General features: G+C 45.8%; 1 protein-coding gene and 1 pseudogene across 4 annotated transcripts; both read right to left on the reverse strand.

The window, feature by feature from the left end:
• Nucleotides 1–13,446: 13,446 nt before the first annotated feature.
• MED27 (mediator complex subunit 27) lies at nucleotides 13,447–217,844 on the reverse strand. 3 transcript variants are annotated; one of them, XM_082400827.1, is made up of 8 exons: nucleotides 217,599–217,844; nucleotides 215,403–215,547; nucleotides 152,774–152,904; nucleotides 83,874–83,967; nucleotides 46,293–46,400; nucleotides 36,953–36,994; nucleotides 16,084–16,161; nucleotides 13,447–14,007 (listed from the first exon to the last, which is right to left on the reverse strand). In XM_082400827.1, the coding sequence occupies exons 1-8, from the start codon at nucleotides 217,799–217,801 to the stop codon at nucleotides 13,873–13,875; spliced, it is 936 nt and encodes a 311-aa protein (XP_082256953.1). In that variant the 5' UTR covers nucleotides 217,802–217,844; the 3' UTR covers nucleotides 13,447–13,872. The 3 variants fall into 3 exon arrangements, with proteins under 3 accessions (XP_082256953.1, XP_082256954.1, XP_082256955.1); XM_082400828.1 differs by lacking the exons at nucleotides 13,447–14,007; nucleotides 16,084–16,161 and adding an exon at nucleotides 22,090–22,272; XM_082400829.1 differs by lacking the exons at nucleotides 13,447–14,007; nucleotides 16,084–16,161; nucleotides 36,953–36,994 and adding an exon at nucleotides 37,011–41,186.
• LOC309632864 (TP53-regulated inhibitor of apoptosis 1 pseudogene) lies at nucleotides 22,281–26,153 on the reverse strand (annotated as a pseudogene). Its single transcript has one exon. The product of its transcript is annotated as a TP53-regulated inhibitor of apoptosis 1 pseudogene (transcript).
• Nucleotides 217,845–285,697: the final 67,853 nt, after the last annotated feature.

The raw sequence follows: 285,697 nt of genomic DNA on the forward strand, positions 1-285,697 counted from the left end.
TCACTGTCTAGGGAGCGAAGGCACCCCTGGTGCCCAGCGCTGCCCCAGGAGCTAGGGACGAGGGAGGTGTCTTCTCCCATGCCTGACCCAGGTGTGTGAGGGCAGATCACTTGGCTCTTAACTCGCAGGTCTCCAGGTGGAAAGGAAGTGAACTCCAGGAGCTGCACTTAAGGAACTGTCTATCGTGAGGAGCTCCCTCCTTCCTGGATGACGAGACCAGGACTTGGAGCCAATGCGGTGACAGGCTGAGACTTTTTTGCAGGGGGGATTATGTTTGCATGTCCACTTGTGTCCAGAGGGCACAGTGTGATAATCTGAATATGTCCACTAAGTGTGTGGCATGTCTTCCGATGGTGGAGCTTAATTCCGCTTCCCCTGACTTAGTGACTCACTTCTAACAAAGAGAAAACAAGCAGAAGAGATGGCACGGGAGGCGAGGTCATGAGAGGCACTGCGGGTTACTGCTTGCTCTCTCTCTCGGTCCCTTGCTCTGAGGTGGTTCGCTACCATGCAGGCAGCACCCTTAAGAAGCCCTGGGGAGGTGCCCATCTGGCAAGGAACTGGGGCCCGAGTGGCATCTAAATCGAGGACGTGGTTTCTTTTAAGTTCATCTTCTTGATTATCCAAAACACCCACAAAACAAGGGCAGGGCCAGGTAGAGGCTAGCGGTGGGCAGGATGTGGAAAAATCCTCTGCTGGTGGCGAAACGTAAGCGAGGAACATGGTACAAGGTGAGGAAGAGAAGTGAGGACCCGGAGTTAGAAAATTAAAGTTGTTTGCTGTTACTTGAAGGCTTAATCAGCTGATCGATACTGTTCACAGGGCAGAGGGAGTTGCAGGAGTAGCGAGTCAACATGAAAAATGCATGAGGGGCCGGGGGCCTGGGAGGAGAGAATGAAAGAGCCAGCCTGTTCTGTTTGTCCAACACTGGCCAAGAAATTAAATCGGAGAGGAGGAGACGGGGCGCCACGCGGCTGCTGCAACTCAGAACACACGTGTGCAGCCATTTGTTCTTCACGAGGCCGAAACATGCTAATTAAATGGCTTTTCTTGACTGAAGATGGATTCAATAACCTTTAGCAGTGTTAAACACCAGCCGAAACCGAAATCGTGTGGGTCTCCAAAGAGGCAATAGGGGTGTTAACGATCTTGAGAAAGGCAGCCAACAGGCCACAGGAGAAGGCGAGCTCTCAGCACTGGCGGGGCCTTGGGTGTAGCTGTGACGAACACCACATTCAGGAACAAAACACGGCAATTAACTGGAACTCTCAATTAGCTCCCCCACAAGGTGAGAGAGAAAGAGGAAAACAGGCTCCTACTGAGGATTGTTTTAAAAACCCAACTTCACCAGTTGTCCTTGTGCCCATTAGGATCAAACTCAGCCGTAAGTGAAAGGACATCCAGAACAATGGTGCCTTAAACAAGACATTCCAGTCTTCTCCTACATAAAAGAAGAGCAGGGATGGATGTCAGAGTTACCAGAGAGCCAGGCTCCTTCTATCCTGCTGCTGTGGCATCCTCAGCACTTGGCTTCTACCTCATGGTCCAGCTTGGCTGCCTGAGGCCAGCCATCATGTCCACACTTCCACCATTAGGAAGGAAGAAGGGGCAGAAAAGGCCTCCCTCCTCTCACCCCCTACTTAAGAACCCCCTCCAGCAGTTGGACATCATCTGACTCACATCTCAATGGCCATTTAACTGTAAAGGAGCTGGGATATGAAGTCTTTATCCCAGGCTCAAATTGGGAGCCTTATTAGGAAGGGAAGAACGGAAGTGTGGCTACTGGGGAAGGCAAATAGCAGACTCTGGCCATGTCCTGAAGTCAGAATACATTCAGCCCGAATCAAAACGATGTCTCGCGTCAAAACAAGACATTGACCTTGAGTGCAATGCAAGAGAAGGGGAGATCGACAAAGGCGGAGCATAAGCCCCCCCGGAAGGGGGAAAATGTAATGTGACAGAATGTTAAAGGGACACAGAATTAGTCATGTAAACTCTGACATTTAAGTCATGATGCTATTCATGCTGTATAGTACAGAAAAGGTAAACTTTATCCAGACAGAAAACAAAACCTACCTGACCATATCCAGGTATTCAGCTCTCCAGCTGGCCCTCAGCACCCTGGTATTTTAGTCCCACTTAAGGCACGGCAAGGTCCCCAGTCTGGACCCTGGGCTCCATGGCATGAGAAAGATCTGCAGAGTTAAGCTTCTTGATCCTCACAGTTAACCAAGAAACAAGCCATGAAAAAAGAAAATCCTAGGTTCCTAATATATACCTACTAATGTGCTTACAATCTATCAGGCTAACAGTCAGACACTGATCAAATATATCCATGAACAAACAGACCGTTTCCCACGCAGTCAGGGCCAAGAAAGCCAGTAAGAGGGGGTGTGTTAGGACCGGATTAGGCTGTGAGGGATGGAAGACACGTGTAACTGCGGCTGAAACAGATGTTTACTTCTCTCTCGACCTCTAGGGCTGGGGGTGGCAGAGGGCTGGCACGGAGCCCTGCGGTGCATCTGTTCTAACTTGCTCTGCACGAGCAGCCTCCTTGGTCCCAGAGGGCGGCTCCTCGTCCCACAGCATGAACGGGAGACAGAAGGGCGGCCCCCATTCTGGTTTTTAAACAAGTTCACACACTCTTGACACACCTCTTATCTAGAGGTGGGGATTAAGGAGGCCACTGGTGAGGGCTGAAAGGGGAGTGAGGAGAGAAGGGGACCCTTGTCAGGCAGTGGTGGGGAGTTTGGCAACGCTGTCTCTGGGATCAAGTGCGAGCCAGGAAACCTGCCCAATGGACTCAACCATCCTCTTAAGGACACTTCCAGGCTCCCTGTTAAAGAAGCTGCCTTGCTTCTTATGGGCTAAAAGGAAACTTCTCAGTTTCTAAATTTAAAGGAAATATAAAGGAGCCATAACTTGCTGGGTTTGAAAATAAGACTGTTTCTCATTCCTAGCCTCTCCAGATGCTGGCGGGGCGGGAGGGGGTGCAGGGGTGGGGTGGGGGGAATCTCAAATTAAAAAATGGCCTCTGGGCAAAGATCAAACCAGGAAAGGCTTGTGCGATACCTCAGAGACGCCCAGAGCAGGGCCTCACGGTGCCAGTCACCAATTTACTGCCTTTCAGCTGCAAATTCACCCTTCATTGCCTGATGTATGCAATGGATCTGGGCCCTTTGAATACTTCTTCTTTGCCTGCTGGCACCATGTTAAGCACTGACCGCACACATTGCAGGAAAAGGGATCTTCCCCTTCTCCACCCTGGCCCAAGCTGTACAGGAGTGAGCTAGGTTCCTGCAGGGGGCCCTCCAGCTCCTGGTTCCAGCAGCTTCTCAACCCTCTCTGTTCAAGTTCCATGGAAACCAGTGGTACTTTTCTCTTAGCACCCCAGCAAGACATAATTGTGTGTCTTTGGCCGGGTTAGATCACGTGCCCACCCCTGAACCAATCACAGTACGGCTGTGTGTGTTGGGTGAATCTGATACTAAGATTGGCCAGGACTTCCTTCCCCTGGAGTGGGGGTGGGGAGGGGCAGACTGATGAGAGACAATCTAATTGAAGCACGTGGATTGATGGGAGGCGTCAGGGGTTGGTTCCCCAGAGGCAAGGCGAGCTCCTGTTTTATCCCAAGAAGGGTGACACCACCATGGTGTCTGGACTCTTGTGGTCACGTGCTCCCCATGCACAAATGCGGCTCGTGGTAGGACAGCATCCCTGACGTGCACTTGGCTGCCTGGGGTACTCAGTCATCAGGCTGTGGCTCCGAGAACCCACAGCCTCTACGCAGTGAGGTGCTGAACTTGGAAATGCTCAGGCCCAGGTACAAGATTCAGCAATGAAACACCTTCACTGTGGGCAACTGAACTAGACTCATCTTACCCCACTCGCCTCACATCATGGGTATTTATATTCTGAGAAAGGAGGCAGCTGTAGGGCCGCCCTTGTCCCTTGTCACCTTCAGCCCTTCCCCTGCAGTTCAGGTACGGCACTCCCTGCCCTGAGCAGATGGTCTGGCCTGGGGTCCCTCACCGAGGCTGAAGGCAGGCTAAACAGTGTCACAATTCACCCATTTACAGGTTGTCCAGGCCCCTGTGTGTCAGGGCCACGGCTAGGACTGGCTCACACAGTACTCAGTGTCTCTTGCTGGTATGATCTCATAACCATCCTTCGGCTATGGCCCCTAAGTTCTAAAAAGTTTTAGAACTACCTGCCTGCTTCCTAATTAGATCCCTACTCTTTCACGCTCAGAAGTTTTCTTGAACTTTGCTGGTTTGCAAACTAATGGAAAGAAACAGGTAGGAGAGCAAATTAACTATGGCCTTTTGGCGATCATTAATATGACCAACTACCCTTTGTGAATGAAAGGCCAGTATGTATTAGCTTTAGGGGCATCGAGTGCAAAGTCAAATATCAAAAGGCCACGGCAAGAAAGGGACTCGATTCTAATCAAGGCACGGAGATGCGGCACGTTTCACAGAAATGCAGATAGGATCGGGGAAACGGGGCGGTGTCCCGAGACCCTGACATTCTCTTCTGAGTACTTCCGCTTTCCAAATGGCATTTTAAATCTCTTGTGCTTAAAAGATGATCTTGATGCACAGCTGAGGCTGCTTCACAGAGGCGAAGCCCTCCCTTGGGGTTGCCGCCTACCCTCTCTGATTCCTTGCTCTGAATATTTTCTTCAGAGCGAGCAAAGAGAGACGAGTGGGTGTCACCAAGGCCATGGCAGAAGATGGAACAGGCCCACCTGGGTGACCACTGCCCCAGAACAAACTCACTGTGCCTGCAATGGATGTCACTGACAAAGCTGTCTTCACTGTCGGGCCCTTTCTCGTTTGCCATGTGAACTGCATCCCTGGCACCTAGCACCTGCACACAGTAGGTGCACAATAAATATTTGGTGTGATCACTCACAGGACTTCCGCACTGGATGGCCAGAGTCACTGGCCCAATTCACAGATGAAGTACCCACACTCAGAGGGATCAAGTGACGGCCCGCGGTCACCTACTTAGGAGCAGAGCAGACACCTGAGCCTGGCTTTCTTATTCCTTTCCACTTTTGGCAAATATTATTAAGCACTTACTGTGTGCAAGGGGACAGGGCAGTGCCCTAGACAGACACGGTTCTTTCTTCATGGAGCAGACCCTCTTGTAGAGGGTGTGGACAAGATAAACAAACAACTAATGTCCAGTGCAGTGGGCGCTCTGAAGAACAGCAGAGGAAAGGGGCAGGAAGGCACGGAATGCCCACGCTTTTAGCGAACGGCCAGGAAGGCCTGTCTGATAAGGTTGCTCCTCCTGGGAGAACAAGAGAACAGCCTGAGCCGGCACTCTGTGTGCCCTCTTCTAATTGAAGTGAAAGATGACTCGGACTCAAGCTAAGGTAGGAACAGGAGAAACGGTAACCTCTACCGTCTAACAAGAACTTACTGTCCGTGGCATTGTTTCCACTGTATCTGTATGATGTTTGGGGTAAATGACGCTAGCAGCTATTATAAAAAAAACACCCCAAATCTCAGTGATGTAACGCAATAAAAGCTTTAAAAGTTTACTTCTCTCACACAAAATCCACCGCAGACGCTCCTGGCTGGGTGGCTCACTGGGGCAGCTCGCCTCCAGGCAGTGACTCAGGGATCCAGAATCCTCCCGTCATCTAACCCTACTACTGTCGTGTGTCGCTGCTGACGGTGCCCCAGGAAAGGAAGAGAGAGCACGGGAAATGCGCGTCTTCTTTTAGCTGCCTCTTCTCCTCACGTCCACGGCCCCACTTAGATGCAAGGGGCCCAGGAAATTGTTTGGCTGGGTGTTTAAGAAGAGGAAATAGGTTGGGTGAGCATATGATTAACAACAATTAAAAAAAGAAAAAAAAGAGCAAACCATGGGGCTTTCTGGAGGCAGGATGTCTGGGCAGACAACAACCCCGAGAGCAGGAGGTGGGAACATTTGGCGCTTCCTGAAAAGGATTCCACGTTGGAGGCTCTTTCCACGCCCCAGCCCGGTGCCCCTCCCCGTGCCATGTTTGAGGATGGTGTCCTCCCAGAGGAAGGTGACAGCAAGCATGAGGCTGGGGTGATGACAGCCCCTGTCCTGAGTGTGGGCTCCCAGGAGCCTGTGGGGGAGGGACCCTCACCATAACCCTAACTCTGGGCGTCCTTGGGCTTGTGCGGTCCTGCGTGGGAGGGATGGGTGCTGAGTGCATCGCGAGAAAGGGGTGGGCGATCTGCTGAGGCAGACAGCTCCTGCACCCAGCACATCTCTGTGCCCCCTCCGTCCCCTTCCCACGACAGAGCCATCAGTGCGCGGTTTGGGTGGCTCGGCAGTCTGGAGGGTGGGAGCTGTGATGGGGGTGGGCGTCACCCCCAGGAAGCTCTCCCATATTCACCTAGCAACCTCACACAGGCCTGGTTAAGTGCTAGGGACTCGGCCCCCAGCTGCCCATCCGACCGCAGGATGCTGCCCGACTGCCATCCCATGACAGGGAGGGCGAGGACCCCTGATATTAGATCACTCCTGGCAGAGGGGCTGTATCAGAGCCCTGCTCTCCGGGGCCCAGGCCGAGCGGTAGAAACAAGTCTGTCACTGCCAACGCTTTCTTTTAATACGCTGTGCTGTAGCGGGATCTATTTCATTTTGACACTGCAGTTCAAGTGTTTTCCCGAGAAGAGTTTTGGGGATGTGGAAATCACGTTGACCGAGGGAGTTTCGTTCTGGTCCTCACGCTGTCACTGACCTGCTGGGTGAGTGAGGAACAGGGCTGAAGGCCTTGGACGCCCTGAGTGACTGTCTAATAGACGGGCTGAACGAGAAGGCAGCTAAGGTCCCTGCTGGGAGAGGGGGACAGACAGAGACAGAGGCAGAGACAGAGAGAGATGGAAGGGTGGGGGGGACCTCCAGAGAGAGAGACAGAGAGGGAGAGAGAAGGGTGGGGGAGGGAAGGGCGAGCAACAATGTTCATTACAGCAAAACAACAATCTGAAACCCAGCAGGTTAGACTCAACACCAAAAGCACAACCCATGATCAAAAAATCTGATAAATTGGACCTCATCAAAACTGAATATATCTGCTTTGCAAAAGACCCCATTAAGAGGATGAAAAGACAAGTGACAGTTGGGAGAAAATATGGGCAAATCACATGCCTGCCAAGGATTCATATGTAGAATATATAAAGAACTCTCAAAACTCAGCATTTAAAAACAATCTAATTGGAAAGTGGGCAAAAGACATGCACAGACATTTCACCTAAGACAATATCCAGATGGTAAAGAAGCACATGAAAAGTTGCTCAACATCATTAGCCACTGGAGGAATGCAAATAAAAAACACAATGAGGTATCACTCCACACCTATCAGAATGGTCAAAATAAGAAATAGTGACACTACCAAATGCTGGTAAAGATGGGGAGAAACCGGATTACTCATACACTGCTGGTGTGAATGTAATATGATATAGTTCGGTATTTCCTTTTAAAACTAAAAATGGACTTAATATATGACCCAGCAATTGTACTCATGGGCATATATATTCCACAGAAATGAAAACTTATTTTCATGCAGAAATTTGTACACCAGTGTCCATAGCGGCTTTATTGATAATGGCCACAAACTGGAAACAACCAAACGTCCTCCAGTGGATAAGTGGTTAAACAAGGTGTGGAAACCACTGGAATATTACTCAGCAACTAAAGGGAATGGATTACTGATACACACAGCAACTTGGATGAGCCTCAAGGAAATTATGCTGAGTGAAAAAAGCCAACCTCAAAAGGATACATACGGCAGGATTCCATGTATATAACATTCATGAAATAAAATCATTCTGGAGACGGAGAACAGCTTACAGGGTGGCCAGGGGTTAGGGATGGGGAAGGAGGTGTGTGTCGTTTGAAAACGGTAGCATGAGGGAGTCTTGAAGGGAGGGTACGGTTAGATATCTTGATGGTGGTGGTGGTTCCATGAAGCTACACACATGATAAAACTGCATGGAGCTACACGCAGACACACAATCACACAGACACATAAATGAGTGCATGTGTAGCTGGCGAAATCCAAGCAAGCTCTATGCATCGTACCAATGTCAACTTCGTGGTTTGAACATTGTATTGATACTATAGTCGTGCAAGACATTGACATTGGGGGAGGCCAGTGAAGGGTACACAGGACCTCCCTATACATGCCTTGGTAACTTCTTGTGAATCCATAATTATTTCAAAATAAAAACCTAAACATCCAGGAGAGATTCATTGCCTAAATTACGGTCATCAAAGCGTGGAAGGCCACTGTCACACAAAACCCAAGGACGGATGAAACAAGAACACAAAACCCTCAGGGCAGCGTCACTGCTCACGCTCCTGACACAGGAGGACACGCTGTTCGGCGGAGGCTGCTCCCTTCTCTTCCAGAACAAGGGTTTCCGCCGGACCCACAGGTGCCCAGCTAGAGACTGCACCCTCCCAGCAGCCCTTGCAGCCAGGTCTGCCATGTGACTAAGTTCTTGTTAATGAAGGTCAAGTGGAACTGATCTATGCCAGTGCTGGGTCTGGTCTTGCAACACCTGTGCGTTTTTGCCTTTTTGTAAACTCGGAAGGTGCCTGTGACTCAGCTTCCACCATGCAGACCATGTCCTAGGTCCCGTGGGTGAGAGGATGGAGGAACAGGATCCCTGAGTGACCACGTGGAGGAGAGCAGCCCTGGGATCTGAAGCACTCCCTTCCTCTGGGGCGCTGAAGTGGAAGAGAAGTAAGTGTCTATATTCTTTAAGTCACTGTTTTGGGGCCTCTGTGTTGGAGTAACTTAGCCTTTGCTAAATGGAAAAAGGCAGGTTTCAAAAGAGTACACGGTATGATCTGCTTTTTTACAAAAAATGTGCACGCACCAACACATCCATAGGAAGGTCTGGAAAGGTATACACCAAAGTGCTCTGGTCATTGTCTCTTGCTAGTGGGAATGATGGGTATTATTTTCTTTGCTTGTCCACATTACCTAATTTTCTATAAAAGGAACACATGTATTCCTTCTGGAATTAAGAAAGCGAGCCTATGATCGAGATGACGGCCAAGAATTAGACAAGGGTGAGTAACGCGTTAAGTAACGATCCACCCCACAGAGTGGGGGGCTGGTGGAGCTTGCTGGCGGCCCAGGCTGGCTCTCAAGCTCATGGCCTCTTACTGTCCTCCACCCTCCCCTCATCGCCCCCCTCGTCCCCTACCTTCCCTGTATCTTCTTGGCCAGAGGGACACTTCACTCTTTTGTCTCCATCAAGCTGGGGGACCCATGATGCAGACGAAGCCCACTGGTGGCGGACCCACCTGTTCAGGTAGCACCCAGCCACTGCTCCCACTGTCCCCGAGGACAGCCAACGTGCAGCTGAAACTTCAAACTCAATTAGCACAGAGACAGGCTGAAGCTGTTCTTGAGTAACTAATCATCTAAAAGCTGCCAAGACGATGCCCTACCTGGGACGTGCCTGTGAACTTGAAGGTTTACCTCTTCGAGTACTAATAATAGGGAGCGGCCAACCAGCAGTTTAAAATGCAACTTGGGAGTGATGTTTTGAGGTTCCTTCCATGAATTCAAGGAGCCGGGGTGGGGATGAGAATGGGGGAAGGATGGCAGAGATGGGGAGAAAAACCTGCCTGTCCTAGAAAGTGGAGCCTAATTATTCCCCGAGCAGACCAGCTGGAGGACAGGCTTGTCCACGAACGCCCTGCACAGGCTCACCTCTGATGCACATATGGCGTGGCCTTGAATGAGCTCTGTCTGCGGTGGACCAGCCCTGCCGGCTGCACCCCAAGAAGCAGCTGGAGTGGAACTGGCCCACCCTTCCCTGTCGAAGGCAGGACAGTGGAAGCCCCCCCGCTCAACTTCGGCACGCCAGTGGGGATGCGGACGCTGCGAGGCACCGACGAGCAAGGTGGGTCGTCAGATTTTGTCCTCTATCTACAGACCCGACGGCCCCAAGACGCCTCCCGTCGAGTCGGCGGGGGTTCGGGATCTTGTGAGAATCCTGGCGGCTGAAGTCGCCATCCCTTCTCCTCCTCCCAGCTCGGGTGACCTTAAAAGGCTCTCGATTTAGCATCAGGCCCACAACTCTGACACTCTAAATGCGATGGAGAGTTTGCACATTAACACTGAAAGATCATCATTTTGTGCCTGCAGCTTTCCGTCAGGAGTGTGAAGTGTAAAAACATCACTCGATACCAAAAGGCCAATTCCCAATTTAGTGCAGGAAAAAAAAATCTGGACAACCTTTTACGGCCCTCCTCATCCCATTCTGTCAGGTCCTAATGGGCGCCCTGCTGATTAACAGTAGCCTGGCCGGCAGAAAGTACGGGGTAAATGCATTGCTGCTTATCCTGGCAGAGAAGCATCTGTAAGACAGAGGTTTCCAAGTTCGGGCCGAGCGCTCCTTGGGCAATTCTTGACACAACACACCCGGCAGAGCAGGGACTGGTCAGTCCCTTTGCTTCTGGGCAGGAAGCTTTGCTGTTGAGTAGCCATGGAGCTCGAGGACGCGGGCAGCGGGGTACCCAGGCCTGCAGGCCTCGAGCACACAGCAGGGAGAACAGCACAAACCCACCTGGGAGTAAAGCAGACAACATACGGAAAGCGCGGGGCACAGAGGAGATGCTGAACTGTCCGGGTGGTAATTAAGTCACCTAAAATATCTCGTCATTCTGGCCTGGAGCTCACCCGTGCACAGTCTCAGGAATGCGGGGCTGGCACACCCATTGATGGCCATGCTCCTTTCTGTAAGGGGTACCACAGGATGGTTCCAGACCCAGTGGCTATGCCCACAGCAGCATTAGGTCCCAGCTTCCTCCCAATCCACATCGTGGAACGGATCCCAACCCACCTCCAGCCTCTACTTTTGCCCACTTCAGGTCAACGTGTTCTCTAGATTTGAACGGTTGACACACAAAGCCAGGCTCTCTCATGGGTCTCTGTTAGGCACCAAGTGTTCGGGGACCTGGTGAACAAGCCCCTCACCCTCCGGCCCCTCTCACCTTTCCAGAGCCCAGCCCCCTCCTTTTCAGCTTCCCCCACTCGGCACTGAAGAAGGAGAAGGTCAAAGGGGGGAACGCCCTAAAGGTTGACTAGCCCGACCCTTATATTTTTGCCCCTTTTAATGAGGGAAAGTTTAAAAAAAAATAGAAGAGTAGCACGCATCACCCACCTATCCAATGTCCAGCCTCAGTAATTATCTGCTCATGGCCAATCATGTTTCGTCTACGAGCCCACCCCCGCCCCCTCCAACTCTCCTGCCTCGCCATCACTGGGCCATCAGCCGGGCATCTTGCGGGAGAGGGGGCGGGGTCACATAGAGGACGAGCGACTTGTCTGAGTACTACAGCTGAGGGCAGGAGGCCGGAGTTGAGGCCCTGGCCCAGGCACGCCCTTCGCACTTTTTGCTGTTGCTACACTCTACCTGTGCTATCATTTATTTGTTTATTTTTATTTTTTATTGAAGTATAGTTGATTTACAATGCTGTGTTAGTTTCTGGTGTGTGCTATTATTTGGTATTTTTCTTTAATGGTCTCACTTTTTCGCCTAAGTGCCTTAGTTTAACATGGAAGCTTCTTATCATGCCTGTCAATGGGGAACAGGCATCAGTGGCCACAGAGAGTAGGTATCACTGAAAATGATGCAGAGAGGATAGGAATGATGTCACTCAGTCTAAGTAGAAACCACTGCCCGCCCACGGCTCTGAACCCAAGGTCTGCTCTCTCTCCATTGGAAACAGAGCTCGGCGGGAGGTGGAGGGATCTTTGGGACCAACGAGGACGCTCTCAGATTTGCTGCAAACACTTAAAATCCAAATAGCTCTCATACAATGTGGTGTACTGTTACCACAATCCCATCAAGCATCAGAGGGCTGGTTTCCTCATACGTGGACCTCCTTGATTTGCACTGTCAGCCGGCTGGCAGTCGGGATGTACCCGTCATCAGCACATGCGCCAACTCACCTTGTCGTCACTTCACACGAGCTCTGAGTACCCATATGTCTTGCATGGGGTCAGTCTACTTGCCATTGAAATGCCTTCCAAAAGATGTACAGTCATGCGACAAAATGTTATCATACACCCAATGTCCTCAATTCGGGATTTGCTTGCAACAAACAAGTGTCTTACAAGACCAAAGAAAGGAAGATACCCGCAAGTGCAGCTGTGTTATGCTCTGTTACCGGGAGCCCTGGGAAGGGATCGCCTGTCACATGGTAAGACAGTAAGACTTGAGGCAGGAGAGACCGCAAACCCCCTTGGAAGACATGAAAGGAATTTCAGGGCAATGAAAGGCTGGTGTGACTGATTCATGTGTCACACAGGATTATCATTAAAGCCTGTGCCATCGTTTAATTGGCAGCATGCTTTTCTTAGGGGATCATGAAATAATGGTGCATCTTACAAGTGATGGCATCTTAAATGTGATAAACCCTGGTATTTAACCTAAAATCACCCGCTGTGTGGAAGCGTTCCCGCGCTACACCATGCTGCCGCTCACACTACTGCCCCAAACTGGCCCCTGAAAGCACCGCCATCTCCTAGAGAGGCCAATGGTTCTCAGACTCGGGCCTGTATCAGCCACCTGCGGGGCTTGTTAACAACGAGGTTGCCAGACCCACCCCCCAGAGTCACTGATTCAGCCGTCCCGGGGTGGGGCCCAAGGACTTGTGTTCCTAATAAGCTCCCATGATGCCACAGCTACTGGACCATACTTGGAGTGGCACTGTTCTATCGCTTCCCCCATCACTAAACCCCCTTTATCCTCTGGCTCTTTTTAGCCTGGCAGGGGTAGGTGTGGAGGGCCTGGGTGGTACCAGAACCCAGATGGGAGTCACCCATTCTTTTGGACATCTTGGAAGGCAGCATCTCTCCGGCACTGTTCACCGCAAAGAGGACATTACTTGTCACCTAGGCTGGGCCTGCGGAAAGCTCTGGGGACTCCCCTGTCCTTCTCAAGACCTTCAGCAGGGCAACACTTCTTCATATAAACAGGTTATGGCTTTAAATGTTAGGGGCGAGGCCCTGAATAAACTCAGCAGACTGGGCTGGAATCTGTTCGCGGTAACATTTAGGACAAAACGAGACAAACAAGCCAGGCACGCCTGTCCCGCCCGCTCACACGTGTTCTGGCTGGTAACACAGGCAGAATCCCTTCCCTTTGGTATATGTGTGTGTGAATGGTTTAGTAAAATGAAACATCTGTGCACTTTTTCCCTCAAAAAGAACAATCCATTTTTCAAGCCGCTGAAACGTCTTTGAAATGGAATATGTGCCAACACTTCCCTCTCTCCCGAAAGCAAGAAACAGGGAAATGTGTCCTCAAAAAGAATTATTTCAAACGCAGACATTACTAAGTTATTTTTCCTTCAAAAGGCCCAGATCTGCTCACATGTGCACGGAACCGAACGTAAAAGGTACTTTAAGAAACCGGAGACAAAGTCTTGTCCTGGGTACAAAAGGTTTATTCCTTATAAAAATAAGTTATGGAACAAACCAAAAAACTCAGCACGACACAAAGGCTCATTCCAACTATAAAATGACTTAGAACATGGATCCAGGCGGGTCAATGGACTGGTATTGTGAACATTCACGGGAGAACATGCGGCCTAACTTCCGTATAGTGAGTCCTAAGACGGTCCCCTTGCCTTCCACGCGCCAGCTCAGGTGTACAACAGTCCCATTAACGGAGACTGAGTCTGCTCTTCAAGTTCGGCCTTAGCGCACGACGTGCTGTTTTGCGGAAGCGAGCGGGTGGCGCTACTGCTATCCGGGCCGCGAAGACACGTCTGAGCCATCACTATGACTGAGGGCTTGTCTGGGAAGGTGCTGGATGGGGGTCTGCGGGCTGGCCCGGGGCTGGGGCAGGGTCACTGCCGGCAGGTGTCGTGGAAGGCTTCGAGGGTTCGGAAATCCCTCCACGTCGGGGGAAGGCCATCTTGCAGAAACTTCCCGCAGCGCTGGCACGGGGCCTGGAACAGCTTTATGTAACTTCTTAACCAGGTCTAAAAAGAGAAGTGAGGAGAGAAATGACAGAAATGGGATCCGGGTGCTTCCGATGTCATCCTTCCTGTCAAGCCTAATGATCACCAGGATAGAGAGCTTGAGTTGCCTGTGACCCCAAGAGGTGCCCTGTGATTTTACAGAAAGCTCTGTGCCGAATCCACAAGGTCACAGCACTGCTGATTCTCAGTTCTGGTGCCCTGGGCCCCTCCCAACTAAGGGAGTTTTAAAATAGAAATTCCTACTCTCAGGCAGGCAGCGCTCCCGGAGGCGCAGCCGTGAACTACGGCGCAGCCTCGCGGCCCGGCGGGGGCAGAACCACGTTTCACCTGAGTCCCGAACATCAGCATCGATCCTGTCCTTGTTCACCACCCAGAGGTGGCCCCAGACACGTGCGGAGAGAGGGTGAGCGGAGAATTCCCCACTAAGGTCGACGTGCCTTCTTTCTAATCTGATTTCAGAGGGCACCACTCACTGTCACAGCGTGGCCCGACACACCTGGGGGGAGGGCAGGGACAACTTGGTGCCACCAAATAACATAATAAACGGCAAGTACGCACCGGAGGGGTTCAGAGTGCAGAGGTCCTTCGGGCATCATACATAAGGATGAGACTCTCATAACTCAATTCTCAAACTCAAGGAGACTCACAACCGTACCAACCCAAGCCCACGGCAACAGGCCAGCGAGTGAGGCGAGCTCCCACTGCGACGGGGGTGTGTGAATCTCGTCATTTAACATCCTCCTGAATCAGGCAAGAGGAAACTGCTCTTTGGAGAGGTCGGCCGAGGGGACGGATACAAACCCTTCTGCTTCGGCACAGCTGCCTTCCTGGTGGCAGACCGTGGCTCACCCACGCTGTCCCCCTTCCAAAGGCTAGGGTTCGAAGTTTTGGCAATAAACGTGAGGATGTCAGTGGATCATTCAGTCAAACTAGTTATTCTTCCCAAACCCCAAAGTCAGTTACCAAAGGGGAACTGGGCATTACGACATGTTAGGTGAAAGAGCGAGTCTTTCTATCCATCCAAAAAGGAAGCGCTCGCTAGAGACTGCCAACTGAAGTCGTTCTCTCTACACGAGAGAACCTCTGTGCGGCGGCTCCGCTGAGCCTGCTTCTTCAGCCTCCCCAGCGTGTGAGCCGATCAGTGAGTCGGGCTGTATTTTCTGAGCAAGGAACTACAGGCTCCTGGAAGCCTAACTGTGGCAGCAAACGTGGCGAGGTGGATCGGACGAGCAGAACTCCGCCTGGCTGTTGGCACGGAGCAGGACTGGCTAATGGGCCCATTTTCTGAGCATGTCCTCTAACGGGCAGCCTTACTGGCCGGAGTTAAGATGGGAGCGTCAGCGGCAGTGAGAGGTGGAGCCTAGCGACGCGAGAGCACGAAGCCCTGTGAGCGTGGCGCTGAAACAGCTGGCCACGTCTGCCAGGATACGGTGGGGCCAGTTGTTGGCCCTGCTGAGACCAACTGGCGGGCATGCGATCAATCAATGAATTGGCTCCAGGGCTGGGAGCGGGGGGCAGAGGGGAGTCCTGACGTGCAGGACCGATCTCCAGCACGTGAATATTCTGGTTCAAGGTCAAGTCACCGATGGCCGAACAACTAGCTCGAGGAATTCTGAACGTTAAACGGGAGCTGGCGGGAGCCGACCCCAGCACACCAGGGGATGGCTGTTTCTGGGTCCCTCCCCATCCTGAGCTCTGACCTGGGAATCTAAGGAGTAGGGGTCTTGGAAGAACGGTGTCACTGTACCTGCTCAGCGCCAAGCACAGGGCCCGGCACAGATCAGGAGCTTGATAAATACCTACTGACTAAATCAACATTGGAAACTGCGCTGGAAGGTCACTTCTGAAACCACCATGTGTTCGGCAATGATAGGAAAGAAACACCAGCTAATTAAGCAGGACATGGTTTCTCCCAGATCTCTTCCCAGTTGAAAGGAAGTATCATTTCCAAACTGCACCGTCTCCCCGCTGCGAGGCCCTTGCGAGCTAAAGACGGTCCAGCTACCTTCCGAGCTGCCTGTTCTCACTTGAGGAGCCCAGGCTCAAGGGGGAGACTTGACTCCTTAAGCCACTTACCATGAAGGATCGGACCACGACGTCAGGCATCTGGGGCAGCTGGTAGTGGAGCAGGGCGGTGGTGGCATGGTCCGTCACCTGGGAACCAAGGACAATGCCTGGGTTAGAGCTACTCGGAACCAGCACAGAGAAAACAAGATGAAGGCGCTCTTTTTATACAACGTCTCGTGGAGGAAAAGACATCTAATAAAATCTGAAGTTTGAAAATTAGTTAGCAAAGTTGGGGGCAGGGGAGGGGAGGGGAGGTGCGTTGTAAGCAGACGGGACACAGGTATTCAGGCCCGGAAGCAAGCGAAGTGTGGAACCTTCCAGCAACTCCAGACAGGCTGCAGCACCTGAGAGAGGCGTGGCCAGAGGTCAGTGGAGGGGTAAAGAGATGGCAGATCACAGCGGGCTTTATAAGCCCCGCCACTGCGTGAAACACTGCCTGGACGCAGAGGCTCGTTTCCAACTGTCCACAATCGACTTCATCTTTACCCGGGAACAGTTTTCCTGCCAGCGTAACTGGGCTTTCTACTTCCTTTAATTCCCATTCTGGCTCATAATTTGTAGCCATACATATTCTGTGATTGTGACCCTGATCATTTTCTGATGATCTTTCCCTGAGGCCTCACAGATCCTACTGTTACCTTTCTGAAAAGCCGTGCCACTCCCAGTGTGGTCCCCTGTCTGACCAGCTCCCTGAAAGCTGTGGTCTAGTGGGCCATACCGACTGACCCATAACTCCCCCAGCAGGGCCAAGGGCATGACTGCTTTAAGTTCACTAGAGGCATCTGGGGACCAGATACAACATGCACTAGGTTTAAGTCCCAGCTCTGTCTGCTGACCTGATCCAACTACTCAATCCCTCTGGGTCTCAGTGTCCCTCCTGAAAAGCAAAGGGTTTGTCTAAGATCCCCTGTAGTTCTGATATTTGATGACACCGTGGATTGCTAATGCCTGCCATCTATCAGCAAATTAATAGATTATTCCTAATTTGATAGTTGTGTTCAAACTCATGGTTTATTTGATTGTCTTCATTAGGGGGTCTTGCCATTACAAATGTTGTGGCCAAAAAGCAAAATGAAACAAAAAAATCCCCGATAAAATGATTAACTTTGAGAAACAAGAGTGAACACGGTGTGCTGACGGACCTCGGCAGCAGTTAAGCAAACTGACCAGGTGGAAACCAGCAGGGCTGGTCCAGGTCCCGCACGGGGAGTCGCAAATGATCCAGAAATTAGTCCAGCTGTGTGTCCACACCCAAGGCCAGAGAGGCTACACCCTGAAGAGTGAGGATGCAGGTTCCCCAGTTCACCGAACCTCTACGATGCGATCTCCCCTGGGATAAAATGGTCACGCATGTGAAGTGCTTACCCTCCAGCCGTGCCTCAGGCCCGCCTGCCCCCTCTCTTCTGCTCTCCCCGGCCCCTGGACTGGCCCTCTTTCCTTCTGGACTTCCGTGGCCTGCCTGGCGGCTGGTGAACCCCGCTAGACGAGCAGCTCTGTGCAGGCAGGGATCACACTCATCCAGTTCGTGCTGTGTCCCCAAGGCCTAGAATATCACCTGACATCTAGCAGGTGCTCAATACATATTTGTTGAATAAAGAAATAAACTTTAAAATGGCCACTCATCAAAGGCCACATACCGGAAACACCTGTACTGGCTTCATTGCAAATACAGCAATGGTTCACATATCCAACATTGCTGAGAAATTCTTACCCAAATGACTTTCAAGATAAATGGCACTTATTCCTTCAAGTGCAAAGACTGTTTTTATTTTAAGCGTTTTTGACAGACAGCTTTCTAAAATGAGCAATGCTTTAAAAAAAAAAAAAAACAGTAGAATGATAACTTGGCAAAATGGCGGGTAGTGATTGGCAGGGTGAAATGAACGGCTACAAAATGCAGCAAAGCAAACTGGGCCCCGATGACACCTGCTTAAAGTTTGGTTCTTACCCATCAAGATGCCTTGCTAAAAAAAAAAAAAAAAAAAAAAAAAAACCCATACAAGTGCCATTTATAGGCTGATTAAGACATTCCTTACAATCACATTTGCCATTACAAAAGAAGCAAAGTTTCCGGAGAATTCCTTCTCCTGCCCCTACTGTTTATTTTACAAGCCTCTTAGAAGCCGCACCCGGCATACAAGCACACAGAGCAGGTGTGTCGTGTGTCCGATGTCCCCCAGCTCCGGGTGTGCTCCTTTCCCAAGATGCAGAGGATCCGTCTCCAGTCCCTGGATGAGTCTAGATCCGTCCATTTTGGCACCTCGGGCACCTGGCCTGGGGCCCGATTTCCCAAACAGATGGATCACCCAGAGGCCACGTCCGAGGCTGGGAGGCTTTGTTTGACTGCATGTTTTCTTTGCTTTTCTTTTTACAATTTTTAGCAAGGATGACCAACATTTAAAATTCAGAAAATGTCCCCTAACTTGGATCCTCGGCTTCTAAACACATTGGAAGATCTGGGGGCAGTAACAGTGCACCTGCCTGATGGGTTGCTAATGAAGATTAAATCAGTCCAACCATATATGATGGGCCCTGTGACTGTGACCTGGCCCTGCCCACTGGCCCCCACAGATCCAAGAGGCCACCATCAGCGGGAGCTAAGGAGGGGCAGTGCCTCTGGGCAGGGCAGGTACCTGCAGTTTGCTCCGTGTACCCAGTCTCACACCCGGCCCGCTTCCCTGGCGCTACCTGCCTGGCCCCTGTGGCCTTTGGATTTTAGGGCCTTTACCCAAACAGTGCCAAGCATCTCTGCCCCTCATCCTCCTGTTCGCTGGGTGCCTGGCCTGGCAAACCTGTGCTCATCTACCCCTCCCTTCCTTAGCTGACCTCTGGACTTGACCTCTTCTGGCTGAGTTTTGATGACTGCACGGTGCCAAGCCAGGCAAGGCATCATGCTAATTATAGGGACATCTAAGGCGCTCTTTCAGACCTGTTCCTCCTGTGTTTGTTTTCAGTAATGACTGGCCATCCACCCAGCAGCCTAAGCTGGAAACCTGGGCTTTTCCTCCCACTTGTACTCAAGCAGCCTCTTGCATTACAGCTCATTTATCTGGAATCCCTCTACTTTTTCCCAGTCCACTGGCTAAGCTTCCGCCTCTTCCTGTCGGGATGACCAGAAGAGCCCCAACTGGTTTCCTCTGGCTGTGGCACCCAGAGGGGGCGTTCTGTGGCAAGGGGTCAAGTCTGTGGCTCTGGAGGTGCAAACTCTGGCTCCATCAAGAACAAGACTGTTAACTTTAAACTCTGGCAAATTAGGTGGCAGCCTTGAGATGAGTGGTCGGTCATGAGATGGTCTCCCACCGCCCCCCACACACTCTTGCTCTCTTTCTGGGGCTCTGTTCTGTCCCACTGTTCTTTCCAGCAGTGCCACCTTGGGCAAGTTACTTCATCTTTCTTAGCTGCAGTTTTCCCATCTGGAACAGGGGGATAATAACAAACATTACCCATCACCTGGGATAATTGTGAGGATTAAATAAAATAACGTGTGCATGCTGTTCAATAAATATTAGTGATTATTATTACTAAGCTCTAAATCTAACTATGTCACTTCCCCACTGAAAACCCTTTCAGAGCATGTGAATGCACTTAGGATAGAATCCAGAAGTGCAAACGTGCAGGACCTGGTCCGGCCTCCTCTCCCTGCACCCTCCCACTTCTGAGAAGGTTTCAGCTCCCCGTGCTCCATCTCCTCCTCCCTCGGAGCCCTCCCTCCTCCCCTCCCCTCCCCCTCTCCTGCTTGTCTCCTCTTCCTCTTTCTGGGCCTGGTCTAGATGCTTGTGCTTCCCAACCGGGTCATGTCCCTTTACTCAGATCTCGTCTTTCACAGCATTCCTCACAACTGAGCTTGTATAATTATTTTTTTTTTTGCGGTTTTGGTTTAGTGTCAGTTTCCCTAACTGGGCTGTGAACTCTGGGAGGCCGGACACCATGTCTGCCTAGTGCCTGACACGGAGGTTTTCAAGTTGTGTGTTGACTGAACGGATGATCCCTTCTGTCTCTGAGACGTCCAGGGAGACTGGCTCATGTGAGGTTTGGGGATAGAGACAAGGGCCTTAACGGGGTGGGGAGGGGGAGACAGGAGCTAAGGACTCCGGACCCTGGTCTACCCTTACTCTGCTGGGAATCTTGACTTTCCATCTGCTGGGAGTTGCTGGGGTTCACTGGCCGGTTCTTCCCTCCTTCCTGGCACTGGGGAACTTTCCGGTCTCTCCTGGAGTTGGGCCACGGGGCTAGTTCTGACCGAAGCATCAGGAAGCGGAAGGGGCGTGTGCTACTTCCACAGGAGATGGTGAAGAGCAGGTGTGGACTCTCCAGGACGCCCCTCCCCCTGCAATGCTGGGAGCCACACCCTCAGACGGTGGATCTGCAAGGGGGCGGAGCCTCCGTTAAGCCGGGTCCCAGAGTGACTGCGTGGAGCCCAGCCCTCCGACAACTCAGGATGGGCGTATGGTGGGAGCAAGAAATAAACTTTTATTGTTTGAACAAGAAAAACTATGAGGTCTGTTTGTTACAGCAGCCTTCTCTCTCCTCTTCAGACTGAAATACTGTACCCTCCTTGGATTATTCGTTTCCCGTCTAAAAGATGAGCCATGGCCTTTGCCAGGTCCACGAGTCCCGTAAGTGGCGGCCCACTCAAGTTCAAGCTGCGACCTAGGAAACCTCCAGAAGGGGGCCGCTTGAAATGTGGTTCACGGACCAGTAGCGGCAGCATCACCTAAGAATGTGCTGGAAACGTGAGTTCTTGGGCCCCAGTGTAGACCTAGAATCAGAATCTCTGGGTTGGGGCCCAGAAATCAAGCCGGCCTCTCCAGCTATTCTTAGCGATGCTAAAATGCAGAAAGGTGCAACTGTTACTTAGCACCCAAATCCCCTGGGGATCCTGCTACTGAGCAGCTGCGAATTACGCAGGTAGGTGTGGGGTGGAGCTGAGACTGGGCGTTTCCAACAGACCCCCAGGCCTGCCCCTGCTGCGGCTGAGGGGCCAGGCCGCTCAGGGGGCTGAGTATTCTGGGCCCTACGGGGAAAAGGCGTTTCATTCTGGGGCATGACACAAAGGACTACAAACCCAAAGGACAGCCTGTCTTTTTCATGAATCACAATGAGCGATACTACCCAAATTTCATAACGGTGCCGCGGAAGGAGGGGTTGGGCGTGGCAGTGGTGAAGTATTTCCAAAGTGAAATATTTTCACAGTGGGTGGCGGTGGATAGGTAGGGTTTTCCTTCCTTCTGAAAGGTGCTCCTTCAGGACTGCGGGATAATTTTATTAACCTACGGTAGCCACATTAATGAGAGCTTATGACGTATGTGTCCTGCTCATTCAATCCCCACAGTAGCTGAGGCGGGGGGCTCCCCTGGGTCCATTTTAGAGACGAGGAAATGGGGATTTACAGAGCTTGGGAAGATGCCCCAGGCCACACAGCTGGCGAGGGGCAACGGCTGCGAGGGGCAATGGGTACGTGGGCCCAGACCCTGCAGGCCCGAGCCTACACCACCTCCCTCCTAAGACACCCTGGCCAGCTCTCCGGGTTGCTGATAAAGGCACATGTCCCAGGGGCCCCGGTGTCATCTGCCCACCACCTCCCAGCCCGGCAGGCAAAGTCTACGGCAAGCCAGAGGCCCATTGCCAGGCGCAGGTTAGACCTGCAAATGTGGCTGGTGGGTAACAGGCTTCTCAAGAGCAGAACAAACTGAATTAACTAGAAAACGTCCTTCTCCAGAAACGGCTGGAGTCGCGCACCAAAGCTCTGTTTTGGCATCTGGCTCCCAGGCAGGGCACCGAATCAGTTTTCACATTACTGGGCCGGCAATCTGGCCAAATTCAGCCTCTTTTTTCAAAAGGCCCAGTATATTCTCTTAATTGCCAAATGGTGGCAGCTTTTTCTAGTGCTGACATGATCGTTTAATTTCTTCAACTTCCCATCACCAATTACAGAAATATTTTAATAGAAGGAAACAAAGCTAATTTGCTATTACGTTTTCCCTCCCTCCCTCCCAAACTTCCCCGACTGGTTTTCAGGTTCCCTGGCTGAACTCCAAAGCAGCAGGTAAGACATGGTTGTCAGATGTTGGAGAAATTCACGTGCAATGATCTTCCTTTTTGTCAAAGCATTCCACCTTCAATATTTTTTTGCTTCCTGCTTTTCAACAATAAAGTTGTTTTTTTTGCTCAGCATCCAAGATGTGGGAAAAAACAGGCCTGGGGCAACAACAAAAAATTGCTATTAACTAATTTAAATCGACTCTGGACCAGTCCAGCCTCGATTTGGGTCCCATTGTGATGCTGAGCTAATGAGATTCCCCTGGGAGATGAAAGCCACCCTGTCTGGCAGCGGAGGCCACAGAAGGGCACTAATGCTCCTGAGAAAGGGAGGCCATTCATCCACCAGTGAGTGCTGGTTTGAAAAGAGCCCGGAAAAGATCAAAGCAGATGGCGAACCCAAGGAAAGAGGGAGGAGAAGACATGAAAGTAACAGTCAGCCAGGGAGATAGGGGATGCGGCAAAGAGGAGTGGGGTGGGGGGGAGAGGCCGGGGGCGGAGACTGTGCTGAAACCAGCAAGGGCGGAAGAGGACGCGCAGGGAAAAACAGAGCGACTCCAAGGAGTATGCAGACACTGGGGACTTCGCCAAGAAATGTCCCGTTTCGTCTCAAGGCAAAGAAAAACTGCAGATGCTGTGGCTTAGTCTGGGGTGGGCACCTCCTCCCCCTCAACCCCGTCTCAAGGCTGGACTGCAGGTGATTTATTTACCTACAGTAGGGTGGCATTTCTATTGCTGCCAACACACCCACTTTGCTTTATGAACCTTACTTTCAGTTTTCTCCTCCACCAACCAGGGCTTACTGAAATTCCCTCTCCCCCAGGCTCAAAGAGGCAGAGAAAGAAGGTCTTCCAGCACCCGAACTGATGGGGAGCTCAGCTCAGCCGGGGAGAAAGGGATCTTTCAAGAGACCTTGGAATAGCTGCCAGTCAACGCACTGAAGAAGGAGGCTCCAGTCAAAACAAGTCTCCCAAAGCTCCTCTACCATACTGTGTGCAAAGAGCTTCTGACGTCTAGAGGGTCCTTCGGAGATCAGGAGTTGTTTTAGCTGAACCCTAAGTGGAACCGCCTGCACTAACGGCAGGTATCCAAGTCGACGTCTACTGAGCACCAGCTCCGAGCAAGGGCTGGTCTACACCACGCGGCCCGGTGAGGAGCCTGGGCTTTGGGGCCAGACTGCACAGATTTGGATCTTGTCTGTCACTTAAGAGCCGGGTGACCTTGGACAAAGATTAAATGGGTCAGTGCAGGGAAAGTGCTTGAACAGTGCTTGACAAATGGCAAACACCCACCACGTGGGAGTCATCCTATCTTTTCCTCACCATCCCGACGACCTTGGGATGGCACTACAAATGGAAGACAATTTCCATTCCAAGTGAGGGAGCGAAGTAACAGGGAGGTTAAGTGATCTGCCCAAGCCAAGCAGCAGAGCAGGGCCCTAGGCCTTCGGGGGACAGAGGCTGTGGGAGTGTGTGGAAAGGGGGCACATGAGGCCATCTCCTCCCTACTAGGGAACAGACCCCAAGACTCTCAGGGTAGAGGTGGGACTTGGTCCCAAGTCCGTTTGCTTGCACCTCAGCTCTTACCACTTCCACAGCTGTGCCTCTGCCTCACTACCAAAAGCTTCTGCCCATCTTAATCAACCACCTACCCTGAACCCAGCACCTACCCTGAACAAATCCCAACACAGGATCCTCAAGAAGATCTCAAGACTGAATGAGTCTCCCTGCCTTGCAGAATGAAGGGGGGAAACAGGGCAAATGAAAGCCGGCAGTGTTAAGTCAGGTGGGCAGGCATACTAATCAAGGAAAATCAAAAGTACAGTCCAAGGTGGGGGGGTGTGCTAAGAAAAGAGGGAACTCCCGCTGCTGTAGTGATGGCTCTGGCATACAGAGCCCCCTCTTCTTCCCACATGTGCCCTCCTTGGGCTGTGAGGGCAAAGAGAACGGGTTCAAGTCCAGCAAGACTATCTTCTGCTGAAGGTCAGCCCCTCAGAGCCTGGGTTTTATGGCGGCCAGACAGACTCTGTTCTTTATCCATAAGGGAAGAACAAAGGACAGAGTGGTGATACACAGAAAGGATCAGTGAGACGCAGGGATGGGACCAAAACTCTCCTAATATATTATCATCCCCCAGCAGTTTCCTCTTTTATTTTTTATTTATTTATTTTTTTATAATAACATTTGTTTTATTCTCAAGGCTCAACCAGACAGTTTTGTGGTAAGATTCAAGAGCCTGTAAGGTTTTGACTGGCTTGTGGCCAGGCTTACTTCAGGACAGTTATACTTAACTCCAGTTTGTTGCCTGGACTCCCTCAACTGGTTCCAAATATCTTTTGTATAATGGACCTTAACCTGTCAAAACATACATGCAGAATGTATTGCAATGACATGAAGGACTGGTCACATTAAATATGAAGTTATTAATTGGTAAAGTGGAGAAGAGATAATAGGACCTCGGACTTCTGTAAATCGTTTCATACTATATGGGCACATAAAAAAAACTGAACCACATCACTCAGGATACGCAACTGTGGAGACTACATGACATTCTAACGTGTGTAAGTGCTCACCTGATCCTGACATTTTTGGGGGTCCCATTATATAAACATTTTAAGATATTTGTGTAGCTTACTGTGGAAATTTTAGAAACCAGTGGTTTCCATTTGCTATACGATACTACCTAGCTTAGATAAATCTCCATTTTAAAATGATAAAACTCCCCCCAGTGTATATATGGGGTGTGTGGGGTTACAGGGTGGTAGTTCCATAAAGTGCACTGAGTTTCAGGGGCAAATAATGATAGAAACTAAATGTTACAATTTGTTCCATCTTCACGATTACAGGCATTACAGGGCAGGGTGGGTAAAGGAGGCAAATAAAGTGAACTCTTTTCTCCCCCCATTTAACCAGATGCAGCATTTTGGCACTTTTATGATACACAGGTTGACTTAATTCATTTACTTAAGTTGAAAGCTGGCAACAGCAAATCTTTGCAATTTAGGATCCTCCTGCACAGCCACTCCAAGGATCTTAACTGCTGAACTACACCATGAGCTCTGAGATGGTGTTCACAGTGTTCTTGAAGCCTTCACATCTTAATATGAGATCCGACACCTCTTCTTATGGCAGGGAGCTGTTAAAAGCTGTCTTCCTCCTGGCTAACCCAGTCCACCAGCAATCTTAACAGTTAAGTTACTATATAAAAATAAAACTGTGCTCCCAAGCATTGATCGAAACTGTGCTGGGAACCCTTTCCAAAGCATTATCTCCCTGAGAGAAAAGAGAGATCCTCACCAGTTGCTTCCATGAACAATAACCCCAGTACAGTGTACAAGTAATGTCCTTCGAAGCATAACTCAGGCAACCTTGGTCATCCTGACAAGCTTATCAGCATTTACATACAAGATATATTTAAAACCGATCCCAGACCAAGTATTGCAACCATAATCCCATTATTTAGCACACTGAGTTTCTGCTGATGCCAAAGCCAGAAATTTCAAAGCAAAGAGTGATTTTTTCATCATCTTTTACAAATGAGAGAAAAATATCAAGAAGGAGGACAGGAAACTCCTCTCTCCTAAATTCATCAAATCGATGCTATCTTCACAGCTTTAACTGACACGATCCAGAGTCCTCAATTTCCTGATTTGAGGAGTCCATTTTCAAGGTGACTGTCAAGGTCAAGAAGAGCTTTCAGGCTTTTCTTTGCCATGGCCCATGAACTCCAGTCCTTCAATAGGACTCTCCTTCTCCTTTATTGCTTTCTGAACACACTGCTGGTAGCGCTTGAAGAGGTCGGTGCACGGGTCCCCGGAGCAGTCCCCCTTGAGGAACTTCTCGGCAAACCAGCGACTGAAGCACTGGTCGTACTCGCGCTTCATGTCGGTGCAAGCCTCCCCTACGCTGTTCATGACGTCAGCGGTCAGTTTCCTCTTCTAAAAAGCAAGAATGTGTTGTATTTCGTGGTGGCCCAGGGACTGTCCTCGGGGATTCCTGAGTCCACTAAGGTTGCAGGCATCGTCCTGACTCGGTGCGGGCTTCCAGGCTGGAGGGGAGAGCTCGCAGTGCAGCAGCAGTGAGGCGTACAGACTCGAGGCGGTGCTGCCGGGCACCACCCACCAGCTTCTGGAAGGCTGTCTAGGCTGGGGGCCAGGACCTGTGCTGTTAAAAAGCGCCCCCGGGGGACTCTGATGTCAGCAGTGTTGGGGAACCACAGGTGAACGGGCCGCTGCAGGTCTCTGCCCACTTCCCACCACCAGGGGGCAGGACTGCAGCCACGCAGCGCGGGGTGGGAGCTGAGCCTGGACACTGGCTCCCGCAGCTAGGTGGCGCTCTTCCCAATGCAACGGACTAACGGCACTGAGTACATTATCTTACCGGCCAGCACGCAGCCCACGAAGCCCAAGCCCTCCCCGGCTGAGCTAGGAGAGCTGGGGCCTCTGCCTATTAAAAGTATGTCCCGCAAGATTAATAAATAGGAAAAGTTAAGTACAAGTGTTTAGAAGCTGCTTATTTAAAAGAGAAGTCTGGTAGAGACCCAGATCTGGCTCTCCTCCAGTCAATACCTGCTTCCACATACTATGAAGAGGAGCTTCTCGGCTTCCCTGGTGGCGCAGCGGTTGAGAGTCTGCCTGCCAATGCAGGGGACGCGGGTTCGAGCCCTGGTCTGGGAGGATCCCACATGCCGCAGAGCGACTAGGCCCGTGAGCCACAACTACTGAGCCTGCGCGTCTGGAGCTTGTGCTCCGCAACAAGAGAGGCCACGACAGTGAGAGGCCCGCGCACCGCGATGAAGAGTGGCCCCCGCTTGCTGCAACTAGAGAAAGCCCTTGCACAGAAACGAAGACCCAACACAGCCAAAAATAAATATAAATAAATAAAAATTAAAAAAAAAAAAAAAAAAAAAGAGGAGCTTCTCTCTGGCCTGTATTAATGTGAACAAAAGGCAGCGAGGTGGGAAAGAAGACCCGGAGCTGTCGGGAGGCCGGGGTTCAGTCCTGGGTTCATCACTAATTATCTGGGTGACCTTGGCCGCATCACTCCCCCCGCTGGCCCTTGGTAAAAGGGCACGAGGCTGCGATCATTGGGCGCCTCAAGGTCTAGGTTTTCAGTGGACGCCACTGCAGGGCCTGACTGCACGCCCTGAGGGTACCTCAGTGCCGAGCTCCACCCTCAGGCCAACCAGCGTCAAGTGAAAGCCCTTTGTTCTTTTAAAAAGGACACGCTGATCCCAGCAGGGGGCACGGGCACCAGGTTCCTGCCCCCCTCCACCTGTTGCCCTGATGTGATGTCACGCGGTCCTCAATTTCTGGGCCAGTTACCAGGAGCTCAGAACCAGGGAGACGATCAGCACAGCACTATTCTCGGGAACCTCTTCCCATCTCGATGGGTTTCAAAGAGACTCTGGAGCACAAACTAACAGGCAGCAAAGCCAAACGTTTGTTACTTAGTCGTACACACGCTGGTCCTGCAACTCAAAGAAATATAAATAAACTTTCATCTGCTGGATATGCTTTAACGCTATACAAGGAGATTAATCCAAGAGTTTGGGTCTCTACTCCGGGTTTTGCCAAAGACAGACCCACCCTTAACGAGAGGGACACTAGGAATCTCTCTCCAAAGGAGAAAATTCTTTGTGGGTCTGGGAGTCAAAGATGTGAACCTAGTGTGTTAAATGTTTAAAGAGACGGCAACCCTGCCAGCCAATGCTGCTCCAAGGATGAGCACTGGTTTTATGAAGAATATTTAAAACAGTCCCCAAAGTGCTCGTTTCATAAAAAGAGGAACCATGATTATTTCAAAACTGAAGGCTATGAAGCCAGTCCTCAAAGTGCTGGGGGCAATGGGGGAGCAGCGCAGAGACTGGCTTCTAAAACTGGTAAAGAAGTCCAGGAGAGCGGAAGCATGGGGGTTTAGCTTTTATTATGCAGCTGGAGTCTCTAATCTGTACCCTGGATTTGTGTGCCACGGGTTCGGCGGGCTGAGAGGCCCAAGGAGGAAGCATCACGGTCCAGGGGGACTAGGGATTTACTTAGGCAGGATCGATACCTCCTTCTCTGCTGATGAAGGAGTCATCTGCATGGGCTCTGAAGGGCTTGTGACTGCCCACCGGAGCCTGGCAGGGCTGTCGGGATGAGACCAGGGGCAGGGCTGTCGGGGCTGGAACTGGGGAGGGGAAGACAGACACCGCTGCTCCATCCTGCTTCGAACCCCTTGTCACAGCTCTGAGATCAAGCGCTATCTGAGAAGGACGGTATCTTGCCTGTAAAGTACAGAACATGGCCTGTGGCACAGAACAGGGCCTCCATAAAGGAGTTTTTGTTTGGCGTGAGGGGTTCCAACCCGACCCTCTTCAAAGTCCCAGCCAAGATGCCACTGATGCCCCAAAGGGAAGCCCCTCAACGCCCAGGACCCTTGAGAGCAGATTGGGCGGATCCTCCAGAGGCAGATGTGCCTCTCCCAGCACCCTGCAGCCACACCTGCAGGATCCTTCCCAACACCGCGGCACAGCGTATGCGGTCCTCGATGGCCTGGGACCTGGGTCCCAGCCTTGTCTCCCTCGAGCCCCACATCACACACCAGCGATACCGGCTGCTTTAGCAATCCCTCCTCCCAGACCTGCTTCCCTGACTCTGCTCAGCCCTCAAGCCTGGAATGCCCCGCCCCTGGCTAAGTCCTTCTCTCCCCTGGAGATCTAGGCCAGGGGCCTCCCCTCCCACCCTGGGCTTTCCTGTACCCCCAGCAGCACCCCACGGACCCTCCGGCCCTGCGCTTGCCCGACCTGTGACCAGAACACCCGCCTCGCCCCAGGCTGTGCTCTGCGCTGGCTCCACTCACCCGGTAGGACCCCAAGTGAAGGAGAGATGAAGTAGGCAAGACGCTATTGATTTATTTTTGGCCGGTGGGGTTAGGGGAGCAGAATAAAAGGGAGAGTTCAGGGGTGGGAAAAGCTGAGGCCATGGGGCAGCGTGGGGAGGAGGGCCTGGATGACCAGGGAAACCTTAGGGTGGACCTGAGGGAGCTCTCCAGGGTCCTGACCAAATTTAAGCTTCTGCCAAAGGCCTTGTGCCGGGCCGAGAGGAGCCACTCACAAAAGGTCCTTCACGTTTCCCAGGATTAAGGAATTAAGGCTCTTTGTTTAGATGAACAAAAAAAAGTTCAATGCTTTCCAGATGGTAAAATGCCAGATTCTGCTGCTGGCTGCCAGGAAAGTCCAAGCCCAAAGATACCTGAATTGTTCTGTACCCACTTGGTGTGATGTTATTTTCTGCAGGAACAGCCTTGCAGTTAGAGAAACACATCCAAAGACGTCTGGGCTCCCAAGAAAATACAGACAATACCACCTACTTCCCCATTAAAACTGAGGCAACTGCAGGAGAAAGAAGAGGGACTGTGGAGCGGGAGCGAGCCCTGCCCGGGAGACGGCTCTGCTGCTGTGGCGCTGGGTGCCTTTGCCCAGCCCCTGCTGGGTGGGGACAGGTCAGGGTGGAACACATCGATCTCACGTGCCTTCTGTGGGTCACCAGAAGTGCCACTGGCCCTCTCAGGACACGAGGGACTGTTCCAGGTCCTGGGACCGTGACTGTACGTCAGCGTGTCAGGGCTGCCCACAGGGCACTGCTGGGGGTGGCTGTTAATTTGGGGTGCCAATTCCATGAGGCAGGTCCTCTTATGATCTCTGTTTACAGATGAGGGAACTGAGGCAAGTGAGGCCACACTGAGAGCAGCGGTCAGCGGGGGTCTGAACATGGGACAGCCCAGCTCCCAGCCACTGCCAGACAGCTCACTGGGAGGAACGTGACAGGAGGCCGGCCAGGACGGGGCAAGGGAGGGGGCTCGGTCTCACGGGGGGGCAGAGAGGCATGCTGCCAGGAAGGTGCCCTCAGCGGCGGGCGGCCTGTGGGGTGGTGGGAGGGGGCCCGGGAGGGCAGGAGGCTGGGCTTCCCAGAAGTAGCTGCTGGGTTCTGACCCGGGCACACGAGTCTCGGGCAACCCCTCGGGAAGAATGAAGGCGAGCGCTCTGCGCCTCCCTGATGGCAGAGAACCACAGACCGCTTCCAGCGGCGGGCGTGTGGGCGTTCCGGCTCCACTCTCACCGTCAAACTGGGTCGTGAGGCTCTTGGTCATCACCACCCTCAGCAGCGGTACAGGGAGCCCTGCAGAGGGAAGGTGCTGGGGTATCATAAGGGGAAAACAAATGATCAAATCTACCCCGGGTTTCGGAGCTTGTGAACATTCAAACACGGCCCTTAGGAGACAAGGTGGTGATAAAGGCTCTTCAGCTGCAGCGTGAGCGGAGTGATCCCCCCCACCCCCCGCCCTTCTCAGCCCCCAGGGACCTGGGCTAACCCTTCACAACGTCCCCTCCCCTCTTCCTTCTGCCGACCCAGCCCGGTCAGTATGGTCCGGCTCTCAGCTCAGGAAGGGGCTGCCCTCCGGGATAACCCTGGAACTGTCCGTCGCCTCTCCTGTCCCGAAGCTTATCGACAGCCCAATGCTTGGCTCCTGCAGGGTTGCCACCCGTGCACCCCCTGCCCCGCCACTCACTGAGACCACGGACGGGAACCTCTCTTCCTTCGTGAAGCTGCCCCCCGGCCCTGCCACCGGTCAAAGTTGCTCCTTCGGCTTTCTGATTGGGGCTGCCAAGACACACGTGTGAGGCAGCGACAGAACACACAGAAACAGGACGCCAAGGCCACCATATTCGGTCCATCATACACAGGCTCTCCTCTTGGAGAAAGCTGGACAGCATTTGAGAGAAAAGGGGACCACGAGAGCAACGGGATCCAGAAAAAGCAAAGGGCCCTCCTACGACATGAGACCCCCTTTTGGAGGCTGAGGGGTCCCCTCTAGGCGCGGGGGCCTCTGCCGACGGCCTCACCTGGGCAGGGCGTCCGCCCAGGGCAAGGACAGAGATGTGGCCCGCTGCCTTCGGGCTCTCACCACAACCACAGCCTCTTCCGGGGCCTTATCTGTGCTGTTGGAAGAGGGGCTTCTGGAAGGAAATGGAAGTGAGCTGGGAGGAAGAAATTTGAGATGTTCTAGAGCATGAGATTGAGAAGAACTGAACGCCTGTTGACTGAGCCCCTCTGGTGACGCGTGACGCTACAGCAGGTACAGACACACAGCCACGTGGGGACAGCTCCCCTTCCTGGGGCTTGGAACGAGCAACAAGTTAGGTCTGCCACATACTATTTGGGTAGGCACTCAATTTATGCCAGGTACTCAGTGTCTCCAACATTTCAGAGAATTGGTCCTTCTAGGGCTCACGCAATCTTGTCTATTGACAAGCACCGGGTGGCCGCTTGATAGTCTGCCCCACAGAGGTCAGTGTTTGTATGGAAGCATGAACGAGGGAGCCAACAAACGAATGAATGAGCGAACGCAGGAATGAAGAAGCAGTGGCGGCCTGCTCAGAACATTACCCACCACCTGGCCACGGCTAAGCTCTGCACGGGACTGAAAGGGTTACTTTTCCCTCTGCTGCCTCTAGAATAATGACTGTGGACGAAGAACCGGACATCTGCGGCTACGACTTTTGTGCTTTGCCTCCAAGTGAAAGAGCTGCGACGCAGGTGCCAGTCCCTCCGACACCATCTCTCTCGTCCCCGCCTGCCCACCTGGGGCTGCACACACACTCCAGCTCTTTCTTTGGCCTCCCCGCCAAGATTTAACGCGGTAAGTAGCTGCAGAGTTGCTCTCGCTCTTCCGAAGTTACTGGATGAAAATGCCCACCGTTTTGAAGTTAGGAGGTTAAAGATCAAAACAGTGAGTGCCCCTGCAGAGTTTAAATGTCAGAAAAATATGAACACGCTTGAAACCTTTCCCGGCTCTTTGTGATTCTGCCCTTTCAGCCGGTCCCCCTTATTCCGAAGTTCCATTCTCTGAGTCTGCTCTGCGGGAGGCTTGCTGGCTATAAAAAGCTCCTTTGCCCTAGGACCGAGTGCAGAGAGCCTCCGGGACACCGTGGTAAATGATGGGCGCCTGTGGGCAGCCGCGGCTCCACGGCCAGCTGTCCCCAGCCCTCCACCGCCGGGGAAGGGGGCTAATGAGGAAGAGGGAAAGGGCTTGCTGAGAGCCCCCGTAACAGACAAAAGGCGGGTCGCATTTAGCTTCGTGTGGTAGCATCTGCCACGGGACCTCGTGTGCTCGTCCTTAACCTGGGGAGCCAGGCACAGCCCGAGGAGAATTTGGCAGGTGCGTGTTTCCGTTCTCTCAGCGCCTGATGCTATTTTCCGATAAATAAAATAGGCGAGTGTAAGCTTGGCTTGGCTCTGCGAGGCAGTGTCCCCTCCCACCCCCGGCTTTGTCACCTTGAGGGAAAGACCTGGGAGGGCTTCCCGCCTTCCCATCAGGCCTCTCTCTGCGGTGGCCACCGCTGCTACTTGTGGGCAGGAAAACACACACAACACACAGTAACTGCAACCGCATAATGAGCGCCAAGGAAAGGAAGCGCTGGGGCCCTACCTACACCAGAGCAATGCAGGGAGACAGCTGCCCCGGCGCTGCTCACAGAGCCACGGTGGTAGCCAGTGTCCCCACCTCGGAGCCGGGGCTGGGGCACAGTTCTGGCGTCTACCCACACGGTTAGGACACTTGGGAACCGTTTCCTGCACGAGAATGACCTCTTATCGGTGACCAAGGGTCCTCCTTGACCTCGTACTTCCCCAGTCACTTTTACTCCTGTTCCAGGTTGAGTCTTTCTGGATCAGGTTGACAACTGAGCCTCCCCCGGCCGGGTTACTTGGATGGGTATAAGCAGGTTGATGACGGGCAGAAGGGGACATTTACCACTGTGCTCTCAAGCAGTGTCTTTCTGGGAAATGCTACAAGCAACATCAATCAGGACACCTCAAATTTAAGTGGGTGGACCGGAAGGAAATAGAATTCGAAGCAAAAGCTGACACTAAAAAGCAGAGTCTGGAAATGTGGCCACCTCATCTTTTCTTTTGGCATTTTGAGTTTGACATGTTAAACATCATCCTGTCAACTGGACCAGGCCTTCAGAATCTGCAAGGAACACGGCGGTCCCAGCTTTGCTTTCAGGGCACAGTCTGGCTGTGGAACAGGGAGGGCTGCCCTCTGACCCGCAACATGGCCTGAAACTAACACAATGAAATAAGCCCAGTGAGGTCACCCCCCATCGTGATTCCACGTTCCACATTCCTCATCCTCTTTACCAACATATTCCGCAAGAACAAGATCCCAAGCCCCTTCGAAGCAACGATGATTAGTTGGAAAGCTTTACTGATAAAGGATTAAACTGAATTCTGTACTACACTATTTTCCAATATAGTCCTTAATTTGACAGCAAATAGACAGTGTTTCAGCAGGGAAGAGCACGGACTCTGTAATCCACTAATTCTTACCTGCCCCTGAAAAAGGAAAAGAACCTCAACGTCATCTGCCTTTTGTTCTCACCAGAAAGCACTATCTACTGTCTCCAAATTACGGTTCTTTAATCTAGTACAGGTCAGTCTCAGAGGTCAAGTCCATTTAGTTAAAAAATAGGTGAGGGGAGGGATGATAAAGGAACCTCAGAAAGGGCTCTGCATAAATACGGATAACATGCCATTCACCAGATGAGATGAAATTCCCATCTCTACAAATTCATCCATTTTTACTGCTTCAAACATGTTACATAAACTACGAGGAGGGAATTGGCGGGTGCTCCTAAATCTCCCCAGCTAACCAATATCAAATTTTAAACACTGCTGCACTGTGCGTTTGTAGTTTTAAACAAATATAAAGAGTGCTTGGCAGGTTAATTTTAGGGGTGGTAGAATAAAAATATAGCACTTTCTCTCCAAATCTATGCTTCACCAAATCTGTGTTTCACACATTTTACAACTTCCTAATAAACTTTCTGCTTGCATTCAAAAATACTTAATACTACACAGAACATTAAAAAATATATTTGCCAAGGCAAGCCTGGGCAAGGCTCTCCCTCATAAAGGGTATCTGAATGGAAATTGGACATTGTTAAAATCCCAGGTTATGGGTCTGTGATGCTCGGGGCCCCTGAAGTCATTGCCCGCCTTTTGTGGAGCCAGAAAGTAACTCACTGAAATACCACAGAGGACACTAAGATAAACCAGGTTAAAACAAACAAACAAACCAAAACTGTTTTAACGCTCTTCACTGGGAAAGCGAAACAAGATGCAGATACCGAGCAGTGTTCTTCCTCCTCAGAACGCTTTTCAGCCAGCTGCTGGGGAAAAATAAGAGCTGTCGGCAGGGACAAAGTTAGCAGCTAAGGCCGAGGTTTTATGCAAGCTGAACAGGTAAAGGCCTTGGGTATGGTCACCTAGATAAGAAGGCCAAGGTTAAAACGTCATTGCCTACACTAAAGCCCACACGTGACTATGCACTTTTTTTTTTGGGGGGGGGGGCTGAGTTGGGTCTTCATTGCCGCGCGTGGGCTTTCTCTAGTTGCGGCGAGTGGGGGCTACTCTTCGTTGCGGTGCGTGGGCTTCTCCTTGCGGTGGCTTCTCTTGCTGCGGAGCGCAGGCTTCAGTAGTTGTGGCTCATGGGCTCAGTAGTTGTGGCGTGCAAACTCTAGAGCACAGCCTCAGTAGTTGTGGCTCACGGGCTTAGTTGCTCCGCGGCATGTGGGATCTTCCCGGACCAGGGCTCGAACCCGTGTCCCCTGCACTGGCAGGCAGACTCCCAACTACTGCACCACGGGGGAAGCCCGTGACTATGTACTTCTTTCCCTTAGGCTCTGGCCCAGGGAGGGAGGCTGTTTTTTGCTTTCTGCATCTAAGTAGCTCAGCTGGGTGAAGGATTTGGACTGTCAGAAGAGCCAACACTATGAGTCTCTTTTTGAAATGAATTTTACATTTTGGATTAGTTTCAGATTTACAGAAAAGTTGCAAACATGGTACACATAGTTCCCACATACCCCTCACCCAGTTTCCCCACTGTTAACATCTTTCATTATCGGGTACGTTCATCAACAACTAAGAAACCAACGTTGGTTACTTATTATTGACTCAAGTCCACACTTTATTTGGATTTCACCAGTTTTTCCATTAATATGTTCTTTCTGGTTCAGAATCTAATCCAGGGTACATTTAGTGCATTTAGTTGTGATAAGATCATGACATTTTCATGCTTACGTAGGCTCCCTAAGTGTGTGGTGTTACGCCTCAGACCGCTCCCCAACCCTGGACATCTGTCTGTCCTTTGCTTCCCCCTTTCACCGTAAAGGGGTCCAGGGAGCAACGTGAATTGAGGTACATTAGACGCCAATAGAGGGCTGGCCCCTTATGCTCCTTTGATACGAAAGCCCAACGCTCACTGCTTAACGGGGATAGGGTTTCCTTTTGGGTGATGACAATGTTTGGGACCTGGATAGAGGCGGCGGCTGCACAACAACGTGAAAGTCTAAGAGCTACGGAATTGTTCACTTTAAAATGGTTACGTTACATGAATCTCACCTCAACTGAAAAACACCCGCCTCCCTATGCTGAGCTACCCGGCACACCCTGGACGCAGTTTTTACTCAAGGGGGGATAAGTCGGGCCCGCTTTTCGCAATCACACCCTTCCTCCACATTAATCCCTCCACTGGCTTCTCACCCAATTGACAGTAAAGCCCAAATTCTGCACCGGGACCTAAAGGCACCTGCCGGCCCGGCCCTGCCTCGCGTGCCTTCCCCGCCGCCCTCTGCCTGCTCCCATCACGCGGGTCCCAGCGGTGCTGGACCGTGCCAAGTCCCTCCTCCACACCAGCTTTCAGGGCTGCTGCTTCCACTGTCTGGGACCCCCTCCCCGTGGCCCTTCACACGGCTGGCCCCTTCTCCTGCTTCCCGTCCCAGTTTAAATGCCGCTGCATAAAGGCCTCCTGAGACCACCCCGATGTGGAGGAGGTCCCTCCTGTCCTCGACCACAGCCCCGGTCATGACCTGGAGTGCTCTTACTGATTCTGCTTCCTTGTTTGTCTCGCTTGCCCTGTATTCCTAGCACCTAGCACAGTACCTGCCCACGGCAAAGGGGCTCAACAAATAATTGCTGTTGAACGTGAGGAGGCAATGAGTGCATTTACAACCAACTCTATTATTTGCACTGCTGGATGGAAGCGGACACAGAGGACGGAGAGCACAGAAGAAAGTGGCTGGTGCCCTGCAGGGGACCTGGCCTGAGGGCCATGGGAGAAGCCTTCAGAAGCCCCAGGTATGGAGCTGGGCCAGGGAAGGGACCCTTCCACCACTGGGAGCTGGGAAATGGACTTTCTCTGGTGACATTTCACTTTTTCTGACATTTCCCAGAAAGTATTTCTTGGGGAAGCCCAACACCTGAAAAAGATGCCACTGTAATACAGAGTGGGGGTGGGGTAGCGCCAGCCCGCATTCCTCAGCCCATCCTTAAGGCACCTGTGTAGATTACAGGGCTGTGAGAAACTGAATTTAAAAACTGTGGGTTGAGTCTGAAGCAACTCAAAAGCCTCTGATTTTTTTTAAAGGTATAATTTATATATAGTCAAATTTGCCCTTTGTAGGCATATAGTTCGTTCTGTGAGTTTTGAAACATACAGTTGTGTAATCACCATAATTAAGACACAATATTTTCATCACCCAAACATGTTCCCTTATAGCTCTTTGGGGACAATCTCCTTCCCTCACTCCTAACCCCTGGCAACCACTGATAAGATTTCTGTCCCTAATGTTTTCTTTTCCAGAACATCACATAAATGGAATCATACAGTGAGCAGCCTTTTGTGTCTGGCTCTTTTCACTTTTTAAAAAGCCTCTGATTTAAGACCAATGTTTACACCTCGAAGTATTCATATTTCCCTTAGTGCCTCTTGAGGAAGAAGCAAAAAGTACAACTTACCTTCTGGAATACTTGATAGTTGGATTTGGACCATATATCAAGCTGTGGGGGGAAGAGATAAAATATCAGCATCAATTTTAGAATTTTGGACTCCAAGAAATGATATTGTAACTACTGTTATTAAGCTTGAAAAAAAAAAACCATGATTATAGAAAAACAGAATCTTGGGGTTGAAAGGATCCCAAATGTCGAGCCTGAATTTCTTCTTTATCAACCTGTGGTGATTTGAGAAGACGATAAGAAGAGATATAAGAAGTCAACCTGAGGCACTTGCTGCGTCCACAGCCCCATGAGCTGAGCCCCTCGCTCACTTCTCTAACTTTGACCACTGCCACGGTTCTCTTGCGTCACCCAACATGCCAAGGTCAGTCCTGCCTCAGGACCTTTGCACCTGCTGTGCTCGTCACCTGGATTGCTTTTCCCACAAACCCTCCCATGGCTTCTCCTTCACTTCCTTTGGCTCCAACATCACCTTGTCAGAGAGGCATCTCCCAGTTACTCCGTCTAAAATATTCCCATACCTGTTGTCTTGCTTCTCTTTATCCTTTCAAAAATTAAAAATCCTCATAGCTCTTAAAACTAACTGAAGCTTTTATTTCTTTTGTTTACATTGTCCTAGCACAGGACCTAGCATGTTACAGGCATGCGTGGAGGAAAACAGCCCCCCGCTGTTGAACACCTGTTCCACGCCAGGCACGCACTGGTCCTTCCACATGCACTCTCCCACTCACTCCCCAGAACAAGCCTGTGTGGCTGGTCCCATTAGCAACCTTCCTTCCCAGATGATGAGACAATGGTTTGGAGCCATTCAATTGCCCATGGTAATCTGGAGAAGCTTCTTATGGATGGTCTCGCTTGGTGGTGCTCAAACCTGGGTGGCATCAGAAGCCCCTGGGGGAATTTCTTTTGTTTTTTAATATACAGATTCCTTGGTCCCTCCCCTGGAATGTCGGAATTAGTAGGTCTGGAGTGGGCCCGAGAATATGTTCATTTGTTCGTTTGTTTTCGCAGCGCTCCGCAGGTTCACTGTGATGGCTGGCCAGGTCAGGAGCCCTGGACCCCTTGGTCAAGGAAACAGAGGTCTGAGATGAAATGGGGGCAGACTGCAGAGTCCAGTCCTCCTCTGGCCACACTTGGTCCTACACAGGGTAATCCGTGGCTCAGCCTAACCAAAACCACTCTGGTTTGACAGGTTGTATGAGAAATCAAATCAGTGCCTTCTCACTGTTTCAAGAGGTTAGAACAAACGGAGAATGGCAAAAATAGAACTACCCCCAACACAGTGCAGGAGACAGCGCAAGGACAGTGCAGATTAAAAGAGGGGCCATCACTAGGTCCCAAGGGTGCTAACAAGTCAACGTTAATATACGAGTTCAAGAGTTGAGCAAACTGAAACCCCTGGTCAATGGGCCTCTTGAAACCTGCCTTTGGGGTTGGCCAGTGGTCAAGGTGGAAAGCCGAGACACGGCTACCTAAGCCTGTGTGCTGTGTGATGACTTTGAAGCGTCTGGGAGCATGACGAGCCGTCAGATGGGAAGACGCCCCTAGGAAGACCGGAAGTGAAGCGCTGCACCCGACGTAGGACAGTTCGGGGTTCTGTTTCTGTTCTGAGGGCTTTCTGAAAACCGCCCTTGGCAATGAAAGGCTGGGCTGGGAACAGGCATGCGTGCAGTTCTCCCGGCTTCTTCCTGTTCATAAGTGGAGGAATCTGGGGGCCCCCCTGGACTCGGCAGGGCTCCTGCTGCAGAGGGTAAGTTTAGCAGATCCAAGTCCAGGAACGATAGCGGAGGAACTGTGATTGAACATTTATTTGAACCTGTCTGCCTCCCCCCCATCCCCACTGCTGAACCATCTCCTTCCTGGATTTCCACAAAAGCCCCCACTTGACTCCTCTCCTACTCTGGCTAAACTGCTCTCCAGAAGGATGGTGTCAATTTTTAGTCACTGCCCCCCAACTTAGGCCAATTGATGGAGTAAGAATTTTAAAAATCTTAAGGCATTAGATTTTTATTTTGACAGGTTAGCAATTTGCAGGGGAAAAAGTGACATGTTACCTCCAGATAACTCGGAAGAAAACCTCAAAAGAAACATATGAAGTTAACGCCCTACATTATCAATTCTGTTGAAGAAAACTGTTGGGCAGCTGGTCATATTTGGGAGGATAAGTCAGGTTTATATCATGATCTTAGTGCCGTGGTTTAGCCCAGGGCTTAACAAATGTAGCATTTAAAGACTATTCAGACATTGCGGAAGGAATAAGAACAACTTTTTGTATCTTTTAGCTTTACCAAATCACTGCCAAGATGACAGAGAGATGCCAAAGATTCTAAATCTAAATTATTGGAGGAGTCACATCAATATCTGAACTAATATAGTTCTCTTTCCATTTTCAGCCCACAGCTGTTTCTTCTGAAGTTCTCTGCTGTTTATCCTTCCTGCCTGTTCACATCATACACAGGCTGACATAAACACAGGGCCATGGAAAAAGAGAAAAGAATCTGCATATAGAGTGAAAAGTTCATTTTAATTTAAAAGAGAAAATTACATACATATAAAAAAAACCTCAGTATCTGCAAACTGTTTTAAATAAAAAAATCATCCGGAGAGAAATACGCACAGGTTTAATGAAGAGATGGACTCTCTAGCCTGATTGTGTCTTCTCAAAACACACAGCGCTCATTCCAAGCGAGGGTGTTGCTCTTTCTGAAGGCGGTTGAAATATATTATTCAGGACCCTAGGGACCAGTTCTGACCACCTGGGATAGAAGGACGCTAGACAATACGCCCTGCTTCCCAGGCGCACAGGGGTGAGAAAGGGATCCGATGACAGTGGCTTCCCCTTTTGTTGTGAAGGCACAGCAGGCAGTCTGTACTTGATTTTCTGCTAGATTTATGCCAAAGAAAGCCATTTAATCAGGCGTTCTAGAGTTAGTGCCCTGCCTCTCCTCAGGGCCAGGAAGATTTCAGAAATTCATTTCAGGGAGCCGGGACTGATGCAAGTGAATATTTATTAGCTTCAGCTTATTTGCTGCAAAGGAGGGCACGGCTACCAATTTTTTGCTGGCTGCAATACTCAAAAAGGAGCATTCTGGAAGCTACAAACTTTCAGGCCCATGAATGAGAAATTATGCTGAACTATAGTGTCAGGGAAAAGAAACTAAGCATCCCCCAGTGCTCTGGGCAAGCATTAGAAAGATCTTAAAATGGAAAAGCCAACCTTATGGTAATTGGGGCTGAATCTGCAGTCTTAGGAGCAGCCTGTGGGACTCTGGGGATTAGAATATTTTAGGGGTGGGAATGTGGTCTCTTTTCAGGTAAAATGGAAACAAACCCCACAGATGACCAACTGCTTCAGCACAGATTCATCAGCTCTCAGGTGACACGTCAGACATCAAAGGACCTCTTGATGCACAGGAAGAACTGGTGATAACAGCGACAGTCAAATTCACTCACCGAAATGAAAAACCCGAACGTCCCCAAATCAGCGGGCAAAGGAATGCTGACTATGACGCCCATCAGCATCTCGGGCACAGCCAGAGAGGGCAGGTACCATCTGCACATGACCGTGTGTTCAGCCTGCACTGGACCTGCGTCATCTTTCTAGTGTCTCCCAGCAATCGCACGAGAATGATAAAATTATTTCCAATTCACAGATGAGGAAACTGAGGCCCAAAGACGTTAAGCAGCTTGTCCAAAATCACAGCGTTAACATGTGGTAGAGAATTCAAAAGCAGGTCTGTCTCCAGAGGCCCAGCTCTTAACCTGGGAGGAAGATGGCCCTGTACCTAGAATTCAGAGGGAATGCTGACTCACAGCGCCCCCCTAAGCTGTCAGAGCTCAAAGTGGTGGTGGGACACTCTTGCAAAGTTCAAGATGACAAACCTTTCAGGCCTGCTGATGTGACAAACATCGCCACTAAAATTCCTTTAGCAGCAAGTGAAAATTACGGCAGCTTATCAGAAAGTTATCAATTCTTCATTTCAAAAAATAGTACAATGAAACTATAAATTATCTAAAGTTAACACTTCCAAATAAAACTCATAAGCCTCACAGGCACTTCAACGTCTAAAGCTTTTATTTATTAGTAGCTTCATCTTGCAAGGTCAACAGGTGATGTGTCAGTAGAGGTAGGGTGCTATAAACCAGCAATGGTGATGGATTTCTCCATGGTCATCCAAGTTTTCAAAACCACAAACTTCTATTTGGTCATCTGCTTAAGTCTGCCCACCCTCCCCTGGAGAATAAAAAAGTGAACAAGTTTTACAGGTCTGTTCTTCTTCAACTTTTCACTTTCAATCAGGACATGCACTTGTTACTAAAAAACTGCTGAAAGCACAATTTCAGGGCATCCTCTGCATATGAATTAAACCGGATTCCCCTTCCCCAGCTTTCACTCTTCCCCCGTAAGTAACAAGAGGCCATTTTTCTGAAGGTCGTCTGAACAATTTCAAAGGCTACAACAAATCAAAATGTTCCCTGCATCTAATATCAAACGGGGCTGATGCCAACACTTATTAGAGGAATCAGATTCACGCTTCCCCCAACCCCCTCGACCCAAACACACACACACACACACACACACAACTCTGAAGTGGGAAGAATGCGGGGATCAGAAATTACCCTGGAGACAGCTCTGGCTGTCTTTGAAGGTTCCCTTTGATACCACCATTTCTTTTCCTCTCTTGTGCTAGGAGGCTAAAAGCTGCCTTTTTTTATTGATATGGGATAATTAATGAAGCTATAGCATTAACATAACCTAAATCCCCTAATAAGATAAATTCAACCGAGACACTTATATTTTTTCAGCTAAGTCTGCCTGGTGTAAAGTCAGGACAACGGCCAGATATTCAACATGCTGAGTCATGGCTCTTCGCTCCTCCCCGACGACAGTGAAGCGAAGGGCGGTAAGTCTCAACAGCATTTTTATATTTTGTTCGAGGAATTAGTCTGCTGGTGCCTGGCATCAAAAATATGCATCACAGGTAAAGACACAGGATGATCAGGGTAGAGGTAGTGGCTGTTAGTGCAAAGTGAGAGATAGGCTTGCTGGGATTCGAATGGGGCGAAAACCTGCCAGAGCTGGAAATCGGGGTGGCGTGGGGCCACTCTTGTAACAACAGGGCTAAGAACCCTTTCAGAAGCTGGTTGCTTTGGGTTTGGAAGAACACAGACAACTGCAGAGGCAGGAGGAATTCGCAGCTCAGACCCCTAAGCCGAGGCAAGGCTTTCCAAGCCACACCTAGTGCATCAGGGCAGTATCCACCCCCAGGCAAGCGCTTAGGCACCAAAACTCAGCAAATGCAGGGCTGCACCTCTGGAACAGCAAAACTGCAGGCAACGATTTGTTCTTAGACCACACCTCAAGCTCCAACGGCTCCTTCCAAACACTGCATTTTATTTGGGATGTGCCAGACGGTTCAACACATTAATTGCACTAATGCTTATATGTATATAAATATGTAAGTTCATATATACCAGTATCAGTACTAAAAAGAGAACACTAATAATGGCTGCACAACTTTATTTTTATCATTTGTAAGGTACTCTGAAAAAAAGGGGTGAATCGAATTGGCTGGGCTTAGATTCTGGGCAAGCTTCTCTGCCAAATGCGGTAAATGTGCCTTTAAAACAACAAGTGGACTCAGTCCTCCTAACCGTGCTCTTCCTGCTTTTAGGGTCCCCGCTTATCTCTAGGCCAATGTATGCAGTTGTAAAAGGGAGCAAGAGACCTCCGGTACCGCCTTTGTGATATGACTCAGAATTCAGGCTCCCAGACACACACTCACTTTCCTTCTGGTGAACAAAGAACCCGTGCTAATCCCTCATTAGGGAACCACGACCCGTGTGCACGTGCGCGCTTCCTTTATTCTTTATTTACGACTTCACTCCCTGTTGCTTCGTCTAGTGCCCATCTCTCATTTCTTTTTTTCTTCCGGCTCTCATTTCTGATTCTCCATTCTTTCATCCCACCTAAAGCATTTTCACATCCCCAGGAGGCTTTTTCATTACCTCCTCCCACACATTATTATTCTACTGTGTTTTAGGCACTGAGGTATATCCACAGGAGGGAGAGAGTCTCGGGACAGAGCCTGCACCCTCGAGGAGCCCCTGGCAGATGGAGGTTTGGGATATGGCTCGGTGAGTGACCGTAGGCAAGTCATTTTACCATGCTGGGTCTCAGTTTCCTTGTCTGGAAGATGAGTCTAACTAACAGTGGAACCTACGGTTGCATAACCACTGGAGGCAAGGTCTGCTTCGCACAATGCCTACCAGACCAAACATGGAGGACGCTAGTGTGTTCATTAACTGCAAGACAGACATGCAACAAATAATCAGGACGGACTAATCCTAGTACTAGAGAAAGACTGTTCAAAATGCCACGGAGGTTCGAGTGGATGACGATCACTTGTACTGAGTAGAGGCAAACCCAGGCCTGCCATCTCCAGAGCCCGTGCTCACACAAGAGGCCTCTGGGAAAACAGGGGCCGGATGAGAAGGGACAGGGCACTCAGCCAGTGTAAAGCCAGTAAGCTTGCCAGGTGGACGGGAGGGGGCAAGCGTCCCAGGTCCAGGGCACACAGCACAGGTGCAAGTGTGTGAAAGAATCTGGCACGTTCTGGGAGCCACAAGTAGCACAAAAGGCTGGAAAGTAAAAGACGAAATGGATGTAGAGAGTGACGGCAGATGAGGTCGCAAAGGCGGGCAGAGGCCAGATCACTAGGCATTTCTATGCCTTGCTAAGGGGTCTGGATTTTATTCTACAAGCCAGAGTTTTCAGAAGTGTGTTTTGCCAAACACCAGTGTCACAATATGCTCCAAGAATAAAGGAAGAAAAATAATGGATGGTCAAATGAGTTAGGAAAAGACAGTATACTAAGTACCCCTCTTGGGAGATTCATAGGCAGTTAGGCAAACTAAGTGTTTAAGAATTTCCACAGTAAAGAAAGAATCCTACTGAACTTTCTCTAACCCAGGGTTTCTCAAACTTTTTTGATCAGGGACTGCTTTGTGCCTAACATCTACTAATATCCCACTTTCCTGCTTTGGGCAACGGGGACATGGCAGAAAGCAAGAAATCACCCCCTTGGCTGTGTATTTCAGGAAGACAGCTCTGGAGGCCAAGCGAAGGACGGACGGCGGAGGGAAGTAGGACTGCAGACTGGAAGTGAGGAGGCTGGTGCAGCGACTCAGCAGAGAGATAAGGAGAAGCGAGGAGGAGAGAAGACGGATGGGAGGGGCCCAGCTGGAGGGATAAAGAGGGAGACTCGCCAGAACCCACCAACAGACTCCATATGGAGACAGCGGAAGGGAGGCCTGAGCAGTGAGGTGGAGCAGTCACCCAGGATAAGGACCAGCTGAGAGAAGCTGAGGTTGGTTTTGGACAGGCTGAACTCGAGGTCCGTCTGGGGAGGAGAGGTCTGACCTCGACACAAATCAGGAGTGATCCCTGTGCGGGGGGACACGTGCAACCACAGGGGTACGTGTAAGAATGGCCAAGGGGCATGAGAGGAGGGGGAAGAGAACCCCCAGTAATCTGGAAGTCAAGGGGGTAGACGGGAGGAAAGGAACTACCAATAGCAGCTGAGGAGGAGTAATCAGAGAGAAATTCTAGAAGAATACACGTGAGACTATTTTCTAATTCCCTTGTTTTAAGTGCAGAATAAAAATAATACTAATCATTTACTGACTATTAACTAGGTGGCAAACCGCTTGTGTTATTTTGGACACTTTCAGTATGGGGCAGTTAAATAAATATCATGTTAAAGATTGATATTGATATTGCAAAGTAGGTAAAATCTCCACTCCTTATAATCTACATTCAGAGTATGCTTCACTTGCATCCTGAATTTGGTATCTCTTATAGCACGGTCATTATTAGTACCTAGCTTTTATGTATTTATTCTTTATATCCCCAAGTCACTTGTAAGTCCCTGGAGACCAAGGGCGTGTTTCACAGCAGGGGTGACTATAAAGTTGTAAATCTTGAACAGAGGCAACAAGAACCCTGTCTCTAGATGACCACTGACTCGGGCTCTTGGCGAGGGTCTCCACCGCCCCAGCCTTGCCTCTGCTGCTGCGAAGGAGTTTGGAATTTCTCGTTTAGAATCGCCATCCGAGTTTCTGAGTCACATACACAACAGATCACATTTGCCCCAATTATTTATTTTATTCTCCACACTTGCTCCAAAGACATTTTGGTTTTTCCAAAAAGAAAAAGGAAAGCTTCCCTGGAGGAATGCTTTTCTCTCAATGGGGAGATTTATGAGAACTCTGCAGGGCCCTGGGAGTAAGAGTAGCTTCCCATGGTGACAACACTCAAGTGGAATGTGGAAATTCGAAATGCTGGGTTACTTGTTCAAAATACAAACCCACTTTACAAACCCAAAATACTGACCCACTTTACGGGTCACACCTTTTATATTATACACTGTTATGTGCTAAGCTACACTGGTCACCTGTTTTTGGAGAACATTCTATCCTCATTATAACGTGGCCGTTGGGTGGTAAGTGCTGGTACTAACAAACTTTTAAATTTTAATGGGATTCATGAAGAGAAGGGAAAGCTCCAGGGAGAGGTGAAGATGGAGGCTTAGTGTCAGGAAGTGACCAGGGTGTATCTGGGTGGGTATCTCTGGCAGAATGCTCATTACGCTCTGGAAGCAAACACAAATGAAGGCTGTCGACTCTCATTAGCATCCTCTGGTGCTCTCTGTATCTCCATATGGAGAGTGTGCAGTCAAGAGAAATTAGGGGTTCACGTGGGTGAACTTCCCATGAAACAAATCACTCATGGAAATAACTCATCTTTTTTCAATTGTAGTATTCAATATGCACTGCTATGGATAACCAACTTCTGGGGGCTACTTGCTAGTTTCAAGGAAAATGATCATTATCAGGTTGTGTGTCAAATTAACTTGAATTTTCCTCATGGTTCTAGGAAAAGCAAAATGCTGAACCCTGGGCTATTGATGTGCTGTGCGACTAGGCAAAAAAAAAAAAAAAAAAAAAAAAGAAGGGAAAGAAAAGAAAGGAAGAAAGAAATCCATTTCCTCAGAAGACACATTTAATGAGGCAACTGGGGGGTCTAAGGTGATAAATTAGAAATTCAACTAAGGGTAACAGGCTTAAAGGAAAAAGCAGAAGCTTGATGAAAAATGCAAGGGGAGAGAGAGAGAAATGTTTTTTTTGTAAAGTGTTCAGCTTCATACTGATAAATCTATGCTTGTTGATCATTTTAGCTATGATTGCTAGTGTTTAATGTCATTCATCTGGGACTCTATTACATTTGTTCTGGGATACAGAAAATAAAGGAAAAAACAAAAGACTCCAGAGTGCCTACCTTGCCATCTTCTGTGTAAACGTTTTCATTATAGCCCTTTACTATCGTTCGATCAATGAATAGGCTCCGCATGACGACGATCACTTTCAACACCTTTCCCAAGGTCACCTGTCAAGACACACGTGTACAAACATGAACGCTTACACTGGAACATGCAAACCACACGAATTGGGCAAGACAATGAGAAGGAGAAAGGATCACCTCTCCTCCTGTTCCTGAGAGACGCACCAGTGGACACTCGGAGGAAAGGCGCGGTGGTCGCGCCTTGTGCCAGCCTCCTAAGGCATTTAAGATGGCACAGGTCCCAATTCATCTAACTACTCTGAATTTATTTATAATATTGGCTTATAAACTCTCAGGATAATTTCCAAATGTTTACTATCTGCTGGATAAAGTAAGTTTCCCTTTTTTTTTTTCCTGTCTTAAGATTACCTTCTTCAAAGACAATCCTACAATTCTGGCCTTCTAGGAGTTAGTGAGCACATTTGTTTTCATATTATGTCATGAGCCTATGTACACCCATGGACTATGTAGAGAGTACAATACAGGGATGAAAGGCAGGCACCAGATACCCCCTGGTTGAACTTTTTTTTTTTTTTTTTAATATTTATTTATTTGGCTGTGTGGGATCTTCATTGCGGCACAAGGGATCTTTTTTAGTTGCGGCATGTGGGATCTAGTCCCCTGATCAGGGATCGAACCCGGGTCCCCTGCACTGGGGGCACAGAGTCTTAGCCACTGTACCACCAGGGAAATCCCTGAACTATCTAATTTTAACAGCTAGTAAAAAGTGGAGCAGTTCTGAAGGTAAATGAAAAGTAGCTGAATTTTATCTCCAAAAAGGAACATGGTCCTGTAAATACATCTAAGTGCTTTTACTCTCTTAGAACCTAAGTACATGTTATAGATTAAAAAAAAAAAACAAAGAACAAAAAACAAAAACCTAAAAAAAGTGCAGTTTCATACATGCCAGGGAAAAAGTGACCTGCTGGGCTTGCCGAATAGGCTCAGGCTTCAGAATAGAAACAGCGCCTTCTTTTCTTTTAGGGGCTCAAGAAACCCTTCTGATGAGTTTGTCAAGCCTCCTCTTTCATTTCCTAGATGAGACCCTAAAAGCAGACTCGGCAAAGGACCCAACCCAAGGCCCACTGTCTGGGTTGGTCCATGAGGCTCTGACATCACAGAATTGGCTAAAAGGAGTCCTGCTGGGCTCAGACAAGAGTCTCTGCCCCAAGCAGCAACCCGGATCCCGCAACTCCAGCAGCAGGCCATTTCTTGGGACGCCACCTTCAACCATCCTTTCCTTACTTCCTCATTCCTTGCAGCTCTTAGCCTACTGTTCAAAACAACAACGGTCTTCTCTTCTTGATCAGTCCTGGGTGTCAGTGAACATTACTAATACCTAGTTCCTTCAATAACGTCTAGTGCTGAGTTGATCTCTATATCTATATGCCCCAAATAGTACAGAATATAAACGGGGTAAGAAAAAGATGTGACACGTTTATTTACATTTAAGAGAATGTTAAAAGCACCTTATTTCTGGATAGTACTTTTAAACATTGCTATACCATGTAACATTTAATGGGTCATTTCTTGCATAACTGGAAATCACTCTTTAAGGATGCCAATAAACCAGCAAGGTAGGAACAGAAACTCTGTCTCTAGTTTACATGCAGTCTTGGAAGGAAGCAGGGAGGGAGAGGAATCCAGTTATAGTTTTGGCAGTCATAAGCACTGAAATTAATAGCCTCTCGCGGGGCTAGAGTGAAGGTCCAACATACCCCCTCCAACAGTGCCACCATTTTCTAACATATTTTAACTCTCTTTGCTAAAAAGCGTAGATAACTAAGCAATTGTTTCCTTAAAAGGAACGAAATCTAGCTGACTTTAACTGATAAATTCCCTTAGTAATCTCTCAAGCTTCTTAAAATGAAATTAAAAAAAAAAAACCACACTGAAGATACTAGAAATGTTATATTTAATTTTTTTGTTTTTATAAGTGATTTTTGGTATTTTAAAGTCAACTAATAGTAAAATAGTTAATAAACGCTTATTATGGAACAATCTAAAATTAGAGAAAAAAGGAATAAAATAATTGTTTATAGACTTTCCATCCAAAGATAATCACCACTTTAACATTTTGGGGTACTTCCTTTTAGTCTTTTTACTATCAAAGATGCATGGTTTTTGAATTTTTCACATGTTTATAACTGAAACTAAACATATAATTTCAAGTCAAAATTTTATTTAAAATTATGAGGTAAGCATCGTTCCATACTGCTGTGTAGTCTTCAAAACTGGCATTACACGTGGCCTGGCATTCTATTGAGTGGCTATACTATAATTTCTTTAACCATTCTCCTATTGCTGGGCATTAGTTGCTTCCAAATTTTCCCTAATATTAATATTAGGCTTCAATGTGCCCTTTTGTTCACCAAATTTTTGCTGCATTTGGCATTATTTCCTGAGGATAGATTGGTAGAATTGTAATTACTAGGGCAAACAGTACAAATATTTTAAGGCTTTTGATACAATTTACCACAAGGGTTATTAAGAACACTCTTGTCAGCACTCCACTCTTATCAGCAATGGGTGCTATTAAATCAAAACAAAACAAAATAAAATCCACCCCCTCCCAGAAGTACCGACTTAATTACCTTCTTTAAACCTTTTATTATGGAAGACTTAAAAAAACATATACAGAAGTAAATGAAATAGTATAAAGAACCTCCATGGACCCATCCCAATGTCAACAGCTACAAGTCTCAGCAGATCTTTGTTTTACCTACACCCTCACCTACTTTTCCCTTCCTGAATTATTTTGAAACAAATAACAGCCATGGTATCATTTTATCCGTAAATATTTCAGTCTGTATCTCTAAAAGGGCTCTGAAAACAAAAAATCATACCCATGCTGCCACGCCACATCTAAAACAACAACAGGAATCCTCTAGTGTTATCAAACCTGCAGTTCAGTCAGTGTTCATTTCCAACAGTCTCATAAATGCCACCTTAAAAAAAAACTTTGCTTGTATCAGGATCTGAGTATGGTCCACACAATGGAACTGGCTGACCTATCTCATAAGTCTCTCCTAAACTCAAGGTATCCCTCTCTCTATCCCCTCTCCCCATTCTATTTGCCGAAGAAACTGGGTCATTTTTTCTATAGAGTTTTCCACAGTCTGGATTTTGCGGATGGCGTCCCGGTGGTGTACATGTTACTCCTTGCTCTGTACTTCCTGTAAATTGGTAATTAGATGAGATTCAGGCTTGATTTCTTTTTTTTTTTTTTTGGCAAGACTACTTCACAGGGGTGTCACAGACTACCAACAGGAGGCATGTGAGGGTGGGTGTTTCAGTTTGTGCTGCTGGCAGCTGATGGCCCATTACATTCACCAGGGGTTACAGACGGTCGTATTCCAATGAGATCAACAGCCTTCATTTATTAGCTGGAACACTTCTATAAAGAAAAACTTCCCCTATCTACTAACTGGTTACCCAGTGGTAGAATTTATTATGTATGTGAGAGAGGATAAATGCTCAATTCTTTCCATTTATTTACCAGCTTTCTTTTTTCAAACTTTTAATTTTTTTTTTAAATTATTTATTTTTATTTATTTATTTATGGCTGTGCTGGGTCTTCGTTTCTGTGCGAGGGCTTTCTCTAGTCACGGCAAGTGGGGGCCACTCTTCATCGCGGTGCGCGGGCCTCTCACTATCGCGGCCTCTCTTGTGGCGGAGCACAGGCTCCAGACGCGCAGGCTCAGTAATTGTGGCTCACGGGCCTAGTTGCTCTGCGGCATGTGGGATCTTCCCAGACCAGGGCTTGAACCCGTGTCCCCTGCATTGGCAGGCAGACTCTCAACCACTGCGCCACCAGGGAAGCCCCTAAACTTTTAATTTTATATTGGAGTATAGTTGATTGACAATGTTGTGTTACTTTCAGGTGTACAGCAAAGTGATTCGGTTATACACATACCAGTTTTCAAACAATGCACTGTTTCACTAGTTTACTTCCAACGTAGATGGCTTAGTTTTTTTCCCTTAACATTATTATAAACTCAAAGAGTGAAACATATTTGATATATTTTTGTCTGACGCAATTCTTCTTCTTATGGATGCTCGAACTGTCCTGTCTGTGGCTGGTGGGCATCTTTTTGAGGCTGAATCCTTTCGTCGTAACCCTAGTCTCTGTGACGGCTTCCTTGCTGTCTGGTATATGATACCCCGGGCCTGTCCTGTACGGTTCCCACCTGAGGTCATGAATCAGCCATCTCCTCAAGCAACTCTGGTTCTTTCCAGTGGGAAATGGCATTTCAAGACCGCAACCAGAGCAAGGGGCAAATCATTTTTGGATAGGTTAAATTTTTTCTTTTTCATTCTATGAATCTGGATTAGGATAGTTTTTCCTTTCCCCCTTTTTTTCTCATCCTACATTCATGTATTGAGGTTTAAGCGTTTCATCTTCTTTTCTAATAAAAAAATAAGATACTCCGCATACGGCCCCCCCACTCCTGCCCCCCCCATCATACTTCGCACCTCTGCCCGCCACCCTCAGCCCGCCATCCCTCCCCCCACCCCTCCTGCCCGCTTTGCCCTGGAGCCCTGGGACAGGCTGGGTCTCCATGCCCCGCCTCGTGCGCTGCGGCTTCACGCTCTCAGGGAAGGGGCACGAGCCGGGAAGGCTCACCAAGAGCATTCCTCCGGCTTGTGTCTGTCCCGGGCTGTGCTGGTTTATCGACACCCAGTGCTATGAAGTCTGGCTCTGGTTTACTTCTATTATCTCTTGGACCCGTCAAGGTCTATGAAGTTTGTCAATTCTTATTTTTTATAGAGCCAGAAAAGACCCTGGTACTCAACTAGATTGCATATGCATAGATTCCTGGCTTTTTGAATTTTTAACACGGTCATAATGAAACTGCATACACAATTTTGAAGCTTAACATTTCGAGGCTCTGGAATCAGGCGCATTTGGAACAGGGTCTCGGCTCTGCTACTGGACAGCTTGGCCCAGTTACCTACCTTCCCTGAACATCCCTTTCCTCCATCCAATGGAGATAATGACAGCAGCTCCGTCTCAGAAATGGCCGCGAGGAGTCAAGGAGACAATGCACCTGATAAGGGGTGTGGCACAGGGCCTGGTTCCCAGGGGCAGCTATTGCTACTTAGCCCAAAACCTTGTCTGGACCTCACAGAGGCGAAATGACTTGAAGCCAGTTAACATCAAAGCTGGAACCAGAGGGCTGCTGCCTCCAGTCCAGTGAAATTGCCACCTATGCTAATCTGCCTTTCTGCTGTCACACCTGGGGCTAAAGGGACACTGCAGAGAGCGGGTGACAGTTGTGCAGGCCCTGAAGTATGAACAAAAATGTGCTCCTGTTGAATGACTGCTGAGAGTCTGCAAGCCTGAGGTGCAGGCGGAGTGGGGAAGGTACGAAGCTGCCGCGGAGGCTGATCTTGCTGACTCCCAAAAGAGGCCATTTACTGTGAAGGTCAAGTCCACTGGGACTCTGTGCCACACCTGTCACTTACAGGCAGGGTGGCCGAGGGCAAGTCGAGCCACCTCTCGTGCCTGCTCACACAGCTGCAAAATGCGGAGGGGCCCGCTGAGGAATTAAATGCGACGATGATCCACGCGAGACGCATGGCCGCGGGCGTGGCGCACCGCACAGCTCACTGGCCATCAGCCTTCGTCCTCCTCAGAGGCGGTGCGGTGGAGAGGGTCCTAGGAGCCCTTCAAGCCCTGCCCTCAAGATGGAGCTTCGTGCGTGTTCTCTAATGTTCTTTCCAGCTCGCACGTCACCCTATAATGATTCAGATTCTTATGTATCTGGACTGTGCCGGTTCCTAACGTATCTGGATGCAGCAGGTTGCAATGACCTTGGAGTTTTGGTAGACTGAGACAGTGGTGCAGCATATACAGGCCAACAGACATCGTTCTACAAACTAGCCAATGCTGGCCATGGCTGGAGCAAAATGCCCAGAGACGGGACTACAGGTCGGTGCCTGGCAACTGCTATGGGATCCCACAAATAAAGCTAATGCATCTGGTAATGAAGTGGGCTTGCCGTTGCCAAGGTAACCCTTCTTCTACACTGAGCAGGTCACTCACTACTTCTGTGTCTGTCCCCGTGTGCTCAGATGGCAAGTTGTGAAGAGTCTAGGGGTGCACTGTGCTTCCCCAACGGCAACCAAGTTGCGCTTGGAAAGGAAGCCGCTGGGCTGGACCACCCAGCCGGCCATCACCCTTCCACGAAGTGCCCTTAGAGATGCTGTCACAGCCCATCCCCTTGCGGGGGCTGCATCAGTGGTCTTCTCTATCTGTTCTACGGCAGTCGCCTACCAAGCTGTATGGCATTGGGAGAATTTCTAGTTCACTATGGCGAGGCAAGTCACAAAGTGGGAGGCAAGTTGAGGAGAATAGCAAAGATATTTCGTTCTGCTCTGCCGCTGACTGCTATCCAACGCAAACGTAACAAATCTGGTAGTTGAGACGTTATCTACACTGGCAGACCGGGTGAGCTTGGAAGGTGGGAGAAGCTGATCGCTTGCAACCTCACTCCCCTGGGCTTGTGCAGGGAGAAGGCACCCTGAGGCTGAGCAGTAGCTGTGTCTAGGACGTAGCGGAGGCGAGCTGACCAGCGGCTTATTCGCACGAGGAACCTGGACTGGACACAGCCCCCCCCCGGCCCGGCATAAAGCACGTGTGTGGGAGGTGAAGTGGGGAGCACAATATTTGTCACTCAGACAAAGGCTGCATGGATGAGCCCTGCTTTGGGGGCAGGGATACAGTTTTAAAAAACAAAAGAAGCCAACCATACATATGTGTGTCCACAAATGTTATTTTCCAGGTACAGACAAGGTAAAAGTTTACTGTGTAGGTGTCCTTAAGGGGTCTGCTGTGCTTGAAATGATGTTTTTCAAAGTGTAGTTAGAAAGGGGTGGGGAGGGAGGGAGAGAGGGGCAGACAGGCACCTACAGGAGGTTCAGGAACAGTTTTTCTTCAGTACAGAACCAAGAACCTTCCTCTTTGTACTAATGACAAAGAAAGATGAGGATAAAGTGAATGATCCCAATAAGCATTTATTTATTGAATATATAAGTGGATGTGTTATGTGAAGCACTGGGCAAGGACACTACTTCAGAGAATCATGTAAATTTAGAGCTGGCAAGTTTTAAAAAGTCATTTTCTCCAACTCCCCCATTTTCAAAGGGGTAAACTGAAGCCTAGAGAGGTTAAGAAGTCTCAAACATGGCTCCTACCTGGAAGGAGCTGATAAAACTGACATACGCCTGAACTAACTGGAGGGCGGTACACGGCGCTTTACCACGTGGGGCTCACCGTGTACTTGAGAAGTTTTGGGGAGAAGAGTGCTGCGTCACTGAGCCGCCGGAACACACCTGGTTGGGCGCCTGTCCGTTTTACCCCGCGTTTTGAAAGGTGGAGTTGGTGGTATAGACGAGCACTCCCCAGACGATGTCCCATGAGACATTCCGCCAAGAGATGTTCTTACATGTGACCTAGAAAAAACGTTCCCCCAAGCTTTTCCCTGACGCCTGGGGGTCTTCCCCCGAGTAATGCGGACACCCCCTCGGCTCTATGACAAGGACTGGGGCGCGCCCACGGGGCCGTAGTTTCCTCCTCTACCTAAGAACCCTGCCGTACAGCCCAGGCAGGTGTCTCAGTCTCATTCTGAATAGAAGGAAGCTGAGGTTTAGCAAGCTTTGAGGGCAAGGTCACTGCTGTTCTGCGCAGGGCCGGGCGCCTGCCTCTTGCTGTTTCCCCTTCTCATGCCTGGTCCATGACCCCGCAGCAGCGGCTCTAAATCACAAGACACGGCGACCACAGAGCCTTGGACCATCTAATCCTCGAACCGCCTGCCGTATTTTCTGGAACTCTGGTAAGTGGCTCAAAACCGTGCTTCACAAGGCTCCTGGCTTCCCTCCCCAATGGCTTTATACTCACACTCCTAACCTCATCTATAAGATGCCACTAAAACACTTGCTTTGTCTAATTTTAGCGTTTTGTTTTTTTTTTTTTTTTAAAGCGAGCGCTCTGAATCCTGCACAGCTGCCAGGCATGTGCCGCCCTGGCAGAATCGTGCTGGGACGGAACTGCTCTCCTGACAGCAGGCCTCGCAGAGCTGCAGCAGCAAGAAGGACCGGGACCCGGAGGTACAGAGGGAAACTGGCTGCTGCTGCTTTCTAGGAAAACGGTAAAACCGGAAATAACGGAGACAGACCAACCCGGAAAGGCTGAAACGCTGGCCAAGCTGAGGCAGAGAAGATAAACCTGCTGTCGTGGCTGGAAGAGGAGGTCCCTGGTACGAGGCGCTGGACGGACAGTACCAGTCGTGACAAGAAAACGGGCCACGTGACTTGGAAACCAAGAGGTCAGACGGAGGGAGCACCAACGATAAAACTGATACTCCTCTACGCCGAAGGTCACTTGTTGTTTGCTCAATGGGGTGGCTCAGTTATACCTCTGATGATGAAATGCAACGCCACGTAGTGTGATACAAGAAAGAGAAAATCAAACTGGAAAGCGACTCCCATGGACGGGCTAGATTTGAGATGTGAAGCCTCAAGAGGTAAATTATATCTTCCCTTTTAACAAAGACCTAGGAAAAATAAGGCAGATAAGCTGACTTTAGGTTCTGTCTACCAACAAGTTAGAAAATCAACTTGCCAGCAAGGCAAGCAAGCATGGGAGTTTCGTGTAAGGACTCTGGGGGAAGAAAAGACCTGAGTTTAGATTTCAGCTCTGCCCCCTCCTGGCTGTGTGACTTGAGGCAAGTTACCTGGCCTATGAAGCCCCAGCTTTCTTGCCTGTAGGACCCAGCATAAGGCTGCTGTGAGGAGGAAATGACACCAGACTCGTGAAGGGCTTAGCACTGTGATTCGGACTTGGCCAGTACGCCATCCGTGGTCATGCTGGGTGACTCCCTCCTTGCCCTTGTCATGGGGCACAGGCGGCATGGGGAGGGGGCGAGGGCCAGGGCTTTGGAGCCTGAGAGACCCAAGTTCAAATTCTGCCTCTGCCATGTACAAAGCAGCGTGGCTCTGGGAAAACCAACTCACGTGAGCTCTGGCTTCCTCGTCTCTAAGGTGGAACCCTTTATAAGGACTGGGCACTGCTATTAAGTGTCCAGGGGAATCACTACTGTCACTCGTTACGTGGTAGCAATTGCTGTATCACTGCGGTAATCCTTTTTAACAGTTACGAAGCACCCCGCCTAATAAGATAGGTTCATTTTTCTTTAGGTGGCTTATTCCCTTGATGAGCACATTTGAATCATTTCCTAAGGAGCCATCAGTGTTAACAATCTGGGCACTTCTGATCTTCCTGAACCCATTCCTCTCTTCAAAAGTCACAACTGCCCTGATGGGAGTGGAGTTTCATCAGAGACGTCTTACTCATTCTCCAAGTTCGTTTTCATGACAAGGAAGGATTAAGAAATCAGTTTCCATTTCATACGATAAATAACAACTTCCTCACAGCCTTCCTCTCTCATCTGGTTTCATGTTCCCCTCAACGACAACAAAATTCACACACAATGTAAAGAAGCAAAAAGACAACAGAGAAAAACTGTGCTTCCTGACCTTGGTTTCTGGCTACCTTACAGGGTTTCCCTTGCAGTGTCATGAAAAATCCCCCAAACCGTCAAAATAGAATTTAGTTCATTTTCATTTATAAAACATACATTCAAATATATAACATAAACCCCTCTGGGAAAAAGGAGAATACGACGCCTGTATAAAAATAGGGCATCAAGATTCCAAAAAGATGTTGTGAGAATGAAGTGGGATACGGGTTAGCTGACAAAAGGAGAAGCTGACTATTGTTTTCTCCAATATGCTGAAAACGTCAAGTTTCTACTAAGGGATGTGATGTGGAATCCCCATCAGCACACACACCCTTTACTTGTCCCCTGCCCTGAACACGGCAGCAAGGAAGCCACCGCACTCAACGTTCCCGTCTTGCAGGACATGCCTGCTGCCCGGGAAGCAGCTATTTTCTGTCCTGGGCGGAACCAGTTGGCCCAGGGGTAGGAACTGGGTCTGGTACAGAAGGTTCTCCCCATACTGGCTAGGCCACGTAAACTGCCTCCTTCCAGAATCTGGCCTGGAGAACATGGAGAAGACTGGGAACCAAAAATAGCACTCCTGTGAGAAGGAGGCCATGTAGCAAGAGAGGGTGGAGGAATGAAGTGCTGGGGAAAGGAGGAGGGGAGACAGACAGACAGACGGACAGACGGACGCCCTGGAACCTGGAGCTGCGTTGAACTGCAGATGGCTCTCCAGTTCTCCCCCTCCTTCCCCCCAACAGTTACTTGTTAATGCATGTCATGTGCAGGCTAGGCATTAGGTACACAGAGATAAACGCAAGAGACCTTCAGAGAGCTAACAGTCCTGGTGCAGGAGACAGGCAACAAATAAGTATATAAATAAAAATGTATAATTTGCCAAGAGTTTTAAAGGAAATAAACAAAAAGGGAAGAGCTCAAAGAAGAGAGATTATTCAGGCAATACCTATGTGCGAAAAAAATGACATTTAGATCAGATGATTCAATTATTCGCTTGTTCATTGAATTCACTCCAGTATTTCTTGGACACTCACTATTGTACCAAGCATCGGCCTAAGGATTAGAGATGGAGCAGTGAACAAAACATCTCATAAGGGTGCATTCTTGGTGGTGGTGGTGGGGGGGGCGGCGGGATGAACAGACAATAGAGAAACAAAAATATATCATCTGTGTGGGGCTAGGAAGGCAATAAAGCTGGGTGATGGGGTAGGTTCACATGCGGTAGAAACCTACTACATAAGGTGAAGCTAGGCCATGCAGGGTGCTGGGGCAGCGGGCCCGGCCATGGGAGGAGCCTGGCAGAGGCCTGGGCGGGAAAGATCCGAGGAAGAAGGAGGAGGCCGGTGGGGTGGGCAGCAGAGCGGCAGGCGCCGGGCAAGGGCAGGCCGGGGTGCTCGTGAAGGGCAGAGGCTCTGACAAGAGGTTAGTTGCATCTGGGGTGAAGTGGAAGCCGCTGCAGGGTTTTCAGCAGAGAAATGACTGTGTGCTTTGATGTGTGCTTTAAAGAAACATGTCCTTGGCTGCTTGGTGGAGAGATCAAGAGAAGAAACAGGGAGACCACGAGAGGACGATGACAGCTTTGACTGGGGCTGTGGCGGCAGAGGAGGTGAGACGCCAGTAGATTTCAGATAGAACGAAGATGGAATTGAAGACAGGATTTGCTGATAGATGGGCTGTGAAGTGAGAGAAAGGGGGGAACTAAGGAAGCTTGTAGGTTTCTGGCTTGAGCACCAATTAGATGGTTTTGCTATTTACTGAGATAAGATGCGGAAGCAAAGGGGTAAAACAGGGGGCAGGGAAAATCACTTCTCTTTTATGAAGTTTAAGACACTTCCGAAATGTCTCAGTGGAGAGATGTTAAATGGGCAATTTGGAGACTGGGCCTCATGGCTGAGGTCTGGGCTAGACAGTTCAAGTTTATGAATGATCTTATCAGGCCCTGATTTTCAGGGCAGTCTGGGTGAATTCAGATGACCTGAAACTTCACCCTAAACCCACGCAACCGAGTAGCATTATCTGGGCTCTGAGGAGCTCAGGGGTGTCCTTCCCGGAAAAAGGCGGGTCTGTGGACTTCAATAGGAACCATCCCACTGACTGGGCGATTCACGTCCAGGCGAAGGTGATCCCCACAGAGATCTGCCACTTGCCACCTGCATTAGAATGGGACCACGGTGCCCTCTGGCAAATGTGGCCCCATTACACCTCGACTTCTGTCGATACCCTGTTAGGCAGCACTTGGCTTTTTAATATTTCGACTGTAGGCTATGTGCCAACTTGACCTTGACGTAGAAAATTTTAATTCAAATCAATACATGGCCAAGGTCACTTTAAAATCCAATTAATATGAATGGGAAAATATGTCCCACAGTTCTGTGAGCTGAAAATGGAACACTTGCAAGTTAACAGCAACAAAAGACACAGCCACACAAGTCTGTCTGGGTCCTTCTGTGTTTGATAATGCAGCTAGCTGTGTCCTTAAATACAGGCAGGTCTTAGAACACCGAAAAACTTTACATGTTTTTGGCTTCTGTTTAGGGGAGCTTAAAATTAAACTGTAGGTTCTTTTGAAGACAAACATAAAATGTACTGAAAACTGTGAATTCCTACACCTGACTTTAAATAAATTAAACCCTGGACTTCAACTCACCCAGGAATCCCTAGAGAAATCTAAGGCTTTAATAGAGTTCGAATAGTGGCAGTTTGCATTTATATAGAACACCTTCACAAAACTGCTTGCAATGGCAACCATAACATAAGGGGAAACTGAGGCAGATATTTCCAAGACCTACTCCTACTAGCAAAGGCAACCAGGGCTACAGGTCGCTTCCTCCTCAGATTTACCACCTCTGTCCCCACATTTACTCCTTAGTGATTTTAGAGAATTGCTTACTCTATACCAAGAATCAGAGAATCATGCAACAAATGATGAGGACATTATGGTGACTGGGCTCTTCTAGGTTGTTCTCTCTTCCTTCAGCTTCATTGCTCTCCCAGCTGGAATCCCAGCTTTCCTACCCTTAAACCAGGTTAGAATAGAATATAAATCAAGCATCCATCTAAAAAGATAAAATTGCTTTGTAACTTTGAGGAACGACTGCAAATTATGTAAAATTGGAATAAAATATTATGGATGCCAGTGAAATATCATAAACCTATTTCTCAATTTATTTTATATTTGGCTATTTAAAAAAAAAAAAAAAAAAAAAAAAAGGCTGCTGAAGGGATTGGAGCTGAACCGAATGAGGAAAGGCCCACTTTGGGTGGCCTTTTCAGCATCCCAGGGAATCCTCATGGGTTTGAGGTGCGGATGTCCTGCAACATGGGGCTGAAAAGAAAGCTTCAACCTGAACGCTGCCGGCTAAGGTCACGAGACAGTCGTGTGAGGGCGTGTGTTCACCTCTCCAGATTACACTGCGGCAGCAAATGAAAAGCAGCCCAAGTCTCTGCAGCCAAAGGACAAGCTGCTGCCTGGCATAACGTCTGTTCTGTCCTCCCCTCGTGGACTGGTTCAAAGGATCGTTTCGCACTCTCCTTCATTCGAAAATAATACAAACCAGCAGACTTCCCATCCATCCCTCCCTCTCCCCAACAAACACCAGTTACCTCATCTGTTGCTAGCATTAATGCTCTTCACACACTCATTCTTCTTTAATGATGCCTGTTTGTAAATAGCAAGATGGGATGCAATTAAACTATGAGAGGCTAAATAAACACACATACTAATTAGGATCTTTACAAGAGATTTTTTTTTTCATGTATAGACTGGAATTTACCTTTCATTAATCTAACTTAATTGCAATAGTGCACCGATAAAGAGTCAACACAAATTAAGTGCTCTAAATAATCTCCCCATATTAAGGGTGAGCAAGTGATCCTTCCTTTGGGTAACAAGCCCTGTTCTGCAGAAGGAGGGAATGAAATGGGAAAACAGCACTGCTAAGCATCAGGAGAAGGATTTCGGCAGTAAGACAGGTATGGCACCATTGTCACGATGCTGGCGCTTCAGATGCCTGAAGTTAATGAGGTCAAGGTCATAGGTTCACACTGCTGCCTTCACCCTTCATGAGTCGACTAGCTTTGCTCAGTTCGGAGGTAGCAGACATCACCCCTCAACATCTGTCAGCTTTCTGTCACTGGTTCCAAGAGAGAAAGAGTAAAGGTTTGGATCAATCAGTTCAAATCCATTCCCACCCCTAGAATAACAACGCCCAGAAACATTTGCTCTGTGGCAAGGCAGTACACAGCAGAGATTTCTGCATGAAAGGGACGTCTGTTAAGTGCAGGAAAAGAAAAGTTCTGGTGTTTTAACCTTTGATTCTAGAAGGTGTGAAGGATTATATACATTTGGCAACTAAACTGAACTGAAACAGAATATGATGGTGTAGCAACATTAGACGTCTTTTTTGCAAAGGCCTCGGAGTACCAACAATTTATTCATTCAGCAAATATTGACTGAAGCCCTCCAGGTAGCAGGCGCTGGCTGGATCAGGCTCAGGAAACTACTTTAGGAAAAATGTCACTCGCTCCAGAACTCTTTTCACCTTTTACATATTTTATTTGTCCTTCCCTGATCACTGCTGCTAAGTCATGTATCATCTTCCTCTTTGTCAAGTACAGACACGCACGGACGCACAGAGGCCCCAGCTTCCCTCCTGCTCCCTAACTGGGCCAGGGGTGCCACTGGCCTGGAGACTGCAACTCTGAAAAAAGCCAGGTCCTGAGAGGCCCAGAGGGGCAAGATGGCTGAGGCGACGGCCCTGAGGACCTGGGACTCTACATTCAGCTACACGCCCAAGGCAGCCGCAGCCAGATTCCCCAGTGCCTGATTTTAAAATAAATACTTGGGATGTCCTCCATGACAACATTTCCCAAACTGTCTTCCATGAGAAGGGGTCTGTGGCCAAATAGGTCGGGGACACTGTGTAGACATCCTCTTCCTCCTGCAGATCCACAGTGTACAAGGGCATATTAAAGGCTCTGGAAAGGACTGCAGTGAAGGAACCTGCTTAGCTAGCTTCGTTTAACCAGTGAGGACTTCTGAAACTTACTGTGCACACCACCCTCCTTAAGAATTCCTGTTGCAAGAAATCCACTTTGGGAAACACTGTTATATTACCACCAGGAAAGAAATACCCTGCCTATTCAACCAGTCCCCAGCAGCCTGGATCCTATTCTTCCAGTTTGATACTACACCTCAGCTCACTCCCTGCCTGCCTCCCTCCCCGCAGGTAGAAGCCAGCAGGGCATCGCCGACCCCAGAGCCTGGAACCCACAGGACCTGGGCTCACTGCGCACCAGACCAACAGAGGCCCCGATGATGGAAAACGGCTCCCTGACAGACTGTGGATACAAATGTATCAACCCTAAGATGTTTAATTGCTCCCAGTTCAAGAACTTTCAAAGATTCACTCAAATTCACTTTTATGGTTACATTGTAAGTCTCTGAAAATCCTACTCTTGTAACAGCAGTACCGACAGCCCTCACTTAATCACTCTGGTAGATCATATATAAAAACAAAACAGAGCTAAAAAAATTCATTCCATGTTAGTGAGCAGATGTCTAGCCCATTTGCAATTAATACGACCCACTTCCATACAATCAGACTGCTTAAAATTCCTGGAACAAGATGTAAAAGTTAAGATGCAAATGTTCTGATTTTAATGAGAATGAATGGAAGCTATAAAATCCACTCTCCCTTTGAGGGTAGGTACAATCTACATATAAGTCTCAACTGCACACAAATTTATCAACAAAACAATCATTTGATAAAGCTTGTGTGAAAGAAGAAAACAGAACTGGGAAAGTCAGGAGTATATTTGGAAAGCATTTCCTACCAAGATTAAATGTTATCAAAGCCATTATTCTTTTAAGGAGTTTTCAAGAAAACTTGACTCATTTCAGTACATTTCCCCCAGTTACCCACACGTACTAGGAGATTCTTGCACTTCTTTGAGTCCATGAGACCTTGTCAGTGGACAGTGTAGAAGGTGACAGAAAAGACCATGACTTTGGTGCTTCCTGGATCACCCTTCAAATCCCAGCTCCATCATTTCATATGACCTTGAGTGAGTTAGTTACCCTTCTGAGCCTCAGTGTTCTGTCTATAAGATGGTGATAACATCTTGTGTTGGTGTGAATATCAAATCAACAGGGGTGTATTAAAGAGCCAAACAGAGTTCCAAGCACATGGCAGGCATATGAAGTGGCAGCAATTATTAGAACTATTATACTCACGGTGGCAGGGGCATACTTGTCTAGGATCTAAAGACAAGTCTCACCTTTCACTTTTATTTCTCCCTGCTTGGAAGGCCCTCCTGTCGGCTTACCAAAACCTTACCCTACCCCTTCCTCGATGGTCCAGTTTGGAAGTCTCTCCTGCAGTCTGTATTTTCACTGGGCAGCAGTGGGTTTCTCAAGGTGTGGACCCCACAACTCCATTTGAATCAGACACCCCACCCCTGGTCACCCTATTGGCTCTGGGCCGGAACTGACATTTCCAAAAAGCACCAGAGCCTAGTCAGTCTCTGAACGCTGGGGAGACGCCTAACTCGGGCAATGCTCAGTCGGCCTCTGTTGAATTAAACAGCAAAAACCAAGAACTTGAACTCTCACAGCACTTACTTGTGCCCCTTGTCTTCATTCATTCGTTCCACAGCTATGAAGGGAGTGTCTCCTCTGTGCCAGGCACAGTTCTAAGCCTGGAAAGTTGACAAGGACCAAGAAAGAATCGGATGACATATTTTCCTGGGGGAACTCACAGTTTCGTGGGGTATTCGCTCCAGGAGGAGAGTAGAAGGGCAGGGGCCAGGCACAAACACTCCTTTTATCTTTCGTGACTGGCACAAGCCCTGTGGAAACCAGACACTCAGAAACTATTTGATGACAACCGTGAACAAAATCAACAGGGTAAGGCTTCAAAGGCACAGTAAAATTCTTACAGAGATTTGGTAGTGGTTTGGAAACATCCAGAAATGACAGGGCATGCAGTAAAACAGAAAGAACGTGTACTCTGGAGGTAAACTGACAGAGTTTAAGCCTCAGCTTTGCTACTGATTTGCTATGTGCTTCGGGTAACTTATCTTGCCTCTCTCTGTGCCTTACCTACCTCACAGGGCTGATGGGAGATTACACTGCAAACAGCACATACGTTCACTGAATAAATGTTTACGGGGCACTCAGCATGTGCCGGGCACTGTTCTAGGCACTGCGGATACAGCAGTGAACAAAACAAAGTCCCTGCCTTCAAAGAGCTCGCCTTGTGGAGGGTGGAGATTGACAGTAAGGTAATGCATAACGCGCCATATGGTGAAAATGCTATAAAGAAAACAAAGCAGGGTAAGGGACAGAATGGCAAGGGGTGGGGTAGGGTGCTATTTTAAATAGTGCCGTCAGGGGAGACCTAGAAGCTCTCAGGAAGTGAAGGAGAGAGCCAGGGGCAGAGGGCACAGTTGGTGCCAAGGCCCCGAGGCCGGAGCAGGCCTGATGTGCTCTGGGAGCAGTGAGGAGGCCAGTGCGGCCGGAGTGGATTGAGCCAGGGCGCAGTGGTGGGAGACGGGGTCGGGGAGCAAGGGGACCGTGTAGGGCCTGAGAGATCGTGGTAAAGATACCTCTAGGTGCGATGGGAAGCTGGTAGGGTCTTCTAGGCAGAAGAGTGACATTTCAAAAGTAGTGTTCTAGCTGCAAAGTGATTACAGTGTGTGAAAGGCTACAGAGGTGCGAGGGTGGGAGGACGCTGCAATCAGCCAGGTGAGAAGGGACAGCAGCTTGAACTGGGGTGTCGGGTGGAGTGGGTGAGACGTGAGTAGATTCTGGATGTATTTCTTTCCTTTTTTTTTTTCCTGACTCTTTTTTTTTAAATTGAAGTATAACTGATTTACAGGGTTGTGCCAGTCTCTGCTGCACAGCAAAGTGACTCAGTTATACACATACAGACATTCTTTTTTATATTCTTTCCCATTAGGATTCTGGATGTATTTCTAAGGAAGAAGCCGCAGGATTTACCAATGGATTGGCTGTGAGAGAAGGGAGAGGCAGAGCCCACACCAAGACTTCTGGTCTGGCAACAGGACGAATGGAGTCGTCATTTACTAACACGGGGACCACTGCCCACGCGCAAGCGGCAACGTCAACCGGCACCTGGGCCTGAAGTCTGGGGAGAGACCTGGGTAAGGATGTAAACCTGGGCTTCAGCAGCAACTATTTAAAACATATTTAAAATCCTGGGATGGATGAGATCACCTAGGGAGTACGGACAGAGAAGGGACCAGACCCAAGAACTGAGCTCGGGACACGCCAATGTTTTGGGAAGAGGAAGAGGAATCTATAGAGAAGACTGAGAAGGAATCGCCAGGGAAGTGGGGGAAGATCCTGAATAAGCAGCAGCTAATATTATGAATGTTAACTTTAAGGCAAAACCCAACAGAGCCCCTACTTCAAAATTCTGTTTGACAATCCTCACATCTCTGTAGTTGAACAAAATGGAGAAAAAACGGATGCCCTATAAAATAAGCATGATCACCGAGTAGTCATCTTAAAAGCAGACACAGAGACAGTCACTATGTAATTTTAACTAAAAATATAATTCAAGAATGAGGAGAAAAAGGAAGGTGAGAATTCTCATCTATGTTTAAAAAACAGATCCCACATTATTGCAAAGGGTTTTTGAACAGAAACGAAGAAATTTTTCTTATGTTCACAATGTTTATGATCAACAGTCAACATGGTAAGTAAGCCATGAACAAGGCCCATACAATTTCATGATCTTCAACAAATGTCTAGCAGAAATCACTGCAATCCCCCCCTCCCCCCCACACCCTGCCCCCATCCTGGCCGGCTGAGCTCACCAGCGGCTGGCCTGGCTCCAAGGGTTAAGTAACCAGGTGATCTTCACAACAACCCCACGAGAGAGGACCCTGATCAGCTGCGTTTTACACGGGAGGAAATGACGGCACAGAGACATTAGGTGACTGCTCAACATCACATGGCTAGAATCGGCCGAGCAAGGAACTGACCCCTAGCTGGGCTGAGCTGGGCTGATTATGACGGTGATGAGAATGACGACAGTCACTACTCCTGTAACTACATACAGCACAATCAGTTAAATTAATTTTAATTAAAATTCAATATAAGATCATTTACAAAATTAATAATACTATAGACCATATTAGTATAAACTCATGCTCATCTTTTAATTCAATTGCCAACCGAAATGGATGGTGTATGTCACTTTTATTAGAATCGAGCAACTGTTGTGTCTCAATGCACAGACACAATGAAAAGATTAAATGGAGGAAAAATCAACTGCGTAGATTGGGATTAGGGAATAAAATAAAATACCAAGATAAACTGCTTTTAAAATCAGTTGAAGATTTAATGCAGCTCCGGAAAGTTTCGATTATTTACACGCTTGGTCTATGCAGTGTAAATCTGGGCTAATGAGATTCAATTGCTGTGTATAAATCTGAAGCAGGACACCCGACTGTCTAAAGAAAATAGCAGCTTGGACTCCTGTGTTAATAACTCTTCGAAACAAAGATTATGATTCGGGAAGAGTAACATCATTTTTGCTTCACGTTATTGATTGCAGGGGGTATTGACAGAAATGGCTCCATTTGGTCAAATATAAGCTCTGAGACAAGTTGCCAGGGAGTCAAAGAATCTACTGATCAGTATTACTGTTCTTCTAATAACAAGACCAACAGTGACAATTTATTTATTTATAATTTTACTTATTTATTTATTTTTGGCTGCGTTGGGTCTTTGCTGCGGCACGCAGGCTTTCTCTAGTTGCGGTGAGCGGGGGCTACTCTTCGTTGCGGCGCGCGGCTTCTCATTGCAGTGGCTTCTCTTGTTGCAGAGCACGGGCTCTACGTGCACGGGCTTCAGTAGTTGTGGCACGCGGACTCAGCAGTTGTGGCTCACGAGCTCTAGAGTGCAGGCTCAGTAGCTGTGGCGCACGGGCTTAGTTGCTCCGCGGCATGTGGGATCTTCCCAGACTAGGGCTCGAATCCGTGTCCCCTGCATTGGCAGGCGGATTCTTAACCACTGCGCCACCAGGGAAGCCCAACAACAATTTACATTGTCTCTTTGCCCTATGGAAATTATGAAGCCCCAAGAGAACCCTTCTTCTTTGTAAAGTCCCCCGTGTCTAGTACCAAGGGCTAAGCAGTGCTACGCACGGGGGTGGATCGCAATAGATGCTCACAGGTACCCGGCCGGGTGGAGCACTTCCCCTAGGCTCTTCGTAAAGGCTTTGTGCGCAGTGGCACATGATTGTAGGTACTGTCAAACGCATCTTAAAGCAAAGTGATCCACTTAAGATCAGTGCAGGACACTGCTGCGCTCTTTTTAACACACGCATAAACAGGACTTCAGGAGCACAAAGGATGGAACTATCTCGGCCTGAAGAAATAAGGGTAGGCTTCTTGAAAGGTAACATTAGACCCCAATCTCAAAGAAGGCACGGCAGTTTTGCCAGAAGGGGCAGGAGTTGGACAAGGACACCATAGAGGGAAAAGCAGGCACAAAGCATAGAAGCAAACGGGCACGGAATGTTTGGGGAATCTTGTGGTTTCTAAGGAGCCCCTGGAAACGAGGAGGTATTTTCGCTTGTCACATTGAGTGTGGAGAGCCACTGGCATTTAGCATTCTGGGGTCAGGGATACTAATCATTCTGCAAGATGCCACCAGCTCCATACAAGGAGCGACTGTCCCATTCAAAATGCCAGTAGTGCCTCCACTGAGAAACACGAGAGGGTACCCAGGTGGTGGGGGGAGATAGTAAGAGGGGAAGAGGTTGGAAAGGAAAACCGAGGCCGGGTTATAAAGACCGCCCACATACGCTTCCCTAAGGAGGAGGGCTTTACCCTGCAAGCAAAGGAGTAGGAGACTGGCTTGGGGAGACCTGCCCTTTGGAATGAGCACTAAGTATGGAAGATGGAGTGGAGGCAGAGCGTCCAGAAACAAGGAGACCAGGGGATCAGCTAGGTGGCTGCAGCAAGAATTCCGGCAACAGGAGATGAGAGCGGGGAGGTGGGCGGGGGGCCGACTGGGAGGTGGGAGGCAGGATGGACAGCGCGTCGGGGAGAGTGTGCAGGTGGCATTTTGTGTGTACGGGGACGGCTCACTGCTGGAGCTTTCAATTTGGGGTCATCTTTCACATAGTATTTGATCAATACAATTCTTGTATCTGCTACAAAAATGAAGATAAGTGATGGAGCAGAGAGCTACCAAATTGGGAGCAGGTATAAGACAAGAAGCCTGGAACTCAGGTACCCTGGAAACAGACCCAACACTTTTGCCACTGAATAAAACTGAATTAAGCCACACACACAAAAAAGATAGTTGTGGTTTTACTACTACTTTTTAAGGTAACTGTGCATTTACTCAACCCCTTTTTCTGAATTTTGAAAACAGTTTTACCCTGCCTCAAAAAGGCAAGTGCCACAGGTTTCCACCAGACATTAATTTCATCAATCAATTAATAATATTTAAAACTAAAATCCAATGAAACTCCTTTGGAGTTCGAATAGCTTTCTCCAACATTTAAATTCACTATTATAAATGCTAGCCTAATGAAATATACCTGGTAGAGTTGGTGGAATGTGCTTCCCAAGTTTGGGGGGATAAATGCAATTGAGACGTGTTGAGGGAAACTAGAGGTCTGAAACATGGGCTTCCAAGGCATCATTAGAAATGACAGACCCCAGGAATTATTGGCATATTAGCATTGGGGGTGGGGGGGTGGGGGGGGTTCTGGGATGCCTAACTAGGTTATCCTTAAGTTAGACTAAAAATTTTTAGGGAATCTCAGGGACACTATCAATTACCACTGAGCCCTAAACACACATTCATGTAACAGATGTAAGTGTCCCACTGCCTCTGGGAGCAACTGTCTTGAACCAATAGGTAAAGAAACTAAAGAAACAACATATACCTAGTAAATGGTATTTGTAAAAAAGGAAAGGGGGGTGGAAAGGAAAGGAGGGAAGGGGGGAAGGGAGGGGGAAGGGAGGGAGGGAGGGAGGAGAAACGAAGAGGGGAGGGGAGGAGAGGGGAGGGAAGGGAGAAGAGTATAAACTATTCCTTGAAATTAGTTCTAAGGAAAAAAAAATGCTTTTGTCAGAATATAAAAACGATGTAACTAAAAAAAAATTATTTATGCTTTAGTTGTCATTAAACTGAAAAACACCTTTAATGCCAAGCATTTTGGGTAAGCTGCTCCACTCTGGTACCTTCCTTCGCATGGCCATTCTCTTTAAGAGCAGTGTCTCTAGCACTGTGCTTTAACCTGGAAGCCACCAGAAATACAGGTGGAAATGAAGTACAGCTCTTAAAATATACTGAATATAAAACAAGAATATGAAGATTAGAAGCTGAATCAGCAGGTAACCAGAGAGCCTCCCTGAGAAAGGACTTAGAGCTCCATCAGGGTTTAAGACCAGTGTCCTTAACCTTCTCTGGGAATTAACCGCCCTTTCTAATGGGAGCCACATACCCTCCCCTCAGAAAAAGGCACGTAAGTGTATCTACACACAGGGGTTCAGAGATTTCCTGAAGCCCATCCATTACCTTCTAGGAGTTCACGGACCAGCTTAAGATCCCTGGGATTGCGACAAGAGCTAGTTTCAGAAAGTTAAGTCAGAACAGGAGAGAGAACCCCACAAAAAATGCCATCTGTATGTCTGAATGGAACACCGTATCTACACACACTTAAAATCACAAGCCTTCAGAAGATAAAGCCAAGCATGACTTCGGTGTACATATTCAGACAGAAGCGCTGCAAATATTTTGCCTAAGAAACCTCAGATTCCAGTGGGCCCTGAAAAATTATTGAGCCCGTGACCCCCTCTCTGCGTCCCTAGTGTAGTCTCCCCTTCTCGGTTTGCTCGGTCCCGAGTTCATCTCTGGCACCACAGCGGCTGGATACTCCAAGGGCAAGGAGCACCCTGAGGAAGCAGGAACAACATGCTTCAGGGCTGGGAATGAATGAAATGACACCTGGGCAGCTTCAAGTAATTTTTTATTTTAATGGGTGAAAGTCTGAGCTCTCGAGTCACACAGACTGGGGCCTGAACTGTCACTTACGATTGGGGTTATCTTTCCGCTGTGTGACCCTGATCCTCTGCAAGTCCCAGCTTATTAACCTGGAAACGGGATAAAGTCACCTACCTCCTGGGGTCCCGGGCAGAACTAGTGAGGCGGGGTGTGTAAAGACCTGAGCTTGGTGTCTGCTACAGAGAGAGCACTGACTAAACAAAGACACTTACTGAGGAATCGGTAAGATCAGGCCCGTATTTCTGTTCCCAGTGAATTTTATACTTAAGAGGACAGTTTTTGTTTTATAAAATTTAATCCTAAGAATAATGCATGGTTACAATAAAAGAAATCAAATAATATTTAAGTGTTTCAAGTAGAAAGTTAAAGAACTAACTCCTCTCCCCCTCCCCCCATGAGATAACCACTACTTTACCAGGAGGGTGAAGACAGCCCCTCTGGACTGTTTACAAATGAAGTTACAAATAGGTGCATGTCCATTTCCCTCAAAGCCAGGATTGCACAGTCTCTACTCCAGGCTCACATCCCCTAATAGCTCATCTCAGTATTTTAAAAAATCTTTTAATTCAGTTTCTTTATATATACACACATCAATATGAATGAATATTCATTCAACACATAATTACTGAGCACCTACTATGTTGCCAGGCACTGGTCTAGGGGTTTGGGACACATCAATGAACAAACAGACAAGATCTCACTCTTGTGGAGCTTACAGTCTTCCTGGAGGAAACAGATAAGAGACAATAAGCATAGAGAATTCCCTGGTGGTCCAATGGTTAGGGCTCTGCGCTTTCACTGCCGAGGGCCTGGGTTCAGTTCCTGGTCATGGAACTAAGATCCCACAAGCTGCGAGACTCATGTAACAGACAAGAAAATCACGTACTATCTTAGAAAGTGAAAAGTACTTTTTTAAAAAAATAAAGGACATTCAGGCAGATCCGGGGCAGGGGGTAGTTACACATACTGGTCAGGAGAGGTCTTACGGAGAAGGGATACAAGAGCAAACCTCGAAGGATATGAGGAATGAGGCCTGCAGACGTCTAAGGGCAAAGGCCCCGAAGCAGGAGGGGGGCCAGCAGGGATGGGCGACTGAAGGTGGAGTCATGGCAGACGAGGAGCCTTAGGAGGACTGGGGCTTCTACCGCAGTGAAATGGGAGCCATCGCAGGTTCTGAGCACAGAAGACACGCTTCTTGAGTTTCCCTTTAAAAGACTCTCTGGCTCTGTGTGCAGAGCAGACAGGGGATGGGGGGAGACCAGTCAGGAGACTGCTGTACTGACCCAGGTGAGCGGTAATGGAGGCGTGGACAGGGGTGGTGGCAGTGGAGGAGGCGGAGACAACGGTCACATTCTGGACCAGACATAATGTCGTGTAATGGAAAAATCTAAACATGCTCGCTTAAAAATGTTAACTTCTTATTTTGAAATAATTTTGAACGATTTCAGACTTACAGGCCCTATATGTTAGCATTACGCTGCATGAGCTTGGGCCTGGGTCCTTATATCTGCCCTCTCTCCACACACACACACACACACACACACACACACACACACACACACACAGGTGTGCACACCCACACTCATACTGTCGGTCATCAACCCTTCACCCATTAATTTTAGCATTCATTGGTGATTCTCGATTCTTATGTAAAACAATCATTACTATGGTGGCTGCCAAACTTTCTAATGCTTGCTGCATCTATTAGTTCACATTCTACTGTAAGGAATGGTTTTCCCATAGCTATTTTTGTTATACTGATACCTCCCATTTCTTTCTTTCTTCTTTTATTTATTTCAATCAGTATGGACACGTGGATTACGATGGTTTCTGTGGGTTGTAATCCATTACTATCACATTTATCTTGGTGCTCAATGGTCCCAGGCTTGGCTGACAGGAGCCAAACTGGCTTTTGTGTCCATTGCACACACCCCCATCATGCTGTGAGCACTTCCCTTGCTTTGGCCTGAGAAGATGTTCCAGGTTCACCTTGTACTTTCTCTGCCCCTGTTCTGGAACCAGCCATTTCTCCAAGAAGCCTAGTTCTTCTTAGTGAGAATGATGTTTAAAAACAAAGATGAGGACAAGAGACGCACTCATTGTTCCTGGAGTCTCACTGCTTGTAGACCATCTCAGCAGACGGAGTTGGGACATGTGTGCACATGGGTATGTGTATACACACTTGTATCTATTTCTATATCTATCTGCATATACATATCAAAAACAATTAGCTCACACTGATACTGCCAGTTTCAATCCAACACCAAGGGTTTATTCTAGCCTTTTCCTTCTTTTTGGTAATGTCCCTCTTCAAAAGGGAAAAATCTGGTTCCCATTATCAATTTATTTCCTTATTTCCTCAATCCTAGAATACATATAAAGCGGTTTCAGAATTGTTAACCCATACCTTCTATGAAAAACTGGCAAACTACCAAGAGGTTAAATATTTATTCACAGGTATAACAATCCTTAGCCCAAGGATCTAGAGTCACAAAGCTGTGTTCAAAGGTTACTAGGGTTAGCTCTCCATCCCTTCCCCAAAGTGTGGTTACATTATTCATTTGAAATACAGTTAGGTTTATTTATTTCTGTTTGCATTCCTTTTTAAAAAAATCCACTCTAGTCGACTGTATTTATTTTTTGCATACATGAAACATTACCATGGTTCTAAAAGTCAAAACTAAACAAAAAGATATTCTCAGAGACACATCCCCCTCCCTATACACATCCATCCTACCCTATTACCACCTACCTCCCTCTAACCAATTTCTTTGTTTCAGGTTTCATCTTTTCTGTGTGTTTCCTCTACAAATGAGAAGATAACAGATATTCTTTATCTCCTTTCTTACAAAAGAGGAAGCATATTAAGGATACTCTTAACACTTTGGTTTTTTTTCTCTTAACAATGTATCCTAGAAATCACTTCAAATGAGTCATAGAGGTCTTTCTCATTCTTTTTTAAAGATGAAAAAAAGCAGTCGTGTGGCTCCACTGTGTGGCTGTATCATACTTTATTCAATCACTCTCCTCTGCACAGGCACTGAGGTTATTTCCAGTATTTTGCAATTACAAACAAGCTGTAATTAATAATCTTGTGCATATGTATTTTCATATTGTTGGAGGTGTATCTTCAGGGTAAATTCCTAGAAGTAGTACTGCTGGGTCAGAAGGTAAATGCATACAGAGCTTTACCAGACGCTGCCCAAGTCCCTCCAAAATGGTTGCACCAATTTGCATTCCCACTAGCAATGTATGATGGTGGCTGTTTCCTTACAGGCTCACCAACAGAATGTGTTGTTATAGTTTTTAACTTTTGCAAATCTGGTAGGTGAGAAATGGCACCTCGGTGCAGTTTTAATTTGCATTTCTCTAATTATGGGTACGGTTGAACATCTTTTCGTATGTTTAAGTACCACTTTTATATCTTTTCAGAGGGTTAATTGTCTGCCTCTTTTCCTCATTTTCTATTCTATTTTTGGTCTTTTTACCCTTTTTAAGAGTTACAAAATGATCTTAGGTATACTAGCCCTGTATCTGTGATACACGTTGCAAACATTTTCTCCCAGTGTGTCGGCTGTCTTCTGACTTTGTGGTTTTTTTTTGCAACCTAAATTGTTTCCTTTTTATGGTAGAGGCCCTGTTGATTTTAGATCCTACCTTTATCACACGTAAATTTTTAAATGTAATTGAGTCTACTTCTAGTCTATTTTATTCTACTAGCCTATTTGTCCACCCACGAGCCAGCACCACACAGTTTTAATTATAGAGGCTTTAGAGTATGTTTCAATGTCCGACAGGGCAAGATCTCCTGGGAGCTTTTCTTTTTTGGTTTCCTATCCTTTCTGCGTGTTTCTTTTCCAAATGAACTTTAATATCAGCTAAAATGAAATCTTTTAATGAATGTATTATATTTGTTCACATTTATTGATAAGACTGATACATGTGGTCTCAACTTGGTCACATGATTGTATAGTTATTATGTGCATTATATTTCCAATGCTTCTTTCTCTAAGTGACGTTTTCTTTGCTTGCTCACTCGTTTATTAGTTGATTGATTAATTGTATTTAGGAAGGTTTATATTTTTGTTCTCATGCTTACCTTTGTACTTATACATTTTAATGCCCTTAGACTCCCATTTTCTTAGATACCATTTTAGCATTTTGTTCGTCAATTTTTAATGGAATCCTTTAAATCTTACCTATTACATATATAAAAATCAATGAGCTCATTCTACTTTCATCTTTACCTATCCCTTCCCCCATTTTTTGTTTAGATTATTTTTACTGTGTTAGAATACATAACATTTATATATTACTTTACCCTCATCACCACCTTTGTTTTAGTCTTAGATCAGCAATTAAAAACATTATATGCTCACTATGAGTCCTTAGGCTGAAGTTTCCCCACTCATCTCTTTGTTGCATGAATCTCATTCTCCAGTAGACTCCTCAACATGGGCTAATGGGTAGAGAATTCTTGCATGTTTAAAATGGTTTTTCTCTGATACTTGAAAGACATATATACCTTTGATTCATACTTTCTTTGAAAACGATGCTCCATCATTGCCTTGCTTTATATATTGTTTTTGAGACAGCCGATGCCAGTCTAATTCTTTTGCCTTGTAAGTTATTTGATTTTTTGCTTGGAAGCCTTGAGGATCTTTTTCTTTATCTCTGAAGTCAGATAGCATTATCAGAATACATCTTAGACTTGATTGTTGCTGGTCAATTTTCCCAAGTACCCAGTGAGATCTTTCAATGTGCAAATTTAGACCTTTCATTTGCAGGAATTCTTCTTAGATTACAGTTTTACATATTGGTTCTGTTTCATTATTTTGTTCTCCTTCTTCATGGCCTCCAGTTATATATGTGTTGTCTCTTCTCTGTCTGTGCCTCACTTCAATCACTTTCTCTCTGAACCTTTCTACTTCTTTCTTCATCTGATTTTCACTCTCTTGGTTGTTTCTTAGCCTTTCTTCAGTGCCCTTTATTAAATGTCATTTGAATCTATTTTTCCTTGAGCATCTTGAAATTTAGTCTTAATTTGAGATAATTTTATCATTTTTTCCTGAGTACAGTAAATCCTTTTCATTTCTTCATCTTTTTGCCAGTTTCTGTTTTTAGTTTCTGAATTCCTGACTTAAGGATTAGTCTTTTCACCTCTCCAAATGCTTGAGGGTATTAAAATCAGTTTGGAGTGCTGTCTGTGTTAAATAGCTTTCTTCTGCTCTGTGGTTTTTGCTTCCTTGGTGGTGGGGGGTGTGTGTGGGGGGGATTTCTTTAGTTGAAGTGTTTATTCCTTCAACATTTTATTATGAAAAATTTCGAACATCTAAAAAGTTGAAAGAGTTGTCGGGTGAACACCTGTATTCTCGTGAGCTAGATTCTATAACTGTTATCATTTTGTTCTATTGCTTTATCACATATATATTCATCTATCTGTCCATTCATTCATCTTATTTTTTGGAAGAGTTTGAAAGTTGCAGACATTAGTATATTTCATCCCTAAACACAAAGGCAAGCATATCATTAAGCAGTTCAATGTTCGTTAAAAAAATGTTTTTTGAGGTAAAATTTGCCTCCAGTAAAGTACATAAATCTTTAGAAAGTACCATTCTCGGAATTTTGGCAACTGCATACAACCATATAAGCCACACCTCTGTCAAAATGCAGAACCCTTCCACCACCGCGCAATGTTTCCTCATGCCCTTCCCAACCCATGCCTGCTCTAACTCTCCCAGGGGAAGTGCTGTTCTGATTTTTATTCACCTTAGTTTTGGCCCATTCTAAAACGTCATGTAATGCAATCAGACAGTATGTACTCTTTTGTATGATGCATTTTTCCCTCAGCAAAGGTTAACAGTGGGTGTGCAAGTGATAGCTCATTAGGATTTGTTTGTTTTTTACTCACACATAATTCGGAGTGTGGGTGTTTTCGGTCTCTTAGCTGTGTTTAATGTATGGTTTCTGTAGTTTTATTTGTTCTTGTTTTTCCATATTGTTTGGAGAATATGTGGAGAGACTTGAATTTAAATAACCATTCGTAACATTTCTGTGTGAACATTTTCAAACATAAAGGAAGACAGATTGCTTAATAACCACCCAAATTTAAAAATGATCAAAATTTTGCCATACCTGCTTTATTTATCTCTCTGTTTTCTTTGTTGAAGTATTTTTAAAGCAAACCTCATACATCATGTCGTTTGAGCTCTACATAATGAAGCATGTGCCTCTAAAAAATAGATCTTTTGTTTTATAACCATGAGGACGTTATTAATCCTAACAAAATTACCAACAATTCCTTGGTATCCTCTGAAATTTAGACCATGTACAGCTCCTTTGGATTTCTTAGAAAACATTCTTTTACAGTTGTTTTTTTGAATCAGGATCCAGACAAGGTCCACACGTTACATACTGCTGTTAAGCCTTTTAAGCACTCCATCCTCTCCATTTTCCCCACATTAAGTTAGTTGTCCTATAGAATGTCCCATATTCCCTTGACTTTCACTTTTTGACATTTTTTTAAACCTCAAAGTTTTTAATCACTAATAAATCTCCATTCATATCATTGCCATTGCAACAAACATTTCTAGAACCACTTTTTGAAATTTAGTTTGATAAAATTGTTCTGAATAGTCTTAACAGTTAACATACTTCTTAAAGCAGCAGTTCTCAAACATTTCGGTCTCAGGACCTTTCTACACTCTTAAAAATTATTGAGGACCTCAAGCAACTTTTGTTTCTGTAGAATACAGTTGTCAATATTTACCATATTAGAAATAAAACAGAAATGTTTAAAACACAAGACTACAGGAGCCAACAGGTGCCCACATGATGATGTCATCCCTCACGATGTAGCCTCTGGAAAACTCCACTGTGAACTTGTGAACGAACAAAAGTGACAAAGGAAAGCGATGTCTGAGTATCACCATAAAAACAGTTTTGACTCTGTGGACCTCCTGAATGGGTCTCTGTAACCCCTTGTTGCCAAACCATAATTTGAGAACTGCTGTTGTAAAGAATGGGTCTGATTTTTGGAAATAAATGTCCTTTGGAACCAGGTTTGGTAAACCAATTTTTTATGTGTCAAAAGTGAAGCAGCACTATAAAAACTGACTTTTCTTATAAATCTTATAAATGGCATTTTTCCAAAAAAAGCATTTAACGAAGAATTCCGATAATATCCCGTGCTGTGACAAAAAATGGGTACGCTATGTTAAAACATGGGTACAGATTCATAAAGTGATTGCTGTAGCATCACAGAATTTTAGCACTGGATGGTCTCAAGAAATTTCTGAAGGACAACTGAAGTTATTTCTGTCTTTGTATGTTTGGGAAAAACCTGTTTTACTACTTCAGAATTGTTAGTGGGGTGTAAATTGGTGCAACTGTTTAGGACAACATTTGGCATTTTCATGGGAAGTTGAATATTTGCATGCCCTAAACCAGGGCTTCTCAACTTTAGCACTTTAATTTGGGGCTGGACAATCCTTTGAAGTGAGGACTGTCCTGCTCATTGCAGGACGTTTAGTGGCATCTCTGGTCTCTACCCACTAGATGCCAGTGATACCCCTCCCCCCATGTTGTGACAATTAAAAATGTTTCTAGACATCACCAAATGTCCCTTGGGAGGCAAAACAATCACCCCTAGTCGAGAACCACTTCCCTAAACTAAGCATTCTTCTCCTGGGAGTCGCTCTAAGAAAAACCTTAGCCCATGGGTCCCAAGGAACACGAACAAGAATGTTCAAAGCAGATTCTTCATAATACAAAAACAAAAAAAAAATAAACAAATCAATGACCACTGACAGAAAAACTGATAACTAAATTAGGATATATTTATATAATGGAATATTTCGTATCAGCAAAATGAATAAGCTATTGTAGCTAAACCAACAATTTTAGTAAAATTTAGTTAAAAAATTTAAAAAAGGGGCTTCCCTGGTGGCGCAGTGGTTGGGAGTCCGCCTGCCAATGCAGGGGACACGGGTTCGTGCCCTGGTCCGGGAAGATCCCACATGCCGCGGAGCGGCTGGGCCCGTGAGCCACAAGTACTGAGCCTGCGCGTCTGGAGCCTGTGCTCCGCAACGGGAGAGGCCACGACAGTGAGGGGCCCGCGCACCGCGACGAAGAGTGGCCCCCACTCGCCGCAACTGGAGAAAGCCCTTGCACAGAAACTAAGACCCAACACAGCCAAAAATAAAAATAAATAAATAAATGTATTTTTAAAATAAATAAATAAAAGAATGTTGAGTGAAAAAAATTAAGTCCCTGAAGACAACATGTGATACCTTTTAAAAATCATTAAGATAAACAGGCAAAATTAAAGAACACACTATACATATGTATTTAGGAATACATATATTTGTGTTAAACCCTCCCGCAAAAAAAGGAAAGAGAATGACCCACAAAGGGAGGGATAACAGTTCCTACAGGACAGGGGCCGGGGACGCTCACAGGGTGTAAGGTTGCAGATAATGTTCTAGCTCTCGGGCTGGGGGATAGGTTCACAAATGTTCACTCTATTATTAAATAAATAAATACGAAAGGGCCACGTCTGGATCAATGATGACAGTGTGATGATCAAGCAAGGATTATGATCGATTTAACCTGAAGTTAAAATTTTAAAAATCAAATGCCCAGCCCTACCCCAGCCTGCGAGGCGCAGAGCCTGGGCCCTGCCTGTTTTGTTTCGGAAGCCTCCCCTCCCCTCCCCCTCTTCCCTCGCTCCCTGCACTCCAGCAGCCTAGCCTCCCGGGTGTGATCTGCACACAAACTGGCCTGGGCTCGGGTCTTTGACGCTGCGCTGCCTCTCATGGCCCCGGCTCCAGGCTCGCCTCACTTCCCGCAGGTCTCTGCTCACAGAGGGGTTCCCTGAGCCCCAGCTCCCCGCGCCAGGCCCTCCTCTCTCCAGCCCCTGTCCGGCTCTGCCCCCACCCCCACCCCCCATCATATTATGCAGCACCTGGCTGGTCTCCCGTCCGTGAGTGCGACGCAGGCTCCGTGAGTACACGGACTGTGGTCAGTGCTGAACAGCGCCCAGCGCTATGCCCTCCTCTCCTGGTGCTCAGTGTTTACTGAATAAATATACGAACGCTTTAGCAACCTAGCTCACAGAAGGGCCTGATGCTTGATCTGAGACGTATCAAAAAGGCCCACCTTCGTTGGAACTCCAAGGGCACAATGGTTTAACATTATGCTTTTTGAAACGTGCTCCATAGATGACTCGAGACTCGGGTGGGAGATGTGGCTTTGGGGCTCTACCCCAGAGCTGCTGAATCAGAACTTCTGGGCTGCCTGCCAGGAATGTGCATTTTCCACAAACTACACTGGTGATTCTTGGGCCTACTAAAGTTTGAGAACTACTGAACCCAGCAGAGAAATCAAGGCCCAAAACAGTTAAGCACTTCAGCTGTTCAACAGTCTTCCTACCTCAGAGAGCTTGGGATGGAGTGAAATGAGATAATGTGTCTAAACGGTCTAAAACAGATGTGTCATTCAAAAACAAGGCACGAATATGTTAAAGAAACTGAGGGCTGCTGAAAAGTATATTAAAGAGATTGATAAATGAGTTTTATCTGTTGTAAACCATATAACATATAAAGAAAGATTAATTTATAAAGTATTAAGGTACATTTCAAATATCACGGTTGAAGTTTCATCTTCTTCTTCTCTTACATTTTCATACCTCATGGATCAGTAAAAAACTGTGGATTAATAGTTTAAATGCCGAAAGAAGCCAGCTGCTTGTTCTAGTCTGACTCAGTTAAGCTCTTACAATATTTTGACTGTTTGAAGAAAATTAATAATGGGATGTAAGGCGGTAGATTAACTGAAACTAAATATCAACACAGCTAGATTTATTTTTGGATGACTGAGCTCATCTCTTCAAAGAACGGAAACAGGATTTATTTTATCATGAGTTATTAACTTACACAACACCAAAACGGCCCCCGACCAGCACGGAGAGAGCCAGCCGGAGTGTAGTTAAGGATTACATAAGAGGCTGAAAGTTCAGATTTCATATTAGCCAGGACTTGGCCTGTCCAGGCTCCAGTCGATGACCCAAGGCTCACAAAGATGCCAGGAGAAGTTAAGGTGATAACCGCCCTGAGAGTTCTGGAAGCAGGCTAGTTTCCTCTCCCCTGAGGAGCAGGTCCCCGTTGCAGCCATGGGGAGAAACCGGTACATCCGGAAGAGGAAGATGCTTTTCTGTGTCATTCATGTATTCACTCAGCAAACACTGACTGAGCCCCGATCTGCCCTCCCTTCCCTCCTCCTGAGCCTGCGCTCCCTGTGGGTCCACAAGCAGGAAGCGGATACAACGCCTGGGCCTCCAGGTCAAGCACAGAGCCCAGGCCGGAGGTGACTGCTCCTACGTCTGATGGGCTCTGAAGCCCGATGTCTCCAGGCCAACAAGGAAAGGCAGGTTTAGCTTTTAGAGGAGCAAAATTGACCCCAAGTCGCCTTAAAAGGTGCCAATTCGATATATAGTCCTCATTTTTTGCTTTCCCCTCTACATTGTGAAGAAGCTGTTGGTGACAGGCTGAGGCTCCCAGGTACAGATCTTTGTACATCTAAGGCACCCTGCTGCTTCTTGGCAGGGATTGCTTGGTGAAGGAGGAAACCAAAATGGGATCACCAAACCTGCTCTGTGTTCACAGAATGCTCTGGAGTTCAATGACGTTATGTCATTTTTCCATGTGTGTGCACAAAAAATCCAAAAACCCCTCTGTGCTCACACACCAAAACCAGAAGAGATCTACAGTGACAACAAAAATCAGTGGAACATGCTGGCCGTGGACGCCAGGCCATGTTAACCAGAGCTGTTTCTGGACCCCTCTGTACACCAGTGTGGGCACCAGGCCACTACATTTCACAATTCAAGTGACTCTTGGAAAAAGCTGTCCGGGGCTTCCCTGGTGGTGCAGTAGTTAAGAATCCGCCTGCCAATGCAAGGGACACGGGTTCGAGCCCTGGTCTGGGAAGATCCCACATGCCGCGGAGCAACTAAGCCCATGCGCCATGACCACTGAGCCTGCGCTCTAGAACCCACGAGCCACAACTACTGGGCCCGCATGCCACAACTACTGAAGCCTGTGTGCCTAGAGCCTGTGCTCTGCAACAAGAGAAGCCATCACAATGAGAAGCCCACACACCACAACGAAGAGTAGCCCCTGCTCGCCACAACTAGAGAAAGCCCGCGTACAGCAATGAAGATCCAATGCAGCCAAAAATAAAATAAATAAGTTTATTTTAAAAAAAAAAAAGAAAGAAAGGAAAAGCTGTCTGCTCCACTGCTCCCAACACTGCCCTTCCTCCGCTGCCTCCATGGCTTGGGCAAAAGCTTAAAAATATATCCTGGTATATGTGCAAGAATGATCATGCCGCCATTATTTAAAAAGCAAAACCGGAAACAACTCAAACACACATTGACAGGAGAAAGAATAAAGTGTGCACGGTCACAGAATGAACTATTACATAACCATGAAGATGATCAAATTGTCAGATACAACTACCAACATGGCTACATCTTAGAAACAATCACACAATATGACACTGTTCTTATAAAGCTCAAAATTCAACAAAACTCAATGATACATTTCTTAGGGATACACGTCCATGTGGTAAACTCATACTTAAAAAACGAAGAGAAGGGGATGATTAACAGGACGGTGGTGGTTTTGCGGGGAGAGGCAAGGATTGGGGAGAAGCACACATTGGTTATCTTCTGCTTCTTAGATTGGGTAGTGAGCTCATGTGTTTATCATTACACTTTTAAACTGACACACACATTACATATATTCCTTTGTATACATCAAATTACACAGTTAAAAAAAACCAAGAAAAAATTACCCGCCTGGTGTCTGATCACCCAAATCTTACTCACCAGCACCACGAAGTATAATCAGAGACGGGAGGGAGGAGGAAGCACCCTGGAGGCCTGGAAGCCGTGTCCTGGCTGCGCGAGCCTGGAGAAACCGCTACCCCCACTACCTCAGTCTCCTCACTTGTAAAATGAAACCCATCGGCGCTGCCTACCTTGAGGGCCACTGTGAGGAGGGAGATGAGCGCTAGGTGAACCACGAGGCTCCGCGTGGTACAGGGGGGCAGGGGACGTTCACTCTGTCATACGGATTGCTTTCTTGGCCCTGCCTCTCTTCCCCTGAGGAATGACCTCCTCCACTCCACATGCTTCTCGGGGGCTGCCAAGGCAGGACCTACCCCCCAGCGGGAGGGACAACTTCAGGTTAGGCCAGCGGGAGTGTTTCCCCTGGGATATATGAGCACAGGCGCAGGATGAAAGGATGAAAGGCAGTTGAGGTCAAACCACTTGGGCCACAGAGTCCAAAAGGGACGCTGTCCTGCTCCTGACACCCCTGGAGTGAACCTGGTTTTTGTCCCTCCTGGCAGGGCAGCTCTATCTTCATGTCTGTGAACATCCAGCATCATTAAAAAGCAAAACAAAGACAAAAGCCAACCCTTTTCTTGCTTAAGTTCATCAGAGCAGGTTTCTTTCGCCCGCACTCACGGAAGCCTGGCTGACTCAGGAGGAAATGCTGCTTTATTACAAAGCACGGGTGCACTTCAGGCTTCGGCCAAGCAGGCAGAGGGACATGTCAGCAGAGAGAGATGTCAGCAGAGACTGCCCACGTGCGTCCTGCTTCAGAGGCCTAGTTGGTCTCCCCATCAGTCTCACTTGCCTCTCAAAGCTTTCAGGGTGCACCACCTCCCAGATTGACACAATTCATTTCAGAAGGATCTCCAGAAAACAAGTTTCACTCTTGCCTGGACCTCGTGCAGTGGCGCCCCACTGCCTACAGCACGGGTCTCACGCTGTCTCCACCGGTCACAGGGAACAGGTGACTAGCGAGGGGAGGAGGGGAGGTGGCAGCTGCCGGTCCCGCTCTCCGCCCAGGTGAAAATTCCCTTCGACCTCAGAGAAGATGTGTGCGGTGACAGCAAGTGGCCTAGGAATCTGCAGTCTAATAAAATACCATCTTTTAAAAGTAAAAGCCAAATAAAGCCATGATGTTGAAAGTATGATTATCCACCTGGCAATCTAATTCCGAATCAGATCACCCACTGCTCTGCCTATAAACAGACACCACCTTGTGTGAATTCCCATGTCACCTAAGGAAGATGACAGCTTGCTGGCCAGACGCACAGTGGTCTGAATTAGCCACTCACGGCAGTGAAAACGGTGTGTATAAAAGCGAACTCTGTCCTTGATCGAGCCCCTAAACTCTCGTCAGTCTATTAAAACAGAAGCTCAGTGAGAAAGCAGATGAGGCTGACAGGGCACTGTGAAATAAAAGCCCACTTTCTCAGGTGGAAGTAACTCTAATATCTCAGACCTGTTTGCCTAGAATCTTGTTCTCCTTGCTCATTCCTGTCAATGCCAAACCCCTACCTTCATCAGGAGATGGAGGCTCAAGGACCCAGAAATAATTTGAGCAAACCTATCTCACCGCAGACACTTTCACTTTTATCTTCATTAACTCTTTGGTCCCTGTCAAGTATCCTGGAAGTGGGATTTATGTTTCAGCTGCTGGGTCTAGAGGATCTTAACATTTAGACAATTTGCACGTTTAACCGGGGCAGAAAATATTGCATGCTTTTCTAGACGTATACAAATTGTTTTCTTTTTCTAGCAAAAGAACACTGTGTTATCTCATTCGCTGTATTTTTTAACTGAAAGAATTTTAAAGAAAAGTAGCATGTTACCCAGATGAACGTCACTAATTTTGCCTCACACGTGAAATCCCGCCCAATTAACAATCCCACGTCTTTTCCTTTCTTAAGAGAAAAACACACATGCACACACAATAAGCCTGCTCTCTTCAGGTGAGTGGACTGAGTGAATAGTCACTCGTCCTGGGTGACTACCTATTTATAAGAGTTTACAACGGTAAAACGCTGAAGTCCGGGGACTTCACACCAGGCCCCAGAGCAGCAGTGCTAGTGAGACGTAAAAAAACGCTCAGTCCTGAAGCTCGCCTTCCTGATGTCCATCAAAAACCATCACTCTTAACCAGTTAATTCTCCTTTTCTGTAAAACGTGGAGGCTCCTCAAAATCTGTGCTCGAGGAAGGGTTCCCCAAGCATGTGTATTAGTACCCAGAGTGCCAGAAGAGCACCTCGTCACTGCAGTCTCTGTGCCTTTCTAATTGCTACTATAATTCAGCATTTCTGTTCTACCGTATTTCCCAAACACACCTGTCTTTGGTGAATTTATGTGAATACAAACATCAGTGATGAGGTCAGGAGGCCAACTTGCTCAGAGCAAACCCACATCAGAAACAACAAAATCAGTGGTTAAGAATCCACCTTCCAACGTAGGGGATGTGGGTTCAAGCCCTGGTCGGGGAACTAAGACCCCACATGCCACAGGGTAACTAAGCCTGCGTGCCTTAACTACTGAGCCTGCGTGCCGCAACTAGAGAGGAGCCTGTGTGCCGCAGCTAAGACCCGACACAGCCAAAAACAAACAAACAAATAAATAAATATTAAAAAGAAAAAGAAAAAGAAAAAAGAAACAACAAAATCGGAAACCATCAGTGACAAGCACTCAGACACTTTCTTCAAATATGGAATGGATTTTATAAATGATTTCCTATAGCAGGATCCAATAGGCGAGCATTCCTATTGTCTTTGGGACACTGTAAGACAGGTTCACCAAAACACCATGAACTGACTCACAGGGGACAGGGTCTCACACTGTATTTCCTGTCTGGGTAACTCTTCGATGGGCTCTGCGATTTCATTCAAAAGCACGTAGAACGTACTACAGAATGCCGGTAAAGAGAAATAACGCTGTTCACCGTCAAACTGGGATTTAATTTCCATTCTAGAGCTCCGACGACACAGAAACAGGTTAACCTGGAGGCCAATGTCCTTGCACGTGTCCCTACAAACAGGTCAAGCAGAACTTACGAGAAGCATGGCGGACGTCCCATTGGGTCTGGATAAGTGGATGGACATTTCAGGGAACATCCTGTCAATGCGGCTAATCACGTCGTCAACATATCTGAGAGGGAGAAAGACACACAGGTGTAAGAGCTGGAGCCCTAGTCACAGAAATACAAACCTACAGTACGCTTTTCTTCTCAATTTAATTTTTCATTAGTGAAATATGTTTTTAGAAAGGCAGATGGGATTTATAAGCCTTTTTAGGAAAAATACTACTCCCCAGTTCCCCCTCTTGCTTTTTAGTGATTTAGTGACCATTCCTTTTTTTAGTGATTTCTGTTGGTATTTACCTCTGTATTTCCACATGATGTGTTTTTAATGCCAGTTCTTGGTTTTTCATTTTAAGGTGTGACCTCGTGGCTTTCTCCTATAGACTAGAATTTAGTTCTGCCACCTTCCTGGCCACTGGGCTCCAATTACAGGGCCCCTCCCTCTGTCCTTCTGGTCTAGGGATGGAAGCAGCTTCCTGTTTTGCTCACCTCTGTTTGCCTCCCTGTTTCCTCTTTGGCTTCTCATCTCAATCACCTCAATAATCAAGTCTCTGGATTAAATTCCTTCTGTTTTAAATACCTGAAGTCATTCCTGTTTTTCTGGTTTGAGTCTAACTAATTCAAACGACCTCACAATTTTTGCTTAAATCAGTATTTATTGTTTACATTCTAAAATCTCTGCTATATATATATTTTTAATAGCTGAGCTGCATAGTGTCTCGTGAGTATATTTATTTACTTGTACAGTTTTTTGTTTCACTGGATTTTCACTTGATTCGTTTTCTGTGTACCTATTACAATTTTTTCCCTCAAACTCTCTACCTGACTAAAACTTCTCTGACTACGGTCAAACATATCAGACATATCAGTTTCCATTTTTTTTCTTGGAAACATCCCTCTGAAAGGCAGTCTTCTGTTCTTCTGGCCCAAACGGAAGCTGTGTCTATTACGATTTAATGATCATTGAGATAACTGACATTAAGCACTTAGCATGGCATAAACTTAGGGCTCAAAATTTATAAATACTCTTCCTGGTATATCATGGGCATCGTGGGCATAGTCTGCAAAACTGTCCTCTCTTAGCAGGAAGAATCCCTCCCACCCGCAATACCCCAGTGGAAGCGCACTGAGAAAACACCAACCCACAGCATCAACAGAGCTGGGTCTGGCTCAGATCCTCTGAGAATAAAATCACAGCAGCATTTGTGCTCACCGCCCAATCACACGGACACAAAGGGGATGTAGAATACAGTAGCTGAGATGCAGAACTATCTGTTAAGGATTTTTACATTGGATTTCGTATCTGTTGGATATGACAAATTAAATTACACGTCCATTAGATCAGGGACATATAAAAGCTATGTTCTCTTGGGGGAAGAGGGAGATTCGCTCTCCACTCACAACATGAACAGATTTTAGTTTGAAACCTGGGGCTCATGAGAGAGAGCAGACAACACAACGCCAATTGCTATAAAGTGAACATCTGGGCTTCCCTGGTGGCGCAGTGGTTGAGAATCTGCCTGCTAATGCAGGGGACACGGGTTCGAGGCCCGGTCTGGGAAGATCCCACATGCCGCGGAGCAACTAGGCCCGTGAGCCACAACTACTGAGCCTGAGCGTCTGGAGCCTGTGCTCCGCAAGAAGAGAGGCCGCGATAGTGAGAGGCCCGCGCACCGCGATGAAGAGTGGTCCCCACTTGCCGCAACTAGAGAAAGCCCTCGCACAGAAACGAAGACCCAACACAGCCAAAAATAAATAAATGAAATAAAAATAAATTAAAAAAAAAAAACCAACACAGTTCGAGTACTTTCTTAAAAAAAAAAAGTGAACATCAACATATGAGCTATGGAAGTCAATAATCTTGCTGATTAACCTATCAGGTTTTCCCTAGGGAACGTTATATGCAGTTTTAAACTTCAAGTTGAAAAAGGAAGGGGGAAAACTCTAGAAGGCCCAGTGGTGAGTAACAATGATAGGAAGACCAGAGCAGAGACAAGTGAGCAGAGGTGGAGGTGTGCTGAAGCCTACTTGCTCCTGCAGAAAAGAGGGCTGCCTGCGGGGAGACTCGGGTATTCTTCAAGTGTGCAAATGGCTTTTAAAACTCGGTACCAAAGAGCCATCTTCCATCTCGAGAAAGGACCACAAGGTGAGGGTGTGGCATTAAGAAGCGAACTAGCTTAGAAAGAAAAGAGGTATAAGAGGTACTGCTTAAAGGCAAGGCTCCGTTCTGTTGATTCTGAAAATGATTTAGAAAACAAGCTTTCCTGGATGGCTAAGAGCCAGACTGACTAAGACATCACGCAGCATCTCCCACGGTCCCTTCTAGATTTACAGCTTCACAATACACAACCTTGGCTCTAAGCTTAAACGCTACAAAAGAGGCGAAGAGATGAGGAAAGGAGGAAATTAACTCATTTTTCACGACTGCCTACTGTTCTTGAGATGGTGGAAGACAGGTGGCAACATTCATGTCAAAAGTTCACACCAGGTCACTGGAGACATTTCTGCACTTACAGACTGCTTTGCTAACTCTTTGTGTGCGATTTAAACCCAGTTACTTCAGACTCAGCAGGAAGCAGAAATCCGCTCTCCTGTGAGGATGGAGGTCATTGCTAAGTATATGCTAATGGGGAGGGGGACAGGCAATGTCTTCTGAACGGATCCTCAATCAATAGCCATTATAGCTCTGGACAGTAGAATGCAAATGAATATGCAGAACTTCAGCACAAAGTTAACATCATAATTTGCTCTCCCTTGTACCTTTCACCTTGAAGGTTTTCAAAATACTTTCTAGAAAACTTGTCTCTCTAGTAGGCTAGGAATTTAGGCAGATAGGTAGGTTAGGTGATGATTCCAGAAACCAAGTTCAGTGTGTAGATTTCCAGGATTGTATGCCAACTACTTGACTTTGCTTGCTTTTAGCAGGGTCCAGAGTTCTAAAGGGGCAGACAACAAATGTTCCTTGACATTCCTGGAATCCTCTGTATACGAGCTCTTTACTTGTAAAGGGAGGCAGTGGCAGGAGAAAAGAGTCCCAGAAGAAACATCTGATGCGGACATGGGAAAGTAGAGAGGTCTGGGGCAGTATTTTTTGTTCCCTCCCCAACCAGTGATCTCAGATAAAGCTCAGCAGGCTCAATCCAAAGATTTTATTAAGCAAAAATGCATTTCAAGGAGACTGATCTTCATTCCCACACCTAACATAAAGGGGATGCAAATTTCCTTTTTACAGGTGACATTATGTATTTGCCAAAAAAGAGAAAGAAAGTCAGCTGCACCTTTCGCTGAGGAAAACAATGTTGAAATCCTAGAAGCAAAAAATCAAAACATTTCATTTTCAAATAGACCCAACCTTCAAAACGCAAATGCACCACTAGTGACTTGACAGAAATAAGGAAAGCCTGGAACGGCAAATTAAAAAGCTGGAGCCGAGATGACATTTTCTTTCTGCAGAGGGTGGGGGCTGGCACGGGAGGGGCTCCTGGCTTCCTCTGTGTGCCCCGCCAGCCCTGCCAGCGCGTGCAGAGCTCAGAGCGCGGGCCCAGGACAGGTAGAACAGCGCGGCTCCCCTCCCACACGCCACCATCTGCTGCACTCGGCTCGGCGGCAGCATCGAATTACTTTAATTTTTACCTTCGGAATATAGGCAAACAAGCACTAACACAGCAGTGGTGACGAGTTTACACTTGAGCAGACGCGGTGCAGAACGACATTAATTTAGTGCCAAATTGAGCAGTGAGTCACAATTTGCACATATCTGTCAACCTGTTAACAGGGTAATAACTTGGAAAGATTGCTGTTCCTATTTACATTACAGAGGCCTTGCGAAAACGGAGAGCTGCTTGGTCCTCCTTGAAGCACGAAGCCGATCAGCTGGCTGGCCGGTCCAAGAACCAGGCTTTTAGAAACACAAACTCCTAGAAATCACAGGTTCAGATCAAGGTGTGATTCATAGTTTCAATATTTTCAGGTAGAAAATGAACTTTTAAGCAATTAGAGAATTCCATCTCCCTGTCCTGCTCCTCAGTTACAGTCAGACTCTCGATGGTTTCTGATCCAATTTCCCCAGTGCATCCGACGGCTCCTTCTCAGGCTTTCCAAAGGCTTCCTTAGTACCAAGCCTCAGTCTCAACTATTCCAACATCTCTGCTGCATCAGAAACAATCATGCCTTTCTCAGAATCCTAACATTCGTCTCTGAAGCCCTATAAACCTTGTTCTCCTCCGATTTTCTACAAGTAGCTTGGCCTCCTCCTTTAAATGTCCTTAATCAGAGAATTAAAGAACACCGGGATCTCAGAGGCCCTCTTACTCAATGTCCCCATCAATCTAGGGACTTAACAGTGTCTCCAAGAGGTGGTCTGCTTAAATAAACAACCCTGTAGCACACCTTATAAGACAGCCCCATGCACTGCTGGACCACCAGGCTGCTTCCAACCCACTGACCAGTATCTCCCTCCACCCAATTACTTCCTTCAGCCTTGTGAAATCACACACAAATATTTCCTCTGAAACCTAAAGGCTTTCTGCAAATGTGTAAAAGACTATTGGGTTTTCCGATTTATCAGTGTTTTTAAATGTTTCTTGGGTCACAGATCCCTTTCAGAATGCACTAAAAACTAAAATACATGTCTGCACAAAATTTTACATGTAATTTTCTGCAGTTTACAGGTCCCTTAAAGTCCATTCATGGCCCCCAAGTTCAGAATAACTGCTCCGGACCTGTTCTAGAATGAAGGTATCTGGTTTTCTTCTTTAGTCCTTTCTGGATGGAAAACTGTATTTTTCAATAAAGCTATCTTCATTTTAGAAATATATACATATATTTTGCAGCCTAGAAGTGAACACAACTGAAGCGGTAGTACAGGGGGTACAATGGATCTCATAGCTCTGATTATCTTAAAATCATGCTTCCATGTCGGAGTCCAAGGTTAGTGTTTGTTTTTAAACTACTGTCTCTCACTGCTAATCTTTCCAACAAAGTCAAGGACCTACTTCCGTGACCTTAGAGGTCAACTGATAGTAAGTAACCCTTTCTGCCTTCTACAGTCACATCACCTGTGCTTTACAGAAGCTCCCTGCTTGTAAAAAGAGGGAGCTCCCTGCTTTCTGCATCACTGCTTAAGGCACAGCTCGGTGGTGAACTTAACCTCAAGTCCTTGGAGGGCCAACGAGGCCCGGAGGTCCAGCTGCTGCTCTGCTCTGGCCTCGCCCCGTCTCCTCCCCCCACGTCCAGAGCAGGCTTGCACTACCTTGCACACTGTGCTCTGCAGGTTCTACATTCTCCGCCTGGAGGGTTCCTCTCGTAACTCCTCCCACCCCCATGCCCAGGTCAGCCCTGTGCATGCGTCAAGTCTTTGGGTTCCAGCTTAAATGACACTTCCTCAGGGGAACCTTCTCTGACACTCCCCCCGGCACCCCCACCAGTCAGTGCACCCTTCATCTCTCCTCTTACGGCACTTTTTTTTTTTTAATAAATCTTTATTGGAGTGTAATTGCTTCACAATACTGTGTTAGTTTCTGCTGTACAACAAAGTGAATCAGCCGTAGGCATACACATGTCCCCATATCCCCTCCCTCTTGAGCCTCCCTCCCACCCTCCCTATCCCACCCCTCTAGGTCATCGCAAAGCACTGAGCTGATCTCCCTGTGCTATGCAGCTGCTTCCCACCAGCCAACTATTTTACACTTGGTAGTGTATATATGTCGATGCTACTCTCACTTTGCCCCGGCTTCCCCCTCCCACCCCATGCCCTAAGTCTATTCTCTATGTCTACGTCTTTATTCCTGCCCTGCCACTAGGTTCATCAGTACCATTTTTTTTTAGATTCCGTATATATGCGTTAGCATACGGTATTTGTTTTTCTCTTTCTGACTTACTTCACTCTGTATGACAGACTCTAGGTTCATCCACCTCACTACAAATAACTCAGTTTCGTTTCTTTTTATGGCTGAGTAATATTCCATTGTATATATGTGCTACATCTTCTTTATCCAATCATCTGTCAGTGGACACTTAGGTTGCTTCCATGACCTGGCTATTGTAAATAGAGCTGCAATGAACACTGTGGTACATGTCTCTTTTTGAATTATGGTTTTCTCAGGGTATATGCCCAGCAGTGGGATTGCTGGGTCATATGGTAGCTCTATTTTTACACTTTTTAATTCTGTGTCTCCCGTCCCAGTTGTAATTAAGCAATTTTTCCGAGTGATTACTTAAGGTCTATCTCCTCAACAGGTCTCTCCAGGGGATTGCATGACCGCCTTCTTCAAGGCTGAATCCCAGCACCTGGCCACGGTGCCTGGTACCCACCAGACACTCCTTAAATACTTGCAGAAGGAGCAGACAGGACATTAAAAGTAAGCTAGGCAGACGCCAGTTAGGCAGTTATGAAACGACTACAATGCAAAGTTCTCTTTAGCAGGTGAAGAAGATGTGACGTGCTGAGTTCACTACATTAGCCATCAAAAGTCATTAACAACGGCAACCACAGAGCCCCTCAGGACAAACCTCAAAGAAGGCAGCAGAGAGCCTTCAAAGTCTTAAAGCTTAATATGCAGCTGCAGAATCCCTGCATCTGTTTTAGGAGAAGCTCGATGCTTCTAAGGAGCAAGAGCCTTCTGAAGGCGTGCATTGCGTTATTGACGTGCCAGTTTTCAAATGCTGCTTTTAATGAACTAATTAATTCTGCAAAAACATTAGTACAAAGATGTGTGCTATCAAATCAGGATTACAATACCAAAAGCATAACAAAACAGAATGTGGAAGACATTTCTAAAGATATCGGTTTTGCAAAACATTAGTTGTCTCCCCTACACAGTGAAATATATTGCAGAGTATCTGTTATTAAAGCCTTAAAATAACTTGCTGGACAGATGGCTTAGTTCTCTAAAGTCTGACCCCTCCTCAAAAGAAAAAAAAAAAAAAAAAAACCCCAGCAAACCTGGACTCTAGCCAGTGATCCCGTGTTAGCGAGATGTTTAGCAGCTCAGACCAGATTTAAATAGCATTTACCCCACACAGTGTGTACAATACATGCTGTTCATTTTCTCCACCCATACAAAATCTGAAAGTTAGGAATGCATATATTAATAAACCACCTTTCTGGGGAAAGGGTAATGCCCAGGAGATAACAAAAAAAAAAAAAAAAAAAAAAGGAGTAATTTGCACCATCTGAAAATGATTTAAGATTTTCCTCCACACCTGTCCAGAAGGATGAGACCAAGAGGACTTTGCCAGTGGGGGGAAACAGAAGGGGGTTTGTCTAATTACTTCATGAGAATGAGACTGCCTGAAACTCCAACTATCAATCTCAATGTGCTGAAGAAAGAGGATTGGAAACCTAGGTCAAACTTGCTCACTTCCTCCACTTTGGTCAAATTTCTCAGGTTTGTAAAATATTTGTATCATCACGTAGGGCAAAGATGTTTAGTTATTCTCTAACTGTACGTAAAAAAGCGAGACTAGATGAGTGACAGACAGAAAGAGGAGCTAAGATTCCTCCACCGTCTCTCACCACACTCCCTCCCTTGCCACCTCTACCCAGCTAGCTACCTACCTACTGTTATTCTCTTTCAAGAAAAGACACTCAACACTTCAAAATCTTTTTATGGAAACTCAACACCTAAGCAGACATGGCTGTCAAGAGTAGGAAGACCTGCTTCCTCAGAGTGGAACTGCAGCCAGGCCACAGAAGTAGAAGGGGACCTTTCCCCTCTTCTCTCCTGAGTAGCTTATGAACTTTGAACTACGTGAATGTGTTACCTGAACAAATTTGGGAGAACCACCTGGGCAAGCAAACAAAAGCTACCTCCATTTCTATAAGTTGAAATAAATGCACAAACACTCACCATATACTGAAATACAGAAACTAACCTTCCTTCTTCCATTGGGTGTCAAGCAGCCCAGTAAGCCCTGAGTATGTATGAACTGAAACACGTGGCAAATACCATCATGAAGACAGAATTCTTCTTATATACAATTTAGCATGATTTAGAGAGGTAAAGAATTCAGTTTGTAAACTATCCCTATTATCTATTAACAAATATTTATTGAGTGCCTATAGTTGTCAATCATTACTGTGTTCAGGGAATGATCTTAAGTACTAAGGATTAAAAAAAAAAAAATTGTATTAGCTGGCTCACAGCAGGCTTTCTCTGGAGGGACAGGTCCAGTCTGTGCTTTCTGCTGAGAGTCAGGTTGAGCAGGAAAGCAGGCCTTGCTTTCCAGTTTTGAAAGCACTTTTGTATTCTTTATCTCATTCGATCTCTCACCAACTCTGTAAAATAAGAAGGGCAAGTGCAAAACTCCTACTTTATAAATGACAGAAAAAAGGAGGTTAAGTGACCTGCCCGAGGTAACAGCACAGCTAAATGGCAGAGCTGGGCCCAGAACTGACGTCTCTGATCCCCATTCCAGGGCTTTCCTGCACATCACACTGCTTTTATAGGTCTGTGAGGATTGCACAGAAAAAGCAGATTGCCTTTTTGTCATTCCCCGGACTTTATAAGACAACTGAGAAAGTTTTGAGTAGCGTATTGACAAAGTGGAATCAATGCATGATTTTCTCTCTTCCCAGTCTTTGAGTAAATATCCACTCAGTGCCTAACTGAGCCCAGGGACACAGTGATGCTCAGGTGGTCTCCGCCCTCAGGGGGTTCACACTTCATTTGGTTACAAGCCATTTTCCTTCAAGATCACAGGCTTATTTCCAGGAAAAAACAGGACAACTAAGTTAAATTTCCTTCCATTCCCCAGTTGGGAGAAAATTAAAGCGCAAAGTTGGTAGGTTACAGGAAGGGGTGAAAAGTGAATACTTATTTTGCATTTTACTTTACATTAATAACTAAAAGGTAGACGTTTTTCTCAAAGTCTGTTCTTCTTGCATTAAAAATTTATTCAGGGGGACTTCCCTACAGTGGATAAGTGGATAAGACTCTGCACTTCCAATGCAGGGGGTCTGGCTTTGATCCCTGGTCAGGGAACTAGATCCCACATGCGTGCCACAACGAAGAGTTCGCATGCCACAACTAAAGAGCCTACGTGCCGCAACTAAGGAGCCTGCGAGCTGCAACTAAGGAGTCTGCCTGCCGCAACCAAGGAGTCTGCCTGCTGCAACCAAGAGCTGGTGCAACCAAATAAATAAATAAATATTTTAAAAAAATTTATTCAGATATTGGTGGGTCCCAGCTTTCCCTAAAATGTTGAAACAATGTATTAAGCTTGGGAAAGAATTATGATTTCACTCAACATCTACCTCCTCTGCAAGTCCTTCCATGTTACAGATAGGGAAAAAAACCCCAAACAAACAAAACACCCATATCGAACTTTCCAGCAAGACCAATTTACAATAGTTGTTAAATCAGTCACCTCTGTCAGATCTGCGAAAATGACCCTCAGAGCTCACAGCCCGCTCCCTTTCATGCTGGGTTCCTGTAACCACACTCTCCCCGCACCCCTCAGGGGAAGGGCTGGCCTGGGCTACTGCACTAGTCCCTGTGTTTTCTTCCCACACCTGCCTGCACCTCTGGAAACAGGCCCTTTAGAAAAGACACCTCAAACTGGAAACCGTCCCTTTGCTGGAGGCGCCTCCCGGAACTCTAAAAGGTTCCCCTCAGATAAATCCTATGACGTTCCAACCAACCCTGCAACTCTCCCGCTAGAACAAGAAATCGGAAAAATAAATTCAAAAACAGTTCAACTAATTGAGAACTGTAGTGACACAACTATTCTAAATCGGTAATGAAGTAAAACTTTACATACACTCTGCTTAGCACTTTAATTCAACATCATTCGTTTAACAAGTGTTTCCCGGAGTGTTTTGACTGTGGATGTGACTACTTCTGAAATTCATGGCATTTAAAGAGAATAATGGGATCATAATGAAAGTATCTGCCTCACTGAGAAACTGTGACCCAGTCTTCTCCTCCTCTCACTGCCCCTTTCTCCTTAAAGGGACCACGCCCCTCCACGCTGCAGGCACAAAGCATTCCTTCTCAGACCACTGCCAAGTGCTAGTGTGCTTTTCCCTCTAAGTTCACTGTCCAACTCACATTTGCCCCAGACCAACAATTTCCAAAGTGTGACATGAAACTCACAGAGTGGTATGTGAGGTGGTGTTAGGTGATCTATGGATGAACATTTTCAATGTATATAGAAAAGTACATAAGTAGCAAATAAAACCTGTGATCTCATCGATATTACTTCTTAGAATGGGGCTAAGTTTTAAAAATGAGTTTATTTAAAGAAAAAAATTACGCAAATAATATAACAGCTGACCAAAGATTATGGCAAAAATCCTATAGGTGGTTGAAAATGACTGAGTGTAGAAAATGCCCTTCAAATAAGGCAGGTAATTAAACAGCTTTGTTTCAAAAAGGTTTTGCTTGTCTTTGTAGATTGCAGGTTTTTTCCATTCTTAATGAATCTTCACTTTTAGACCTTAAAAAAGAAAGTTTTCACCCATACATCTGGAGCTACTGAAAAGAGGAGATATAGCTAAGCATCCTAGGAGGGGGTAGGTGTTTAGGTCAGCAATACTGGGAGGCAAGGGCTGTGGCTGATTCATCACCCTGGGAGCTGACTACACTAGAAAGTGCGTCTGGGAATCTGCTACATGAGTACGGGACCAGGGCCTCCTTAACAGAAAATAAAATGGCTTCCACTCGGGCACCAGCATGCATGGCCACTGGCTCCGAAATTCCTTTTGCCACCCTCGAAGGAGTTAAAAATTGTACCAGAACATATTTCTCCCAGTGGAGCCAAATCTAGGATTCTACCGGTGGCAGGTAAATGATGCTTACGGCACCCTGAACAAACTCTCAGAGGGCGCCCCCTACAGGTTTACGGTGGCCTCACCAAACAGGAGCCAACTCAACATTTACCACATTGCCATAAGCCGAGAAATCTTGCGGCAGTCTTTCAAATCCTGGCACAAGCTTTTACACTGCACACCAGAGGAGAAATAAAGTTAATCAATCTGACCCTCTTGCTCACCCCCCTGAGTCCTGCCTGCTTGTTCCTCTCCCACAGCACTCCCATCCCAAGGAAACTTTCCTCTGCCCAGGGAAAGGGGAAAACTTCAGAGGAACAAAGCCCATCATTTACAACAAGGAAGGTCATAAGAATGATTTGAAAAAACAAACAAACAAACAAAAAGCTTGGAAGGGTGACTTCATCCAGAAAATGTTCCTCAAAACAGTCAATAACAGGCCTCTCTCAGTAATGAACACAACAAGCAGATAAAAATCAGTAAGAATAAAGATTTGAACAATACTCTCTACTAACTTGACCCAAATGACATATATATTCTATGTCCCCAAACAGTAGAATACACACACTTTACAAGTGCAAATGGAACATTCATCAAGACAGACTACAAGCTGGGTCTTAAAACAAGTCTCAAAATTTTGCAGAATGTATTCTCTGACTACCACTGAGGTTAAAAATCAATTTAAAAAAATATATCAGGAAAACTACCCCTGATATTTAGAAATTAAACAACATACTTCTAAATAACTCATGAGACAAAAAAGAAATCACAAGGGAAATTAGAAAATATCTTGAACTGAATGATCATAAAAATATATTGAAATTTGTGGGATGCAGCTAAAGCCAGGCTTGGAGGGAAATTTATAGTTTAAAAGACCTTAAATAAAAAAAGAAAAATGACTAAAAGATCAAAGATCTAAGCTTTCATTTTAAGAACTTAGAAAAAGAAAAGCAAGTGAAACCTAAAGTAAGAAGGAAGGAAGTAATATTTGTAAATGAGTGAAATACAAAACATTTAAAAATAGAGAAAATCACTGAAATCAAGAGCAGATAATTTGGAAAATAAATAAAATTGAGAAATTTCTAGCTAGACTGATCAAAGAAAAAGAAACAGAAGACACAATTTACCAATATCAGGAATGAACAAGAAAACATCACTCATTCTAGAGACATTAAAAGGATAATAAAAGAATATTACAAACAACTTTATGCAAATAAATTCGACAAGTTAGATGAAATGAACAGTCTTTGAAAGATATAAATTATATAACTGATATAAGAAGAAATAAAAATCTAAATTGCCCTATATCTTTTTTTATTTTTAAAATTTGTTATCAAAAGTCTCCCCATACAGAAAACTCCAGGCCCACATGGATTCATTGGTTAATTCTAACAAAAATTTAGGGAAGCAACAATACCAATCTTAAGGAAACGCTTTCAGGAAACAGAGGAAGAAGGAACATTCTCAACTGATTTGATGGGGCCAGAATACCCTCATACTGAAACTAGACAAAAGCACATTGCAAATAGAGAAAACTACAGTCTATATGCCTCATAAACAAAGACACAAAGTTCCTTAACAAAATATTAGCAAATAGAATCCAGCAATACATAAAAAAGATAATACGTCATGATCAAGTGACTTCTAGAAAGGCAAAGTTGAATTAACATTGAAAAATCACCCCATGTTGTGGTATATACATAAAATGGAATATCATTCGGCATAAAAGGGTGCATTTTGTGTAAATTATACTTCATTAAGGCTGATTTTTTAAAATGTTTAGAATATGTGTTGAATTCTCTGCACTACTGTCAAATATCAATGGGGTGAGAGTCAAATTCAGTCATTTTAGATAAGTCTTCGGGAGACAAGGAGAGAGACTGGATCCCCTGGGGACTCCAGGTGATGAGAACTTGGTTTGCTGCACTGAGTCTGTGTGAGTGTGGGGACGACCAGGAGCAGCCCTGCAGCCCTGGACCAGGCGAGGGGCAGGGGCAGCACGTGGCGTCACAGTCTTCAAAGGCTCAGGAGCAAAGCTGAGTTTCACCATCATCACTGTCTTCTCATCAGAGCCTGGGACCAGTCCTTACAACTTCGGTGTAAATGGACGTGAATCCATAGAAAGTACGAGAGGAGATGCAGCCTTCACATACCAAACACGCCCACAGCAGCAGAATTTCAGCAGTACAACCTCATACCGTGATGCTCTTTTGGCCTCTGTATTTGCCCACCTGGATTATTAAGCATTTCACATGCATTTAAATATAGAAAACATTTTGGATATGTTTAGACTTGTACATTACTACTAAAGCAAGATATTTCCCTCAAAACAATTTGTGGATAACTTTCTTTTCAGATGGAAAGGGAACAACAGATATTTTAAGAAGGCAGTACTGTAGCTCAGATCATAAGATCGTGAGTCGCATTGGATGGGTTCAAGTTCTAGCTCTACTAAGTGAGCTGGGCTTCAACCCTCATCTTGAAACAAGGATAACAACAGTATCTTTCATAAGGTGGCTTTAAAGACTAAACGAGAACTTAGCACATTTCCTAGTATAATGAACACACACATACATACATACAGAGTAACAGTAGGTTATATGATGATAAGTCAGTACATTAAACTCTCGCCCCAAATCCTAGTAACTGGGTCCTTTTGCCACTGTTTTCTCCATCACCCCATCTTAGCCCAAAGTGTGTAGGGCAGTGTGCGTAGCTGAGAGAATCCTGGATTAAGTATAGAAAGATCTGGGCTCTATCCTGGTTCTCCTGTTCACTCACAGGGCCACAGTGGGCAAATCATCTAGCCCTTCAGGCTTTGGTTTCCTCTTCTTTGGACTAGATGATCTCTAAAGGTCCTTCCAGCTCTGGTCAATTCAATATACACTCCCTAAGAGCTTACTATATGCACAAAGAAGCAATTATACAGTTTCTAAAGACTACCCATCTTCAAATGGTACATATGGTAATTATTCTAGAAAATTCAATCAATCAGAACACCCCATTCCTTAACCTTTGTGAATAACTGAAATCTACTGTACTTTAGTAAAATTCATCAGTGTTTTAACAGCAGGACTATTTCAAGTATATAGTCCTGGCATAAAACACATTGCCTTTGTCACTGTCTAGTGGGGCCCATTGCTAGAAATGTCTGAAGAAACATATAACTAGAAAGGATTCCTGCAACCAAGTCTTAGGACTAAAGATGAGTGTCTTAACAAGAACCCCAGGAAACAGCAATTCTGTAATCAAGGAAATTTACAGGAAGGATTCGACCCACTAGAGTTCACACATGAATATTTACTGTGGCTGAATAGGATGTTCAGAGGGCATGTGTAATTAACGGGCACACAACGAATACATCTTTCACCTGAGGATCTGAGAATAAAATAGATAAAATCAAATATTTACTTGAATGCTAATGACTTTAGGAATAGAAGTCAGGAACATAAGCATCCAGGTCCTTAAATTCTTAAATTTCAGACACCCACTCTCGTAAACAGAAGATCTGCTACAACAAACAGATGCAGCCGTAACTCAGATTTGGTTATGTTATATCAATCACTCCATGTAATGCTCCAAATATCACCATATACACCTACCCTATGAAGGCTTTAACTCAGTTCTGACCCGCGAAGGGGTGTGTGTGTGTGCAGGTGTGCACGTGCATTGGGGACGCAGCTCATAGTGATGGAATGTCCGTTTCTCCTGCTCGGATCCCTCAGTTGTCCTCGACACCGAGGACTCAGTGAATCACCCTGTGAATGAGTCGACAACACAATGGTGTCCAAATCAAACGCTTGGAATTGTGTTAATCCGGAGGATTACGTGTAAAAGGAGAGAGAATCATTCCATTTTGGTAAAAAAAAGGTGTAGTACCAACGTGAACAATAACAAAGGGATGACAAATTGGAGGGTATGCTTAGAAGATGAACACACCAAGTAATCCTTTTTGGAAACAAGGTGTACAAAGACTTAACAACCAGGGGAGAGAGTCTGTCTCTAACAGAGAGGAGATGATACAGTTACTCCTGAAACGTACAAGTGGAAGTTGCTGAGTGAAGACAGATCAATTATTCTTGGTCGATGAGAATAATAAGGGAGAGTTCCAGCAGGGAACACTGAGAGGTTAAATATCAGGCAAAACTTTACAAGTGGAAGGATTGCTAGCAGAGTAGAGAGGCTGCCAGGAGGCAAGGAAATGACTGCCTGTAGAGGCATTCAGGGTTAAACTTGACACCTGCCTAATTATGCCTGGAATTATTCCTGCCACAGTTCAGGAGAACAGCAGAAATGTGCCATCAGAGAGGTCTGTTCTGATCTAAAGGAGGATGAAAACACGGAGGTTAAACTCCTGCTTTTCAACACTTTTAACCCTCTGGTATAAGTGAGGGTGGTTTTGCCCACTGGGCAAAACTCTTGACATTTAAACCCATCACAAGCCTGTTAAAATGGCCTGCATATGCTGCAGTGGGCAAGAAATCAAGATAATGGCGACTTGTTTCGGAGAAAAGAAAGGCAGCCGTCTGGGAGGTCGCTCTGGGTGATACACACCACACCCAGAGAACAGTGTTTCTTCCCTGCCTGCAATGCTCTCTGACATTTTTCAGTCTTAATTCAAAGCTTTCTTTGTTGAGTTCCAAACGGGCATATTATTTGTTGTTAAACAGTGTAAAGCGTTTAAGCTTGATTAGCATGACTCAGAAACTTTTCATCATTTTCAGGAAGGTTCTAAGGGCCTGCTGACAGCTCTGGGAAACAAGACTTTTTTCAGATTTCCACTGTCAATGATGACTGACCATTGGCCTCTGCATTCCAAGGCCTAATGAAGGCAGCAGGGTACAGGACAGAACTCGCACCTTCATTAACTAGCTGAGGGACCCCGTGCTGGGGAAAGACCTAAGCTAGCGGAGCCCACGCATGCCCACTGGGACCCAAACGCTCTAAGGCTAAAAGGCTTCTTGCTCACTCTCTGAGATGACGGCGCATACAGTGTCACTCCCAGCACTTTTTTTCCTCCACGAGAAGGACTTTAGTGAATCTGCCATTTTTGGAAATACAGTCCAAGAGTTGACAGATTTAAGAATCATAATAATAGCCCCCCCAAAGAATCATACAATTCTGGAGCTGGAATGCAACTGAGAGGACGGCTAGTCCAAATTCTTTCCTCTTTGGAAGTGAAACTGGGGCACAGAGGCTGGCGGGCTTGGGTAAAGCCTTCTAGCTGGTTGTAAGCAAAGCTGGGATTAGAATGCAGACCTTCTGAATCTCTTCCGGTCCTAGATGTGTGGCTACTAATAAACGTTATGAACCAGTAAACTCTTCCAAAAGACAGATTTAAGAGCCTCTTAGAGTCACGTGTGAAAAAGTTGTCATTGTATTTTTCCACTGCAGTTTTTACAATATTCTTATCCACTCTCATTTTTCCAACAACACATTCTGGTCATAGTTTAAATGTACTTGAAATTATGCCACACGGTTTGGAGAAATCTTCTCGATCTATTTTCAAGCACAGACTTTGGAGAAATAATGAGTTTGTGTTAAATGCACGCTTGGACGTACTCGACTCAATCCAGGCGGGGTGTTGCCCCATGCTCAATTAATATCTGCTTTAGTATTTTCTGAAAAACTTTTGGAAAAAAAATAATAATCCAGTTACACGCATTTTCAGCACTCTTCCCTTCAGTGAAGAGGTAAAGCTGGATGAAGAATAGAGTAAAATGGTTTCATTTTATGTGGATTTCAAGTAACGGGCTAATGATTTTCATTCTGCAGATGTGGATGGCACTTCGGCATTGATTCGAACATGCTGGATTCATCTATTTTGGTTTGTGAGAAAGTTTCTACTCTAAGGATAAAACTTTAAAAAACTGAACATATATTTCAAAAACCTGTGCTGCACTGACCAGTAAAACATTGAAGCATCATGTTCAACGAGACCATTTTCAAGCCATACATCACTTTCTGTTTGGGTCCGACTCAACTGTTTCAAAGTTCATTTTTACAGTGTTCAGGGATAATAACAACCGTATCATTCACAGGAGCCATCATGTCCAGTCAATTTCTACAGAGAGTAAATGGAATTTTTCCAAATAGATCAAGTTTTAGTGGAGAGAACAAAGACCCCCCTGGGGTTAGTATTTCTGAAACAAAATGGCCAGAAATTAAGTTTAGATAATTTCAGGGTACATTTTTCAAGTGTGACTGGCTCAAAATGGGAGGGCCGCCACCTTAAACATGACATTTTTTAAAGCCCCCAGAAGCAGCAAGCAGAAAAAGAAGATGGGAACAACCAAGATTCCTGTATCATGGCAAAAGTATTTCTGATACCAATAGCTGTAAGGGGCAGGACTCAATCCCTACAGCCTGGCCTCATTCGTCTACCACTACCGGACGATGGGCTCTTCCTTGTTAGCAAAGGTTTCAGAGGCCTCACGCCTATGTCTTTGGATGCCTGAATTTAATTTTATCCATTTTTATGACTATCTTTTTAAAAGACAGATATATTTATTCCTAACAAGAAAACAAATTTATTTTATTAACGTTATAGGCATCAACCCAAGCCCTTGTGCTTTATATTTAAAGTTGTTTTGTTTTTTTTTTTTCTGTTTCTTCTCCTGTTATGTAAGCATTGGCTCCTGGCTGTTGTTAGTGTATGTGCTGCATGTTTCCAAATGCGTTACCCTGACAACCCAAAGAAAATGGGCTTTGCAAGAGGGTCTCTGACAGTCTGGGAAATTGACAACAGCAACATCAGTGAGGCCCTCGCTCGTGCTTCTTGGTTCTTGACTATGTAACAATTTGTTATGGGGGCCAGAAACTGAACAGTGACTAAGTGAGTGTGCCCTTACACGATGCTGGTGACCCACCTGGCATTAAGTCCCTCCGGTCTGACTGTGAGGCAATGGAGAAGGCAGCAGAGATGCTGAAGGGGGTAAACACATGGGCTCTGGGGAACTTGGGCAAGTAAGTAAACACTCTCAGCCTCAGTTCCCTCAACTAAAAAATGATGGTAATGGTCGCACTTAGCTCAGAAGGTTGTTAGGATTAAATAAGGTGTTAAGTACTTAGAACAGTGCCTGAAACCGGGTAATTACTCAAAAAACAACAGCTGCCTGAGGTGGTGGTGGCGGCGGTGGTGGTGGTGATGTGTGACTGTGAGGCAGTATCCCAGCTCATCTGCGCCTTTGTTAATTCCTTCAATGCCAAGATGGTCAACGAAAATTTCATCCACGGAGACAAATCACTTTGGCCCCTTGTCAGGCCTACAAATAAAGCACCATGGTGATTTTTAATGATGTAAGAACAAGAGGAAGAAGAGGGGAGTTGGTGGTGGTGGTGGGGGGGAGATTTTGGTCTTGTGATGTTGGTACCTAACCCCTGCCCCAATCTCTCTTATTTAAACCTTGAACCAAGGATGTGCAATTCTTATAAGACGGTGGTCTGTTTTAGAAAGTGGACAGCATAAGGTTTAAGCACAAGGGATCAAACTGGTCTGCTCTGATGGAGGCCTTTCGACACAAGGACATATTAACCATATTTCACGCTTTCCTACAGCACTATGCTAATGCACGTTCAATGTTACATTCTAAAATACCTCAACCCCTCCAGCAATTCCATTCTCAGTTCTTATTTTAAACTCACTGTATTTATGTGACTGTACCTTTCTCAGGAAAGGTTTTTTAAAAGTGAAAGTATATAAACTTAGAGATATCATGTATGCATTACGAATTTTATTTACCTTGATCTATATCATTTATAGGTGTTTTCACTTAATGTAAAAAAGGTTTGGGAAGGTGAAAAAATTCAGATCCCTTAATCATTTCTTCTGCAAATAAATTATTCATGAAGCTCTCTCCCTCATTCCCAAATGGTTAGGTTTAAACAATTGCTTAAAGTGCTGTTTTTAACTGAAGAACACATTATTCATAAAGCCTGCAGCCCAGGAAACACTTACTTGCTAACTGGTCATTTTCATCTGATCAATGACTTCACAGTGATGAAACAGACCACAGTGGAATATGCTTCCAGCACGAGGCCAGTGGCATTAAGAGCCTGCCTCTCATAAACAAAGCAAATTGGTTAATGGTCATTTTATGGTCCACTTATTACCCTGAAAATCTATCACAGTGTGGCTTAGTCAACCTTATCTGAAATGATTTGGGGGTACTAAGCACAGTGGGAACCTTCCTGTAACAGGTCAATGGATCAATTTATTTATTTCCAATTTGTTCTTTTCAAGTTGAAAAACCACTGAAGACTCTGCAAGCAATCAGCTCAATAACCACGGGGTGAGGCGGTCACACTAGATCTGGTGGTCTCGGCCCTTCTCTGACATCTACGGTTCCCGGGTCAGTGCTCTGGCTCACAGGCGGCCCCGGAGCAGAGCCCAGCAAAGACATAGAGCCTGGCTTTGTCTCCGTGGGGTCTATGTGTCCACCAAAATCTTGGGCTATCTTATGTTCAAAAGTATCGCCGGGACTTCCCTGGGGGTGCAGTGGTTAAGAATCCGCCTGCCAATGCAGGGGACACGGGTTCGAGCCCTGGTCCGGGAAGATCCCACATGCCGCGGAGCAACTAAGCCCGTGCGCCACAACTACTGAGCCTGCGCTCTAGAGCCCGTGAGCCACAACTACTGAAGCCCACGTGCCACAACTACTGAAGCCCGCGCGCCTAGAGCCCGTGCTCCACAACAAGAGAAGCCAGCGAGATGAGAAGCCCACACACCGCAACGAAGAGTAGCCCCTGCTTGCCGCAACTAGAGAAAGCCTGAGCGAAGTAACGAAGTCTCAACGCAGCCAAAAGTAAATAAATAAATAAATTTATTAAAAAAAAAAAAAAAGTATCGCCGGGCTTCACTTTTCCTTAAACACAAACCCAAAGTTAAGAAACAGTTCAAACAACACAAAATAAAGGATTTCATTTAAATAACATCTAGGCCACTCTCATTTTTTGATATTCTCAAATTTCTCATAAAAAAATGCCACTAATTTTAGATGTCACCACCCCTCCTCCCAGAAAAACTGGGGGAATTCTCTTTTTAAATTACTGTCTTTCAAATATTAACGCTCTAGTGCAGAGTAACCAAGCATCAGCAAGACAGCGGGTGATAATCAGAGATTCAGGAGTCTTTAATGATTCTTGGTAACCACGGGCATCTACAGGTGCAATATGGTTCTGTCACCTGAGATTAAGAGTGCATTCCTGAAACCCTCGCTCTGGCACTCACTAGCTTTGTGACCTGGGCTGAGCCACCTAACTTCTCTGTGCCTCAGTTTCCTCATGTGTTAAGGAAACATAATAGCACCAGCCTCACAGGGATTTTGGAAGGACTGAATGGCTTAATAAATGCAGAGTCCAGGGCTTCCCTGGTGGCGCAGTGGCTGAGAATCTGCCTGCCGATGCAGGGGACACGGGTTCGAGCCCTGGTCTGGGAAGATCCCACATGCCGCGGAGCAACTAGGCCCGTGGGCCACAACTACTGAGCCTGCGCGTCTGGAGCCTGTGCTCCGCAACAAGAGAGGCCGCGATAGTGAGAGGCCCGCGCACCGCGACGAAGAGTGGCCCCCGCTTGCCACAACTGGAGAAAGCCCTCGCACAGAAACGAAGACCCAACACAGCCATAAATAAATAAATTTAAAAATGGTCCACATCAAAAAAAATCTTTAAAAAATAAATAAATAAATAAATAAATGCAGAGTCCTAAGACGAGAGAGCAGCACCCAGTAAGTACTATCTGATGCTCGCTAGAACTTGACCTCTGCCACTCTTCACTAGCCGTGTGGCCCTCGTTCACGTTCTCGCATCCCAGTTTCTTCATCTGTCAAACAAGAACAATAACAGTATTCTCCTCAGAGCGTGGCTAGGTAGCACCGCAGGTAACGAGTGCCTGGCACAGGGTCTGGTACACAACACGTGCTCCATGTGCACGCTGATCACTGGCACTGTATCAGTAATCGAACACTTCTCACGTTGCACTCTACTCCATGCAAGAATCTCTGTGCTTGAATAAACAACATGCCAAAAGCTTACTCAAGATACAAACCCTGGGCCATTCCAATTTGTGGGTGTTAATTCAAAAATTTCAGAAATGCCTGGTACTATTTTTGGAACTGTACTTCACCAAGAAATCTCTGTTAAATGTATCCCCCAAGACACCACTGCTGTGAATCAACAAAAAAATGCTCAATGGCTACTTGCAAATGGATAATTGTCAAATTAAACTTAAGTGCTTTTTTTTTTTTAAAGGTATCACTTCTGCTTTCATTATCAGATTACATTTATAGCAGAGATTCCAACTCAGAAAACACTTGTGTCTCATGACTCTTATACTCAGGGGCTGCAATGGGTTTTAAGCTAACAGATATTTATCAGAGCTGAAAGGAACCCAACCCCCTTATCTTCTGATGGATGGAAACCTAGTGGCATTAAGCGGTAGGCCCAAGGTCATGTAATTACTAAGGGCAGAGGTAGGGCAAGGATCTTGCTTTGCTTCTGGCTCCAAGGCCGTCTTTCTTCCCACTATATTAGAAGCCTCTCCAATGCAGACATTCTATTTCTGAATTTAGAGTTTGCACTGTCTTAGACGCCAGTTACTATTCTGTCTTTAGCCACAGTATGTGTCTACACACACGGTGCAGTGAGGAACTCTATAACAGAAAGACTGAGATGTCAGTCCTCTTTGCTGGGACATGGTAAACCTAGATTTTTAAATGTTTGATGATACTTAAGTCAGTGTATATTACATTACTATTTTAATATCTTGGATTTTTTTAGTTTAAGGGGCTTTCAAAACATTTTAGAGAAATATTTTTCTTTTACTTATTTTTCATGGTAATATAATTATAGTAAAAAGGCTGTAATATAATCATAGTAGAAAGGGTTAGAGCTTTTCGGGAAAGTTTCACAATTTATAGGGTGGCCAGAGAGGGGTGGGGCCTTATGTGCCCTTGATTCATATCTACTGTCATGGGGCCACCACCATTCTAGCCCAGCGGGGATTCAGGAGCGAGTAAGACAGCCCTGACAAACAACCAGAGAATGAAGAGAAGCTTCTGTTCAGGTGGCGATGGGCGTCGTGCACGAGCTCAGAGGGGGTGAGACGGCAGCGTATGAGGGGTGGCTGCGTCGAGGGTGGTCAGCAAGTCCTCTGAGGCAACACTTGATCAGATGGAGCCAGTGTAAACGTTGGAATCTCTCTAAATCTCCTGGAAACTAGACGGAGCAACTAGAGAGCAACAGTGAGCAGTGGATGAAATCTTCAGTAAAACTTGATTTTAAAAATTCCCCACGAACCACAGAATATAGGTGGGCAGGACCGCACAGGGTCAGCAGCTGGGAGGCTGGGCGGTGGGAGGGGAAAAGGGACAACTGATTGGCCCCAGGGCCACACACCCCCAGGCCACCAGGAGACATCTCCTCCAAAAACAGGGGCCCTAACAGAGCAGGAGCCCTGAAACCTGGGGCTGGAACAGATGGCAAATTGAGTGCCTCTTCTCATTGTCTGAGTGAGGAAGATCGCAAACGCCCACGAGGGCTCCGCGAGGGCTGGAGGGTCAGCCCAGGCCGTAGAGCCATCCAGCAAACACTCCACTCAGAAAGGCAGGTCCTCCACTCCTGAGGGCGTGTGCTGGGAGTGGCAATCACACGGAGCAGGATAAGAAGCCCTGAAAGGTAGGAGGGCGGGCCATCCAGAGCAAGTGCCCAGTAGCAAACACAGCACCTAAAGGCCGGGCCCCCAGCACCCTCGAAGGCCTGCGCGGCATAGAGCTCTGAGAGGCAGATGCCTGGGTCCTCTATGAGATGGGGAGGCCACCCGGGCCGCCACGCTCCCTCCACAGATCAGGGAAGTCCATCTCCCACCCCGGGACGCAACAGAAATGCGACCCTGCCCCACGCAATACAAGAAAAAAGAAGGTGCAATTGAACAGACCAACGGTCCACACCATGAAAAAGTCACCACAAGCAGATAAAAACTGTAACCAATTACTTCATACGGAGCTAAAAGAAAATAAGAACACAACTAACTGACGGTTTGAAAAAAACAGCACAAATCAGAAACAGAAGTTCTCAGAAGTGAGACGGCCTGACAAGAACATATACAATGAGAACTGGGACTTCCCTGGTGGCGCAGTGGTTGAGAGTCTGCCTGCCAGTGCAGGGGACACGGGTTCGAGCCCTGGTCTGGGAAGATCCCACATGCCGCGGAGCAACTAGGCCCGTGAACCACAACTTCTGAGCCTGCGCGTCTGGAGCCTGTGCTCCACAACAGGAGAGGCCACGATAGTGAGAGGCCCGCGCACCGCAATGAAGAGTAGCCCCCGCTCGCCGCAACTAGAGAAAGCCCTCGCACAGAAACGAAGACCCAACACAGCCAAAAATAAGTAAATAAATAAATAAATTAAAAAAAAAAAAAAAAAAAGAACATATACAATGAGAACTAACAAAATTCAGGAAAATGTGAGAACTACTCTCTAGAAATCAGACCAAATTAAAAGAAACATAAGAGCAAAGAGCCATCACAGAAAGCACAGCAAGAGAAACGGAGGCGAGAGGAGACAAATGAGGAGTAGGAGAATCAAAGGTGCCGTGTGGACCTTGGTTGGATGCTGATAAAAAGCAAGCCAACTGTAAAAGGACATGTTCAAGACAACTGGGCAAATGTGAATATGGGCTGAGTATTACATGATGTGAGGGAATTACTGTTAATTTTAAGTGTGATAATGACATTGTGATTACGAAGTGAATGACCTTATTTTGTAGAAACAAGTATTCAGGAGTAAAATGACATGATGTCAGAGATTTGCTTTCAAACATTACAGCAGAAACAACTTTAAGAGAGCAAAAAACAAAGAAAAAAAAGATAAAGAAAATATGGCCCAATATTGGTGGTTTCGGATTTAGGGGGAGGGGGGAGGAGTAGTGGGGAGGGAGGTCAAGGGGGAAGTGGATAGAGCTGAAGCTATGGCACTAAGCAGGGGCCACATCACGTAGGCCTTTGTAGACCGGGAGGAGGAGTTTGGAATTTGTTCTTAATGTGATGGGAAGCCACTGCAAGGTCTAATCATTAGGGACAAAATTGGATTTATGTTGGAAAAACACTGCTGTGTGTAGGGGTAAGAATGGAAGTAGGGAGACCAGTGAGAGGGGTCTGCAGGACTCCAGGTGTGAGATGGGAGCAGCTTGGACCTGGGCCACATTAGTGGTGATAGAAGGGTGGGATTTGACATGCAATTTAGAGATATCGCTAGCGGACTAGACTGGGGGGAAGGAGAAGTGGAGGTGAAGAAAAGAGACATACACTCTTGGATTTTGGTCATCATAATGATCTGTCTAATTGCAGTCTTTCCCCAGAAATGAGAAGAAAATTTCCCAGTTCTCTATGGTTATCTCTGTACCGTGCTCTATGCAAAGGGCCCTCTTTCTCTAAAAGAAAATTTCAAAAGCACTGTCAGATTTAAATCACCATCAGAAGTCTGATTTACACATGCCCTGGCTCAGGCCACTCCCTACACAGATAATGAAGCCATAAACACACAGACTATGCAGGTAAGTGACAGAAGAGAGTTTACTGCAAGGCCCACTACACTCTCACTTAAAAAAAAAAACAAAAACATCCTACATTGGCAATTGCTATCTTCCCCCCAACCATCTTTGCTCTAGTACAGATATCTTCTAATTGGATTTGTTCCATCACAAACCTAAAGGTTTCAAATATAAGAGGTTTGAACCATCCAATATTTATTTCAGATACTTTTGGAGGAATGAATACTAAAATGATCTGTCCCTTCTCCTTACGTGGGAAATGAGGTCAAATTTCATATTCCATTTCTAATTGGAACAAGTCCTCAATACAAAATAGTGTCTTTAGGTTTACCAAAAACTGACAGTTTTAGCAGGCTATTCCTCTATCAAACACTGATTTTCAGAGATGTTGTACTGTAAACAGAGGGACAGACAGTCAAGGAGGGGTGTCTATGTAGTCAAGGGACAAAGAACAGAAATGTCTGCAAGGCAGCAGAGAACAAATGTTACTTCCAGCAATCAACTCCCCAAAAGCCAGACCCTCCTCCTGAGGGCACCAAAGTCTAAGGTGACATGACATGTCACCTGCGTGGTGAGGCCTCCTCAGCACCCAGCACTGGGCCTTGCAGACATGGGGGGCTCAGGAAACATCCACTGAAAGAATGAATGAGTGCTGTCTTTGATTCTAACGGTCCTTCTCCCCTGAACTCTCCAAGTCCCTGAGCTGAATGAAGAGAGGCTCAACTAGGAGCAATGCTCCAGAGGACACAGGTGGAGAAAATCCCTGGTGACATCACAGAAAGAACTGTCGGGCCACAAAAGCTATAGTCTGGATGCTGGGCGGCCTACCGAGTTTGCTCCATTGGTCCTGTTCAGAAAACCAGGAACAAACTAAGCACCAACTTACAAAGGGGAGAAGTGGGAAACGTGTAATGCAATCATGGTAAGTTTTTTCAGGAGAAAGGTGGAGGAAATGGGTCACCTCCCAGCCACTGAGGAAAAAAAGAGGCACTGTGGGCATGAAGGTTAAGGCCAAGAGGCTGAGCTGGATACGAGCCTCGTTATCAAGTAGCAAGTGGGCCACAGTGTCTAAAATTTTCTAGATCTTTATCAGGAAAAGAGTAAGCAGCTGCTTTATTCCAAATAAAAAGTGGGGTCCTTAAGAACACATACTTCATGTGTTTTGAAGCATTTAAAATGATAAAATTAAGCCTAAATGTATGCAGGAAGGAAGATAAGGAGTGTTCAAACACCATTTATCTAGTATCCACCTGTAAAGGAGTTTTAAGAACAGCATGTCATATCATGTCATAATATAATCAGCCAGCAAGCATTTAGAAACAAACTTCACAGCTTTAAAAAAACTGAGAATTTTTTCCAAAGAAGACATACAGATGGCCAACAGACACATGAAAAGATGCTCAACATCACTAAACATTAGGGAAATGCAAAACAAAACTATAATGAGATACCACCTCACACTTATCAGAATGATAATTATAAAAAAGACAACAAATAACAAGTGTTGGCAAGGATGTGGAGAAAAGGGAACCCTCATGTACTGTTGGTGGGGATGTAAATTGGTGCAGCCACTGTGGAAAACAGTGTAGAGGTTCCTCAAAAATCTAAAAATAGAGTTACCATATGATCCAGCAATTCCACTCCTGGGTACTTAGCCAAAGAAACCAAAAAAACACTAATTAGAGAAGATTTATGCACCCCTCTGTTCACTCCAGCATTATTAACAATAGTCAAGATATGGAAGCAACCTAACTGCCCATCAATAGATGAATGGATAAAAAGGATATGGTATGTATGTGTACACACACACACACACACACACACACACACACACACACACACAGGAATATTACTCAGTCATAAAAAGGAATGAAATCTTGCCATTTGTGACAACATGGATGGACCTACAGGGTATTATGCTAAAAGAAATGTCAGACAGAGAAAGACAAATACTACATGATTTCACTTAAATGAAGAATCTAAAAAACAAAACAAATGAACAAATATAAAACAGAAACGAGTTACAGATACAGAAACAAACAGGCAGTTGCCAGAGGAAAGGGTGAGGGGAGAGGAAAGAGGTGAGGGAGATTAAGGGGTACAAACCTGCAGTTGCAAAATAAATGAGTCACAGGTATGAAAATGTGCAGTGTGGGGAATACAGCCAGTAACTATGTTGTAACTTTGTATGATGACATATTGTAACTAGACTTATAGTGGTGATCATTTTGAAATGTACAGAAACATCATATCACCATGTTGTGTAACAGGAACTAACAGTCCTGTAGGTCAATTATACTTCAAAAACAAACAAACAAACTTGCAGAAAAAGAGATCAGATTTGTGATTATCAGAGGCAGGGGGTGGGGGAAGGGAAAACTGGATGGTGGTCAAAAGGTACAAACTTCCAGTTATATAAGATAAATAAATACTAGGGATGTAATGTAAATGTAAACATGGTAAATATAACGAACACTGCAGTACGTTATATAGGAAAGTTGTTAAGAGAGCAAAGCCTAAGAGCTTTCATCACAAGGAGAAAAATGTTTTTCTATTTCTTTCATTTTGTATCTATATGAGATGCTGGATGCTCACTAAACTTATTGTCATAATCATTTCATGATGCATGTAAGTCAAATCATTATGTTGTACACCTTAAACTTACGCAGTGCTGTATGTCAATTATATCTCAATAAAACTGGGAGAGAAAAAAATTGAGAATTTTTTTCCAAAACGGATTATGTACTTTTCTATATTGAAATGTATAGAAAGTCATTACTATTACAGAATTTATAAACAATTTAATATATCAATAAAAAACTGCAAATACCCAAATGCCCAGAACAAGAAGATAACTGACATTAATCACAAACCATCTTCCTGTCACCAATTCCTATCTGGAAAAGTCCTCAGCTCTGTCAGTATACTTTCCTGCTTCAATAGTTATCTGTCCATTCCCTCTTTCCTCCTGGTAACCCAAATCCTAACTGTGTCAGATATCATCCTGCAGGGAAGGCAGCCCCAGCCCCAGCCCCAGCTGGAGAGTAAATCCAGTTGAGGTAATTCTGGGTCCCTGGGCAATGACCTAGATGCCAAGGGGCATTTGAGTGATGTGCGACCTTTTGGCCAATGAGACTCGTGGGGAAATCAGCTGCAGGCCTTCTGGGAAAGGTTTCCTTTTTCTTAACAGGAGGCACCAGAATAGGCAGAACCACTTCCATCTGGCCTTTACCTTGTCAGGACCAAATGGGCTGCAGCCATCTTGCAACTGTGAAGGGGAGAGAGACTAAGGACAAAGGTCAACATGCTGAGAACAGCAGTCTGGAAAGATGATATCCACAAGCCACTAAATTACTATATTTCACTGGATTCTAAGATACATTCTTCCCCCACATTTAATCATCTCTCAAATCAGATGTCTTTTATAATCAATAGTATGTCATAGTTTAATTGGCGGAGATTTTTCTTTTTCACTGGAACGTAAAATGAGGGTACATCTTACAGCTGGTGACATCTTAGATTTGATTAAATATAGTACACCACAGCACACTCCCTATCTTTGAACTTCTTGTTATAATAAATTGTCTTGTAAATAAAATGCCCTGCTGTTTAAGTTAGTTATATGGGGGTTTCTGATACCTGTGGAGTAAGGTACCAGGCTTAACTGATATACAGTTGTCCCTTGATATCCACAGGGGATTGGTTCAGGAACCCCCTCCCTCAGATACCAGAATCTGAAGATGCTCAAGTCCCTTATATTTATATAATGGTGTAGTATCTGCATATAACCTACTCACCCTCCCATATACTTTAAACCATCTCTAGATTACTTAATACCTAATACAATGTAAATGCTATGTATTCAATAAATAGTTGTAAATACAATGTAAATGCTTTGTTGCTTTTTGGAACTTGCTAGAATTTTTTTCCTCTGAATATTTTCAATCCGCAGTTGGTTGAATCTGCACATGCGGAGGGCCGACTATACAGATCAAACAGGAATAACCTGGGGCTCCCATGTGATACTGCGTCCATATACTGATTTCCATTCTTTTCCACCTGTACTACTACTAGGCTAGGTTGTTAATGACCCTAGTCAGTCAGGATGTGTGATTATACCTAACCATGTAGATAGGGTTTTTACAGTGAGAAGGGGCCTTGGAGGTTGCCAAATTTAATTATTTCATTTAAAAAATGAGAAAACTCAGGCCCAAAGGGAAGTGACCTGTCCAGAGATGCGGAGCCAGTCAATGGCAGAATTTGAGAGTCTTGACTGTGTGATCTGGGGTGTCCGGTACACCCACTGGGGCCTCCTTGTGCCCACATGCCCAGTGGTGTAGCACAGGAGAGAAAAACGGGTTAACAGGAGAGAATGGGTTAACTCAAGCAACATAAATTCTCATCCAATTCATCTCTCGGGCACTATTTTTGCACTGGGTGCTTTCTCACCACTTCAGCTGTGTTCCCATGACCATCCTCTATTTGTCCCTTCACTAGTTAGTGCATTTGAGATCACTTCCTCAGTGCTGGTTTTCTATGTATCTCCTCCATTTCCCATCAGTTCAGAAGGGCGCCTACATTTTTTTTTTTTTTAAGAACAGCAAACCCAAAATGTGCCAGGGAGAACTGCGTGATTCAGGCATAAAAACTTTGGTGAGAGTGGGTGATCAATGGAACCTAAGCGATTTTCTGTCTGATACGCTTGGTTCTAAGTTTAACTCTCATCTATTTTCATGCTGACCTTTAAGCCAATGTAAAAAGCCATAAAAAGAAACTTAATTACTTTGCGGTCATTCGTAAAACTTGTTTTGGTTACTGTTGTTATTTATTTATTTATTGAAATTTATTTATTTATTTATTTATTTTATTTTGTTTATTTATTTTTGGCTGCGTTGGGTCTTCGTTGCTGCGTGCGGGGGCTACTCTTCATTGTGGTGCACAGGCTTCTCACTGTGGTGACTTCTCTTGTTGCGGAGCACGGGCTCTAGGGTGGACGGGCTTCAGTGATTGTGGCTCACGGGCTTATTTGCTCCGCGGCATGTGGGATCTTGCCAGACCAAGGCTCGAACCCGTGTCTCCTGCATTGGCAGGCAGATTCTTAACCACTGTGCCACCAGGGAAGCCCCACTGTTATTTATTTTTTATCCTTTAATATGTGAGTTGGAAAAGGTTTGCTGAATACTCAAGTAAGTTCGTATAGTATCGTGGAGCCAGTATTTTTAGAAAGGAATGTATCTCCCATTTTATCACCGAATAAACAGCAGGTTAGCATCACACCTCTATTATGATAAGTTCCCCTCATTTTTAATACTGTAAGCAGTCACCCCTCTGTATTACAAAGAGTATATAGAGGAATGTGGTTAGTGGGCTGTCCAGACCGTGTTACTTTTCCTTTAAGCTTGCTGGCCAACCCCATTGCTTATTAATTCCTCCAACAGACAGTGGGCAGAAGCAAAGACAAGTTCAGCTACATGCTAGTGTTGCCGGAAAAGAGTGCAGGAAAGAGTGGGACACATGAGGATGGTCATGTCCCAGGTCTCAGGACCGCCAAGTGTGGGTTCTTGGCTTCGTGCAGGGAAGAATTCAAGGGCTAGCCATAGCAAAGTGAAAGCAGGTTTATTTAGAGAGATACATATTCCATTGACAGAATGCAGTCCGTCTCAGAAAGTGAGAGCAGCCCTGGGAGAAACACCCTCCAAAGACAGAGTGTGAGCCATCGCAGAAGGTGAGAGGCCCCAACATACAGGGCGGTCAGTTTTTAAGGGCTGGGTAATTTCACAGGCTAATGAGTGGGAGGATTATTCCAACTATTTTGGGGAAGGGGGCAGAGATTTCCAGGAATTGGGTCACTGCCCACTTTTTGACCTTTATGGTCAACCTCAGAACTGTCACAGCACCTGTGGGTGTGGCATTTAGCTGATGTGTTAATGAGCGTATAATGGAGCTCAAGGTCTAGTGGAAGTCGACTTGTCTGCCATCTTGGACCTAGTTGGTTCTAGCCAGCTTATGTCATGTCCTATGGCTATGTCCTTCTTTTAAAGGTTGTGCCTTTCCCCCTTCCTGTCTCACCAGAACACCAAGGAAAGAACAGAGAAGAAAGGAGACTAAAACTAAAACCAATGGCTACAGGGAAGCACAAGTTTGATAAAAGTCCTGAGTTCTCATCCAGTTGCTGCTTCAAAATAAACAAGCTTCATAAAGTGTGAGCAAATATTATCTCTCTTGGTTTCAGTTTAAAAAGTAGCTGTGTCTAGAGTCATTCATTCTTTTAACCAACATTTACCACATCCTATACTGTCAAAAGCACTGGGGGCACAAAGATGAACATGATACAATCCCTGCCCTCAAAGAGTTCCTGGTCTAGAGAGGCAAAGAGACACATCCATGTGGAACACTGGATAAGATAAGGAATGACACAGACAAGAAGCACATGGGCATGATGAGGATACAGATGTCTTTGGGATCAACTGGGTGTGAAACAGGAGGGAAGGGGGCAGAGCACAGCCTTTAAAAGAATGCCATAGCCATAGGACAGGACATAGACTGGTTAGAACCAACTAGGTCCAAGATGGCAGAGGAGACTTCCACTAGACCTCGAGGCGCAGTATACGCTCATTGTAACACATCAGCAAGCTAAATGACACACCCACAGGTGCCATGACAGTTCCGAGGTTGACCATAAAGGTCAAAAAGTGGGCAGTGACCCAATTCCTGGAAATCCCCACCCCTTCCCCAAAACAGCTGGAATCCTCCTCCACTCATTAGCCTATCAAATTACCCACCCCTATAAAAACTGACAACCCCATACATACCCTGGGGCCTCTCTCGCCTTCTGAGATGGCCCACACTCTATCTGTGGAGCGTGTATCTCTCTAAATAAGTCCACTTCTTACCCATCACTGTGTCTCTCATGGAATTCCTTCTGCAACGAGACATCAAGAACCTGAGCTTCATTAAGTCCTGAGACCAGGTGTGTGATCTCACTTAAAAGACCATGGGTTCAAGTCCCAATCTGAGTTTCATGGTTTCAGGTGCAAGGGACAGGAACTCACTAAAACTAAAGGAAAATGAGGGAGTTCATTGGCAGGACACCCAGATGTCTCTTGCAGACCCAAATAACAGGAAAGCTGCCAGTGCTCCAGGGAGAAGGCCTAGGGGCTGAGGGGCTGCTGGGGATCTAGGCAGCATCTCTGTCTATCTCAGGGCCAACAGCTATTCCACTCAGCAGGGTCTGTGACGGAGGCCTGTGGGGTGTGAGGTCGGCAGCTTGTCTAGGAAGGGGTGTGAGGGCAGAGGAACTGGTGGAGACAGAAGGTTCTATAAGGACCAGAGTGATATTATAGAGAGGAGTTAAAAGAGATCTTAGAACTGTATTAGTCCAACTTCTCATAGTTAAAAGTGAAGAATCTGGGGTGAACCAAAGTCTTGTGGGCCCAAGTTCACCTGGCTAAATTGAGAGAGCCCAGAAAGGACCAGCCTCTGGTCTCTCACTAGGCCCAGGGATCTAACCACACCCCTGCTCTAAAATGCTATGATGCAAGAGATTCAGTTATTTCTCCATTATCCTAATCACTTGATGATAAGTTACGATATTAAAATCAAAGGCCAACAATTCTCAACAGACATGAAGCCCCGAGGCTTGGTGAATACTCTGGAGAGCAGCGTCCAAATCCAAAGCAATGCTAGGGAGCCAGAAATAGAAATGAACAGAATTTCTCAAGAAGCAATTTAATAAAGATGGATGCATTGGGACTGACATATATACACTATTGATACTATGCATAAAATAGATAACTAATGAGAACATACTGTACAGCACAGGGAACTACTTAATGCACTGTGGTGACCTAAATGGGAGGGAAACCCGAAAAAGAGGGGATATATGTATATGCATAGCTGATTCACTTTGCTGTACAGTAGAAACTAACACAACATTGTAAAGCAACTATACTCCAATAAAAATTAATTTAAATTAAAAAAAAAAATCAAAGACCAAGAGGAAAAAAAGAGAAAAATGAAACAGACATGGGTTGGGGGGGGCGGATTAGGTTATTTTATTACTGGGATGAGTGATAGGATTAATCGAATGCTAGTCCTGAAACCAAACAGTGAACAAATGTTATCACTAATCCAATCTTCCATTACTGATAGGCCTTGCCAATGGATTAAAAACAATCCTGCTGGGATAAACAAGGCAATCTAGGGAAGCGAGCAAAGAAATATCTTCAAAGTCTCTTTTCTTCCTTGATAAGCTGAACTTTTGACTAATTTGCCTCATCACTTGCTTTTTAAAAATCTGTAAATATAAACTGTTTACAGTGATGATGGAAATAGCTACCAAAAGACATCCAACCAAATAACAAATAAACACAGCAATAAACTAAACTGGTTCTGAATGTAATCTACAATGCTATTATCTAATCAGGAAAGACTAAAAAACAGATCATTATGTAAGAACACTGTAATTATAAAAGAGCCCCCACCCCCACCCCGGGCATTTGCTCTCCCAAACCCTGATCACAACACAGTTATTTCAAGATTCAACTTGCAGGAGCTCCATTTAAACAGGAAAAGCACTAATTGGGACTCTAGTAGCAGCTGTACTACTTTGATGTCAGTTGCAAGGATGAACTTGAGCAGAATTCTTTACAGCCCTGCCAAGCCAGAGTTAGGAAGGTTAACCCTTAGGCAGCTCGTTAATCCAGTCCTGGTTTCTGGAACCCTATTCAAAAGTTGCTTCTGCAGGAACACTCCACATGTGACACGTCCTCTGACTGGGGTCCCTGTGACTATCACAGAGCACTCAAGTCGCAACTGAATAAGTCAGATAAGGAAGTGACGGCTCTAGAACCCAAGGCAGTCAGGTCAAAGCCTGGTTTCCGGAAACGGAAATGTATTGAAAGATCGAAAATTTGGTTTCCATTTGCCATTACTGCTGTAGCCTTATACAGTCTCTCAGGGCCTTACTTTCCTTGACTGTAAAAGTAAGTTGGTCTGTTATGGAGCTGGATGGTGCTAATGGCTGCACAACAACGTGCAAGTACTTAACACCATTGAACTGTGCACTTACAAATGGTTAGGATGATAAATTTTAGATTATGTGAATTTTAACACGATTGAAAAGAAGAGAAAGATCCAAAGAAAGTAATTTGGTCCAGATGACTGCTAAGGAGTATTCCAGCTCCCCAAAAACCAAAATTAGGGCAATCTGATTTATCCAACCCACCCGCTACAGGCTCTTGGTGGTGCAGACCAACCTGCTCTTCTGGCTGGCCCCTGAAGAAGGCCTGTCCCCCCCCTTCCTCTAGTGGGGGTTCTGGAACCCACCCCACCCCTCAGCTCCCCAGTAGCCGTGGGCTGCTCTAGGTCCATAGGAAGGACCTAAGCCATCTCAAAAATGAGTGTTCCTGACCAAAAATTTTAAACTTTAATTTAAAAATAATTAGAAAAACGGTGAATTGGTTATTATTGACGGATGCTAGAGAATCAACCCTACTTTGAAAACTGATGGATATAGGGAAATCAAGCATTTACTCTGCCTGTCCTACGTAAGTTGCACCACTGGATAACCAAGCAGTTGATTGAGGGGAGCGTGCCCTCATAGAAGCACTCCAGCGAGTAGATGAACAAAGGAATGATAGTATTAATATATTGCATTGGCCAGAAAGTTTGTTTGGGTTTTTCTCTAACATCTTATGGAAAAACCTGAATGAGCTTTTCGGCCAGCCCAATATTACCACTCTGTGCCCTAATGACTCTAGACACTGACCATAAACAGCTGCCAGCATCATCAAAAAAGAGAGACAACTAGACATTTTGTGCCTCCTGATAGAAGACAGTAGCATTGATGAAGTAGCCTTGGCAAAACAAGCAAATCAAACATGACTGACCAAGCTTCTTGATCCAACTGCCAGTCTATACAGTACATACAGAGGATAGAGAACCATGGGGATGCAATCAGCAAAACCCAGACCACGGGAAACTACAGGACAAACAAGCTGGTCTCTTCAACAACAGCAACAAAATTGTGAGAGAAGAAAGAGAAAGGAAAGAAAGGAAGAAGAGAGAGACTGGAGAAAGAACTAGTCTGTGTATGCTCGAAATTCTCCATTAAAAAAACTTTTTAAAGAATAAAACATTAACAAAATTATTGGGGAAGAATTGGTAGAGGAGAGATAATTTTTGGGGCAGTGAAACTATTCCGTGTGATACTATGATAGCAGACACATGTAATTACACATTTGTCAAAACCCATAGAATGTACAACACCGAGAGTGAACTCTTTGTAAACTGTGGACTTTGGGTGATAATGACGTGTCCATCTAGTTTCTTCAATTCCAACAAATGTACCAGTCTGGAGGGGGACAGGGAGTATATGGGAACTCTCTATATTTTTTGCTCAATTTTGTTGTGAACCTAACACTGCTCTGAAAAAATTAAGCTGATTAATTTAAAATAATAATAACAATGAGAATAAGAAAAGACTGTCCCAGGCACGGTTCCCTCTACCCCCACACACCACGGTGCCAACCCTGCGCTGCGGCTCAATCGGCTGCTCTTTACAACAATTACGGGTCTGGATGAGCCACCTCAAGGGGGGCCGTTATTCAGCGCTTCATTTTCTATATAAAGAACTTCCAGCAAGGAAAATTTTATTGCTGTTTTTAATACAGCTAGATCATCTCTACCCTCTCTCCCACAATCCTTGCCCTTCGTTTACACCGCAAAACTCTAAAAATTACGTCAAAGAACCAACTCTTCACGCATAGAAATGAATTACGATCCTAAACTCCACAAATCCTGGATCACCGAGCTACGGCTATGCGGTGACAATCTGGGGCACAAGCTTGAACAGGAGAGTGATGCACCGCAGAGATGACGCTGTCACTTGCATCACTTGCCTTTTTCTGTCTCCCTCCCACCCAGGGCTCGGGCCTCGGAAGCTCCCCGGGGTGGCTTCTGGCTCTCCAGTGGCAGAGGCCTGGAGGCTGTGGACACCCAATCTAGGTCAAACATGGGACCCAGCACCTTCCTTTTTGCTCCATCATTTTAAAGAATGGCATCGGACCAACCAATGAATCAAAACAGATAAGATCCAGAGTATCTTGGTAATCTCACATTTTAAGCAGATTAGGAAATTCAACCAATATTTGGGTATTTTCCTTCCTGCATTAGAAGTGTATGATAAATACGAGGAGATATTTGGTTTATCCAATTAAGTCGCATTACTTACTTGATACTAAAATGTAAAAACTGTTCTTTAAAAAAAACCCTGAATTTTAGTACTGAAACAAGACCGCTTAGGGAATCCTGGGCTTACTGCTATCTGCGATCCCCCTGACCAGTGCCTGGGACAAAGCAGGTGCTCAATGAAGAAACGAGTGGAGCTTTCTTAATTGAACTCCCCCGTTTGGGAAATGGGGAGGTCATGTGACACCCCCATGGAAACACATCTGCTCGGTGGCAGAGCCACTTACCCCTGAACATTCCTTACTTTCGAACAGGGTTCTTTGCACTAGACCATGTTACCTACCTCCTTGCAGAGTAGCACCTGGCCCCAGGAAGAAAGACAGATGGATGGATAGACAGGATGGATGAAAGGATAGACAGATCATAAAATCCACTCACCCACAGGATTCTATAGGATCTCTTTTTCCTTAGGCTACTTGGTCTGCCCATACTGACATTTCAACTTTTTATTGAAAACATAATAAAACTATATGGATCTCCAATTCAGAATCTCAGCTCAAACTGTAACTATTTCTTTTTCTTTTTTTCCCCAAGGGAAAGATACTCATTTATTAATTTTTTAATTTTTTTACATTTTTTTGAATTTTATTTATTTTTTTATACAGCAGGTTCTTATTAGTCATCCATTTTATACACAGCAGTGTATACATGTCAATCCCAATCGCCCAATTCATCACACCACCACCCCGCCACCGCTGCCGCTTTCCCCCCCTGGTGTCCATACGTTTGTTCTCTACATCTGTGTCTCTATTTCTGCCCTGCAAACCGGTTCATCTGTACCATTTTTCTAGGTTCCACATATATGCGTTAATATATGATATTTATTCAAACTGTAACTCTTCCTTTAAATGACCTTTGGTCTGCAAATTGCCAAAAGTACAAATATATCACTAACAAGAAAATCACTGTTTCTTGCAGGGAGGATATATAAAACAGCCTTTAACAAGTGGGTGGAGGGGAGGGGAGAGGAGAGAAATCGAGCTGCTGCCTAACAAGAGCCATAGCTATAAGCACTAAACTGCTTTAGAAATGAACCGGCCACCTAATTCATTAAATATCAAATGCTGGACCAGGCAAAAATTTCCTCTCATTCAGGGCACACCTGATTTTGACCCCCAAACACAGACTACTGCAATCAGCAGAAGGGCTGCACCGATTAAGAGATTCTAGCATTCGGGAGAGCTGAAAACAGACTGGCAGGTACCAGCTCTTGTACACAGTAAGCTATTTCATGTGTCTGCACTTTGTCTTTCCATAAAACACATGGGACCTTAGGGCAAAAAGGTAAGGGGTACAAAATAATACATCACTCTTCACTTACCAAGAAGAATCTGACAGGAGACAGTTCTGCTTCCCAATTAGTTCTTAAAAAAAAAATCAGTGCACAATACTCATCATTTGGTGAATTTTGCTCTTCTTGGAAACACTCTCTTTAAAATGGGTTTTGACTGTTTGGTGGAAAAGCTGTATAGAAACATTAGCGTGCCTAGTCACATTTTTTCAAAAAGGCACAAGAGATGTTGAGCTTTAACTATTACTTCACTGCTGCTAAGGAGAGCCTTCTTAGTTCAGTGAATTCTGACACTTCTTGCAGGAGAGAACAGTCAGCAAAGACACAATTTAATTCCTTGTTAGTGGAAGAAACAGTTCAATGGAGCAGATTAGGAAATAAAACCCTGGAGGAAGAGCTTCAGTCACCTAAATTTTTTGACAGAATTTGCACATTTTAAAAGCAAGGATTAAATCCCAGGTTTTCACCAGAAATCAGCAGAGCTTTCTTTCTTTTTTTTTTTTTTTTTTTGATTCTATTATAAATGGAATTGTCTTCTTTATTTTGTTTTCTGGTTGTTAATTGCTAGTGTATAGAAATACAACTGATTTTTGTGTATTGATCTTGCATCCTACAGCTTTGCTGAATTTGTTTATTAGCTCTAATTGCTATTAACGTGTGACCCTGGCGCTAGTCCACACACTTTGTTTCATCCCCATTTAATTGTTAAAGAGACGGAGTAGCTGGGACTTGCCCAAGGTTCTACTGCCTCTTCCAGCTGAGCTCCCACCCAGCTTAGCGCTCCAGCTCACCCCCTTAACTGAACAGGTTCTTTTCAGTGTACTATGCACACACGAATTCCAGCAAGTGCCCTCTGCAAAGCCTCCTGCCCACCTCTTCCAACTTCCCAATCTCTACCTCCTGCTTGCCTTCTTTTAACCATTATCACGAGCCCAGCTGGACTCCCACCCCAACCCTGGCTCTCAGCTCTAGCTGTCTGGTCGCAGAGATAACTCTCAGTAAATGAAACCCCAGGACCCTTTATCCCCAACCTCCTACCTGGAGCAGAGAACCACAGGGGGTATCCACCACCTCGGTTCCCCCCCAGCCCCTGGTAACCCTGGTCTCCAACGAGACAGCCCTGGTGTTAGGTCTCCCAGAGCTCTGCACACGCGGCCCTGGCAAGGACAGACCCTTTGCCTGCAACACACCTTCCAGGAAAGCAGGCAAATTCAGAATGCAAACCAGATTTATTTTAGGGGTTAGCTCCCTTCCCCGCCTCCCACTTGGAATCTGGTTTTCGTGCTCACAAAAAGGCAGCCCTAATGGTGGGGCTCCCACCTCCAGACCCAGAGAAGCTCCAGCCTAGCTTTCTTTATCAAGAGCTAAATCGGGACCAGGGTATCATTTCTCAGAGCAGCAGGGCTCCTAACTGCGACAAAGAGCACCACTGAAATTGTTACCCAAAATATAAATATGATTTCAGAGCTGCTGGCGAGGACTCACATTTTGTGACTATATGAAACTTAATTTCACACCTTGTATAAACATTTGCTCATTCACAGCAATTGTTGCAAGTTCTAAGGAAAAACCACTATTTGTTTTAGCTAAATTACAATAAATCACATGCTTCTGATTTCTGCACAGGGTGAAAGCTAAAGACATTTTCCCTCAAAGCTGGCGTAAGACGAGCGTAAGCTCCACGGAGTCTGGGCCCATGTGCTGAAGTGAAACAAAAATACCGTCTCCGATAATGAAGAAGTCAAACACATAAGAAAATGCACAGATGATCCCAAATGCCTTTTTCTCGAGTTCGTTTACTTCAAAATGTGGCCCTTTGTGAGAAATAATCCTAACTGATGCAAGCGGCACGGCTCTTCCTTCATCGCCTACTCCAAGGAGAAGAAATGACTGGTCCCACAGAGGAGGACCAGAGGGGACCCGCATGCGTTACAGCCACCTGGGTGGTCGCAGCTGGTGTGCGGCCACAGTGGCAGGAAGGCAATTTACCACGTGGACACAACCACAGAGCAAGGCTACGGCGTGAGGAAGGAGGGCTACAGCCAGCTGCGCGGGCCCAGAATCATCATACTACCACCCAAAGGCCGCAAGGGGAGCTCGGGGACAGGGGTACACTGCCAGGCAAGGAATTAACACACGTTCAGACAAAAAACTGGCCTCAGATTTCCCACCAAATCTGACCACTGATCTGTTTTCTTCCTACTTTATTTTGAAGTGGTAGGGAGGGTGAGAAAAGGGATTCTAATCGGAAAAAAAGCACATGGGGAAAAGAGCTTACTACGCTTAGACCAAGCCCCCCATCCCACTTAGGTATGTATATGCTAGTGGCATTAGCAACAGTGGTAGCAGAGAGCATTTATTCTACACTTCGTATGTCCCTCCACGTGGAGTAGTCAGCTACACGGATGGCCCCCAGTGGAACATGTCCTGGTATTTATGCCCTTGTCTTGGGCAGTCCCTTCTCCTTAAGTCTGGGATGATCTTGTGACTTGCTTTAGCCAACAAAATGTGGCTGTACTTCGATATAACTCAGTCTCAATGCCTCAAGAATGTTACGCTTTAGAAGGAAAATTTTAAGATGTGTATGCAAAATTTAGATATAAAAGCCAACTTGCCAACTTTCTCATTTCCTAGTCATTCTGTAAAACTTTTCCCTCACTAAACAGGTACTGTTAATTGCCTGGGAAGAGTCTCCTTTTATTTCAGCAGTAGTTCTTATTTCAAAGGCTACCTACCTGTAGTGCTTCACAAAACTGGCTTTGACTTTGGTGTGAGACAAATATATGGAAGTTTATTACTACATTAAACCTAGACTTCCCTTCCAGTAATTAACAATAAATATTTTTAGCATCTGAAAATGTGCATCTCAGACAGATATGTAAATATTTAGCGCCATCCTTTTGAGACTGTTTTCATTTTCAATCATGCAGGCGTATGTAAGTGTTTTCATTAATAGCCTAATTATATCGTGTATTTTCATTCTGCACAATATTTTGCTTCTATATTTGAAACAATTGAATTCATTTGTGCTAATAAGTGTTCTAAATGGACATTTTAATAACTGAAATCAGCACATATTGTAACCCTCAGAACAATATATAACACAAGGACGAATGTTTCTATCACAACAAGGCAAAACTGCCCATGATCAGTAGCTTGGCTCAAGGTCACATTTCAGTTTAAATTCCTTACGTTGCTCCAACTGATTCTGATCGGGGGGGAAAAGAGCTTACTTACCACGCTGAGACCGGTTTTTTACCTCTAGTCTCACGAATAAGACCCAGCATCTTCACTTGCTGTTCAAGGCCCCACTTGTCTTTACAACCTTATATGAATGCTCCCCATTCTTTTGTGTTCCTCTGGCTGGAACTTTTCCCTCAGAGACCTACATGGCTAACCCTCCTGTCACGTGTGCTCGAAGGTCGCCTTCTCAAGGAAGTCTCCCCTCACCATTCCTTTAAGGCCAGCTCTCCCAGCTCTTCTAACATTCTATACATTACTTATTTATTATGGTGACTGTCTTCCACACTCTCTCTGCTAGGAATGTAGACTCCACGAGGAAAGGGGCTCTGTTTTGTTCACGGAAATATTCTGAGCACCTAGAACCATATATACATATATACACACATACATATAGCAGACACTTAGTAGCTATCTGTTTAATCAAGAATGACTTAACTGCCAGGCACTGTTCTGTTCTAGGCACTGGGGCTACAGCAGTAAATAAGACAAACAGGGTCCCTCTTGCATAGAGATTTCAGCCAAATAATTAAAAACAATAACAAAAACAAAAAAACAAGACAATAAACCAATAGAGAACAGCAGACAGTGATGAGTACTACAAAGATAATTGAAAGGTAGTATGATAGAGAGTGACTGGGGAAGCTACTTTAGACTGCAGTCAGGGGAGGCCTCTCTGAGGAGGTGACATTTCAGCTAAAAAACTGGATAAGGAGATGTCTGACTCTTGCACATGCTTGTTCTACTTTCCACATCCCCGATCCGTTGTGGGATAAGGCAAGCCACAGTCCCCTCCTTCTGCCCAGTCTCTGTTTCTCCTGGCACTTCCTGCCTTTATACGGTCAGTACTTTGGCCCCAGGTTTACCTGTTATGGCCTCACTGTGGACTGTACACTCTGTTGTTATGATGTTTCCCTCTGCAGCCATTTACGCCGTGTGTCTTTTATTTTATTTTATTTTTGGCCGCGTTGGGTCTTCGTTGCTGTGTGCGGGCTTTCTCTAGTTGCGATGCGCGGGGGCTACTCTTCATTGTGGTGCGCGGTCTTCTCATTGTGGTGGCTTCTCTTGTTGCAGAGCATGGGCTCTAGCTGTGTGGGCTTAGTTGCTCCGCGGCATATGGGATCTTCCCAGACCGGGGATCGAACCCGTGTCCCCTGCATTGGCAGGCGGATTCTTAACCACTGCACCACCAGGGAAGTCCCACGCCATGTGTCTTGAACTCAACTTTCTGGCATTTCTATCACAAACTTAGTTTTCTCTTAGTTAGAAACGCAGGATCTGTCTTTGTCCAATATTCTTTGAATATTGTACATAGTAGGATTTTGGTTTGGGGGACAATCTGAGTCTTTTTACTTTAATAGGTATTTATTCTATTGGTATTTATTGACAATATAGATGTGTAGTCTAAAACTGGTCATCTTATTTTATGGTTTTAGCTATTAACGCTTTGTTGTTGTTGTTTTTATCTCTTGCTATATGGATTGTCTTTTCTGTTGCCTTGGGGTTTTTTTTTTTAAACTTTGGGTTTATTTATTTATTTATTTATGGCTGTATTGGGTCTTCGTCTCTGTGCGAGGGCTTTCTCTAGTTGCGGCAAGTGGGGGCCACTCTTCATCGCGGTGCGCGGGCCTCTCACCATCGCGGCCTCTCTTGTTGCGGAGCACAGGCTCCAGACGCGCAGGCTCAGTAATTGTGGCTCACAGGCCTAGTTGCTCCGCGGCATGTGGGATCTTCCCAGACCAGGGCTCGAACCCGTGTCCCCTGCATCGGCAGGCAGATTCTCAACCACTGCGCCACCAGGGAAGCCCGCCTTGGGGGTTTATACTGCATCTTCTTTCTTTTTTTTTCCCCAAGTTCTTTCTAATTTTACATCATATACTTAAACCTCTATTTCTTGATGTTTAGACATATCTCTGGCTCCCAAATAAGATGCGAAAGTACGCCTACCCAAACTCAATTCTATTTGCTCTGTGAATGTTTTCACATTCCCATGTTTTATAACATTTACTTTCTCTTTTTATTCTTGACAATTATTTGGCCTTGACTATATATTCAAAATGACCGATGGCTTTGCCATTATTCACCAGAATGTAAACGTCTATATTCCCTGTGCCTAGAACAGGGCTTGGTACACAACAGGCAGTCGATATACATTTGCTGAATGAATGAAGGGACACAGTTGATCCCTTGACTCAACTGGATTTTTGTCATTAAGTACGTATTTGAAGAAAGGTTCATGGGCCTTTCCTAGAGTTCATGCTTTATCCCCACCTCCTTTTTTTTTTTTTAAAGAACACTGTTAACACTGCTATCTTTCTATATAACAAAGCTTGGCTGAATATAAAAATTCTGGGGTCAAACTTTCCACTCAAATTTTGTGGTATGCTCCACGGTCTCCTGGCATTGAATGAATGCTGTGGAAAACAATCTGAGGCAATGATTCCTGTAAAGTGTGATACTTTCTCTGGTCACCAGCTTTCAAGTAGGTTAAGACCCTTCCTTTGATTGACTGGTGCATCTTTTGAGGGTTTTAACTTCTTTTTTGTCTCTTTCATTAAGTTTTATGAGAAGAGACCTGGTGCAGAGACCAAAAATCCGGGAAGTTTTTGAAACAAGGAATAAGCAAAGGTATAAAGATGAGAAAGAGCAGAAAGATATGGGAATGAGCAACCGTGGACATGACATTTCCCTAAACCAGCCCCGCAGAGGAATTCACTCGGTGCGGAAGAGGGGGTGGGTGGGAAGGCGGACCAGCAGGAGCTGGAGCTCTTTTCCTTCATTCTAAACAGGTTCTGTCTTCAAGAAATCACTACCTCCCCCAAGTATCACACATGACGATGCACGAGATCAAAATGTTTTCCTGATGATATTAAGTCAGTCTTTTAGGTATTTCAAAGGCATTCTTATTTTCTTGCAAATTTACTCACTTTTCTATTTCCTCTTGCTTTCTGTTTACATTATCCCAACTGTCAGGAGGACAATATTTTGACACAATAGCGAGCAATTAAAATGCTACGGGCAGTCATGAAGAATTATGCATGAAACTGGTCCTCTTCCTACTGGAACAAGTACCAGAAAACCTCATCAATCTGGATTCTGCGGAGGCAGTGAGGAAAGCAGTCCGCTGGAAATCAGGACGCAGGGGACTAGCTCTGGCTCCCATCCTGGTTGTAGGTAAGTTGCCATCCCTCCCGGGCCCTCAGAGTTCCCAGTTAAGCAATGAGAGTATATGCCGAGGTCCTGGGCAGCAAAAAACTACTGGAAAAGGTCACAGTTTGTGTCTCTTAAAACATGGACAGAATTAGTTGACTTTTAGGTTTACAATTTTTTTTTTTTTAAATATGAGCTAGGAAAATTATTTCTGTAAATACAACAGTCACAAAGTAAAATAAAATCATGATATTAAAGGGTTAAAATTATAAGCTCTTTTTCCTTTTTAAAAATTTGTCTAGCATAGTGATTACTCGTATTTTTTTATTTTAAAAAAAGACCGAGTAAATACTGAGAAAATATCCTTTGTCAGCCACTTAGATATGCTTGTTTACACAGGAATAGTTATTAATGTATCAACTGTGATTTGTCCATTAAAGAAGCCGTTAACTTTGCAAGCCTAGTTCTGAAGGAGGATATGCACAAGTGTGGGGAGATGGGAATGGTGCTGGGTTTCTTCATATTCATCATCTCATTCAAACTTCGTAACAATTGCAAACGTTATCACCCCTATTTTGATAAATGATAACAAATGTTATCCCTATTTTGTGGGTGAAGAAACCAAGGCTATGGCAATTATACAAGTAGCAGGTGACTATAAGGAAAGAATATTTATAACACTTTGAAAATATTACATTATTCAGACTTCACTAATTAAGACTGAGCTTCCTCTTAGCAAAACCATGAAGCAACGAAACTGGTGTGGCTCTAATATTTTACCTGGAACTCCCCCCTCAGGACAAAAGCAGGAGCCCAGGATCTCCCTTGGCCTTTCATCCCATAGAAACGCGCCTGAAGAGGCCTCAGCAATGGGTTCTGCGGCTGCAAGCTACACTCTGATATTACTCCTTTGTAGGTAATGTGGTAAAATACATAACACAAAATTTTACCGTCTTAACCGTTTCCAAGTATACAGTTCGGTGGCCTTAAGTACATTCACAATGTTGTGTAACCAACTATGTTATTTTTAATTTAACTTTTTATTATGGAAGTGTTTGAACATATCCCAAAGTAGAGAGAACCATATAATAAACTCCCATGTCAGCCAGCTCTAGCAATTATCCATCCTGTTTTATTTACCCATCCCCCATTTAACCATACTTTTTAAAAAACTAAAATAGAATAACACCAATTCATTATCAATTCACCTATAATCTACTTCAGTACGATATGGCTGTATTTTAACACCTGCCACTAGGAAGCAATAGATTCACCTTTAAAGGAACTGAACTATGCGCGCCCTGCTCAAAACACTTTGTTCTGACCACCTGCTAGCGAAAACCCACCTTCAGCCAGCACCCTCCCGCGCCCCTGCTTTCACACAGACCCGGCAGCTCACGATCTTTTTTTTCTGGTCATGCTGCGTGTCTTGTGGGATCTTAGTTCCCCGGGGATTGAACCCGCGACCTCTGCAGTGAAAGCGTGGAGTCCTAACCACTGGACCATTAGAGAATTCCAGTTCATGATCTTTTTCCATCTCCGGTTCTCCTTAGACTGTCCTCCTCCAGCCCACCTAACGTTTCCTCCTCACACCTTCTCTGTTTAAGAAGGGCTCTGCTTCCTTCAAAGTCCAGCTCCAGCCCTCTCTGCAAAGGGTCAGGGCCCTAACGGGGCTCTCCTTCCCACAGGCAAGCCCACAGATACGCTGTAATAAACACCCATGGCTCATCTCCAACAACGCAGTGATGCTCCAAGGAGTCAGGCCCTCTGGAACCTTCCTGCGCTGATGGGCATCTTCTGTTCTGTCCACGGGCCTCTTTCTGACAGATCCTGAGGCTCTTGACCTTGGGTCCTGAAATTGCACGCACCATTTATATTGCTCGCAAGATTGTAACTTCCACGAGACCAGGGATCTTGTCTGGTTGGATACCCCAGATCCCTAGTGCCTAGAACAGCAACCAATTCCACCAATGTTTACTGAGCACCCTACACATTTTCCAAAGGTGGGGAGTGTCTCTTATTCCAAAAAAGGTCCAGAACCTCCAGCCTAGTCCTTTTGGATCCACGCCTTGGTCATACAGCCCACCGGGTCATTGGTTTAAGTGTCACTTCAAGAGGGTGTGGTCTCTTGTTTCACCCTGAATTCCATGCTCTGCAGCCTGAAAGCCAGTCCTGCCTCAGGGTCCTCGGTTCCGACCAGATAGAGGATTTCCATTAGAGCAGGAGATTTGGCCAAATCTTACCTCCCGGATGACCTCCGCTCACAATAATCTCACGAAGGGCTGTCTATACAAATCATCAGGGGCTGATATTCCCTTATCTGTCTCTGAACATAGTTTCACCCTTCAATCGGACTGCAAGCTCCTCATAGTCAAGGGCACGTAACACTGTGCACTAATCAGACACAGGGTGGGAAATCCATAAACACTTGTGGTCAATTCATTAATCAATGCCACTGGCATTACAGGGGCAGGGAACAATGAGAAACGTGGAGGTATGCTACAGAGCAGAGCGAAACGAGTCCTGTCTTTTAAATCATAATACAGAGGCACTAAAAGAAGAGTCTCTTTTCCCTTCCAAGACAACTTGTGACAGTTTTTCATAACCGTTACTTGTACCCAAATATCTTTAAGGCAGACGCACAAAACAACAGACGCTTGCTATGTAAAAGAACAGCTGCATTTCAGAAAATGCAGGTGCCATCAGAGACCTAAGTCTGCACCTGTGGAGAAAGAACTACCCCGAGATACCACCATTCAGAACTTACATTTTAAAGCAGAGCTGTTACGTCCACATCCTCTAACCCAGCCAGGAACCCCTTAGAAAACAGACAGGAACAACCTAATTATATTAGTTGCTACAGAAATCCAAAGCAACCTATTTTCTAACTCCCTATCGGAAGCAAGAAAAATACTTTTGACACTTATCCCTGCCCACACCCCCCAAAGATCTGAATCAAACTCAATAAGGGTAACAGGCAAATCTCCACTGAACTTTGTAAATGATCTGTCCTCTCACAAAGCCAAGGTATTAGCAATCTAACTTCCTGTTTTATGGCAACACACTTAACAAACATAAATTAATAATTTTCAAAATCAAAACGCAATAAAACACACAACACAAAATACATAAAACAGAATTTAATTTTTCTTTGAAGGTTCAGGAAGGAACTCAGATTTTTCAGTGTTTTGGATTAATTTAAATCAGGACATTTACTAAAAATGCCTATTAGTAGAGCTTTTTATAAGTTCCCTTGGTGACCTCTGTTATGATATTTTATTATTCTTCACTGCCCAATTCCTGTGATATTACCTGGAAAGAAAGCAATGTGCTCCCATGTATACTCTGTGTGTGTGTGGGTGTGTGTGTGTCTGTACTCAACAGAAAAGATACAAGCCAACAGGAGACATAATTTTATCTGAGTTTTAAACTGATGAGAGAAACAGGAAAGGAAGGCCTTGTTACTGTTTCTATCACCATTAACAGGAATCTTTTTACTTTGCAGGACATGGATGTGGAAGACAGCTGTATGCAAACAAGGATAAAAACTACAAACTTCCAATCTATCAATATTGTTTCTCTTTTGGTGCCCTCTCTTAAAAGGAATGCACATATTCCTAAAAGGAAAACTCTTCAGAGCCCACCTCCTCCATGAAGCCTTCTTCACTGCCCCTCACTAGAACTCCTGACCCATAATATTCATTTGGTACGTACTACTATCATCTAAATAACAATATTCATAGTAAATAAGCAACTAGCACTTAGTGAGTGGTACTATCCTATTGTCCCATTATTATTATCCCCATCAACCAATGAGAAAACTAAGGGTGAGAGAGGTTAATTAAGAAGCCCAGAGACACACAGAGAATAAATGGGAGACCTAGGGTTCAAACCCAAGCAGACTGACCCCCGAAGCTATTTTTTCAGCCTATACTTCCTTGTTTATTTTTCATATGCACTATGTTCTAAATCCCCTTGCCTGTAAATGTCTAAGAACAAGGGTTCTCTGTGTTCCTAGAGGCTACTACCATGCCTTACATAAGTTTGCTGATAGTACATAACACAGTAGTTTAATATCAGTTCGTATTCATTATAAAAAAAAAAAAGCCAAGACTCTTCTTTTGCAAGCCCTTATTTACTATGTTGAAAGGTTACATAGGAATGCCTCGTTTTATTGTGCTTTGCTTCATTGAGCTTTGCAGATACTGCGTTTTTTACAAATTGAAGGTTTGGGACAACCCTGCGTTGTCAGATGATGGTTAGCATTTTTAAGCAATAAAGTATTTTTAAATTAAGGTATGTACATTGTTTTTTTAGACATAGTGTTATTGCACATTTAATAGACTACACTATAGTGTAGATATAACTTTTATATGCATTAGGAAACCAAAAAATACGTGTGACTTACTTTATTGTGATATTTGCTTTATTGGGGTGGTCTGGAACCAAACCCGCCGTATCTCCAAGGTATGCCTGTACATAAAAGATTAATACTGGCGGTAGGGGGTAGGAACTAAGACCAGCATTCTGGATCCTAGCCGTACAGTAAGGGTCTCATGGCTGAGAAGGATTACGGCAGACAGGAGACACACCTCTCAGATCCCCTTTGGGAAGGCCTGGCCGCCTCGCTGTGGGGAATGCAGTCAGCACGCAGCCTCCAGCTGCCAGCTCGTTCAGGGTCAGTGTCAGCAAGCCACTTCTCTGTGTTAACACTAATTCCCAGAGACCTAAACCTTCCTCAGGGTCTCCCTGTTAAGAGTGGGGGGGGACTTCCCTGGTGGTCCAGGGGGTAAGACTCTGCACTCCCAACGCAGGGGGCCGGGGTTCGATCCCTGGTCGGGGAACTAGATCCCGCATGCATGCCGCAGCTGAGAGTCCGCACGCTGCAACTAAAAGATGCCGCATGCCGCAACGAAGATACCACGTGCCGCAACTAAGACCCGGCGCAGCCAAAATAAATAATTAATTAAAAAAGAAAAAAAAAAAAAAGAGTGGGGGTCCATGGGGGTCAGGAAGCAGATGAAGCCCTAGCCGAGGCCCGGCTTATGGCGGGTCCACCCACGGGGTCTGCGGGCGCAGCTGGCGTGCGCCCTTGAGGCCAACGTACTTGGCAGTCGGCACAACCACCACTTCAGGTCCTTGGTCTGTGGAGTTAGACCTTCCATAGTGGAGAAGGCCAAGTGGAAGTGTGATGCTGCCCTGCCCCGCCCCACCACTGTCTCCCAGCCAAGACAGTAGTAGATCAAAGAGAATACTGCACCCCACGGCAATGGCAGAGATTAGTACCATTTTGAAGGATCTCAAGGATGCAGAGGAAGTGGTCTCCATCCTATCTGGACTGGTGTAATTTGCCAGTCTGACTCCTGCAGAAACCAGACAGATGCTGGAGGAAAACTGCAGACTACTGAGAGCTCAACCAGGAAGGTAGCCCTGATCACAGCCACTGTGTCAGATGCAGCATCTTTTCTAGAGCAGGATAATACAGTCTCTGATCATACAGAGCCATTGGTTTAGTGAATGCATTTTTTATTCCAATCAAACAAGAAGATCAGAAACGGTTCATATCCCATGGTACAGTACACATTTACAGTCTTGCCTACGGGCAAACTTCTGCCCTCTGTCATAATATAGCAGGAAGAGCCCTGGATGTCTAGACATCCCTCTGACCATCACAGTGATCCATGACATAACGACATGATACTGATCAAGTCAGATGAGCAGGAGGTGGCCAAGTCGCTGGAGGCATTGGTAAGATACATGCTATGTCTTCCCCATCCATAAAAATGTTTAGGGATCCGGAGGCCAGGTGCACGCCAGGACGTCTCACTGTAGAGAGACAGCCCTCTGCAGATTTCTCACACCCTACACATCTGCTGGGTATGCTGAGAACACAAGGCCCTGACCACTCTTTATCTGGGACATCTCTCAAGGTTGTGTTTGCAGTGAGCAGCCTTGAGGGATAAGGTAACATCTCCCTGCAAATAAAGAGCAAACTTGCTGACAGGCTGCTATAATGCGGTGGGTTTTCCAGGCTCAGTGTCCCTTCCTGTGATGAAACCCACTGTGAGGGCAGGAATCCATCTAGGTGCACCCGAATCACCCCTTATGGGATTCAGGAAACTAAGGAGACCCTGCTGACAGCCTGGCTACTCCTTTTCCTGGGACTTCTGTCAGCATCTCTGTGACTGTGATAAGCTAACATTTTAGCTTGCAAAAAAGAAGGTGGGGGGGGAGGTAAAAGTCTCAGACCTTTCACAGCTCTTGACACCTATATAAAGTAAAACATAATGATTGCATTTTGCATCTCTCATCACGAGGAAAAGAAGCACCACGTCTGGTGGGCCTCTTTGGGTGCTATCAGGCCCACCAAGTCCTCAGGTCGCACAGGCCCAGCCACAATCAGCTCTGAGAGGGAAGCAGGACATCCTGGACTGAGCATGAGGAGAACCAGAGGCCTTGGGCTCTAGGGCACCACCACGCTGTCTCAGCATCCCTCCCGCAGCTTGTGTCTGTTTGTATAGGGAATCCCATACAATCGACTGGAGGAGGAGGAAAAATAGTGCTAACAGGGCAGAGCTCCATGGCCACAAGGAGCACTGAAGCAGAGAGCTGGAATTCATAACACACAAATGCTGAAACCGTCCCCTTCTTCTTGCAAAGAACCAGAAGCAAGGGCTGTGTGGTCTCTGCTAGGCTCACACAGAAGACTCAATAAGCAATCAGTGAAGTATCCCACGTGGGGAATCTCAGAACAGCAAACAGCAGTGGTGATTCTATGATACCACCCAAAAACATCACCTAAAAAAAGATGCAATTTTTTAATATCCTGTTTTGGGGTGTTTTTTTTTCTCTCTCTTCCTCCTCCACTGCCCCCCACCCCCCCATCAAGTCAGGAGAAAGCAGGAGAATCTCAGCAGGAGGAACAAAATGGTCAAGGGTCCACTCCTGGCTCTGCTACTAATAAATCTCTGTGACTTCTTTGAGAGAAACACCTCCCTGCCTGCACCCTTAGTTTCCTGCATGGTGAAATGATGGGAGGGAAGCAGCTGCCTCCTGGCTCTTCTGGGTCTGGGTTTTCATGACACTCTAGACACGTCCCTCAACAATATCAGAGGTTCCTTAATGGGCAGGACAATGCCACATGCTGTCTAAATGTCTGCTGGATGAACTGTATTGAATTAATTGGTCTTAGGAGACTTTAAATATTTAAGTGCCCTTTGTTAAAAATAAAAAAGTGCAAAAAAAAATCTTTTAAAGGAGAGGGGAAGTTAATTTGTAAGAACCCATCCTAGCCCACCTCTCATCTGTGAAGTGAGGTTCTCTTAATGCCACACTTGGGGCCGAGGTGGGGGAGGGAGGGCGGGGCCTATTTGAACTGACAAGAGAATATGGGAGTTCTGGCCAAGAGAAGGAAAAGGGATTTGGTGCCTTTTATTTACTTAATTTCAGTTATTTTATTTTATTTTTCCCAAGGTGCCCAAGTCAACAGAAAAAAATCTAAATCTATTTTGTTATATGTCAGATAGGAAAAGAACATCCTTCTAGAGCTACTGTGCTTGGGATTTATACTGGCTTAATGATATGATAAAAATGAAATGAAATTTTATTTAAGACTGTGAGAGACTTACAAGGATATTCTCTTTGGGGCACTGAGATGTAAAGTAGGAGTAGATAAGTGGAAGGAAAAGGACCCTAGGAAACACTTCTGGGGCTGCAATGAGTGGGGCTAGGATTGGAGAGGGGACAAGTTATTGAATCTGTAGCTAAAAACCCCTAGGTTTCTTCTCTGGAGACATAAGTCCCAGCAAACCTAACTCTGTGTGTGGGGAACTGGGGATCTACCTGGGACTGTCTTTGCCTGAGCCCCCAGTACATCAGGGTGGGAGAGGTGGAGGGGGCACGAGGACGTTCTGCCCAACAATACATAATGGAGTCAGTCTGTGGGCAGGGCACACAGGGGAATCCCAAGAGGTGGTTCCGTCCTATTACAAGCGTCCACCAAGCCTTAGAGACTAGGATCTTCTGCAAGTTTGATCCCAAGCCTGGCAATGTCTCTTGTTGTGGTTATTAAACAGTAAAAAACAAAACAAAACAAAAAAAAAAACTAGGTTTCCAGGGACAAAGATGAGAGGGGGAAGGGAGAACAACAACCTCAGAAAAAGAGCCAAAGAAAGGAGCACTGGGTCTCAGGCCCGCTATCACGGCAGCCTCCCAATCCTTTTCACATCACAGTACCCACAGATGATATCTATAGGACACAGTGATATAAGGAACTGCTCAAAGCCCCAAGCAAGTCTCCTTGAGAGCTGAAGGGATCAGTATCTCTTCACTACTCCAGGAAGTGGGCTCTGGGAGAAGAGCCAAGTAGAAGAGTGAGAGGTGGGATGGAGTAGTCCCATTCAGCAGTTCCCACTTCTCAGAGTCTTGCCTCTGCCCCTTCCTTTTAGGGGTTAATGGGTAGTGGGCCTGTTTTAGGCTGCTCTAATATGAGCCACCAACATTATATTTAAGTCCATTTATAGGGAATTTCAACTTTTCCAAGTCCACATCCTCCAGGGAGCCTTCCTGGTTCCCTTGGGTTGATTTCATATCCTTCTTTTGAACCCTAATGGCCTCTTTACTTGTCTCCCCCGGGGCACTCTTAAGTTCTTTAAAAGAAGGTTTATTCATCACTGAATATCCAGCATCTAGCATTATGGACATCAGATTTTAATATTTAAAATTAATAAAAAGCAGGGCAGACTAAATAAATACCAATTAAAGATAAGGAATAGGGCTTCCCTGGTGGTGCAGTGGTTAAGAATCCGCCTGCCAATGCAGGGGACACAGGTTTGAGCCCTGGTCCGGGAAGATCCCACATGCCATGGAGCAACTGAGTCCGTGTACCACAACTACCGAGACTGCGCTCTAGAGCCCGCGAGCCACAACTACTGAGCCTGTGCACCTAGAGCCCATGCTCCACAACAGGAGATGCCACCGCAATGAGAAGCCCATGCACCACAACGAAAAGTAGCCCCCACGTGCCACAGCTAGAGAAAGCCCACACGCAGCGACGAAGACCCAACGCAGCCAAAAATAAATTAATTAATTTTTAAAAGACCGATAAGGAATAGCAAGAGTCTAGACTCCAGTGGTTCAGAGACCAGTACCCTTACCAGAAAAATCAGTACAAATGAAATTAAAAACCTATCCCCAGCACCAATCAACTCCAGACCCACAGCCATGACACAAGTACAGGAAAGAAGATCGACATGGTGAAGAAAAACCGTGACACATTCAAGTAAAACCTGCAGTGTTTGATCACCAGGTGCACCAGTCCCCGATGACCATTTCCTCTGAATTCCTCACCGCAACTGGTAGAACGATGAGCACACAGTAGGTACTTGACAGATACTCACCAATATATAGTAATTTATCTATGACAGGCTCTATATTAAGGCATTTTCAAAGCCATAAAGGAAAGGAAACCTACATTTCTCAAATTTTTGCACTTCACCCAAAGAAGATATACAGATGGAAAATAAGCACATGAAAAGATGCTCAACATCATTAGTCATTAAGGAAATGCATGTTTTAGACCACAATGAGATACCACTACATACCTATTAGAACGTCTAACATTAAAAACACTGACTACACCAAGTGTTAGTGAGGACGTGGAGCAACCGGAACTCTCACGCCCTGCTGGAAGCAATGTGAAGTGCTACAATCACTTTGGAAAACAGTTCAGCAATTTCTTAAAAAGTTAAACACACACCTACCATATGACCTAGATATTGTACTCCTGTTTACCCAACAAAAATGAAAGCATATGTTCATACAAAGACTTGTACATGAATGTTTATACTGGTTTTATTTGCAATAGTCAAAAACTGGAAACAATGAAAATGTCCAGCAACAGATAAATGAATAAACAAATTGTGGTATATCTGTTCGATGGAATACTATTCAGCAATAAAAAGAAATGATCTGATATGTGCAACACTATAGATTAATCTCAAAATAATTACGCTGAGTAAAAAAGTCACATTGAAAAAAAGAATATATACTGTATGATTCCATTTATATAAACTTCTAGAAAATGCAAATTAATCTATAGCAACTAAAAGTAGCTCAGTGGTTGTCCAGGGACGGAGGTATGGGGTGAGCAAGATTACAAAGGGGCATGAGGAGATTTGGGGGGTGATGAATATGTTGATTATCTTGATTATGATAAGTAAGGTGATGGTTTCACAGGTATGTCAAAAACTATATACATTATATGTGTGCAATTTATTGTATTTTTTGTACATCCCAATAAAGCCATTAAAAAAAGCTATAAAGAAAAATAAGACACATCAGATCAGCAATGAACTAAACTGTGTACTTCTGACTTACATAAATACATTTAAAAGCATCCAAAATGACAATGCAACATGCTTGGTTGTAGATACTAGTTTAACTAGAAGGACCAACCACTAGAGGACCAAAGGACCAAAATTACTTTCCATTCCAAGAAAGAGCAGAAAGATTAAAAAAAAGAGAGTTTCACTTAAAACCAGCGTGGGTTGGGAATGGCAATTTTTATTTTAATATAAAATAAAAATACATTGAAAGGAAAAAAAGTAAAGTATCACCAGACTGTCTTATTCTGTGGACCAAAGAGTCACAAAGCTAAATAAAGCTGGTCACGGAAATAAGGTATGGATGACACCGGATACATCTGGGAGCTGATGAGGAAGCAACCAAGTTAGGAGCCATCTTTTTCTGAGTTTTAAATCCCAGCGGGTTCTCATCAGTAGCCTTGAGCGAACAGGCTCTACCAAATTTTCCCCACAACAATTATTCCCCTCATCCTACAGACGTTCTGACAAGTGTTTTCCCAGATACCGCCATCCCTGGAGTGTTCCTTGCACCCCTCCTGGAGCAGGGGTCCTGAATTTCAGAGGCAAACAGGAACCACCCTGGGAGCTGTTTAAGAATATGGATAACTGGGCCTCTCCCCACAAAGAGCTCCCTATATGATTCTAATACGCAGCCGGGGCTGGGAATCACTGCTCTGAAGGCTCCCTCAGCTCTGGAGAAGCGCTGGGCCACCACATCCGGCTGGTTGGTCCCTTTACTTGGGAGCCCGTTCTAGTCCACTACTGCCCAGCTGTCAGAATGTCCCCAGAGGAACTTCCCTGGTGGCGCAGTGATTACGAATCCACCTGCCAATGCAGGGGACACGGGTTCGAGCCCTGGTCTGGGAAGATCCCACATGCTGCAGAGCAACTGCGCCACAACCCGTGCGCCACAACTACTGAAGCCCGCGCACCTAGAGCCCATGCTCCACAAGATGCCACCGCAATGAGAAGCCTGCACACAGCGACAAAGAGTAGCCCCCGCTCGCCGCAACTAGAGAAAGTCCGTGCACAGCAACGAAGACCCGATGCAGCCAAAAATAAATAAATAAATAAAAATTTAAAAAGTATTAAAAAAAAAAAATGTCCCCAGAGTGAGGACTGACCTTGAGAGCTCATCCTAAGAACCAGCAGACCCTGAGCTCAGAGCTTAATCTAGGTTGAGAAACTGCCTCCAAACAGAATGACAATGACCGGTTCCTTTACACTAAGCAAACTTGGGGAAGTGATATACCTCAAGTCTGAGGAAGCTAAAAATAAGTATAACCTGGGCTGAAAATAGGTTTTTTTAAAATTATTATTAAAAATTCCTGTGTATCTGCCATGAATGAGGACTATCAGAGTGACCGGCACCACCGGATCAAAATCCATTCTTCCCTAAAAGACTCAAGCTAAGAGACAAAGGCATTTTCTAACTCAGTCCTGTTCCCACACTACCGAGGTCACTGTACCTGTTAAAGCTTACAGAACAGTTTTCAGCACAGATAAACAGAGACACTGGCTCAGTGCTTCTTGACTATTATAACTCTACATAGGGACTTTCTGGGCCCAAATCCACAGGCTACTAATGGCCTACATGGCAGACAGAGAAAGAAAAAGAGCCACATCAAGAGACCACCAAAATTACTTTCCATTCCAAGAAAGAACAGAAAGATTTAAAAAAAGAGAGTTTTACTTAAAACCGGCGTGGGTTGGGAATGGCATAGTGTGAAATATTAACAATCCTGAAGCTCTCTTTGTTATGCAAAAAGGGATTTTTAAAAAAGATCCAGCTTCTATCTGATGAGTGTACTATTCAACCACCCATTTCTTTTCTTCCTTTGCCCAGGAATGGCCAGAGTGATGTAATTACCACACTAGACAGCTGTCTTCCTGGATAAAATCACCTTGTAAAGGAGAAATGCAATTAGAGGATGCAATGAAATATAATTTTTAAACTGATTTTGCAGGCTGCCGCATTCGAGTTGGTGCTTAATGGCCAGCTTCTTTATTACAGTTTTCTATTTTATGCAGTTTCTCTTTGATTCAGTATCTATGGAAGACATGGAGTCTTAAAGTTTAGTCCATGTCACAAAGGGTCTGAGATAAATATAGGACAGATCAGCTGAGAAGCGAGGCCAGGACCAGAACCAGACAATAAAGGGCTGAAGTGCCACTTGACGGCGCGGCAAGGCTGGGCAGGGCGGCAGTGTCCTTCGCCAGCGCTTCCTCTGCGTGCCCTCCTCTGGTCTCCCTCCACCACCCCTGGCAGAGTCTACCCACTCCCAAGACCTCTCCTATCACCCCTACACTGCTGACTGCCGAAACTCTGCTTCTTCAACAACAATCCAAGCTCCAGACCCATATTTCCAAAAAAACCATTTTGTTGTGAAATTTTTAAAAATATACTCCAAGGTAGATAAACAGTATAATGATCTCATCGACAGTACTATATTCTCATGATCCAGTTTCAACAATTAGCAACTATTTTTATCATATCCCTCAACACTTTTAGAAGTGGAAGGGTGGAGTATCTTAAAGCAAGTCGGGTCCATCATATCGTTTCCCCAAGGCTTATGGACACCTCCAATGTGCTTCAAAGGGAACTCATTCTCTTTTGCATCGGTTTGCAGACAGGAGGACTTCTACACCTTTAGATTGCCAGCTTGATCAAGCATACACCTAGCCTGTAGAGAGGGCCTGACAAATGCGTGCAGAGTGAACAGTACAAACATAAACACACTTGTGCAAGCACGCACACGCACGTGTGCACACACAGTAGCAAACCAGACGGCATGAAGCAGAGGTCCAGACGGAGGGTCTAGATAACGAGACGGGATCCAGGACTTGCTCCTGGCTTCCTGCCACGGGCCAGCACCTCTGAGAACGGGCGAGCGCACGGAACCCCTCTGGCTGAAGCAGGGGAGCACAGCAGTTCTCCTGTCCGTCTGAAGTATGACAAATCCCAACAAGTTTCGGGTTTCAGCAGGCAGCTATGAGTTGAACCAAATACGGTTCTCTCAAGGGGAGAAGAGGATCTTTTACAACACATATGTTAATGAAGCACAACGACACAGAGCATTTAAAACAAAATGTCCCTATATTTATTCTCCATAGACAGACTTTTACATTAATATTTATGAGGGATTCCTCGTTTATTTCTCCCAGAGATTTTTCTCCTGCCCAAATAGAGGGGATAAAAGATAAGTAACATGAACCAATTATCTTTTAAACAGCTACCAAGGACCACCGTATTTATCTGCATTCTGCTACTTGATTAATCTTCCCAACACACCACCTTCGGCACACCAGCCCCTGCTCACGGGCCCCAGGGCCCGCTGCTCCCTGTGGCGCCGCTGCAAGGCCTCTGTCTGCCTTTCGGGCCCTGCTTTTGCTGCCCCAGCCTGCAGATCCAATCCTACCACCCTCACTCAGCAGAGCCAGACCCACAACTGCAAATGCTCACCTGCCGGCATTCCTGCACCTGGCTCCCAGCCATTTATATATCCAACGCTTACGCTTCCAACTTATCAAGAGGCGTGAGCAGTACAAACGCACGTCCAGCACATCTTGTAAAAAGACACTCTGGCCTCATCAGCTTGGCGGGGGGCGGGGCGCAGCACAGAGGGGAACTAGCCTCCGGGGCTGGTTCACTCAGCCGTCAGTATGTGAGCCAAGGCCAGGCAGGAAAGGGACACAGGGAACCCTGGTCCCCAAGGAGTTTCCAGGCTTAACAAAACACAAGGCAGACAGTGGCAAATGCCATGGAAGGGTCACCAAAATAAAGCCGTACAGGAGTTCAGAGTTGAAGGTTTCTATCTGCCCAGTCACTGAACCACATTTTCCCTTCCCCAGTCAATGCCACAGATGGAGAAAGACACTTTCCTTCTCCACCTGCCAATAACACAAGCAATAAACACATAAAAAAGGACATTTCAAGAACGATTACGGACTGCGTCTTCTCCGGGCCCTTGAATGGAAACTCTGAACAGCAGGAACAGGCAACAGTGGAGGCTGGATACACAAGAAGACTACTCCACACCCTCGGCCTCAAGTGCCTTCTGATTCGATTTCAAGGCAAATGGAAAACAAATGTGAACAGCAACAAAAAAGCAGAGGAAGAAAATGAAATGATGCTTGTGCAGTTAAACTTTTACAATCCAATTGCGTGAGGCCCTGGGCTCTTCCCTGTCCCCACTCCGAGGTTAAGGGTGCAGGCTGGCTGCACGAGCTCAGAATACCAGGTATCTGACCACCAAGGGTTTCTTTCTGTCACAGTGTCACGATGGTCTGACAACATTTTATAGCGTTCTCACCCCTTTCCCAGCCACAATGATAAAACCTCAAAATAGCTAGGTATACTAGTTCCTACCAACCTTTTAGCCTGTACAAGGAAAACTGGTTGAAACTTACAGGCTGAAAATTATTTTGTTGACAAAACAGAGGGATACAATGAATTACAGGATTGAAGAGCCATATACAGGTAACCCCTGCCATATGAACACTCCTATCCAAACTCAGGATGCTGAATAGATTTGGATAAATTTTTTTTTTTTGATAAGACTGGCATCCCTCACTATTCCGGGACACAGCTCCAGTCTTACAGGAAAAAAGGCAAAAGAAGTACTGAGTCAGACAGCTTAAACATAACTGATGTTAATAAATGAGCTTCTGTAGTGTTGGTTATTGGAAACTGATCTCTTCCTTATTAATATGGCCCCACAATGGAGAGGAAGATTCTTCCACATTCTAGAATGCAAACAATGTTTTAATCTTTAATTACATTCTCAATTTCAACTCTTCTGGAGAACTATAGCCACCAAGGCCTAGGATTATTTCTTTATTACACAGCCTCTCAGTGGTATTTAATGAATATTGTTACTTAATACTTGCCAGTAGGGGAAAGGAGGATTTAGTGAATTTCTACTCAAGTTTTGATGACTTTTTGCTCAACACAAGGAAACTTACAGCTGCAAAGTTCTCTGTTTCCTTTCCTTGCTCTGCTCACCAGCCCAAGCGCAGAGAGAGAGTCAGCCTGGGAAATAAGCATCCCTGGAAAAGGGGATTCAGGAAACGATGCTGTGTATTTCTAAAGCTCACGGCAATGAACCGGTTTGCTTCTCATTCGTGGTGTATTCACTGTCGCTTTGCTCAGAGACAAACTAAACTCTAATAAAGAGAGATGCCAAACATTCTTGTTCAAGGCTCCTACCACCATCTAAGTTGAAGAATTTAACATAAACTTATCAACATACAACCAAATTCTGCCCTCAACAAAATATCAAGATCCTCGGGAGGCAAAACAAAGCCCAAGTAATCAAGAAGAAAATTAGGTCCCTGCAAGGAAGCAGGTTCACAGTCACTATCAAACGACATCTATATCAAGGTTTCTGTAACAGCATAGCAAATACAGAAACTTGGAGTTTCATCTCTGTGTGGCTGAGAAAAAAAACTAGTAAAAAAGGTCTGGAAAATCAACAACAGAAGAGATAATGATGTAACAGCCAGGAAGCTACAGGAAGAGACTCTGGGTTTAGTGCGCTTCATCCTGGCAAATATTTGCCTTTCTCAGTTTAAACATCAATGACCACGGTAAGTGGTGCCCCCTCGTTCATCACTATCGCCAAGGATGGATTCATGTCACCGCTTTGCTCTCCCTGATTCCTGTAGGTTTCAGGTTAAGCAAAAGACAACAGAAGCCTCCGCCTTTCAAGAACAGAAGCTGCATTTACCACACATTTTGGAGAGAATCCAATCATCTGTATAAGCACCGTGTGTAATTTCAAGTCGATGATCTCCTTGGGAATTAGCGTGCAAGGCAGGGGCAGAAAATGAGCCTCTTTCAGCTAAACTCCCAGAACCAAATCAGTGGCCACCGTACCGAAGGCAATCTGTTGTTCAAACACGGGACCCCCTAGGTGTGCGTGTGGTGTCATTATCCCTGTTACCTCCTGAATTGGTGGCCTTTCTCTCCAGCAACACTTGTCTCTGCACGCAGTTTTTGTGTGTTGTTGTTACTCAAACCTGAGGTAGGTCATCCAAGAACAGGAGCATGAAGTGAAGACTCCCCACACTCTCGAAGGTATCAGACAATATTGAAGCAGATGCCGAATGGTGAGGAAATGCCACTGGCAGGCTCGGAAGAACACCAAGGAATCCTTTTCAGCAATAAAATGCAACGAAGCACTGCCACACACAACACGAATGAATCTCCAAAACGCCACACCGAGCAAAAGAAACCAGGAGGAAAGTACTATGTTCTGCATGACTCTGTTTACGCAGAGTTCTAGAAGAGGCAAAACTAGGGAACGGGGAGAGAAATCAGAACAGTTGTTGCCTGGGGTGGTTGGGAAACTGGAGACATGCATAGTCAACTCCTTCAAGGAGGTCTGCAGTAAAGAGGAGAGAGGGGAGCGGGGAGCTGGAAGGGGAGGGGATCATGAGTCGGGTGTTCTCCCAGGAGATGGTTTTGGAATAAGCATGTCTGCATTCTACCAGGAGTGGGCCAGGAGAAGGGGAGCACTGACGGAGCAGGACAGAAACAGGAGACCCACGGAGAAATGGCTCGGAGGAGGCGAGAGGGGACTGGGCCTAGTGGACAAGCAGAAGGGCCGCTCGTGGCTGCGAGTGGGGACGGTGCATCCCCAGTGACCAGCGAGAAGGCAGCCTACGAAAGGCCCTTAATTTCGTAGGCAGGACCTCTTCACAAACCATAACGTGATACAAAAGAAACTGCCTGGCCTGACAACTTCCGGGGCAGGGGTTGGGGGGAGGCAGGTAATACTTTTAAAAATAACCTTTCTGTAAAACATTTATGTTTTTTTCCCTGAAACCTAAATGAGATCTGTGTGTGCAGAAAATAAGAACACAGAAGAATCTTTCACCTCGGCTGCCACTGAAAGCCAGCACTTCCTCAGGCCAAGTTGCTGAACAGGAGTCACAGGCCAGTCAGCTTGGCCATATTGATTAAAACCAACATCCCACGTTGCCACAAAAGTACACTAAACAATACAGCAGAGTTGAGACTGCTATCTAAGAGAGCACAAGTAAACGTGGCTCCAGCTGACATACAGTAAGTACACAGCAATCTCAGGATGCAACTTACAAATCAATCAAGTACGACAGCCACTTCCCAGGCTGATCCCAATCCTACAAAGGTCAAAGGCTGACAACGTTTACCCTGCAACAGGGGACACAGCTCCTTCATGAAAACGATAGTGCCCGTCTGCAAAAGACTTAATATGAACACTCGGGAATCACGGAAGTGAGGTCGCTTCACCAGTGCCCTCTGAACGCTAATACGGGATCAAAGACCTTTCATCATGAACAACATCTTTGTCTCCTTACAAGCTTCTTTGGAGGGGGAGAAAGATATGAATCATTAATCCCACAAATCACTAATCCTCTGGGAACTCAGGGGAGAATCTGAGTTTTCAAAGACTACTGCTATTAAAGCCAACCGCATTTAAAAAACAAACACATTAGCGCATGGTACAACTCTCCTGCGTTCTTGCCACGCCTGTGGCCTCGGCGCACTCAGGCAGAGACGGTGGTTTTGTGGCAGTAGCTTCCGTGCCACCCAACTGCTGACACAAGCCAATGCAGAAACTCAACTGCCACCACACTAACAGACGCGCAGAGCTCCAGGGGCGGGCGAGCGAGGAGCCCAGCCCCTGGTCCTTCGCCGGCCTCCTCCACTGTTTAGAAATAAACCCTTTCCTGGTAAGCTGGGACGAAGTGAGCGAGTGGCATGGACATATATACACAACCAAATGTAAAACAGATAGCTAGTGGGAAACAGCTGCATAGCACAGGGAGATCAGCTCAGTGCTTTGTGACCACCTAGAGGGGTGGGATAAGGAGGGTGGGAGGGAGACGTAAGAGGGAGGAGGGGATATGGGGATATACGTGTGCATATAGTTGATTCACTTTGTTATACAGCAGAAACTAACACAACATTGTAAAGCAATTATACTCCAATAAAGATGTTTAAAAAAAAAGAAAGAGGTCATTGGAGAATATAACACAGAAAAAAGAAAAAGAAGAAATAAACCCTTTCCTTAGAATCCTGTAGGCCTATGCAAGAAAGCATCCAGCTCTCCACAAAGGAAAGCCTCCATCCTTCACAGCTGGCAGTGGAGAAACTGGGTGAAGTTTGGCTGGGCCTCCCTGAGTGGATCTCTCTCAGCATCCTGCCTGTGGCCTTCTCGGGCACGTTAGGACCACGTCCGTAGGACCTGGCACACTCGACTATGATTCCCTGCTACTTGTTTGTTCCTCTATTTCTACTCAGAGTGTCCTGAAAGCCGAAATTCTATCTTATTCGTCTCCAAATCCCCAGCACGGAGCACAGAACCAACCACCTATAGGCCCCGAGTAAATATTTGCTGAATAAATAAGTCAATGGGGCTCACAGGCTCCACCACTCTTCCCTCTGTGTAATGTCTCTCCTCATTGGCAACTGGGGCGCTTTTAAAATATATCTGCAAATTCTTTTTTATTTTTAAATTTTTAAAATTTTTTGGCTGCACCCCGCGGCCTGCAGGATCTTCCTTCCCCAACCAGGGACTGAAACTGTGATTAAAAACCTTCCAACAAACAAAAGCCCAGGACCAGATGGCTTCACAGGTGAATTCTATCAAACATTTAGAGAAGAGCTAACACCTATCCTTCTCAAACTCTTCCAAAATATTGCAGAGGGAGGAACACTCCCAAACTCATTCTACGAGGCCACCATCACCCTGATACCAAAACCAGACAAAGATGTCACAAAGAAAGAAAACTACAGGCCAATATCACTGATGAACATAGATGCAAAAATCCTCAACAAAATACTCGCAAACAGAATCCAACAGCACATTAAAAGGATCATACACCATGATCAAGTGGGGTTTATCCCAGGAATGCAAGGATTCTTCAATATACGCAAATCAATCAATGTGATACACCATATTAACAAATTGAAGGAGAAAAACCATATGATCATCTCAATAGATGCAGAGAAAGCTTTCGACAAAATTCAACACCCATTTATGATAAAAGCCCTGCAGAAAGTAGGCATAGAGGGAACTTTCCTCAACATAATAAAGACCATATATGACAAACCCACAGCCAACATTGTCCTCAATGGTGAAAAACTGAAACCATTTCCACTAAGATCAGGAACAAGACAAGGTTGCCCACTCTCACCACTATTATTCAACATAGTTTTGGAAGTGTTAGCCACAGCAATCAGAGAAGACAAAGAAATAAAAGGAATCCAAATCGGAAAAGAAGAAGTAAAGCTGTCACTATTTGCAGATGACATGATACTATACATAGAGAATCCTAAAGAGGCTACCAGAAAACTCCTAGAGCTAATCAATGAATTTGGTAAAGTAGCAGGATACAAAATTAATGCACAGAAATCGCTTGCATTTCTATACACTAATGACGAAAAATCTGAAAGTGAAATTAAGAAAACACTCCCGTTTACCATTGCAACAAAAAGAATAAGATATCTAGGAATAAACCTACCTAAGGAGACAAAAGACCTGTATGCAGAAAATTATAAGACACTGATGAAAGAAATTAAAGATGATACAAATAGATGGAGAGATATACCATGTTCCTGGATTGGAAGAATCAACATTGTGAAAATGACTCTACTACCCAAAGCAATCTACAGATTCAATGCAATTCCTATCAAACTACCACTGGCATTTTTCACAGAACTAGAACAAAAAATTTCACAATTTGTATGGAAACACAAAAGACCCCGAATAGCCAAAGCAATCTTGAGAACGAAAAATGGAGCTGGGGGAATCAGGCTCCCTGACTTCAGACTATACTACAAAGCTTCAGTAATCAAGACAGTTTGGTACTGGCACAAAAACAGAAATATAGACCAATGGAACAGGATAGAAAGCCCAGAGATAAACCCACACACATATGGTCACCTTATCTTTGATAAAGGAGGCAAGCATATACAGTGGAGAAAAGACAGCCTCTTCAATAAGTGGTGCTGGGAAAATTGGACAGGTACATGTAAAAGTATGAAATTAGAACACTCCCTGACACCATGCACAAAAATAAACTCCAAATGGATTAAAGACCTAAGTGTAAGGCCAGACACTATCAAACTCTTAGAGGAAAACATAGGCAGAACACTCTATGACATACATCACAGCAAGATTCTTTTTGACCCAGCTCCCAGAGAAATGGAAATAAGAACACAAATAAACAAATGGGACCTAATGAAACTTAAAAGCTTTTGCACAGCAAAGGAAACCATAAACAAGACCAAAAGACAACCCTTAGAATGGGAGAAAATATTTGCAAATGAAGCAACTGACAAAGGATTAATCTCCAAGATTTACAAGCAGCTCATGCAGCTCAATAACAAAAAAACAAACAACCCAATCCAAAAATGGGCAGAAGACCTAAATAGACATTTCTCCAAAGAAGATATACAGATGGCCTACAGACACATGAAAGAATGCTCAACATCATTAATCATTAGAGAAATGCAAATCAAAACTACAATGAGATATCATCTCACACCGGTCAGAATGGCCATCATCAAAAAATCTAGAAACAATAAATGCTGGAGAGGATGTGGAGGAAAGGGAACACTCTTGCACTGTTGGTGGGAATGTAAATTGATACAGCCACTATGGAGAACAGTATGGAGGTTCCTTAAAAAACTACAAATAGAACTACCATACGACCCAGCAATCCCACTACTGGGCATATACCCTGAGAAAACCATAGGTCAAAAAGTGTCATGTACCACAATGTTCATTGCAGCTCTATTTACAATAGCCAGGACCTGGAAGCAACCTAAATGTCCATCGACAGATGAATGGATAAAGAAGATGTGGCACATATATACAATGGAATATTACTCAGCCATAAAAAGAAATGAAATGGAGGTATTTGTAATGAGGTGGATGGAGTTAGAGTCTGTCATACAGAGTGAAGTAAGTCAGAAAGAGAAAAACAAATACAGTATGCTAACACATATATACGGAATCTAAGGAAAAAAAAAAAAGGCCATGAAGAACCTAGTGGCAAGACGGGAATAAAGACACAGACCTACTAGAGAATGGACTTGAGGATATGGGGAGGGGGTGGGGTGAGATGTGACAGGGTAAGAGAGTGTCATGGACATATATACACTACCAAATGTAAAATAGATAGCTAGTGGGAAGCAGCCGCATAGCACAGGGAGATCAGCTCGGTGCTTTGTGACCACCTAGAGGGGTGGGATGGGGAGGGTGGGAGGGAGGGAGATGCAAGAGGGAAGAGAAATGGGAACATATTGTATATGTATAACTGATTCACTTTGTTATAAAGCAGAAGCTAACACACTATTGTAAGGCAATTATACTTCAATAAAGATGTTTTAAAAAAAAAAAAAAAAAAAAATTTTTTTGGCTGCACCCCGCGGCCTGCAGGATCTTCCTTCCCCAACCAGGGACTGAACCCGGGCCCCTGCAGTGAAAGCTCCGAGTTCTAACCACTGGACCGCCAGGGAATTCCCTGAAATATGTCTGCAAATTCTGACACTCCTTCCTTCAAAAGGGAGAGGCTCTTCTCCCCACCTTGAATGTCAGTCAGACGTAGTGAATCATTTCTAACACACACTACAGGGTGGAATTGGTGCTACATATCCCTGAGGCGAGGCCATAAAAAGGATAGGCTCTGCCTGGCTCACCTTCTTCTAGATGGCTTGCTCTGGAAGAAGTCACCCCTAAGTCCAGAGGACATTCAGGCACCCTGTGGACGTGGGGAAGAACTGAGGTCTCCCACCGACAGCTGGCACCAACTTAACTGCCATGTCAGTGAGCCACCTTGGAAGTGACCTTTGAACCCTGGTCCAACTTGCAGATGACTGTGGTCCTGGCTGCCATCTGACTGCAATGTTATGAGAGGCTCTGAGCCGGAACCATGAAGCCAAGCCACTCCCAGGTAGGATCCACAGAAAATATGGGCGATTATGTTTACTGTTATGAAACCACTAAGTTTGAGGGCAATTTTTTATGTAGCAATAGACGACTACTGTAGCAACCCTGGAGGATTCGGGTGTTGTTTTATAAGGGAGTTCAAGGGATTTCCATAATGACAAAGATAGTTTATGGTCATATCATACTTACAGTAAAAATTCTGTAATGAGTCGTGTCCTACAGATAAAACCACAACATGGCTGATTAACAAGCAAATTTAAGTATTCCACAGGTCAAATTATACTACCTTAAAATCTAAGAACTACATTCAATAAATGTTGGGATGTGATACAGAACAATATTATAATTCTTCATGAAGGTTGTTTTTTGTTTTTAAAAATTATATATTACATATGCATAGAAAAAAATCTAGAACAATATCCATCAAAACTTTAACAATAACTTTCTCAGGGTGACGGTATTATTATTTTTTCTTTTCTTTTTTGATACCTTTGGTTTTTTCAAAATGTACAATATGTATATATTACTAGTGTCCTATTTTTTAGTCTAAAAAAATATGTATGATCCAGGGCTTCCCTGGTGGCGCAGTGGTTGAGAATCTGCCTGCTAATGCAGGGGACACGGGTTCCAGCCCTGGTCTGGGAAGATCCCACATGCCGCGGAGCAACTGGGCCCGTGAGCCAGAACTACTGAGCCTGCGCGTCTGGAGCCTGTGCTCCACAACGAGAGGCTGCGACAGTGAGAGGCCCGGGCACTGCGATGAAGAGTAGCCCCCGCTTGCCACAACTAGAGAAAGCCCTCGCACAGAAAAAAAAAAAAAAAAAAAAAAAAGAAGACCCAACACAGCCAAAAATAAATAAATAAATAAATTAATTAAGAAAAAAATATATATATATATGATCCAATTAGGCCAGCAGCTATGCATTACTGGTGTCTCTATTCTGGACATCTAACACTATAAGTGGCACATAGTAGGTGCTCAATAAAAGTGAACAGAATGTCCTTTAGCTATAGATCCTGCCTACTGGACAGTCACTTTACAAAGGGATTCCAGGATAATGTGAGTCCACAAAGCTCAATGATGTGAAAAGGCAGCAGTCAATTTTCACAGGAAAGAGGCTACTAAGTAAAGGAAATCACTTCAACATTGTATTCTTAGGACGCAGTAACCACTTTTCTCTTTGAACCTAAGTATCTTGAGTGATTTATTATAAATTTATAATGACAGTTGTGAACACCAGTTGTTTTCTTTTTTTTTTTTGGTATGCGAACAGAGTCTGTTGATTGCCTTGGTGCTTAAAATAGTTTCTAAGTGTCCTCATAATAGCATGTCACCTGTAAACAGGTTTCAAGCCAATGCAAATTAACAAATGGTGAACAGATGGACTAAGAGCTGACTTTTGTCAAGAGAGAGTTAGCAACAAACACTTTTGGCTCCAATCTTGTGGGACCATTAGAAAGTCTTTCACTTCCCGCCAAGCATCTTGCCTCAGTAGACAATCCAAGCAGAGAAGATGACAAGTTATAAGGGCCCGTTAAGACTTTTGAGAGCTGAAAGTTGAGATGTGCAGAACCACCAAATCAACACATGAGAAGCATCAGACAGAAGAAGCTTCCTGCCAAATGGTGAAAACTCTCTCTATCCTGCATCACTCAAAGAAACTGTCCCTGTAGTCTCTGGAAAGGATGGCACCTGTGCATGCAGCAGACAAAAAATAACTTGTTGGAGGCTCGCTGGTTATGTTCATCCCATCCTGGAAGCAAATGTTAACTGTGAAGAAAACCTGAAAGCCATAGAAATGGTGGGCTATGGGTATCCACTGGTGAGAGCAAAGATCCCCAGAATCATCTCCTGTAATCTCCCCAGCTCCTGAATGGCCCTTTTCCTCCTCGTTCTCCAAGTCTCCCCCTAATGTCCTCTCCTTGGAGAGGCCTTCTCTGACCACCTGTTTTAAGCAGTCTCCCCTCCTTACCACCCTATGTGTTCCCTTCCTAAGTACTAATCATAACCAGAAATCGTTGTATTAATTTATTAATTTGTTTAGGGGTACTTGTCTTTTGTCTTTCCCCCCCAGTTAAACCAAAAGCTTCAGGAAGATAGGCCCACGTCTGTCTTGCTCATGATTGTATCCTCAGAGCCTAGGGCAGTGTGTGGCAGAGAGCAGGCACAATAAATAGTTGCTAACCAAACAGAAAATAAATGAGATCCTGTGTAAAGGCAAACAACCGAATCTCCCCTGCAAACACTCCTTTGGACTGGAGATTAATTTTAATTAATTAAAATGTAGTTTGTAACTGAGGATGTAAGCAAAAGAGGGTACAATAGGAGGGCGGGTTGGGCTGGGCAATGTGTTTAAAGACCAAGTCGAGCTTTGGGGAGTAGTGCGCCTTTCAGGGGAGTGTTCACGTGGATAGAAAAGCTACTGGCAAAGACTGGTGTGCTTCAATTTCTGACTCCACATCACTGACTGAGCCTTGGCCTTCATCTACTGGGGCTTCTAGTAAAGAACAACCCAACGGGTGGAATAATTGTGGCATATTCGAAGGAATACTACACAGCAACAAAAAAGAACAAAAGCAACCTGGATGAATCTAACAGATATTGTGTTGAGTGAAGACAGTTGATATAAAAGATTACATGTTGTGTGATTCCATTTACATGACTTTCAAGAACAGGTAAAATCAATTGTTCAAGGAAGTCAGAACAGCTGTTAAACTTAGGGAGGGAGGCAGCACTGGGAACGTGAGAAGAACCCTTGTGGGGTTCTGGAAGTGGTGGCCACGTGGCTTGATCTGGGTGGAGCTACACGGAGGTATACACATGTGAACAACCAGTGATCTGTACACTTTACAGTGTCTGCTATCTCTCCTATTGGGAAAAGGAAGAGCACATGTATTACTGTTTTAAAAAAGAATAAGTGGGCCTGGCACTGATTCTAATCCCAGCTCTACCAGATTCCCTAGATGGGCTGCAGCTTATCAAAATGTGCTCCTCGGCTGTCTCATTTGTAAGATAAGGAGAACTGCCCTTATGCTCTGCCAACTCTGGGAATGTGACAAGGAAACAAAGAATAAGCTCTGAGGTATCCTGAGGTCCTAGAGTCACACACAAACCGTGTAAACTATGAAGTGCATTATAACTGCTTCTTTTAAGACCGATGCAAAACAGATTACCTACGTGTTTGGTTTCTAATCTTAACAGATACCTTTCTAAAAGAAAGGAATGATTTTGCAAAAACAAGTTTCCATTTAGCTAAAAACAAGCACAAAGTAGACTTCACCCAGGACGAAAGTACGTTTTTCAAACCCATCACTCACTGAGGCGGTAAGACGAGAGTCGTGGGTTGAGCCTTTGGTCTACGTTTAGCAGATACTCCCATCTGGTTAGCAGAACGTTTCAACGACTGTTGATTCAAAAGGCCAGATGCCAGACCTGCATGGTACTGCAACTGCAGAGAAAAACCGAACAAAAGGGGAAGAAAAATAACATTTGGTAAAAGCTAGACAAGGGGTATTACACTATCAATACTTGATACATCTTACCAGCTCAGAACATTTTTAATAACTTCAAATACAGCTGCTAACATTTTGCTTTAAGGAATGTATTTATAAGGAGAAAATCAGACAAATCGGAAAAGAAACATGAATAAGGTTGTTCATCATGGCATTACAAAATGATAAAGAACTGGAAACAATCTAAATGCCCAACAATAACTGGGAAATTGGGTAAAATATGTAAAGAACTTTAAAACATCATTTTGTTGAATTAAAAAAAAACAAACAGGTTACACTGTAAACAGAGAGACACTTAAAAACATGTTCTCTAAAATGTTAACAGTGTATTTCGAAGTAGTAGAATTGGGATAATTTTTTACTTTATTTTTCACTACTATTCATATATGCTTTATGCAAATGGTTTTAAAGCTTATGTCATTTTTTAAAAGAGGAGCCAGTGGGTTTCCTTAAAGACAGATTAGTTCTGGGAACTCCTGCTACTGTCATGTCTTGCTTATAATAAAAAGCATATAACTCATAGTTCACTGCAGTAAGCCAGGAGCACAACAGGCTTATCATAAACAGATTCAAGCATACCACTGGGCTGCTGTTTCCAGGGGTTAAGATACAAGTATCAATCACAAGAATAAGCACATGAACATATCTTACGACAATGTATACCAATGAATACAGGTTCACCGAACAGAACTGGTTGGAGAAGTTAATTCCACTCCATGTACATGCAACTGAAACAATACAACTGGGGTAAGGAAGCAGTAGACTTTAAATGGGCTGAGAGCCAGCATCCTTTGCTTTGTTCACGACAAACTGCTGAGCTTCGAGGTTACTTAGGACAGATCATCTGACTTTTCTAGACTTTAATTTCTCTATTGGAAAAGAGAAATAATACTGCCTAATTCTAAAACACACAGGACTTTTTAAAAAATCTTCTTTATTGAGTTATAATTTACATAAAATAAAATGCACACATTTTAGGTGTACAGTGTGATGTTCTGACAATGTATACCTGTGACACTGCCACCCCAATCAAGATACAGAAAATCTCCATCACTGCAGAAAGTTCCCTTGCGCCCCAATGCAGTCAATCTCCCTCACCCCCAACCCCGATCATGAGGATCTTTCAATTTAAAATACAACTCATCACCCTCACTCATTGCCAAACGAAGCTTATATCCAATTTGACATGTGACCATGACTCCCATCTTCCTTTTTAAATCCCATACTTTTGTATTTTAGATCTCAAGAGCTGTCATTCATCTCTATAATAAAATTATCCTTGAAAGGTATCCCAATTTTCAACAGATGTAAATAAAACATTCAGATGTGAAAATGCCAAGCTAAGAATTTGGATTGAGACCACTTATAACGTCCAGTATGTTTCTTCCTCCCTTCTCAAATTAAGCAAGGTCTTTCAAACATTTATTTAGAATTAACTAATATACAAATAGTAATTCATTCTGAAGCTCTGAATCAATTTCTTTTCAAAATGCTCTTCCAAGGCATAGATTTCCTTTGCAGAGTCAGCTACATTACAGCTCATGGTAATGAAACTGGTGACCACCATATAAAAGGGGCCGGGCCCTGGATGCAAAGGGTAATAACATTCTGAAAAATAAATGGCCTCACCTAAAGCCATTGGGCTGCACACAAATAGAGAGTGAAAGAAAACAAAACCAATTGAAATGATCTGCTTCTTGAAAGTGGCTATAAAAATGAAGATATCCAGTGACCCAGTAATAATGAAATGTCTGTGTTTGGAGCATCCATATTGCTTTTTAACAGGCTCTTGATTTACCTGGTCGATCTGCTGTGGGAGCCTTATGGCTGCACAATACAAGACAAAGATATATCACATTGATAATAAAAACAGAGCTCTTCTCGGGGTGGAAAGGGGGGCATAATTTGGCTCTTAACAACTCATCGCAGACCAATGAATTTTGCTCAAATTTGTTTTTCTGCTACAGATTTCTTAAATGGGAAATCGATGGAAGCAAGGGACAGTACAAGTTTGAAAGACGATGTTTCAAAATGTCAGCTACTTGGGTTTCGATCTTCCCCACCAGAATTTGCAATGAGTGCAATATGCATGGAGCTTTATGGAATTAAAGGGAAAGACAGCTTGGCAGGGGTCCCCTCCTGGCTCAAGGAATCGTCTCTCCTTTTGGCCCTCCTTCTTCTTTGTATCTTATTGGGGTCCATGCAAGCTCAGCCACTCCAGCCCTGCTGACTCAATTTTGAGTGGACGAGTCCTGCTAACCATGCAGAGCAGCATGGTGATTCTGCCCACCTGGCGTCATTTTGATCATTTGCCCAAACAAGCAAACCCGAAACAGCAGAAATGCATGCTAGCTGCTGTCTTTCAAAGGGTTCCTTTGAAACTTCTACCATCTTGGATGCTCTTAATGTACACCACACCCCTAAGAGCACACGAAGATGGAAGGACTTTTCTTCCCCCAAAACAAAACCTGCCTTTGAAAGCTGACTCACAGTGATTAAGCAACATTTGTTCACCATATATACGTTTCCCAGTTTCCAGGAACACAGCTCCGACTGTCAAGATCTATAAGGAGCCCATTAAATATTTACCGAACCATCTTTATAATGGGAGAAAAGGTCAAAGTTAATAAAACTGACAGGCAGCTCCTGTCCAACTGGATTTATACATTATTTAAGCACTAAATACTCCATTCCATGAAACACAGTTTAGATCTGAAAAGACTCCTGGAAAATGTTCACTCAGCCAATGGTTCTAGAACAGCAGAAGGGAGTTCAGAGCTAATCTACAAATTAACATTAAGAACATATCACTCCCCAAAATACTGCCATAAGTTTTCAGTTACAGGCTCTGTAATATTTTCTATAAAAATATATTTCAATAAACATATGTGGCTTGGGAACAACTCTATTTCAAAAGGCAACTTATCAAAGTTATAATGTGATTTTTCTATCCAAGATCATTTCTCCATTACTCAGCAAGAACAATATGAAAGAGGGAGAGAAATAAAGCAGTCCATTCTTTCAACTTTCACGTCTCACAGCTGTGGGGAATGGGAGTGCTCACGTGGTCAGCCGGGGTGAGGGGCTCTTTGTTTACTGGTAAGGGGCTACTCAACAGCAGCTGCTATTTCCACGTTCTCTGGATCTTGAGAGCATTTCTCTCAGTTCCCATTTCGCTATCTATTAATGTCAAACTTCTATTTTCTATGACTAACCTCGGATTTTTCTGTCAGTTCTCAACCTGAAGCCCTTTCTAATCAATTATGTCTACTAATTAGCTCTATGCCTGAGATATTTTCAACAACTCATAATGATCTGAGGGAAACACCATTTTGAATTAGGAAAACCTTGATTTACCGCGTATTTCTTAAAGTAATGCTGTTTTAGTAATATTAAACATGCACAAGTGTTGCATGTTACCAGGTAGTGTCCTGGTACACTCTGATGTACAGACTAAGAGCCTCTATAACAAGCATTCTCTTTGAAAATGTGCTACTGGACTCTGCGACTAACAAGAGCTGTGCAGTCTTACACATCTCACTCCCCTCTCTGCAAAACGTGCGTTATGTTTTCTCCAAGGATCCACCTAGCTCTAAGGTTTGATTCCTCTAGGTTTCTAAAGAAGTTATATGGGTATTTGACTTCACCACAAAGTGCTGAAGGAATGTCCCTACAATTTCATACGACAGCAAACCCTTTTCCTCTGGATAGCCTAAGTCTTTACTGCTTTTTAAAAAAGTCCAAATCCAATTAGCTTTAATATGCTTCAAATTACAAGTAACAAAATATACTGGAAGGAAATGACATGAAAGGAAATTATTTAAAAAAATAGGACTCAAATGCAAAGTTTCTGACTTAAATCTTGGGTTCAGAAAATCAGATGAGCAATGAGCCCCCTGCTTAGTTCTCCAACTTGTTTCACGTCTTCCACGTTGTTCTGAATGCTCTACCTGCTCCAAAATAGATAAAGGACATGTTCTGCAATGGACAGAAGTTTGAGAAGAAAATAGAAGGAAATTCATCATACGGATTACATTCAATATACTAATTAAGCCAGTGGCGTTCAATTAGGCCTAGTACTTAAAAGCTGTAGTGTTTCCTAGAACCTCCCAGGGGTCCATGGTACAGCATCTATTCATAAGCAACACTATCCTACCCATGCCATATGGCCTGAATCCCACTTTAAGAAAACTGACATTCAAAAATCTCAAAATTTATAAGCCAGATCAATGAAGGTTTGATTCTTCCTACTCTGAAAACCATTATTTCGTTTTCAAAGACTCACCAAAGGCTTCTTTAAGGGTGGGGAGCAAGTTCAACAACAACAGCAGCAAGACTTCTCTGAACCTTAAGGCATTTCACTTTATTTCTAAAAATCACTTTACACAGAATTACATATATGTTCCTAAGAACACTAGGAAGACACATTGGTACTTCCAGTAACTAAACCCTTTGGATGAAGAATGAGATAGAAGTAAGTCACAATAAATTCTGGCTGGCTTAGAGAAGGGCCACAGGAGGGGAAGAAGAGATCAAGGCTGGGGAGCCCCTGTGCCTCCTCCAGTCCCCCTCGGGCAGCTCCCCTCTCCCAGCAGAGCTCCTCTCTGTCACTGGAATTTAGCACCAGGTAAAGTAGCCTGGTCCAGGAGTGAAGCTGGCCACGAGGGAGACATATCTGGAGGATACAGCCTTGTTATTGATTAGTCTGCATTCTCTGCAACCTGCAGGGCGGTGCATGACGTACAGGTGATGCTAATGAATTTGTCAGCTCTTAAGTGGGCTGACAGATTGGTGAAACTGTCCTGGCCTGGCCTGGTCTGTCACTGGAGCCAATCTAGAGAACAGGATGACTCCATCAGATGGTCCTCTTAAGGCTGGTCTCTTACAAAAGCAAACACACAGCTTTGCAGGTGCTCACCGTTGTGACAGAGCCATGAAGGGATCCTTTCTCCCTCTTACTCTAATTGCTAAAAAAGCGGGCATATCTGAACCTCTCCGCAGGCTTGAGCTCAGGAAAAGGCATCCATGGGGACTGCACTCGGATTACTTCAAATCATAGAATACTCAAGTCAGAGAGGAGTCTTAGTGAAGCCACCCCTCACCCCATCCACCCCACCCACCCACACTTTACGGGAGAGGAGACTCTGACCTTAAAGAGGTCACACACATCACACGAGGGAAAAAAGCCATTCAGGGTTCACCTCACATATCTTTTTCCTGTGGTTTTAAGTGTGCTGCATCTTTCTAACCGGAGGACCTGGGATTTGTTGTCTCTGCTTCAGCAATGGAACACAGGGATTCTTCTCGGGCAGGAGGGAGCTAGAGCTCAGGGGGCGGGGGCGGAGCATCTCTAGCATTCGCTGGCTCTTGTCTGCTCCCTTCGCTCTGACCTCTTGCAGGCGCGGAGATGTCACATGTTTTTCCCTCCTACTGACTCCAGTCATGTCTAAGGTGGGGAGTTTGGGGAAGTTCTAAATGCTATCATTTTAAGGTTTTAATATCATTCGGCATCAAAAACTTTGGAGAAAAGAAACCAAGAAACCACAGAAACCTCAATATTGTCAGAAAACCTAAATTCTAGACTCAGCAGTAACACATCTGACCTTCCTAGCAGCCTTGATATTGTTTGATGGGGCAACTGTGCTAGTGCTTCATGGGTTTTCATAAATTATCTTATTGTCCAGGAGAATCCACGTGTATATTATCTGTGTTTACTTAGGGATCATCTTTGAGAATTTGTGTAATACGTCATGGTAGTAAGAGGCAAGGGCACTATCCGCGTAGGACCACTTCCCCTGCAGATCACTGACCATAACAGCCAGAGCTGGTTGGCATAAGTGCACTGACAACCTTTCCAAGATGCAAGAGTGCACACCAAGCTCACGGCCCCAATCTAGGGACATTTGACACCTGGATCAGTTCATGCCACGAACACCTGGATCAAGCCACACGCCACGAAGCTGGCATATGTGTACGTGGCGCTGGGAGGGTGGGGGAGGCTAAGGTGAGATTTTCATACAGTCATATTTCTCCTAAACCATTAAGCTTTCAACTAAAACCAATATTTGTGCAAAACTAGGAACACTTCGTCACCACTTCGAGTTGCAAAAACCTTTGCCCCTCATTATTAAAATGTGTTTTGTTTCCAGCTAATGAGGAAGAACCATGTATTATAATAAAGCTCTGTTTCTTCTTTGGAACATAATTCTAAGGAAAGAAAGAAGCAAGGTTGCCTGGTATTATCTGTGCCAAGGAAAACAACTACAGAAAAATACCATAAATCTAATTGTTTTGCTCAGGTTTTTATCTAAATATTAGATAATGATATTAGCTTCTTTTCTCCTTTTATCTCCTACTGCTTCTTTCATATAGCCAATATGAAAAAAAAAAAGAAAGAAAGAAAGAAAAAACAACCTTAGATTTGAGCTTTTATGGGTAAATGATTTTTTTTTTTACTTGGGCAAAACAGCATCAATAAACCATAAGGAAGCCTCCAGTTTATTTGCCTATTTGTTCTCTACTGGGAAGCTGGGTTTCAGGCCTTTCAATCACCATGAAAGCAGGACACCCCATCAGGGCTGTGCTTCTGCTCAACTGTGGCATAATTTCCATCCTAAATGCCATTTAGGTTTCTTTTTTCCTACATATGAATCCTCAAATGTCCAAACTTCAAAACTGTCAAAGAAGTAAACAGAGAGCATGGATAGCAGTCTTTTTCTTTCTTAAATATCTGCAATGTTTAGGGTTGTTTAGAATTGTTCCTCTGGAGTGTTCCAGAACTCACACCTTTATTAATAGGCCTTTCTCCACAACTGCCCCTATTTACACTACAGCTGTATGCATGTTATCGTACTTCAAGGATGCCAATCAGCTGGAAGAGTTATCACTCATATATCTAAACAGATTCGATAAAACGCAAACTGTGAATGTGGCTAAAAATGGAGGAAACAACCATCAGAGGGACTATTTGTAGAGGGAGAGAGAAAGCAGACAAAAGAAAGCGAAAAAGAGACCCTAACAGACAGACAAGGGTACACAAAAACAGGTGTTTCCCCATCTCCTGTTAACCACCTTACCTTTCATACCAGGCTTTCAACCTATCTACCCTGCGTGGTCCTGGAGAGCAATGCACAGGGTCATACAAATCATGTTGGAGGGCCACTGGGCCACTGAAGAAGATGAAGGCAGGATATACAAATAGGATCAAGGCAAAATCTGACAATGCACTAATGAGAGCATCCTAACAGACTATTAAACGATGGTGACAATGAGAACATGTCCTCTGAAGAGGGACAACATGGGGGCAATCTTGCTCACCTACATTCGTATTAGAGGAAGCAGTCCATGCCAGATGGGCCATCATGTTCTTGTCTCCAACTAAGCCTGAACCACCCCAGAATAATTATCCTTTTACACACTATACTATATCCAACAAAAACAAAATGTGTCCTTGACCTTTCTCTATCACTGACCAAAGATAGAAGTAGCAGGGAAGAATGAATGACACGTCCCAGAATTAGCTTTATATTTCCACCAGAAATGCCAAATACTAGTTTTCTATTGCATACCTAGGGCCTGGATCAAAAGTCTAAAATGGAAGGCTAGAATTATGTCTAAGGTGCCTTCCAACACTGAAATTCTATGATGATGTATTTCTCTATGAAAATGCAGTCTAAACTTGCATTGGTGAAATTTAAATATATTTTTGAAACACAAACATTTTATCAGTCACCAGAAGTCTCTACTTAAGGCAGTGAAAGAAGGGAAAGGGCTCTTTGTGATGTCTGATGCTTGGTTGTTAGTTGAAATCTAGTGCAATGCTAGAGGTCCAGCAAGTAACAAATGTTTGTTGACACACACTACTTTGTTATTCTTCGCAAACATTCATAGGTGAGGCCTGGAGGAAGAACTGAATATTCCCATAGAATAGGTATGTCCCTGGGTATTTCTTTTTTTCTCTTCCTCCCAAAGAAAACAGAGGTTTTTCAACTGAGAAATGAGTAAAATGACAACCACTGGACACTTCCATATCTCAATTCTAGACACTGAATTCTAAGCATTAGTCATTTGCCGACTTATCACTGAAAAGATTTCAGTCGAGAAACCAGTAAACATGATTTTTAAAAAATTACCAATCTCATCAATTTAAAATTATGATTAGATTATTATAAACTTCTTTTATGGGTAGTAAAAATGATTCCTATGTGCTCATAGTCAGTCAGTTTAGAGTCAGTTGGACAGTTTAACTCTCCCTTATTCTAATGTCATGAAATGCTGAGTTCTGCTTTAGGCATCATTTTCATTACCATCAAAAGCAGCCCCCATCGGCTTCTTCTGCTTCCTTCCATAAACATAATAAACATCGTCAGCTGGGAGCCAACTGGCTCCAAATCAGGGATCTGATCAGCCTCAGCCCCAGCCCTTGCTTACTCAGGAAATGAAGCAAGGAGGCGGGGAAGAGGGAAAGGTAGCACAGAGAAAACTCAGAAGGAAGAAGAATGGGAAACAGTCACACGATCACTGACTTTAAAAGATACATAACTATGACGTCAGACAAGCTGAAAATAACAGGAGTGGAAGCAAAAGGCCAGCGGCTCAGGTCGGAGGCCTGTGAGAGCAGGAATCAGGAAATAGAAGAAAACGTTCAGGAAGACACTTTTTTTATTGATCATTTTTAACAACTGCCTTTTCCCTTTGGGAATAGGAGGAATAAGGTCTGGTGGCTTCGGGGCAATAAGTCCAAGGAGGCAAGTGCTTTCCTTTGTGCTTTGGCAGCAAAGGCTGCAACTCCAGAGGCAGTGTGGTCCAATGGGTAGGAGGACAAGCTTTGTAGTCAGACAGCCCCGAGTTCAAACCTCAGCTCAAGTACGAGTTATTCTGGGCATTTCTGGATGTTTCCTCTTCCCTCTGAGCCTGTTTCTCCATCAGCCCAATATGGGGAAAAAAAAAAGATTTCTCTCTCGCAAGGACAAAGCTGTTCTCTTGTTGACTGAGCACACTTCCTAAGGCAGACTTCAAAAGTGCCTTTTCCTTATCTCACAACAACCCCATGGAGAGAGGTATCGCAGCCTCCTTTTACAGATGAAGAAACGGAAGGTCAGTCATAGAAATTAAGTGATAGGGTACGTGCAGAAGATGTAAGCACAGGGCCCAGCGCCCCAGGAACAGAGTTGGTCTTGTGATTATCAGAAGTGACTAATGCCCCAAAATTCGCCTCTTCCAACAATGCCGGGAATGACTGAATTTTCACAAAACCGATTAAAAGTATATCACCTTTTAATCAAATACTGTCATCCTAAACATGTCAGATAATAAACTGGTAAGTGTAATGGAAAAAAGGAAAAAGTACCCCCCCCCATCCCTGCTGTTCTGAACGAGTTAGGTATGCTGAGAAGGAGCCCCAACTTGGTTCCTCTTGTACAAATGAGGAAAAGAATCCATCACGCTGGTGATGCCTCACAGCCAACTCTGTATAAAACTCTCCGTAAAACCCAGTACAAATGTACGGAGCCTACGGAAACGCTGTAAGCACCCAACACGAAAGGCGAAAGGCGAAAGGCGACCCAGAGGATCAGCTGGGAAACTCCTTCCAGTACACCGTGGAGAGTGGTTTTTAAAGCTACGAACAACCTAAATGCCCAGAAACTTGGCTCAACCTTGATGCATTAAACAAGCAAGTTACAGAGTATTTCTTAGGCAGCTAACAAAGTATCCAGCACTGGAAGATCAAAGTCTCTCTCCAGACTCCCAGAGTACAGTCTTCCCTAGGTATCCACGGGGGACTGGTTCCAGAACCTGCCGTGGATACCAAACTCCGCAGATGCTCAAGTCCCTTATATAAACGGTGCAGTATTTGCAGATAACCTACACACATCCTCCCGTATACTTTAAGCCATCTCTAGATTACTTATACCTAATACAATGTAAATGCTATGTAAATAGTTATAAAAACAATGTAGATGCTATGTGAATAGTTGCCAGTGAGTGGCAAATTCAACTTTTGCTTTTTGGAGCTTTCTGGAATTCTTTTCCCTAATATTTTCCCTCTGCAGTTGGTTGAATCTGAGGATGCGGAACCCACGGATACAAAGAGCCGACTGTACTTGTTTCCTTCCTTATCGGACTGTTGAAGGTTTTTTGTTGGTTTAAGTTCTGACCGTGAATGTCTACACAGGAAGTATGAGAAAAGGCAAAACAGGAGTCAATGCAGGATTTTCCTATGATACATGTGGGGTTAGGATTTTTTCTTTTGGAAGGAAAAAAAGGGAAAAGTCATACATACAGTGGGTATGTTTTTGGTTTAAAATGAACAACAGGTCAGTGTGAAATTTCTACTGATCAACAGGACTGAGGTACGACTTCTACTGATCTTAATCTAATTAAGAGTGTAGGTATGTAGTCAACTACGTGGATATAAACCATGAGCCCTCTACTTAACCACCGTGAGCTTGGGTGAGTTGTTCAACTTTCCAGAGCCTCAGTTCTCTTCTATTACTGGGGATAATACTGCTACTCGATACCACTTGATTACCCTAGAAACGATCTGGGGTTTCACACAGCAAAACCACAGTCAGCTTCTTGGAGTTCGCGAGAATTAAGTACATGAAAGCACTGAGCAAAGTGGCTGGCACAAAATACACACTCAAGAAATGTTAACTATGATTGTTATTACTCAGCTGAGGCTGTTGAGCCATTAACAATTAGACTGAGTGTGAGGGGTGACTAAGCCAATAACTGGAAGGCCTTGCCTCTGATGGAAAAACCTTAGAGGAGACGGACCAGTGAAAAACAGGCCTGTTTCTGGGTGGATCTGGGTGAGGGGAGTGCACAGAGTTTGGCAGGACCATAAGAGAGCTGAGCCCCTGACACAAAAAGGGCTGCTCTGATGTGCAAGTTACTTACTTCTATGATGCTTGGCAGCCCTACTCAAACCCCACACTGTGCTGTAAAGAACAAGTCAAGCATACAAAATGGGGATCAGCCGGAGGCAGCTGGGAATGTCCAAGAAGGAACAGTAACAACACGTCCATCGCCAGCCACATCCATCCAGAGGTGAGAAGTAGCCTCCTTTTGGACCAGAGAAGGGAAAATAGTAGGCAACTGGTGCCACATCCAATGTTTCCTTTTGTTACACAATACTCAAATAAATACATTGCCTTTCCCCTTCAGTACCTGGCAGGTAGGAGCTGAGAAGAGCTGAAGCTAGTTCAATCCAGTCCAGAAGTCTTTCTGAAGCCCCTTTTATAGGGCTGACCATTAGAGAATGGTTTTTGTGTATCTGTCTTTGCCAGACTGTCTCGTACCGTTTGACAAGCCCTACAGGCCTAGCAGAGGGCTCTACATGGATGTTCAATAAATGTTCGCTGGGAATGGGATGGCTTGATGGATGCAGAGCATAGAGCTAGACACGGATGGATATAAAAAGAAATGTTCTCTGCTTTTAGAGGGTCAAGATCTGCCTAGAATGCACGCTCCATAAGAGCAGCTAAGAGCACCACAGAGCTCCTTAGTCATCTTCATCGTTAGGTCCCCCTGTCTAGAACAATGTTCCGCATAACAGTAATAACAACATGAGCCAATGTGTACATAGGACTCGTTGTGAACTCGGTGTTATTCTAATTCATTTAATTCAATCAAACTATACAACCACCCTATGAGGCAGGTACTATTATCTGTATTTTACAGATGAGGAAATTGAGCCACAGATGGTAAGTGGCCTGCCCAAGGTCATGGAGCCCAGTAAGTGGCAGGGTCAGGCTTGGAATCTGGACAGCCTGGCCCCAAAGTCCCTGCTCTGTAACCTCTACACTCCACGGCTTCTCCAGAACTTGGCATGTTCTCAGTAAGGATTTTTAATTTTATTTTTATTTCTTTTTTGTTTGTTTGTTTTTTTTAACGAACCCTTGTGTCGAAGTATTTTTTAAAATAAATGAATACATGAATACATAACTAGCAGGGGACGGCTAGGGGAGATTTGAACTAAATGACAGAGTACAGTGGGAATCTGGAGTCTGAATGACCTTCATGCCTAAGGTCCCTACAAAGTGGGAGGATGAAGGGGCTCTACTGCCTCCCCTTCCTCCCCTTTCCTCATCTGTAAAATACAGATAATAGTACCTACCGCATAGGGTGGTTGCGTAGTTTGACTGAATTAAATGAATTAGAATAACACCTAGTTCACAATGAGTCCTATGTACACATTGGCTCATGTTATTATTATTGTTATGTGGAGCATTGTTCTAGACAAGGGGAAAAGGCCCAGCTCGGCCTTTTCAGGGTGCAACGAGCAGTGACACTCAGTTAATAAGGGTTTGCTGTGAGGCTCCCTGGGAAGTAGAGAAAGCAGATGTGTCCGCAGCCAGGCCCCTCAGACAACGGGAGCAAGCTCGTGCCATTCGGCCAACCGCTCCCAGGCTCACGGCCGTTCTGACTCCTGGCACTGGCCGCCTCTTCTAACGCCCTGCAACCAACTGCTCTTGACTTGCCCTTGTTCTCTTCCAGGCCTCCGCCTGCTGCTACGTGAGTGGGCAAATTTGCACACACCACCTTTTCACCCAGTTAGTGCCTTCTCACACCTGAGAAACAAAGGACGGACAACAAACAGGCGTTACAGAGCCACAGTTTTTTTTTTTTTTTGCAATATAAAAACGTGTAAAAAGTTTTGCAAGTCAAAAGCTTTCTCATCAATATAGGCGCCAAAACTCCTGTGGCAGCAAAAACGGACGTGAACCGATGTGAGTCTATTTAAATCTTAATTTATCTCACGTAGTGTGAAGAGTCAAACGTTTTGCTACACAATATTTGATTACAGGGTACTGCCCCAGACCCCGCTGGAGAAATTCGTAGTATATGAACCATCCTACCTTTCAATAATCCAAAATATTCAAAATCCAAAACACAGTCGGGCCCGAAAGCTCTGGATAAGGAGCTGTGAAGCCGTGCCAGGCATGACTTCTTGTCACGCGGGTCTCAACCTGAACTTCACCTTCGCAGAGAGCCTCCTCTGGCCACCAGATCCAAAGGCGCCTCCGGGTGCTCTCCATCACACCGCAGTGCTTTACCTTAATCACGGCAGTAAACCCAAACAGGTATTTTATACGTATTGTTTGTTTCTTTGTTTAGTGTTTACGTCCCCCGCTCTACCCCACCCCCAACACATACACTAGAATAAAAGCTCCACTGAAACCCAGACTCTGGCTCTCTTCATCACCACTGCAGCTCCGACACTCAGAACAGTGTCTGGCACACAGGTGTAGCTCAATAAGTGCCTGACGAACGAATAAATAAGAAAACACTCAGAAAAGGCACGGAGGCATCACAGGGACGGTGCACAGCCAGACCCACATACCCTGCGCACACAAATTAAAAATCCATCTACTCCCAAGCAGTATGGATTTTTCACACCCTCTGTGGACTTTACTTGGTAGACAGTCGGGGGAGGGGTGCCACTGAGGATAATAGGCAGGGGAGTGGTACAATCAAAGGGTACTGTAGCCTCATTCTTCAAAACAGCACGAGATGCTCTGCCATCAGAATCACCTATAGAGTGCCCACCAAAAATGCAGATTCCAGGGCCCCACCTTAAATCTGCTGGATCAGAATTTCTACCAGGGAGCCCAGGAATGAACACTATAAGAAGCAACCCAGGCAGCTCTCAGACACACTAAAAATCTGAATCCATTCATAGTATAATCTCAAAAACATTTGTTGACTCACTGATTGAAGAAGTCAGTCTCTAGCTGGAACCCACCGAGAATACGCTACACAGGGAAACCTCAGACAAGTCACAATTAGCTAATCTAAGGACTCAACACTAGTTGGCCCACCACGTGGATTCAGGGTTTTAAACACAGATGCAATATGCTTCCAGCGTTGAGAAGCTTCCATCTTTCCAACTCCTATAAAAAAAAAATCTGACTGTTTCATGCATATATTGTTGAAGACTGGTGGAGACAGCAGGATAGGACACACAGTAGAGACTGAAAGAGCTTTTAGAATTCGGAGACCCTACTCCAGCTCTAACCTACACTTGATTAAGCAAATAGAAAACCTGCATTGCAAGAGTTTTCAAACAGTTAAATTTTCAATCTTTATAAAAAAGAAAACCCATCAGATTTGATTGATAAATGTACTTTTTAAAACTAAGAGTAAAAAAGTGAAGACTGGCAACATTTTTGGCCATATAATTTGCTTTCTTTGCCTTTTTCCACAGCACTGCACATAAATCAAAGAAATGCTAAAGAGGTCCATGTATCACCAACTGGCATTTCAAAACTATTTACCAAGTCTTTAACAGACGCAGGTCAGAGTATGGAAAACTATGACCAAGGAGGCTGAAATTAAAGGGAGAAAATTAACTCAAACACTGACAGAGAGTTAATTAAGTTTACAAGGAACTTTCCAATGGGCAAGTTATGATATTTAATGAGAACAGCCTCGGTGAAGCAGGGTTACAAAATATGCAGGGGGGCGGGGTGAGGAAGACAAGCCAACAGAATTTTCCGAACAAGAATGTATATGTGAACAAGCTGCCTTGCTATGATTAAGCACAGAAATCTGGGAACAAGGCAGGGGAAATGATGTTTTAATAAGGTATGAGACGGGGTTGTGAGCTGCATTTTGCATTACCCTTGCAAAAAAAGTGGGGGAGGGGTGTCCAAAAGTTGTAGATCAAAGTATACAGGCTACTATGTGTGTGGGGGCTGCTGCTAAAGGTGGCACAGAGGTCAAGAAAGGTGGATTTAAATGGGCTCTACCTCCCATACAGAAAATGCAAAGATCCCTCAAGGCAGCATGCTGAAATGGGTGGCTTATGTCCTCATTTTCAAGGACAGGAGGAGATGTAAAAGGCTTTACTTGTCTGCCTTCATCAGCTCAGCTTCCCATAACACAATACTGGGAGGCTTAACCACAGACACTTGTTTCTCATACTTCTGGAGGCTGGGAAGTCCGAGATCCAGGTGCCAGCAGACTTGGTTCTCAGCGAGGGCCTTCTTTCTAGCCTGCACAAGGCCACCATCTCACTATGTGCTCACGTGACCTGTTCTTTGTGTGCTCACAGAGAGAAAGCGCTCTGGTCCCTCTGCCCCTTCTAATAAGGCTATCTAATCCCATTATGGGGGCCCTGCTCTCATGACCTCATCTAATTTAATCACCTTAAAGGCCCCACCCCCTAATACAATCACATTGCGGTAACATTAGGGCTTCAACATATGACATTTGGGGGGGATATAAACATTCAGTGCATCAAATGGTCCAGCTCTTCAAGATGGCACAGGCCTGGTGAGTGCCTGGCCAGGTGCTCCACCGTTATTCCAAGAAGCAGGGCTGTGCGCACTGGCACCAGGGCCATGCTTAGTCCTGGGGACAGCATCCCTCCACCCCCTCACGAGAGCACGGCTGGCCTTCCCCTCTCCCAGCACAAGGGTAGGGGCTCTAATTTTAATGGAGTCACTGCTTCTTTGAAAAGTTCAGCTTTTAACAGTGCAATCACCCCCCACGTACTCGTGCCCTCAACTATCACTCCAGAAAAGCTAACTGCTGATAGCCAAAATAAGAAGAAAGCTCCACTAAGAAAGAGGTTTTAAAACAGCTTGTAGGTAAAAGAGGGGGAAAAGGTCAGTCTTTTCTTCTCAAGAATTCAGTGTTTTATCATCTCTCTTTGCTGCTACATAATGAAATATTAGCATCAGACAGATCCTCTTAGAAGGCATACTAGGGAACCAGAGACATATTACTCTATTGCAGATCAGCCAGGTGCAAGTGTCTGCACAGATTTCTTAGAATCGTGCAATGAAAAAGAGACCTTTCATGGAAAATATGAGCCCATTACATCAAAATGTGCTTTTTAAAATACTCAGATGTTGGAAACCTATGTGTAATAGAAGGCAAAATGTATCCAAAACAGAAGCCAGAGGTCTTCTTGTTGCACATGGTAGAATGAACAGTCATGTTCACTATAGTCCCTCCCCAAACCACAAAAACAACAGCAAATAAAAAAACAGGGGGTGTTAAGTCCCAAGGATAAAGAGAATAGGAGAGGAGACGACAACAGAAAAGAGGTCAACTAAACCGTAGAATACAGAAAGCACATGGACCAGCACGACCTCAGCAGAGAGCAGTACTTGAAACCTACCCTGGCTGGCGGGAGATGGGAGGGAGAGGGGAACAGGGTTAGGGAGGTTGGGAGGGTAGAATAAGTCAATAAAGAGCAAAGTGAACTAGACTGTAGAATTTCCAAAGACTAAGGAAGTGGAGGCACCCAGTATGGTGGAAGGCCAGTGGGGTGGGAATAAAAACAAGGAGTATCCGTTAAGTCTTCTGTAAACATGGATCCCTACTCCCATCAGAAGCCAGGACAGGCTGACCTAGAGAGTCTCAGAGACAACTGAAAACAGGGGGACAAGTCTGCACTCTGAAGGGCGAGACAGCCTCCCACCCCCAGCCTTCACAACAATCGTAGTTCACTATATGGCTCGGCTGTGAACAACACTTCACAGTCATGACAGTATAAAACCTGAGTATCAGTTAAAGCAAATTGATGGGGAGAAGGTGGGATATGAGAGTTAAATCTGTCTTCCATCGTGGAGTCAAAAGATGACATCTAAAATAGCAGTCTAAGCAAGTTGTTAAGAAAAAATGTAGGCACGTATCCAAAGAAACAACTAAAAGAGTTCAAAGGAGTTCCCTCCAGGGAGTGGCAGGCGGAACAGTCAGACAAAGGACGAATGCTTTTGTTATAGATCTTGTAGGATTACTTATTCACCTTTTTGTATGCCTTTGATGAAAATAAAAACTATGATAGAAAACAAAAAGTAGAGCTTCAAAGTTAAGCAGCTCCTGAAAATGTAAGCCCCTGCACACTACAAAATGTGCGTCATCACCTGGGGACTATTAGTTTACTATAGTAACACTTAATTTTATTTCAAGTTTTACTGCGACAGTTAAAGGTTTTTATAACAGCAGATGCCTTCCCTCCCACACATCAATTAATTTGCAAATTCTCTCAGGTTGCAGAAATAATGAGGTGCAGAAAGCTTTTTTCCTCTGGCGAGCGCTGCCATCAGAAGGTAGATGCGGTGGGCGAGGTGGTGACTGCGATGTTAGCTGCAAGCCAGAGCAGACTGGGCTCCGGAGGACGCTCTGCCATTAGCCCGCCAGCCCCGAGGACCCGTCCCTGGCCTCAAATCAAGAGAAAGAACATAACGGCAACCACCATGAAAAATGGAAAAACAGTGGAAAAATTCTAGAGACACGCAAGGGAGTGAGAGACAGTCTCTGCCTCATGAAATAAAAGCATGCTTTTTATGCTCCTTTTTATAGGTTCTCATTCGGTGTTTACCACGAAAGTAAACTTTTTGAAAAGAAATGATGAGGCACTCGCAGTTCAGCTTTGGACTGTGATTTGGGAAAACCACCTATCAAGCCCACACATTTGATTTCTTTTCTTTTATTCTTTCTGAAAGAGCTGAACTGAAGTTGTTTCAAAACACAGGGTTGAAAATAGTTACACCGCTTCTGGCTCTGCCAAAGAACTGTCTCTTTTCTCACTTTCACTAAATCTCTTTTTTTTTTAATGACCCAAATGATAAGATGAACAAGAAGACACTTTATCATTTTCACCTATGCAAATAACATTTTGTACAGAACAAGGCATCAACTGTAGATCTTAACACCTTGAGGAGCTGAGAGGGCTCACGAGGCAGAGCCCATCGGTAGGAATGGCAAACACCCCCATCACCAGGGTCCGTTTCCCTGGTTCCACTTGCTCTAGGAAAGCCCTCTTTTCCACCCAGCCGCCCTCTTGGCATCTTGTCCCCCCTCCCGAAGCCTTGAGTCAAGCCCCTCTCCTCATGGGCAGCGCCTGGCACTGCAGCCCACGCTGCGCCGTCTTTCTGGTCTGTGATAAATTGTCGGAGTGTGAATAAGCATTTCAGAAGGCTTCCTGCTTTGAGGATTCACCTTTCCAACAAATTAAATAGGTGTCTACAGCAGCCTGACAGATAGCAAACACACATTTTCTCCTTCACAACTGATCCTGTCCAGAAGTAAACTATCACGCAAATATTTTTCATTCCCCACCAGCCGAAAGCAATCTCATGCACGGCGTTTGTCCCTCTAAACACATCACTCTATTAAGAATGCCCGTCACAGCCTCTGGAGTTTGAGGACAATAATTTTCTTTACATGCTTGTGAAAGCAATCCGAAGTTCCCCTGACATTTTCTGACCTGGCATTGTCTGTAAAGGGCACAGGTTAACAACGTTTAAGAAAAGATCACATACGATATATAAATCATGAAGATTCCTGGGACATTGTTTGGTCCAGGACTTCAGATTCAATGCCATTATTACCAAGAAAAGAAACTGCTTTTCCTTCCACTTGCACACCATACTGGGCTCCAAAAGCACCATTAAAATGCCAACAAAGGCATTTTCGGATCTACAATCATTTGACATTTTTGCTAAGGAAATTCAAATTTGAAAAACTTTGGTAAATTTAGAGTCTTGTGAAGTACCACCCGCCTCCCCTTCCACTCCCCTAAAAAGGGCAAGAAAATTCATCATCAAAGGTTACCCCTCCCTCGAATGTCATCAGAGTGTGGTATTTCAGCACATACATTTGTGTATATAAATCTCCAACTGTTCTGAGATCTCCACCATCGCTGGCATAACCGGATGAGTTAATAATGGAACGGCTGCCTTCCTAAACTCCTTTTTATTTTCTCTTCATTTCTGTTGGTGTAACTTAGACCCTCGGTGCTCTGTGCAAGTCTCTGGATTCTATTTGGCCTAAATGTAAGAGGAAGACACCTTCCTTCCTTCCCCTACCAGCCCCCCTCTCCCCACTCAAGAATCCAAGGACATTCATAACTTGGTGATTAAAAATACACTATTTTTATTTCAAAAATTCAATCATAACACATTCCCTTCTTTAAAAATTTTATAGCATCTACACTTTCAATTTGGGATTTCTCATTCATGCTAGGTGAGCCTCTTATGTTCTATATTAAATGCAAGGCATGTGTGATCAGTACTATTAATAATATAACAGTGCCAATCTCAGAAGCAGCAACACAGCACTGACACACAGCCCCTCTGAAGAGATGTGGAATCGTGAGTACCACTGCAATATTATTAAACACATGGGAATAAAGAATGCGCATTACTGCTCTGCCCCTCCCCAGCTAAAGAATCAGGAGGAATTTTTCCTTTCTTTCCCAAAGGCATAACATACCATTAGCTCTCATAAATATAAACAGATCTGAAACAAAAACAAGGGATTACCTTTATTAGATTCAAGGAAGAAAAGGAAGGTGAGTTTTAAAGTATTCATGGATAAATCAAGATGATAAATTCATCAAAGTGTATCAGACTCAAGGATTTAAGGTCACTAAAGTCACCTTTTATGATTATGACAATAAAATAAACCCCAGTTCTCACTTCTTCAAGAACCAGTTTCCTAACAAAGCTTGCCCTTCACTTTGATATCATCACAGTGCTCTGTCCAAGGATGCAACTTGGGAAATGTTCTCTAGAGATGTCTGTAGAAGAATCCAAGGTATACCTCACTCCCAGGTCCGAAAGAAGGCTATAAATGAGCACGTGGTGGAGAACAGAATCTCAAGGTGATAGCTTGGGTTTTTGACATGTTATCATGAAAACATTTAACAGCACCCTCCTTGTTTCCTCAGCAATCCCATGTACTAGTTAACTTAGGGATGGTTCCCCCCTTTGCATGCAGTGGATTCAGGCAGAGTTCCTAACTGGACACTGTCTGTGGCCGTCACCCTTCTCCTGTCTGGCTATGGGCACAGGTCAACGAGAAAGAGACTCAAAGTAAGAGGACATTACATACAGGGTTTTGTTTTGTTTTTCATTTCATTCTTTTTTTTTAACTCTTTATTGAAATATAGTTAATTTACAATGTCTTTATTATAAAACATCCGATTGTCGAGAGTAAAAAATGGGGACTGTTTGTACTGAGACTTCAGCTCACAGGTATGTGAAGGTGGCCTAGTTCGTTCACAGCACGATAAATTTGCCAGAGCACGCACACGTGCGTGCACACACACACATGTGTACACACATGCACACTTACCTCAAATGAGCAGCACAGAAACAGAAAAGACAAATCAAGGCTCCTAGTCTACACAACTTACGAAACAATAACGATAGCCTCTAAGTGTCTAGTGAGTGCCAGGCATTTAATACTTACGACCCAATAAAGGAGAAGGTGTTCTCATGAATCTCACTTCACCTTTAAGGAAAGAAGCTTAGGGAAGTTAAGTTACTTGACCAAAGTCACACAGCTGATCTCAGGTCCAAATGAGCCCAACCCTGCAAGTTTAATTACTAAGCTATACTGCCTCGTCAAATAGAGTTTCACTCATCCAATAATGAATGATTAAAAAAGAATAATAATGAATGATAGTTAGAGATATGCATTGCAAATTTAGTATGCCTGGCACTGCTCTAAGTACAATACTGGGAATAAAGCAACAAACAAAGCAGACTCCCATCCTCATGGAGAGTACATTCCAGAGGGGCATGGGAAAGACAATGAACAACAGGAATAAGTAAAACACGCAGGATGATAAACGTCAGGAGCATGGAGAAAAATAAAGCGGGGGAGCAGGTGGGGGCAGCGAGGGGGGCACAATACTCAATAGGGTGGTCAAGGAAGGCCTCTCTGAGAAGGTGCCATTTGAGCCGAGACCTGAAGGTGCAAAGGCATCTTGAGGTACCCAAGGAAACTTCGGACAGAAGAGGAGACGCAAGCACAGTCTGTCTGGCACACCCTGACGCTAAGAACCCCAGAGGGAAGGCTTTTGTGGGGCAGCTGCACGGTATACCTGCGCTGCTTCTCTCGCTCGGGCGCCCGTGGGTGGGTGAGCAGGTCTCCGGCCTCACCGTCCCCACACTGACGGCTGACGCTGGCTGGTCCTCAGCCTGGGCCTCCTCTTTCTCCAGTTCCATTCGCCAGAATTCACTCCACACGAGGAGCGCTCCTCCTGACACTTCTCATTCCACACGTCCTCCCACGCTTGGTCACACACAGGTAAAAATGTGGTCGTGCACCTTTGTTTGCCCATTGGATTAGCAAAGATCTAAAGACTAGATAAAATCGAGCGCGAGGTAGAAAACATGCACTTGGTCTCTGTTGGTGGAGAGTGTAAACCGGTACAACTATCCTGAATGGCCAGTGCACAGTATCTACCAAAAGGGTAAACGCAGTTCCCTTAGGCCAGAGACTCCTCTAGAAACTTACTGGACACCTGGGCAAACACTAACACGCCAGGATATCTGCTGTGGCACTGACTAGAATAACCTAAATTATTATTATTAATAACCTAAATTCCCTCTATGGAGAGCTGGGCATGGTACCTCCACAGAGTAGACTCTGAGCAGCTGCTTAAAAAAGAATGAGTTAAGAGCAGTGAGGATGAAATACTGGTCTTTCAAAAGAATATGTCTGACAGGAATTGCAGCCGTAAATGAAGATCCCTTCATTCTTAGGAGTAGAGGGTCAGGACACAGGATATCTACTCTCCGATGCTTTAGCAGAATATATAATAATGATAGTATGTATAATGACAAAGATAAAGTGAATGTGGTTGAACCCAGTTAAAGAGTATACAGAGTTTAAGACACTATTCTTTCTTATGACTTTTCTGAAAGCTGGAAATATTTTCAAAATAAAAAGTTTAAGAAAAGTGTCAAGACCATGGCCCATCATCACTAGGGGAAAGCTCTACGACACGCAGATGACCGGCAGCCCCTTCAAGGAGCAGGCATCCAGGCCAGTACCCAAAGCAGGCTGAGAAGGGGCAGGGGCGGAAGACCCCTCTGTGGCGATAACTAGCCCAAAGCTTCAGTCAGTCAGCTGCCACACAATCCCGAGCCAGCCGGAGAGGCAATAACGCAAGTTCTGACATAGATGCTGGGTCAGGGGCCGTGCAGCCCACTCTCCCACCCACACATCTTCCCAGTCCAGCCCAGCAGGAGCTGACATTCTGACTGATGGCTATGAAGGACCTGCAGACTCCTCAAAAGAAAAATAAAAGAATAAACAGGATAAAAATACATTTGTGTGCTGGATTACTTAAAGTAGAAAAAGAGATATTTTGGAAACACCTGAAAAAGCCAGAGAACAAAAATATTATCTGGCTAGCATTTTTTTTTTTTTTTTTTTTTGGGTGCACCGGGTCTTAGCTGCAGCAGGCGGGCTCCTTAGTTGCGGCATGCGAACTCTTAGTTGCGGCATGCACGTGGGATCTAGTTCCCTGACCAGGGATCGAACACCCGGCCCCCTGCATTGGGAGCCCAGAGTCTTATCCACTGTGCCACCGGGGAAGTTCCCTGGATAGCATTTAATAAATAAGAACACCTCATTTTCCTAAGCATCTGGATGCACTCGGAATACAGGTCATTTGGTTTATCTGTTATTGTGTTTTAACTGTATTAGTAATTCATATGTCGTGAGTGCCAACATCCCCTGCTTATTAAGAATGAACATGTTTCAACAGTTTGGGTTTGAATCTTGGCTCTGCCCTTTATGACCTGAATGATCTTAGGCAAGTGACTTAACCTCTTTTTACCCCAACTTCAAAAACATGTAATACACATAATTTCACAGGGTTGTCTGTGAAAACTAAAACACACCATTCACCGCAGAAATATTACTGATTCTATTTCCAGGTACAGTGCTAGGTGCTAGGGATACAGCTTTGAGCCTCATGGAGCTTACAGCCTATAAGTATAGCTAGACATTAAATAGATAACCACCGAAACTAAAAATTCACAAACCTTTGTGACAAATGCCTCAACAAAAAAGGCCCAGTGCTGAAAGCCTAGGCCAGAAGGACATTCCCAGCAGAAGGAACAGCATGTGAAAAAGCAGAGGGAAGGGGGAGCTTGTGAAAGTGAAAGGCAAAAGTGCGTGTAAAATGTTTAATCGCAGTGCTGGGAGCAGGGGAAGCTCTCCACAAAGGGCGGCGGTAATAACAGACGCCACTAGACAAGAAGCACACCCTGACCATTGTACACACGTAGTACTCCATTTATCGTGGAGAATGGGAAGCTTGAGTCACAAAGCAAATAAGCAGAGTTGAAATGAGTGTAATCTTAATTTACGGGCCCACTATATATGGGGTTGCTATATTCTGATCACTTTCTGAAATGACTTTCTGACTGAGTGTTGCCTGTGGAATGAAAGCATGAACAGTAACAGCTGTGTGAGGTTTTCAAGCCCACGGTTCAGTTCTGTACCTGGGCACCAGCTCGTTCAGCCACAAATCGCCCCAGGCATCTACACAAAATAAGAGTAAGGTAGGCTTTTAGAACAGTGGTTCTAGCAGTTGAAAGACTAGTTGCTGGCATACAAAACAAACAGCAAGCCATTGAAATCCACGGAGCGGATGGTAATTCATATTTCAAAATCTGAAGCTTGGATGGTAGGGAGAACAGATGGCTGTGCAATATGCAAACACATCCACAGCAACAATGGGCTCGAGCTGCCTTCGGTGGCCGAGAGCGAACTGGAGCTGCCGGGCGGTGAGGGGAAAGGACGGCGGCCTGGCCAAGAGGCTCCTGGGGACATCACGAAATGCCAACAGGCAAAACAGGCAGGGCTCTCCCCGAGCAGCTGGGCCCGGGCAGAAGAGGCATGTTTCTTGCACACAAGCTTTGGCCAAAACAGAGCACGTTCCCGCGCCAGAAGTAAGAGGAGCGTGCAGATCTCTGGATCCAGCAGTGACGTGTCACCTGTCTCACCAATACCAGCTAAATCCCGCCTGCCCCATGGATGCCACAAGCTGGGTAGTGGGAGGACGGATGAGTGACGCAACAACTAAGGTGCAAAGAATCCGCAGAAGTTATAGTCGGGAGGATGCGACCTTTCATCTGGTGCACGCTGCTACATATTTAAGAAAAAACAAAAAAAGGCCCAAAGAGAAAGTGGCTTCACCAAGGCGACACTTTCATCCATTTCTTTCACTCATTCATTTGTTCGTTCAACAAATATTTATGGGCTGCTTCCTGAAATGTGCCAGGCATCTTCTAAGCCCTTGGCAAACATCAATGAAATAAACAAAGAATATGTCCTAGTAGAGAAAGACAGACAATAAGCACTTTTCTTTTTTAAAGTAAAATATACGGTGTGTTAGAAGATGAAACGCGTTATGGTCTTAACACGTGCAGGCTAGGGAGGCTGGAAGCGAGGGTGCTGCAATGTTAAATACGGTGCTTACTGAGAAGATGAATCTTGAGTAAAGATTTGAAGATGAGGATACAGACATGTGGCTATTCAGAGGAAGAATGGTCAGCCCAGAGGCCCTGAGGTGGAGATGGGAGCACACCTTGGATGTCTCGGAATCAGGAAGGAGGCTACTGGCCGGAGCAGAGACGGCAAAGGAGAGAGGAGAAGCACAGAGCTGGGAGGGCTGGTGGGCAGATCTCACGGGGTGTGGAAGGCCACCGAAAGCATGGCGGCCTTTACTCTGGGACAGATGGGAGCCACTGCAGGGCTTGAAGCAGAGGAGTGACATGCCTGGACTTTCCTTCCTCACTAAAGGACACCCTGATTGCTGGTCAAGACCAGGCTACAGAAGCAGGGAAGAGTCACCAAGTCTAGGGCAGGCCCAGAACAAGAGCATGAATGTCAACCTGGTTTAACAAGGGCTTCAGATTTAAGTGGTAATATTTTGGTCCTTTTACTTTCAACTTGGACTTCTAAATTGCAAAGAATGCCATAGACCAAAATAATTCCCCACAGAATAAAGAGTTAATGATTTTCAGAAGGGAGAAGAACTTCTCAGGCTTCAAAAAAAAGTAAGAACACAAACAGAACTATTAGTAGATTTGATGTTCAAATGCTTTAACTTTCTCATCAAACCTGTCATTTACCATGTGAGTGCACTGTGTCAGGTGCTTTGCTGACAGGCAGGAGGGACTCAGGGGCCCGCGGAGGGCACGGCTCTGGGGCCAGACTTCACCACCACCCCGCCGTGGAAGATAAGCTCTCAGCCCCCTGAAATGAGAATGATAATAATAACTGTCCATATGCCTTAGGGCTGCTGTGGGGATTAAACGTGTGAATTCGCGACAAAACCTCGCCCACTGCCTGGCACGTGCCAGTGCTCAGTAAACGTCGGCCACTGTCATTACTGGCTGCCACAGTGCAGTCCGCGGATGGGCCCCAGGCCGCCACAGCGAGGGAGGAGGAGGAGGCGGGGCCTCACGAGTGCGGACACCGAGCTGAACCCCCCCCCCCCAGGCTGTCTGATGTCAGAGGCCACGCCGGGTCCATGTCAGCTTAGGAGGGAGGCCTCCTTCAAGCGAGTCCACCTGGGGAGTGAATGAGGACACCACTGCCCAAGGATGAGGAAAAGGAGCCAGGGGGGCAGGTGCCCACCGGAGCAGAATCACGCCCCGTGTGGGCCAGGGGACACTATGACACACAACACTGGGTCCCACCTCGAAGCGGTTTCACAGGGGACACCCTTCACCTCTGTGACTGCAGGTCCATCCCTTATGAAAGGTATTACCTACGGCCTCTCTTCTGGCTCTGAAATGTCATGATTGTGTGTTTTGGATTTTTTTGTTTGCCTGTTTCCTAAGACCAGAGAAGGGGGAAAAGTATCAATAAAAAAGCAGGACAATTTGATAAAGAGAAAACAGACAACACGTACTCCCCCCTCACAAACACTTTCTGATAGGATAAATCTCACTCACAGTACCACACCGTTATCAACCATTACACGTCACTTTTCAAGATGCTGTCAGACAGGAATCGATTCCTTGTGCGATTGCAGCGCGTCGTGCTCAGCTCCAGTCCTGACACACGGGCCGGTCGACACTAAACAAAACCAGGCCTTTCAAGCCGTGGGAGCCTCACTCTCTTCCCTGAGGCGGGGAACTGAATTATTAAAAGATGAATAGCAAGTGTCGCCACCTTTTTGCTTTATTTCCCTATGGGAGAATAGGTGAAACTACTACACGAGGTAAGAGACTGCGTGGCAGGTGACTTAAGAACAGTCACTTATAAAACACAAACATGTAACGGGGGGATGGAGTGGCGGGGCAACGAGGAAAGGGGCTGAGTGAGCCGAGGTGACTCCACACACAGACGAGGTGTCACCTGACGGGAGCCTGCCCATGCGAACGTCACGAGAAAGCTATAAATAAGGCTGCAAATCTATACGCTGGGCCAAAGTGTGACGCGGCAAACAAATACTAAGGCAGCATGTTTACTTTTAGCCGTGTCCTGATGGGGACAGACGGCAGGGCTTAACTACACCCAGACCTTTTAGCCCATTGAGATAAATCTGGATCAAGGACACGAAGGCCCCAATAAGAAGTATGAGAGGCGACAAAGTATTACACTTACTCAGCAGGTTTTCACTTCTTCCCGCTGGCACGTCCCAGGCACGTGCACTCCGCTCCACACTCACACACCAGCACACCCTTCAGGATGTGCTAGGAAGGCTCCGGCAACATTTTAATTTTCCCCCTTGTTTTGCTAATTTCAGAGATAACGGATGCCTACCTTGGTCGTTTTGTCTCGTGCTGAGACTGGGTGAGGGAAGGGATCTGCAGCCTCGCTCCAAAGAGCCAGGCTGCACCCGCGGCCAGGATCCAGGGCCACGGAGGTTCCAGCATGACTCCGGGGGGTGCCGCTCACGATTTATCAGTGGAGCAGTGCAAGGCAGGGACCGCATTACTCACATGACCAAACCATGGGCAGCAAAGAAGGATAAAAAGGAGGAAAGAGGGAGAACAAAATCAAGCTGAAGCAGAGGGGCAGAGAGGGGAAACACAAAAAGAACAAAAGGCAGGTCAAGAGAGGGCCGCCAACATCAGCACCCCTCAGGGCCTGACCTGGGCCGTCAGTGGAGGCCGGAAGGATGCGGAGGAGGAGATGCTGACAGAGGGGAGAGGAGCGTGGCGACGAGGAGAAAGCAGCACAGACACAGTCACGGGGGAGCCAGGCTTGAGAGGGTCGAACTGAGCACACAGACAGCACTCCCTGTTCTCACATCCTCTGTCTTTCACCATCAGCCTGGTGACTCGGAGGCGAGGAGCAATTGCGTGGACACTAAACTTTGGAAAGAACAAGGTACAGAAAGCGTACGGGAGCGGCACCGAATGGACATTTAACTTCTGAGAATCCAGCCTTGTGCAGGCGAGTGGCTGTACGATGCCCACAGAGCTCACCCGCGCCCCTTCCCCGCCCGGGGCTGCGGGCTCCCCTCGTGGAGTTGGCCGGCCTGCAGTGCTCCTGTGCGTGTTGACAAAGCTCTAGTTGTGAGCTGAACCCCTACTACTGAAAAATGTGCAGCCACAGCAGCTGTGGACCAAAAAAAAAAAAAAAAAAAATTATGTTTTTAAATTTTTAAATATCGTGTGGCTTAAAAACTTAGGCCTGAAGTCCAAATTAGTACTGTGTGGCAAGAAGAAAAGGGGGGGCTGGGGGAGAATTTAGTCTGAAGCAATTACGTGCAAGCACATGCATGGGGTCTGGCCTATGATGGCAGCTGCCACTGACTTTCTTCTTCTCAAGAATGCAAATGATTAAGATAGATTAAATACCTACTTTGCTTAAATACTCTTGATAATGAGTTTCTTTCCTTCTTTTAAGGGTGTTTGATGTTGGCAGTTGATGGATCTTGAGTTAAATTGTTTTAATTCAAAACAGCACCATCTGTTGTTAGGATCTGCCGGCTCAAGAGAGGAGGCAAGAACACCACCGCTGAGAGCCAGCAAAGGTGAGAAGCAAATGGCGCAGATGTTGGCGCAGAGAGGCGGGTGGCGGGGTGAGAGGGCACTGTGCGGGGAGCTCAGAGACTGCGATCCTTCCCTCAGCTCGGCCTCTGAGTGCCCATGACATCTGGGACTCGACTTCTTCCTCCACAAAACAGGAGACTGGCTTAAAGACGGCGATGACGGTGACACTGGCAATCGTGACTGGCAGCTACGATTCTTAGTGCATGCTGTGTGCCTGGCACTGAGAGGAGAGTATTACACAAACGAACTCACCTATACCCTTTTTATACCTTGTTTAAACTCCTTATGCCCGAGAGTATGTGTACTAATGTTGTCCCCATTTCACAGCTGAGAAAATCGGACTCAGAGAGGTAAAGTCACTTGCCCAAGGTCACACAGCTAAGAATGGGAAAGCCAAAATATGTGTCGGACTCCAGAGACTGCGCTTGTAACCACGGTACCATGCTGCCCAGCAGCCGCTTAAGAGCCTTTGAAGAGCCCTGGGATTCCCGCCCCTCTGGTATCCAGAGCCCAGTGGCTACAATCTGTCTTTGCTCTGAGTCCTCACTGAAGCAAAAGCCAAGATGAGAGCTAAGCAATTCTGCTCCTGGAATCTTCGATCTGGGGGTGGACTCTGCTGCAGCCGGCAGTACTGCAAGACAGGTCTCATCTCACTGGGCTCCACTTTCAGTCCCCATCTGTGACCCGAATGTTGAAGTGAGTTGTAAAAATTAACAAAACCTGAACTAGATCCAGTGGAAAATCCCCAGCATTTGATTTTTGAAAGGCTCGCTAAGTATCTTCCAAGATATGCTTATTCACTTGGAACCACAGCATTGACTGTTCCCATTAATCGTGTGAACATTACCTCGACTAAGCCTAGATATGGGAACAAATTAGGGGGGCCATCAGGTTACTTTGTGAGGGGCAAGGTTAAGTTTTCTAGTAACATCTGAAGTAGGCAAATATAAAACTCTCAGTAATAAAAGCACTACCTCCAAACAACTTTAATGTACTCTTCAGAAATCTTTACAATTAAAATTAGGAGGATGAGGAGGACATCATACTCCCAAGAAAATGAGCAGATAGTACAGTGTTTCAAAAGAGAAAGGAAAAATAACAATCTACCAGAAGCTCAAGATTTAGGTGTTAGTACCACAGTTATTTTTACTGCCAGACTCTGGGCAACTCGTTTAACCTTTAAGGCTCCATTTTCCCATCTACCATCTTAAAAAAAAGGGGGTGGGGGTAGTAGGTAAAAATGTCTGCCTTCAGGAAATAATAAACTCAAAATCAGGAACACTGCATGGTGGGGTACGCTGGGGGAGCTGGAGGGGGAGGGGCTCAAGCACCTGGGCAGGAACTGTCCCCTGGCTTGGTTTCTTAAACTAGGAGTAGGTACACAAGTATTCACTTTCTTATTATTTATGCATTTCAGTATGAATAGCTTCATATTTTACATATAAAATCTGGCATAATTTCAAAAAGAAAAAACTCTTCTGATTACCCTAATGTGGAGAGCAAATGAAAATATATTCTATCAGAAAACAGTAAACGATGACTTCGATTAAAATTTAAGTTAACAGATTTAAAAAGGAATTCTAATGGTCAATACCGTAATTCATGATTCAGGAAAAAGAGTCTTGGCGTGAGAGAACCAACATTCGACAGCACAGTGGACAGATATCAATAAGATAAATGAGAAACCATCCAACCGAAAGAGGGGCCGAAGCATGAACGAGCAAAGTGCAAACGAAGACACACAAATACCACTTCCTCCTGGGGAGCTGGCAGAGCTCTTCTTCCGTTAATATCCGGTATTGACAAAAATCACGGGAAATGGCATCTGCACACACTGTGGTCCAGGGTGTCAGCTGGGACTTATTTTCTTCCTCATAATTGCTATAATTTCCAAATTTCTGTAATAAACCTGTAACTTTCATCATTTAAAATGTAATTTTTTAAGTGACTCATGAGTTTACTGAAAGGAAAAAAGAAAAAAAGGACAAAGGGTGGACAGAGAGCCAGGAGAAGGGAAGGAGGGAGAAGAAGGAAAGGGGAGCCTGAGGCTTGGCTCCAGGCTCGGCAGCTGCGGGCCTGGCACAGGTCACTAGTTCTCCAGGCTCAGTTTTCTCCGCCATGAAAGAGGGACAACAATGCATATATCAGAGTTGCTTCTAGGTTGAGAAATAACATAAAGCACCTCGCACAGTGTCTGAGAGTTTACAGGTGCACAACGAATGCTCTTTTTATTATTACTCCTATTTCTCACGGCCGCCACTTCTTCAGGGGTCTTTCATCAGAAACCCTGGAGGGAGAAGGGGCCGGTGCCCAGGAGGCCTGTCCTCAGCGGCGATGAGAGAGGCGGGACGATGAGGCAGGCTTCCCCCCATCCCCAGGGTGGCTGGTCTATTGGCAGCCTGTCTGCCCACTGCACCGCATTTTTAGTTTGCAAGCTAACGTTGCTTCTAATTATCTGCTTTGCAGTTGGATCTGCTGACCTCACATCTGAAGGACAATCCTGTATCTGCTTAAATGATCAAAAACAGTGCACATTTTACCCACGAAGTCCATGGTTGGAAAATTACCTGTAGAACTGAGTCAAAATGAAGACACTCATTTAATTTGTTTCGTTTCTGGTCAGTCTTCATTTAACAAGGAGCCTGCCATTAACAAGGCAAAAATAAAATTTATTTAATCCAGTGGAAATGCATTCAAAACAGGGAAAGGTTTTAATCAAATTCAGTGGAAATGCATTAAAAACGGAAAGGTTTTAATCGAAAGTGTTTTCTCACGCCACACACCAAAAGTAATTTTAGATCGATTAGAGTTAAAAGTATGAAATCAAGTCACAGAAAAATATGGGAAAAACAAGGCGTGACCATCTCACAACTACTTTCTTCGTTTAAAAGAGACATGAGACAAAAAGAAAAAGACCAACAGATTTGACTAAATAAATACTTTAAAACTTCTGTGGGTTAAAGAAATATATATATAACAAAATCTAAGGCAAGCAACAAATTGGGAAGAATATATACAAAAGCAAAAAACCTTAATAGTAATAATGTTAAAGAAAAACAATGAAAAATATTTGCACCAAGTATGCCAAGATATGTGTTCAAGAATATTCCCTGCAGCGTATTTTTAAGTATAAAGTAACTAGGCAACCTATCAATATGAGAAAGTAAAATATAGTGGCTATATCCATATAGTGGAATAGCATATGTATGGTGTACATACATATGATCTATATGATATATTACTGAATGAAAGAGAATTATAAGATGTTCAGTAAGATCCACTTTTGTTGTTGTTAATTATACACACACACACACACACACACACAGGGAAAGGTCCTAGAGAACTATTCATCAAGCTGTTAATAGTGGTTATATTAAAAAAAAAAAAAAAGTGGTTACATCTGAGTGGTAGGGGGAAAAGGGTGGGAGGGAACCCCACCCTAGCCATTCACTTTTTACTTTTTAGACCTCTGTGCTTGTTTGTTTTACAACAAACAGATATTATAATTCCACAGAAAGCAATACTGTGGCAGCCACTTCCAACTGCTTGTCAATATCCTTTCTCCTTTACTTTCTTAGAAACAGAAGCCCAAGTTTTTAAACAGGAGCCACTGCTGCCCAGCCAAAAGACTATATTTCTCAGCAATCCTTGCATCTAGGTAGAGCCAAGTGTCTAAGTTCTGACCAACAAACAAAATGTTCTGGCAGGTTCTGCGAAACCTTAAAAGCTCATGATGACTGCCCTCTGCTCTTTCTTCTTCACTCCTTCTTCCAGGTTGCTGCTAGGAATGAGAATGTGATGATGGCTGGAGCTCCAGCAGCCATACCGGACAACTTGGGAATGAAAGCTATGCATGGCAAAGCAATAAGATAAACAGAACCTTGGTTCCTGACAATACGGAGCTCCCGTTATCAACCCTGGAATATTTTGAAAGGACTATGGCATCTACAGCCAAACCTGATCCTGAAATAAATACATTTATATGTCTAAACTTAGCAAATTAATAGGCAACGATCTGAATTGACAAATAAAGAGAAGAAAAGAAATACATCTAGGAAATAATATACAGGTGAAAGTTCAATCTCACTACTAATTAAGGAAATAAACGAACACAGTAAGCTGCTGTGGTTCACCTATCAACTAAGTAAAGATGGGAATATTTTTGTCTTATTTTGACAATTTTTTCCAATACTCATCTTTTCACACACTGAAATGGGCCAACTGATATTGCCATGGATTGTCAAATGGTATAGTCATTTTGGAGAGCCAGTTGGTAATATGTACCAAGAGTGGTTTTAAAAATCCATACCTCATATCAGACCCAGGTAAGAGTGAGCATTCTCCACCCTGCCTCCCCACTGACTGCAGCTATAAAACCTGGACAGCACGTATGGGGCAGTTACCTGAGGAGTCTGAGAAGTCCACAGTAGCAGATGAATTGAGGAAGAAGACCAGAATGCAAAGTACCACTGAACCAGGGATGAGCGAACCATCTGTTTATCCTCTAGTATCCCCCAGCCTGAACTCAGTGCTGCCCCAAACTGGAAGTATGCATCTCTAGTTCTGGCTCAAAGAGTGGGAAAAGGGTCACCTAGTTCAGAGAGAGTGGGCAAAATCGTCACCTGTTGGGTTTTTTTCTTCTCTCCATTCTCTCATGTCCCAGCTCCTCAGCAATCGTAGCAGTGGCAGTGACAACAGCATTAGCAGCTGCAATGGGAAACCAAAATGGCCTAAAATTTTGAGGGGAGGTAAATTTCCTTTCAATCAGAAGAGCTGTAGACCAAAGGGAGTGGAGGAACATGCCCCCACCCTTTTATTCTCTCTCTGCCCTCCCATTACTTTGTCCCAAATGCAATAGGGAGAAATACATAGCAGGGCAGGGCAAATAAAGCGCCAGCTTTCTAGCCACGGACCAGAAAGGAGAGGCCCACAGAACCAGAAAGTAAGACAGATGGCAGAAAAAGGTGTGCCTGGGGAAGCAAACTCCTAAAGTTGTTTATGAACTCCTGTACAAGCATGGGTTTGCCCCTGGAGAGCATAAAATACATTCTTACTTAACAACTCCACTACGGGATAGAGGATCACCAAGTCACAAACACTGAGTGGCATAAACACGAAACAGACTGGAAGAGCCACGCAAAGCCTTTGAAAACAAAACACTGAAACCACAACCCATTGAAGGCTGATCTGAAGCTGCAGTCTAAAACCCAACAGGGTCGACTGCCTGCTAAAACAAAAATATCCATACTCTCCACAGAATTTAAACAGTTTCCTAACATAATAATGAAAATGTCTAGGATACAATCCAACATTACTTGGCATATAAATGATAAGGAAAATTTCAACTCAAATAGGTAAGGTAAACATACCACTACAAGATGACAGAGATGTTGGAATTTTCTGCCAAAGGCATTAAATGGCTATTATTAAAATGCTCCAACACGTAAGGGCAAACACTCTTGAAATGAACAGAAAAATAGAAAGTCTCAACAAAGAAAGAGCAGATACAAAGAAGAGCTAAATGGAATTTTCAGAAGTGAAGAACAGAAACACACACACACATATCTTAGACCACTTGGCACCTTTGCAGTAGTTCAACTGGTAACCTATGGTTTTATAATAAAGCCTGTCCAAATCCTGAAAAATAAAAAAATCCATACCCTTTGACCCAATAATCATACTTCAGGGGCTCTATTCTTAGAAAGTACTCCTAAGCAAAGATAAAATTTTGTGCATGAAGATGTTTATCCCATCAATATTTGTAACTGTGGTAAACTAAATGTCCAATCTAATAGGGAAATAGTATGGGAAACTATGGTACATGTCCTGAACAGAATATTATAGTTTTTAAAATTTAAATTTTCTGAATACTACAGAATAATGTTACAATATCATTAAAAAAAATTCTTGGGATATAATGGGAAACGGGGTGGGGGTAGTTTTGATTGTATATGAAGAATGAACACAACAAAGCTAAACACAAAAACAATTACCTAGGAAAAAAGACTAGAAGGAAAGAATATTAAAGTGTTAAAGGTGCTAAACTAAGTAAAGGGATTATAGATGACTTTTTTTCTTCTTTCTGCTTCTCTGTTTTTCAGATTAGGAAAATAAGCACATATTACTTTGAAAATAATAATTAACTACTTCCTGCCTCCCCCCAAATTTTCCCTATCTTGCACTCTCAACATGATCTCTCAAGATACTAAGTCACATTACAGATTTTCCAACCAAAATTATTCTCTCAGGATTGAAAAAAATGTTTCTTGAATGCAGGAATCTCAATTACTCTTGTTTCTAACCCTCCAGTCAAACACTTGGCAAGGAAAAATATTCCTACTGCTGATGGTTAATAAGTAATGTGAAATTATTCAGAACTACTCAAATCAGAACAGTCCTCCTTATTAGGAAAAAAATTTTTAATATGACACATTTGCAAGAACACCATTCCAAAGTAGCTTGGTCTCTATGGACAATTACAGAATGTCAAGCTGTCACACAGACGCCATTAATAACTAAACTGTTCTTTTGATTCCTCCTAACTTAAAGGTCCCCACCTTCCAAACTGTCAAGCAGGCCCCTTCCCCTCCATCTGTTCTACTGTACCAGGCTTAACATGAAAGGCCAACAGCAGAACCCCTCTGGGCCCGTCATCCTGGCCCTTCAACCACATGGAGAAGCCAGCCCACTCTGGCCACGGTCTGTCCTTCATCCGACACCCTGGTTACGGGGGAGGGGAGCAGGGATTGGCAGCATGCTGGGGTCTCATCACTCACGTTACAATTTCCAGAAGCAAAGCAGACCATTCCTAAACCACAGCAAATTAGCTGTGACTAATTTTCAGGCTAAAAAATGCACACTGGGTTTCTGCCCTTTAAGCATTGGTGTAACTGCTTAGTTAATTAGAGATGTGCTGTTAAAAGCAAACAACACCAAAGGAGAGCACAGGGTCAACTCTGGTACCTGGGCAGTTTGGAATCTTCTTCAGTCTCCCTGAAATGTGATTAAGCATAACCTTTAAGAGTAGTGGATCACCAATCAATTCTGGTGAAACAACCTTGCATGGGACACAAGAGCGTGTCCTGTAGAGGGAGGAACCTACCATGGCAGCAGGGCCTAACCATCTCACTGTGCAGAAAAAGTTACCGAGATTTATCTCAATTGATTTTACTTGCAAGGAAAACACATCATAAAACTGCAGCCTCAGCAGGACACTAAAGGTCGGTCTTGGCTTCTTGAGGGATGAACTTGATATCAATAGTTATTAGGACACATTCATACAAGATACACAGGAGAGATGGAAAGAAGATGCTGGTAATCTTACTTAATCCTGATGCGGCCCTAAATCAGGCTCTGCAGACTGTGGGAAAATCAAGGAGAAACTTGAGTCTTCCTGAGATGAGATTCTGTGTGCATGTGCTCATCTTTGGAGCCAGAACAGCAGCAAGGTGGTGATTCTAGAGCCCCATGAGGGGAGACATTGTGCAAGGGGCTGGAAGACCACCAGCGTCGATGCTTCACTGCTCCTGCACTTCTCGGTGACAAGTTAGTGAGACCCGGTCCAGGGTCCAGCAGAGAGCTAGGCCGGCCCAACCAGGAAAATATACACAGTCACAGAACGTTGAGACCTGGACAGGACCTTACAACGAGAAAGGGCTGAGAAAGAAACACAGCAATTCGAGCACTCAGCAGCTGATACTTAATTTCCGCTCCACCAACTGTCGACAAGGCTGGTTCCCAGAACCCCACGTTACCCTAACCACACATTCAATCCTCGGGAGAAGTAGAAAATTGAAAACACTGCCAGAAAGAAATGGAGGCAATCCAAAGAGAGCAAGAAAAGGTAAAATTTCTTCAAAAGAAACCAGAGTTGGGATGTGTGTGTGTACACACAGGTTTTACACAGTTTTAAAATAAAGTTATTCCTTTTTCTTAAACCTAACACCACAAAGAGTTCTTGAGCCCGAGAAGTTGGAGGAATAAAATGTTTCTTACACTGTGGAACAGGCCTGATCATATTTATTACCGATTCAACAAACATCGGGGCATTACTTGTGATGTAATACAAACGGTACTTAACTATGAATCAGGAAACAAGGGGTCCAAGTCACAAGCAGGTGACGTGGGAAAGCGTCCCAGAAGAGGTGAGGGCAGGTGGGCCTCTTGGGATAGGGAGGATCTGGGAAAAAGTGAGGAGAAAGGATGTTTCAGAAGAGGCACAGCATCAGCAAGAGGGAAATGTGGGATCCAAGTCGACAGAAGACTGACTAGTCTGCCTACAGGAGGGTACACGCAGGGCGACAGATGGGAGAGGCAGCCAGCGTGGGCTGCGGTCGGAACGCCGGGCTAAGGAGGGCAGGGGCCACCAATGGCTCACCACCCAGGACATCGCCGTGGCAGGAAGGAGGCAGGCCGCAGGTGGCAATTTACAACCTGATTTTGGCTGTAAATGTCCAACAAGGGAAGTCACTGCAAGAGACAGGGTCCAGGCCGTGTCATATTCATGGGGAAGAGAACACTAGGAAGTCAATATAAATTACAGATGCAGAGTATCTTCCTTTGACAGTAAAAGATACTAACAGCAACAACTGTAGCAGAATGCCTTCAAAGGACTCTTAGGTTGGATTTCTCGCCGTTTCTCTGTAGGGAAGGCTCTGCCCGATAGCTCCCTGCAAGAAGCCCCTGCTTCTCACACAGGCCTCCCCACTCCCCACCTAAAGGAGCCCCACCCCCATCTGTCCCTAGCCTTTCATCCTGCTTTAGTGTGTCTTTAAAGCACTTCTTACTACCTGATGTTATTTATATTTTTTATTTGTACCCCTCTCAACCCCTACCAAGAATGAAAGCTCCATACGGGCAAGGACCTGAAGACTTTTTTTCACTACTGTATTGACAATATCTAAGCATATAGTAGGCACTCAATACATATTGGATGAATGACTGAAAAGACTCAGTGATAGCCTCAATCAGCGTTTATCAATCATAACTTGCCCAAGGAAACCCCAGATTCAACACATACATACATATACATATATATACGTATACACACACCTCCCCCATGCACATATACCTCACCCAACACACACATACCGCTGCCAACGCTCTAATCCATCTATCCTTTTCAACTGAAGTGTCAAGACAGTAGCGTTTATAATCGATTGTGAGATGCGTCCCAAATAATGTGTTCCCAGTAACAGTTAAAAGTACATGAGACTGTCAATTAGTTACTGGTAAACAGAGCAGATTCAAGGTTATCCCTCTAACATGTCTGCCACTCATTTGCATTTCAGTAAGCTTTCTCGAGTGGGAAAGAAAGGAGTAGAATTACAGCTGGCTGGTACATGGATTTCTGGAAGGATTAGCCCAAATGTCACATGTACTTCGTCCTAAAATCTGACAGTGTTGGGGAGAAGAGAGGGCTTGTCTTAGCCACAGACTGACACCCTTTAACTGAGGGTCCGCTTTCTTTCTCATCCTATCATTACAATACTTTTCAAAGACCTATGCCATCTCTTGCCCACATCCCTGAGCCAGACATCAAGACTGTGGAAATATGCACAGTTAAATAAAAAGGAGGGTTATAGCACTGGTCTATATGGCCCAGAGTTCTTTCCAGCCTCTAGATCTGTGTCATCCAATATAGTGGCCACTGGCCACATGTGGCTACTTACATTAAATTTAAAAAAATTAAAAATGGAGTCCCTCAGTTACACTAGCCACACTCAAGTTACATGTCAATAATACATGTTACATGTCAACAGTTACAGGAGTAACCTAGAGAATATTTCCATCATCACAGAAAGTGCTATTGGTGAGCACTGCTCTGGATTCCTAAAATGAGTATGTCACGTGCCACACGAACTGCAGTGGAGGAGCCTAAAGTGCCCCTTCCCTTGCCACCTTAACCGTGACGGGGCATTCAGCTTATGATCAATTGTGCAAAAGAGGAACCATAAAATAAAACAAACTGTGGCCCAGGAAAAAGGGCAACAGGAGAGAGTAACAGGGCTACCATTCACTTTCTGACTTATTTCATCCAGCCCTAGCATTAGCTTGGCCGTGATACACGCAAGCTGCACACAGCAAAGCTGTCACAAGCAGAGATGGATGGCCACACAGAAAAGGGACCGTGAAGGAGGAAACCAGCATCAGCGAGTACCCGGATCTCTTGACTCCAGGAGAGTTGCCTTAAGACAGTTTTATTCTTTTACATTTCCTTTAAAAGGGGTCAGCTATTTGTCTACAGACTTCTGCTTCACAAGCAAAACCAAAACATCTTGGAGAAGGGCTGACATTTAATCTGCAAACAGTCCCTTTTTTGAGGTTTCATAATGAAAGATTAATTCCACACAGTGGCTATCTAGTAGTCATGCACTGTGTGTGTTTTTTGAAATATACAATGGCTCTCAGGTTAAAGCCTAATAACTCTGCACATAAGTAACATTTCCAAGGTAAGACTTAAATATACACACAATGAGAAAAAAAAAAAAAATTTCTCCATAACAAAACCCAGTCAAGCTGAGGAGCAGTGAGATTCTCCACACCACACTCCAGGTCAAGCGGAATTACTGCTCCGTCCTGTTCTTTATGAATCGGCCCCTTAATAATTCCACGGAAAGGTGGCTCAGAAACCTGTTAGCTAGGCTATAAAGAAAAACACAGTAAGGAAAAGAAAGTAATAGGGCGGGAGGTGCTAATTTCTTTACACTAAGCACCAAAGATCTGAATACAGACAGGGGCTTGCGGGGAAGTGGGGGAAATAGGCAGGTTGGTTAGAGGAAAATGCTTCTTTCTTAAACACACGGACACGGACACTCTAGTGAGTGCTTACTACATGCCAAACCCTACAGGGAGTAATCTATAGATATTATCTCAATCCTCACAATAACTCAATGAGGAGGACACTATTACCCCAATTTACATGCAAAAACTGAGGCACAGAGACATTAAGCAACATGGCAGAAGTCACACAGCCAGGAAATGGCAGAAGCAGGCTATGAACCCAGAAAGCCAGGTTCTAGAACGCAAGTTTGAAACTCTGGTGCCACAATCCCGATGTTACTGCTCTGCTTCTCCTACTGTTCTTGTGTGCGTTATGTTCCAGGCAAACCAGTCGAGTCTCATTAGCAGAATACAGAGTTCACCAAAGTGTGTAAGATGGTGTCTACCAGCTGAGCCTTGGGCTGTCCCCAGATGAACACTGTTTTTCACATTAGTAGCTCTGCATTACAATGTCTATTAGAAAACCTGTACATAATTAATCATTAAAGAAGTCAGAAAGTTTCCTTTTCGAAGAAAATATATTAAGGAAAAAAGTTAATCTATTTAAAAGGTATCAAGTAATCAAAAGTAAAAATGATATGGGAAGAAGAAGGTGGTATGGGAATCTCATTTTTTCAGATTGGCAAGTTCAGAAACCTAGTTTTTTAGCACCTTAATTTTTTGTTTGTTTTTTTTAACATTTGCTCACACTGCCCTTTCCACCTGGACTGTTCTTCCCATTTTCTCCCCCACCCTCCAGGTCTGCCTGTCAAAAGCACAGACATCTTTCAGGGGCAGGTCAACACTGCCCGCCACCCCCCCGCTCCCAGTCTTCTTCAGGGTGTACTGACCAGGGTCGTCTCCTCTAAAAGACCCTCAGAGGCCCTCTGAGCCTTCCTGGTGTGGTCATGGCCCTCTGCTCTGTACCCCGCGGATGTGTCCTGCTCACCTCTCACCGCACCGGAAGCCTTGCGAAGGCGGGACCTGGTCTTCTCCAGGGCCCCGCAGGGTCCAGCACACAAGGCCCTCCAGAAACATGTCCTAAAGGATCGTGCTGGGGCTGTCCCGAGCATTCTCAAGAGACAAGATCAGGTACTCCTCACTTCCGTCAACAAAGAAGAAAAGACACAAAAGAGCTATGTTCCAAATACTTCCTGAAACAGAAGACTCCGGCAGAAAGGTCGTGAGCCAAATCTATAAAGAACTAGAGATTATTTTTTCACTAATGCTCATCAAGTTTGATTGCAAGTCTGTGGGCCTAAACCAGGACTGAGCTTTTTGTAAGTCCTCCACAATGTGCCTCACCTTCTATGAGAACTTTATAAACAAAATACAGTAATTAACCTTGGGACCACTGAAAACCACATGTACAACCAGACAAAATTAATATTTACAAGACCAAACAGGACAGCAAAGACGATTAAACCAACAAGGATTTAGATGTGGGTCAACTCGGACTCCAAACCACAAATGAAACCTGCTGCTAAGATGCCTTCCGCCCACTCACAGCACCGCTAAGCTGCCTCCAAGACAGAACGCTAGGAAGGGGAAGGCATGGGGACGAATATGACACCAGTGGAGGGAGGACTCCTCATCATCCACCCATTCACTGGGTCAATGGGGCAGCCAGGACCACTAAATCCACAGAGAGCACAAAAGTCTCCTTTTAGTCAAGCCTCCATCACGACGCAATTGTAACGAGTAGTCCTGCTGAGAAAAGGAGCTATTTATTGAGCCCTTACTGTATGCCAGGCACCACTGTAAGTGCTGTAGGCATACGAATTCACAGAAGCCGCACACACCCCAGTGGGGAAGCTGTCACGGTTAGGCCCCCTTCGCAGATGAGGAAGCGTGGAGGGGCTCGTCGCTCACCCCCAGGACACCCAGGAAGGACTTGGCAGAGGGGCAGAGCTTGAAGCTGGCATCAGACAGAGCCCAAGTGCTCAATCATCGTGTCATATTCTGTGCACCTAGCTTTGCAGTTTTACCCTCAAACATAACTGACATAACATCCGCTCCCATTTCCACCACGGTAATTATGGCATATTGTCTATTTTATGCCTTCATTAAGTAACTTCATTAAGTAGGACAAATAATGGCAGTTTTTACAGCTCATTATTAGTCCTACAACACACACTGCTCCCGTGAGAAATAAAGATTAATCTTGCTACATCTGAACGGACTCCTGGTTGGGGCCGTCATGACAAGGAAAAGGAGGGGCAGACCTCAGCCGCATCAGTGGACGCCCTGGTCAATAATCAGACGGCGACCCATCCCCCACCCCAGCGATTACATGAGAACTGCTGGGTGAAAACATCACCAACTTCCAAGCAGGCTTGAGCCGTTTCAGAAAAGCAACTTTCTGACTTTCAGAGTAAGAGAGGAAGGTACAGCCATGGTCCCCGAGGACTCATGACGTGCAGAGGAAGCTTCCGACTGGCTCAGCATGACTCCTTCCGCTAAGAACTGCCCGCCCCAACTCCATGGGCACGTTCATTGGACCAGAACAGACAGCTGACTCCAGATTCCCTCGTGGAAAGTGGAACTGCAAGGTTCTTCGTCCAGCCCCTACTGCTCACATCAACTGAGGTGATGTAAACGCCAAGGCCATGAAGCTGTCTTGCTCGACCGAGTGCACCCATCTGCAGACGGAAAAGCCTGATGGAGACGCACAATGAGCCAGGGACAAGGGACCGTGAGGCCTAGGGTGCCGAGACAGGCAGAGGCACTGCTCTGGTTCCTGACATCTTTCCGGTTCTCAGTGCCACCCCCCTGGAAGCCCCGGCTCCATTTCCTGCCTGCTGGTCCCATAAAACACCCAATAAATGCCCCCCTTTTGCTTATTTTCCTTGAAACCAGATAAGCCTAGAAAAGGTAAAAGTAAACATTAGCCTGCGTCACGTGAGGTAATCCTCAGCCAACCCCATTAAGCAGGATTATTTAAAGTGCTGGGGCTTGTTTGGGTCTCATCCACCTCTAAGGGGAGAGGGGGGGGGTGGGATCACGGAAAGAGCCCCGGGCTCGGCCATTTCAGGGTTCAGGCAAGGGACCTGCCTTTGCACCAGCAAGCAAGCAGGGACCACCATGTTCAACTGGCCTGTTCTGCAAGTCTCTGGGAGGTCCAAATGCGATCACGGATGGGACTCTGGGCTGTGCTCTGCTGTGAGCAATTTCTCCAGGAGTGCTAGGTGTGCCTTAAAGAGGGAACACAGAGCTGGGCACTTAAATATTCTCCTGCGTTTGTAGCCAGTTTCCTTCTGCCTGAAATAATCAGGGATAACTTAGGTGGGACCTCAGTAAACTTCATTTTCTCTAGGATAAATATAAGCACGTGGCAAAGCCAATGGGAAGCCAAAATTTCAATTTCTCAGATATTAAATTAGCCAGTGACTAGAAAATTCTGCATATATCTGGGATTTTCTAGCAGGTGGTCCTTAACATTACTCATCAAAGCGAAAAGACTCCCTGAGTTTAGGACTCATAAGCCCCTTGAAGGCAGAAAACCAAGTTTATCTTTCTTCAAGATGCTGAATAATCGATGTCCCCCTCCACTTTCTCAGCCCCTCCTTGACAACAAGGATGAAGTTGTCACCACTATGGCTTCCAGTGAGGCAACAAATACAATGGAATATTCTGTGCTCAAGGGAAAAAATATGAAAAGTGACAATCCTATTTTTTTAACATTAAGAATTTTATGAGACTTAGTCACCAGCTTAAAAGTAAAATCTTAATATCAGGCTGAATGAAATATGTTGATCATATGAGATCATTCAAAAGTCATACATAAAAAGCATGATACAATATGCATTATAAGGATTCCGGTCCCCTCTTCCTACTGCACAGAGAGGCAAAGTGCATTACTTTTTTTTTTAAGCAACTGGAAGGTCATGTAAAGGACACTGACAAAAATGTCTGGGCCCTCCAAATCCACATCTCTACAACTTCAGTGAAAATGCATCAAAAGTTAAGGATTTTGTAACCAGTTCCATTATCAATATACCATATTTCACTTACTCTAAAACCTTTTGACATCAAGATGCATCTGAAAATTCTCTTTGGCAGCGCTCTTTCTCGGTGGTACATAACGTAATGATGTGTCTTACAATCAACGGCATCTCACAGTCAATAAAACAGAAGCTATTTGGTGAAGGCGCCACCCCTCACAATTCACACTACCTTCCCAACCCTGAAAAGGACTAACAAACCCACAAACTCTAGCCGCATTCTGGAAATTCCGCTTTATCTGAAAGGATGAAGCAACAGTAGTGGCTAGATGTCCTCACTACATCAGAGAGAAATGAAATGTAACTCCCATGCAAGGATCCGAGAGAACAGTTCTCCACAAGTCAAACAAGACCTCTGGGATCAGAAGCCAAACAAGTGTTTTTCCTTTCTTAAAAGCTTCTAACTAGAGTGTTCACTTTGGAGAGAGGCTTGTATCTCAGGGAGGGTAGGAGGGGAAAGAATCACCCTCAGAGTGACTTCAGTGAAGAGCTTACAGACCAGCATGGGGCTCGGTTCAAGGGAGACAAGCTTCAAGTTTAAACAGTAATTTGTGCATAATTATCCTCACAGGTTGATACAAGATAGTTAGATTAAATAAATTAATCAAAGTACAAATTGTGCTGGCAAGCTCCAGCATCTGGCTTCTCCTAAGGCCAACCTGCCAGCAGCACCAGGGCTGCGTTTCACAGCCCCCAAATCGGAGCTGGCAGGTGACGGGGGCAGAAGAGAGCCAGTCACACTCCCAAGCAGGGGAGCCAAGGTGGCAATCAGAGGGGCGGGCGGAGGGAGGGCTCCGCTGAGCTGTAACAGTGGAAGCCTTAAACACAAGATCCATTACAGCCTGAACGCCCACAGCCATTTACACACCATGGTTGGAAATAAATCCTCGGGAAAGCAAAGATCAAGGGGAAGCAGCCATTAATACGCCTTGCCTGAAGCCCAGCTCAAGCCAGATCTCTTGTCTGCCAAGAGGTGTGACCGGAACGCTCTCTTTCTCTCACCCGACCCCCTCACTTGGAAGTCAGGTTATTATCAATATATTAGGATCAATGCTAATCTACTTCATTAGCATACTCCTAAGAACTAACATTTATTGAGCCCTGGGCGAAGGTCTTTACTTAATGCTGGTAACCCAAGGAGGTAAGAACTATTATGATTCCCATTTAAAAGATGTGGAAACTGAGACTCAAGGACCAAGGGACCTGCCCAAGGTCACCCAGTGAACAAACCACAGAGCCTGGGATCAATCTAGATACATAGCTGCACTGTCAGGGGAGGAGAGGATGTTCAAGGTAGAAAAAACATTAACAAAGGAACGAAAACTGTTTCCATTTCTTTGTAAAAGAATAATTGATTTGCATGAACATGATCCCATGTGTAGAGATTCATGGTAAAATTAGTAAGCGGGTCCCTGCTATGAGGTGAAGTAGCAGCGACACACAATCTGGCAGAAACACAAACCCATGGCCACCGGCAGACAGACACAGCCCAAAGAAGCTGGGTCAAAGGAACAAGGGAGAAGAGTTGACAGAAAAGTGGTAAAACACCACCTTGATCTTTTCGGCTGTCAGCTCCATCTATACCCATCAAGCCAACTGATAAACATCTTTCTTTGCAGTTGGTGGGAGAACAAGGACACACGGACAGCATCTGTTGCTGCCCTCCGACTGGGACCCCTGCACAGTCCCATTCAATGGTCACGTCTCTCTGGAACCTGCATCAGAGTGTCACCCTTTCTGAGCTTCTCTGCAGGAAACCCTTTACACTCTCCACCCATCACACTCCATTACTCAGCTTCCAAATTCAACTTTCAAACAAACTGTCTCAAACATCTCCTATTTTCTTTCAGAAGAAGGCATGCAAGAGTTTTGCCTTTGTGTCCTGTCACCCCACAAGTAGCTCCAGATGATACAGTCACCCCTCATCTACAAAGGACTGATACAAGACTCTTTCTGCAACACTGAAAGATACTTTAGGAAAGAAAGCACAGGCAGGAGGAGAGGGACCACGGGAAGGAGGGACAAGGAATGGGTAAAGCCGTGAGGGATGGAGGCCGAACCTGGACTCTGGGAAGAAGTCCTCAAATCACAAAGTGAGCCAAGCCTAAAAAGACTGAAGGCGCCTGGTTCACAGCACACTCCTGCAGCCCTGCCCCCCAAGGTTCTAGGGCTTGGCTTCGGGAGGGTCTGTCCAGCCCACCGCAGTTAGAGCTGGAGGTGAGGTTGTGCACATAAAAATAACAATACTCCTGGGGACTTCCCTGGTGGTCCAGTGAGTAATACTCTGCACTCCCAACGAAGGGGGACTGGGTTCGACCTCTGGTCGGGAAACTAGATCCTGCATGCATGCTGCAACTAAGAGTCCGCATGCCGCAACGAAGATCCCTCGTGCCACAACTAAGACCTGGCGCAGCCTAAATAAATACATTTTTTTTAAAAAAATTAAAAAAAAACGGGCTTCCCTGGTGGCGCAGTGGTTGAGAATCTGCCTGCCAATGCAGGGCACACGGGTTCGAGTCCTGGTCTGGGAAGATCCCACATGCCGCGGAGCAACTAGGCCCATGAGCCACAACTACTGAGCCTGCGCGTCTGGAGCCTGTGCTCCACAACAAGAGAGGCCGCGACAGTGAGAGGCCCGCGCACCGCGATGAAGAGTGGCCCCCACTTGCCGCAACTAGAGAAAGCCCTCGCACAGAAACGAAGACCCAACACACCCCAAAATAAATTAATTAATTAATTTAAAAAAAAACAACAAAAAAACAATGCTCCTAGACCTCTTGATGTTTGTTACAAGACTGTGCTTTTTATACTTATGCTGGTAGTAGGTTGCAAATGAAGTTTGATGTGGCAGACTTTTAAACTATATTGTTTTAGCTTGAATATTCTATACTTTTTTTGTTTTTTTATAAATTTATTTATTTATTTATTTTTGGCTGCATTCGGTCTTCGTTGCTGCGTGTGGGCTTTCTCTAGTTGCGGCGAGTGGGAGCTACTCTTCGTTGTGGTGCGCAGGCTTCTCACTGCGGTGGCTTCTCTTGCTGCGGAGCACGGGCTCTAGGTGCACAGGCTTCAGTAGTTGTGGCACGTGGGCTTCAGTAGTTGTGGCATGCGGGCTCAGAAGTTGTGGCTCGCCACTCCAGAGCGCAGGCTCAGTAGTTGTGGCGCACGGGCTTAGCTGCTCCGCGGCATGTGGGATCTTCCCGGACCTGGGATTGAACCCGTGTCCCCTGCATTGGCAGGCAGATTCTTAACCAATGAGCCACCAGAAAAGTCCCTGAATATTCTATAATAAGCTTTTATAAAGTATAACATGCTAAATCACTACAAAATTTGTTGTATTATAAGAAGGGTGTAAATAGTTTATTAATAAAATGCTTTGTATGCAAATTTAAAAGAAAAAGAAAAAACCAATACTTCTTTCTCTGTGGCAGTGGTTCTTGAGCTTGTGGGGGCCACAGACCCCTGAAAGGATCTTGATGAAAGCTGAGGATTATTCTCCTGAAAAATGGACCTACATACATTCATGACCCAACAGAAGTCTGACCGCAGACCCCAAATTAAGGACTCTTTCCTTTTGTGAGCTACTTTTTGATGACATATATTTTATCAAACAAAAACAGGCAAGCAGCAGTCAGGGTGGGAGGGAGTGGACAACCGACAGGCACAGAATATATATAATATAATTCAATGCCCCCTCCAATCAAATGCTTAAATTATTTCTATGACATCTCGGCCACATGCCAGCAGAAGCCGTAGGAATGCATGAGTACTGTTGTGATGACCAAGATCAGAGATCATTTCTACGGTCCTGAAGCTTTGGGGAGCTAAGTTATGTTTTAGCGACTCAAATTTAAAGATGACAACAACAACAACAAAACCCTGAAAATATGACATAATATAGTTAAATTAGGGAATTACAATTCACATAAGAAATTCTCCTTTGCCAGCCCACATATATATTTAAAATGAGATTACAGACAATGACCTTTGTGACTTATAAAAATGCTCGGGGTCACAGATCTCACAGACAGTTAGTAAACTTTTGGAAGTTTCTATCCAAAGATTTTACCTAAAAGAAGAGCCATTTTCTAACAACGCCCTCGTTATAAAGACACCACCATGTTCTCCAAACAGAAAGCAGTTGCCCTGCCTCTGTGCCATTGAGACAGCAAAGGCACACTAGAGAACAAAAGGATCTGAAGTCAGATGATCCCTGCCTCTTCCCGGCCGTTTACAACCCGCTGGCCTGGGGCAGGTCTCTTAACTTTTAGGAATCTGAGCTCCCTCTTCAGTAAAATAAGGCTAAGAGGCAGAGTTATGATGATGACGATGGTGACAGTGACAATAACGATGGTAACTAACACATACCAGCCCTCTTCTGAGCCCCTCGCATATACTAAGCTTTTGATCTTCACAACAGCCCTGAGGGAGATACTGTCATCAACCTCATTTTACAGATCAGAGAACAGGAGTAAGTTGCCCAAGGTCACAAGTAGTAAAGAGAAGAAGCAGGACTTGAACCCAGGCAGGCAATCTGGTCCCAGAGCTCCTGCTTTTAATGCCACGCTACACAGCCTCTCCGGCTGGATGAGATGATGAACGCTTACACACTTTAGAAACTGTAAAGTGCTGAAACAGGGACTTCCCCGGTTGCCAAGTGGTTAGGACTCCACACTTCCCCTGCCGAGGGCCCGGGTTCGATCCCTAGTTGGAGAACTAAGATCCTGCAAGCCGCGCAGCACAGCCAAAAAATAAAAAAATGAAGTACTGAAATACAGTATAAGACACTTCTGTAACGTTCACTGTCTCCTTTCTTTGCCCTTTTCATATCTGCCTCAAAATAAGATAATCTGCCTTCTGTTTGTATCCCCAAACTAGTTAAAAAAAAAAACAAAACAAACTTAATATGCATTATCCTTCAGTAAGTCAGGCCGTGAGTGGAATGCACAAACCAAATAAAGACATCTCAGCAGCTGTGCACCGAGGAAATAGAGCGGCTAAGAGTCACCTCCTACCCAAACATCAAGAAAAGTGGGACCTGGAACCCTACAACCCCACCTTCCCCCTCAAAAACACGTCACTGGAATTTTAATATTGACTTCAAAGACAAGGAAGCTACTTGGTTAACTGAAAGTGTTTTGTTGGCTTGACTTCTTCTGTTGGGCCTCGCTAGACACTGGAAACAGCCTGGTGAACAGGCGGGCAGCGCCCCTGTCCCCTGTCCCCTGCCCCAGCTACCGGTACTTACAGCCCATCGCGAATCACGCCACGATGTGGGCAAGGGGGGCTGCGGGAATACAGGGGGGTTACCTCACCCTGACTGGGGGAGTTGGAAAAGACTCTCCCGAGTATGTGACCATAAACAAATATGGAAAAATAAAGTGAGAGAATATTAGCCAAACAAAAAGAGGGGTGGGGCCTGTTCAAATAGGCCACGTCAACAGCAGGAGGGCAGGAGGGCATGCAGGTTGAGTACGGAGCTGGGGTACCATGTGAGCCAGACCGTTACCAGCTACATTACAGAGTCTGTCTTCATCCTGAGCACAAGAAGAAATCATCACCATATTTTAAGCAGGAGACTTGTGAGATCAAACTTGCACATTTAAAGATCACTGATGCTATGTGGGGAGAGACAGGAGGTGGTGAGACAGGGAGGCCAGTTAGGAGGCTTCTGCAAATGTCCTGGCTATGAGAGAAGACACCCTGAAGGAGGGTGGGAGTATTCGCTCATCCATTTAGCAACAAACACTTACTAAGCGCACGCCAAGCACTAGAAGCCATGGTTCGACCCCAGTGCTGGAGGTGTAAGGGTCCAGTGCAGCTGATGTGCAGAGGGAGTGAAATCCAGGAGGCAGGGATGCTGCCTGATTGATTTTGCTGGTTGTCCTTAACCCACCCCAGAGCCGGTGTTTCCAGCACTCCCCTGGCCATCAGCTCCCAAGTCCCCAACTCCCTACGAGGCTGGCCTTATCTGATGAGTGGGAGTAGAAGGTGGAGGTACAGTCGTTGGGAACTGCCCTCCAGACCCCACCGGGGTGCAGATATTGTCAATGTGCCTTTAGGATCAACAACAAACTGGAGGCTTACGAGAGCCCTTTCCCATCTTGTGACTCATCAGAATAAAGCAACTCCACCCTCTGCGAACCAAAAGCTCTGAAAACCTTCCTCAAAAGCCATACGTGCCCATCACTTTGTGACTGAGAAGGACAACACTTCACAATTCAGAGGACATCTCAACAGGAAAGGCAACATTCCCCACAAGACATCTTACTAGGAAATTACCACACTCCGGTTCTATAAGCTGAGGTCCCCAAGCACGGCATTTTGGCCGAGGATTCCAATGAACTGCCAGCAGGATAATGTGGTGACGCTCTCTGAGCTACTGTGAAAATGCATTAAAATCTCAATGTTTGAGCTCATCCAAGCAATTAAAATGAACACGGACTGCTCTGTTTTAGACTGGGAAAAACAAGGATAGGAGAGCGTTGGCCTCTAATCCTCTGAGGTTTCGCGGAACATTTTAAAGGCATTTAGATAGCACCTCTGCTACCCACCAAACCAAGCTGATGGTAATCTAGTTAACCAGCAACGCCTCCACTGGCTCAAATTAAGTGTTATGGGGAAGAGGGCATGGCGGACGGGAACTTGCAGCGCTGAAAGGAAACGCGTACCCACCAAGGGCTTCCTCTGTGCTGGCCCCGCGCTAAGAGCATTACCTGCCCAGAAAAATAAGTGTCTTCACACGCATTTTTCAGGTGAAGAGGACGAAATTTGGAGAGGAACTATATAACATACGGAAACCATCGCAGTGATTTCCACAGGAAAGAAAATACAATTCCACCTGATCACTAAACAAAACTCTTCAACGGCTGCCTCATTATTTTCTGCTCACTAAGAAACAGAGGTCGAGAATTCATTTTATCTTAAAACCCGGGTGGTTCAAATTCTCATCACAAACACCATGGATGATGTAGGATTTTGAATCAACTCATTCTCTGGGAAACATATTGAATTATCAAGTGTGATTTTAAATAGCGAGCTAGTGGTCAGGCAACAGGAGAGGACACAGTACAGGCAGCAGGCCCCAGCTCGCCCCTGGTAAGACACTGAAGTCAGTGCACAGGGCCAATCTCACCCACAGGCAAAATCAGCCTTCAGGGCTCCAGGTATTTAAATGAAATTTAAACAGACCCCTTCGCTGGGAATTCCCTGGCGGTCCAGTGGTTAGGACTCGGCACTTTCACCGCCAGGGCCCGGGTTCAATCCCTGGTCGGGGAATTAAAATCAAGCAAGCCCCATGGTGAGGCCAAAAAAAATAAAAATGAAAATAAACAGACCCATTGACAAATAAGAGAGAATAACAAATGTGTAGCACCCTTTGTAGTCACTAATCCATATCAAAAAAAACACATGGAGAGTCCTTTTAGGACAGAAACAGGTCAGGTCTCATGTCAACGGTGGCAACAAAGTCAGTACTCTGTTTTTTTTGCCTTTGGACACAAATATAAGATATATATTTAGTGTCCTCTTAAAATCAATGAAAAACCCTTAAAACAAGCACAACCTGGGACTTCCCTGGTGATGCAGGGGTTAAGAATCCGCCTGCCAATGCAGGGGACACGGGTTTGAGCCCCGGTCTGGGAAGATCCTACATGCCACAGAGCAACTAAGCCCGTGCACCACAACTACAGAGCCTGCGCTCTAGAGCCCACGAGCCACAACTACTGAGCCCGTGTGCTGCAACTACTGAAGCCCATGCGCCTAGAGCCCGTGCTCCGCAACAAGAGAGGCCACCGCAATGAGAAGCCCATGCACCGCAACGAAGAGTAGCCCCCGCTCGCCACAACTAGAGAAAGCCTGTGTGCAGCAACGAAGACCCAACGCAGCCAAAAATAAATAAAAAATAAAAATAAATAAATTTATTAAAAAAGAAAAGAAAAGAAAAAACAAGCACAACCTTAGGCTACAGCAGAATATGGGCAAACTGGTGACATGCCAAGGGCAAACAAACCAGAAAACTGTATATTACAGCAATAAATTTGCATTTGCGTTAAGCACAAGACAGAATTAAAATGCACCAAACTATAAAAACAGGATGATATTTAAGATCTCAGGAGTGCAAGACAAAATTTCCTTTATGTTCAGGCCCTGTTCTAGATAAGTTGCAGGTGTCAATTAAGTCACCCAGCGCCCTATCAGTTATGTTCCTTTCTGACAGTAAAGACAGGTAAACTGAGGCATAGAAAGGCCACTGATTAAGGGGGAAAAAAGACCAATAGTGGAGTCAAGAATTATTATTAAAATCATGTGCTTTGGGCATGTTGATCAAGTTAGCGAACTGGATATATGCTAAGTTCCAGGAAGATGGGAACTGATCAGTTTCATTCACTGTGTCTAGAACAGTGCCTGCAACATAGTAGATGCCCAGTAAACACGTGTTCAATAGATGGATTAGATATTTCCTAGCAAACAGCACACTACTCAAAAGCAGTTTGGAAATTAATATGATTGAGCATTTTATACCAAGTGCAACCACTTTCCCACATATGAATGCATGCACACACTCAAAACCTGCAGATTCTCTCCCTTCCAAATCTACTGTGTATGGTCATCAGAAGAGCGCCGAGCCCAAATGCTCAGTGGCAGCAACTACTAATAAGTGATCGATAATTCGAGAAGCCTACTGACTGAAAATCATGATGGTACGATGTAACCCTCTAACCCTAAAACACACAGAAACATCCAAACGGGGAAAAAATAAGAGCAACTGGCATCCCATGAACCCACTGGAGGACTAAGTACAATTCCTGTTAAAAAGGGCAAAAGTGGGCAGGGGGCTTATCTTTACACAGTCATCCCTGGAGTCCCCACCCACGCCAGGAAGGGGATAAGAGGCTCCAAGGCAGTACCTTTCTTTTCATGACATGCCCAGCAAATATGTCAGTTAGTTGCTAAGATCCCAACTTCCCATACCATACTTATCACATTGGAGCTTAAAGCAGATGAGGGTACCTGCCTCTCTGAATCTGCGGGGCCTGGGGCTGCTCTGCTCACGGAGGTCAAGGCAATTGCCCTGAGCCACATCCATGCCTGGGCTGGGCCCCGCGCAGTGTTGGTCTGTGCACAGACTGCAGCTGTCAACGGGTCACACCCACCCCCGTGGTCCCCTCTGATACGGCATGTGGACTGACCACTGCTGCTGCTTCACTGACAGGGGCATCAGCAGACACAAAACCACAGGTAAATAGTGATATTTTAATGGGCTTCAACAGTGAGAGAAACCTCTCTGCTTGCCTGGACATCCGGATGACACTCCCTTTTCAGGCTACCGAACACTGCGGGTCCCAGTTAGAGGGCTGGCGGTGTGGCCCTTGGACAAGTCACTCTCTCTATAAAAGGAGGGGCGCTGCCCCACCTGATCGTGGAGGTCCCCTTGAGATCTAACACTTGGCCAGAGGAGGCACAGCGCCTGGAGTCTGTTTGGAAATATGGGGAGGGGTTGGGGGGGCTCAATTACGGGTGTCTACTGTGTCCCTGACGGGAGGCCTTCAAAGTGACACCAGAGCCCCAACCCTCGAGGAGAGGGGACGGACCCGGAGGGCGAGCAGCTGCGGCAGTGCCATCAGTGCAGCTGCTGAAAGCCTGTGGGGAAACACAGACCAGACCAGCTCCGCCTGGTCATTCTGGAGGCTTCTCTGCAGCAGCGCTTTAATCTCTGGGCTCCTCCCAGAGGAACCGGGCTGCGTCTAGCGGAGCAGCCACAAACGAAGCTAGAGATTTCAGAAAGAGCCTCCAATCCACAGGGTTGAGGCAAGTTTGACGGTGCAACAAGCTACTGACTTGCCAGAACCTACTAGATGAGTATACTGTCCCCGGGGGGAGTGAGGGTCTTGGGAGTTTCGGTCACTTGGTCAAGTCAGCGAGGAAAAGCAGCAGGCCGAGCAGGGCCCCGGCCCAGGGAGCGCCGCAAGCAGCTCCTGAGAGGCTGCTGGAGCCTCCCAAACAAACACGTGGCTGTTGCAAAAGAAGGCGAATGCTGACGGCACAGAGGTCCTTAAGATTAGGGCATGGCCACCAGAAAAGGGATAAAGCCTCTCTGCGCTCCCTTCCACACCTCCTCCCTTTCAGTTCCCCCACAACCAACAAAAACACAAAGCTGCAGAAAGTCAAGGGCAAGTAAATAGCAGCAGACTCAGAAGGGAAAAAACTCAAACCGATCATCTAAAAAGGAAAGAGGAAGAGATTTAGAGGCTTCAATGTACTTAGAAATAGCTACTAGCAATAACAACTATTTACTAAAGGCCACTATACATCCTACCCTGAACCTGAAACTTCATATACAGTTTCTAATTAGACATTCAGACCAATCCGATGCGATTGGTATTATGCCCATTTTCTAGTCCAGCAGGCTGAGGCTCAAAGGTGTTAGATAACACCCAAAGTCTAAGTCCTAACACAGGACAAGGCTTACCCTTGTGGGGATAACAAACAGGCAGAGGAGGATAAAAGCTGTCACAGGTGTAAACGCAGGGGCACCTAATCTGGGTACATCTCAGAAGACTTCCCAGAGAAAGTCTAAGACCTAAATGACTAAGACTTTTCCAAAGAAAGGAGGGAGAAGGAAGAAGAGCGTGTCCAAAGACCCTGAGATCCGAAGATCCTGGGGAACCGCAATGCATTTTGCAGACGAGAACTGGCAAAAATAAGAGCAGGGAAAGTGGGAAGAAAGGAAGCTGAACGCTGAAGGATTCATGCTGAAATGACATGATGTCGGGAACTGCTTTCAAATACTCCAGCCCTCACCCCTGACCCCCAAGAAAGAGAGTAGGGGGATGTGGAAATCAATGACATAAGAGTGGCAAAATATTCTGAGTAGACAATGGCTCATGAGATAATTCTCTTACTTTTGTGTAATTTGAAACTTTCCACAATAAAAAATTTAGGGGTTTTTTTTCCCCCAGAAAGAAAGGAAGGAAGGAAGGAAGGGTGGGGGCTAGAGCAGGGAGCTGGTGCCAGACCGCGAGGCCCTGAACCCGGACTGCTAATGGTAAACAGGTCATCTGCCAGGATCTGTGCTGCATACTCAAGGGAGTATTCACGTAATCCTCACAGCCACCCTAAGACGCAGGACTGTTCGTGCCATTTTGCAGATGAGGAAACTGAGGCTAAGAAGTCTGGCCAAAGGTCTGTCTGCTTCTGGACTCAGGCCCCTGGGTGCGATAACTAAAATGCCTCCCAATGCCAGCCGGGAGCTGGAATTAAGCCTAAGGGAGATGGAGGCAACCACTGAGGAGCAACCAATCAGGTGTCTTCTTTGTCCAGGTCCCTGGGAACTGCCGAGCGGAAGATGGCTGCAGTGGGTGGGAAGGGGCAGGGAGCCAGAGGGGAGGCAGTAGCACCGCCCCAAGCGATAAGGGGGGCCTGGGCTCAGACAGCGGCAGTCAAGGGGGAGAGGAAAGACTAAGAGGTTTTGGAGAGGCGGCATCAGTAGATCTTGGCCAGCAGGTGTGAGGGTCCGGGCACCCCACCACGAGGAGCAGGTCTGGGGGCGGGGGCAGGGTTTCAGCTCTGGGCTCCTTCTGCCCGAGAAGCCCGTGAGTCCCCAGTGCAGATGTCCAGCGGGCACTCTGACACAGGGGTCAGGATCTCAGGCGAGCTTCTAGGCTGGCTGTAGTGCGGTGTCATCCGTGTACGGCTGGCAAGTGAAGTGGCAAAAGACATGGGCTGGCCCAGAGCAGGCGCAGACCACAGGAGAGAAGCACTAGTTATCTCTCAGCTCTTTCCCAGCTCACACCCGCCATGAAGATAAGAAGACAAGCAAAGGGGGAGGCGTAACATCAGATTCTTTCTGCACTTGTAATGATACACCTCCTTCCCCACCGTCAATGTGCAACTTACCAGGAACAAAAATGATATGGGACAATTTCCCGTCTACTAAACATTCCTGGAAGAGAAGAGAAAGTGCCCTTTTCAGGCTCTGGTTGCAATCTACACAAAGCTTTGGGCAAACCACACAAACCCAATCAGCCCAGAAAAGGCTACTATAAGACAGCCAAAGAGGGACTCAGGCTGAGTTACCCTCACCCCCAGCCCCGGACAGAGTGACTCCTGCAGGGCACGTGTGACACACAGCCAGCAGGCTCCGCAGCCTGCCCAGGGCAGCTTCTCAACAGAGCTCCTGCTCCTTTACAGAAAAAGAAGGAGGGAATCACACATCTGACTCCAGGCCACAACAAAGTGACAATTTTCAGAAACCACAACTAATAAGTAGAACATAAAGATATGGAATTAGGCCAAAGCCTTGGGGTGGAACCCACTTAGAACTATGGGGGCATCAGGTGATTTTCATGACGGCTTACACTCGGTGTGTTACGGGAGGCTACTGCTGTCTAGAGAACCTCTGAAAGGTAATCTTCCCCTAAGGGCCTCTAGGGTTGCTGCTCTGTCCTGGTCTGTTCTGAGATGTTCTGTAGCGGACACAACAGTTGTGCTTAAGAAACGTTACTGGACAAGAATTCCTCTCCTCTACTCCCCGGGTTACACTTTCATTTCCAAAACCACGGAAATGCATGAATGATTCCACTGCTCCTTCCCAAGTGACAGCCAAAAGGGACTCGAGAGATCTTCAGTCCAGCTCTTCATTCTACCAACAAGGAAGCTAGAACCCAGAGGAGCAAAGCCACGGGCACAAGCGCACACAGCTGGATAGCAGACAGCCAAAACCAAATCCCAGCCTCTCGAGACCTCTGTCCAGTGTTCTCATGACTACCGCTGCCTCGATAAAGCTTGACCAATAGTATTAAAAGGAGTAAGAAGAAGCACTAACACCATTGCACGCTCACTACACACTGGGCACTGCTCTGGGTACCTCAGGTGTATTACACTCATCAGTCCTCACAACAGCCCTATAAGGCAGAAGTGTTATTATCTACTTTTGACTGATGAGGAGGCTGAGAAAGAGGGAAGGTATGGAACTCACCCCAACTCACAAAGCCGGGGAGTCAAACCCAACAGAGTCCGATTCCAGAGCCCTGCCTGTAATGAGCACCCAATTTACAAAACGGATATGATCCAAGTGTTTATTTTTACACGGGCCCGTGTGTGCAAACATTTTCCTAAAGAAACAACGCTAGAAATCCCAGACTCGCCTATGATGTTTTCCCCACCAGGTAAGAGGACTACAGACCAATGGGAACTCTGAGCTCTGGGGGCAAGGCCTTATCAAGTGCCAAAGTGAGAGGATTCCTCCTCAGTTTGCACAGATGGTCTGCTCTGGGCAAGACATAGCCCTTCTCACCAACTTCTCTGCCATCCCCGCATTCCTCATTTCTTCCCAGGCCCCTCACCCTGTCTTCACCATCCCTCAAGTCCCACATCCCATCCAAACCCCTGGCTCCGTATCAAAAGGTTACCAAAAGGTTAGCTATCTTCCTCACCAAACTCCCAAACCTCCAGATTTTATGAGGAAAGAGCCCCCTCCCACTAATTCATACTAATGTGTGAATTGTTGATATCTATGCCCAGGCTTCCTCAGGGGGAAAAGGTGCTGATTACCTAAAAGAATCTAATTTGTAGAATTTCAGAAGAATATACTAAAGTCAAGCTTGGGAGGCTGTGTGATACAGCGGAAGTCACTGGAAGACAGGCCCACACTGCCTGGAAGTCTGTCCTCGCCACTCTGTTAAGATAATAATACCAGCCCCTAGAGAGTATTTGCTCTGTGCCAGGTAAGTGCTGTACTTATATTACCTCATTTAGTCTCAACGTATTTTTCTGTGGTGGGTACAACTATCGTCCCCATTTTAAAGAATAGAAAACTGAGGCACAGAGAGGGAAGCTTCATCGTTGTCAGGTAGCAGAGCTGGGATGTGAACCAAAGTGGTCTAGCTCTGAAGCCTATGCTCTTAACCACTGAGCAATACTGCCACTCTGTAAACAAACACACACATACGCTTAGTGTGCCGGGAATTGTAACTACCATTTATACACACGTATGACATGTGAGTTGTCCTAAGGCACTTCATACGCATTATTTCATTTAATATTCCCTATAACACTATGATACAAATACTTGTATTACCCCCATTTTACAGACGAGGAAACGAATGCTTTAAACAAGTTTTTCACGTGTTCAAGGCACAGCGTTAAGTGCAGAGCTGGATCATATCTCAGGCAGCCTAACTCCAGAACTTACAGTTAAGCCTTGACGTTTCTGACTGTACCTTCCTTTACTTCTGAATCCAACAGTATCTAGAAACCCCGGAGATTGGTTTTGTTCGGTTCTTTTTCCTATTTGGTTGTGTTACTCTTTGTTCTTTTCATAATGGCTCGCACAGTATCAGGGCTTTGGGTGGGGAGGGAGGAGAAGGGCGCAGGGTTCAAGGCCAACCAGGGCAGTCACTACTGCAGTCAAACTCACTCTGCTGGTAAGTTCATGCTGAGTGCAGGGAGCCAGGAAGGTTAGATTTAGGTGTAAGAACACCTGTAAGAATGGTACCTGGCACCTCTGCTAATAATAACAATCCAGAACAGTGCCTGATCCAAAGTCATGATGCTTAAGGTTTTGGGGGGCATTTAAGTGATTTTCTTTCCTCATTATGTTCTGAATGAATCCGTATTCCCTGAGTGAGTCGGGGGTGGGTGTGGTGATAAGGAAAACACTAGGAACAGAAATTAGTTATTGATAACACACCAAGTGGGATAAGGATCTAAGAGGCTGATGGAGTTGACTCGCCTCTTCCCAGTTTTCGCATTTCTGCCAAAACAACCGCTGCCGCAGAACACCTGACATCAGGTGCTCTCGCTCAAATTAGCCTGACTCAGTCAACTCCGGACGACTTCTACCAAGTCCCATCCCCTCCTGAGCACCGGCTGTCAACCCGGCTCTCTCAGGAAGGGAACACCAGATGACAGGTAACACAGATGAAACTTCCAACCTCAGCCCTCAAAGAGCTTATCATCAGTTCACCAACTGACCTCACCTTTCCTTCCAAATTACCCGTCTGGGATCTGGCCCTGGCCTCCATCACAGGACCTCAGAATTTTCTCTCATCTACAAGTAGCACAACTAGATTTCTCAGTAATGGCCCAAAATGGAAATGTCCTGAGGGCACTTCATCAAAAATACAAGCAAGCAAACCACAAAAGGGGTTGTAAATTAAAAATTCAACAGAAAACCCTTTTTACTTACTCCTTCATTCATTCAGTGAATTTTAATTGAATGTGCACTGAATACCAGGAGCCCTGCTAGGCGCTGGGGACTCCCCCCTGGGAACGAGAGAGACACAGTCCCTCTCCTCAGGGACCTAAAAGAGGACGGGGCCCCTAAGGGAAAAGGCTCCGTGCTGCAGTTTTAACCAATCCTACCCGTTAGCTCCATGATGCCAAAACGTCAAGAGCACCTTCAAGGCTGGATGTGAGGGACATGAATGTTATAGCAACTTAAAGCCACTGAGTAACTAGGTTCTGATAAGAACAGCTCGGGAGGGTAGAGTGGAGGAAATGTCTTCAGACTTTCCAACTGAATACCCTTGGAATTGAAATTTGCTCTTTCTCTAATAAAAGTGAAAAATTAAGCATGCAAAAACAAAGAAAAGGCAGCGCCAGCCCCTTCCTCAGGGCCCATTTCCCAACCCCGGGAGAAAGTGACACTTCTGGGGTCTTTGCTGCTTGAGACATCACCAGGAAAAGGCTGAAGTCTTCGCCCCCTTTTCAGGCAAATACACAAGCAGGCTCCTGCCACAAACAAATGAAGAAAGTCAAAGCCGGAAATCAAAGCCTGGAGACAGGACACTGGAAACCTTCGGAAAGGGGCCTTCAGAATAGTTCAGCCTAATTCTCAGCATATCTGAACGTAATAAGCAATAATAATAAGAACAATCCAGAACAGTGCCTGATCCCAAGTCATGATGATTAAGGTTTTGGGGGGCATTTAAGTGATTTTCTTTCCTCATTATGTTCACATTCACTATCTTACAGCAAGAACCGCGTTGACGCCAATTATTTTTTGCCGTCGTCGAGAGCTTGTCATCTCTCTACAGAACAATAATCTATAGGTGCACAAGAGTTGAAAGCTAAATTCTTTCCCCAATTCAGCATGGGAAAAGTGCTGCTCCCAGCAATTTGACATCATTTCATCAGATTAGATTAATTTTTATTTTTTTAGGTTAATTTTTAAATGTGTTATCCTAACAATTATGCCAACTACCATGTAATTAATATTCTGACTGACTTTACAAAAATTACAAAATCCCCTAAAGAAAATAATTAGTCAGTAAGCGTGAATGAGACTTCTCTATGGCCAATGGCACATAAAATAGAAAGTTCATCACATAATGGGTGGTATCAAAGCCTTTCCCACACTTCCTTCAATTCTTAGCCAACAGTGCAGAAAGCTGACATTGGCAAGTTACCCTAAACTTCACCTAACATATTAATGCACTTTCCAGTTTAAACTCTTCGAGGGTAAAATGAAGAATGATGAAAGCTTTTGCAATTAAAAAGCTCTTTTCATTTCTAAGAGAGGCATGATAAACACATATCATTGCTGCTTCCATATCCCCAGCTGGAAATTAGAATACTGGCTTATTTCTTGGGGCTACTTCTTGAGTTTATTAAAGAAATGTACATAAGGCATCCTTACCCTTGTTTTCCTCTTTTCTTTCAAGGTTTGAAGTACAGTATTCGTATAATAGATCTTAAATCCCTTCTAGAGTAAGGGAAGGTATAAATAAGCAATAGTCAAATAGGACATTGTCTACCATAACAGAAATAAAAAACATGTTTCCTCTGTAGCCCACCTTCGAATAATTGGCAGGGGCTGCCTAGCCCCAGAACAGAGTTGTGAGCCCAGAGGTGGCCTTAGCAGGAAAGAATACAGAGGGTGGTCAGTGATGTCTGCCCTGGACAAGAGTGACAGTTTGAGGGCCGCGTCCCATGTATTTGCCATCTCCATCCTTCAGTAAACCACTAAGAATGAGTAAAATGTGATACCGGTTCATGAATAAAATATAATATATGAATTGCTCCTGCGATGAAGGTTAAAGGGGGAAAAATGTTTGCTATAGTCAAAACCTTAAGCCAAACCTGATTACAGCATCAAGTTTTAGAGGAAAGAACACTGACCTACGTCAGGAAAGGCAAATTCTAGTCTAGCTATGAAGCCATGAGCAGGTTGGTTCACTTGGCCTTGGTCTGCTTGGCTATAAAATAAGGGGATAAGCTAAACTTCTCTTAATCATTCTCTTTATTTTGCCAATTAATGGTATAAGACTCCAAAATCCCCTCTCTGCTGGGGCACTCGGAAGCTGGTGAAAGAGCAGGTACTTTAGAGGCATGCACCATGCCAGGAAGTGACTGAAACCCCTACGCCACTCACACTGCTCATATGGGACTTAAAATCTGTGATACATTTCTACATCTAGTTTTAACCTCTAGCAGCTCCAGGACAAGAATTTCCACATACATGATATTTGTTTTCCTTAACACATCCTCTTTTCCACCTGAGGGCAAGGGTGGGGGGCAGGGACAGGGTCTTCTATTTTAATACTCTAATAAATTCAGCAAACAATTAAAACTACCTTCATTCAAAAGTTAAGAGTCATCACTTCAAGTTAAAACCAGTCGCTTCCACTGGAGTCCCACGCACTCATGGTTTCGAGATCAGCCTAAATCTTCCCACCATTGAAAAGTCTCCATCCCTCAAGCCTATTCCAAGAACATTACCCACATGATACATGAACACAGCTTCCACGTCCAAACACCAAAAAGCAAGACTTTCCACCAGGAGTCCAACCAGAAATAAGTCACCTACAGATCAGATCCCACCCAATCACCAGGGAAACTCACATTAAGATGTCCAAGTGTGCCCCTGGGGAAATAAGGAAGCTCAAACAGAACAGCCTGAGAGGGCAGGGCTATCTGCGTAGGGCCAGAACAGTCTCATGGCTGGCCCTGGCAACTGCAACAGACATCTCTAATTTCTTGTCTGCCCTGTGTCCTCTCCTGCCTCTATCTAATTCCAAGCAGCCCCAATTCCTGTGCTTCAGCTGATCTGCACGGGGCAGTCAGAGAATCCCACCCCCTGAACTCAATGAGCTGTCTGGGTAGGTAGGGGCCACCTACCAAACAGGGTCAGAATCCGTTTTTTTGTTTTGTTTTGTTTTCTTTTCAGAATCCGTTTTTAGGGTCTGGTGTGGACACCTGGAGATCACCTGGTAGAAGGACCATGCAAACCTACAGCTGCCAGTGTGTCTTTTCCACCACTGGGAGATATCGGGCCAACACTGGGAAGCAGGCGTAGACAGGGCAGGAGAGTGACAGATCCCCATACCACCTGGGCACCCTGATCCTCAAGACTGAAGTGGGTCTCTGTCAACAGCAGCCCAGAGCTTGGAGGACAAGCCTTATAGGTTAAATGCACATATCCCAGGTTCAAGCTCCTTCTTGAAGTGCCACACAATAAATCGTTTCTCCCTGAGTCTCAGATTCAGCTGCCAGGGTTCCACTGCAAACCAAAGAATGTTAAATACTCCTACAGACAAATTCAAAGGAAAAATTCTACACGCTGGAAACACTGTCAAGGCTCACCTGTCACTTAAGACCTGAGAGGGAAAAGAACCACAGGAAAGAGGAAAAGGATGACGGACAACTGGAGGGGGCAGAGCAGTTCACAATCCGTAACTGTAAGAACAACTATCTCCAGGGAGGTAGCAGTCTAATGAGAAAAGCTTCCCCAAATGTTCCAAACATATATTCTAGCTTTCTCTCAGCAGCAAAAAAACAAAACACAATAACCCACAGCACCCAAACAAGAGGAACTTGTTAGTAAACAAACTAACTGTTTCCAGGCTTATGAGCCTAATTGTTCCTGCTATTTTTACACTACAGCTTAGTTTTCCTTCTACAGCTGTCCTAAGGTCTACGCCACGGGCCTGCCTACTGCAGGAAACCATGAATAGCAAATTCTAGGGAGAGTGTTTAGAACAATCTCCCTCAGACGGGTGTAGAATAATTAGAGAAAAGAGAGTATTAGGAGGTTATTTATTTTATACATAGTATACACACTACTATGTATAAAATAAATAACCAGCAAGGACCTACTGCTGTTTATCTATTTTATAGCACAGGGAACTATACTCAATAGTTTGTAATAACATATAAGGGAGAGAATCTGAAGAAGAATACACACACACACACACATATACATATCACTGAATCGCTGTGCTGTACACCCGAAACTAACACGATATTGTAAATCAACTATACTTCAATTAAAAAAAAAAAAGATGAAGAAAAAAAAAGAGAGATGGGGACTTCTCTGGCGGTCCAGTGGTTAAGACTCCGCGCTTGGGTTCGATCCCTAGTTGGGGAACTAAGATCTCGCAGGCCACGCGGCACGGTGCGGGGGGCGGGGAGAGAGAGCCAGTAATCTACCAAACAGTACTCTAGTGATGTTCTTCCATCAACAATGGGGAGGACAGGCCAAGCAACATAAACCATGTGAGTGGCTGCACACTTAGACCAGCAGTCCTTCACCTTCTGGGGGTCAGGGACCCCTCTGAGAATCTGATGAAAGCTAGGAAGTCCTCCCCAGAAAAACACACACACACACCCACAACATTCTGCATGTGATTTCATGGGGTTCAGAAAAGCTGCTCCCTACACCCAGCAGCCTGGTTAAACGCACCTGACTCTGAACAATCCTCAAAGACTTCAAAGGACTACATAATCTCTCACAGGGAAAGTCTGAAACTTCCAACTCTGTAACCCGATGCTGAATCAAGAACAAACAAGGAAAGAAAAACCCTCACTATCTGCCTTTATGAAATGTAAGAAAACTTGTTTTTTCCTGTTTTAGCTCCATGTCTGACACGTCCCCCTTACCTTGTTTGACCATTTATATGCCTGAAGGAGCTGACTGTAGAGAGGGGTTTTGTCCTGCACGGGATCCAGACTCAACAGCCCACTGTTATGGAGAGGATGGTTCTCAGAAGGCTTGCCGACCAAGTTGCTCAGACGTTCCAGCTCACTGAAAAGTAAACAGATACAGCAAATAAACCCGAGTCCACTGAAACTCCAGGGCTAAGCCAACCACATTGGTCAACCGTTGTTCTTCAAACTGCCCATCAAAAGTCCCTTAAGAAGAAATACTTTCTGAAAGGTTAAGAAGACTAGGGCCACTTGAGACAACCCCTACCTGGGGGCTGATCTTGTTTTGCAACTGAGCTCTCTGGCGCCGTGCTAAAGGAGAACAAGAGTTAAGAGCGATGAAATCAATAAGCTTCCTAAAATCAGCCTTGAACAACTCGAATCATTCTCTGAGGGGGTGTGGTGGGAGAAGAGACTTTCTGGAATTTTGAAATGCAACATAACACTGCTTCTCACTAACAGTTTTCAGACCCACGTACAGATCAGTACCTTTGGCAGAACAGCAAGTACCTGAATAAATGATGATTATTTACCATTCACACAGAGATAGATTCGTACGTGGTGCTTCACAGATGGTAAAACTTAACAAAACAAAGAAGAGATAAAATAAACGGAATGGGAAGACACCACCGAGGGGCTGTGTCAAAGAAACATGCTTCAGTCTAGCAAAAAAAAAACCTCTAGAGCAGCTTGGGAAAGGGAGCCAACAGCAAAAGCACATTCCAGAAGCACGCCAGTCTGAGGGGCCAGTCTCAAAGTGTCAACAAAGGCTTTGTAGGAACAGCTTCTCATGCCACGCTCATTCTGGAATCTTCAGCCACCTTCTTCTTGGTATTGCTGTCTAAAGATTTAAGAAGGCAAAGGGGTGATGTCAACATTCTTAAACTTTCTACAATGGTGAAGGGTTACAACATCCTGTATATTACCAAGGGAAGCCAATCAAAGAGGAGACGGAAGAGAGGAAAGAACCACCAGCGCATCCCCTCAAGCAGGGAAGGTATTAACTGGCACTGCACCAGAGAACAGCAAGTGGGTGTGGGAGTTGAGGAGGGGTGTGTGATTTCCTGGCTTTCCCCCAAAACAAGAATGGCAACTACTTAGAGGAAAATAAATAAATAAATAAATAAAAAGAGGCTCCCATCATTTGGTCACCACCTCCTCTTCCATCCTACCTCCTCCTTCCATCTGGTTACTAAGGAGACCAAGTTGAGAAGGAAAAAAAAAAAAAACCCAGCCACTCCAGAAATTATAGGATGACTAGCTCACCCAATGCCTTCCCCTGATAAGGTCAGTTCTGAGAGGTAAAAGGCAAAAAATCCTGCAATTCTAACCCTCCTGGAAAGGACTGACTCTCATAAGCAGGGGAAGTCAAGTCCAGGACCTAACCAATTAAAAAGTGCCTACTATGTGCCAGGCATTTTACAAACATCCTCTCACTTAATTTCACTTATAAAGTAGAAGAAGGTGACTTGTAAGAAAGAAATATACAATCCTTAACCCTAAAAGACCACAAATTAATATTTGTTGGGGGGCAGGGGGAGGTGTAAGCAGAAGTGATTAAGCTGGTTAAGGCCGAGATTAGGTCTCTCTAGAGGCAGAAACTTAACAGGACCAGTGAGAGTGGGAGTGAAAGTACTATCAGGTGGTTTCGGAAGGGGTAGGGGAAGAAAGATCAAAGCCTATTTTGTCGTGTTTGGGGGTGGGTTAGAGTGGAACTGATGAATTCCAGGTTCAGGGACGAAAACCTGGGGCCAGTCAGATGGAGTGCACTTGGCTTTGGGGCAGCGCTGAGCAGGTCCTGTTTGGTACTATTTTATCAGACATGGTGGGGCCAACAGGGCCCACACGTGAGACTGCCGAGCTGAGATGAGGAGTGGAAGTTCCTGGGAAGAGCACGTCCCCCAGTGAGAAATGGAAGGACCACTGAGGAGGTCCAGGGCGGCGGGAGACAGCCAGGACCTGGAGGCCAAGAGAAGGGAGACGAGAAAGCGGGGGTGGAGAACGAGGTGGCCCTGAGGGGCAGGGAGAGGCTTGGAGAGGAGGGAGGGGGAGCAAGAGAGCAAGGAAAATGGACAGCAGCCCCTGACTATGGAGACTCGCGCGGGGTCGGGACAGGGTGGGAGGTCCCCGGCCCCTTCAGCCGGTACCTACTTGAGGTCCCGGTTGACCGAATGCAAGTTGTCCTGGAAGTGCGCAATGAAGGCCTTCTCCCGGCCCTCCAGCGTCTCCTTGTTCCGCATGCCATCCTTCAGGCAGTCGAACACCCTGCTCACGCTGGAGCGCAGCGCCTGGATGGCACTGATGGCCTGGGCAAAGGCTTCCAGGTTCACGCCGACACTTAACACGTCCGCCATGTTGCCGCCGCCACAGCGGGCCCTCCAAAACCAGCGAGCAAAAAGCCGCGCTCGCTGATGACGCAAGCCCTCGAAGCACTCTGGGAAATGTAGTTCTCGCGGGGCGGGGCGGCCCAGGCGGTTCCTCAGAGCCCTGTCCCAGAGAGGGTTTCCACTTTAAACATGCGTGGGCAGGAAAGTGCGCCCCTGGATCTGGGGAAGTCGGGCTGCACGCTCGGCTTTCCTAATGGTGACAAGGAAATACAGAAAGTTCCCTCACTTCCCCAAACTTGCACTCTTGGGAGTCCCATGGAAAAGAATTGCTCAGAGCGTTAAGATGTCTGTGGTGTAAGGGTTGAATAAAATGCTTCCAAATTCGTAAATCAATAGGGGAGAAGGGAAATTTCTTCCCTACAGTAGAATGCCAACTAATAAATGTAGAAGGAACGAAGGAAAGAAAATTACCATCTGGCAACCGTTAGATTAATAATTGATTCAGGTAGGAATTGAAGGATGCTAGTGGGTGAAAGTGTGAGGAGTAATAGCATAGTTACATAGTCTCAACGTATCATTCCACAAGAAACTTGCTAATTAAGAAGGGAAAAATAATGATCCAGCAATTCCAGTTCCGGTTACATACTTAGAAGAAGGAAAAGCAGGGTCTGGAACAGATATTTGTACACCCACGTTCATAGCAGCATTTATCTACAAGAGCCACAATGTGGAAGCAACCCAAATGTCCATCATGGGATGAATTCATAAACAACATGCAACATATACATACAAAGGAATATTTATTCACCCTTAAAAAGGAAGGAAATTCTGGGACTTCCCTGGTGGTCCAGCAGTTGACTCCATCGGCACTCCCAATGCCGGGCGCCAGGGTTTGATCCCTGGTCAGGGAACTAGATCCCGCATGCCACAACTAAAGATCCCACATGCCGCAGCGAAGATCCAGCACAGCCAAATAAATAAATATTTTAAAAAAACAAGGAAGGAAATTCTGACACATGCTACAACGTGTGTGAACCTTAAAGACATTATACTAAGTGAAATAAGTCAGACACAAAAGGATAAATACTGTATGATTTCACTTATATGAGGTACCTAGAAGAGTCAAAATCATAGAAACAGAGAGTAGAATGGTGGGTGCCAGGCGCTATGGGAGTGGGGATGGGGAATCAGTGTTTAAAGGGAACAGAGTTTCAATTGGGGAGGATGAAAAAGTTCCATGGATGGTGGTGACGGTAGCACAGCAGTGTGAATGCACTTAATGCTACAGAACTGAACACTTAAAATGGTTAAAATGGTAATTTTATGTTATGTATATTTTACCATGAAAGAATTTAATTCAGTAATGTAAAGGTAATAGGTAATAGTGACTTCATAGTGGAAAAACCTGGCTGACACTACCCTTACAAGAGATCAAGGTCAACGTCACCAGTGTAGGACAAACCACCCCCTGATATGATCCACTGAGGAGAGCACAACATGACTTCTGTGATATTCCTGCCAAAAATGCAAAACCTGAGTCTCATCAGGACATCTGACAAACTCAAAGACATTGGACAAAATAACTGACATCTGAAAGAGAAAAACAAATACTGTATGCCAACACATATATATGGAATATAAAAAAAAATGGTTCTGATGAACCTAGGGGCAGGGCAGGAATAAAGACGCAGATGTAGAGAATGGACTTGAGGACACGGGGAGGGGGAAGGGTAAGCTGGGACAAAGTGAGAGAGTAGCATTGACATATATACACTACCAAACGTAAAATAGATAGCTAGGGGGAAACAGCTGCATAGCACAGGGAGATCAGCTCAGTGCTTTGTGACCACCTAGAGGTGTGGGATAAGGAGGGCGGGAGACAGGCGTAAGAGGGAGGGGATATGGGGATATATATATACATATATAGCTGATTCACTTTGTTATACAGCAGAAACCAACACAACATTGTAAAGCAATTATACTCCAATAAAGATGTTTAAAAAAAAAATCACAGATGAGTGAAAGAGCTTAACAACCGAGTGAATGGCTTCCATGTTTCCTTGAGAAGCCAAGAGTGTAATCTGTTAGATATTCTCCAGAATAATGAATTGGCATGGTCAGCTCTCTGAGTTAACGCCTCTAAAACATGGTCAAATAAATTTGTGCTTGTCTCTAAAAAAAAAAAAAGCAAAAAAACTGACATCTGACAAACTCAAAGACGTTAGACAAAATAACTATTGACCTATACTTTCTCACAAAACACTTGTGTCACGAAAGACCAAGAAGGACGAAGGAGCAGTTCCAAATTAAAGGAGACTGAAGAATGCATCCCATGATCTGGGATTTTCTTTTGCTGACCCAATTGAGACAATTGGTGAAATCTGAATAAGTTTTGTAAATTAGTTCATAGTATTTTATAGGTGATGATGTCATGATTTTGTTCATCGTATTGTGGTTATGGAAGAGGATATCCTTGTTTGGGGGGAAATATACCCTGAAGGGCATAAAGGAGCATTGTTATGTCTGCATAAAAAAGAAAATAGTATGGATATGTTTATTTAGAGAGAGAAGGATAAAGCAAATGTGGTAAAATACTAACAGTTGTGGAAACTGGATGAGGAGTATACGGAAATTATTTGCACTATTCTTGCAATTGTTAAGTCTGAAATTGTATCAAAATACTTTGTTTTCAATGGCCAGCGATAAGGGGCATGGAAGGTGTACACACGATCTAGGTGGCAAGAAAAGCCTTCAGTTCTACCAGGCTGTGCAGACCAGGATTTTGAAATTCTGTAGTTTATCTCAAGCCCGCTTCCTTAATCATTCCGCCACTCTTCTCCAACCTCACTCTCCTCACACCCCCTCAATTAAAATTCTCTATTTCTGGAACACTAAAAATAAATTCTGCTCAAAAACTGGGCTCTGATGTTGCTCTCCATGAGTATTTAAATTTAAATACCATTTAAATGAATTAGTAGTCCCATAAGAAAGAAAGGTGTTTTATTGTCTTGGGTTTATAGAGTTGCTTTCATTTTCTGACATATACCTCACTTTTCTAGTGTGGCCATTTATAGTGTTTCCTAAGGAGAAAGGGTAGAGATAGCAGGAAACTTCTAGGTGTGGAATTTTAAACAAGTCACTGAGCCTCACTGAGCCTCAGTTTTCCCATCTGTAAAATAGGTCTAGTAATAATACCTTTGTTTATAAAGTAGCTGTGGGGTTTATAACACCTTGCAGGCAAAGCTTTTGAAATTTTGTTCGGCATAGAATAATCACTCAGAAGATCATAGCTGTTAGGAGGATGTGCTGAGAAAGTTTCTGATGGGGCTGTGTCATGTGCTCCCATCCCCCACTTGAAGATTCTTTGCACAGAATCAAGAAAGGATTAGCAAGAGATCTATTCAAATTATCTCTAATGACACAACCTTGTTGCCAAGAGCTTGTCAGTAAACTGTGTCCTATAATGCACTATTTTTAATGGCCTTTTTTTAATCTCCTTTGTAGTGCAGGGGGGTTGTTTTTATTTTTTTGCTATTTCTGTAGAAAATATTTTTTAACTTTTCAAAAGTAAAGTATCCGTGTCTGTTGGCTTGTTTTGGTTGTGACTTCAGTTCATTCATTCTTTCTAGGGGAAGAGTAGAGAAGGCTAACTCCATTATCATGTTTTTACTCACCTGAAGGCTTAGAGAATGTGATTCCTGCTGTATATTTTGTCCCCGGGGTTGGGGGGTGGGAACTGTACCAGTCTATTTCTGCCCACACCCATGTGTATCTATAAACATGAAGTTTTGCATACAATTTCAGGGGGTTCACAGCCCCCACTAAAGCCCAAGCATGAACCTCTGGTTAGAATCATGCTCTAAGGCAAACACCACGGGAAGATGGCTGGCAGCTAACTTGTAACCATCAGGTCTCCAATGCCTTGCGCACAATAGATGTTCACTCTGTGAAAGCAGTGAGTTAACCCAATATATTATATTTGCTTCTTAGATCCTCTCTCCGAATTATTTCATCTCTTCGTATACTCAGATACCATCTCTCCCTCCTGCTCATCCTTCCTCCTGCCACCCACCCCGACACACACACATACAGACAATTAGATTTTCCTTTGTCTCATTCTCTGATTCAGTGGTTTAGACTCTGATTGGCGCAATAAAGTACAAATACGCTCTGCTCCCACCGTCATTAGTTTTCAGGATTTCTCTTGGTCTCTGCTCTTCTGGGAAACTCAGAAATTGATCAGTGGAAATATACATTCCCCTTGAACCTAGTAAGGAGTCTTTCATCATGTCAACAAAAAACTTTTCATTATGGAAAGGAATGGACAGAGTTTCTCTAAGGTGTTGTAAATTCTTGAGAATGTTGGCACATATATGCTTGCATCTGTGTGTGTTTGTGGGATTAAAAATTACTTCAAAGGATTTCATTTTGAGAAATATCAGACTTTAATTATTATGATCTTATGTTTGGGTAAAAGGCAGCACCCTGCTACTAATACCTTCCAGAATGAACAAGCCATTAGCTTGGTGCTAGCAGCTCAGGCGTATTAGAATGAGCAATCAGAATTCAAGTTGTTAAATTAAATTCAAGTTGGATTTAATTAAAATATGCTGCAACTCCCATCATATTCAGAGAGCATGTGTTAAGCATTCAGACTGAGAAAGCACCCTCATCAATTAATAATTATTAAGGATTCACTAGACGCAGAACACTGCATTGGACGGTTGGGCAGAATGTCACCAGATAGATTTAAAACCAAATTTTCCTTGGATAAGCCACAGCGGAACTGAGCCACCTGTCGTAGTCAATGTGGCACAATGCCTAAGACCTTGGGGGTGGCCCTGAGGATTACACTGAGGCAGCACATGGTTCTGGGGACATGGTAGGCATTCAAGTTAGTCGTTCAACAAATACAGATAATGAATGTGCTCGACATTTTCCTAAACACCTGGGGAGCCAATGGTAAAACCAGGCCCAGCCTAGCCTGATAAATATCACTGAAAATATCTTGAAGTGGATTATGTGTTCTTCCCCATTCATCTGTTTAAGGCTCAGGGCATCAGTCATTTTTAAATTGCTTAGAACCAGGTTTACTATAATTAATTTAAGCAAGTTTGGTAAAGAATCCTCTTTTGGTCTCTTCTGAACCTACCCCGGCTCCTATTTTCCTCTTATTTCCTGCTTCTCATGATTTTGACACAGTGATGATGGTGACCAAAGTGATCCCAAGGACAAAGAAGATTCCTGGAGGTCAGGAAATCAGCCCAGGCTCGCCCCCGCTGGGGTCTCTCAGGCAAATGAGTTAACCCTTCTGAACCTCAGTTCTTGCATCTAGAAAATAAGGAAGTGGGATGGCCCCCAGAACTAACCATCAGAAGTGTAAGATTAGAGGAACTTTTTATTAATTCAAGAGCGGAGAAAGGGAGAGAATCATTTGCCTTTAATGCCGATCACAAGCACTGCACCAGGGTTCCTGCACTCCCAATGCATTCATTTACCTGGAGACATCCATTGAGTGAAAGGATTAAATAAGGATCCAAACAGAACACATTCCTGTCCTCATGGCGTTCGCTCACAGCCTAGCAGGGGAGACAGTCACAAATGGGACATGAACAGCAGTAAGGTTCACGTGTGGGGTAAGAGACCTGAATGGAGAATTTTGGAGGCCTTAGAGAGGGTGGGCACAGCGTCCTCCTGCAGAGGGGAGGCCTGGGCGAAGCCTGCCAAGGTGACTAGGGGCTAATCAGGTGCAGTGGGGGTGGGGGAGGGGTAGAGGTAAGAGAGTCCAATAGACAGTTCTAAGTGGAGGTGTGATGTGTGGAGATTAGATCTGTGTTGGAAAGTCCATTCTCTAGCTGCAGAAGTGATCAAGCCTAGAGGCAGAGAGACTAGAAAGCCAGGGGGACCTCCACCTGCAGAACAGACAACAAAGGACCACAGGTGAGCCGTATTCTTCCCATCACAGGAAGCCAGGAGGTATTTTAAATATGTTAGTAAATTATTGATTGCCCATTCGGATGCTCACTTAATCAACAACGAGTATGTTGTTAGGGACCTCCGCTTTCTGCCGTGTTCGTATGTAATTAAGTACAAAACATCTCGGGAATGGACCCTTTTACCAACACATTAGGCTGAATCAAAGTGGAACAAAACACAAGTTGTTTGCGCAGGCTTGACCGCAGCCCATTTGAGGGAGGAATTTCCTTCTGATTCCATTACTGTGTTATGTGGATGGTGCATTTTAATTAAGAGGAACTACGGACGGCCAGCATCAAAAGCTACCAACCCTGGAACACTCACCCAGAACCTGGGGGCCGATGCCAAGCTTGTGGGCTCCCAGGGAAAGCCAAGACTTGGGACAGCCGCAGTAGTGCAAGGACCTTTGTCTCAGAAGCTCTCATTCAGCACCCCTCTTCCCCGTCACATGCCCTTCCAGCTCCATGTCTCCTCCTCCAACTCTTGGTAAGCCTCAGGAAAGACAACACAAAGAAGGCATATCAGATTCTTGACAAAGAAACGATCCATTCACCTTGGCGATGAAGTCTTATTTTTTTTAATGTGTTGCTTTATTTTTCCTAATTACAAATACACGCTTCCTTTTGAAATCTTGGAAGGTGTAGACAAAGCCTACATAAGAAGATAAAGTTATGCATAGTTCCACCTCTCGACCTTCTGGCTATTCACACTTACACATTATTTTACAAAATTGGAAGCATACTATTTTGTGACCTCCACTTTTTGTAATAGAGCCTAAATACCTTTCCCTATCATAAAATAGTGTTCGAAAACATTTTAATTATTGCAAGGATTCCATTCGATGGTTTACAGAATTTCTTGAATCCCCTATTGTTGACCATCTAGGCTTTTCTACCTTAAACAATACAGCAGTGGACATCCTAACTTGTAAATTTTTGTGTGTAAAGTGAACCCATTCCTTGCAATTGATGTCTGTTCACCATCTGGCTGCAAATTACTTTCCCTGTTTGGGGATAAGAGGTGTAGAGGAGAACCAGGGGACCAGTTTCCACCTCCTTGGTATCAGCAGTCCATTCTTAGGAGGCAGTGGACGGGGGGCAGAGGTAGAGGGCGCACAGGCCTTGGAGGACAGACAGACACGTGTTCAGGTCCCAGCCGTGCCACTTAGGAGTGATCCCATTAGAGAAGTGTTCGGCTGCAACTAACAATCACAGAAAAAGCTAAAGGTAATTTAAAGAGAGGAGGGCTTATCGGTCTCACGTGGTAAGTGGTCTAGAGGTACATATGGGCTGATGCAGTGGCTCATCAGGGACCCACACCCTTTCATCTCTCTGCCCCAGCACCCTCAGCCTCGTTTCTGTCACTTCTTGGTTGCAAGACAACTGGGTCCCAACTCTGCATTACAGGCAGGAAGAAGGAGGAAGGAGCAGAAGTGGCAGCAGCAGACTTGCGCTCACACCTCATTGGCCAGAATGATGTCACATGGCTACCTTTACCTGCAAAGGAGACTGGGAAATCAAGTTTTATCTTTCTTTTCCAGCCCTGCTGTCCAGTAGACATATAATGTGAGCCACGTATTTTCTACTAGTCATAGTAAAAAAAGGTAGAGAGCCTCACACCTACTAGGATGGCTACTATTTTAAAAAAAAAAGGAAGAAAGAAAGAAAATAAATTTTGCCAAGGATTTGGAGAAACTGGAACACTTGTATGCTGTTGGTGGGAAGGTAAAGTGGCGCAGTATGGAAAACAGTACGAAGGTTCCTAAAAAAATTTAAAAAAGAACTGCTATATTATCTAGCAGTTCCACTCTGAGCATACATTCAAAAGAATCAAAAATGGGGTCTTGATATTTGTACACCCATGTTCATAGCAGCACTATTCACAATAGCCAAATGGTGGAAAAAACCCAAATGTCCACCGATAGATGAATGGATAAGCAAAACATGGTATGTACATACAATGGACTATTATTCAGCCTTTAAAAAGAAGGAAATTCTGACACATGTTACAACATAGATGAACCCTGAAGACATTATGATAGTGAAATAAGCCAGTCACAAAAAGGTAAATACTGTATGATTTCTCTCATATGAGGTACCTAAAATAATTGAATTCATAGAGACAGAAAGTAGAATGGTGGTTGCCCTGGGCTGGGGATAGAGGGAAATGGGGGGTTGTTGTTTGATGGGGACCAAGTGTCAGTTTTGCAAGATGGAAAGAGTCCTGGAGATTCATTGCACAACAATGTGAATGTACTTAACACTACTGAACTGTACACTTAAAAATGGTCAAGGTGGTCAGCTTTATGTTATGTGCATTTTACCACGATTGAAAAAACTAAGGACAAACCAGGTGAAATTTCAACAATAGATTTTACTTAACCCAATATATCCAAAATATGATCATTTAAATATAAACATTACTAATGAGATCGTTCACATTCTTTTTTGCCTACTAAATCTTTGAAATTCTTTGCACGTAGCTAGTGGCTATACTATTGAACAGCACAGCCCTAGAATAAAGCCAGGCCAGGGGGAATCATGAGTGGGAAACAGAGGTTGGGTCAGCCAGCTTGACCCCTGGTCAGGTTAATTAATCTCCCTGAGCTGGGGGATGGGACATGGGCGGTGCTCCGTGTGATTGATGCAAGAATGATGTTGGTTAATATGTGGAAAGCCCCCAGTAGACTGTCTGGCACACAATAGCTGCTGCTGTAAATAGTAGTCATTGCTATTCATGTTTTCATGTATCCATGGAGAATGGAGATAACAATTAAAAAGGACATTATGCGAACTGTTTCTTTAAAAGTTTATAAGACAGTAAGGGAAATTTGAACATACTTTGTGGGTTTTTTTTAAGGGTCATCTTTTAGAGGGACACACTGAGATACTTCTGGGTAAGATGATATAATATACGAGCTTGGCTTCTCAGTAATATGGAGGGACAGAGGTAAATGAGGGAAAGGGTGCGAGAAGATTGTCAGCTGATAATTGTTGAAGCTGGTGATGAGTTTGTGGGTTTCATTATATTGTTTGATATTTTTCCATAATGAAAGGTTTGGTTTTTTAGGGATATCATGTGGGTATTGAACATGCCTTGAGTTTTTCAGATTCTTTTTTTTTTTTTTTTTTTTTAAGAATTTGTTGGTTCTGTTGACAGCCTGGTAGAAATAAATGGTCTAAGTGGCTTCTTGGGCACCAAAAGCAGCCAGCACACTGTCCACTGTGACGGTCATTGCTGGAAAGGAAGAAGAAAGCATGGTATGGCCAATAATCACTTTATTCCTCCTGTATAATTTCCCCAAGAAAGAGACTTCCATTTTCTCTCCACCCAAAATGTGATGGCTGTGTTATCTGTTCTGAGTTGAAGGCTGTTTATGTGGTAATTGACTCTATTCAACTACTTGATTTTCAGGTGAGTTTTTGTGTTTTTCTTTCCATAATTGAAAATATGTAAGAGCTAACAATAGTAATCACTTTTATTAAGTGTTCAATTACTGAAAGGCAAAGAACTTTTTAAAAAAATAACAGCTTAATTGAGATATAATTCACATACCTTAAAATTCACTTTTAAAAGGTTTTTTTTTTAGCATATTCACAAAGTTGTACAACCATCACCACCATCTAATTCCAGAACATTTTCTGCTCCCCTTACTCCCTGGAAACCACTAATTATTTTCTGTCTCTATGGATTTGCCTACTCTGCAAATTTCATATAAATGGAATCATATGACATATGGTCTTTTGTGTCTGGCTTCTTTCACTCATAGTGTTTTCAAGGCTCGCCTACGTTGTAGCATTTATCAGTACTTCATTCTTCTGTGGCAGAAAGGAATGGATATGTCACCTTTTGTTTATCCATTAAACAGTTGATGGACATTTGGGTTGTTTCCACTTTTTTTGGCTATTATGAATAATATTTCTGTGAACATATGTGTACAAGTTAATGTGTAGGTATATGTTTTCAGTTCTCTTGGATATTTATCTAGGGGTAGAATTGCTGGGTCAAATGTTCACTCTTTTTCAATTTTTGAGAAACTGCCAGAGTTTTCCATAGTGTCTGCACCATTTTACATTCCCACCAGCAGTGTATGAGGGTTACAATTTCTCCACATCCTCACCAACACTTTTCATTGTCTGCCTTTTTGCTTATGCCCACCCTAGTAGGTGTGAACTGAAATCCCATTGTGGTTTTGATTTGCACTTCCCTGATGACTAATGATGTTGAGCATCTTTTCTTATGCTTATTGGCCATTTGTATATCTTCTTTGGAGAACTGTCTATGCAAATCCTTCGTCTATTTTTAACTTTATTTGTCTTTTTATTGTTGTGTTTTAAAAGGGCTTTTAAAATTAATTCTGAATAATACCTGACATTGTAGTGAACATAACTGAGCACATAGTAAAAGTTCTTTGAGATATTCATCATACTACACCTCACCCAAACTGCTAACCAGCACCCCAAATTGTACTAGATATGACAAGTTTTCATTATGAATAGCTACCATGACCAAAATATCTCCAAACCCTTTCCATGAAAGAGAACAGAGCGAGGAGGTGGATGCCATTCCTTTTTATACCTTGTGTTTTCCGGGCAATTGCTGGCATCTGGCTGAGTGATTGCTCTGGGAGATATGAATGCAAGTCAACTAAAATTCAAACTGCTATTAAGATAAAGGCCATATGAATGGTGACCACCGAGTTTGAAAAGAACTTATAGAAGGGAGAATCACTTTATCTGGGAGGCAGGAATGGCTCATGAAGGATGTAGCATTCAAGCTAATACAACCATTCTCAAGTCTGTCTGAAGGATATTCTGTGATTCATATCCATAGATTGATATCCACATCTTGATTCTCAAACATCTATTCAATAAATATTGATTAATCGAATATTATAAGCCCAGGGGATTCAGCAGCGTACATGGTGAGATAAAGTCCCTGCCTTGCAGAGCCTACATTCTAGTGAAGGGAAGCAGATGGTAAAAAAGAATAGCTATATCTATAATATGTCATGTGGTGAGAACTGTTCAGAGGGACAATAAAGCAGGATGAATGGACAGAGCAATGAGGAGGCAGCCGTTCTGATAGGTTGGTCTGATAAAGAGAGCTTTGAGTGGTAACCGGTGTGAGGTTAGGGATTGAGCTGGGTGGATACCTGTGGGAAGGGCATCCCTGCAGAAGAGAAGGCAAAGGAGAATTCACAGGAGACAAGATCACATAGGGCCTTTCATGCAAACATCTACCGTGGAACAAAGTAGCCCTTGGACCACACATTGATGTTACGTTGATGCATTCCATCAGGTCCTTGTTGGAGTCATCTCGGTCATCTCACTTTAATTCTGGCAAGTTTGTTGTCATGTTGTTTTCTCGTGGAAGATGAGAGGGAACCAGTAGGAGCAGAAGGTCTGGGGGTCTTCTGACTGAGTGGTGTGGTCTTTAGGCCTTTCCCTTTGAGAACCTCTGTACTAATGAGAATCTGGTTTTCAGCAAAGTCCATACCTCTGAAGAGACCATACCTAGAAGCTGTGGAAGGAATAGAAGGTTTGGGATTCAAACGAAATAAACAAAATATTGGCCAAATCTGGCTTCACAGAGGTTCAAGACATCTTCTCCTTTGTCTATTTGTCCTCTCCCCTATGGACAGGTTCCTAAAAAATTATGATATTTCTTACTGGAGAGAACCTACCCAAGTCATCATCATCTTTCCTTAGAGGAGCTGGGTGTGCTTCATTTGTAGCAGAGAAGATGAGAGCAGGAAGAAGGTCGTGATGGTGACCCTCAACTCACCTTTGTGTCAACCATGGGGAAGACTCCTGTGTAATCTAGTGGCAATAATGAGAACCAGTTGTAGGGAGGAAGATCTCAACCTAATATTGCAAAGGACTTCCTACAATCAGGAAGACAGTGAGTCCAATGACTAAAGGTATTCAAGTAGAAAATAAATGGGCATTTATCTGGAGTCTATGCAGGGGATTCCGACACTGGTTGGTAGGGTAGACCAGAACCCCCTTAGAGCTGAGAGTCTATAATCACGTTGTACTGTCTTTCTTCTAGGTAAAAATCAAGACCATTCATGAATGGGAACCCCATGGAACAACTTGAAGGTCATTTACAGTGCACTCTAAGTGTTTTTCCTCGAGTTACATGCTGTTAAGGGGGCTTTAATTAAGCTTTCCCCGCCGGGCACAACCAGGCTGTTTGTGGTGAGTGCAATATGCCGTCCCAGAATATGTCAAACTTCATTTGCAAAATATCAGACTGCTGTTTTTTTCCCAGAGCCAATCTGCAGAGTAATACGTTCAATAACTTTTGCTCTTTTTCACTCTCAAAGATAGGTCTCTTTTTGGAGTCGATAGCGCAATAAATGCGGAATCTGGTGCAAATTCCGATGGAAAGAAAAGATATTGTTATTTAAAGGCCAAATAACGGCTTAAAATTAGAGTTGTGAAGACATTGAAAAACACCAGACTTCCCAGATGGCTTGGAGATAATTCACTGTGCACTCAGTCCGTTCACACGCTAAAAAAAAATACTTTTGACTCTGTTTCTCCTCAGATTGAAAGTTGGTGCCTGCTTTAAACATATGTGCTTCTCTCTTTAAATTTAGCTCTGAGTCATGTTGTATTACATTAGGAATTCAGCAGGCAGGCACTTGGAAAATGTACATCAATGCGTTTATTTTTAAATTATACAAAAATAAAAATATATGTTTAAATATATTAGGCTGTATTTTTGCCCAATTTCAAAATGGTTGTTCTCAAGAACAGATTAGATAAAAACAATAATAACGATGATGACGCTGATTCTGGAACGCTGCCCATTCCCAAGGATCCCAGAGCAACTTGACAAATCCTATAGCTCCTCGCCCCCAGCCCAGCTAAGCATGGGATTCGTCATTGAAACCTCCGCCTCCACCAGGGACCAGGCAGCTCCCTTAACAGCTGCAGGGCGGCCTAATTAAGATGCTCCTTCCCCCAGGGTGTCGGGTTGCTGGGCAGAAGTCAGCTAGGGGTAGGGACGGTCAGAGGGGCAGAGGCGGACAGTCTGTTGGGACTTCTTGAGCTTAGAGGCTACACTGGTGCACTATTGGGCACAGAAAGACAATGCTGGGTTCAAATCCTGGCCCTGCCCCTTCTAATCCATGCATCCTTGGAAAAGTGATGGGATGGGGCCTCATGTGGGTCTTGGCTTCCTCATCTGTGAAATGGAGAATGGCTCCCATTTAGGGGTTCCTGTGAGGACTGCTGAATAGAATTCATTTAATTAATTTAGTCATTCACACAGAACAAATTTATTAAGATCTATGGGACAAAGTGGTGAATAAAATGAACAGACCCACAGTCCCAGCCCTCATGATGCCTCATGATGCCTTAGTGGGTAGAGAGACACTTAAGGAATAATCATAGCCATCACTATTTAATCAGAATTATGATGAACACAAGAGGAGAGTTTGCAATGTGGGACCCATCCTGATCTGAAGGCTCAGGAGAGCTCCAGCAAAGAAGTTAAAGAATGCAAACTGTTGGGTGGTGCCCAGGCACGTAGTAGGTACTTTTTAGTCCTTTTTATGGGTTTCCTACGGCTGCTGTAACAAATAACTGCAAAGTTAGTGACTGAAAACAACACACATTTATTCTCTTACAGTTCTGGAGGTCATATATCCTAAATGGTTCTCACCTGGCTAAAATCATGGTCCCCGCAGGGCTGTGTTCTTTTTGGAAACTTGAGATAAGAATCCATTACCTTGACACTTCCAGCTTCTAGAGGCCCCCTGAATTCCTTGACGTGGTCCCTTCCTTCATCTTTAAAGCACATCACTCCGACCTCTGCTTCCATCTCCACATCTCCCTTTTCTGACTTTGACCCCCACCTCTGCCTCCCTTTTATAGGGACCCTTATGATTACACTGGGCCCAAGTGAATAATCCTGGGTATTCTCCCTGTCTCAAAATCCCTAACTTAATCATTATGGCAAAGTCCCTTTTGCCATATAAGATAACACACTGACAGGTTTCAGGGATTGGGTTGGGGGGAGGTTATTACGTCTACCACAATCCATGAAGTTTAACATCCAAAAATAAGACTAAAAGAACAGAGAGAATAGAGGGGAGGAAGTTATTTAAAAAAAAAAACAAAAAACTATACACGGCAGTTTCCCAGAACTATATGTTTCCAGATTTAAAGAGCCTTCAGAGAGCCTAGCACAGAAGCATATCAAAAGCTCCAAAGAGAGAATGTCGTACACAAAGGATCAGGGATCAGACACTGAACTTAACACCATCACTGGTAATTAGAAGACACAGTGCAGAACCTTCATAATCCCGAAGGAAAATAAATTCCCAGCCCAGAATTTATTAATAATTTTATCAATTAAGTCTAAATGTGGACAAAATACATTTCAGACGTGCTAGGTCTCAACAAATTTTCCTCTCATGCACCCTTTCTCAGGAAGCTACTAGAGGATGTGCCCCGTCAAAATGAAAGAGTAAACCAAGAAAGTGGAAAACAGAGCATCTAGGAAAGAGCAGATGTAACACAGGAGAAAGGCAAAGCTTACCCTAGACGACCCAGACCACAGGTGTGCCTTGGCTCACAGGTATGCATCAGGCTCAACACAGCGATCAGGCCCAGGGTGTAGGGCTCAAAGCAAAACCTGGAATTTATAGGTTCCTGAGGTTTTTATTATATGAACAAGAATTTTATAGTTATGACGTAGAGTTTGGAGATACAGTTAGCTACATAGAAAACTAAGCAACCAGAAAAATTACTAACTCTGAGAAACACAAAATTGTGCAAAAATGTAATCATAGTACATTGGGTGGTCTTGGCAAACAATATTTACATAAAGCATAGGACAGTCAGCACTGAATACTGATTTAACTAGAATCTATGAGATTGAGAGGATGAATAGAGGGGAAGTACGAGAGAGGTGGCGGGAGGGTGAGAGAGGGAGAGAGAGAAAGGGAGAGAGTGTGTGTAAGAGAGCTAAATCCTCATTTTCTCTAGTGGAAGTCAATTAGAAGTTGCCTACAGCTGAAAAGTCAAGAGACAGCTAAAAGAGTTGAAGGCGGCTGTCTCTGGGGAAAAGATCAGGGTCAGCAAGTGGGACCGGTTTAAAATATAAGCCTTATAGGTCTTTTTGACTTTATAAACTATGTACAAGTATTAAAGTAATCTTTAATAAACTTTAAAAACATTTTTAAAGGAGAGAGATGGGAAGAATGCTCCCTGAAAAAGGAGGCGGGTGGTGGGTTCTGGGAAGCGTAGCCCCTCTGTCAGTTTCAGGTTTTCTCTGATTTCAGCCTCATTAAGTTGTGGGAGGGAGATGATCTCAGTAAAGGACATCAAATCTGTAGGAGGTCCGGCTAGGTCACGAAGCCCTCTGCCCTTCCCAGCAATCACAGTGGCTGCTGCCAGGAGAGCAAGCGGGGTGGCGGACACGGCCCTGTGAGCTGCAGGCAGCTGTCACTGCCTGGAATCCTCCCAGCAGGCCTGGTGGCCCCGGTGGAGGGGTCAGCTTGGGAGTGACAACGCTTCCTGGGACAGACCCGGGTGGGGAGGCAGAGAGGAGGACTGGGGAGAGACTGGGGAGATGGGGTGGGGGGATGGGGCTCTTTCTTGCATTCCACCCCCGACACTCCCTGGGAAGGTGAATACAATGCAGCTTGCTCCGGCAGCCCAGCCAGGGCCAGTCTCCGTCCTCTGCTATCCTCACCTCTCTGTTCCACCTCAGACGAAGGAAAGGGGGCAGCCCTGGTATGGGGACTTACCTGGGGAGCAAAAGGAAATGTTGCCCTCCATCAACAAGGAGGTGTCTAGCTCCTAACAAGTCTACTCCTGAGATCTGAGCAAGACCCCAGGCTGCACAGGCTCTGACACTCTGGTGGTGAAGAGTTTAAAGAACATGGTCACTTCTAGTCCGAGGATGGGAGAATGGCAAGTGACTCTTGTTGGTTTCCTCTATCTCTCTTTTAAAATGTGACGATGGGCTTCCCTGGTGGCACAGTGGTTGAGAATCTGCCTGCTAATGCAGGGGACACGGGTTTGAGCCCTGGTCTGGGAGGATCCCACATGCCGCGGAGCGACTGGGCCCGTGAGCCACAACTACTGAGCCTGCGCATCTGGAGCCTGTGCTCCGCAACAAGAGAGGCCGCAATAATGAGAGGCCCGCGCACCACGATGAAGAGTGGCCCCCACTTGCCGCAACTAGAGAAAGCCCTTGCACAGAAAAGAAGACCCAACACAGCCAAAAATAAATAAATTAATTAATTAATTAAAAAAAAAAAGAATCAGCTGGCCATGATATCCTCTATTAAAAAAAAAAAAAGGAATATCAGAAGAAGGGAGAAAACTTAGTGAAACAAAACCTCAGTTGTCACGGTCACCTGGTCTTTGTCACAGAGTCTAAACCACAGGGGCTCAGAACCTGTGTTTCTGGTCTCAGTCTCCCTGAGGGCTGCGCCTGTGCCTGGCACCTAGTTGTTGAATGAATAAGGCACTTCCATCAATAATAGTAGCTGTAGGTGGCAGTGGAGCCCACTTCCCCCCTATGGTGGCAAAATTAGAATATGTGGGAGGTGGGGGTAGAAACTAGATGAGAAAAGCTCTCTCTGAGACTCTGATACCTCCCCCAAGGGGACATCCCTTCTTCCCATTGAGGAATCAATAGTCCAAAGGAGCCTCCAGAAAACTTAATTTTGCCATCTCTAAAATCATGCATTGCTCAGTACTGTTCTTTCATGTGAGTCCCCAGAGAGGAAAAGAACTGCAAGGGTGGCTTGGGAGCCTTTATCAGCGGTGCTGGGATGGAGGGTCACCCTCCCGGGATCCCCAGCCTTGGAGACCTCATAGTTCCTTAATCTCCTCCCTGGGGTTTTAGCATGGAACTCTTTGAAGGGTTGGCAGGTCTTTGGCTAAAGACTCATGCACTGTCAACTTTGCAACTTGCTCTCACCAGTGTGTCTCACGGCTGCTCTGCCCCTGCCCCTGCCCAGCCAGAGAGGTCTTGGCATCCTTCTGCCCAGGCATGAAAGTTCCACGCCTTTGCCCCACTCTCCAAGCCAAATTGAGCTGTCTCAGCCTCGCCTTTCATTTTCTTTCTCTGTGGGTATAATTGTGTTGACAGCTACAAGAAACCAAATGTTTCCCTACATGGTTTAGAAGTGTGTAGCCCATGAGATTCCTTTTCATTTTGTTGTTTTCACCAGGACTGCAATAAGCACAGTTGTCAGGAGGAAAACCTCGAAACATTTTGGGGAAATAGCAAACTTAGCATCCCAGCAATGTGTTACCATTAGACTAATGAATCTATCAGGCAGTCAAATCACATTTACTGCCTGAGAAGAATGTGCCTCGTGCTGAGCAGGTGTAGTTCAGGGTGCCAAAGCCAGGGGCCCCTCTAGTACAGCCCAGCGGCAAATGAAGCCCAAACCCAAGCGAGAGCTGGGAGGAAATGGGGGGCAAACAAGGTGGGACACATGTCAGTTGACTGGTAGGCAAATTACCAAAAGCTGTATTTAAGAGTTGAGAACTGGGAATTAGAAAGACAGCAAAGGTGGCAAGAGAAACAAACACACCATCTCCCTGAATCCATCAAACTACATCTCTCTCCAGTAGGACTAGATTAGATTTATTTTTTGTCTTAAAGGGATTTATATTTACCTGTTATAAACAACTTCGAGGGCTTCCCTGGTGGCGCAGTGGTTGAGAATCTGCCTGCTAATGCAGGGGACACGGGTTCAAGCCCTGGTCTGGGAAGATCCCACATGCCGCGGAGCAACTAGGCCTGTGAGCCACAACTACTGAGCCTGCGTGTCTGGAGCCTGTGCTCCGCAGCAAGAGAGGCCGCGATAGTGAGAGGCCCGTGCACCGCGATGAAGAGTGGCCCCCGCTTGCCGCAACTAGAGAAAGCCCTCGCACAGAAACGAAGACCCAACACAGCCAAAGATAAATAAATAAAAATAAATTAAAAAAAGAAAAACAACTTCGAAAATAAAGAAGTGCATGAAAAAGAAAATTGTTCACAATTCCACTTTTGGCTGGATATACCATTTGTATATATCCTACTAATGTATGTTTACTAACTTGTGTGGTTCAGAAGAACCTTGAACAATTGTTGAATAAATACATCCCTGCTCCTCTTTACCCTAGAGCAGGCTCCCTGAAGCTGTCCAAGTGAGAAGCAGCCCAATTGTAGACCAACATCTACAATTCTGAGCATCATGTTCATGACCCTTGAGGCTCGTATTAGAATTTGCTCTTTGTTTCTTACGTCCGCAGTATCTTAGTATGTGTGGTATGTCATCCAATCAGTCATCAAGTCCTGATTGTTCCACCATCGAAATGTATTTCATATCCAACCACCTCTCACCACCTCCTCTGATGCTTCCCTTGTCCGTGTCACAGTTATCTCTCATCTGGAATGTTGCTTTATCTTTCTCTCTGGTCTCTTTGCTTCCCATTTTTGCCTTCCTATGTTTCATTCTTCTCTCAGGAGCCAAAAGCATCTTTTGGGATTGACATATACACACTACTATATATAAAATAGATAACTAATAAGGACCTACTGTATAGCATGGGAAACTCTACTCGGTACTCTGTAGTGACCTATATGGGAAAAGAATCTAAAAAAGAGTGGATATATGTATATGCGTAACTGATTCACTTTGCTGTACACCTGAAACTGACACAACATTGTGAATCAACTATACTCCAATAAAATTTTTCTTAAAAACCTGTAAATCAGGATATGTCATCCCCTGCTTGTAACTCTCCTGTGACTTCTCATTGCACTTAGAATGAAATCTAAACTCAGTGTTCTGCCTAAGAGGACCCCAGCCAACCTTCCCACCTTACCTCTTACCACCCTCTCCCAGGCTCACTCCACAACAGCCCTGCTGGTCTGCTTGTTGTTCCCTGAATGTGCCAAGTTCATTCCCCACTACAGGGCCTTTAGATATGCTCATCCATCTCCCAGGAATGCTTTTCCCACAGATCTTTGTATAACTGAAGGCTTTCCTCCATGAAGACATTCTCTAACCACTCTTTCTTTAAGGAAAAAAAAAAAAGCTAACTCTCCAAGCCTATTTTCTTTCTTTTTTAAAAAATATAATAGTTACTATGAAATTATTGTTAAAGTACACAATCACTCTCAGAGAACCTTAAGCTGCAGACTTCCAGAATCTGAGAATCATAAAATTTTGGAACCTAAATTTTACAGTCATGGGATCTTATTATGTCAGAGCTGAGAGTTGAAGATTTCAGGAATTGTCCATTCTAAGAAATTCACTGTATAGATGGAGAAACTGGTCCCACTGGGATTGAATGGCTTGCTCAAGGTCCAACAGCTAAGGGGAGAACGAGGATAGAACCAGGTCTTCGAACTTCAAAGCAGTGCTATGCCTCTGTACCAGTGGTTTTCAAACTGGGTTTCCCAAGGCATCAGAGTTCCTCAGAAGTATCATGAAGGTTATGCCTCAAGGGTAGAGGTAAGAAAAGGGATGGTCAGAGAGTAGATTCTCAGGCCCTCTTCAACTGAAAGAGTTCTACTTTTACCCCATTTATATTGAGAATTGAGTAGTTGTCTTTCTATTTTTTTTTTTAATTTTTTTTTTCAGGGAGGAATTTGAACTTTATTCTATGGATGTGTTTTAAAAAGAGAAGCAACCTGATTAGATTTGAGATAAGGATACATTTGACAGCAGTCCTGAGAGTCCTTGCAACTTCTCCTGGGGGTGGGGGAGGGGACTTTGGGGGATAGTAGAGTAGATTTGCCCAAGGCATAGACACTGGTGATCCAACAAGACCCCCACTAAGATCGGGAGATTTAAAACAAATTTTTAGGTTTTTTTTGAAATAACTATAGAGTTACAGGAAAGTTGTCTTTTCAGAAGAGTTTTGGTTTTTTTTGTTGTTTTTTTTCCCCCTCGCCAAAGTTTCAAAAACCTCTGTGCTATACACTATGCTCAATAAATAATCATGAGAGGCAACAAACAAATAAAGAAAACAAAACCCCAAAAACAAAACCCCACACACAATCACAGTAGTACAAATGAGATCTTTAGAGGTATTGGTTAGCAAAACCTAGGTTGATACAAACATTCTAACTACATTTCCTGCAGGTAGTTATGGTGGATGCGGGGAGGTTAGGACGAGATCTGTCTACAACAAAACACAGTCTAGAAATCTGCATCTGAGCTCACTTCTCAAATATAGCCTGGCAATTTCAGGTTCTGGGCACAGAGAGGAAGAGAAAAGGCTGTCCTAAAATGTACTTCTGGCGTCATATCAGGAGCCACATGTATTTACAAAGAAGGCATACACTCCTTTGTGATAACAATATGCCTGGAGGATTGGATCCTAGTCCTGATTAAGTCCTTCAGCGACACAAGTATAATCTCTCCATTGATCACGACTGAAACTTCCAGTTACCACTCTCCAAAATGCATGTTTCCCATCCTAGTGAGGCTACACCTCCAAAATTCAAAAAAAGTAACCAGACCAGGATTCAGAAAGTAGCAATCAACAAGAATAAAAGGATTCACAACTGGTTGTGAAAAGGCATTTGTCCAGGTCTGCAATGTCAATGTTAAAAAGTGGTAGAATTTTCACAGATAAGCTTCTTCCACTCTAGGATACTTTGTGAACAGGGAATAGGGCACCCGCAGAGTACACTCTTTCAGTTCCCTAACTTTCTCTTTGTGTCCTCCACCCTCCAGTAGGTTGATTAGAAAGACATACGTATAAAATGTGTTTGTAAAGCACCTTGGTGCCCACGATGGGAAATCTCACTTCCACTTTGCTTGGGTCAAGATTTGATTTCACTGCAGTTCAGCATTTCTGCGACTGCTGAAAGATTAAAGATAAGAGATATTACCTATGAAAGCTAAGAGCAGAAGTAATTCTCAATAGTGACAAGCCCCTGCTTATAGAGGTCTCTTTGTTTCCAGTGGGTTTCCAACCCTGTGCAACCCTGTTCCCTTACTTTGTTTTCCTGTTTCTGGATGTTTGTTTTTCACACCCATTCAACTCAAGAGTCATGAAAAGCCTTGGCCCACAAGACAGCAACAATACATTATTTTTTAGCGTGCTTCATTTTCTTCATGGCTGGCGTGACTTTATAACTTATTATCCAAATGACACTATGAGAGTGAAAGGGGGGCACAATTAATAAATGGTCTATATTGTGTACATTCGGTTTCTGTCACTATAGCATCCGAGCTCCCTGAGGGCAGACTGTCCGGTTGCCCACGGTGTTATCAGCACCACGGACAGCGGCCCGCATAGGGGAGTGGGCGGCAAGGCGGTGGACATAATGGGAGGTAGCTAACGGAGTGGATCGGATATACCTAATGTGAAACTTGAATGATGAGCACGGGCTTGCTACATGAGCATTTGGGACGAGAATATTCCAAGTGGAAAGGCTAGCTTGTGTAAAAACCGTGAGAAGAGAAGTAAGACTACAGCTTGTTAGAAAAGCTGCAAGAATACCAGCATGGCTGCTGTGGGGAAGGCGGATGGGAACGTGAGGAGGAATAAGGCCTCCTGGGGGTCTAGACTTTATCTCAAGGGACGTGCAAAGCCACTGAAGTGTAAGGGGAGCAGTGACTTAGTCACTTTTTTAGGTCCATCCACATTGAATGGGATCTATATACTTCAGGGTATTTTTTGCTTTACTTTTTAATAGACAATACTTTCACATCGTTCAAAATTTGCAAGGATTCACTGAAAAGTCTCTTTCCCCTCTTTTCTTCCTGGAGTCAACCATTGTTATTAATTTCTTTTTTCTATATTTGCAGGGATGTCTTGTGCCTGTAAAAGTGTATAAATATTGTTTATATATATATGATATATGAGATATATATATATTCACGTATATTTTTCCATCCTTTTGTTTAAAAAATAATGAAGGCATGCTTTACACACTCTTCTGCATCTAGATTTTTCATCTGATACAATATATCTGGGAGATCTTCCTCATCAGTTGTATATTTTAGTTTGGCATTTAAGGCATCTCATCTCTCTAAAACTGTTTCCTGCTATTTCTCATAATCTAGCCTTTTCTGTGAGACCAGTTAATGTCTTTCATCTAAATCTTTAGATCATTCTTTTCTAAATTGTGTTTCTTGTTTAGTGACATTCTTTTCCCCACCCCACCTCCAAATAAGTTTTGGAAATGCCAGGTTAAACAAGGATAAGTAAGGTTTTGTATTTTTGTTTGGTTGGTTGTTTTACTGAAGAACTTCTCTGAACTTCAATGGACTTTAATGTCCATGCAGACTCTCACAGAGTGGGTGTGGTGTGCAGTATCTCCCACCTGTCCTGGATTTTGAAACTCTTTCCCCAAGCATTTCAGGGAACTGAGGGGAGCTCATGAAAAGGCATTGAAAATGCTGTCTCAGACAGTATATCTCTCCCTTGGGCCCTACTAGATAAAGACTGACTAGTTCCTGCTATCCAACTCCCTCCTTTTATGCTTGATGCTGACCAATACTTTTCTCTTAATAGTTTCTCTCCAGACAGGTTAGAGCACAATCGATTGGGTTACCACTTTGTAAGTCAGTCCTGATGATATACCCTAGTCACCTTGATTAGATTTGAGTGTTTCCAAGTCAGCAAGGCATTCACAGACTATTTCTCCAAGAGCGTAAATGTCTAAGTTTATATGTTCCATGCTGATTCTTACCAGATTCATGTTGAATGAGGGTCTTCAGCTCCAAACTTGGGGCACCTTACCCCAGCTTCCTAATGACTAACTAAGACCAAAGGGCTTTGGACTCCACCTCTGGTGTGCTCTCTACTACCCCACAGAGGCTCCCCAGTCCCTGTTCCCATACTTGATTGTGAAGGCTATTTTATTGGACACCAATCTCCTCTCTCCAGCATAACTGAAAAGTCTTTCAAGTCAGAAACTTTGTTTTCTTCTTCTTTGCATGTTCTATATCAACATCCCTCCTGTACAGTGCCAGGCACACTGGAGTTGATTAATATTTAATTTTTTTTTACAATAACTTTATGGGAGGGGACTATAGCTATGTCTATAGCTTCTCTCTCCGCTCAGAGAATAAAAGAAGATGTATTGCTCAATGGCAGCTCTGCAAACTAGTGTTCACGTGACCTGGCAGGCTGCAGGTACTCGGCAAATGCAGATGGACACAGTCTGCCCATCTATTTGAATAGTCACAGAACCAACGATTATAAAGGCTTGGGGGGGGGGTGTTTCAGAGGCCATTGAATCTGACTCCCCTCACTTTATTTAAAAGGAAGCTGCCAAAGAGGGTCATAGCTTACCCAAGTTCACGCAGAGCTGAGACTCAGGTCCAGGTCTGCTGCCCTGCCCTGGCTATCTGTCACTGGCAATGTTGCCTTGTTTGTAAAATGATGTGGATGATACCCACCTTGTAGGACCACTGCAAGGCCCACTCAGCTGATACGGTGCGTGTAGAGTTCTTAGTGCCTGGTGCTACTGCTACCACTCGATGTATGATGGTCATTCTTGCTCAGCAAATGTCCTTCCACCCAATACCTTGTAAGCTTGAAAGAGTAAAGCTGATTTCTCTGCATTTCTGATGATATCAGTGCCCAGCAAACCCAGGACGCATTTGATGAAGATAACCCAGCAATCCGATTGCTCACGAAATTTCCATCTTACAGCCCCAAGTGAAACTGACCCTGTCCTCTTCCTAAGGACCAGAAGGTTGACTCTGAGGGAAAACTGATTTCCTACGTGACTTTTTTAGACACGACTCTAAACTTCCCTCTGCCTCAATTTCCCCTGTTGGCTCACTGAGCTTGGCCTACGGAGGAAGATGCAGCAAGCCTTGATTGATGGATTCATTAGGGCTTGGGAAAGACCTCTAGTCCTTAGAGCCAAGCACTGTTATTTAAAGAACACTGATGGAAGAGTGGAGTTAGGTATTCAAATCGCCCTCGGAGGACTGACAAGGCAGCCAGTCATTGTAGGGCATTTAGAGAGCTAATTCCTTGCTTCGGTATTTAAGGTCTTCGAAAAAGCTACATCCATCTTCCATGAAGAAGAGAAAAAACGTTCTTGCTTCTTCCTGCTATCTAGAGATTATTTAGTGCTCTGATATTGACACTGCTTCTGTAGAAAGATTTAAAGATAAAAATGCAACGTATTCAAGTGCTGATCATTTTTCATTGTCACTTAGTGACAGTACAGCCTGGAGTCAATTGCTACATATTTATCTTTTGTGATATCGATTGTGTGCGTGTGTGCCTAAGCTGTTTGCAAATACCTGGCTTCATCAATAAGGGCGCACTGCAAGCGATGTGGAGGAAGGGATGGGCAAAAGAGAGGGGGCCCAGTGGGGACCCCGCCTCTAGCTTTCTGCTGTACTGGGGTCTCGATGGGCACTGCCAAGAAGGACCTGGAGGAGGAGAGCCAGAACAGATTGACCAATAAATGCCTGTTTAATCATTGCGCGAAGTCCCTGAGGTGCAAAGGACAGAAAGGCCCAGAATGATTTGTGTCCTGACGTGTATTAAAAGTGTGCAGGGCTGGATTTTTAGGCTTCTTTGAAATTTGTCTCTCTTCCCTAAAGTGGTAAACAGCTTCCCAGTTTGGGAGGCAACTGAGCTCTAGCCAAAACCCACTTTTCTTCATAATGACAGCGATATCATTTACAGAGCACCTGCTATGCACCAGGACCCTCACTGGAAGCTTACCTGCACCCTTCTTACAAAGAGCAACCCTGCAGTGCGGGTGGGGGACTGCAGAAGTTGGAAGAGGTTGGTGGTCATTATCATGCATCTTACAGAGAAGGCTGAACCTTAAGAAGTTACAAGACTTGCCCCAGACCATCTGCTTTTCTCTCCTCAATCATTTTCATCTGTCTTATCTCCCTGGCCATCTTTCCTTTGAAGCTTGCCCCAAATCCCACCTAGTCTCCCTAATAGGGAGTGGTTCTCACCAGACCACAAGCCCTCAATTAAAAAATAAATGACAGTAGAATATAATTGAAGAAGAAAAATCAAAAAGAAAGAAAAGCGTTGGGTTAGAGTTAGGAATGTAGCATTCTAGACCTGACTCTGCCACTAGCTTATTTGGTGACCTTGCTACTTAGCTACTGTGGACCTCAGTTTCCTCACTTGTAAAATGGAAATTAAATGATAGATTTCCTGTTGCACAGGGTTGATATGAAAGTGTACTGAGATAAAAGCATCAAGTGCTATTGCTAATTCACTAGTCTAACAAATATTTCCAGAGACAGGACTAAGGTTGGGACACCCACTTGGCTCTGTGCAGATTATGTTTTCTAAGGCACTGGAGAGTTCCCAGCTTTAGCGTTTGAATCCCTCTGCCACCTCTTGCTTACTGTGTGATCCAAGGCAAATCATTTAACCTCCCTGACCGTCAGTCTCTTTATCTGAACTATTGAGATAGTTGTTCCTGCTTCATAGGACAGTTACGGGGACAGGAGAGCACTTATGTAAAGATTCTCAGGAGGGGGTGCCCAGCCCAATGGGACACGTGTTGAAAGCACAGCAGATACCAGAGGCACTCAAATGGCTTTCATATTCAGGGTCTCTGCTCTCTGCCCACCCATACCTCTCTGCCTGCTGGCTTCCAAGTGCTCCTCCCCAAACTCCCCATATCTCTAGCCATCATGGGCTTAAGCACCTCAGGTCCCATTAGAGACCACAGACCCATCCAGAAAAGGTCTACTTGAGCTCTACTTCAGGATGGCTGAACCATCCTTGTAAATGCCGGGAATTTCTTTCTTTCTTTTTTTTGTAATTTAAGGCCAATTTTAATAGATTTATAAAAGTCATAGATACAAAACACGTTAAACTAACCACTGTAGCTATATACTTTTTACACCGCATCATGTATCTCTTAACCTGGAACACAGCAGCCATAAACTGAGGGCTATCCCCCACTACCGGTGCCATTACAGGGAATGCCGAGGATTTCTAAGAAGGATGATCTCTCACTGTCAGAGAGCTTTTCCTTGATAGGTAGTCTACATCACCTGTGTCTAAATTTCATCAATCATGCCTCCTCCAACCCAGCTAAATCATTCCTCCCTCCTCCCCATGACTCTACACTTTTCAACACTGGTCCACTTGTTTTGTCTGACATCCGTTTTGATGCTTCAAAGACAACCAGGAAATGAGGACCTCATCCCTGTCCCGCCCCAGCCATGGACACCCTGAGTTTTGGAAACCGGAGAGTCCATAGAGATTATTGAGAGTCCAGCCCTCTTATTTTACAGATGGAGAAACTGAGGCCCAGGGAAGAGATGATCTCAGTAAAGTAGCAAAATCAATGTTCTCAAGATAGTTTGGCTTTCTGGATATAAATACATATAAAATTAAAATGAAATAAGCCATAGGACTTTATTGGATAAGATAATGCACATCAGTGTCATGGTTAAGGTCAGGTGAGTAGAGCTATTAGCTTAGTCACAGTTTAGTACTGTTTACTGAGCACTTCCCGCTGGTCAGGGAAAAGGACTTCCAAGGCAGGTGATTTAACTCATTCAATTCTCACGGCAATCCTAGGAGGTGGGTGCTCTTATCCCCACTTCCCTACTGAGAAGACTGAGGCTCAGAAAGGTTACATAACTTCTCCGTGGTCACACAGCAAGCTAGAGGCAGAGCTGGGTTTCAAATCCAGGTCTTCCTAACTCAAAGCCCATCACTTCAATCTTGATGACATTTGAGATTGGAAGTCAGAAGAGTGGCAATAAAGCATGAAGAGGCTCAAATTCCAAAGATGGGAGAAGAAAGGGCAAAGAGCTATCTTTGGGGAGCAAGGAAATAGGCACAGAAGTTTGTAGAGTTGTCTCTTCTGCACTGGGAGCGTCCTGGGCACAAGGATGGGGCTTATTCATCTTTGTACTGGAGCCTGGCACAGAGAAGGTGCTCAATAAATGTTTGGTGAATAATAAATGAAAAGTGTGGAAAATAACTTTATCAAAGGGAAGACTGGGGGAAAAAAAGTGCCACACAGAAAAACATATTATAGTCCAATATACATGCCTCACCAATATTACACACCTGGGAGAATGAGAGTGTGTTGACATGACCCCAGACAGACACAAAGTATAAACAACTGGCCAAGATTCTACCTCAAGCTGCTCATTAAATGCCAGTGTTGCCAATTGTCTTATGCATAGTGATAAGGTCATAAGAGTTACATTTACTGAATTCTTACCAAGAGTCAGACCCAGCACTGAGCACTTTAAAAAATTGTTTCATTTAAGCCTCACATCAGCTCCCAACAAGTAGGTGCTGTTGCTAGTCCCACTTTACAGAGTAGAAAACTGAGTTTCAGAGAGGTTAGGTGATTTGCCCAAGGTCACACAGCTAGTAAGAGGTGAAGCTTGAACTTGATATCTAATCTGCTAATTTCAAAGGTCTGTTAACTCGAAATTAACCAGTTAACTTGAAGTTATTGTCTGATTGTCCTTGTCATTGAATTGCAGACTTGAGACCCAAACAGCCATCAGCCTGGGAGCCAACACTTGAAAAATATTGTCCTAGCATCAGTGTATCAGAACTTGACAATGATCTACATCTTACTTTCTGGTTCTTGTTATTCATCTTCATCTTTCCAGATCCCTCTCCCCACTTCTTTAATCACTGCTTTAATCACCTGCTGATCTCCTGGAGTTTTTTTTTTTTTTTCCTGTTTTTTTTTGGAGGGGTGAGGGGTGGGAGGATTTGCGCAATCATCTGGAGGATGATATCTTCCTAGAAAAGAATATAATCACATCACCACCCTCTTCTCGATTCCTTTAGAGGCAGGTGTTCACTGAAGCACCAGTATTATGTTCACTAGAGCCTAAGTTCTGGGAAGACAGGGCCCATGTCCGTTTGGATGCTGGCACTGTAGTGGGTGCCCACAAAATATTTGTTGAACAAATGAATTTAATATCTCCATTGAGCAGAAATGGTACTAGCATCTCCAAGCTGGGTAAGATGCCGTCTGCAGTGCATCAACCTCCTTGATTTCCAGGTCTCTGGGAAGCATTTCCAGAAGCTGTAATTTTTTCTTTGGTCCAGAAAACCACAAAGGGCTGTCTGCTGGGTCAGCCTGACTGGACCTAGTCCACTGGCCTTCCAGGGGCCAAACTTCCCTGGTCCACAGTGCCCTCCCAGAGGATGAAGCTTCTGGGAAATGTATATCTAGTTTCCGTGGAATCAGGATGACCTCAAAAAGGAAATTCCCTACTGCCCTGTAAGCTCACTTTCCCAAGCAGAGGTTCTGGGGTCTGAGTGACCTGTGTGGCCCAGGATGGAGTCTTTGGAGTCTATGAAACTCTGGGGGAGCAGGGGGCGTGGGGATCCCACTAGCGGCATGCATATCTTCTTTTGAATGTCCTTCCTAATCTTGACCATTTTCCCCCATTTTGCACTTCAGCTAAGGTTGCTCTCTGCCTGAACCTCTTTCAGCATTATTTTTGCATTGTTCTTCTCTCCAGGGAATATCCCGTTTTAGACTTTCCTCCCAATTGAATTTGTCTTTCTCCCTCTGAGCCAAATCTTATTTTGTTATTTTCCATTGATATCTTTAACCCCCTTTGAGGCACCTGCATCACTCCTCTGCCCTTCTCGGCGATAGCAGCCCCTCTCGATTAAGGACCTTCTGCAAATTTCATTAGCATGCTGTTTACTCCATTTTCCAGATCATTATTAAAGATGTTAAAGAAGAGCGGAACAAACACCAATTCCACACACCTTCAGCAAAGCTGTGCTCTGTCATTTATCTTTGGTTTGTCTGTGTGCATAGTTCCATTTCCAAAGTAAGGTTCTTCTCCATCCTGTGTTGAATTTATATCGTAAGGAAAGTCTCATAACATATTATGGTAAACATTTTACTAAAATTGAAACTGATAGCTACCCACAGTCCCCCTGTATATGTGGTGCCAGCAGAAGGATGATTTAGCTCGAGGACCTGCTTGCTTTCAGTAGAAACATTGCCAGGGAACCCATGGTCTTTGGGATGCTAGCTGAGTTTCCTTGAATCTCTCTATCACCTGGTCAACCAGCCAAGACCTTGTATTAAATACCTACTGGATTCTGGCTTCCACTGTGCTGGGATGAGATAACGTGGAAGAAGTGACCTTTGTCCTCAAGAATCTTACAGTTCACCTGAGCAGAGAGAACATTCATACACACATGTACCCACCACACAGAGAGCCGTGAACAGGTTTGGGTTCTGATGAAAGCAGCATGCGATGAGGTACAGGCTGCATTTAAAAATACTTGAGTGTGGCATGTGTTTTTAGACCTTAACTTTTTATTATGGGAAATTTAAACATGCACGAAACGCAGAACGAGTATGAGTCCCCAGGCACTCATCATTCAGTTTCAACAGTTACAACATTTTACTGTTCTTCTTTTTTTTAAATAAATTTATTTATTTATTTATTTTTGGCTGCGTTGGGTCTTCATTGCTGCGTGTGGGCTTTCTCTAGTTGCGGCAAGTGGGGGCTACTCTTCGTTGCGGTGCGCAGGCTTCTCACTGCAGTGGCTTCTCTTGTTGCGGAGCATGGGCTCTAGGCTCCCGGGCTTCAGTAGTTGTGGCATGCAGGCTCAGTAGTTGTGGCTCGTGGGCTCTAGAGCGCAGTCTCAGTAGTTGTGGCGCATGGCCTTAGTTGCTACACGGCATGTGGGATCTTCCCGGACCAGGGCTCGAACCTGTGTCCCGTGCATTGGCAGGAGGATTCTTAACCACTGCACCATCAGGGAAGTCCCCATTTTACCATTCTTATCCCATCTCCTTGCCTCTCCTTTTCCCTTTTTTTTGGGGGGGAGGGCACTTTAAAGCAAATCTCAGACATCATATCATTAACATCAGTAATGATTTCAGAATATACCTCTAACCAATAAGGACTTAAAAAGAAAAATAACCATAATACCATTATCATATCCAGCACAATTCAACTGTACTCCAATACAAAATAAAAAATTTTTAATTTAAAAAAAATAGCTTCTGCAGGGGTATTCATGCAGGTATTTGTAAAATTCGATATGCAACATAAAATGTGATAAATTTGGATGTGAATTTAATTTCAATAAACCATAAATATATGATAGCATATTTCAAAAAAGGATAATTCCTTATGACATATCATCTAATACCTGGTTTCCTTGTTCAATTTTTCCCCTTGATGTCTAAAAAATGTCTTTTTACAGTAGGTTCATATGAATCAGGACCCAAATAAGGACCACATGATGTATTTGGTGGGCGTGCCTCTTAAGACTCTTAATCTACAACATACCCTTTTTAAAAATTAATTAATTAATTTATTTATTTTATTTTATTTTTTATTTTTGGCTGCGTTGGGTCTTCGTTGATGTGCACGGGCTTCCTCTAGTTGCAGCGAGCAGGGGCTACTCTTCGTTGTGGTGCGCGGGCTTCTCATTGCGGTGGCTCCTCTTGCTGCAGAGCACGGGCTCTAGGCGCGTGGGCTTCAGTAGTTGCAGCACACGGGCTCAGTAGTTGCGGCACACGGGCTTAGTTGCTCCGCAGCATGTGGGATCTTCCCGGACCAGGGCTCGAACCTGTGTCCCGTGCATTGGCAGGAGGATTCTTAACCACTGCGCCATCAGGGAAGTCCTGGGATTCTTTTGTATGGCAAATTGTTCCTCTGCAGATGAAAAAAATATATACATTGCGTTGGCCAAAAGGTTCATTCAGGTTTTTCCATAACATCTTATGGAAAAACCTGAACAAACCTTTTGGCCAACCCAATATCATTCAGCTTAGCGACAATTACAAAATATATTCATACAAATCTATAGTAAACATCTATTAACCCAAATGTGCTATGTCTGGGAAGGGCCCTGAAGGGAAGGGAAGCACAAACAAAAGAGAACAAGAGACAGACTTCCCTGATGGTGCAGCGGTTAAGAATCTGCCTGCCAATGCAGGGGACACGGGTTCGAGCCCTGGTCCGGGAAGATCCCACATGCCGCAGAGCAACTAAGTGCATGTGCCACAACTACTGAGCCTGCACTCTAGAGCCCGCATGCCACAACCACTGAGCCCACGTGCCACAGCTACTGAAGCCTGTGCGCCTAGAGCCTGTGCTCCGCAACAAGAGAAGCCACTGCAATGAGAAGCCCGTGCACTGCAACAAAGAGTAGCCCCTGCCCGCCGCAACTAGAGAAAGCCTGTGCGCAGCAACAAAGACCCAACGCAGCCAAAATAAATAAATTAATAAATTTAAAAATTTATTAAAAAAAGAAAAAGAGAGAGAACAAGAGGACCAGAGGTATAAGGAAATCACAGCCAGCGTTAGAGAAGCTGAGAAGACCCAGAGTGGGTGGTAGGTGGCTACAAGAAAAGATGGCTGAAAATGTGGCTCCACCAGCCCTAAACTCCTCTGTGTTTAAGGCTCAACGGATCGCTGGGGTGAGAGGGAAGCAATGCCAGGCGTGTGACACCCCGGCCAAGACGGAACAGCTCAATCTTACACTATCCGTATGCGAGTTCTGCCTCCATTTGGAGCAAAGGCTTCAACTTTTGAGCCCAAGTCTCCTCCCCAGGGACCTGGGTTGACAACTCTCATCTCAAGGGTCACTGTGCATGTGAAGCTAAAGGACAGCGGTGTCTGGTGCTTGGCCGGGGCTCCGTGGAGAGAGCTGTGTCGTGTGCCTGGCGGGGCTCAGCTCAGTCTGTCCCTCACCAGGCAGATGACCTGTTCTCTCTGCCCGACAGCAGATCATCGCCTGGGGAAACTATCAAATTGATCGGCTCTAGTAACAGGTTGATCGGGTGTGGGGATTAGGGTGGGAATGAAACATTCGACTAAGTGGGAAAAAGGAGCAGTTTGTTCTGAGTCCTGTGGGGAGGTGGCCTTATGGCTGCGTTCCAAGTTTGGGTGAGTGATCTGAGAACAACGTCCCTGTCTTTTCTGAGATATTTGTACCACATTCAGATCATCTTGCATTTCTGGTCTCAGTTTTATCCTGTATAATGTTCCCAAAATACTAAGTAGGTTAAGTAATTCCTCCAGGGCCCTCGGATGCTCTGTCCCAATGTGCTGATGGTGCATTTGTTTACCCAGAGGGAACCAGGTGAAGAGAGAGCCTGGGCCCCTCCTTCCCAAGAGTACCTCTCCGGAATGTGTGTAGCTTATCTACCCGCAGCACTGCAGGCTTCCATTCACTCAACCTTAAGACAGGGGAGAAGGACCTCAGCTTGCCCCTCTCGCCCCTCCCTTCCCTGCCGCATCTCCACAAAGGGATTTGGAGGGAAAAGTTGAAATCCTCCGTAAAGGATTTGGGCCTATCACAAGAGAGCGGCAAAAGAGATACAAGCTGCTATGGGCATCATCTCAATATTGATCAGGGCTCACAATGCTTAATTCCTTACTGTTATCAAGTCTTTCTTAACTCCCAGCAGTCTTCAGCCCTTGTTAATTTCAGCTTTTGTCTCGAAACAAGGTCAGCGTGGCAGCTGTTGGGGCATTGGGGGCTGTGTCTCATCCCCCTCCTCTTATATTAGTAGACTCTCCGTCCCGCCATTCTTGCCTTTTCCATGGCCAGTCCCCAGCAGATGGTATGGTCTCAGGAGACCACCAGAGACACAGCAAAGCTTTTCTAAATCCTTTAGAAATCCATTATTTAGGGCAGCTACCCCTACTTCCTCCCCATTCCCTCTCCCCTGACCACTAAGATCCCGTATCAGGAAACTCGATGTTTGGTTTCCGGAGGGAAAAAGCCTGTCTGCATCCAGAAGATGACTCCACGTGCCATCCGATGTCGGAATGAAGGTCTTCCTGTCTGGATGCTTGGGAACAAAATAGCTGTTTGCACTCGGCACCATCTCAATTCCAAACTCACCTGCCGGTGGACCTGAGAGCGCTCCAAGTCCTGGCAGGGAAAGAAAGCGGGAAACGGAGCGATTTCTGAGTCCTTCAAAGCCGGCGGCGATTCAGACAGAACTCTACTGCTATTGATTTCCAGCAATCGGCTAACTTCGTTTCAATAAACAAATCTCACAGTCTACCCTTCTCTCCACAAGCCCCCAAAATAAACCCGGCCGGTCATGAAGAGTTGCCCCTCCCCTGTTTCTTGTTCTCAAAGCTGACTTGAGTTTCTTTCTGAACACGAGGATTTCCTCCACCCCCTGCCAGAGACCCCCTTGTCCCTGAAATGTGAAATAGAAAGCAGCAGCAGAGAGCTGATGTCTTCGCAATTAATAAAAACAGTGACAGGAAGCCTGGCCCACTGCCTCGCTGAAGATCTGCCACTGTGCACGCTCCTTCTCTCAAAGCAAGGCTCACAAATGCTCATTCTAGCTTCTCCAATCACATCGTCATTGTATTAATAACTTAGCCCTAGGGTGGGGTTGTCTCTGCCGGCGAGCGGCTTCGGGGCTTCAAGTTATCAAAATACTAAGGCTACCAATTTATCAGCCTGGCTGATGGAGTGTCAGAGGTTTCTAGGGAGCTGTCGGGGAGGGGGACCTGTAATAACCTCCATTCCTTGGCTGAATGGAATCTCTGAGACGGGAAACACGGTCCAGCCTGTCCTGCATCGCTGACCTTCCTAGGACACTTATGAGAAGACTTCAGCTTAGACCTTGGAGTCAGTTAGACACTGCCCCACCCCCACCCCTGCCCCCCAGCCAGGGATCAAGGGCAAAGGGCGGATGGATGGTTTAGCAAACCTGATGATTTGGATTTGTGAAATCTGGTACGGGGACCCCCAGTGGAGTCTCCTTATGGTTTATTTCACTGCCTGCCAACACGTGGGACGCATGGCCCTGGTGCTAAGTGGAAGAGCGTCAGTGGAATCGAGCGTGTTGTTGAATAATGTTAAATCACAGTGAGAATTACTCTCTTTCCAGTTCTTTTTCAACCTTCACGTCGCTTAAAGGGAAATCTGTGACTCTGGTGCTCCTGCATTTTTCACGCCTCCCTAATACCTGCTAATCTCCCTCCTTAACAAGGAGACCTGTCCTCAGGCTCCCCGGCCTATGATGGGAACAGTACCTCCTGAAGTTGACAGCATTGTTGGCTTTTTGTTGTATTTATTTTTATAGTTACCTTATGTTTGCAGCCAGTTGTACTGATTTCCCATTTACCATTGTGATATAAAGTTTCTTTTTAAAGCACATATTATTAGGTTAAACATTAGATGATTCAAAATTTAAAAATAAGTAGTAATCTGGGTGGTATGTGGATATAGTAATACGGGTGCAGGTGACATGGGAATGCTTGGAGTTTAGGGAACCTGGCTCTGTTTGAGTTGTCATGGGAGATAAGGCCCTGAAAACTGCCCCCAGAGTGGTGCTGGGAGAAGGAATGGGGGCTGGGGCAGGCAGGACTGCTTTGGGAAACTGAAGATCATTGCTTCTCTCTTGTGGTCATTTTCTCCTCCTTTCCCTCCCCTCCCATCACAGGTGTGGGGGGTTGTACTAAAGAGACCCCTCTTCCCATTCCCCTGGTGTCAAAAACTCCCTTTCCTTCAGGGAACTATAATGATTGGTCCATGAGTGGTCATGTGACTCAAGCCAGACCAATAGAAGTCCTTCCCTGAAAGTTTTCATACTGAATCTAGGGGGGAAAGTCCTCGTTTTCCTACAGTTCCTTGGTAAGGAATTATAAGGCTGTGGTTGCCCCATAGCTGCTCTTTCTGAGAGAACGGGGTTCATCCACATAGAAGAGTTGAGATGGGAGACGGAGAGACAAAAATAGAAATCCTTGATTCCGTTCAAGTCCCTGGATCTAGGGAACCCTTCCACCAACCTCTCTATTTTTGTTGACTGCTGACCTAAAGCAATACATGCCTTTTGTGCTTAAGATGGTTTAGGGTACATTTCTCTCATTAACCTCTAAGAGAGCCCTGACTAATTAAGCACATGAAAAGGTGCTTGACATTATTAGTCATCAGGGGATTGCAAATCAGAACCCCAGTGAGATACTTTACACCCACTAGGATGGCTAGAATCAAAAAGACAGAAAATAGCAAGAGTTGACAAGGATGTGGAGAAGTCGGAACCCTCACACACGGCTGGCAGGAATATAAAATTGTGCAGCCACTTTGGAAAACAGTCTGGCAGATCCCCAAAAGGTGAAACATAGAACTACCATTTGATCTAGCAATCCCTCTCCCAGGTATATATCCAAGAGAAATGAAAACGTGTCCACACAAAAACATGTATGTGCATGTTCACAGCAGTATTATTCATAATAGTCAAAAGGTGGAAACAACCCAAAGGTCCATCAACTGTTGAGTGGATCAACAGAATGTGCTATATGTCTGTTCAGTAGAATGTTTTTAGGCAATGAAAAGGAACGAAATACTGATACATGCCACCACAGGGATGAACCTGGAAAACACTATGCTAAGTGAAAGAAGCCAGCCACCAAAAACCTCACATATTGTAGGATTCCATTTATAGGAAATGTCCGGAATAGGCAAATCTCTAGAGACAGAAAGTAGATTAGTTGTTACCTAGGGCTGGGGCTGGGGGTCGGGGCGACTGGGGGAGGTGACTGGGGAGGGGTGGTGACAGCTAAGGGGAGGATTTCTTTTTAAGACAATGAAAATGTTCTACAACTGATTGTGCTGATAGATGAACAACTTGTGAATACACTAAGAAGTCATTGAACTGTATAATTTAAGTGGATGAATTGTATAGTATGTTAATTATATCTCAATAAAGCTGTTTTTTATAAAAGGAGCCCTGAGTAATATAGTGGTTATGGGTTGAAAGAAGACTTGGGAGAAGAGTGCAACTTGGGAGTTTATGAAATCTGTGCAAACACCTCTCTCTGCATCAGGCTTTGCCCCAGGCATTGCTTGAACCCACCCCAGCCCCGCCACGACAAGTTGAACCATCTCCATTGCCTCTGCCAGCTGTGGGTCCTTGACCTAATGCAGGACCTCAGAGGCCACAGCAACGGGGGATGGGACCTGGTGGCTGTCACCCTTTTGATCTGGGTCTTTTATTTTGCATAGAATTTAAATATGCAGATCAGGAGGAAGGGAAGGAAGGGCATTCTGGGAGGGGGTCGGGAGTGGTGGGGAGGTGGGGAGAACAGCCCAAGCACAGGCAGAGAGGTGGGAACTTGTGGTCAGGTACCAGAAATGACAGGTGGCTGAGTTGGGAGTAAGGGGTCTATGGGGTAGGGGAAGGAGGAGCCCCCAGGGACAGGGAAGCCACTTTTCTTTCAAGTTCCCCTGTGACATTCATCTCGTGATGGTCCTCAGTAAAGACTCACTGATCGGACTTCCCTGGTGGCACAGTGGTTAAGAATCCGCCTGCCAATGCAGGGGACACGGGTTCGATCCCTGGTCCGGGAAGATCCCACATGCCGCGGAGCAACTAAGCCCGTGAGCCACAACTACAGAGCCTGCGCTCTAGAGCCCGCGAGCCACAACTACTGAGCCCACGTGCCACAACTACTGAAGCCCGCGTGCCTAGAGCCCGTGCTCTGCAACAAGAGAAGCCACTGCAATGAGAAGCCCACTCACCACAACGAAGAGTAGCCCCCGCTCACCACAACTAGAGAAAGCCTGCGCGCAGCAACAAAGACCCAATGCAGCCAAAAATAAATAAATAAATTTATAACCAAAAAAAAAAAGACTCACTGATCCATCATCTCTCTGGGTCTAAATTTAACTCTGTCTGACCAAGACTGGAATTGTATCCAGGTGTCTCACCACCTCTTCTTTGTGTCCACCTAAGGAAGCAGGATTTATCCTCCCTGTGGCTGTGCCTGTATGATGCCAACACGTGGGCTGATGTGGTCCACGTGGCCCAAAACAGCGTTTGGAAAAACAGAGTCAGACTTGCTGCCTCACTAACTGATAATACTAATAATTAATAGCTGACATTTGCTGTTTTCATAATGTGCCTCACGCACATACATGCCTTATCTCATTGAATCCTCCTACCAACCTAGGAGGTGGGTCATGTCCCCATTTTATAAATGAGGAAAATGAGGCACAGAGAATCTAAATGTCAGTTGTTAATGTGTTAATTAATATATTAATTTAAACCATCTGCTTGGTGGTCCCCTTGTAGGCAGTCTGAATAAAATGTAGGTGTATTGTGTCACTTCTTACAGAACATGGGTGACAGAGAGTAGGAAATAAGAGCAGCTTAGCAGTTACGGGCCAGGCAGCGCTCCGAGTGCTTTGCATGAATTACCTGCGGGGAGTTCTTTCCAAAGGGCTGTGAGGTGGTTTTCCTCACCCACGCTTTGCAAGTGAAGGATGTGAAACACAATTCAAGCAATTTCAGTGACTTGGCTAAGGTCACTAGTAAGTGGCAGAACGGGGACCCAACCCAGGGCCACGTGACTCCCAGTCCCACCTCCCTGCCCGTTCAGCATGAGCTCATGGAGCTCTGTGGTACAGGGGGTGCCCGCTGCTGAGGTCAGTCACGAGTCACACGGCCCCTGCACCGCCCGTGGCGCCCTACCCTGGGCCCAGCCTCTCCTGGAGCCTCCTGGTCCCTCGGCATTTCCCTCCAGGCCGACTCAGCACAGAGCAGAACTCTGCCGGTAGGACAGCCACTCCTGAACCCCGGCGTAAGTTGGGGCCTGGCTTCCCGCATGAGGCAAGGCTGGGGTGCAGCAGAGGAAGCAGGAGACGGGGACCTCTCAGCTTCCCGACCTAGAGGTGGGGATATTTAGGTTACTTCAAGAGCAAAAGAGAAGTCTGGGAAAGATCTTATAATGGGGAAAGTGCTAGAAAAAGGTCAGGCTAGAAATGGGTATGGTTAATAAAGCCATAGAGACTTCCCTGGCGGATCAGTGGTTAAGACTCCGTGCTTCCAATACAGGGGGCACGGGTACGATCCCTGGTCAGGGAACTAAGATCCCACATGCTGCGTGGCACGGCCAAAAAATAAAATAAAATAAAGCATTGCAGTAATAAAGATTTTTAAAAATTTAAAAAAAGTAATTTCATATACTGTATTTCCTTGAACCAGCTGGCCACAAACTCTTCAGAAACCCAGATTCCAACCCTGAATGAGTGAAGTTTAGGAGCAGGAGGCTGAGGGGGCGAACGCTTGTGCCAGGCTCTGTGCAAAACGCCTTTGGACACTCAACCTACCTTCCCAGCAACCCTGGAAGTGAGGAGGGCTGTCCTCGTTCTCAGAGGAAGGCAGAGGCTTAGAGAGGGGAGGGAACTAGCCAGGGCTTATGGGTGTAAGGAAGGGGAGCTCTGCTCACAGCCCAGGAATCTGACAACACACCTGCCCTCCTGCCTGATCTTTGTAACAGCAGGTAATGACATGGTCCCCAAATCAAAACTATGCAAGAAGTTGTACACTGAGCAGTCTGGCTTTTCCCCACCATCCTCCCCCTACCTCCCCTCCACTGTCGGCAAGCATTTTATTACCCTCTTACTTATTCTCTGGGTTCTATATGCAAGCACAAGCAAATATATGTAATATATCTATTCTTATTTCACCTCTCATTTTCTTATACAAAAGTAGCATACTATAAGCATTGATCTCTACCTTCATTGTTGTTTTACTTAGCCTAATAGTCTGGGATTTCCCCATAGCAGTACCTGTGGATTGGTCTTATTCTTTTTCACAGCTGCATAGTATTCCATTGTGCAGGGATCACACAGTTTATTCAACCAGACACTCACTGCCAGACAGAGTCATGTCTAATGTCTTGCTCTTACGAACAATACTGTGATGCAAGATGTTTTACTTGTGCAGATAGACCTGTAGATAGATTCCCAGATGTGGGATTGTTGGGTCAAAAGGTAAATTACCAGTAGCATCTGCAAGCAGTAGGATGGTTAGACCCGTGGTTCCCAAGTTCCCCTCGTGGAACTTCGTAACAATGCAGATTTCGGGGCCCCATCCCAGGTCTACTGAGGCAGAAACTCCAGAGTTAGAGCCTGGGAATTGGAATTTTCCATATAGGCATTGTCACAAGCAATAATGATTTTATTTATTTGTTCACTTCGGCATTTTCTGCCTCTCTCCACTGGAATGCAAGCTTTCCATGGCAGGGGTCATATCTGTCTTGCTCACAGCTGGATTCCCAGCACTTACCACCTTGCCTGGCTCATTGAAGTGCAATAAATGAATGGATTTATGAAGGATGATGGCATGCCCAGCCGGGCTAGGGAAACCCCAGACTTGATTGTGTTTTCCTCACCAGGAGAAAGGGTCACCTGTGTGGCACCAAGGTACCCAATTTCTGACAGCAGCAAGGGAGGGTAGAGGGAGCTGGCGAGGCAGGAAAAGCACAGCAGGGTGGTTATGTGGTGTGCTCAGGGTTCGCTGGACAGAGAGGGATGGGGGGGGTCAAGACCCAGCCGTCTGGGAAACGCTGGGTGAGATGAACTCCACCTAGTGCCGCAATGAAGTCATCCTGCCCTGGCCCCGTCAACGTTCTGCACGCAGTGGAGATTCAGCCGAACGCACCTGGCTACTGCCAACCCCTCCCTCGGCCGAGACCCCGCTGGCCTTTCTGACAACCTGCTGAGAAGCTAAACCATCCTTTACTTGACAGCAAGCAGACGGCAATTCAGGAACCCAGCCCTACTCTCATCAGCCTGAGCACTCCTGAAAAGCTCTGGGGACCAGAATGCTTGCCCTGGTTCTCAGAGTTTCAAGCCCACCAGGTGCATGACCTTGAGCTGATTTCTTCCCCCTTTTTGAGTAGGGGGAATGGGTTTGCCTTGAATCATTCTCAGTTTTACCCAGAAATGTCCACGTTTCATGGCATACAGGCTGAGGACATGGACCAGAGGATCTCTCTAGGTCCCTTCTGGCTCCAAGATCTAAGATTTTAGGATTCTTTGCCCAGAAGCAGCCTTCTCCAGTCCCACCCTGCTCCCGGACCTGGCTCTCCTTCCTCGGGGCTGGCACAGTGAAGACGAAATCGTTTCTTCCACCAGGGATGCTCTGGGAACTGGCTGTAGTGGCGGATGAAGCTGTTCCAGGCTCCGGGATTGAAAAGCAAGTTGGTCCAGACTGTGCTGCCCTGGCCCAAGGGATGGGCCTCCCTCCAGGTTCCCCAGCCCCTTCCCCATGTGTGCCTCAAAACTAGACCCGAGAAGGTGAGGATTTTGTGATTTGGTCCGGCATCCAGAGTTCCTGTAAGGGACCTCGGGTTTCCTGGCATCTTCCTATCATCCGTGGCTGGAAGTGTGTTCTCACCCCATCCTTGACATCACGTGCCCACACCAAGTCCCACAAGCTCAGCCCCAGAGGGGCTCGGTTCAGCCTTAGAAACTCTTCCCTGTACATCCCCACACCCCGATTCCCAAGCTGACCTGCAGGTCTCCACATTCTGCCAGCAACGCCAGCCTGGATACAGCCCTTTGGTTTGTCACCCCTCTCACGTCAGAGGTTCCAAGCTTCTCACCACCCCTGGGGCTGAGCTTGGGACGCAGGCAATGTTCTCGCCTAGACCTAAAATGCCAGACAGCTCCGGGCCAGCATCTTCCCCTCCTGCAATCACAGTAGTTCTGGTAGAGGCCACGCCCACAGCTCACCTGGAACAGCTCCAACTCACCTTTCCAAACAGGTTTCTGAGCAGGGCCGGGCCACGTGGGGCAGCCAGAGCTGGCCCCCTAGACAGCTGAGTCCCCCTTTTTTCTGTTTGCGCAGGCAGTTGGCTAATTTCAGCCCAGAAATATCATGTCTGAAGCTTCCCGAGCCCTTCTAGACTATTCCATCCTGCACTTAGCCAATCTCCCTTCCCTTGACAAATGGACTTCATCTCCTCCCTTTAGATTGGGATTCCACTGATTCGTGTAAATTCTACATTATAAAGTATTCATATTGCTCGGTGCTGGCGGTGGCGTTTCTCCAGCTTCCTGGCATTGTTCCTTCCCAGGAAGATGAGTGACTGGCTGGAACGGTGACCAGCCATGGCTGGACGCTGCCCCGTGTTCCTCCCCCCACCTCTTTCCTTTCAGCCCAGTCCCGAAGGCGTTGACTGAGCACACACCCTGTGCTCTGGGTTATGAGTCTTGAGGGATCCGAAGGTGAACCAGGGGTACTCCCCACCTTGGAGGGGCTAGCATCCTGGTGGCTGAGGCAGGGCTAGAAATGAGAAGCCCTACCTGGCCAATTGTGATGAGTCGTAAGAAAGGCACAGACAGAGCGCTTCTTCAGTCCCAGCCTCAGGAGGACAGAGAGGGCTTCCCTGGGGACATGACATTTGAGCCTGGGTAGAATCAGGGCCCATGGTGGGGGGAGGACGTGGGGGGAACAGCAGGGGCAAATGTGCAGGACAGGACAGGGGCACTCAGGACTGGGGGAGGGAACAGAGCCAGGAAGCAGCAGAAAGGCTACCGAGGTGTCACGAGGAGGGGAGGAGTGGCTGGCGAGGCTGGTCGACGGTGGGGAGTGCGGCAGCGCCAGACGCGGAAGGAGGGTGAACTCTCAAGAAGGGGCGATCGGGCACCACAAACACCAAGCAAAGCTCTTGGGTTTGGCAACTTGGAAGTCACCGGTGGCAAAGGTGTAGGAACTCCTCCCATCACCAGCTCTCAGGGGGTCTTGGGAGGTGCTGTGTTTGGTGCCGCCCAGGCCAGGTTGACCGTGGAGACTGACCCAAACTTTGAGAGATGCTTAAGCCCAGAAATGAGCCTATTCGGTGGGGGAGTGGGATGGGGCCGAGCGAGTGGACCGTGGTGGCCTTAAAAAAAGTCCTCAAGTCCTTTGACATCCCTCCCATGAAAATCTAATACCTTTCCCTTTGGATATGGGCTCGGGAGAGACTCACTACCAACAGATAGAGTGAGGCAGAAGTAATGTGACTTCAGGGGCTAGGTCAGAAAAGAGGCTCTCTCTCTCTCGCTCGCTCTGTCTGTCTCTGTCTCTCTCTGCCCTGAACTGCCCTGTAAGAAATTGGATGACTCTGACGCTGCCATGCTGAAGAGACCAATGGCAGGCACGTGGAGGGACAGGTCCCCCAGCTACCCCAGCTGTTTGAGACAGACGTGTGAGTGGGCGAGCCTCTGGAAGATTCCAGCTCCACCCACTGTCTAACTGCAACCCTGTCTGGGATCCCGAGCAGGAACTGCCTAGCTGAACCCAGTCAGGTCCCAACTGTGAGAGACTACCGTCCCTTTTTCATGCTGTTTAAGCCACTAGGGTATGGGATAGTTTTGTTACACAGAGACAGAAAACATGGGTCAAGGATGCAGTTGGTAATTGGGGTGGAAATTTAGCAGGGAAATCAGAGGTCTGTTGGCAGAAATTTTTGTTCCAGGTGTCCCATGGCTATGGCTGATTGGAGTTGAGATTGTGAGGAAGAGGATATTTTTCTTTTTTATTGGAGTATAGTTGATTTACAATGCTGTGTCAGTTTCTGCTTATATAGAAACTGACAGTTTATACATACAGTTTATAAACTGTTTATTTATACAGTTTATACATATACATATATCCACTCTTTTTTAGATCCTTTTCCCATATAGGTCATTACAGAGTATTGAGTGGATTTCCCTGTGCTATACAGTAGGTCCTTATTAGTTATCTATTTTATATACAGTAGTTTGTATATGTCAATCCCAATCTCCCAATTTATCCCTCCCCGCCTTCTCCCCTGGTAACCATAGGATTGTTTTCTACATCTCTGACACTATTTCTGTTTTGTAAATAAGTTCATTTATATCATTTTTTTAGATTCCACATATAAGCGATATCATATGATATTTAACTTTCTCTCTCTGACTTACCTCACTCAGTATGCAACCTAAATGTCCATCAACAGAGGAATGGATAAAGATGTGGTACATATATACAATGGAATATTACTCAGCCATAAAAAAGAATGAAATAATGCCATTTGCAGCAACATGGATGGACCTAGAGGAAGAGGATTTTTATGTCGGCAGCTTGGGCACTCCCCACCTTTACTCCATGCCTCCTCCCTCCCCAGCACTAGGACCCCCCTGCTACTCCTTAGCATCCACCCTTTGTCATCCTCATGAATCAAGTCTGCTTTGGGAGAATAATCTGCATCACATCAGTGTTTTTCCTCCTAGGGCTGTGAGCTAAACCTAAACCTTAAACCTGCGTTCTTCTTGTGAAAGGAAAGATTTTACTCCATGATAAAAGGATTGAAGAAATCATTAAGCAGGGAGAGGAGGAGTGTCAGAGGACAAGGATGGGGCCAGCACTGCACTGGAGTTGGCTCACCAGGGCTGATTATTCAATTTTTAGGAATTTTGTGAGCTGGTTGCTAAACACAGCCATTATTAAAAATCGAATTACGTAAACTTATAATTCAATAAATAATATTAAAAGCAAAGGTCAGAAGTACCCAAAACTCATCCCTTCCTAATTTTTTAACACAGTTTTCAATTGCCTGTGCCCTGGAGCGTATTTACATCTATTGTGTGTGTGGTGGAAATACTGCATAAGGATGGCCGCCCAGCATCTCTTCCTGACCCCATGGTCAACAACATCACGTTGGCAGTGTGAGACCAGCCACTGTGGGAGTATTTACACCATGGAAATTGGCCAACACGACAAACCAGAGCTTTGTTTTTCCTCCTTGCGAACAAGTTGTAAAACCACTTTGATTCCGGGGAAATGATTTGGAGACAGGATTGAGATAGGGTCAGACCAGATTGACCGCCCCCCCAGCCAGATGTCTCATAGAGTTGCATCTGGCAGCACATGATTTCACATGATGTAATGAGAAGACACACGTGTTGTTCTCTCCAAGGCCTGCAGAGCCGGTTGTCCCCCTCTCCACACTTTGTTTAGTGTAATGACGTGTTCCTCTGGCTTGTGTGAACAGTCTCAGGCTGTGGGTTCAGGCCCTCTCCCTGCCCACTGCAGATACAGATGCCCTGTGGTCCTCACTGAGCCACACACATACAGGAAGTAGGGGACAGAAAAGAGGTGAAGTCAAAGGACCTCTCAACCTTTGGCTCCCTTGACCCTCTCATTTAGACCTTTAATCTTCACTTTCCCATCTCCCCTCATCATTACTGGGGCATCTCAACACAACAAAACCCACACCTATTCTTTATTCAAACCAATTTTTATTGAGGTGAAATCCATAGAACTTAAAATTAACCATTTCCAAGTTTCATTCACTGGCATTTAGTACATTCACGATGTTATGCAATGACCACCCTATCTTGTTCTAAAACACTTCCATCACCCCAAAGTAGAACCCCTCATCCATTACACAGTCACTCCCCCAGCCCCTGGCAACTACCAGTCTGTGTTCTGTGTCTATGAACCTGTCTTCTCTGGCTATCTCATAGAAGTGGAATCATACAATATTTGGTGGCTGGCCTTTTTCACTTAGCATATGTTTTTAAAGTTCATCCATGTTGTAGCATGTTATCAGTACTTTGTTTCTTTTTATGGCTAAATAATATTCCATTGTATGGATAGATCACATTTGTTTAACTGTTTATTGTCAGTTGATGGACATTTGGGCTATTTCTACCTTTTGGTTATTGTGAGTAGTGCTGCTGTGAACATGTACTTGTTTTTGTATCTGTTTTCAATTCCTTTGGGTCTATACCTAGGAGTGGAATTGCTGGGTCATATGGCAATTCCATGTTTAAGTTTTTGAGGAATCACTGGTGCCCACACCTATTCTTGCCTAGTGATATTGAGAGCAGAAAATTCCTTGAGTGGCCACATCAATCATCACAACCCCAGAGTCACACAGATCTGGGTCCTGCCACTTACTCGTGTGGGACGCTGAGCTCCTCTTTAACTCTGTCCGATACCATGTAAAATGGGAATGATAATGGAACCTACCTCTTAGGGAGGTAGGGAGCATTCGGTGAGTTAATACACGTCTTCTTCACCCAGCACCCAGCCCACAAGGAGCCCTCCGTTAATGGTCGTGGTTCACACGGTAACGTCAATAACTGTGGTTGAAACGTAGAATGACACAGCTGGGAGAACTTTGGAGACCATCTCATCCAAAGGAACACAAAAGCCCGGGGGCATTCATCCTATGTGTCAGCTCTGGTACAGGTCTTATTTGCCTCCTTTGCTAGTGGCCTTGACCCTGATGGGGTTCTGACCAGAAAGAGATGGTGGGGGCTGGTGAGAGTGCCTCCCTCCTCTGCCAACTCCAGGAGCCCATTCAGGGGTGAGCCGGCCCCCATCAGCTGCCCTCACCCTCAGCCTGCTGGTCCAGCTCGGCCCTGGTAGCACCAGGAGAGGCAGCTAAATTGGGGGGTGGCTGAACTAACCAACCCGCAGAACCCTGAGGTCACAGGAAGAATCAGAGAGGGGCCACCCCCCCCCTCCTGCTGGGTCACATCTCAACTGAATGTTGACTCCCAAGGACAGCGTCTAGAAGCCCGGTTCTGGAGTCCTAGGGGATGGAGCTTGGCCCCCAGGCAGCGAGGCCCTGGGCCAGTCCAGAGACCTCCGGGTCTGTTTCCACCTCTCCGAAATGGGACGATAATGGGACCACCAAGTCCATCGTGTTTGGAAGGTTCAGTCCTCAGTGCATTCACATCAACTCACAATTCACATAACACAATAAGCACGCTGCCCAGGCAGAGCAAGTGCCCGGTTAGTGGTAGTTTCAGTCAGTTAGTACTAGGTTGTAAGATTGCAGGCACCACTAGTGATAATATAGAAAAGTGAGAGGGAAGGTCATCTTAATAGACCTGGAAGGGGAAAGTCACCTGCGCCAGGAGGCAGAGGCCTGGAACCTTATAGCCACGTGACCTCGGGCAAATCCTTTCCCTCATGGGTCTCAGTGTCCTCATCTGTGAAATGGAAGGGAAGGGCCCTGGGGATATCTCCGAGGTCCCTTCCAGCGCTGGGACGTGAAGATCCCAGGACGGGCTCCCACAGATGCTCTGGTGTCCCCAGATCCCCCAGGGGCGGCTGGCTCACCACCTCAGCCCACCCCACAGGCTGTGACTCGCCCGCCCCCAGGCTCTCCTCCCTGCTGGAGACGGTGCTCCTTCCCAGAGACGGGTCCAAACAGCTCTCCTGCCACTTGTTCCCCACTGATGGGGGAGCAGTCTTGGTGGAGAGGCTTTTAAACCTTCCTGGTTGCAGCCAGTATTGATTAGCCTTGCTCCTTAATGGGATTCTTCTGCGCTCACCGCCCGCCTCCCCTCCTCCTTCCCCCATTACTCTGGGCCTTCTTCTCTGTCGCTGGCTGGCGGGCTGGGGGCCTGGGGGCCCTGAGCCCCTGCCTGTCAAGAAGGACGGCTGATTTCTGAGCTCCCTGTCTGAGGCTGTTGACTATTTGGTGACTGCCGCGCTGGGTCAAGTCCCCCGGGCCCTCGCCCAAGCCGCCTAAGCCTCGCCCCCCAGGAAAGACCCTGCGGCCTCGTTCCTCCCTCCTAGGTCCCTGCAAGCGTGTGTGGGTGGACTTTCCGCAGCACCGGAGCCTGCCTTCTTGTTGTTGCCAAAGAACCCCCAAATGTCACTTGTGAATGTTCTCCCACCTCACTCCTGGGTTTCCTCATCTTTGGGTAATGATGGTGGTTTTCGGGTCGGTCTGTTGCTATGGAATTCAAACTTATGGCAGCTTGGTACCGTTTCGTTACCCATCAGCCTTTGGTTCCCCTGACTTCCTTTACAATCAAGTCAATAAAAGTGTCATCTCGCCCTCCTCTTTTTAGTATTTATATTTCAGATCGATGTGAGGCCTGAAGCTTGTCAATTGCCCTCTGATGAGCTGCAAAAGGTGCTGAAAATGGCTAGTGGACCCGGGAAAGTCACTGGTAAAATGAATCAAGTCTTTTTCACACATGGCAGCACCCTTTTTTTTTTTTCCACTGAAGTATAGGTGTTTACAATGTTGTGTTAGTTTCTGGTGTATAGCAAAATGATTCAGATATCTATATATTATATATATAATGTATATGTATATTCTTTTCCAGATTCTTTGCCATTATAGGTTTGCTATTACAATGTATTGAATATAGTCCCCTGTGTTATACAGTAGGACCTTGTTGTTTATCTATTTTATATATAGTATCAATAGTTTGTATCTGCTAATCCCCAACTCCTAATTTATCCCTCCCCACCCCCTTTTTTTTACAAAACAGAAACTCACAGACATAGAAAACAAACTTACGTTTCCCAAAGGGGAAAAGAAGGGCAACATCTTTTATTTCTACAATGGCGATGTCTGCCTCTTTACCTTCCTGTGGCGTGAGGGGACGGCATGTCCGCTCCTTGGTGTTCTGAATCCTGCCAATTTGTACCCGGTTGTCACAAGCACTCACAGCAGCCTCGCGGGAAAACTCAGCCTGAGGAGCAGTGCAGAAACAGCTCCCGGGTGGGTGCCCGGTTCCTGGCACACAAAGGAAGCTGAAATCGCCTGCTCCTGGCTCTTCTGGGATGAGAACATGCTTTTGTTGGGGGCGTGTTATACTCCTGGTGGCCAATCGATACACAAGTTAGGAGATCAACTGCCCTCGGTTTAGGTTTCCAATAGCCCCCTCCTCTGGCCATCAATAAAGCGGGGAAGATGGTCATCTCTAACATGGTACTGGCCCCAGGGCTGCTTCCACGGATGCCAGAACATACCCCCGAGGCCCGGAAGGGGAGACGACTGTCCGAAAGCTGGACTTAGGCAGTGTCACAAAGACATGGCAAAGGGGGCGGAGTGGGGTCAGGGAAGAGATTGTGTTTTGTTTGTTTGTTTGTTGTTTTTTATTTGTTTTGTTCTGGCCACTCCACGTGGCTTGCGGGATCTTAGTTGACCGACCAGGGATCGAACCCATGCCCCCTGCAGTGGAAGCGTGGAGTCCTAACCACTGGACCGCAAGGGAATTCCCTTGTGTTATTTTAAATAGTTTATAAATTAGGAAGCAACAGACCGTAATGACTAAGAGCATAGACTTTGGAGCTGGACAGGCCTGAATTCCAGGTCTGGTTTCTCTACCTCTTCACTGTGTGATTTTGGGCAAATGACTTAACATCTCTGGGCCATTGATTTCCTTACCTGTAAATGGAGGGTAATAATAGTGCCTGATGGGCTGGTGGGAGGTTAAACAGGATAATACAGGCAGAGTCTGGCCATCTGTCTGAGCTAGAGAAAGTGCTCGGTCCTTTTTAGTTGATGCAAAATTTGACACCTTGCTCTGTGCCAGGCACTTTGAAGCGCTTTTCTGTACATTAACTCATTGGATCCTCAATAATGGGGTAGCTAGCCAGGCGTCACAATCGTTTCTAGAAATTTCTTGCAAAATCTGAGAACGTGACTGGTATCCATGCCAAGTTTAGAGACATTTCTCTCTTTTTTTCTTGTGCTATTAAAATTTTTATTTATTTTTTAAATTGAGAATGACTTTACTAGCAAATACAAAAGACCATGTCAAGTTGAGAGAGCGAGATCATGGAAAAAAAGATAATGCATTAGATTTGGGTACTTTTACTTCCTTTTTAAATTGAAGTATAGTTGACTTACAGTGTTGTGTTAGATTCAGGTTATAGCAAAGTGATTCAGTTATACATATATATATATTCTTTTTCAGATTCTTTTCAATTATAGGTTATTACAAGATATTGAATATAGTTCTCTGGGCTGTATAGTAAAATCCCTCTTAAGAGAGGGATGGTGAGGGGTTATGATTAGAAATGCCAGGGCAGGTGACCAAGGACCACCTGAAGGAGACAGACCACGCACAGCTCGTGTCTTCTTGCCTGGCTGCTCACACACGCTTTTTCTTTTCTAACCTTTTCTTTTGTTTGTTTCCTGAGGTGAAATTCACGTAACATAAATTAACCATTTTAAAGTGAACAGTTCAAGGGCATTTAGCACCTTCACGATGTTGTGAGACCACCTCCTCTGTCTAGTTCCAAAGCGTTTTCGTCACTCCCAGGTAAAACCCCGCCGGTCCCCGTTAGCAGTCATTCCCAACTTCCCCTCCCCCAGCCCCCAGCAACCACCATCCGCTTTGTCTCTGCGGATTTGCCTGTTCTGGACACTCCATAAAAATGGGATCAGACAGGATGTGACCTTTTGCCTCTGTGGCTCCCTGCACTTAGCATAACGATTCGAGGTTCATCTGTGTTGTACTATGTACCAGTACTTTATTCCTCTTTACAGCTGAATAATATTCCATGGTAGAGATCGACCCCCTTTTGTCTATCCATCATCCATTGACGGACACTTGGGTCACTTCCACTTTTTGCTGGTTGTGAATCGTGCTGCTGTGAATGTGGGCATGCAACTCATATACTCTTGCTCTGTGCTACTCTGACCTGCAATTCTCAAACCTGTTCGCTTCTCTCTTTCTGCCCTTGCACATGCCTGTCCATCCCCCGCTCCTCTCTGTTGACTCCTACCCACACTGCAGGGCTCAGTTTCGTGCCACTTCCTCCAGGAAGCCACCCTGCTGCACTTGGGCTGGCTGGTGGTCTCCTATACCACCCGGCCATCTCCAGGCAAGCCCTTCTGCCCATGGTGGTTATTGCTGGAGCAGCTGTCTTCCCCCATGGGAATGTGGCTCTGTGATGGCCTATTAAAGTACTGGGTGCATACTAGGTATTCCTAAAATGTTTGTTGAATGAATACGTGACCATCATCTCTGCAATTGCCAGGTCTCTGTGGCGGCCTCGTGGATTGTCTGACCTGGGAGCAATTGCCAGATTGCAGGCTGGAGCGGGGCTCCTTGTGGGGAGGGGAGCTGCCACCTCCAGTTAATATTCCCAATGGCCCCTTGGGAAACTTGTTGATTAAAAATGTAGTATGAAAATGGGAGCAAAGCTGCCATTAAAAATGATTAATTAGAGTCCTGCTCATTATTCTATTTGGAACGATGCTATTAATATTAATGACCCTTAAAAATACTTCATATACAGGCACTTACTCTTTATGTCTGCCCCTCCTACAATGTGGTCTCATTCCTTACCCAGGCTCTCCAAAGCTTTAGGTTCTTCCCCCAGCTCATCCCCTCTGGGGAGGGGGGCGCACCAGGACAGAGTTTCTACCGCTCACTTATTCAGGGACTGTCACCATTATTTTCCCCACCCCCAGCCATCCGTGCCGGGCAACTCAGCAAGTGCTGTCCCCCCAACCCGGGAAGCAGGGAATATGGGCCTTTTTACCGTTTTATTTTGTAGTTAAGCGCCATGGTGGTTTCTGGGAAGGGGAGGGCAAGGTCTGGCGCTGGGGGAGAAGGCTAAGCTTTCCCTGATCAGATGGCAGCAGAGAGATGACACGGATGGAATGAAAAGGGCCGCTTCAGTAGGGGAACTGAAAGGAAATCATTCACAGGAGGGCAGAGTGAAATGCCCCGTGGGGCGGCCTCCCAGGGAGCGCATCCGCTCCATGGCAGTTTCAGCTGGGGGCCACTGGACCACAGCCTGAGAAGCCTCCAATTAAAAATATTAACCCCGACGCCAGGGCTCCGACCCAGGGCCCGGTCACGGGGGCAGCAGCAGCTCTGCTCTTTGACGCAGGCTTGGGGGACAGCAAGAAATTGGGGGAGGAAGTGGTGAGGACTCAGTCTTACTGGTCGCTTTGCCTGTCCTGGTGGGAGCCAAACCACTCCTGGCACTTGGTGCCTGTTTCCTGCCCTTGTGGCGTATTGACCATCCACCTGCCACTTAGGGACCCCTACTTCTGAGGCCAGAGGCATGGCCTGGACCCCACTGAAAACTCCCCAGCGTGGGGAACCTGCCCACCGTGCTCACTGGTGGAGCACGGACCCTGCATACAGCAGGTGCTCCATAAACACTTCCTGAATGATAATGATAACATCATCACTGGGTTACTTGGCCCTAATTCATTATCAGCAATCCCCAGTTGTCTTTGGAAATGGTCAAGGGGAGGGGCGGAGAACATTTAAGCATCTTTATGCATCTTGGGAGTGGGTTTCTTAGGCTTACACTTCTTAATAAATGTATTTATGTCAGGAATTTAGCAGGCATTTTTTTTCTCCGGGTCCAAGACGTGTTAATCACTTTTTTTCCCCTTTCAATAGAATTGACATTTATTGGGCGCTGGGCACGCACCCGGGCCTGTTCTGAGGGCTTTACTTAACCCTCACACACCTGGGAGGCAAGCATGACGGCCGCCTTACCCCACAGCTAGTTAAGCGCAACTTAATCAGTGTGTCCCAAAGAACAGGCACTCGCCCCCTCTTCCCCACACGCAGACCTGCACATACACACACACACACGCACACGCACACGCACACGCACACCTGCACCTACACAGCTTCATGGTCATGTTTAGTAATCGGCTAATATAAAAAGTTTCTGCAAAGCATCACATGGTACAAGAATCCCTCACTTCACCCAACAGGTACATTCCTCACCTTGTGTCCTTGATCAGGAAACTGAGGCTCAGAGAGGTTAAGGAACTTCCTGAAGTCTCACAGCTAGAAAACAGCAGACTATAGGATATGGTGCTTGTTTAAATGCAAATGTGTTTGAAACCTAGGCCAGCGGGATCTCCTTCTGATTTGCTGTCATGTGACCTGCCCCCTGCCCTTGGCTGGCAGCAAGCTGGTGCTCTCCACACTTCCCTTGCCTGGAGCCCGACGTGCTGCCCGTGGCAGCGTCTGGTGGCACAGCTCGGTGGCGCACTCCGTACCTTGTCAGATGGCTGCGCTCTCTCTAGATGATCAGGCCAGGCTTCCCCAGCCTACTGGTCTGTCTTCAGTCCTCTTTAATTAAACAGCAGCTCTCCCTGGAAAGCAATTGAATTATCCAATTATGCGCTCCTAACCTGATTGCTGCGGTTCACGCAGGGGGCTTGGAGACTCAGGTGTGGGTGGGGTGCAAGAGGACCAGCATCTACGAGCAGCGGTGATGCATGTGATCCCCCTCCCATTCCCACCTCCCTCCCCTGCCCCACCCTACCCTACTTACCCAGGGCCCGGTCTGCGGTGGATTGGATATTGTCCCAAATAGTGACCAACCTGGGACCCCACGGCTATGTCTCCCAGGGCCTCGGCTGCCATTAAACTCTCCCGAGGGGCTGCTTCTCCAATGCCAATGGCTGCGAAGGACAGGTAGGGTGGCACAACCCCCAATCCCCTCAACACTTAAGCTCCCGGACCTCTCTGTGGCCCCTACAATATTAAGCTCCTGGATCTGCTGATTCGTTTGTGTAGTATTCATCCGGAAGCTTTCTAGTAGGCATCTCCTGTGTGCGGGCACCCGGCCAGCAACTGGGCATGGGAGACAGAATCTGCTCTCACCTGACCACAGTTCCCGGGCGTGGCCTTCACCCCGAGCAACCAAGGCGGCTACTGCCAGGTTCACCCCGCCTCTGCCAGGGCGCAGCTCAGATCTCCACTCAGAGGGGGGTTCAAGATGTTATTGTGGGGCTTCCCTGGTGGCGCAGTGGTTGAGAATCTGCCTGCTAATGCAGGGGACACGGGTTCGAGCCCTGGTCTGGGAAGATCCCACATGCCACGGAGCAGCTGGGCCCATGAGCCACAACTACTGAGCCTGCGCGTCTGGAGCCTGTGTTCCGCAACAAGAGAGGCTGCGATAGTGAGAGGCCCGCGCACCGCGATGAAGAGTGGCCGCCGCTTGCCACAACTAGAGAAAGCCCTGGCACAGAAACAAAGACCCAACACAGCCATAAATAAAATAAAAATAAATTAAAAAAAAAAAAAGATGTTATTGTGAAAATAAATAATAACTATTCAGATAAAATTCTAATGCCGTGTGCAGATGTAGTAATAACTCTGTTATTGAATGAGCTTCCTATAGGTAGCAAGTGCTAGGTTATTTATAATTAAATGCGATTGTTGCTGTTTTTTGCTTTTGAATTTGAAAATATTTCAAACCTACACAAGAATAGTAAAATTAATCCCTGTATACCCTTCGCCTAAGTTCACCAACTGTTAACTTTTTGCCACGTGTGCTTTATGGCTTTCTCTCTCTCCCCATGTGAACATACATAACCCTCACGGCTGCTGCTATTGTTGGTGTTTTGCTGAATCATTTGAGATGAAGCTGCGGACATCATACCCCTTCACCAGTAATTGCATGAAGCTTGTGTATCCTAAGAACAGGGACATTTCTCTTTCTTTCTTTTTTTTTTTTTTTACATATTTTAAAATTTATGGAGGTCAAATTCATATAATGTAAAATTAGCCATTTTAAAGAGAACAATTCGGTGGCATTTAGTACATTAACAATGCTGTGCAACCACCGCCTCTACCTAGTTCTAGAACATTTCCATCCTTCCAAGATAAAACTCTATAACCATTAAGCAATTGCTCCCAATCCTCCTTCCCCCATGCCGGGCAACCACCCATCTTCCTTCTGAGGGACACTCTCTTTTTTTTTTTTTTTTTTTCAACATGAGAGCTGGCTTGTGAGAGCTAACCTTGTTCCAATTCCCTCACTGTCTTTTTTTTTTTTTTAATTTTTAAAATTTATTTATTTATTTATTTATGGCTGTGTTGGGTCTTCGTTTCTGTGCAAGGGCTTTCTCTAGATGCGGCAAGCGGGGGCCACTCTTCATCGCGGTGCGCGGGCCTCTCACTATCGCGGCCTCTCTTGTTGTGGAGCACAGGCTCCAGACGCGCAGGCTCAGTAATTGTGGCTCACGGGCCTAGTTGCTCCGCGGCATGTGGGATCTTCCCAGACCAGGGCTCGAACCCGTGTTCCCCGCATTGGCAGGCAGATTCTCAACCACTGCGCCACCAGGGAAGCCCGGGACACTCTCTTTAAACAGCCTCAGGTTGGTGACCAGATACAGGAATTTAATATCGATAGAATACTGCTTCCCTATATACAGCCCAGGTGCACATTTTGCTAATTTTCCCAATACTGTTATTTTCAGCAATTTTATTTTTTCCCTTGACCCAGGATCCAGTCCAAGAATCCACACCGCATCAAGTTGTTCCGTCTAATCTTTCGGTCCCTTTAGACCAGTTCCTCAGCCCTTAAAAAAATATATATATATATATAATTTTTGGAAAAAATTTAGATTTACAGAAAAGTTGCAAAGATAGTACAGAGCGTTCTCTATAACCTCCACCTAGTTTCCCATCATGTTATCAGCTCATATAAACAAGATACATTTATCAATACTAAGAAATTTACATTGGCACAGCACTATTTTTTTAATATATTTTTTAAAATTTAATTAAATTAATTTATTTTCGGCTGCTGCACGCAGGCTTTCTCTAGTTGTGGCGAGCAGGGGCTACTCTTCATTGTGGTGCGCAGGTTTCTCATTGCAGTGGCTTCTCTTGTTGCAGAGCATGGGCTCTAGGTGCATGGGCTTCAGTAGTTGAGGCGCGTGGGCTCAGTAGTTGTGGTGCACGGGCTTAGTTGCTCTGCGGCATGTGGGATCTTCCCGGACCAGGGCTCGAACCCGTGTCCCCTGCGCTGGCAGGCGGATTCTCAACCACTGCGCCACCAGGGAAGCTCCTGGCCCAGCACTGTTAACTGAACGTCAGACTTTGGATTTCACCTGTTTTTCCACTAATGTCTTTTTCCTCATCTATGATCCAACTTTGCACTTAGCCGTAGCCATTTTTTCGTTCTTCAAGAGGCTGACCAATGTTAATTAGGTCCTTCACGTGCCCGTGTCATTTTATCTATTTATTTTATAATTATTATTATTATTTTTTTGACCACGCAGCTTGAAGGATTTTTGTTCCCCGACCCGGGATTGAACCCGGGCCCTCGGCAGTGAGAGTGTGGGGTCCTAAACACTGGACCGCCAGAGAATTCCCATGTGCCTGTGTTATTTTAAACAACTCTATGATGTAGGTGTGTTATCGCCGTTCTAGAGAGGAGAGAAAACTGAGATCACAGGTGACGTGACTCGTCCAAGGTCACTCAGTAAATGAGGCAGGATTCAAACCCCATCAGTCTGGCTCAGGCTTGCTCTCCTTCATCCACATGATGACTGTCTCACACACACACACACACACACACACACACACACACTCTCTCTCTCACACAGACACACACATCACACACACACACATAGACACATGGCTTTATGAATTTATTTAGCAACTGGCTAGTGCAAAATTTTTTCACAAAGCATCAAATGTTAAAAGAATCCTCGCTTTCCCCAACAGGTCCATTCCTGAAAAGTTAACTATAGTTCTCTAGAAGAATTCACTAGAAAGTAGGTTTTTATTGATGGCTTGCTAAGTGCTTTTCGTGTGTTTCTTCATTGGATCAGTACAGAATCCTTGGTGGGATGTGTTGTTACACCCATTTTGTAGATGTGAAAATTGAGTCACAGAGAAGGGAATGGACTCATTCCGGGTCAAACAGCAAGGTCTTAGATGAGCTGGGATTCAAACTCAGTTCTTTGTGTCCCCACTGCCCCGTCCATAACCACTAGGCTCGACTTGCTTTTAGGTCTAAAAGGCTCCCACTGTTCCGCATCCTAGCCCAGGGGCACTCAAGAGCGTTGGGTGGAATGGCCAGAGAGGCTCTGGGATCTGGCCAAGCAAGACTGCTCACTCTCCTGTCCCTGGGGCTCCAGCGTCTCCTGAAGCTGTTCAGCTGGTGCACTTTGTCATCACACAAATATGCTAATCCTGGGGCTCCACTTTAATAACGGGTCCAGCTGGTAGGAGCTTTTCTTTCAGTGAAGTGCGAATGCTGTTGCCATGGAATGCAGCCTTATACCCAGGGAGCAGGAATTACCAGGAGGAGAAGCCGCTCTGGGTTGTTTTTCCCTTTATCCAAATTTCATTTCCCTCTGTGTGTTTCACCGCTGATCTTCATTTCAGTCTTCATGGAAAACTGGCACACGAATGACAGTTTGAGTCAAGGCTCTCAGGGCTTAATCTTCCCCACTCTCCATATGTTTACAAGCCACCCCTTCTGGGACAGGAGGCGGGGATGAGATGGTTATTTTTCCCACCCTGTGTGAAAATAGCATCCAAGCAGTGAGTAGAACGGGATTGGTCCAGCAAGCCAAACATCGACTCCCCTTTTTCAGCAGGACAGCCGTCCCCAAACTGCTCCTCTGCCACCCTTAGCTCCTGCTAAAACTTGGTTTAAAAAGTCTCTTACCATAGAGAACAGACTTGTGGTTGCCAAGGAGGAGGGGGTAGGGGAGGGGTGGATTGGGAGTATGGGGTTAACAGATGCAAACTATTACATACAGGATGCATAAACAAGATGATCCTATTGTATAGCACAGGAAACTATATTCAATATCCTGTGAAAAACCATAATGGAAAAGAATATGAGAAAGAATATATACATATGTATAACTGAATCACTTTGCTGTACAGCAGAAATAAACACAGCATTGTAAATCAGCTACACTTCAATAAAATTTAAAAAATAAATTTTTTAATAAAAAAATTGTTTTAAGGTCTCTAACGAGAAAGACACGCTGGGGACCTCCGTAGTGTCTGGCTTGGTGTGTATACACGTGAGCGTTCCTCTCCAGTCACGCTGTGCACTGTGGCCTCTAGCTCTGCCTTCGGAATCAGTTGTCCTGGAGTCCACTTCCCACTAGCTGGGTGATCTTGGGCCAGTGACTTAACTACTCTGAACCTCAGTTTTCTCCTTTGTAAACAAGGAGGAACAAACAGTTACAGCACAAGGCAGTGGGTATCAGGGTGATGGTTATAAAGCACAGCCCCTGGCACAAACCAGCTGCTTGGTGATGGGAGCCGGTAATAGCATCACTTTTTCTTTCTATTACCGCTCTCTCCTCCCTCCCTTGACAAAGCGGGTGTGGCTGTGAGGGTGGGGAGGTAGGGGACGGAATAAAAGACTCAGATGAGTCGTAAGTGGTCTCTGCCTTCAAGTGCTTCACGGCCCTAGTCCAGGACGTGGGCCATGTGTCCAAACAGCTACAACGTAAGTCAGATCGTGACCATAATATTCATGGCCAGTGTTTGCTGAGCACTCACAATGCGTATGGTTTTAAGGTGTGCTTTGTGCGTGATCACTTCTAATCTTTCTAATTCCTGTGTGGGAGGGGCTGTTCCTATTCCCATTGTGCAGATAAGGAGACTGAGGTCCAAAATCACGCATCTACTGAGGGTAGGGGCTGGGATTCCAAGCCAGTCACCTGCAGTGTCTTAGTGTCATCGCCACACGGTGCCATCTCCCCAAAGGAGCAGTCCAGAGACCTCCGGGTCAGGAGCTGACATTAGTTTCCAGGCCAAAGGCCGAGCCTCGGTGCCGGGCTCTGAAGTCACGTGGGACTTGCTGCACACCTAGGAAGGCAGAGGGCCCAGGCTTGGGCTCAAACCCATTTAAGTGCCTGCTATTTTGTTCCCACTGGAAGACAGATCTGGGCAGGGAACATCCCAGGTGTGTCGGGGAAACAGCCTGGTCCCCACTGACTGAGGCACGGAGGAGATGGTGGAGGTGAGCCGGGCTAACCTCTAAGTGTCATTTTTAAGCCTTATCTTCTAGACAATGAGAAGCTGAGTGTAGCCAGGTGTGGAGTAAAAGGGGAAAGAAAGGGGCTTGGGGGTGACCGATAGGTGTCGGGAATTAAACCATCTTCTGAAGGTCTTGGAAGATCTTAAGCACTGACTGATCGGAGCCATCCTTGAACTGTTCTTTTTTACCTCCCCAACTAAAACATAAGCTCGCCGGGGTCAAGTGGAGGGTCATATCTCTTGGGTCATCATGGAGCCAGCAGGGTCACCAAAGTCCAAAGATTAGATGCTGCTTGGTGATGTCAATCCCTCCTGCCGTGCATCAGCTGGCCCTCGGTCTCTGATTGCTTTCCTTTCTTCCTCCTCCTCCTCCTCTCGTGCACAGGAAATCACGAGGACGGCCTGAACACAGGATGAAGAAAACCCAGGCCGGTGGGGCGGGGACGGGGGTGGGACTACCCGACATGGGCCAAGTGCGGCCGCACTTTCTCTTCTCTGTGGCAGGAGTTCTTGGCGGCCCTTGATCTGCCGTGGGAATTCCAGACAGGGTGGGAGATGCACTGTTTTGATTAGTAGTGATGCCAAGTAATACACACATAGACCACTCCACCTCTTATCTGAATGCTGAGAAGATCTTTCAGAGTTGTGATCGTCCAAGTCTACACGTATACACGGCGAGAGCTGACAGTTGAGACAATTCTATTCGGGAGAGAGGGAGAAAGATGGGCTGGGGGTGCGGGAGAGGAGAGAGAGGGAGGGAGAGGAAGCAAGTGTGTGCACTAGCAAGAACTAGAAGGAACTTTCATTTTAAATATTCCAATCAGCAACTATCCTGATCCTATTAATCCACGAATTACTCAGCTTTACCTGTGTGCACAGGAGTCATCACACTTCTCACTTGCTGCTCGTCTATTGAGGCAGCAAACGTTTATTGAGCACCTACTATGCGCTAGGCACTGGGAGGTCTGTTGACTTGGACGGGAAAGCGTTCTCAAGTGGAGCTTGTAGTCCAGTGGGGGTGTGGGGGGAGGGGGACCAGTAACCCAGAAATCACAATACAGTGCGGGAGGGATCCCTAGGAGTGGAAGCACAGGCTCTAGCGGGAGCTGCGGGGCCCTGGATCCCCCATCGTGGTCCTGTATCTGCCTCCCAACACGTCCAAGGTCATTCCCCAGCCAAGACACATGGAACAGTCTCAGCGGGTACTTGGATGAACAGCCATCACTTCTTAACACCTGCTAGGGGTTGGCCCTTGGCATAACAGCCCTTTCAATGCTGCATAGCTGCTATACTTCTCTCCTGTTCAGAGATGAGGGGACTCAGAGAGGTGATGTTTCTCACAGGGAAGCTAATGGATGGCAGAATGGGGACTTAAACTTGTTCACTCCCAAGGTCTTATCCCTTTCAGACCTCTTTCCATCAGCACCTGCTGCCTTCTGGACACCCCGAGGCAGGTAGAGTCTTCTTGAGGAAGGGCAGGTGGGAAAGAGGAGAGAGGGAGAGGGCAGTCAGGAGTCAAGAGCATCTAACATCTTGTGATGCTGAAATTCAAGAGCCCCCTGACTCAGCAGGATATTAATAACCCTGGCTGGTCCCTGGAGGGCGACTCGGCCAGGGATGAGAACAACAGAGTTGTATCTATCTGCCCTGTTGCCCGTGGCAGCTCATACACCACCTGTCCTCACTTTGTCTCTCCCCATACCTGGCTGGAAGCTTCCTAGAGCAGATGCTGGTCTATATCTCTAGTCCCCATACAGAGCTCAGCATACAGTAGGCACTCAGTAAATAACTGTGGAGTGAATGAATGGATGGCTGGATGGGTAAATAAACTGACTCCTGAATTTCCCAGAGCATCCCTACTAGTTCCTTTCCCTACTTTATCGTCCAATTGCACCTAATACGTGTTCAATAAATGTAATTTGCTTGGTTCATGTTTTAAATCGCCCTCAATTAGAAGCACTTCCCAAGCATCTATTTGTGTCTGGTACAGTTCTGGGCTCTCCACGGGGCGGACAAAGGCTCATCCCCACACTCAGGAGATGAAAAAGGAGAACTACGTGAGGTCCGCCCTGCCTGACCCCTCTCCCAGACAGACATGACAAAACCATCAGCAGGCGGCCATAACCAATCAATCACACCACTGTGTCCTGATGCCCTGGGATCTCGCTCAGCACAGCCCTCCAGATGGTCAACATTGCCCACCGGAACTGGCCCCTTGTCTCTGCCCCCCACACCTCTCCCTCCTGGAGTCCATCTGAGAGACAGCAGCCAGCGTAGCCAGAGGCGCACTCCCTCCTCTATAAGCAGAAGCCTGTGTTCTCTCTGGTTCTAAAATGCGGAGTGGTGGGTGGGCTTGGCTGGGGAGAAGGTTTTGGTGACAGGAAAACACAGGCTCTGAGAGGCCACCGCAACTCTGTGGGTGGGTGCTGCGCCCCAAGGCATCCGCGGGACCAGAAGTCACCTTCCTGCCCTGCTGTGGGGAGACCCCAAAGCGGCCAGTCCAATGAGCTGGACCCTGAGGGCTGCCACCCCTAGAGGACCCTGGGGGACTGTGGAGAACCACGACACCCCAAACTCTGGGCTCTGTGTGTACGTGGGGACGTGTGTGATCACCAGTGATAATGAGAATAGTAGACCACCTGTGAGCCAGTCAATGCAGGTGCCAGGTGCGTGCAGGAGTGCAGGTAGCTGCTGCGTTGCAGGGGGAGGGTGTCTAGAGGGTTCCAAGGAAGGGTCCTGGGTGCACCGGGAAGCGGGTGGTGGGAGTTCCCCCAGGGCTCAGGACTGGTAAACACAGGAAACATCTCAATATTTCAACAATCCAGTTGAACAGCAGCAGGCCCTGTGTGGGGATGCCTCAGGCTGAGAGGGTCTTTCTGGCAACGGTCCCGTCACATCTGGCCAAGGAGTTCCTGTCTGTGCCCAAGACCCCGCAGGCACAGAGTAGTTGCCCAGTACGGGTTGGCCCTTTAGCTGCAAAAGCGGGCCTCCACGCCGTGTGCTATAAGGGCATTTCTGGAGCCATCTCAGGCCCCTTTACCTGCCGCCACCTCTGCATCCCCCGTGGCCATGCTTGGGTCTCACCTGTGCATGCACGAGGCGTGTTAATGTCAGGCTTCTAACGAGCCCGCTCCTGACGTGTGTCTCCCCTCTCCTTAGGGACTTGTCACCCTGTTGATCGTTCAGGGAAACATTTGTAGTGGGAGAGCTCAGACTCCTGAGTAGGGAGGCCGGCGGTTTATCTGAAAATGTTAGGGCTGGAAGGACCCTAGGGAATCACCAGCTCAACCCCCTCACTTGACAATGAAGATCCTGAGGCCTAGAGAGGGGGACCCGGGGCTCAGCCAGGGTCCCCAAAAGTTCCTGGGGGACAGAACAGCAGAGAGAATCTCCCCAGTGGGAGGTTGTTTGAGGGGTCAAGGGCACTGGCTGTGGGGTCAGGCGGGTCTGGGTTTGAATCCCAGTGCAGCATTGGAGCAAGATGTTTACCTCTCTGAGCCTCAACTTCCCCATATGGAAGGTGGAGGCAGATAAGAGCGCCTCCCCCAGGGTCTGGCACATGGTCTGTTATCAGTCACTGGAGATTTCTTTAAGAAACCCCAGCAGGCTCCTGACTCTGGCCAGCAGCAGTGGCTGTAACTTAAGGACCAACAGTGGGCCTGGGGGATAAAGAGGAGGGGCTTGGAAGACAGGGGGTCATGCCTCCAGCTTTGCTGTAGACCGTGATTTAAGCTGGCCTCAGAGGACGAACTCAGCTGGATCGGGGCATGGGGGTACATCACACAATTTGACTTGAAATTATACTCCCTTTGGCTTCTGGCGTCCCCCTAGCTTAGCTGTCTCATGAGTTCAAAGCCAAAGATGGCATCTCCCCTCTGAGGCAGGGGGAGTGCCTCCTGTCCCTGGAGGATCGAAGGGCTTCTCTAGGGGAAGGGAGGGCCTCTAGGGTCAAGGGTCAACTGATTCCTGGCAGCCTGGTCACACTCGGGGTTCACCACACCCCTCTGAGCTCCCCGCAACCACGATTTCATTATTTTTTTAAAAATTCTTATTTGAAGATCTAATAGGCTTTTATCCAACAATTTATGAATCAGGCAGCATCCCATCCAGCAGGTAGAAAAGTGCTCCCTGTGACTTCATTCTGAAATCCTCACAATAGCCCTGCGAGGTGGATACCATTATTATCTCCATGGTATTCTCTGTGAACCCTGCTCGTGAACACCAGGCTTTCTGCAAATGCAGCCAGAGCCCCTCACACGGGGTCTGGACGGTGCCTGGGGTGGTGATGGGGGGTGCATCACTGCTTGCTCAGCACCCACCCCACGGACGCCTGGCTCGGGACCTTGTAGGCCCCCCGTAGACACTTCCACAGCAGCCAAAGTCGCTTGGTGGTCAGAACTCTGCAGAGGGGTCCCTGCTGAGACGCAGGGCAGTGGCCCGGAAAGGGGTGAGTCTTGACAAGCCACAGAACTGCCCTGTCAGCAAATTTGGATTCAGGAATTAGCAGGGTCAAGATGAAAGGAAATCTGATACAGAGCTTTTGTTTTTCCAGATTAAAAAGAAAAAAAAAAACTTCTGGGCATCTTCCAGGGGTTGGGATGCTAGAAGCCATGTCCTTCCGACCATCAGATGGATGGTGGGTCAGGAGACCAGCTGGCTAACCTTCCCAGCCCTGCACGCTCTGACCGACGGTGGAAAATGAGAGGGGTGGGACCGAGATGCAGAGGCGCTGCGGAGGATCCCAGCGTGAAGACAAAGGCCCGTGAGGGCCCTGCGGAGCTGAGGAGCCCCTCTGGGAATGGGGGCAGCAAGGGTAAAGTGTGGTCATCCTAGAGGTCATGGGTGACAGCCGGCAAACGGAGGGAGGGAGCAGTGTCAGCTGCGAGCTGTCTCCATCCCTTAGGCCAAGTGCCATTAAGTGAGAAGTCGAAGCAGGTTCCCAAGATCGAGAGTCAGACTTGATGAGCAAGGGTGCCCGCAGCTGTCTAGAGAGCCCCCATCCTGACGCCCTCCTTTGGGCAGAAAAGACTGACCAAGAGGTTTAAGAAAGAGAGATGCTGTCTCCCACCATCAGTGCCTGGAAGTCCGCCCAGACGTGGCTGGTTAAGAGCAGCGCCCCTGCGGCCCCTTTTGGCAGGACCCAGACCAGGGGCCAAGGTCGCAGGGCTCTTAGAATTCAGGGGTTGATGGCAGAGAAGTTTGCATGCCAAGGCGGCCTCCTCGCAGTGGACAATTTAACAAGGGAACTGTTGCCTGCAGCACGGCTCGTGTCAGTGTGTGTGTGACCAGGAAAGAGGGAGTCGGAGGGAATGCCTTTCTGTTTATTTGTTTCTCCCTCTCACTGTGGGTTGTCTTTCGGAATTTCCAGCTGCCTTTGGTTACAGGGTCTCTTGCTCTCAGCCTGCCCATGCAGGCGATCGACTGCTGGGGACTAGGCAAGTGGGCACGTGGTGGGGACCTGAGTGGGGCTGGGGTGCTCAGAAGGCCACTCCTTCTCTGTCAGCTCTCCAGGAGGAGCGGGAGGGAGAGGACAGGTATTTCTATAACTGGGTGAATTGTTTTTGCGATCAGCACACGTCTGAGAGGATGGCTGCATCTGCTGCGCCCAGATCACCTGCCTGGTAAGAAAGAAAAATGTTTTCCTCTAGGTGAGGAGTTGGGGTGGGAGGGGTCTGCAGGAGGTGGGAGGGCTGCTTCATCCCCGCTGACGGTGTGTCCCTCCGCCCCCCCACCCCCTGCTAGGGCACACCTTCCCCCCATCCCCCAGCCCCCTTAGCTGCCCACACACCTGGGGGTGCAGAGGATCCACATCCTGCAGGGGTGGGTGCGACTCCTTCCTTGACTCCCCAGCTCTCCGGCCTCCCACCCCCATGCTGAGAGCTGGGTGGGATGAGGGTGGAGAAGCAACCGCCCAAGGGCAGATTTGTGAGAAGAGATCCACGGCAGGAGGGCTGGGGCTGGTATCCCCATGTATTTCCCAGACTTGACGAACCCTATTTTCTTTGGACACAGAGCAGTGTCCTCTGCTGGGCCACAGGCTCCCAAAGGGCTCTGGACACCCCCTCATCGCTGGAAGGAGGGCCTCCCCCAAAGGAGACAGTCAGATCATCCAGAACCAACACTGATCAAACACTTACTATCTGCCATTGTTGAAGGATTTTTACGTGCATTTCTCCCTGAATCCTCCCCAAACCCCAGGAGGTAGGTGCTATCATTATCCCCGCTTGAGGGATGAGGAAACTGAGACTCAGGCAGGTGGGAGTCGAGGTCTGGGTCCCCACGAGCCTGGGTCTTATTCTTCTTGGTGCTCATGGTTTGAACTTTCCTTGTCTCCTATCCTGATAATTAGGACTTGCATCTGCAGTTATTTTAGTTTGTCCAGTGTTTTTTGGCAACACGGCGAGGCTGGCACACTTACACTGGGCCTACACACGGGCTCATGTACATGTGTACGCAGACACACACACACAAACATACGTACACATAAATGCTCACACTTCCCCAGACTCCACTGCCTCCCTGACTCCGCCTGACAGTGTCTAACACGTAGTAGGTGCTTAGTAAACCTCTGTGGGCTGCACAGGCAGCTTGACACTTGCGACATGGATAATCTATTAGAATTGCCACACTCCAAAGGCAGGACCCAGTGGTTTTGTCGCCATTTGCATCCTTGGGTGCTGGCGCACAGTAGGTGCCCTGCAGGGTGATGTCCCCTGAGATCTAAGCTGGCAGGGTCAGGGGAGTGACCAGCGCCACTGCGAGAGGGAAGCCGATGTTCCTTCGCACCCCGATCTCCCAGGCTGAGGAAGCCCAGAGACTCTGGAGTCTACTCGGGAGCAGCAGCTGGTTCTGCCCGTGGGGCCGGCAGACAGTGCCTGCGGAGGGCACTCTGGGCACCCACTGCGCTGAAGCCCTGCCTGTCTGCTGGTCCCCCTGGAAACTTGGTGAGGGGTCTTTCTCTTTCTGGCAGCCACCCCTCCTGAAGGAGCTGAGCAGCTTTGCCAGGAGGAGCCGGGCTCTTCCTCCTGGGCTGAGCTCTCTCCCTGCCCACCTGGCTGGGGCTCCGGAACGGGACAGTCCCTTGCGGAGAGGGAAGGACACCCAGCCTCGCTTGAGAGGATGGGGCAGGGGAGATTCCACAGGCAAAAGTAGGCATCCCAGTGCCACGCCCACCCAGTCGACGGAGCATGTTCTGATCACCCAGGCGATCGCTTGCTGTGTGCCCTGGAGAAACCACCGGACCTCTCTGGGTCCCTGGGTCTTCTGCTGACAAGTGGGGTCTGCAATGCCAGGTCCCTCCCAGGATCATCGGGAAGAAAACAATCCTGGAACGATAAGCTTAGGACACAGATCGTACATCAGTGAGCGTGGCCATGAGGTCTGTGTCCAGATACTGCCCGTGCCCCAATCCCGCACCGAATCACCCAGGACAGTGCTCTCATCTGAATAGTGGGGCCGATAAAAGCTTCTTCCCCAGGGTGGTGGCACGGCAGAAATGCGAGAACATCAGTAAGGGCTGTGCACCAGGCCTGCTGTGGAATACCAGAGCCACCTTGTGTTAAGCACTTTCTAGAAGCCAAACAGGTTTCAAGCATTCGCTCATTAAACCCTTACATCAAGCCCAGGCGTTGGGTGCTATTATGATCCCCATTTTCCAGAGGAGGCAACTGAGGCTGGGTGAGTCCTTTGCCCAAGGTCACTAAACTAGGAAATGGTGAGAGGGAGTGTGAGCCCAGGGCTGCTTGATTCTGAAGCCCTGAATCCCAACCATGACTATAACACGTGCTCATCTAAGATCTGAAAGGTACCCTCGAAGTCGACTGGTCCACCCATTTTTACAGCTGAGAAAACTGAGGCCCAGAGAAGAGAAGAGATTAGCCTAGTCACAGAGCAGCTGCTGCTGGAACCAGACCTACGACACCCACAGTTACCGCTCACATTTATTGAGCACATACTATGTGCCAGCTTTGAAGTGCTGTACGTGCATAATTGCATGTAAATTTTATAATAACCCTAGGAAGAGAGAGACTTTTATTATTCCCATTTTTCATTCAGGTAAACTGAGACAGAGAGGGGCAGTAGCTTACTCAAGGTCACGCAGCTAATTGACAGGAGAGGTAGGACCCACACCCAAAGAGTCAAGCTCTAGAGCCCTTTTCCAGTGCCACGTGTGGCACCAGCTCCGCGCAGAGCCCAAGCTGGCCTTGCCTTGCAGCTGGATCCTAGGCAGACTTACCTGCCAAGGGAATGGGGTCTGCAGGGTTCCTAGGGCATGGCCACCATGAGGCAAGGCAGGACGAAGCGGGAGTCCCCAGCTGGGTAGGCACTGCCTAAGCTGGGAGATGGGCACGGAGCTGGGGCTGGCGAGCCCATTCTGCCCCAAAACCCTTACCTCCTGCCTCTGCAAAGAGAAGTTTATCCAAAAAAATGCAGGCGAGCTAAGAACACGTCTTGCTTTATGAGTCTCTTGTTGTAGGCAGTGCACATCTTGGGAGATGTGTGGATGAAAGGCACCATATAAAATGCAATCAATTATGAATCACCATTACTGAATTAATCACATGTATGATTAATACAGTAATAATAATTAATGCGAGTATGGTCTAGAGATTAGAGCAGAGAACTGGCAGGGAGGAGTCGGGGTGCTTCTGGCAGCCTCTGCCACGACCTGGAGGTGTCACCTTGGGGGAATGCCCTGGGCTTGGATTGTGGTCTCTCTCCTCCTGGCCCTGCCTTGGCCGTAGAAGTCAGGGGCCCAGGGATGCCCCCAAACCCCTAGATGGTCCTGGGCTAGTTCCCAGGGTCTCACCTCCTACTTCCAGCACATCGCAACTGCTCAAGGTCAAGGGGACAAATCAAAATCTTGGTCTGGCATAACTGAGAATGGAGTGAATCAGGTGAACGGTGAGAACACGGTGCTGGTGCCTTTTGAGCCTACACTTGACTTTGGTCAGCGGTGTGAGCTCATTTTATCTGTCTGTCTTTTAGTCCGTCTGCATCAGGATTTGCCTTCTCTCGGAAATCCCCGGAGGGGCTGGACCTCATCTGTAACCTCTCATTGCAAAGCTGGTAGATCGTTTTTGAGTGTGACTTTATAATTTCCTGTTACTTGTCTATCCCATCCATGCCTGTTCCCTCACTGTAAAGGAGTCAAGCAACACAGAAAGAATATATATGTAATAAAGCATGTCATCCCCCCATTTCCCCTGCTCATACTGTGGTATCTTTATTTTACATATGTGTATATATATGTATAGGTACATATGTATCTTTATATGCATATATCCCCTTTGTTTAAAAAACATAGATGGAACAAAATTACATGCATTATTCTGCGGTTGCTTTTTTGATAGTAGATTCCACATACACAATTGGAATTAAAACTGTGCAGTGGAGCCAAAATCCCACCAGTGAAGAGGACCATTAGGCGCTGCTGTGAGAGGGGAGCCAGCAGTTATTTGGGGGGAGACTCATTAACACTTTCCTGCCCCTGGTGCTCAGCTTCTTTTCATTGCTGGGGAAAGGTCATTTGTCATAAGATACCTTAATGAAATTTAAAAACGAACATCCCTTGACCACCTGGTCCCTACATGGCTGGAATCCTATTTGTTTCCCATCTTGGAAAAGAAGCACTTTATTAGTCACTTGAAAGAGATGCTGTCTCCCAGAGGTTGCTGTGGCTTGCTGTCAACTCGGGATCACCGCGCAGGGACTACCTTCTGGGGCAACTTCCCTCATTATGCAGATGGAGAAACTGAGGCTAAGAGCGGGGAAGTGATGGCCCCAGGCCACATAGCTAGTAGGGGCTGAGCCACAAAAAGCCCATTATTCTGACTCTCGGGTCAGTGCTCTTTCCACGATTCCATAACTTCCGGGATCTGGAAGTGGGGAGACCAGAAGACAGGCTCGGGAGTGGGTCTCTGAAAATGCCGGTCGGCATCAGCTCGTTGGAGAGGCAGGAAGTGCTGGGGAGAGGAGGGCTGCAGAGGCGGTTTAAACATTGTTTCCGTGGCATATAGCTTTGTACATGGGTCCCTTAAACCATCCGGGAAATAACAGGAATAGGCCGCCCTGGGTCCCTCCACTGTGTTTAGGTGAACCACAAATCAGAAGCATCTTCCTCTATGTCTTGTTGGCTGTCCTGACAGCATCCAGTCTCGGTGATGATGGAGGAGCAAGGCGTTTCCTGGGAATTGATGACCCTGCCTGGGGGTGACAGCAGGCTGAGGGCCTACCCAGGTCATCACTCACCCTGCCTGCGTGGACTGTGCCCTTCACTACTGCCTGCAGGCCAAATGCTTGAAAGTCAAATTGCTGAGATGTGTTCTTCTCCTCCAAGGAGCTTTCTCCTACTGGATGCTTTGAGGCCCGGGAGCAGGTAAGCAGGGGCTGGCTTGCATCTGCTCTCCTGGACGGCTTTGTATGTGTTGGAGGAGAGGGGATCTCTAGTGGGAGGGGTCTGAGAGCACTGCAGGAGGAGGCACTTGATGGCCTTTTTGTGACCGCTCTTTGGAGAAGGAAAGACTCACCATTCGCATCTCACAGATGGGGAAACTGAGGCCCAGAAACAGTCTGTGCCGTGCCCCAAGTTAATCAGCAAGTCAGGAGGCGGCACCACCTGGAAGCCCAAGAGCCCTGCATCCCAGGCCAGAGTCTTCCTCAGCTGTGTGACCTTGGGCAAGTTACTTAACATCTCTAAGCTTCATCT

This window comes from Balaenoptera borealis (genome assembly GCF_965194805.1).
Source record: "Balaenoptera borealis genome assembly, chromosome: 8".
NCBI lineage: Eukaryota > Metazoa > Chordata > Mammalia > Artiodactyla > Balaenopteridae > Balaenoptera > Balaenoptera borealis.

Bases quoted from the DNA above. Each gene is read 5' to 3' on its own strand.
- MED27 (XM_082400827.1), bottom strand. From the start codon at position 217,801: ATGGCGGACGTGTTAAGTGTCGGCGTGAACCTGGAAGCCTTTGCCCAG. The intron at 16,162-36,952 runs GTAAGTTGTACT...CTTGGTTCCCAG, and splicing joins ACTATCAAGTATTCCAGAAG to GTGACGGACCATGCCACCAC. The intron at 14,008-16,083 runs GTAAGTGGCTTA...TTCTCTTTTTAG, and splicing joins TCGTGGTCCGATCCTTCATG to ACCTGGTTAAGAAGTTACAT.